The sequence below is a fragment of the Phalacrocorax aristotelis genome, chromosome 17 (assembly GCF_949628215.1).
Source record: "Phalacrocorax aristotelis chromosome 17, bGulAri2.1, whole genome shotgun sequence".
Classification (NCBI taxonomy): Eukaryota; Metazoa; Chordata; class Aves; order Suliformes; family Phalacrocoracidae; genus Phalacrocorax; species Phalacrocorax aristotelis.
Window position 1 is genome coordinate 8,361,120 of NC_134292.1, and position 263,928 is coordinate 8,625,047.

The following is a 263,928-nucleotide window of genomic DNA, read 5'->3' on the forward strand; positions in this document are numbered from 1 at the left end:
CAGGCTCCAGTGGGTACAAGTTGTATTGGAAAAAAAGTTATTTGCTGAGACCCACTGCTTCCCGCTCTAGACTTCATGACAAAGCGTTTTCAGTGAAAAAAGATAAGAGCAGAGTCCCTTGTCCTCGCAGCAGGTCGTTCCTCCAGGGCCATGCAGTTGTAGGTGATGGGGACACACCAGCAGGTTAGTTCTAGCCCATCAACATGGCATACAAGGGGAAACCTGAAGGCATTAGACAATCTCGCAGAAATGGCTGCATACATGTTTCCTTGCATAGGGCAAACATTCCTGCCTGCTGTTAAGGGCCTAACCTGGGAACAGACAGGGAGCCTGACCTGCAAAGCTGCTACAGAATAAAAGAAGTACACCACAAACTATTTTTTATCACATATTCTGCTCAAAGAAGAGATGTTTTTCCACTTTTGCCCTAGAAGAGCACATCCACACAGAGGAGACAACCCAGAACAGCCACACCGAAATTAGTCAAAGATAGTTAAAGCAGTCAGTTGTCTCTGTGCTGGTTGAGATCTAAGAAAATACAGAATCCTGCAGAATTCCTGACCCACCATCTTTCAACTAACAGTCACCATGGACACACACTGATCTTAAGGGTGCAACTCTGAACTGAGACTTGAGATCTGCCATGTTTCCTGCACGACCTCCAGCAAGACATGAGCGCTGGATTTCTGAAGTTGTTCGGCACACTATGAAGCTCACAGAAAGCTTCACCCCATCTGTGAGAGGAGGATAATAATTCCCCCTCTCCCCTTCATTTCACTTGTTTATTTCAACAGTAAGATAGTCAGGAACAGCACTGCCCCTGCTTATCTTCTATATACAGCACCTTGCACAATGGAGCCTTGACCTCTGCTGGAGCACCTAAGTGCTACTGCAATACTAATAACGAGTGATAGAAACTTAATTCAGCAAAGCAATTTAATTTTGTAACTGGCTTAGAAAGAAATCCTCCAAATGTGCGCTGCGAGACCCCCACGTTAAAACCACTAAATCACCAAACAAGTGGAGACACAAGGCAAGCAGAAACACAGAGAAGATAAACCAGACATGAGCAGCATTTCCACTAGTGAATAACATTCCAAGGAGGGAGACAGAGCTGGATAGGGATGCTATGAACATCCCACTTGACCCTCATTTTAAAGGCGCTGCTTCGATACGAGCATTTTTCAATCTGGTCTTGAGGCTGATTCTGACCTGCTGGCCCAAGGGTGATCTGTGTTCACCGTACCAGATGGCAAGGCAGGCAGAGAGCAAAGAGTCCCCAGGAATGGGGAAATCTGAGGCTGGGGAGGAGCTGAGCATGCACTGGGCTTAGCTTTGGTCTGATAAGTTTATCAAGCACTGCCGGCTGCTAACTGTCAGCCAGTGAAGCGGGCCTGTTAGGGAGGAGGAACAGCTCCCAGGGCAAGATAGGACAGCCCATGTCTTATCAGTGTGCCTGAGCCAAAGAGGGAACTGGAGAGTGAGCACTTTCCAACCACTTCATCTGAACAACAGACAGATTGGCAGGAAAGGCCTGTCAGCCCTTCCCTTCTGCCACCCAGGCATCAACAGGGAGCCACCATCCATGCAAATAACCCTGGTAAGTGCGGCATGAGAGTTGCAAATGCGAACATAGGGGCCTGAGGGAATGCACCGGGTAGGTTTTATTAGGAACACTGGTGAGCAGGGAGTCAGATTTACAGCAAACAATTCAGATACTTACTGAGCGAGCTGCCACTGTTCAGTGCCCAGAGCAGCAGCTCTCCCCCATGCTGCCTTCCCTAGGTTTGGGAAGGGAATCTAGCATTTCAAAGTAACACTAGCCACTAAGCTTTGGTGTATTTTCCCATTACTGTTTCTGTAAAATAGTAAAAAAATCCCTAAGTGAATAAAAGAGGAAAAACCTGACCATCGCCATCTGAGCTGCAAGAGTATGGGCCAGCAAATACCCCTCCACACTTATCCTAGGGCAGCAATAACCAGATCAATACAGCTGAAGATCATAGCAGAGAGACTCTCCTACATTTGGACGAGCTTTCTTGGACAAGCACAGCCTGTGCAAGCTCCCTGTCTGTATATCTCAGACATGACAGGGAGGGTAATACGATTCCCGCATGGCACATCCTCTGCTTGTTTTCCTTGCTGAGGATGTGCTGTGTGGGATAGCACCAGCATCGGATCAGCAGCTTCAACACTTCATTTAGTACTAGACCATACAGACAGCTGTCATTCTGCATCCAGCCTACCTTTGGGTCTTTGGCTGGGTTCAAGCTGGTGACTTGTGTCCTGCCTATATGAGGGGATTTTATGGAGAGCTGGCCCCAGTGCAAACCCTGACCCTGTGCTGGGAGGATGTGTTCACACTTGGCTGCAAGTGCTGTCCCAAGTCCTCCATGGGGTATGAGGCAGGAAACCTTCTGCAGCAGCGATATAGGCCAGGATACCTCCAATGCAAGCTAGTCACTCAAAGGCTCCGTTTCTGGTAAGTAACATATCTAGGCAGCAATTTTCCTCTTCCTAAAGCACATATCTAAAACAGGACAGAAGCCATGCCTCCAATGCACCTACTTCTCTCACTGAAGAGAAGGGGAGCCTAGTATCTCTAGACATCTAGTTACATGAGATGAGTCACACCCCTGTGGTTTCTGCACTACTCTCAGGCCAAATTTCTCACAGCTGTTTCTGCTCCAACCCATAATCTACTCTTCTCCAGGCCACCAGCAACCTCTAAGCTGTTTAATTCCTACATGCATCAGGGGGTCCTAAGCAAGTTCTAAATACAACAGCCACATTCAGCACTGGTCAACAGAATTCTGAGGTTCAAGGCTTCCTCATGACGAATGAGGAGTTAAAAAACCCTACCCCATTGATTCTGCCTTCCTTTTGAATAAATTTAAAGGAATGGGTCTTTATCTTACATTCCAGACCCTTCTATATTAGGAGCTTTGGTGGGATTTTTGGCAGTGGTCAAATCCACTGGTTTCTTCTCTTTATAAAATAGAAGTTATCTCTTGTCTCAGTTGGGGAAGGGGAAGTCAGAGATGATGGAGCATTCCTGTTCTTGAAAGGGCTCCATCCTGAGAGTGTGGGCATGGTGAACCAGTGTGTCAGTCAGACGTCCCTGCCCCAGCTCCTTATTTAGATCCAGCCTGTAGTAGCTTCATTGGAAACCAATCAGGCTCAGTGGACACCCAGGTGTGACAGCACCTGGAAAAGAGTCCAGGAACTGCAGCTGCATTTTCTGATATTGTAGCATCATGGAAAACGCTATGAGACTCAAAATTCAAAGGAAGAGGATTGTATTCCTGGGTTTGCCATTGTCAGCTGATCTGAGCCAGTCACTGTCCCTCTCCCTGCCTCAGGTTTCCCATCTGCAAAGTAGGGATAACATGGACATGCTTTGAGATCTACAGAGCAAGGCAGAATTACTGCACATGCACAGTAATTTTACACTGGAACAGCACCCAGCATTGTGAAAAATCCTGCAGAAGATGCATAAAGCATCAAAGCAAAGTCTCTGTGTGACCTGCCAACGTGATATGCATTTCTCACTTTAAAATATTTGCCCAAAATTGAGTAGGACGCTAGAAATGGAAGTCAGGTCACCTGGACTTCCAGACTTGCTTCTTCACCAACTTTCTATCTTACCTTCTTGAAGTATAACTTTAAGTAGAACATCCCAAGTTAAAACTCTGTTTGTAGGAAAAGTATCATTTTATTTCTGAGTTCTAGAAGATACTTATAAAAATATGTATGAAACGAGTTTTCTAGTGCCTTACATTAAGGGCAGAGCTGGAGAAGGTCTTTGGTTTCAGAGTGAATGCACGCGGGACAGCTTCAGGTTGTCATCTTAACTGGAATGTAAGGAACTGTTTAGCTAGCAAGTCAGGGAGCCATGCCTGTGTGCCTTCTGCATAGTGTCACAACAGTGGTGTTGGAGGACTCAGAAATACTGATGATACTTTGCATTTAAATAGCGCATTCTGCCTAAAGACTTCAGAATGCTCCACAAAGATGGAAACATCTTATCCCTGTTTTACAGCAAGGCAACCAAGAGCCAGGGAGAGAGAGAAAGTAACACAAGGTCATATAGAGAGTGAGTGAAAGACCTAAGAAATGAATGAAGGCATTTTAGCTCCCAGCTCGTATTTTGATCGTTAGGCAGTGGGCAAAATTCAGACCCGTTGTGATGACAACAGCTGCATAAGTTGTACCAGTGGAATTTGGTGTATCGTCTCCAAATAAACAGGCATGTGAATGCCTCAGAGCCCTGGCACATCTTTGCTAACACTACACCTTGCTACTGCATGTCTGGAAGCAGCTACTACATACCATGACCTATTTCAAGCCAAATCCCTATTTTCTTAACTATGTGCTCCCACTGAAGTGGGCACAATATATAACAGTCAGCAGGATTTCACCCCTAGTCTGCAAGTTCTCTCACAGCATCATTATAAATTTTGAAGGAAATACAACAAGAGTCTTGTGGTTGTCAGGATCAGTAATTTATATTTTGGGGGCATCACCTCCTTAGCCCTACTTCCTCAATCCCAAAGTCCCCAGCAATCTTAGCTCAGAAGGGAATATGACTCAGGGCTTCAACTGAAGGGCTGTCATCTGCAAACCCTGAAGACTGGATGTGGCCGTGGTTTTATCACAGGCCACCAGCTGCCTCTAGAGCTCTTGCCTCCTCCCCAGTGATTCAGCAAATCTTCTTTGAGGAGAAAAACAAGCACACAAGTGAACAAATCTCAATGTCAGATTACAAAGATGAGCGGGGAAAAACTGCGGCTTAAAGGAGGGAGATAAAGCTGGTGAAGTTGCATGATCCAAGGACTGAAAGGCCTGGCAAAGACTTGTTTTTGGAGGAAGGGCAATAATAACATGAAAAACAAGGCCGTAATTTGGAGTCTTTACACCGTGGAAATTGCTAACAATAAAAGAGAACACAATGTGGAAGGAAATGAAGCATATTCTGCCCTCCAATATCTGGGCATTGCACAGGGCAGATAGGAGTTTTTACGGGTGTAGCTGAGAGCTGAATAGTCCATTCCAGTTAACACTGAAACAAAGTTCCACCAAGCGCCCTACTTCCAGAAGGAGTTTCTGCTCCCCAGAATACCCAAGATTTTCAATAGTTTGGAAGCCCATTATCAAGCATTTTGGACAACACTGTTCCTGAAAAAGATTCTGCATCATTTGGTATCTAAGGCATGGCAGAGGGCAGTTTTAACTTCTGACAGTTTTGGCCACTGTATCATATTTTTCCATAAACTTTTTGTTTCCTGCTGTAACTACTCTTGAGGTAGAACACAGTATCAGCTTAACAGATTATGGTACACAGTCTATAGAATAGAAAGCAAAGAAGAAACTTCACCCAGACTTTGGCTAGGAGATGTAGTATTTCCCCTAATGGCATTCAGCCCAGACACTCCAGTCAGAGCTCAATCTTCCAGGAATGCCATGAAATCCTAACGAAAATAAGGGTGTTTGCAATTTACGGAGAGCTTATGCCATGTTTGTGGAATCTCTCAGACCAGTGGGTCCTCTAATATCTGTGAGACAGATACAGCCTTCCACTAGCTTAAATGCAAGACAAAAAATAAGCACAAAAGGAAGAGGAGCTCAGGAACTGTGTGTATATGTATTGTAGATGGATAAACCAAGGCTGACTTTAGTCTCATATTGCTTTTATACTCTTCCTGGTTTACCTCACTAACCAGCACAGAGATCAATGTTTTGACAATAAAGTACAGCTAAGCAGGACTGACTTACCTTGCTGTGGGTTGGTATATTCTCTGTGAATATTTATGTATTCACCTCACCAACAACTTACACCTCACAAAACCACCATGCCCCCTCTCCGAGGGCTCACAGAGGGAGGACAGTCTTGGTGTACATACATACTTACAGCACCTGCTGCTCTTGACCAGGAAACACAAAGGAAGCAACCACAGCATAAGCCAGAGGACCACCTCCCAAGCTCACCCAGGGAGCTAAACCCATATAAACCATAGATAAATGATGCTAGGGCATTCTCCCTTATAAGTATTTCCCTGTGCAGTGCTGCCACCTGCTTTAACAGGTTTGGGGGTTTCCTCTCAAGTCTAACAATACTCAGCTGTGATCTTAGGGCTCCAGTGGCAGAGCCAAGAGAATTACAGTTTTTAAGCTGAAAATGCAGTACTACTGCACCCTACAGGCTGAAAACAGTGCATATTTAAACTTTCTTGAATCACAATTTCTCAGACAGGTCATTGCCTTGGGGAATGAGGCTGGATCATGGTTCCTGGGTGTTTGGGGCAGGCATTTTTGCCCCTTCCCGGGGCTCTCACAGAATGAACACACCCATTGCCCACCCTGCTGGGGTGAGCAGGTGGAACAGCAGTGGCTGCAAGTCTAAGACACAAACACACACCCCCCCAGACATACCAAAACCCCTGACTGAAGGACTAGATGATGGTGAGGGTGCAGGACTTGGCTGTGCTGGAGCTGTCCCGCATGTCCCGGCTGCTGTGCTCAGGGTACCCATAGGAAAGGTGGAGCTCATGGGCAGGGGAGGTTGTTTGCATGGGGAAGAGATGGAATGGAGAAATTCACCTGTTTAAGCTGCTGCCTTGTTCTACTTTAATGCCTCCTGATTTGGCACAACAGAGGCAGGCAGTCTTGAGACACTGCCTGGACACTAGAAACCTCAGCAAAAGTCCACCTGAGGACTCGGCAGGTGAGGGACCTGGTGCTCTGCTGAAGACGAGTGCCTCCCCCAGCACGCTACCTGCAGCGCGGGGTGCAGTGAGCCTGGCTTCCTGGGGCTTGCACGGGCTGGAGCCAAAGGGGGAGTGTGCAGGAGTCAATGCCGTATGTTCCTGTGACGGCGCTCACGGGACCTGCTCCCTCCTGGCCCCCACCTGGTTTTGCCAGAAGAACAATCTGTGAGATCTCCCACAAGAAACATCTTTCGTTTTCTCACTGCAGTCCTTCATGGCACTTCAAAAAAAAAGTTATCTTAACTGCGTTTCCATGCAGTTCCATTTGTTTCATTCCATGGGTTTCCATTGCCTTGTCCCTGTTCCCTGCTGAGCTGCAGTAACTACAGTAGAGCAGATGCAGAGGGTGAAGCCTTATGTGCTGCAACCACATTTCCTACAGATTAGGAGCCACCTGCCTGAGGGTTTTCTGTCAGGTAGTCGAGGGGACCTGTGTCACTGTGCTACTGGGTGTAGCTTTGCAGGGTTTCTTCCTTGACAATTTCTTTCCTCAGGGGTGTCACAAGAGGCTTTTAGGGTGCCTGTCTGTGATTCCAAAATCCGTAGGGAGGTGGGGCCAAAGGTGAACCAGCCCATTGCTCACATGCCTGAGTCCTTCTCTTCTGAAATCTGGAGCACAAACATCCATTTTTGCCTTGACCCGTGAAGGCCACCAGCCCGTGTGTGCCACGGGCAGAAAGCAAACCCAGTCTTTTCCCCCTTTTCTAGAGAGGGCTACAACAATCCCCAGGTGCCTGGTGAGAACCTGGCTGGCCTCAGCAGGGCCCACACAAGGCTATGTTTGTGACCTTTGACGATGAAGAAACCCCAACTAAACCCCTGGATGCTGCTGTACAGACCTGGAAGAAAGTGTACAGCAATCCTGTGAATAAAAAGGTGGAGGAAGAGCTGAGAAAGGTACGTGCCTTATTGCTGAGGTGGGCTGAGCACCATACTGTGGCGTACAGCAGACCTCGCTGCAAACTGTTGTGGTTGTAACTACTGCTGGCTTCTCTGAAGGTTTTGTGATTGTGTTTCCTGTTTAACCTTGTTGATGAGGGAGATACGGGCCTGTGCAATTAGGCCAGAACGCAAATCCAGTCCTTTGGTTCCACTCCAGTTCGATATCGGCTGCCCTTTGTGCCTGTAGCAAAATACACATTTGCTTTTTCTGTTCTCTAATCTCGCAAATGAGTAGGGCTGTAGTGGCATATTCTGCCAGCGACACAGGAATAGTTGTGTCCTGAACAGCTGCACCTCCCCTGCCGTGTTTGTCCTATGACACGGAAAGCCTCTACGCCTGCCCTTGTGACGGCCTGAGCCTGCAAGGAGGCAGAGCAAGGGAGCATCAGCTGGGTGTTCCTGGTTCTTTACATCTCATGCAGGACACCAGGTCTCAGACCTTGGGACACAGCGTTCCCGTGCTCTGTTTCTGCAGAGGGCAGCTGAGGGAATGGCTTTCTGAGGTCACCTCGTAAGTCCGTGACAGAGCTGGCATCCATTCCTTACCATCACATGACATCTCCCTCTTCCCAGGCTAAAGGGGTTTTAAAGTCAGCATATCCCAAAGACCACCCTGCCTTTCTCAGCCAGGCATGCTGTGCGAGCAGAAGGGCTTGCTTTGGTTAAACAAGCAGTGAAGATGGCAAAGAGCAGCTGGCATGTGAGTCTGGAGAGGATGAGGATGATGAAGAGAATGAGGAGGACTTCTGATGGGAGCGAAAGCAAAATGGAGACAGAAATTCCAGGCTATGTGTGAACGCAGGGAACAGCCTGGCTGCTGCTGGATGGAATCATCTCTGCTCTTGTTCCTTGAGTGCTGAGGGTTCAGCCACCATGCCCAGCGCGTGGGAAGGCAGAGCATGCACTAAGATGCCGCTGACCCGTCTGCACCGACTGCAGAGCCTGCTGGCGGGCGTCATTCTGTGAGTGTTGTGCATTCCCCAGTGCGTTACAAGTGCGAGGTTTCTCATTAGTGGCTGCTAATATGCTCCAATGCATGGTTTAATATGATTCCAGCCTCCTGCACTTGCATGAGGCTTCCCAAGGCTTCAGCATTTTTTCATGTTCTCTGGAGTTTAGACTGAGATATCTCCTTAGGGTTGGCCTGAGGTCACTAAAGCAACATCTGCAGGGCTCTCACACAGTGACGCCAGTCTACCTCAGCCGTGGCTTGGCCTCAGCCTACTGAAGGACAAGTGTGTAGAGGCTCTGCTGGTTTACCTTAGAGCCAGGTCAGGTCACGGCATTGACATGCAGCTGCGTTCCTAGGGATATATATATGTGTGTGTGTGTGTGTGTATGCCTCCATCTGGGGCCTGGCTCCTCAGGTGTGCGCTCACCATGGCTCAGTGGGTGACCCTGTGCTTTGCCTTGTGCTCCTACCTCGGGGTAGCCTGGGCTGCAACCGTAAGTACAACAGCACTTGTTAGGGATTTGTAAGACATTTTCCCTGTTCCTGCCTGCATGAGCAAACTCCTGCTACGCCTGGTCTGGAGCCCATGACAGAGGGCCTGCAGAGCGTGAGAGCCAGGGCAGGGTGTTTGCCTGCCCTAAACATGGCAAAGGCTCTCCCCAGCATTTTTGCAGAGGTTCCTGCACAGCTGTGTGTGCACAGTTCTGGCCTGCTTTACATCTTCAGGCCCTCACCTTCTGCCACTTATCCTTGGGAGTGCAGGGGGATTGCTGCTGCGTGTCTGCTCCAAAGGGCAGCCTGCAGGACATCTGCACGGGCGCATCTCCAGCGGCAGCCACCTGTGAGCTTTGCACAAGGGTCCAAAGGGGTGGCGGGGGGGGGCAGCTGTGACGGGGTCCATCTGGGGGACCGGGCCAGGCAAGGTGTGGATGGTGGCCTGAGGCACGAAGCGTGACTGTGCAATGGATTTTCTCTTCTCAATGGTACTGCACGTAGCTGGGTGTGGTGCACACTGAGGGCGGTTTTGTGGAAGGTGAGAGTAAAAAACTGGGACTCTTTGGGAAATACATCGACATCTTCAGAGGGATCCCCTTTGCTGCCCCTCCGAAGAGGCTGGAAGACCCCAAACCTCATCCTGGCTGGGACGGTAAGATCCAGCTTTCAAATGCCTTTGAGTTTTGGGTTTTATTTTCGCTTCTCTCACTTCAGTGCATTATTGACAAGCCAAGTATATTGTTTGCTGCTTTCATCTACTAAGCAGTGCTACAAAAAAGCTCTAACTCTCATGGTGGGTATGCGAGTCTGTGTCTGAGGGTTCCCAAACAACTCAGGTAACCGCGCGAAGTAAGAAAACCAAAGCATGGCACCTGCATCTCCCCTTGCCATGCCTCCGCTGTCCACAGCTAGTTCACAGGGGAAAGGGTCCCGCTTTGTCATTCCCTCGGACGGGTCCCAGTGGTGGGGGTGGCTTTACTGCGTCTGCACTGGGCTCAGGGAGGAGAGGAGGGATGAACAGACAGATTGCAACCAAAGGATGGAGCTGATGCCTCTAACTCGGACCTGCTGTCTTCTCTGCCCCCTCTCAGGGACACTGAATGCAAAAAAGTTCAAAAATCGCTGCATGCAGATGACGCTTATGCAAACCGATGTCCGCGGGAGCGAGGACTGTCTCTACCTGAACATCTGGATCCCTCAAGGGCGCAGACAGGGTATGTGCTTGGCAGAGGCCTGGGGAGGAGATTCTCAGTTGCCTTGTGTGGACAAAATGCTGTGGAGCATCCCTCAGCAGTTGTGCTGCCAGAGTGGGCAACTGGAAGAGCACTGACTTTCAGAGGGAAAGGCAGGAGCCATGTTGGCCAGTGTCACTCAGCTGCAGCCTCTTGGGAGTGTCAGCCTCTTCCACAGAGCATGGGCTTTCTTGGCCACAGGCTTTTGCAGAGCATCATGTCTGTCCGTGCCCAGGCGGAGCGACGCTCAGCAAGTGGGTGTGGGGCCGCATGGGCAGCACCTTCTAGCCATGTGGTGGCTCACACTGCTTTTCTTCCTCATCTCCCAGTCTCTACCAACATGCCAGTGATGGTCTGGATCTATGGCGGCGGCTTCCTTGTAGGAGGGAGTCAGGGAGCCAACTTCCTCAATAACTACCTCTATGACGGCGAGGAGATCGCCGTGCGCGGCAACGTGATCGTGGTGACCGTCAACTACCGCGTGGGGCCCCTGGGCTTCCTGAGCACCGGAGATGCAAGCTTGCCGGGTACCGTAGCTGCTCCCTCTGCAGGGGACCCTGTCACGGGTCCCCAGCCTGCCAGCTTTGCTGTGCCTTTGCTCAATGGCGGGTGCTCTCTGTTGCTCAGGGAACTACGGGCTGAAGGACCAGCACATGGCTATTGCCTGGGTGAAGAGGAATATCAAGGCCTTTGGGGGTGACCCAGAAAACATCACCATCTTTGGGGAATCAGCCGGTGGCGCTAGTGTCTCCCTGCAGGTGCGTTGGCCTTGTCGGATCCCACCAGAGCCACTTCCCTTCTCTGTAAATGGAAGAGATGTTCCCCTTGGTGCTCTGCTGCTTTCCTCCACACACGCGCCTCATTAACATCCTCTCCTGCCCAGGGACAGCAACGCTCAGCCTCTTTGCTTTGTAGCTGCTCCTCCTCCTTCAGCTTAATCAGCCCCACCACTGCAGGCGAGTGTCCTCGCTTTTGGGACCTCTGGTGAGACAGCATTTACTTGCCATCTCCTTGCATGACTTGCCATGTCATACAGAGCATGCTCTGCTCCTCTTCTCACCGTATCACCTTTTAACGGCTGAGACTTTTCAATAGCATGAGAGTTGGCAGCTTCCCCGGGCCTGGTGCACAAGCTGTGAGGGGTTCGGCCAAGTCTGGCAGGCGATGGTCTCTTCAGGATTTTCTACCTGAAAACCCCCTTGTTCCTCTTTTGCACCACAGACGCTGTCCCCAAAGAACAAGGGCCTGTTCAAGAGAGCCATCAGCCAGAGCGGCGTTGGTCTCTGCAGCTGGGCCATCCAGAAGGACCCGCTCGCCTGGGCCAAAAAGGTAATGTGCAAGTCTAGCTGGAGGGAATGGAAAACAAAGAGAGGAATTCCCTGGAGAAGAGCATCACTAGCAAGGTGGTTTGGCAGGAACCATGCCACCAAACCAATCACTTTGGAGAGATGCTGCTTTGAGATTAGAACCAACCTCAGCTTCTGTGAAGCCAGTGATGAAGCCTGGCTTCAGTGAGTAATGCTGGGAGGTTTCTCTCTCTCCTCCTGCAGATTGCAGAAAAGGTGGGGTGCCCCACAGACAACACGACCACCTTGGCCAACTGCCTGCGTGTCACCGACCCCAAAGCAGTGACGCTGGCCTACCACCTGCAGCTGATCAACCTGCCCGGTAAGTGCCCCGGGCCATACTGCGGTCTCCCAGCCACACAGGGCTCAGCACGCCTTGGACGGGATGTTGGGGTGACTGCCAGGAGTGTTGAAGCAATGCTTGGGCCCTTCACAAAGGGGACAGTAATGACAGGTCTCGCGGTTAACCTGCTGCAGGCAGGTGCACAATGTGCTGAGTGACCACTCTTTGTCGTGCAGTGGCAGCGGTGGCAGAGGAGTTACCCAAGGGCCATGCCTTGGCTCCAAAACAGCTGGTTGCGCTTTCTGTTCTGTGAAAGCAGCAAGAGTGATTCCAGAACACGGCTGACGAACAAGAAACCCTGCTATTTTCCTTTGGGTCGCTGGGTGGAGCGTAGGCCTCTCACAGCAGCAGGGGATGCTTCTGCCCTTGCTGCGTGTGAGAATGTCTTTCCCAAGAAGACTCTCCTCCGCTTGCTCTCCGCACACTCCTAGTAAAAAGCCGCAGTATTTAGCCTTGCTCAGGACAGGGAGTGGCCAAGCCACTGCTGTGCAGCTGCACTGGCCTGAGCCGGCTGCCCTGGCAATGAGTGGGTGCAGCCAGATGGGGTGGGGAGGAGAAGTTCTGCTCTTCCCTACCTTTGGCTGGGCTTTTTGGGAAGGGGCTGCGGGAAGGAGGAGAGCAATTGTTGATGTTACCTGCTGGTACTTGGCTGGCAGATCTTTTGTTCCTCTCCCCCGCCTACAGGCACGAGGTTTGCTGAACGTGATCCTGTGGTCACGTTGAAGTCACCACCCATGCTTTCCTTCAGCTCAGCCTGTGCCTGCCACAGTTCCTTGGGCCATGTGATATGCCAGGCCACGCACGTGTCTTTTCTCAGCTCTTAACAGACTCCCATCTTGTCTCCTGCTGCAGCTCCCCTGGTTCGCACACTCGCCCTCACTCCTGTCGTCGATGGAGACTTCCTCCCAGACATGCCAGAGAAGCTCTTTGCCAACGCCGCTGACATTGACTACATCGCTGGGGTCAATAACATGGATGGACACATCTTTGCTGGCATTGATTTACCTGCTATCAACCGCCCATTTGTGAAAATCACTGCGTAAGCGAAGGATGCTCTTAAAACCCTTTAGCAGGAGGAAGGTTCTCTTCACTGTAGCCCCCAAACTCCCGGGGCTTAGGCCTGAGTGGCCAGGGCAGTACCTTCAAAACAGGATGTCACGCCACGCCAGGGTGCCTCGGGCATCCTTCCCAGGTCAGAGCCCTCAAGAGAAAGGACCAGCTAGTGGGAAGCCTTCCGAACAACCTTTAAGGTGTTCCTCAACTCCCACCAGCGATAGGCTTGGCAGCCCTCTTGCTGTCTGTCCAGAGCAGGTACACGCTGGCCATGCTGGGCGCCCGCCCCATAAGGCACCTCTTTGCAGACAAAAGGAGCTTGTGGCCAAGCTGTTCTGCTCAGAACGCTGGGAGGCACATGCCCACCATCTAAGGCCTGCAACAAAGTCACTGGCTGTTACTCCACCAAACCGTTGCTAGCCACAGGCTCGGGTGTGAACATCAGCGGGAGCTGGGATCCGCTTCCAGGAGCCCTGCCCTGCTTGAAGCTGCCGGTCTGTAATTAGTTGATACTACTTGTCTTTTCAGGGACGAGTTCTACCATTTGGTCAAAGGCCTTACTGTGGACAGGGGTGAGCGTGGAGCCAACATGACATACAATCTCTACACGCAAGCATGGGGCAGCAACCCGGACCAGGAGGTCATGAAGAAGACAGTGGTGGACCTGATTACTGACTACACCTTCCTGGTTCCCACACAGTGGGCATTGAATCTGCACATGCAGAATGCCCGGTGAGCAGCTCAGCCCTGGCAGGAGCCCAGAGCCTGCCTGGGGACTGAAACACTGCCTTTCCCACACAGGGGGCTGGGGAGCACCTTAAGGGAGATGCACTTGAAGGAGGCAGGCTTTTTTGTACCGAGTACACACTTACACGTGGCTGGCTCGTACAAACACTATTTCTCAAATGCTGCAAGGGAGTCATGCTGGGACCTTGTTCTAAATTCCCACAAAAACAAGATTTTGCTTCTTGAAAACTGCAGACTTCATCCTGGCAACGTGTGATGCCATGAGCCATGGCGTTGGGATGATACGAGGGTTAGGGCGAGAGTCAGAAATGGGAGATAGAAAGTTGCGAGACAGAAGGATGTTTTCTCCTGAGAGCACCTCTGAGATGCACGTGAGCACCTTCCGAGGCTGGAGGACTCGCTCTGCCAGTATTTGGAATGTGGTTATGGATCTACAGCCCTTTCTCTGCTCCCCACTCACAGCTGCTTAGCAAGTCTGTTTTATTTCCCCAGGAATGCCAAGACATACAGCTACTTGTTCTCCCAGCCATCCCGAATGCCCGTCTACCCGAGGTGGGTAGGGGCCGACCATGCTGACGACTTGCAGTACGTGTTTGGGAAACCCTTCGCCACCCCCCTGGGCTACCTGCCCAAGCACAGGACTGTCTCCGAGGCCATGATTGCTTACTGGACCAATTTTGCCACAACAGGGTGAGTGATTCTGCTTCCACATTTGGGGCTTGCTGCAGCTCTTCAACCTGCTGCCTTTGCCTATTAACATCTCGGGAGCAATTCCCAAAAGCGGGGTGCCCTCTGCCTCCACTTCTCTAGTTAGCCTGGCTCTATGTCTCCCAGCGGTGGAGTTTGCTCTGGGTCCCCCTCATCCAGAGACCGCCTGGGGACAGCAGAAGCATTTTCAGAACTTGTGAACTCTGCTCACATGTAATGATGACGTTTGTCTCCAAATCCGGGTGTTTGGACAGGAGTTAAGTCCCTGTCTGCAGCCCGGGATGATGCTTGCGGGGACCAAGGGAGGAGACTGCAGGCTGGCAAGTGGCTCCCAGCAGGCAGAATTGCTATTGCTTGTCCCTGTGCCAGACCCTCTCTTTGCACTCCCTTAAAGTCTCATCACTTGAGCAGACGGGGTCCCTGCCAAACACCATAAACCCTGCCGCATCCACAAGCTGCCCTGATAAAACTGAGCTTCTGTCTCCTTTTCCGCCAGTGATCCCAACAAAGGGAATTCAAAGGTGCCTGTAACCTGGCCGCCCTACACCAAAGAAGGCAGTTTCTACCTGGAAATCAACAGCAAGATGAACCAGGACTCCGTGAAGCAGGATCTGAAAATTCGGTACGTCACCTTCTGGAACACGGTGTATCAGAGTCTGCCGCAGGTTGCCAACGTCTCTGTGGCCGACGAACTTCTGTGGAGCTAAGAAAAAACACGTTTTCAAGATAGGCCTGATTCATTAAAGGCTTGCTTGTAGCTGAGCAATTCCAGCTTCTCAGTGTCTTTGTGTGACAGGATTTTCTCCCTAACATTAAAGTTAGGCAGTGAGTGACATCCAGTCCCTGGGCAAAGGGTGTTGCCCTGACCTGGAGCACAGCAACGGCCTGGGGAAGCTGCTGATGCCCAAGAGCCGTGGCTTGGCTGCTCTGCCAGCTGCTTGGCTCAGGCCTTGTTTCTCCTCGTTGCCTGTGTGACCCCTGGCAGGACAGGCCCAATCCTGCCCTGTCCTCTGGATATCCCCATTACCATCACCATCCAGGCAAACAGCCACCTGCTCTTGCATGGAATCATAGACTCATTAAGGTTGGAAAGGACCTCTAAGATGATCAGCTCCAACCATCAACCCAACACCCCCATGTCTCCTAAACCATGTCCCCAGGTGCCACGTCTACACAAGATGTGTAAATACCTCCAGGGATGGTGACTCCCCCACCTCTCTTGGCAGACTGTTCCAGTGCCTGACCACTCTTGCAGGAAAGAAATTGTTCCTAATATCCAACCTAAACCTCCCCTGATGCAACTTGTGGCCATTTCCTCTTGTCCTATTGCTAGTAACTTTGGAGATCAACACCCACCTTGCTACAAACACCTTTCAGGCAGTTGCAGAGAGTGATAAGGTCTCCCCTCAGCCTCCTCTTCTCCAGGCTAAACACTCCCAGTTCCCTCGGCCGCTCCCCAGTACCCTTGTTCTCCAGACCCTTCAACAGCTTTGCTGCCCTTCTCTGGACACACTCCAGCCCCTCAAGGGCCTTCTTGTCCCGAGGGGCCCAAACCTGAGCCCAGCATTCGAGGTGGGGCCTCCCCAGGGCCGAGCACAGGGGCCCCATCCCTGCCCGGCTCCTGCTGGCCACACCAGTGCTGACACAAGCCCGGGGGCTGGTGGCCTCCTTGGCCACCCGGGCACTGCTGGCTCATGCCCAGCCGGCTGTCAGCCAGCACCCCCAGGGCCTTCTCCGCCGGGCACTTCCCAGCCTCTCTGCCCCAGGCCTGGGGCGTTGCCTGGGGTTGGTGTGACCCAAGGGCAGGACTCGGCACTTGGCCTTGTTAAATCTCATACAGTTGACTTAGGCCCATCGATGCAGCCTGTCCAGATCCCTCTGCAGAGCCTTCCTGCCTTCGAGCAGATTGATGCTCCCGCCCATTTTGGTGTCATCTGCAAGCTTACTGATGGTGCACTTGATCCCCTCATGCAGATCATTGATAAAGATATTAAACAAAGCTGGCCCAACCCTGAGGCCTGGGGAACGCTGCTCGTGACCGGCCATCAGCTGGATTTAGCTCTGTTCTCCACAACTCTCTGTGTCCGGACATCCAGGCAGTGTTTTAAACAGCACAGATAACAACTGTCCAATTGAGATAACAGCAGCTGTATGATGTGCACGAAAGCAGCTAGTGAAGCGTGGCCACGCAAGCACAGGAATGAGCTCAGGGCCTGGAAGGCAAAAATAAACCCACAGGAGGCTTTTTCATCACATGAGGCTGCCTCAAATCCATTGTGACTTCAGTGTTACTTTTGTACCTCTGTTCCTGAAGCATCAGAGCAGCATTGAATAAGTCATTCTGGTATATCACCTGTTTAAGCTGCTGCCTTGTTCTACTTTAATGCCTCCTGATTTGGCACAACAGAGGCAGGCAGTCTTGAGACACTGCCTGGACACTAGAAACCTCAGCAAAAGTCCACCTGAGGACTCGGCAGGTGAGGGACCTGGTGCTCTGCTGAAGACGAGTGCCTCCCCCAGCGCGCTACCTGCAGCGCGGGGTGCAGTGAGCCTGGCTTCCTGGGGCTTGCACGGGCTGGAGCCAAAGGGGGAGTGTGCAGGAGTCAATGCCGTATGTTCCTGTGACAGCGTTCACGGGACCTGCTCCCTCCTGGTCCCCACCTGGTTTTGCCAGAAGAACAATCTGTGAGATCTCCCACAAGAAACATCTTTCGTTTTCTCACTGCAGTCCTTCATGGCACTTCAAAAAAAAAGTTATCTTAACTGCGTTTCCATGCAGTTCCATTTGTTTCATTCCATGGGTTTCCATTGCCTTGTCCCTGTTCCCTGCTGAGCTGCAGTAACTACAGTAGAGCAGATGCAGAGGGTGAAGCCTTATGTGCTGCAACCACATTTCCTACAGATTAGGAGCCACCTGCCTGAGGGTTTTCTGTCAGGTAGTCGAGGGGACCTGTGTCACTGTGCTACTGGGTGTAGCTTTGCAGGGTTTTTTCCTTGACAATTTCTTTCCTCAGGGGTGTCACAAGAGGCTTTTAGGGTGCCTGTCTGTGATTCCAAAATCCGTAGGGAGGTGGGGCCAAAGGTGAACCAGCCCATTGCTCACATGCCTGAGTCCTTCTCTTCTGAAATCTGGAGCACAAACATCCATTTTTGCCTTGACCCGTGAAGGCCACCAGCCCGTGTGTGCCACGGGCAGAAAGCAAACCCAGTCTTTTCCCCCTTTTCTAGAGAGGGCTACAACAATCCCCAGGTGCCTGGTGAGAACCTGGCTGGCCTCAGCAGGGCCCACACAAGGCTATGTTTGTGACCTTTGACGATGAAGAAACCCCAACTAAACCCCTGGATGCTGCTGTACAGACCTGGAAGAAAGTGTACAGCAATCCTGTGAATAAAAAGGTGGAGGAAGAGCTGAGAAAGGTACGTGCCTTATTGCTGAGGTGGGCTGAGCACCATACTGTGGCGTACAGCAGACCTCGCTGCAAACTGTTGTGGTTGTAACTACTGCTGGCTTCTCTGAAGGTTTTGTGATTGTGTTTCCTGTTTAACCTTGTTGATGAGGGAGATACGGGCCTGTGCAATTAGGCCAGAACGCAAATCCAGTCCTTTGGTTCCACTCCAGTTCGATATCGGCTGCCCTTTGTGCCTGTAGCAAAATACACATTTGCTTTTTCTGTTCTCTAATCTCGCAAATGAGTAGGGCTGTAGTGGCATATTCTGCCAGCGACACAGGAATAGTTGTGTCCTGAACAGCTGCACCTCCCCTGCCGTGTTTGTCCTATGACACGGAAAGCCTCTACGCCTGCCCTTGTGACGGCCTGAGCCTGCAAGGAGGCAGAGCAAGGGAGCATCAGCTGGGTGTTCCTGGTTCTTTACATCTCATGCAGGACACCAGGTCTCAGACCTTGGGACACAGCGTTCCCGTGCTCTGTTTCTGCAGAGGGCAGCTGAGGGAATGGCTTTCTGAGGTCACCTCGTAAGTCCGTGACAGAGCTGGCATCCATTCCTTACCATCACATGACATCTCCCTCTTCCCAGGCTAAAGGGGTTTTAAAGTCAGCATATCCCAAAGACCACCCTGCCTTTCTCAGCCAGGCATGCTGTGCGAGCAGAAGGGCTTGCTTTGGTTAAACAAGCAGTGAAGATGGCAAAGAGCAGCTGGCATGTGAGTCTGGAGAGGATGAGGATGATGAAGAGAATGAGGAGGCCTTCTGATGGGAGCGAAAGCAAAATGGAGACAGAAATTCCAGGCTATGTGTGAACGCAGGGAACAGCCTGGCTGCTGCTGGATGGAATCATCTCTGCTCTTGTTCCTTGAGTGCTGAGGGTTCAGCCACCATGCCCAGCGCGTGGGAAGGCAGAGCATGCACTAAGATGCCGCTGACCCGTCTGCACCGACTGCAGAGCCTGCTGGCGGGCGTCATTCTGTGAGTGTTGTGCATTCCCCAGTGCGTTACAAGTGCGAGGTTTCTCATTAGTGGCTGCTAATATGCTCCAATGCATGGTTTAATATGATTCCAGCCTCCTGCACTTGCATGAGGCTTCCCAAGGCTTCAGCATTTTTTCATGTTCTCTGGAGTTTAGACTGAGATATCTCCTTAGGGTTGGCCTGAGGTCACTAAAGCAACATCTGCAGGGCTCTCACACAGTGACGCCAGTCTACCTCAGCCGTGGCTTGGCCTCAGCCTACTGAAGGACAAGTGTGTAGAGGCTCTGCTGGTTTACCTTAGAGCCAGGTCAGGTCACGGCATTGACATGCAGCTGCGTTCCTAGGGATATATATATGTGTGTGTGTGTGTGTGTACGCCTCCATCTGGGGCCTGGCTCCTCAGGTGTGCGCTCACCATGGCTCAGTGGGTGACCCTGTGCTTTGCCTTGTGCTCCTACCTCGGGGTAGCCTGGGCTGCAACCGTAAGTACAACAGCACTTGTTAGGGATTTGTAAGACATTTTCCCTGTTCCTGCCTGCATGAGCAAACTCCTGCTACGCCTGGTCTGGAGCCCATGACAGAGGGCCTGCAGAGCGTGAGAGCCAGGGCAGGGTGTTTGCCTGCCCTAAACATGGCAAAGGCTCTCCCCAGCATTTTTGCAGAGGTTCCTGCACAGCTGTGTGTGCACAGTTCTGGCCTGCTTTACATCTTCAGGCCCTCACCTTCTGCCACTTATCCTTGGGAGTGCAGGGGGATTGCTGCTGCGTGTCTGCTCCAAAGGGCAGCCTGCAGGACATCTGCACGGGCGCATCTCCAGCGGCAGCCACCTGTGAGCTTTGCACAAGGGTCCAAAGGGGTGGCGGGGGGGGGCAGCTGTGACGGGGTCCATCTGGGGGACCGGGCCAGGCAAGGTGTGGATGGTGGCCTGAGGCACGAAGCGTGACTGTGCAATGGATTTTCTCTTCTCAATGGTACTGCATGTAGCTGGGTGTGGTGCACACTGAGGGCGGTTTTGTGGAAGGTGAGAGTAAAAAACTGGGACTCTTTGGGAAATACATCGACATCTTCAGAGGGATCCCCTTTGCTGCCCCTCCGAAGACTCTGCAGGACCCCAGACCTCATCCTGGCTGGGACGGTAAGATCCAGCTTTCAAATGCCTTTGAGTTTTGGGTTTTATTTTCGCTTCTCTCACTTCAGTGCATTATTGACAAGCCAAGTATATTGTTTGCTGCTTTCATCTACTAAGCAGTGCTACAAAAAAGCTCTAACTCTCATGGTGGGTATGCGAGTCTGTGTCTGAGGGTTCCCAAACAACTCAGGTAACCGCGCGAAGTAAGAAAACCAAAGCATGGCACCTGCATCTCCCCTTGCCATGCCTCCGCTGTCCACAGCTAGTTCACAGGGGAAAGGGTCCCGCTTTGTCATTCCCTCGGACGGGTCCCAGTGGTGGGGGTGGCTTTACTGCGTCTGCACTGGGCTCAGGGAGGAGAGGAGGGATGAACAGACAGATTGCAACCAAAGGATGGAGCTGATGCCTCTAACTCGGACCTGCTGTCTTCTCTGCCCCCTCTCAGGGACACTGAATGCAAAAAAGTTCAAAAATCGCTGCATGCAGATGACGCTTATGCAAACCGATGTCCGCGGGAGCGAGGACTGTCTCTACCTGAACATCTGGATCCCTCAAGGGCGCAGACAGGGTATGTGCTTGGCAGAGGCCTGGGGAGGAGATTCTCAGTTGCCTTGTGTGGACAAAATGCTGTGGAGCATCCCTCAGCAGTTGTGCTGCCAGAGTGGGCAACTGGAAGAGCACTGACTTTCAGAGGGAAAGGCAGGAGCCATGTTGGCCAGTGTCACTCAGCTGCAGCCTCTTGGGAGTGTCAGCCTCTTCCACAGAGCATGGGCTTTCTTGGCCACAGGCTTTTGCAGAGCATCATGTCTGTCCGTGCCCAGGCGGAGCGACGCTCAGCAAGTGGGTGTGGGGCCGCATGGGCAGCACCTTCTAGCCATGTGGTGGCTCACACTGCTTTTCTTCCTCATCTCCCAGTCTCTACCAACATGCCAGTGATGGTCTGGATCTATGGCGGCGGCTTCCTTGTAGGAGGGAGTCAGGGAGCCAACTTCCTCAATAACTACCTCTATGACGGCGAGGAGATCGCCGTGCGCGGCAACGTGATCGTGGTGACCGTCAACTACCGCGTGGGGCCCCTGGGCTTCCTGAGCACCGGAGATGCAAGCTTGCCGGGTACCGTAGCTGCTCCCTCTGCAGGGGACCCTGTCACGGGTCCCCAGCCTGCCAGCTTTGCTGTGCCTTTGCTCAATGGCGGGTGCTCTCTGTTGCTCAGGGAACTACGGGCTGAAGGACCAGCACATGGCTATTGCCTGGGTGAAGAGGAATATCAAGGCCTTTGGGGGTGACCCAGAAAACATCACCATCTTTGGGGAATCAGCCGGTGGCGCTAGTGTCTCCCTGCAGGTGCGTTGGCCTTGTCGGATCCCACCAGAGCCACTTCCCTTCTCTGTAAATGGAAGAGATGTTCCCCTTGGTGCTCTGCTGCTTTCCTCCACACACGCGCCTCATTAACATCCTCTCCTGCCCAGGGACAGCAACGCTCAGCCTCTTTGCTTTGTAGCTGCTCCTCCTCCTTCAGCTTAATCAGCCCCACCACTGCAGGCGAGTGTCCTCGCTTTTGGGACCTCTGGTGAGACAGCATTTACTTGCCATCTCCTTGCATGACTTGCCATGTCATACAGAGCATGCTCTGCTCCTCTTCTCACCGTATCACCTTTTAACGGCTGAGACTTTTCAATAGCATGAGAGTTGGCAGCTTCCCCGGGCCTGGTGCACAAGCTGTGAGGGGTTCGGCCAAGTCTGGCAGGCGATGGTCTCTTCAGGATTTTCTACCTGAAAACCCCCTTGTTCCTCTTTTGCACCACAGACGCTGTCCCCAAAGAACAAGGGCCTGTTCAAGAGAGCCATCAGCCAGAGCGGCGTTGGTCTCTGCAGCTGGGCCATCCAGAAGGACCCGCTCGCCTGGGCCAAAAAGGTAATGTGCAAGTCTAGCTGGAGGGAATGGAAAACAAAGAGAGGAATTCCCTGGAGAAGAGCATCACTAGCAAGGTGGTTTGGCAGGAACCATGCCACCAAACCAATCGCTTTGGAGAGATGCTGCTTTGAGATTAGAACCAACCTCAGCTTCTGTGAAGCCAGTGATGAAGCCTGGCTTCAGTGAGTAATGCTGGGAGGTTTCTCTCTCTCCTCCTGCAGATTGCAGAAAAGGTGGGGTGCCCCACAGATAACAGCACTGATCTGGCCAACTGCCTGCGTGTCTCTGACCCCAAAGCAGTGACGCTGGCCTACCACCTGCAGCTGATCAACCTGCCCGGTAAGTGCCCCGGGCCATACTGCGGTCTCCCAGCCACACAGGGCTCAGCACGCCTTGGACGGGATGTTGGGGTGACTGCCAGGAGTGTTGAAGCAATGCTTGGGCCCTTCACAAAGGGGACAGTAATGACAGGTCTCGCGGTTAACCTGCTGCAGGCAGGTGCACAATGTGCTGAGTGACCACTCTTTGTCGTGCAGTGGCAGCGGTGGCAGAGGAGTTACCCAAGGGCCATGCCTTGGCTCCAAAACAGCTGGTTGCGCTTTCTGTTCTGTGAAAGCAGCAAGAGTGATTCCAGAACACGGCTGACGAACAAGAAACCCTGCTATTTTCCTTTGGGTCGCTGGGTGGAGCGTAGGCCTCTCACAGCAGCAGGGGATGCTTCTGCCCTTGCTGCGTGTGAGAATGTCTTTCCCAAGAAGACTCTCCTCCGCTTGCTCTCCGCACACTCCTAGTAAAAAGCCGCAGTATTTAGCCTTGCTCAGGACAGGGAGTGGCCAAGCCACTGCTGTGCAGCTGCACTGGCCTGAGCCGGCTGCCCTGGCAATGAGTGGGCGCAGCCAGATGGGGTGGGGAGGAGAAGTTCTGCTCTTCCCTACCTTTGGCTGGGCTTTTTGGGAAGGGGCTGCGGGAAGGAGGAGAGCAATTGTTGATGTTACCTGCTGGTACTTGGCTGGCAGATCTTTTGTTCCTCTCCCCCGCCTACAGGCACGAGGTTTGCTGAACGTGATCCTGTGGTCACGTTGAAGTCACCACCCATGCTTTCCTTCAGCTCAGCCTGTGCCTGCCACAGTTCCTTGGGCCATGTGATATGCCAGGCCACGCACGTGTCTTTTCTCAGCTCTTAACAGACTCCCATCTTGTCTCCTGCTGCAGCTCCCCTGGTTCGCACACTCGCCCTCACTCCTGTCGTCGATGGAGACTTCCTCCCAGACATGCCAGAGAAGCTCTTTGCCAACGCCGCTGACATTGACTACATCGCTGGGGTCAATAACATGGATGGACACATCTTTGCTGGCATTGATTTACCTGCTATCAACCGCCCATTTGTGAAAATCACTGCGTAAGCGAAGGATGCTCTTAAAACCCTTTAGCAGGAGGAAGGTTCTCTTCACTGTAGCCCCCAAACTCCCGGGGCTTAGGCCTGAGTGGCCAGGGCAGTACCTTCAAAACAGGATGTCACGCCACGCCAGGGTGCCTCGGGCATCCTTCCCAGGTCAGAGCCCTCAAGAGAAAGGACCAGCTAGTGGGAAGCCTTCCGAACAACCTTTAAGGTGTTCCTCAACTCCCACCAGCGATAGGCTTGGCAGCCCTCTTGCTGTCTGTCCAGAGCAGGTACACGCTGGCCATGCTGGGCGCCCGCCCCATAAGGCACCTCTTTGCAGACAAAAGGAGCTTGTGGCCAAGCTGTTCTGCTCAGAACGCTGGGAGGCACATGCCCACCATCTAAGGCCTGCAACAAAGTCACTGGCTGTTACTCCACCAAACCGTTGCTAGCCACAGGCTCGGGTGTGAACATCAGCGGGAGCTGGGATCCGCTTCCAGGAGCCCTGCCCTGCTTGAAGCTGCCGGTCTGTAATTAGTTGATACTACTTGTCTTTTCAGGGACGAGTTCTACCATTTGGTCAAAGGCCTTACTGTGGACAGGGGTGAGCGTGGAGCCAACATGACATACAATCTCTACACGCAAGCATGGGGCAGCAACCCGGACCAGGAGGTCATGAAGAAGACAGTGGTGGACCTGATTACTGACTACACCTTCCTGGTTCCCACACAGTGGGCATTGAATCTGCACATGCAGAATGCCCGGTGAGCAGCTCAGCCCTGGCAGGAGCCCAGAGCCTGCCTGGGGACTGAAACACTGCCTTTCCCACACAGGGGGCTGGGGAGCACCTTAAGGGAGATGCACTTGAAGGAGGCAGGCTTTTTTGTACCGAGTACACACTTACACGTGGCTGGCTCGTACAAACACTATTTCTCAAATGCTGCAAGGGAGTCATGCTGGGACCTTGTTCTAAATTCCCACAAAAACAAGATTTTGCTTCTTGAAAACTGCAGACTTCATCCTGGCAACGTGTGATGCCATGAGCCATGGCGTTGGGATGATACGAGGGTTAGGGCGAGAGTCAGAAATGGGAGATAGAAAGTTGCGAGACAGAAGGATGTTTTCTCCTGAGAGCACCTCTGAGATGCACGTGAGCACCTTCCGAGGCTGGAGGACTCGCTCTGCCAGTATTTGGAATGTGGTTATGGATCTACAGCCCTTTCTCTGCTCCCCACTCACAGCTGCTTAGCAAGTCTGTTTTATTTCCCCAGGAATGCCAAGACATACAGCTACTTGTTCTCCCAGCCATCCCGAATGCCCGTCTACCCGAGGTGGGTAGGGGCCGACCATGCTGACGACTTGCAGTACGTGTTTGGGAAACCCTTCGCCACCCCCCTGGGCTACCTGCCCAAGCACAGGACTGTCTCCGAGGCCATGATTGCTTACTGGACCAATTTTGCCACAACAGGGTGAGTGATTCTGCTTCCACATTTGGGGCTTGCTGCAGCTCTTCAACCTGCTGCCTTTGCCTATTAACATCTCGGGAGCAATTCCCAAAAGCGGGGTGCCCTCTGCCTCCACTTCTCTAGTTAGCCTGGCTCTATGTCTCCCAGCGGTGGAGTTTGCTCTGGGTCCCCCTCATCCAGAGACCGCCTGGGGACAGCAGAAGCATTTTCAGAACTTGTGAACTCTGCTCACATGTAATGATGACGTTTGTCTCCAAATCCGGGTGTTTGGACAGGAGTTAAGTCCCTGTCTGCAGCCCGGGATGATGCTTGCGGGGACCAAGGGAGGAGACTGCAGGCTGGCAAGTGGCTCCCAGCAGGCAGAATTGCTATTGCTTGTCCCTGTGCCAGACCCTCTCTTTGCACTCCCTTAAAGTCTCATCACTTGAGCAGACGGGGTCCCTGCCAAACACCATAAACCCTGCCGCATCCACAAGCTGCCCTGATAAAACTGAGCTTCTGTCTCCTTTTCCGCCAGTGATCCCAACAAAGGGAATTCAAAGGTGCCTGTAACCTGGCCGCCCTACACCAAAGAAGGCAGTTTCTACCTGGAAATCAACAGCAAGATGAACCAGGACTCCGTGAAGCAGGATCTGAAAATTCAGTACGTCACCTTCTGGAACACGGTGTATCAGAGTCTGCCGCAGGTTGCCAACGTCTCTGTGGCCGACGAACTTCTGTGGAGCTAAGAAAAAACACGTTTTCAAGATAGGCCTGATTCATTAAAGGCTTGCTTGTAGCTGAGCAATTCCAGCTTCTCAGTGTCTTTGTGTGACAGGATTTTCTCCCTAACATTAAAGTTAGGCAGTGAGTGACATCCAGTCCCTGGGCAAAGGGTGTTGCCCTGACCTGGAGCACAGCAACGGCCTGGGGAAGCTGCTGATGCCCAAGAGCCGTGGCTTGGCTGCTCTGCCAGCTGCTTGGCTCAGGCCTTGTTTCTCCTCGTTGCCTGTGTGACCCCTGGCAGGACAGGCCCAATCCTGCCCTGTCCTCTGGATATCCCCATTACCATCACCATCCAGGCAAACAGCCACCTGCTCTTGCATGGAATCATAGACTCATTAAGGTTGGAAAGGACCTCTAAGATGATCAGCTCCAACCATCAACCCAACACCCCCATGTCTCCTAAACCATGTCCCCAGGTGCCACGTCTACACAAGATGTGTAAATACCTCCAGGGATGGTGACTCCCCCACCTCTCTTGGCAGACTGTTCCAGTGCCTGACCACTCTTGCAGGAAAGAAATTGTTCCTAATATCCAACCTAAACCTCCCCTGATGCAACTTGTGGCCATTTCCTCTTGTCCTATTGCTAGTAACTTTGGAGATCAACACCCACCTTGCTACAAACACCTTTCAGGCAGTTGCAGAGAGTGATAAGGTCTCCCCTCAGCCTCCTCCAGGCTAAACACTCCCAGTTCCCTCGGCCGCTCCCCAGCACCCTTGTTCTCCAGACCCTTCAACAGCCCCGCTGCCCTTCTCTGGACACACTCCAGCCCCTCAAGGGCCTTCTTGTCCCGAGGGGCCCAAACCTGAGCCCAGCATTCGAGGTGAGGCCTCACCAGGGCCGAGCACAGGGGCCCCATCCCTGCCCGGCTCCTGCTGGCCACACCAGTGCTGACACAAGCCCGGGGGCTGGTGGCCTCCTTGGCCACCTGGGCACTGCTGGCTCATGCCCAGCCGGCTGTCAGCCAGCACCCCCAGGGCCTTCTCCGCCGGGCACTTCCCAGCCTCTCTGCCCCAGGCCTGGGGCGTTGCCTGGGGTTGGTGTGACCCAAGGGCAGGACTCGGCACTTGGCCTTGTTAAATCTCATACAGTTGACTTAGGCCCATCGATGCAGCCTGTCCAGATCCCTCTGCAGAGCCTTCCTGCCCTCGAGCAGATTGACGCTCCCGCCCATTTTGGTGTCAGCTGCAAGCTTACTGACGGTGCACTTGATCCCCTCATGCAGATCATTGATAAAGATATTAAACAAGGCTGGCCCAACCCTGAGGCCTGGGGAACGCTGCTCGTGACCGGCCATCAGCTGGATTTAGCTCTGTTCTCCACAACTCTCTGTGTCCGGCCATCCAGCCAGTGTTTTAAACAGCACAGATATCAGGTGTCTAATTGAGATAACAGCAGCTGTACGATGTGCAGCAAAGCAGCCGGCGATTCGTTGCCGTGCAGGCACACAAACCAGCTCAGGGCCTGGAAGGGGAAAATAAACCTGGGGGCGTCTGTTCCGTCGGGTAAGTGGCACCATTTCCCGCGAGGAAGAGGCCTGGCGGGTCTGGGGAGCTCCATCTCCGACGCGGGCTTGAAGGGGAGCACGAATGCTCGGCGACCCCGATCTCTGCACCCACGCACCCAGACACGCATCCAGGGCGGGCCCGGGCGGGCTCCGCGCCGCCGGCGGCGGAACCTTTCTGCAGCGGAACGTTTGTGCTGCGGCCCGCGGGTCGGGGGGACGGTCGTGGGGAGGGAGCGGGTGCGGGGAGGCGATGGCAGCGGGGAGGCGGTGGGGCGAGCGGGGCTCGGCCGTGCTGGAGCTGCCCCGCACGCCGCGGTTGGTGTGCGTGGAGTACCCGGGGCTAGTGCGGGACGTCGGGGCCGTGCTGCGGACGTTGGGAGGAGAGGCGGGGGTGTCGAGGGTGAGGCGGGCCCTGGGGCGCTGGGGGGGTTATCGGGGCAGAGGGGATGTGGGGCGGGTGTCCGGCCCTGGGGAGGGGGCTGGAGGCTGAAGGGGGGCTGGGGCCCCCCCGCTGTCCGGGCCGCTTGGGCCCAGCAGACCCCGTGCGGGCTCCACGCGTGGTTTTGGGGTGGTGCCGCCTGCCTGGGCCGCTGCCGTCCCCGGGAGAGGAGAGGGGTGCCCGTGACGTGCCGCCCTGTTGGTGGCAGAGGGGTTGGGTCCTTGCGGTGGCGTGAGGGGAAACGGTGGGGAGGAGGGAAACCCCAACGGGGAGAGGGTGCGGAGCCGGGGGCCCGGTGCCAAATGGGGCACAGGGGAGCCGGGCTGCAGGACGCGTTGCTGCCGGAGAGTGAGTCCGCCCTTGCTGATACAGGTCTATGCGGACCCTGCCAAAAGGCTGGAGCTGTATTTCCGCCCCAAGGACCCTTACTGCCATCCCGTGTGTGCCAACCGCTTCCCCACCTCCACCATGCTGCTCAAGGTGAAGAGGAGGACCAAGAAGAGAAAGCAATCAGATACAGAAGAACAAATGCAGCCAGAAGTCCAGTTTGAAATGGAAATTCTTGGGACTGTCACTACCGTTTACAAATTCCAAGGTAATACTTGGATATGCGCCCGCATGGCTTAAAGATGACCATGTCTGATGGAAAAGGGAAGGGCTTCCCTCTGAGAATTTAGGCCTGGAGGGACAATAGGATCTCCTTGCTCTATAAACCTTTGCATAACCTTATCAGACCCCTGCTCCTGAAAGTTGAGTGTTGTGGGAAATAACTGTCATATTCACAAGGAACTTCACAATGTCTTAAATTTTGTTTCTTGCAGGAATGTCTGATTTCCAGTACCTGGCAATGCACTCTGGTCCTGATGGCAAACAAACCTCCATGTATGACAAAGTGCTAATGCTCAAACCAGAGAAGGAAGAATTTTTCAATAGAGAATTACCTCTCTACATCCCACCACCAATTTTCTCACGTCTGGACACCCCCGTTGACTATTTTTATCGGCCGGATATACAACACCGGTTAGTGCCTTTTCTTATAACGTAGTAAATAGCTGTGTTGGTTCTTGAACAGACAGGTAGTGAAACATTTTGCTGGTTTGATACATAGTTCTAACAGGCAAGTCTTGAAGTTAAGGTTTCCTTTTTCATCCCTGGAAGATGCCTCCAATCTATTGTGACTTCAGCATTACTTTTGGACCTCTGTTCCTGAAGCATCAGAGCGGTGTTGAATACATCATTCTCGTAGATCACCTGTTTAAGCTGCTGCCTCGTTCTACTTTAATACCTCCTGATTTGGCACAACAGAGGCAGGCACTCTTGAGACACTGCCTGGACACTAGAAACCTCAGCAAAAGTCCACCTGAGGACTCGGCAGGTGAGGGACCTGGTGCTCTGCTGAAGACGAGTGCCTCCCCCAGCGCGCTACCTGCAGCGCGGGGTGCAGTGAGCCTGGCTTCCTGGGGCTTGCACGGGCTGGAGCCAAAGGGGGAGTGTGCAGGAGTCAATGCCGTATGTTCCTGTGACGGCGTTCACGGGACCTGCTCCCTCCTGGCCCCCACCTGGTTTTGCCAGAAGAACAATCTGTGAGATCTCCCACAAGAAACATCTTTCGTTTTCTTACTGCAGTCCTTCATGGCACTTCAAAAAAAAAGTTATCTTAACTGCGTTTCCATGCAGTTCCATTTGTTTCATTCCATGGGTTTCCATTGCCTTGTCCCTGTTCCCTGCTGAGCTGCAGTAACTACAGTAGAGCAGATGCAGAGGGTGAAGCCTTATGTGCTGCAACCACATTTCCTACAGATTAGGAGCCACCTGCCTGAGGGTTTTCTGTCAGGTAGTCGAGGGGACCTGTGTCACTGTGCTACTGGGTGTAGCTTTGCAGGGTTTTTTCCTTGACAATTTCTTTCCTCAGGGGTGTCACAAGAGGCTTTTAGGGTGCCTGTCTGTGATTCCAAAATCCGTAGGGAGGTGGGGCCAAAGGTGAACCAGCCCATTGCTCACATGCCTGAGTCCTTCTCTTCTGAAATCTGGAGCACAAACATCCATTTTCTCTCTACAACTACCTGAAAGGGGCTGTGGTGAGGTGGGTGTTGGTCTGTTCTCCCAAGTTACTAGCGATAGGACAAGAGGAAATGGCCTCAAGCTGCGTCAGGAGAGGTTTAGGTTGGAGATTAGGAACAATTTCTTTCCTGCAAGATTGGTCAGGCATTGGACCAGGCTGCCCAGAGAGGTGGGGGAGTCACCATCCCTGGGGGTGTTCAACAAACATGCAGATGCAGCACATGGGGACATGGTTTAGGAGGCCACGGGGGTGTTGGGTTGGTGGTTGGACTTCATGATGTTAGAGGTCTTTACCAGCCTTTACGATTCTATGATTTTTGCCTGTTCCCATGAAGGCATCTAGCCCGTGTGTGCCACAGGCAGAAAGCAAACCAAGTCCTTTCCCCCTTTCCTAGAGAGGGCTACAACAATCCCCAGGTGTCTGGTGAGAACCTGATTGGCCTCAGCAGGGCCCGTCGCCCGCACAATGCTATCTTTGTGAACTTCGATGAGGAAGAAATCCCAGCTAAACCCCTGGATGCTGCTGTACAGACCTGGAAGAAAGTGTGCACCAATCCTGTGGATAAAAAGGTGGAGGAAGAGCTGAGAAAGGTACGTGCCTTATTGCTTGCTCGAGCACCGTACTGTGGTATGCTGTGTAGGAAACAACTGCATGCAGCCATTTTCTCTGAGTTCCCCCAAAATTCTTGGAGACTGTAACTGACTGATAGAGGAAGCATCAGTGGAGGCCACTGTCACTGCTGTCTTCAGTTCAATTACGCTAGTCAAGATTTGAATCTGTCTTTGCAGCCTACTTACGTTAAGTTCTTTTTTGTGCCACTGGGCCTTACATTACCATTCTGATAGCTCATATTAAGGGCCAAAGGCCCTGATACAGAATAAAGTCCACTTGGAAAGCTGGACTGCCATTAGTAACCACCTTTCCGCTGTCTCCATGGTTGTTTCTGTATTATTTTAGCTCTTTGAGGTCCGTCCTGTCTGGTCTCGGAATGCAGTAAAAGCCAATATCAGTGTTCACCCGGACAAGCTGAAACTTCTGTTGCCGTATTTGGCCTATTACATGGTAAGCCTCTACGCCTGCCCTTGTGCCTGTCTGAGGCTGCGAGGAGGCAGAGCAAGGGAGCATCAGCTGGGTGTTCCTGCTTCTTTCCAGTTGCTGAGGTCTCACCACTAAGAACCTGAGCTTAACCTTATGTAAAAAGAAAGAGGGAAGGAAAGCCTTGCTTCTGAACAAAAGTTAAAACCATGGAGGATTCAGTAACTATTCACTCCATTGGTTCTAAATGGCTTTGCAGTTCAGTCAGCCACTCAAACTGACCGTCCGTCTGGCAATGATGGCAGCATTTTTCCAAACAAACACTTTACTGCACCCTTGTGGGTTACTTCGTAAAAGCACGCAAATATTTGGGCTTTGATGCATTGATTGCCTAAGTTTCAGTATATAAACACTGGTGTGGCAAGTGAGGAAGAAGCTGGTAAAAGAAATAATTTTTGGGCAACGAGGGGGAAATACGAGAATTTTCTAAGAAACTCCACAACACTGTACTGTTTTTTGGTAACCATCTTCCCCCATGTGTGTTTATGCAGTTAACAGGTCCTTGGAGAAGCTTATGGGTTAGGTTTGGGTATGACCCCAGGAAACACCCTGAAGCAAAGATTTATCAAGTACTGGACTTCCGAATTCGCTGTGGAATGAAATATGGTAAAAGGGCCCAAACCACAGAGACGCTTTCTCTGCTTTCTGGTTAATCCTGGTAGTACTTTTCTTTTTACTTGTTTTTCAAACTCTTTTGCCATATTTCTGCTCTGAGGTAGATGACACCTTTTGAGTTCATTGCTTACAGTAGTTCTTCTGTAAACTCCTTTAATACTTTATTTCACAGTATGCAATATGTCTTTCCTCATTTGGCACATTCCAAACCCAAGGGAGAGCTGGCTGACTCCTCCTCCATGTGTTCAAAGCCCAGGTGGATGTAGCAGACGATCTTCCCTCTGGCTCAGGGGTGGCACTGAGCAGTAGATTATTACTTGCACAGTAGCTTTTCCTCAAGGACCTCAACATCTTGTGCAGGGCCCTAGGTCTCAGAGGTCATCTAATAAGTCCATAACAGAGCTAGTAGCCATTCCTTACCATCAGATGACATCTCCCTCTTCCCGGGCTAAAGGGTTTTTAAAGTCAGTGTATCCGAAAGACCACCCTGCCTTTCACACACCAGCCCAGCACCTCTGTTTCTGAGCTAGGGATATTCTGCAGGGTGCATTCTCTCAGTTCATTATTGGTTTTCTTTTTTTACTCCTAGGTTACGCCCCTAATGATATGCCCGTGAAAGCAAAACGCAGCACGTATAACTACAGTCTGCCCATCACTGTCAAGAAGCCAGGTATGCTGTGCCAGCAGAAGGACTGTCTGGCTCTTCTGTTGCTTTGTTTACCCCGTCCTAGCCACAGGTAGTGAAGGGTCTGCCCATGTTCCAGCTGAGCCAGAATTGGAGCTTTATTTCAGGTTGTAATGTGGTGCTGCTGTTAAAGCCAGTAGAAGAGTCTCCTGCTGGGAAGTGTTGTGAGAGTCCTGGATGCATGTCTGGCTGTGCCACAGTATCTGTTAGCAGACAGAAGGGAGTTCTGCAGGCAGTACTGTGGGAATTCAGCATTCGCTTCTGTTAAGTGATGGTGCAGAGTAAGGGGAGAGTTGTTCTCTTTTGTCAAGGGAGAGTAGAAAAAGTTAGAATTATGAACAAATGCACTGCAGAAAAGCCACCAAAGTCACCACCTTTACTGTGACTGTCCAGGAATGTCTCTGAAGAATGAGCCACCTGCCCAGTTGCTGGATTGGTCTGGTTTTTGCTGACCAGCAAAGGTGAATCAACATAGAAGAGTGACAGTCCAACGCCACAGAGTGAAAGGTGTCCCTAATTAGGAATCTCTCTTTTTTGTCTTTCAGTAAGTCATACAGTCAGCGTACACGATCTGAAACACGGGCTTGGTACGTCTGGTGCATCCGGTGCAAAAAATCCTGCCTCCAGCAGGTATAAACTGAAAGTAAGTATTACCGTCTTTTACCAGAATCTTGAAGCAGCTTGGCAAAAAACGGGTGTTTCCTGTTTTGTCAGTCGTTAAGAGGACACTTGTGAGTGAGTCAACGTCCTCAGGTTTACCTGGGAAGCTGCTACTTGTACATATCGCTACAGAACTTCATTGCTGTGCCCTGAATGTATTTCTTATATACTGCAAGATGGGGTTGGTACTCTCAGCCTTTATCTTAGATACGATGAGCATTTTGTTTCTGTTGAAAAAAATTGGAACTTTCTGGGCAGGGAAGTGCAAAAAAATCACCATGTGCTTATCAGGTCGTCCTGCAAAACCCAGCAGGGCAAAATAAATATTTAAACAGGAGTGTTTATTTCTTCCTGTTTTGGTAGAATGAAACCCATGATCCACTGTTACGCAGTAACAGGCTGCAGACAGAGCAGTTGAAGTGTGTTCTCACACAGCTGTGCTGTTGTGAATATGGCTGCAGGGAAATTTTGCTGCATTCCTCACTCAGCTTTCTCTTTTGCCATATGCAGACCTATGCCTTGGAACCGATTTGTGTTGGAAGTGCCGCCTTCTTGATTCGGCCCACAGAATTACTTCTCAGTTATGCCAGAGTTGTCCTGTTACACCGTAAAATGCACATTAATCCTTTCTTTCTTTCCTTCTTTTAGGAATCCATCTACATTTTCCGAGAAGGAGCCTTACCCCCTTACCGGCAGATGTTCTACCAGCTCTGTGACTTGAATGTAGAAAGGTATGGCCCGCTGGCAGCTGAATCTTCTGTTAGAGCTAGATTTCAAAGCCTAGCGTTTATATCCAGTCCATTCCCCTCTCTCTCCTTGACCAGAAACATAAGAAGTGTTTAGCTTCTGAATAAAAATAGAATAGACTTTCACACGTGAACTTTCTTTCCCAAATGACACTTATGTGAATAGCCAAATATGCTAGTCCAACTCAGTGAAATAAAATGGAAGTAAGCCATAGTCTATCTCATTTGAAGCCTACATCTGAATGTAGAAGGCTAGTGTTTCCTTCCCTTTTGCTGTTTTTTAGCCTACAGAAAATCATCCATCGGAATGATGGCGCAGAGTCCGAATGCACAGAGCGGGACGGGTGGTGCCTTCCAAAGACTAGCGACGATCTGCGAGATACCATGTCTCTGATGATAAAGCAGATAATCAGATCCACAAGACCTGGTAAGGGTGCTCCTGGACATCAAGGTGTATTATTACCTTCCTGCCTACTACTACAGTGTACTGCTGCCTGCCTGATGGTGTTCAGGTGTTGTGGGCTGAATAAGGATGTTGCAGTCAGCACTGGGGCAGTAGCGTTCCTGTATTTGCCTCCTCCTTTGTGTTACATCAGGCGTTCTTTGTGCTCTAGCTCATTAGTGTCTGAGCTGAGGCTGTTCTGCACGGTGAACGTGGGTTGGGGTTGGGTGTCAAGGTTTCCTGTTTTATATTGCCAGTATCACAGCCTTTAGGTTTTAAATGTCTTTGCCCAGGGATAATCAAGATCTTATTCTTACTGATGTATCTGTTGGTGGCATTTTACTTTTTATTGATGTTACTAATTGAACAAGAAGTGAGGAAATCGTTCGTGCAATGACGTTGCCATCAGTAGCCCAGTGAATGAGGTGAGAATCGGTTAGGAGAGGGGGCACAGCACTGCAGATCTGCTGCTGTCTGCTACTGTTCCTGGAGTATGAAAACAGACTGCTTTGGGCTTGATCAGATTCTATTAACATGTGCAATGTTAGCTGTGCCCCTCTGGCTTCTGCCTTCCTCTCACTTGTTTGTGAACTCTACTGCAAATGCCCCCAGGTTATACTGAGAGAGGCATCACAGTGTCTGTCCATCTTTCTTCCCAATTAAGCTCTTTTCTCAAGTACAACAAGCAGTGAAGATGGCAAAGAGCAGCTGGCATATGAGTCTGGAGAGGATGAGGATGATGAAGAGGATGAGGAGGACTTCAAGCCTTCTGATGGGAGTGAAAATGAAATGGAGACAGAAATTCTGGACTACGTGTGAACGCAGGGAACAGCCTGGCTGCTGCTGGATGGAATCATCTCTGCTCTTGTTCCTTGAGTGCTGAGGGTTCAGCCACCATGCCCAGCGCGTGGGAAGGCAGAGCTTGCACTAAGATGCCGCTGACCCGTCTGCACCGACTGCAGAGCCTGCTGGCGGGCGTCATTCTGCCTGTGTGGGACCAAGTGCCTACATTTTTGTAATTATGGCTAAGAAGCCCTCAAGCAAACACCCAGGAAAGGGCCCAGAATCCAAACAAGCAGGTAATACACCAGAAAAGAGGAGAAGTTGCATTCCCAAATCTCTCCCTGTGGGCAGTGCACCTTGGCTGAGTTCATGGCTGTGTGGAAAACAGAAAAGGTGCAGGGGGAGCACTCCAGTCCCTAAGGCAGGTGCTGCCCTTCTGCTCGTGTAAGGGGAATGAAAATACTGTGCCATGACTTCAGCATTGAGCCTCGCCGGCAACCTTGGAAATAAAGCCAGCAGGAAAACAGTGAATAATTCCCTGCTGTGGGATGTAGTGTACGTTGTCCTCACTGGCTAGTGCACAGCTCAATCGCGTTTTTGATTTACCTGGTGGTTAGCAAGGGGGCAGAGCTTCAGGTCCAGAGAGCTTGGCCACTCAGTCTGTCATTGGTGCCTGGATTGTTGCCACCTGGTCACAGAAATCAAGGATGCTGGCATTCTGTGAGTGTTGTGCATTCCCCAGTGCATTACAAGTGCAAGTTTTCTCATTAGTAGCCACTAAAATGCCCTAATGCATGGTTTAATATTCCAGCCTCCTACACTTGCATGAGGCTTCTCAAGGTTCTTTTTTATGTTTGGCGTGCTGTTAGAGTGAGCTATCTCAAGTTTGGCCTCCAGCCCCAAAAAAACCCAACAGCTGCAGGGCTCTCACACAGTGACACATAGCTGTGCTCCTGTATATATATGTATGTGCGTATGTATACACAGAAGCTGCATCTGGGGCCTGGCTCCTCAGGTGTGCGCTTACCATGGCTGGGTGGGTGATCCTGTGCTTTGCCATGTGCTCCTACCTCGGGGTAGCCTGGGCTGCAACCATAAGAACAAAAGCATTTCTTACACTTTCAGACTTTGTAAGGGGGGGGACTGTGAATTGATGGGTCTGTCTGGAGGCGCCTCCAGCCAGGGTGAGGTGTAGGTCCTGGCAATGTGGAAAGCCAGGGTTATGAGGGGCTGTGCCACAGACTTACCCGTCTCACTGCAGTGCGACAGGGAACTAGGGAAAAGGAGAGATGCGGTGGATGTTCCGCTGCAAGGTAAGAATCTGCACTTAGGTATTAGAAGGCACCAAGAATAAACACGCTTAGAAATGCTAGGAAAAACCCCTAAAGCCAAGCTTTCTATCAACAGGAGGCCCAAGGCCAAAGCAGCCAGAAATCTTGTGTTGGAGTTCATTACTTCCCAGTCCTTTTCAAAAATTCCTCTGGGAAGACTGCAGTGATTTGGATGTTAATTGTGCCTGAGCAGCTAATGACACTACCAGCCCTGTCTGTACACTATGCTCCTTTCATTTCCAAAAGCTCAGGCTTTAAATTAATCTATGTAACCAAAGGCACAGGGAAATTCTGGATAGCGCAGCTTCATCTTTAGTACACACACACGGACTCACTGCACCAACTAATCTCCACTGCTGCCTGTGCAATTATAAACTAGAAAATGAACATGCTGGTGATGCTAGGAAACGAGCCCTTGAGCGCCAAAGGAATGAGGCCTCAAACCAAGGCAGCCCACTGGCTCCACACCATAAGGACCACCCATTGCATTTGCTCCTGAAGCCATTGCTTGTATCAAAGGAATAAAACCCAGTAAATTGGATATCACATTTATGCAACTGGAAAATGCGCCAGTCCCAAAAACTCGCAGGTTCAAATGAATTGGGTTCATCTGAAAAAAATCAGGCACTGGTCCTGCAAAACAAAAAGCCTGTATCTTAATTCAAGCATGAAACAAAGCTCAGCTCAGCTGAGTTAGCATAAGGGATGAGGGACAGGCACAAGTGCCGCCTTCTCCAGAGTCAGGATGGCTCTGTTTTCCCCAGGAACCTGCCAGCTTTTTGGGGAAGGAGGCCAGGACAACCCCTGCCTTGGGGCAGAGACATTTGAGCATCAGTATTTTATTGCAAAGACTAATTACATTGCTGTGTACAAGTCACACCAGGCAGTGTGCTCCTTCATTGAAGTACAAAATACATATGGTACAGCCAGTCCCTCCGGTGACGCTGTGCTGCTGGGGGACACCGTGGGAGGGGAGGGGAAGGCAGGCACGAAGCAGAGGGAAGACCCTGGGGTGCTGATGCCTGAGGGCAGGAGCCAGGCTCTGGGCAGGGTGGGAGGCAGGCGGCTGCCCCTGCGTCAGGGAGCCAGGGGCTCCCATCATGTGCAGCGATGGGCGATGCCACCCGAGGGGACGCGGGGTGGGGAGAGCTCAGCGCCAGCCACGCTCCCACCCAAGCAGCCTCTTCCCCTCCTGGTGCCAGGGCCCCGCAGCCCAGCGCCTGCCACCAGCCCCCGGAGCGTGGCCGTGCAGCGTCGCTGCATCCCGGGCGCTGCCCAGGTGCCTCTCCTGGAGCCAGGGACAGACAGGAAGCAGCAGATGTGCTGGAAGGAAGCGCTTAAAGACGAGATGGAAAGATCCCCCTTCGGTTAGTGTTTCCTACAGTGATTAAAACAAGCATCTCTGCCCCCGCTCGAGCAACTAGTGGTAGAGAAGGAAGGCAGGGGGTGGCCCGCGGGATCTTGTGCCCTGCGAGCAGCACAGAGCGACGCTGCTGCTGCTGCCAACGTCCCTCCCAGCAGCCTTAAATACCGGGTGGGGAGAGGAGAGGGACTGGGCTGCAGGGCAGGGGGAGGCTGGATTAGTAAAATGTACAAGTTCATCTTGTCTATTTACAACCAATAAATATTGAAAAAAAAAATCAGTAAACTTTTTTGTTTTATACAAAAAAAAAAGTCTCATTGCTGCTTCTTCCATGGTCATTGTTTGAAGAAGTCTGGTTAAAGCCCAAGGTGAGTGGCACTTTCTGCAGGTCAGGCGGTAGCAGCCGGGGCACCCAGGGCACCCCAAGCTCTCCGACTCCTTGCCCGCCTGACTGGCCCGAGGTCTGTATTTACACAAATTCAGACAGAAATTTGCTCTCCTCCTCGTCGTTACGCTGGCAGCGCTGGGGGCACAGCGCCAGGTGTCCCCCACCGGTAGAAGAGACACTGGCGTTTGATCTTTGGTGCAAGTTTGAACGTGGGCCATCGAAGTCCAGCTGGAGGATGCGCTGGATCGGGGAGAGGAGAGAAACCACGCGGGCTTCCAGTCATCAAGAGCACGAGGCACCCGCCCCGTCACGGCACAGACACAGCCCTCCTCCACGGGGCTCCGAGCACCCAGTGCAGGGCTGCATCCTCTCCAGCTCGCCTCCCAGCCCAGGACATCCGTGGCTTCTCCCAGGGAAGGACAGGCAGAGACGCGCAGCGGTCGCAATGCCAGTTATCCCAGGGAGGAAGGACGTGGAGGTAAAACAATGCCAGGAAAGCCGGGAAGGAGATCACCCCACCACGTGGGAGGCTTTGTAGCCCCGGGGTGATGGCTCGTGCTCTGCTCCTTGCAAACAGCCCCTCTGCGAGTCACTGCTCCCTGGCTCGCTCAGACACAAGGCACCTACGGCAGAGGTGGGCTCCAGCTCTGGGCTGGCCGGTGGCTGGACTAGTATCGCACCGTGGAAGGTTAAAAAGCAAAAAGAAAAATAAAATAGAGATATCCCTCCCGCTGCCTTGCTGTGTAGAAAAAAAGACCTGATTGAAACGGGAGCTTGTGCAGAGAGAGGCGGAGGCCGACACCAGTTGCCAAAGCGCCCCGGCTCTCGGTGCAGGAGGGAGATGCGTGGCCGTCCCCTGCGGGCAAGGGTCGCTGCTCTCGCCGTGCCAGCTGGCACAAGGACTGGCCGCAGCCGAGCTCGGAGCAGCCTGCCCCCAAGGCCCCGTCGGTGATGGGTGGCAGTGGGGCTGAGGCTAGAAGATGCCTTTGGCGATCTTCAGGCCTTTCTGCTTCATCCTGGGCAGGGTAGAACTGGAGCCGTGCTTGATCTTCACCCCCTTGGAGAAGCCCCGCTTCTTAAGCACGAAGTCATAATTGGCGGCAGAGTTCATGGCGTAGAAGACGTTGGCGTTGTCGGGGATCTTCAGCTCTGGAAGTGACCAAGAATGAGGGTCAGTCAGGCACCCTTCCCCCGAAAGGGGGCCAGAGTGGGGCTCAGAGTTGTCCCCAGGTGCTGGGACCCCTCTGTCACCGCGCAGCACAGCTCCGACCTGGCAGAGCCCTGCTCTGCCCAGGCTGCAGGGCTGCATGGCTGGCTGGCGACGCAGACCCCAGCAAAGCCCCCCACACCCCAGCACACACCTCTCTCCTCCGAGATGATCTGAACAAGCTCATAGTCTTCAGGCCGGTCCCCATCCAAGTTGTGTTTGGCCATGGCTTTGCGAATAACGACCGGGGTCTTATCCTGGCTCGTCACCTGTGGGTGCAGAGCATTATTAACCCAGGCAGTGCAAAACACTGCAAAGCCTCCCGCCAGAGTCTCCTCCCAAAATGGGCCATGCCTGCATCTGAGCGGGGCGCGCCTCCCCTCCTCGGCGTCACCGCGGGTGCGCCACACTAACCAGTATGCTCTTGTACATGTTGCCGTTGTCCACAGCCAGGCTGACGCGGATGATGCAGCAGTCGTCGACCTGCTGGTTGTAGAGGGGCAGCGAGAGGGAGGAGTAGCTGGAGATGCCGGAGACCGAGCGCTTGTGGGTGCGGGAGGCTGTCACCGGTGTGGAGGAGACGGAAGAGGATGAGGCACTGCTGGAGCCTGAGCCGATGCCCGACGTGTCCAGGGAGGAGAGAGAGGTGGATTCCCAGAACTGGAGGGCAGGGAGGAGAGGGGATGCGGAGGACACAGTGGGTTTAGCTTCTCCATCGGCCACAGACGGGGTGTACCAGCGCTGGGGGAGGGAGGCCAGAGGGATCTCACTGACCTGTGACAACGGGGGACCGACATGACTACAGCCACTGGAGGCACAAGAGCCCTGCCATGCTGCCAGAGCAGCAAAGGGCAGGGGCCTCCCTAGCCCCAGCGCGTCAGAAACAGCCCCCGGGACCCCCACCCACTCCCCCCAGCCCCAGTGCCGGGGCAGACATGGGGCAGGCCAGCACAATGGCTGCCTCCAGCGGCCCAGACCCCGTGAGCTGCCCCGTACCTTCTTCTCCTGGCAGTCAGGGGACTCTGGGATGAAGCTGATGTTGATCTCCTCCACATCGGAGCTGCTGGAACCAGCGGAGGTGACACTCACGGAGTCGGTGGCATCCCCGCTGCACAGGTACTGCCCGCACTTGAGCTGGTCAAAGGATTTCGAGTGGGAGCTGCCACTGGCACAGGGCTCAGTGCTCGGCGGCTGCCGGCTGCCAGGAGAGATGCAGGGCAGGTGAGAATTGAGCAGAGCAACGGTGTGTTTGGCTGGCAGGACAGCGGCCACCCCAGCCAGGTGCCCTCCAATCCTCAGCCAGAGCTACCTTGCACTGGCCCCCACCTCCCCCCCACATCCCACCAGGGACGAGCAGACTCACTCGCTCCATCGCTTGATGATGCCCGTGTTTTTCTTCGCCTTCAACGTGTTGCTGGCTGACTCTGACAGCGGCTCAATCTCGCATGACAGCCCATAGCTGGGAGGGGAGAGATGAGGGTTTGAGCTCTCCGTGCTGCCACAGCCGCGGTGAGCACCGTGCCGGCAGGGCGAGGGAGGCTGAGCAGGGAGTGCGGCTCAGGGCAGCTGCGGCTCGGCAGCTGGAGACGAGCGGTGGGACCTCGCGATGTGCTGGCAGCAGCACGCCCCCGGACCCTGCTCATGCTCACCTCTCGGCCTCACTGAGCCGCTCCAAGCTGTGGAACCAGTCCACAAACTGGTCCTCCTGCGTGAAGCTATAGTTGTTGCAGGCCGACTGAAGCAGCTTGATCTGGGCAATGACTTCGAACTCCTGGAGCAAAGGAAGGTCATGAGACCACATGTGTTTGCCAGCCCCAGTCTCCTCTACAAACAGCCCAGCCCCACAAACAGAGACAGATACAAAGAACCAGAATCCTCTTCCCCAAAAATGAAGAACACGACAGCAAAAAAGTAGAGGGATCAACCCCAAAGTGACTGGCACAGTCTGGGCTTGCACCAAGTCAGCCTCCTCCCTCCACCCCACTGGGCTGCTGCCAGGGCAAAGCTCTCACCTTCCTTCTCTTCTCAAAGTTGATCAGCCCGCCCTGGAAAAAAACAGAGCTGAATGTCAGTGTGGAGCAGGTGGAAAAAAAATTGCTCCCATGCCTCCCTGCCCCTTGGCTCGCTGCCACTGCAGTGCAGCATCCCTGCCGAGGGGCATCGCGAGAGCAGCCCATTTCCATGAGCTGACACAGGTGGATGCACAGGGTGCGGCATCAGATATAGGATGCACAGGGTGCAGTGTCCAATATAGGATGCAGAGGGTGCAGTATTGGATATAGGATGCAGAGGGTGCAGTGTCCAATACAGGACGCATGGGGGACCAGCCCTCCGTTTATGAGCCCAGGCTCTGGGGTGGCTGTGCTGACGGAGTGGAGAGAGGTGGAGGTACGTACGTCCAGGAAATCCTTCATGGCCGTGTCGAGCATTACCAGGTCTGTGAGGAAGGTGCCAAGATAAGGAATGGTGCCCTGCATCACACCCTGTGTGGACAACAAGGGACAGCAGGGTCAGCAGAGAGCTGGGACCAGCCCAGGCCAGGGAGGGGGCACGGGGACGGCCGTGCCAGACTCACCATCTCTCGCTGCTGCTGCTGCCGCTTCTGAGCCCTCTTTGGGTTGATCTCCAAGGTGGCAAATTTGGACGTGCCCTCCTGGATGGTGGGGAGAGGTGGAGATCAGCGTGGGTGGGAAACTGCACTAATAGATGAGCTAAAATTCACCCCTGCTTTTACTGGTAAAACTTTCCTTCTAGAGGGAAAGAGGGATGAGGGGAAGAGGAGAAAATCACAGCTGAGCATCTTCATGCCTCACAGGGAGGAAGGGCTTGGTGAATAGGAACTGCCGCTCCCATTTCCAGCTCTGTGTAAATAGCTCCTCAATGGGAAATTTTGTTCCCTTTTGCATTTTGTGTCCTCTCAGTCCCCAAACTGGAGCCAGGCTGGGACACTGCGGAAAGGCTCCATGGAGGAGGAGGACATTTTTGCTGCAGTCTTCACAAACCCTAAAACCCCACCTGAAATCAAGAGGACTTTGCAGTGGGCTGTTAAAACACAGCTGCCTCTGGGGAGAAGCCGTCACCAGGCGCACTGGATCCTATCCCACTGCTTATCTCTGCTTGCTGAATTGCTCTGCAAGCTTCAGGCAATGACGAGTTTTGGGTGGAGAAGCAGAAAGTCTAGCCTGCTCCTCAGACTCAGCAGGCCCTGCCTCCAACCCCAGCAGTGCTGCCAGGGCTTTAGCCTGGTGGCTGAAACACCATGGAAACTTCTGCAGGCATCAGCCCAAGCTCCCTGCCAGAGACAGGGCAACATGGGTGCCGCTTCCCCATACCTTGATGAGAAGCTCCCGGCTCAGTGAGTGGTTGTTCTCATCAGAGAAGATCTCGGAGAGCTCGTGGAAGGTGCGGATACTCTCCCTGCTCAGGGAGAAACATGGGGGGAAGTCAGCAATGGTGCCACCCTGGGGGTCTCTCTCCTCTTTGGGTTCTCTTCTGCTCACCCAGAGGACCAACGCAATGCTCACAGCTCTAGCAGGGCCTTGCTGTTTGGGGGCTATTCCAGGGTGTTTCACAGGGAGAGGAGGAGGTGGTGATGGTGTTTTTACTTCCCCACCTTCCTTAGGTCCCTGACACCTTAAGCTGGTCCCTGGATTTTAGGCACACTCCAAGAGGCACCACTGGAGCTGACAGGATCCCACCTGCACATCCAAGGGCCACAGCCACAGCACAACCTCCCCCTTGAAACCCCCCCGTGGCCGCAGAAGCCCAGCAGGCTCTGCTTACCGTAGGACCTCGTCCCACGTCTTCTTCAGCCGGTGAACAGCGTTGCACTGCAGAGCCGACAGGATGGCTCGGAGGGAGGAGAAGTTCTTCAGGATGCGGCACTCCTGGGGACAGACAAGAAGGCGACAGGGCTTCGTTACAGCAAGCCCAGGGGCCTGCTGGGGTTCACACAGCGCAAAAACCTCAGCCTTTGGGCCGAGGTGGGAAGCGAGCGGAATGGCAAGCCGTCCTACCCGAGCCACTTCGATCCACCGCTCCACCACTTTAGCCCTCTGCTGCGGCTTCAGGGACCGGTCTCCGAGACACGTGGCAATGACACAGTTGGCCACGCTGTTGAACTGCGAGACCGTGGCACGGATGGTGGGCGCCAGGTGCTCTTTGCCCTTCTTGTCTCGCTGAGACCAGATGCAGCCCAGGCAGTGGTAAGGCACCACTTTCTTAAACAGCTCCTGGAAGATAAAGGGACAGAGACAGGTCTTTTTGGGGTCCCTGAGAAGGGAACAGGCCAGGAGGAAAAGGTGGAAGGGAAGAGACAGGTCTGTGCCCAGAGTAGCAGATGGGCAGAGCACCATCGACCCAGCTGTCGGACGAATACTCACAGCATCCATCAGCGTGAACTGTTCTGCCACCATCTCTGGCGAGAAGGAGAGGAAATCCGGCTTCCCATCCCCGACCCCGTTCTCCTCCACCAGCTGGAATGTGCAGCCACCATGGTCCACAGCTGCGAGACATGGCGCGAAGCTGAGCACCGCAGCGCTGCCACGAGCCAGGGCCCATGACAACCCGCGCCAGCCCCCTGCGGACACCTGCATCCCACCTCCCAGGCTCTTAATTCCCATCTGCCTTCACACCCTGAGAAATGAGGGTCAGATAAAAGGATAGTCATTTTAAACCTGGACACAAATGTCTGCAGAGGATTAAAGGCAGATTAGCTAATCCATTTAGAAATCCCACTTCTGGTGCAGTTGGATTAGCTTCCCATTGTACGTCCATGTAAACGCAGACAGGGTTTATGGGGGTTCAGCCACATGGCAAGACCTGAGGTTTTGAAGACTCTCGATGCCAACCAGTACCACTCTCTCCACCCGCAGCCCCAAATGATATCCTGCAAGCGTGGAAAGGACCCCACCTTCTGCCTCAGGCTCACTCCGCTCTTGCTGCTGGAACTGGGCCAGCAATATGCGGGCTCGGCGCTCCAGGTCCGAGCCAGGGATGTTGTGGCACACGTAGGAGATGAGCTGCTTGAGGCAGGCGAAGTCTGGAGGCTTGCGGAAGTCCTCTGAGTACTGGTCCAGCCAGGCGCCCAGGATGGAGGAGATGGTACTGCAGGAAGGGGGGAAACACAGGCAAGTCTGCATGAGAATCGGGTGCCAGGAGAAACCCCTGTGCACCCCCACGAGCCCCAGGCACCAGGAGCACCCCTGGGACAACACATGCCTTTGTACAAGAACCAAAGAGCTACCACCAGAGCCACCCATCTTGTTCACCCACAGCACAGTCCGACTTACTTCTTCAGCTCCATCCTCTCATCCACAGCATGCCTGGCGTGGTCCCCATTCGCCTGCACATGGAGTTTGCCGTACCTGGTGGGGCACAGCGAGGAGGCAGTGAGCATCCTGGACTCAGCTGTGTCTCAGCACTGCCTCTTCTCCCTCCACATCACCCCCAGCTCTGCCAGGGGGTCGGGATGAATGTCTCACACACTGTTCTGCTCCCCTCCCTCTGCCACAGCCCCTGCGTTATGGGAAGAGCGAAGCAGCCAGCACTGGCCACCTCGCAGCAGGGTACCAGCTGGAAGGGCTCCAGCTCACTGGGAAGTGGTGTCCTCTCTGCCCTGCCCCAAAACCTTCATGCTGATGGGGTTGGGAGAAGCCCGTCAGCCCTCCAAGGCATGGCAGCAGGAGATTCTGGGGCTCTCTGGGCCAAGAGAGCTCAGACCCCAGGCACCCCAGCTGCATTTTGGGGCTCAGGGCAGCCTCACCTGTTAAGCAGTAGGTCCAGCACTTGCTTTGTGGTGGCGAAGGCCCGGTAAGTGCACAGGAAGATGGTGACATATGTGGAGTCATTGCCTTTGAAGGCTGAGACCAGGTACTCCACCAGCTTCTCCAAGGTCCCAGCTTTTATTGTCCGCACCTTACATGTCTCATAGAGGTTTAAGGCTGACTCATTCTCAAACTGCTGGGACAAGAGCAGAAGTCAGTAGGCTGGATGAAGACAGACATGTTCAAGCTCAGTGTGGTCCCACCAGCTTTGCAAGCCGCTTTTGGGTCTAGGCTGGGACCGTGGAACCCCTACAGTCCCTGGGGCTCTCATGATGGGCCTGGGGAAAGGGAAGCCAGGTCTCCTCCAACATCAAATACCAGCAACTCAGCTGAGAAGACTTGAGCATTTGGGAAATCCCAGGAAAGGCCTCAAGGTTGCTAAAATCTAGACACAAATCAGGGTTGCCCTGTTTTGCAAAATGGGGTTTCAGGTTGTTTCCCCCATGCCCCTCGCTGCAGGGCAGAGGCCAGCGGATGCTCCCATGCTCCACTCCCAAATAAATACATGATTCCTAGATAAAGCTTGGAAGGAGGCCCCTGGACCGGAGCGTACGGGGGAACAAGAAGAGGGCAGGACATGGGCTGCTATCGACCCTGCTGAGCCCCGACATGGGGCCACTACGTCTCTGGCAGGGAAACATCTGAAAACACCCCATGGCAGGAGGCTGGCAGAGCCCCCACCTTACCCCCAGCCATCGCTGCCCTTTGTTGGCCGTGTGATGGAGCTGCACTTTCCGGAGCGATATGCTGTAGATCACACCATCCTCTAGCTCTTCTCCAATCTCCTGTGTGGAGCTCTGCATGGGAGGACAAGATACACCGGGAGATAAGGAGGGTGAAGCGTGGCAGAGGTGCTCTTGCAGGCTCATACGAGGCATCTCAGCAAGCCAAAGGCAACAGCTGGCAGGCAGCAAGAGTCTCCCTTGCCTGCTAAGAAATACAAACCAGGCGACACCAGTCTTCCAGGCCAGCTTATCCATGGGCCCACCTGAGCCTGCACACAGGCAGAGCCAAGGCTTGGGGAAGCTGCTCTTGGTCTGCTCCGTGTCCCCTTCCTCTGCATTTTAGCCCCTCTGCAAACCGAGGCTGCGCCAGCACCAGGTGCCAGCCAGAGCTGGGACCCCTCACCAGGCAGAGAGGGGGGTGGGTGGCAGCACGCCCCCATACCCAGCCCAGCTGCTTCCCCCTCCCCAAGTCCTGTGAAGTGACACTGCCACCCGGTCTGACCGTAATCTCGGTCATCTGCCCCTCAGAGAGGCAAGCACATCAGTGCACCTTCAGTAATAAATAATATCTGTGAAACCAAGCTGCCCATGAGCTTTGGCAGCGCTGGCCATGCACACAATGCAGAAACTCAAGGGGGGAGCTCAAAGTTGGGGGGAAACCCCAAGGACCAGCACCAGGGTGGGCTCAGGCACAGCTGGGACAGGTACCTCTCGGCCAAAGCCTGACCCAGCTATGAGGCTCACACTTCTGCTCCGGGGAGATGGAGACCACTGAAAATTTGGTGAGGAAAGAGGGGAAATGTTTCTCGGGACAGGTCCCCAGGCACACACCTGCCCCAGCTCCCCCAGCCCCATGCGCCAGCGCGGGGCTCCAGCCCCACAAGGGTAATTCAGTTCCTTCCTCCTCCTCCTCCTCTCTCACCACACTCTGCTGAGTCAGTGCCTCTCTTAAGAGGATTTATCCAGATTCTTTTAAACACTGCGGGGATCTCCCCCGCCCTCCATCCCCCATGCCAAATGGCAGGACATGGAGCAATGCGCGGCAAAACCCACTGCTCAGCAGATGGGGAAAATGCCCCAAAGCAGTAAGCCGGTTAGCAGGGGGAGGTGACCACGTGCTGGGGTGCAGGGGCTCCGGGACAAGTCCCCCCTGCACATCACACTGCCAGGCAGGGGCCAGAGCCAGTCCGTGCCTTTCCCTGCCTCTCAGGAGCACACAAATCCTCGAACAATGGCAACAACGCAGGGCTCGCTGGGGAAGAAGCTGGAAGCTGCCATGGGCTGACCCAGGATGGAGCCCCAGGAGCGCTGCTGCTCCCTGCAAAAAATCCTCCTCTCAAACTGCTCCCGGTGAACATGAGAACAGCCGTACGCAGGGCCCCAGCTTCAGACGATGCTGCAAATCTCGAGAGACACTGAGCACAAAGCACTGAATGTGACCCTGAGCTGACGATTGAATGTTCACCTAACACATTCTTTAACCACCATCCTTTACCATCACATCACAGCAGCTGTTATCACACCTTGCTCAAGTCAAGTGCTTGTTATTAGCAAAGAATTAAGGCAGGAAACCACAGCAAGCAAAAAAAGTAGGAGGAAAATTTTAAAAAGCCTCTCATTTATGGTTGTAATGAATGAGGACAGAGAATCCCCCTGGGCAGGGTTATTGGACTTCTTCCTCACTTTCTGCTGAACCTGCTCTTCTCACTTCATGCCAGACTATCAAGAGATTTGGTTTGCTGAAGCTTGAGGGATTGACAGGCTTCTAACTTCGGCTGTGCTGTGAACATAAGAAGTCTTTCCCAGGATTCACTGGCTTCCAGACCAACCCTGACAGCACCTGCACAATGCAGCAGACAGACAGACATCCTTCTGGACATCAGTCCCCCTCTTGTTCTATGTTCTGGGATGAATTATGGCATAGATTTCTGTTCAAGTATAAATAGGTCTGAATTTCAAGAATGGAAAAGGCACTCACTCACCAGCATGGCATGCCCTGTGCCTTCCTAGACAGCGCGACATGAAAATTCATCTCCCTCCTGCCTCGACAAACCGCCCAGGCTGCCAAGGCTGGCTGCTGGGGGTAGTGCAGACCTGAGCCCAGCTTCCCCCAGCTTAGCTGGCCCAGGCACGGGCAGGCTGGCAGCCCCGAGCCGCAATGGTTGGCACCACCCACCCAACACCAACAGGGGCATGAAGAAGTCCCTGAGCCCACCCCGACTCCCTGCTCCTCTGCAGCCCCATGTCACGTCCACGTGGGGAGCCTCGCCAGAGCGGCCACCCATGACATTGGCCCCAGTGTGGGGAAGATGAAGCCGTTTAAACACGTCAGTGAGAGGAAGGTGAGCTGGGAGGTAGCTAAAGGCACCGGCAGCTGAGAGCTGGCCTTCTCCCTCATCACCTCTCCGTCTCTCCACCAAAAGCTCACAGGAACAAGGTGCTCCTAGGCCAGATGAGTCACCCCCGACCCCACAACACCTTAGCTGGGAATTGCGGGCACTGGCACAACCTCGGGAAGGAGCTACTGGCACCTTCTTCCACCCATAGATGCGGTTTCCAACAAAAAGAAAGAAAAAACTTAGCAACTCTTGCCAGTTTGTCCACAGAGACCATCAGACCCTGGTGCCTGCAGCCATGTGCCGTCCTCCAGAAGCCACAGCAGTAGGTGCCTCTTGGGTGCGCAAGCCCGCTGCCCAAGGGGCAGCGACAGAGAAGGGGGATCGCTACCAATGGTGTTTCACGCCAGCTCTCCCAGGTTCTCTCCCAGTCTTTATCACCCAGCCTGCAGATCAGCCCTATCCTGCGTATCTTCCAGTCACACTGCCTTTGGGCTGGAAGAAAGCTCTGGGTCCAGCAGGACCAGACTCCTGTACAGTCTAACTCAGAAAAGAGATTTGGCTGGCCAGCTGTAAACCCCAGACACAAATATCAAGAAAAATCAGATGCTTGTTAATATGCAATTAAATTAATAAATAAATCAAATCATATGGGAGGACAAAATGTCCCAAGATCAACCCATGAATCATTGGCAGCCTCTGTGCAACTACAGTGGAAAGTATTGCTGTAACTGTGCAGGGGTTTTCACTCCGTATTTCATGTCACGTGCAGAGGATACACCCAATTTTGATGCGTGTAGAAGCAAACTTCATTTCCTTCCTATATTTAAGACTGTCAGACTCATTCATTTTTTGTGTTGCTGACTTGTGCATTATCCCCCAAAGTTCCCCCTTTGCAAACCACACACAAAGTACACAGCTTCCTAGCAGTCTTCAGCCAGGCTCATGCCAAGAGCCAGGCGAGCTGCTACACTGGTACATTTAAAAATTTGGCTATTTGTATTCTGTGTGAGCTTCCTCTTTCCTACTGCTGCTTCTCCAAGATGCTGATTGTGCATTCTGCACATGTTGGTGAAAAACCAACGAAGCAAAAAGCAGCAGCAGAACGGAGGCAGTGCAGTCCCACTCCGACACCTGCACCAAATGCACGTTTCTCCCTTTGCAGACCAGGAGACATGGGACGGGAGCAGGGCTGGGAGAGACACAGAAACCTTGAGCCATGCCTTATGTATGTGCTGGCCACCCAGAACCCTGCAATCCTAAGCCTGGCACTCACACCAGTCCCCTCCAGGACTTTCAGCGAGTCAAAGACGAACACCTTCAACCAAAGATGAACGATGATAGGATGAGAGGAAATGGCCTCAAGCTGCGCCAGGGGAAGTTTAGGTTGGATATTAGGAAAAACTTCCTCACCAAAAGGGTTGTCAGGCACTGGAACAGGCTGCCCAGGGAGGTGGTGGAGTCTCCAGCCCTGGAGGTGTTTAAAAGAAGGGTAGACGTGGTGCTTGAGGATATGGTTTAGTGGTGGACTCGGCAGTGACAGGTTAGCGGTTGGACTCGATGATCTTAAGGGTCTCTTCCAACCTTAACGATTCTATGATTCTATGACTCCCTCTTGGGAGTAGGACTTGATGATCCTTGTGGGTCACTTCCAACTTGAGCTATTCTATGATTCTATGAAAATAGTCTTAAAAGAGGTTTGACAGACAAGTGCTGGTACATATTGCTGCAATATCTGCTCCCCGTTACCTGCCCTGTGCATCTGCTGGAGTTTCTGCCCCTTATAGCAGAAGTGAACACGAGTCAGGCCTCAGCCCGTACAACCACAGCTCAGCACCCTGTGCAAACCCTCCTGCACCAGTGGTTCAACCTAAATAACTCAGCATGGCACTGCAGCAGAGATACAGGTGAGCATCCCTTCTGCTTCCTGCATCGCGTTGGTAGAAGAGATGTGGCCAACAGGCCCAGGCGGCGCTTTAAATGTCTGCAACAAGATTCAGCAAAGCTTTTCTGTGAAAGCACTAACTTTTGAGCATGATAGTTATGGCATTTGCACCATCCACCGAAGTCATACAGAAGGGACTCGGCACCCCAGAAAGTGAAATCCAATGTATTTCAAATTGTGTATCAAAAAACGGAAGACACAGAAAATGAACATTTGACCATGATTTCTCCAGCTCAGCATGCAATCCTGCTCCTCTCCATAGAGCAGGAAAAAGGCCTCTCGATGGAGGGGCACAAGGAAAAACCACACGTTTAACTCAGGGGTATCGGACACCCAGTTCTGCAGAGTCGGAGGTTTTTGCAAAAGCAGCCATAAGTGAACTCTGCAGGAGTTCATCCCCTGAAATATGAAACTGGAGGTCTGCACCAGATGGCTTGCCTGGTTTTAGAGACCGCCCCTTCCAGCTGCAGATAGCCCCAGGCTGCATGAGCAACGAGCTCCCCACTGATAGTTCAAAGTGTTTGTAACTACACCAGGGAGGAATTCCTGCTCCGTGCAATAAACTCTTCTACTCTCTGTTGAATGTTCTAGTACATGGCACGGCGTTGAACCCCACGTCTTCACACAGAGGTTTAATAATGAGCTCTAAGACGTAGCCAAGGTTCGTGAGCCTAGAGGAAGAGCTGTGGTGTGAGGGACCCTTGCAGGAGCCAGCCAGAGAGCAGCAGGGAATCTGCCTTCATCTCTTCTCATCGGCTGAAGGGAGGGGAAAATGCAAAAGCCAAACAGCAAAGCAAAATATTGGCTAGGGATCTGCATTTTAGAAAGTGTTTGAGGTCAGTCACAAAGGTGGTTTTAGTAAGACAGGAGCAAAGTACAGGATTAAGTGTAAGCATGACAGCATCCCTGCACGTTACACACAGACAATTATCCAACGATTACCAGGTCTTAAGAGCTCTGGTCCCACATGCCCCTGGGTTAGCACATTGGCCTCCAAAGACAAAAAATAATGAACTGTTATAGGGAAAAGGTATTAATTTCAGCACACGTGGAAGAGGCAAAACTGCTTAAAGTGCTTTTACCAACGCTCCCTGCACAGCAGCTGGTTTAAAGATCAAGATGTTCATGTCGCTCTGTTCCCTTTCAGCTGGGCTATGCAAAACGCCTCTTCCACAGGCAGGTGTGGCACAGCCCCGAAAGTTTCTTTGCACCATGATTTCCAAGGACTACTGCTACCAGCCAGCAGAGAGAAGCAGACGCTAATCCTGCCCAGGGCACATCCCCGAGCCGGGAAGCTGTGCCGACTGGGAATTAACAGTCTCGTTGGCTAAAGAGACAAGAAAAGGCAGAGCTGAGCCTCAGAGACATCACCAAGAGTTTCTTGTTGAAGCTCCAGGTCTGTACAAGTTCAAAAGGACTTGATGAAAGCTGGTAAAGCCAGAAACAGAAAGCGGGGGTTTGGTCTTTACAATCCCCAGTCCCTTCTCAGAATAATCCCTTCCCACCAGCGAAGGGAAATAGGCCTTTCTAGAAACGAAAGAAACATGCTCCACCAAGGACCACGTCCTCCACGCTTTGCACAAGCCCCGAGTTAACTTTCGTTTCAGTCCCAGAAGCGAATCCCGAACACACGCAACAAACAGCAGCAACTTTGGGGCCTCTTATGTAAACGAAAGCCTACAACATTATGTAAAAGGAAATAGGAAAAAAGCCACCCCCATCTAGTGAAAGGAAAACAACTACAGTTCCGTGAACCAAAGATAAAGACCGCAAAAGCAGAAGTACCCTCCGTCCTACCCATCCAAAATAAGCACGCACAGCACAACACCCTTCCTCATGGGGACTTCCAGGCAAAAAGCCCCGCGGAGGATGTCCCCCCACGGCTCCCCCAGTCGGGATTGTCCCATCTGCTCCTCACACACGTCGTTGGTTTCCTTACCCGAGCCGCGCTCAGGAAGGTTACAGAGGCTACCCAAAGCTGCCGAATATCCACTGTTTTCGGGAAAGGAAGGTGCCCCGTGCCGGCACCTGCCGACCCCCAGGGACCCACGGCACGTGCTTTGGATTAGGAGCCCCATGGAGAGCAGGAGCACCCTTGCTCCCAAATACCATCCCAGCAATGACCGTGGTGGCACTGGGGTACAGTGGTTTTCGCTGGCCACAGGCAGGTTGATCTCCCACCATCTCTGTTCTCCCTGAGCCGTGTTCCCATTGCTGCTGATAGAGCTTGAGTCCCCCGCCGTGGCTCGGCTGCCCCCAGCCCCTGCCCTGGGCGCTGCTCCCCGAGCAGAGATGTTAGGCAGATGGACATGTTTCCTTTGGTTTTTGATACTCTGCCTTCCTTCCTGCCTGCTCAGAGCCGCCTCAGACCAGGACCAATTCCAACAGCCCATTAAAAAATAACAACAAAGGGGGAAACAGGAAAAGAAAAGAAAAAGGCCCAGAAGCTAAACTTAAACCCACTGTGAAAAGGGAGTGTTTTTGCCAGGACACCAAGACAGTGGCAACAGCTGAGAGCCTGTTCTCACCCCATCAGCCACTGGGCTCTGCAGCTGGGCTTTCCTGACACCCTTAGCTCTGCTTTCGCTCTGCTCCAGGTGTTTCAGCAGGGAAAGCTGCACCCGCAGGGAACAGCCCCAGGGCCGTGCATCACCCAGCACCACGCGCTCCCAGGGAGCAGGATGGGGCAGGGGCACATCACCCCGCATATGCCTCTTGAGGGGATTTTATACCTCCTCCCTTGGGGTCTGGCGCTGCTCGAGACCGACAGCAGGTCTGATCCTGTGTCTGCAACTCAGAGGGGTTAGAGACAATATTCAAAGGCAGCCTTCTCCACCCTCACAGCTTAGGAAGAGAAAGAACGGCTGGCGGATCAGTTACAAAGGCATCTTGTGACTCGCACGCAGTGAGTCAGTGGCTGGAGTGAGGATTAGGAGCTCAGCGCTTGAGTCCAGAAACGAGACAGAGCAGATACACAGGATTTCTTTCCCATTTGCTTTCATTTTGGTTTTAAAGATAGCTAAGAACTGTAGAAACTTTTTCACTCTTTGTATGGTCTGGAAATCAAGAGTCAAAGACGCTCCATGTCCACTCCGGCCCCCCCCGGCCTCCAACGGGGAGGATCAGGCCCCCTGATGCAGGGGGTGATGCAGGTGCCGGGGCATCGGCCTTGCTAGGGGGACTCCCCAGGGAAAAGCAAACTCCCTCTGCAGCTGGCAGAGCCAGGGATGCCAGAGATGACTGCTTAACTCCAAACCCTGTGTTTCCTACACCCAGGACTACATGAAAACCACCAGCATCTCTACCTAGACATCTGCATCCTATGTGAAAACACCACCAAAGCAGGACTTCCCTCGTGTTCCCTACCAGGGGATGTGCCAGGAAGGGCTCCCTTCGCAGGCTGCTGAAGGTTAGAAGAAAACTCAGTGCAGCAGGTTTTGCTTCCTCTCTAAGTCGATGGAAAAAAAGATCCCGCCAACACAGCAGTTCTAGCTCTTGCTCCACAGACCTTAGCTTTGCGTTCGTGATCGCTTCGGCGTGTGTTTCGGCAGCATCCATGCTCAGCGCCAACGCCTACGTGGGGTCAGGCTTGCATACGAGGGACGCAGCTCGCCTCCGCTTACAGAGCAACTGCTCCGCTACAAACTTACCCAGAGCCCGGAGGGTAATTACTGGAAGTGAAACCAGAATGACATGACTGGTGACAACTGGCGTATAAAAAGTTAATACATATTGCTCTGTAAGGGTAAATAAAGATTGAGTAATTCATAGTAAGTAATTTCAGCTCAGAAAAAAAGGTCTGTATTTCACCAAGATAGAACAGAAAAATCTGCAAAAATTGTAACAGAAACAAGTCCAAAAATTGATTATTTTTTGGTGTGAGTACAGCAGCACCTGTAAGTCACATGCAACATGACAGCTCTATAACGCCTTGTTCAAATGCGAAGAAAAACAGGGGGTGTGTCCTGAAGAGATTACAGTTCAGGCCTGATCTAATGTTACTCTGTTGATTCCACTGCTGAACCAGGGCCCTGCTGCACCAAGCGTGTTATTTCTGTGGCAGCAACGACTGCCATATGTATTTGGAAAGGGATGGCGATTAGGTTGGCATTCGGAGCTGACGTACCTTGAAACCGACTGGTACGCTCATTCCTGAAATGTCGGTCATGCTTTAACACATGTTAACCACAACACACAGACTTGTTCGTTGTTGCAACTCCAGGGCAACGCTTGTCCCTTGCATGTGTCAGCATTTGCAAGCTAGTGAGTTCATCGATCCCAAAAGTCAAGTCTTTACATTCTCAGACACACAAAGCTTTGAATAACTCTCCTGCTCTCAGCTCATAGCCCACATGCCAGGCCAGACAGCCAAAAAATTAATTTTACAAAGTATTAGCTGCTCTTAAACCAGCTTCTCTTGTCAAACCTCCCCCTTGACCCCAGCCTGCACCTGACCTGTATGAACGAAGATCACACCTGGGCACACACCTGCGGCACGACAAAGGCACGCAGGGTATGCAGAAAGGGCAACACAACGACGATGGCCCCAGCAGCCGCCAGGTGTAAAACATCAGCCCAGACCCAGGAAGTGCCTTTCAGCCCCCCATGCCACGCTGAACCATCCCACCGGCCCCACGCCGACATTCCCAGGGAGTTTTGCCACACACCGTTCCCAAGCAGCCTGGATAAGCTGTAAATGACAGTAACCTGCCTACTGCGGCCTGCAGTGAAAAGAAAGCAAAGTCCTCTCTTTCTGTAATTTTGAAGGTGCACAGATCTGGATAGACAAGTTGGAGGCTGTCCAAAGGCCACAGCCCTGTCTGGCTGCAGTCTGGCTTACGGTAACTGTGCCATCTCCCTTCATTTCAATTTGAGCAAGGTTAATTTTGATTTAGCTCAGACACATCCTTAGCTTAGATAAACTGAACCAAAATAAGCCCTCGTGAAGTAAATGTGTCCACCCATGTGTTTACACTGCCTTACGTCAACTTACATTCCCTCCATTAAGGCTGGTGCGATCGAAGCGTGGGCAAAGCCGACAAGCCCAGACCTCCTGGGCCCCCCCCTTCCCAAAATGCCATCACCCCAGCCTGCAGAGAGGAGGGTGCCCGGGGCGTCCGGATGCCCCTGGTCCACCCTGACCCCAGAGCAGGGCAGGCTGGGGTGCTCTCCCTGCCCGGTTCAATGCCGCCACTGTGCTCCTCGGGGCCGGAGAGGGGCTCGCAGCGCCGGCAGCGCAGGGACAGCCTCGCCGGATGGCTTGCTCTTTGTGTGCGTGCCTGCATCAGGGTGACCCAGTAAACAGCTGAAGCAGAGAAAATGCAGGAACAATCCAGTGCAGGGAGGCAGCGAGGGGCTGCCGGTGAAAGGATGGGAGGAATAAATGCGAGCCTTTGTTCTCCGGCTGTGCCCCTCGCACCCAACTCCCACCCCGGTCAGGATGACGTAGGACGCCTCCATTTGCTGCCGGCGTGCTTCCCGGGCCGCCCTGCGCCGAGGTCCGGGCTGAGCCCGTCTCGTCCCAGCCTCCCCCTGACACCCGCAGCACCAGCGTACCCCACCGCATCCCAGCTGCAGGTCCCAGGCCATCCCCTTTGCTCCAGGGAAGGGCTGCTGCAGGCTGATCCGGGAGAGATTCTCCTCTTGGATAGTCCCCCCTACTTGTTCCCCTCCCTGGGGTGCCTGTGGGAAGCTGGAAGGGGAAGGAGCAAGTACTTTTTCTTTGTAATCAAGAAAATCTCACCTTCAGAGCATTACTTAAAGAGGTGTCAATGAGGCAGTAGGTGCTATATAAGCAGGTACAGAGGCAGGAGTCAACAAGCCGACACCTGGGGGGCCTGCAATCAGGATGCTCAGTCAACTAAGTCTGATTTCCACAGCTGAAGCAACTGGGAGCTTAATTGGCACCTTTGGGGAGAAAACAACTGAAAAAAAAGTTTAAAAAAAAAATCCAGCTGTTGTCAAGTGCCTGAACACGCACGCCGGGAGCCCAAGCAGCAAGGTTTGGACCTGAGCCCTGACCCAAGCGCTGGGTGTGCCAGATCCTGCGCATCCAGAGGGTGGAGAGTGGCTGCGGTATGAGGAATGCGGGTGTCCGGGCAGGGCGCGGGCAGCCGGGGTGGTGGGATGAATTCCCTGCCCGGACCCTCAGCCCTGCACTTGTAGGTGCGGATCCTGCCGTGGACTGTCAGAGAGGGACCTGCAGGCACAACCCTCTGTCAGCTGTCAGCCAAACCCCTGGGGCAGCAAGGAGAGAGCAGGCAGCTTCACGCAGGGCTGCTCCGCTTTCCCACCCACCCTGATTCAGCAGACTTTTGGGACTAGGTTTTTTCCCACTGCTTAAGACACAGCCTTTTTCCAGCAATGGCTGATGATGAAGGCACACCAGCATCTGCAGCAGCACATCCGTGTCTGCCTGGGGACACCGGGCATCGTGATTTCAACCTGGCACTGGGTCACTGCAGGCATTTGCAGGCGAGCATTCCCTCACGTTACTAGAGCTCTTTCATGGCAGGCAGAACACCACAGAGGTAAGCCTGTTCCTCCTGGCCACAGCACTTTGGCAAGCCAGTACAGGCACGCTCCCACCCTGACTCGTCTGTTCCTGCCACCCTGCCCCGTTCATCCCCTGGGATTATCGGCCGCAGGAGAGCATCCCTGCAGCTCATCCTCCGTTTAAAATGATTTGGGGACACAAACCCTGGGATACCCAAAAAGCTGACATGTACAACGACCATGGGGTAGCATCAGTGCGAAGAGGAAAGAGATGCCCACCTGCCTTCCCTGGCTCCTTTCCTTTGGCACTGCCTGGACTAAGAGAGGCCAAGCCTCAAACAACCCCATCCTCCCAGAGCTGAGCTGTGCTGAGGAACACGCTGAAATCCATGGGAATGAGGACTGGGAGACATGGAGTTTGGGAGATACCTCCCCCCCCAAAGTACCTCAGGGAATACGTGTTTGTTATGGTACCGGTGTGAGCCATAGCTATGCTCTGAGTCACCCCCAGCACCCTTCGAGGGAGGGACCAGCCTGGCCCGTCTCAATGCTGGTTCTCAGTGTCGCAACTGGGACTGAATCTAGTAAACCACATTGTCTAGAAACCCAGTAAATCACAGTGACTGTCCCCAGCAACAGGCGCCACCGCCGCATTGCTCAGCACAGGGGTCTGGCCAAGGGGTCCTGACCAGCAGAACTGCAGCTGGGACCAAATACCCATTAAAAGGAAAGAAAAAAAATCAAAAGCAAACAAATAGCAATGTTTGGAGAAAAGCTGGGCTGCTTTAAGATGATAAACCAAACAAAGCATTAGCCTTGCTCTGAAAACTCTGCAGTGATCGTTAGGGTCACAGCACGGGAAGAATGGGGCGACACCACCGGAACCCCAGTTCACACCGTCCACGTCCTCCAGCTCCCACAGCTCACCGGCTCTGCTGCTGCTCTGAAGCACGGAGCCAGACCCTGCCAGCAGCAGGCCACCGGCTGAGCCTTTTAGAGGCAAGTGTCTTTCAACAAAATCCCTGGGGTTTTGGCCTGAACTGGAAGGTGAGTTCCTGAACCCCCCAACCACACGAAGGTGTGCTCTTCAGCGTCTTTGTTCGCTTCCCACAGCTGAGTTTTCACCTAGCCAGTCTTGGGCAACATGCTTTGCTTTGCCCAGCTTGGCTAAAGGAAGGTTTCCTAAAGTTAGTTCCAACTCTAAGAAGCCAACCCAAACCAAACACATCATTTCACAAATGAAAACGCTGGCTCGAGTGGGGAGCCTAGCGCCGGCTCTCAGCTTGCGAGTCTCCATGGAGACCCGACCACTGCAAAGAGCAGGGAAAGGTTGCGTGGTTTTGCTCCATCACATGAAAAGAAGTTCTGGTAAGACGGGTAGCAAGCCCTTTGAAGAGCAGGTTTCCACACAGGCCCTCGGCTCAGCTGCTGTTTGTTAAAGTGTGGTTAGCAGAAAGAAAAGCCGCTCTAAAAACAATGCCTCAGCATTCCAGATGAAGTTGCCTCGGATGAGTTTCCTCTCCAATCTGCCCTGTTTGCAATTCAAAACACTTTTTTCCTCCCCTGTCAGCTCTGACGACTTGGCTGGTGCCTGGCAGCTGGAGCCACCTCCGTCCTGCCTCGGCCGACCCTGGGGCTCGCCAGGCAGCGCCCACCCTGCTGCATGGGCACCCAGCACCCACATGCGGAGCGGGAAGACGCCCTTCCCCATCCCAGCATGTTTCTGACAGTGGGGCTCATCAAAATCCAACTGTGTAATGAAAACAAACTCGCTGCTGTCAAGCTATGCAAGCGAAACGAGCCGCGCATGTGCCCCTCTGCATGTGCTTAATCTCCACTGACATTTAGCTGTCACATAACTCCTGACCCTCAGGTATGTTAGAGAGAAACTCGCAGCGATTACCTAATGTAAAAGCTCTGCCCTATAAGAACCTGCACCAATGCAGCCCTGGGAACGTAACCAAAGGCTTTCGAGATTATTTGCATAAATCATAAAACCAAAACAAAACCACATAGAGAGAGACAGAAGTTTTAGGTGTTAACAGAGTTGCCACTTCATTGCACCGAAGGAGACCAGTGTTTGCTCACTGCAGCCCACGTGACAGCATGGCCCACGCAGAGATTTAGGAAAGGACTTTACTGTCGCCTCTGGGAGAGCTGTTCCCCAGCGTTAGAAGAACAAAAGGCCCATCCACAAAAGCCCTTCTGCAAACACCAGATTACATATGTGAGCAACGCCACTCCCGTGCTAGCCCGCAGCGTGCGCTCGGAGCAGCTTCGCCGTGCAGAGCCCTTGCACCTCTGCCCCTGCCCCGATCTCCTCTCCGTGTCCCCATGCAGGCGGCCAACCTGCGATGCAGAGCCCCCGCGGAGCGGCTGGGGTTATCCACGGCTGAGCTCAGCGCTCCGTTTCCCGAACGACTCGGGAGCAAAGTCCAAATGCATCTTTACTGCAGGTCCGTGAGCAGGTGGGGCTGCTGTGATGTGCGGGCGGGTCCTCACACAGGGACAGAAATAAGACAAACCAAGGACTGAAGTAGCCAGACAGCTCACTTCTTCCCCTGCTGCCAGTCTTCCCAGGCAGGCACGCTCCAGCCAGAGGCTGCAATACGGTTTCACTGCGATGCTTAACAGGTCTCTCTGGGCACCAAGTCCCTCCTCGTAAGAGCCCTCATGCCAGCCTCACCTTTCAGCCTACAGACGCTTCTCGCTACAAGTGAAGATCCCCCAGATCCCTGCAGCAAACGACATACATTTCGGACAGGCCAAGGATGCTGCTGTTGGGTCCAACCCAAGACCACACACGCTAACAGCACGGGATGAACAGGTTCATCTATGGAGGGTATGAGTCCTACAACTCAACTCTCTCTCCCCAGGGCCCAGTTGGTGCTTGAAATCCCAACCCCACAGGTGCCATCCCACCGAAGCAATGCACAAACTCTGACTGGCCGTGAGCTGTGCCGGAGCCCCTGGCCCCCCTGCCAGCGGCTCGGCCGGCTTTGTATCCAAATCCTGCTCCTTAGCAACGACATTTTTTTCCCCGCTCTTGGTGGGTCCGTGGGAGATGAAGAAATATTTGAGAACTGAAACAGCCCTGCTGCAAGTGTGTATTTAAATAAAAGGAACACATCCGCTTGAAAGCCAGTCACTAGGCAGCTCTGGAGATAACTGCATTAGAGAAAGTACAAGCAGGGGATGCTCAGCCTTTAAATGTGGTCTAGAGTGACCTAAATAAGCTCTTTGCTCCTTCAATTACACGACCCTCAGGGGAGAGAGTGGCTGGCAATTAGAGAGCCCGAAAGGGTGATGGAGGAGGCACTAGTGGTGAAGCTCTTCCTATGGCTGGACCAACTCAGGTGGCCCTAAAGACAGGCCGTGCTCTGGCCCTAACTGTGGGGTGGCCACAGCCACCCCAGCTCCAAAACAGTGGTGCCAGCTGAGCGAGACCCATCCCCGCAGGCAGAGCTGCCCTGATGCTCTTTTTGCACATCCCACCCCACACCTGGGCACACAGAAGCATGGAAATCCTCCAAGACTGCACTAATCGCCCCTGCCTGATAATCCCGCCTCGATAGCTAGAAAATAGGTGGCTGTAACAGAGCAATAGCGTGATCTGGGGGGTCTGGAGCACCCTGAACTGCAGCATGGGACCTCCTGCCTGCCCCATTGCAGGGAGCCCCAGGAGTGAAGCCGGGGAGCAGGGGTGCCTGGGGGGGCGTTGCTTGTCCAGCCTGCAGATCAACAAAGATTTCAGTTTCCAGGGCTGCCAGTCTGGTACTAAACCCACTAAAACCTCAGCAAGGTCCTAGTACAGGAGGGTTTCCCACCCCTATGGAAACATGGCACGGCAGCCTCTGAGTAACATGATCCTTATACAAACACATCCAGAAACCTCTCTCCAGCTTCTCTCTAACCATATCAAATAATAATAATAAAAAAATCCCTCCCACCTCTTCTGTTATTCCCACCCTGCAGCAGCTCCCAACAACCAGCATCTCAGCCTGCTGCCGGCCTCTCCAAACCCTTCTGGAAGGGAGCCAGAAGGTAGGTCCCCCATCCAAGAAACACCAACAGATGATGTTCATCTGGCAAATTGCAAGGGGCATATCAGGTTGTGCCTGGGGGAGGAGAACAGGCTGGGAGAAAAGGATCTTCTTCCAAAGGCACCATAGGAAGCTAAAAGAAAATGGCTTTTAAGAGGTATCTTTGCCCCTCCCTCACCTCGTTCCCAGCTGTAAAGAACAAGCACTGACCTCCAAGGCATGTGGGCTGAGCAATTCAAGTTTTCGAGGATACATTTAGCAACTGTAAATCTCCCAATTGTTCAGAAAACAAATAAGAGCCAGAATAGCAAGGACACAAGCTTTTTTTGATATGCGTCAGCCCAGCCACTTGTCTAGGAGTTTGGCAAACATCAGTCTCATAAAAGTTTCAGTCTGTGTCATCTGCAGTGGTGTTTACAGCACACTTATCCAGCGAGGACCAGGAAGAGGGCCACCAAATTCACTTTGTGGCTGCCACTGGACAGGAAAGACTGACACTTGCTGCTGATTTGGGATGGATTAGAAACGGAAAGGTCAAACCAAAAGGTCTGCAAAGCTCTTCTCTTGATCCCTCACTTAAGACAGGTTAAATTTTCCATTCCCTGTGGTTAAAATCCTGGTGAGAACACTTGGCAACATGAGGCCACGAGACCTTTGGGTAGGACCTCAAAGCGATGCCTGGGCGATCGATACTGTTGCTGTGGGATACAGGGCAAGGTCTGCCCTGCTGACATCTGCGGGGGCTCAGCCGAGGAGTGGAAAAGAGATCCGCATTCCCTGCAACCTGCCCAGCAGCTTTCCAGGGATCCTCTATTCCCTGTGGGACCAGACTATCCACCCCATAAGCTGGTACAGCTTCACCAAAACCAGCTCCGTCCCCGCGCAGGGGACGTGCCGAGCCTGGGAGGCACATCACCCTTTGGCGGAGGCAGCAACCCCGGGCTCCCACCGCGGACATGGGCACTGGCGGCAGTGCTGCGGGGCTATTAACGGGGGTTAGCAAAACACTGAACGTCTCTCCAGGGGTTTTCTTATTCAAATAATCTGCCTTTTCCTCCCAGCGTGCATCTTGCAAAGTAACTCTACCCGAGGATTATAACCACACCAGGCTGCTGCCAGGACAGTTGTCACGACACTGTTTTTTCTTTCCCTTTCCCCAGTCGTGCACTGTAATGCCGGCAGGCGCAAACCGCCCGCAGGGCTTAAGCAACACAGAGGCCCTCGCATGGGAACCCACTGGAGGTTAGTGGCTCTCTAAGCATCTCAAAGCTGCTCGGGAGGCAGCAGGCCACTACACACCACTCTGGGATGCACCTTTCCTTACTGTCACTTACAAATGGATGGTACAAAGAAAGGAAAAATTTGTCTGTGAATTGTTCAGGGCTGGGAGGAAAAGCCCAAGCGATGAGATACTGGGATTGTGCTCTGACCATTGCACAGCACAGACCCACGTACAGCCCAGAGCAGAAACCTGGGCAAAGATGACTTCAGAGGAGGTCCATCGGGCCATTGGCTCTCTCCACTGTGCTCAGGTGAGCGGGGGCTTGCTCAGGGCCAGCAAGGGCCATGCAAAGCCACCCTCAGCCCCAGTGACTCTTCCTTTGCAGCCCCCGTCACCCAAGATGCTGCCAAAGCCTCTCCTGAGCTCCAGAGCCTCCTCCGGCCGGGGTGCATGGGGCTCGCATGAGCCAGGCAGCCTCTCCCCTGGGGTAAGAGCAGCACACCACATCACCCCTTCTTGTCCTCCCCACTCCTCTTGCTCTCCCTGCCAAAAGCACGGCCCCTCGGCCTCCCGGAGCACGGAGGGCTGGAGAGGCTGGACTTCCTGCCAGGCATAACACGAACCAGATGATGTACTCCAAACAATGTCAGTACGCCCACCCCCAGGAGAGAGCGGCAGGGAGGGGAAAGGGGGGAAAATAAGCTGGATGGAGCTTTCATGAACTCTCGGCAGAGCTGATGAGCTCCTGCCATCAGGCCAGAGGTGAAGCGATACAGCCGGAGCCTGAGATAATCCCTTCCCATCTGTGGCTGACCAGCACTTTCCATCACAGGTTATGGGGTAGATCGTTCAGTGCTGGGAGAAGGAGCCGCCACCCCTGAAACGCTGGCTGCCCTCCCCAGCTATCTGCACAGTAACTCAGAAAGTTTTAGCGGTGATTCCCCTCCTCCGCCACCCCCCTCCAGCGGGAAGCATCCAGAGCTGAGAAGCACATCTGCAGCTGGCTCTAAATCCCAGCAAACCCAGACTCGGTGACCCTGGCTGGTATTAACCCCTGCACAACCAGCACGCCGTGCAGGCTGGCCCACAGGGCTCGGATGCTGCCGCGAAAGCACCACCTCTGAATGACAAAACCTTCCTCCAGCTGAGCTTCTCCTAACACGCCGTTTGCTCAGAAACCATGACATTCCTGGCACGCCGAAGATGATCATGATCCATCGTGATGATGCCAAAGGCACAGCTCTGACTCAATTATTTTAGGCGCCTCCACACACAACTGCCATCAACAAACCACTCGGGTTGAGACCTCCAGGGGACCCGTCCGACTCTGAACCACCCTAAGGTCAAATCTAAAGAAGCACAAATATTTTGCGTCCTCCAGCAAAGTCCTCCCGATGCCCGTAACCTTCCCAGAGGATGCTTTTGTGGTTTGGACAAGCCTGAAGACTTTACGAGCAGCTCGAATCTGAGCAGACTCCTGCCTCCAGCAGCCACAGTCACAAATAAAATATTAAAAGCCCCCGGTTTTAGCAATCTACCCCCTTCTCCAGTTGTCCTGAGGGAGAGCGTCTCTGCTGGGGGAAACCATAGAGAGTCTGGCGGCCTGCCTGCCAGTCAATGGCACAGGGACACACAGCAAAGAACACAAGGAGGGACACCCGTTTATTAAATCAAATGAAACAGCACTACGTGTAGCAGACTGCGCGCAGCCATCCCCTTAGCAAACTGCGGGCCGGCTTTGGCCAGCGAGGCGCAAAACCCCAAACTAGAAGGGGGGTTCTCCAGGGCCCGCTCCATGCTCCCACCCCGCAGCGGGCTGAGCCCCCCCAAACTCACGGCAGCAGCGACACGCCCCCCTCCCATCCCCACGGCCGCACTCACCTCCAGCGGCGGCAGGTCGGGGTCGAGCTGGGTGAAGCTGTGCAGCACCACGGGGCTGCTCTCGCCGGCCACCTCCAGCCTCACGCCGCCCCAGAGGCTCCGCGCCCGCCGGCAGCCCTCGAAGAGCCTCTCGGCGGCGGGGGCGGGCGCGGCGGCGCGGTGCGGGGGGACTCGCCGCCGGCTCACCATGGGCAGCGCCCCCGCATCCCCGGCGCCCCGCTCCGCCGGCCCCGCCAGCGCCCCCGGGGCGGCCCAGCGGCGGGAGGGGGACGGATGGATGGGTGGATGTTGGGGGGGGGATGGCGGGGAGAGGGGGAGAGCCGTGCGGGGAGGGAGGGAGAGCCGTGCGGGGAGCCCGCAGCGGCGGGGCAGGCACCGGGGAGCCCGCAGCCGCCCCCGCCGAGCAGCCTGATGTCACCGCCGGGGCCGGGAAAGGAACCGACGAAGCTGTAAAACCAGGCACTGGATTTCCTCCCGCAGCCTCCGCCCGCCCCCGGGGGCCGGCCCGGCTCGGAACGGCCCGGCCCCCGCGGGAGGGGGGACACGGGGCGGTGGGAGGCGGCCGGGCTGTGGGACCCCCCCCCCCCCCCGCCCGAGCCCACAGAAACGGCAGGCGGGAGCTGGGGGTGGCGGGGACAGGCAGGGGCCGGGGGGAGCAAAGCTAGGGGGGCACCGAGATGGGGAAAGGAAAGGGAGGGGCGACGCTCACCCGAGACCGAGCGGGCACCGGGGGTTTAACCAGGGTGGGCAGGAGCAAAGCTATACAGGTGACAGGATCCTGGTATCAACCAGATGTTGGTACAGCACCTAGCTCCGGGGTTCACACACAACCCCCCACCCCCAAAAAAAAAGTATTAAATTCAAGTGCGTCAGTATTAACAGCATGTGTTTTTGCCTGAACGGACAAGCCATAACTCATCACATGAGCTCAGCCCCCCACCAACAGTGCCGTGGGTGTGCAGAGCACTGCCCAGCCCTTCACTCTCGCAGCTGGGCTTTATGGGGGCTGTGGGGGCAGCATCCCCCAGAGAGGTGAGGGAATGTGACCAAGGCCCCACAGCAAGTCAGTGCTGGGAGCCGGGTCTGGCCCCTTCCCCGTGCCAGGCCCCCAATGCGCGGGCAAAGGGGAGCGTGAGGACTAGGGCACTTGTGCTTGGCCCAGCGGGGACTCAGGGAAAGTGAGACGGGCCTGGGGGACAGCAGGGCTGCAGATCCCGCTTTCATGAGGCCCTGAGCCTCCAAGACGATGCTAAAATCCTGCAACATAATTTTGTTTTCAGAGGCAAGGAGAAATGGGCAAAAACTGTTTGTCATTCGTCATCCCCCTGAGCTGAGCACGGTGTGCTCTCACCCTCCCCTGTCTCTTCCCCTTCCCTCCTCACACACTGCCCATAGACTGTATCACAGGGTCCAGGCAATTGCTGCTGACAACACCAAAACCCAGACTTTTATGCCTCAGCTCCCTGCGCAGCTGAAATAACATCAGCCTCCCAGGGCCTTCCAGCCCCACAGCTTTATTTCCAATGAGAACATGATGCCGAGGCTGGCACATCCAGCTTTGCCGAGGGCACCGGCAGCTCCTGCCCGGACAGGAAAGGATTAACAAAGCTGCCAGGGATGTGAGCCGCTTCAAACTTGAAAGTTTACCAGGCAGGAGGATGAGCCAGGATAATGTGGGCTATTGTCCTGCTTATCTGGAGCCGCAAAGGGTCAAGGGCACTTCCCAGGACACCCTGGGAGAGGGGACCCAGCCCTGCACCAGGGCCTCGCACTGCCCAAGGCAGCCCCACACCTTTGGGACGCTCTCTTGGGGGCATAGGGATTTTAACAGGACCCGGGCACAGAGCCACGGCCCTGATCCCTGCCCAGGTTACCCCGCAGGGCCGTTCAGGTCACCGGAGCTCTCTCTGCTGTGGAGAGGATGTGACGATGCTCCGCACAGAGGTGTCCCTAGACCCACTGGCGCGTCATGCGGAAGCTGTGTGATACTGCAAGGTGTGCTATGAAATGAGATCTGTGGCATGCATCGTTTCACTCGGTACATACAGAAATCAGAGGCAGCACCCAGTTCTCTAGCGGAAATCAGCGTTGCCTCTCCAGGCTGTAGGGTCTTTGGGAGGGAGACTCTGCTTTTCTTCAGTGTTTATCTCTTCGGGCAGTGTAATCGTGGCCCACCACTGGAATTGCTTGGCACTGCTTGAGTGCACGTAATAAATAACAGCACTACTCATTTTCACTTGGCAAAACCCTTCAAAACCCTCCAGCTTCGTTTGACCTCTACGGAAGGATGCAGCTCTCTGTTTGATGGGCAATTTTCACCGGTCCCTCAGTTGACCACTAAAGATGGTTTCAGGGGAAAAACACTTCTGATAATGGATAATAAATAATATAAGGCAGGAAGGCAACTGTGAGGTTTTAAAAATAGCCAGCCAGTTTCCTTTCTCCTCTCCTGGGAACCTTCTGGGTCTGAAAAGCAAAACACTCAAAGGAGGGTCAGGAGCCCAAGTTCAGGATGTTTGCTCAGCGTAGTTAACCCCAAACACACAGCCATCAGGGGCCACGCTCTTGAAAAGAGTGAGATTCAAAAGAAATAACTTTTCAGGGCTTCTTATTTGCCTCTAAGCATAGCGCCGAAAGGGAACACCCAGGATCACTCCCTCAGGTTTCTCCCCTACACCCCTAAAGGTCTATAAATTGTTGAAAAACACAATTATTTTATATGCACGTGACTCCAGGAGCAGGTGATTTAAGAAAAGGATCAACGTTGAGCAACTCATTAAAAAATATATATATAATTAATTTACACTTGTCAAACTCAGCAAATCTTTTCACAACACGCTGAGTGCTTTGCATTGGCGTCAGCCGTGAGCGTCCCATCGACTTCAGCAGGGACAGGAGTAAAGACGAGCGCAGGAACCAGGTGCCGTGGAAAATCCCTTACTTCGTTTCTTTCCGCCACTCTGCAATCAGCTCTCGGCTGAATAAATGCAAACCCATACGGCCAACACTGGAGCATCTACAGATCACAAACCTATGCTGCAGTCTCCAGCCCGCAGCCTTCCCTGCCCGGTAAATAACGTGGAGCGGTCAACTCAGAGAAGCTTTTGCAAACTCTAGGCCAGTTTCACAGTTTAGCTCAATCCATTTGGGTCAGGACCTGCAGATTTCAGACCTTAGCTTGTTTCTTAATAACCAGGCTCAGTACGGACCCCGACTCGTCTCTCCCTGGCATGTACAAGCTCGTACACGCAGCCTTTCAGCATCCCCCTCAGCTCCATTCTCCAGCCCTCCCAGCAACTGCCCTCCTTTGCTTTCATCTCACTGCTCCACTTCCGAGAAGGGCTTTCCAGTGTATTTCCTACAGGACAAAACTCGTGGTGACCCAGTTCCTGTGCTCTATATTGCTGGGTTGGTTTTTTCCCCCACCTCCATCAGGCCACGGGCATCACTCAGGAATGCTTTCACAGGGGTTGCTGCCTGCAAACACTGCCAGTGCCCCTGCCACTGCCCCAGGGCACGCACTGGCACCGCCTCCCAAAACCCATGTTTTCTTTGAGCATCAGTGATCCTCCAGCAGGACAGACGCCAGAGCAGAGAACTGAAAAAAGCTGATCTCAGCCCTGACCACGGAAGGCAAGAATCAGCCCCCGCAGCCTCTAGCCGAGCCCCTCTAGAGCATCGCACACCACCAGCTTTGGCTGTTCGACAGGCGAGTGAACCAGGACCCAAATGAGCAGCCTCCGACGGGAATCAGGCTGGTTTATGTGGGAGTTGCAACATTATCCAGCCTCTGTCCCAAGCTCTGGCACCGACTCACAAGGCGCGTCCAGTAAATCCCCACAGTGCTCTGTGTCAGGCCGCTCGCTATAAAATGGAGACGATAATACTTCCTTCTATTGTAGGGCCTGGGGAAGCCCTTTTCGTTGCTGTTTTGTAAGGTACCTTGGAGAAAAAGCGCTACTGATTGAAAAGAATTGTTAACTAAAAGTCAGGCTGTTCATCACACTTGCATTGAGTCCTAACTCAAAACTTGTTGGACATTCAGATTTTAATTTGAGAGACTCTCATTTCCACTGCCCAGGCTCAGCTGGAAGATTATAATAATAATAATAAACAACTAGTACTCTCTTCTACGTGAGGACCAGGAAACTCTGAGCTTGTGCAAGAGGAAAAATGAGGTCACTGCTCTGGTCAGTCCAACTGGTATACAGACATTGGATTAGAGCTCCCAAAATTTGGGGACCAACAGATCACAGCCAGCCCTCAGCCTCTTGGAGACCCAATTCTCACTTGCAAACACAACCAATGCCCCTATTTAACCAGATTTTTAGGGGAGTGTCACATACCATGTGCCATGGCTTAGAGCAAGCGTGGATTTTAGGAAATTCGCCGCCGAATATTTCAGCTCCAGGGCAGCTGGATCCCTTGCTCTGCCTCCAGGTTTTGGGTGTTTCTCGGGGCCGTTTCCCCGGCTGATCAGGCGCTATGAACTCTTTGTGCTGGCAGGGAGGAAGGCTGACTCAGGCTCTCCTGCACTTTGTGCCCCTTCTGCCGGTGGCACCTGTTCTCCAGCTGCAACACCCCCTCCTCCCCACGGCCCCCCATGGGCAGCTACCGATTAAGCACCGGGTTAATTCAGGAACGCAGCTCTCCTCCAGCCTCTCTGAAGCACGCCAAACGTCTAACACAGCAAGGCAGGCTCCTAATTATTGTCAGTTCCTAGGAGAGGAAGCACACCAAATCCCCGGGCAATTAGGATCTAAAACTCTCCATCCAGCTATTCTGTGTTTCATTTCCTGCAGCCCCTGTGCACAGCTGGGCTACAGCATCTCCTGCGGAGACTGCCGACTCCTGAAGCTCAGCAATGGTGATGCAATTACACCACAAGCCTTGAAGAATCAGGAGCTTGCAGGAATATTTCTCCTATATCTTGCTTCTTATGCCATCCCCTTGGCCGTAGTATTTGAGCATCTTCCATTAGGGCAGCAAGTGACAACACAAACCGTTGTTTTTCAAGCTTGCTGACCTCTAAAAACTCAGCAGAACACGGCCAGTGTGGGGGGCAGGGGGAAATCAAGCCACTTCCTAAGAAACAACTGACCACAGCACTCTTTGTGCAGGCATTGCTGGGGAAAGGTGCCCTGACTCCTTTGCAGCGAAGTGCCACACAGCCATTTACAGCGAAAAGAAAATACTCAGAAAAGATAAGAGGCAAAACACAACTACTAACATTAAAATATGCCCAGAAAGCCAAAGACAACAGGGTCCATCTTGTGAAAAACACCAAGAGACCTTACAGCATTTTGCAGGTGGCAGGAGGATGCGGCAAACCAACCACAAAAGCTTGCCCAGAGCTCACTGTTTCGAGAGGATCATAAAACACCCAGTGAGTTTTGTTACGGACCAGCCCCACATCGAGAGGGAGCTGCAGCTGCGGGTCGCAGCGTTTTCCTTTCCCACGTGCTTTTTCTGCTGCCATCCGCGGCGCTCCCCCGAGTACAGAGTTCAGCAGGCATTAAGCTGCTGGAGCCTGACATGCTGCAGACACGCCAGAGCTCCTCTGGTAAAGGCTATTATTTCTTGAGCTGTTTGTCTTTAAAGGCAGCTTTTATCTCCCTATCACCTTTCTCCCAGAATGTTTCAGTCAGCTCTTACCAAACACCACCTAAGGTGCTTGTAACCAAAAGAAAAACAGGAAAAACATTTTTTCTGCGTTGCTTAGTGATCACCGTATGAGCAGTTCAAGACTCCCAGGTGCTCAGTGTTATGGTAATTCCCATCCCTTGCTTGCATGGGTCCTCTGCATAGCAGCGGGGAAAAGAAAAAAAAAAAAATCACTGTTAGAAAAGAGAAGAAAGGTTATGAAGCTACAAAAATTGGCAGGGAAAGATGGGAATGGGTGTAGCCCCTGAAGATTGAGGAAACTCCTTTCTGAAATCAAAACAGCCCTTCTCATCTACCAGAAAAATAAGATGACCGAGTGAGATTTCATTACATATTGGAAACACGTATCTGATCACAGATGTTGGGTAAGGTCCAACGGCAGCAGTTTCATTGGCAAAGCACCCCAAGCCTTGCAGGGTCCCCCAACAAGTCCCCCAACAGCTGGAGTCACTTTCCCCACAGCCAGTGCAGCACCCTGAGAGCCCCTCGCTTCCCGGAGGGCACCCCGAGTGCTGCCAGCCCGTCTTGCTGTGCTCAGACACAGAGCGGCCAGGGGCTGTGCAGATGCACAAAGCAAAGTCAATCTGCCTCCCCGCCACGACGCTTCCCGAAAGAAACTCAACCTTTCAAGGAATCGCCTGGGCATAACTTATTCCCTTTACTACAGCCTTCAGCGAGGGAGGTTGTGCGTTGGATTTTCTGTGCATGTGGCTGTTCCTACCTCCAGCACCTTTATGCCATGCTACCAGGGCCAGACTGGGAGCGCTAGATCAGTTCAAAACACTGCTCTGTTAAATATGCAAAATATGTGCTGCAACAACTGGCTGGTGCCTGCCTACGAAACAGGGAGCAGCATCACCCGCCGTTACAGCTTTGGGATGCTCATGTCTTTGCTTGTGTAGAGCTGAGCAGCCTCATCCTCCCCCAAACCACCTCTCAGCCTAGCGCAGCCCCTTCCAAATCACCCGGACAGCAGCAAGGACGCTCCGTGGCCAGGCTCGTGAGCCCAGGTAGAAAAGAAACAGAACAAGGCTCTGTTTCTGCTCACCTTTCAAAAATACATTCAAGGGCAGGCAGTATGTTCTTCCACCGACAATAACCAGGCAAAATGACACGTTCAGCTGAATCGTGTAAAAGGAGACTCTCAGAAACAAGAGGCTCTGGCAACAAATCAATAGAGAAATCCCAGCTGATAACGAAGACACTTTGCTCGGCAGAGCGCCTGTCCTCATCATCAGCTCCTATCCTGGCACGTTCTCTAGCCCTGCTCTCACTCCTGCCTTCCCTGGCCGACGCAGGTGTGCTGCTGCAGCCACAAAGCGACACGTACACCTGCGCCACCTGCACCAGACAGACAGGGAACTCGAACCAGCCTTTAGGTCTCGCTCTCCAGCCAGGGGAGCAGAAAGGCAGCTTTATTCTGGCTCTCATCCCACTGGCTCTCCTCCTGGGCAAGAGAAGGTGGAGAGAGGCTCGCCCGCAGCCCTCTGCCTGGGTGATAGCTCCTACCAGCACGTATGGGGCACTGCTGAGCATCTGCACTTGCGTTACGGCTGGGAACGTGCTCTGACCCCACACTGCTTGCTCTCCCTTGGGACAGGGATGCAGGTTTGCATCTGCGTGACTGCCATGACTAATGGAAATGCCGCCCCAGCACGCTCAGACTCAGCTCCCTGAACCTGATGAGCACCATACGTTACCCTGTCACTGGAACGATGTGTTTGAACGCGCATAGGGGAGGGAACTGAGCCACGAAGCTGCTAAGAAGACCACGAGAAAAGCAATGCTATAGCACAAGCACAGGGAAGCAGCACATAGAGTTGGTATGTTGCACAAGATTAAGTTATGTCCCAATCCAGATTAAACGTGGCGGCCAAACAGGCTGCAAGATGCTGGCCTGCAGTGCCAAGCTGATCTGAAGAGCTACAGGTAGCAAAACACAACAGATTTACACATAGCCTAGGTTTAGTACAGAGAGTTAGCCCAGTACAGGAATAAGATGGAACAGATTTAAATGCCTGGAAATAAATGAAGCAAGAGGAAGGTGTACCACACACATAACGTTAACGACACAAGTAAATAACTGAGGTTACTTAAAATAAGAAATCCAGTTAAACAGGAACAAAGCCCCTTAATGGGGGCTATGGAAAAGGATGCTCTAACAATAGTCCTGTATCTCCTTTGGCTGCACAAACGTCAGGGAAAGCATATATCAAAACCTGGACACGTCGGAAAGCTGCTGTGAAAGCTGTAGGAAAGCTGACTTGATTTGAAGTGAGGAGTGAAACCTTGGAGCCAGGCTCTGGCAGAGAAAGAGGCTGATGTGATTGAAAGTGAGCAGCCGAGAGAGGAGCCAGAGGGCCCAGAGCAGCCGCGGGGATGAGGGAGAGGAGCTGCAGCAGGAGCGCGGCAGGAGCGACGTCCAGCAGCTGGACCAGCAGCCAGCGCGCCCGGGTGCTTGCTGACACCGCGCGGCCCCTGCCAAGTCATTTGGGCCAAATTCACCTCAGTCTGGGCTGGGACGCAGTGAGTGGACATGAAAATATTCTGCTTTAACAGCCTGAATACACACTTGCTGGTGTTGGCCACGTGAGAGTCAGGAAAAGAGGCTGGCGAGAGCTGGAAAGGGTAAGTTTCACTGCCCAGCCCCGAGTGGGTTACTGCAGAGATGAAACACACAGTCACATGGCTGAAAAGTCAATTAAGAATTGTAAGAGTCTTTTAGCATTCCCAGGTATTGTGAGACCCTCAGACAAAGGATGTTTAAAAAAAATTATTTTCCCTTCGGTAATTACCACTTTAAAAGGTTTCCGCTCCGCATTGTTTTAGCGGGGGAAGTTATTCCAGCGCCTCGCTCAATGGCCAGCAAAATTCTTTTTGTTGTGGGTTTTTGGCAGAGGAGCAGTGTTCTTCCAAACAATACTGTACGCCAGTGGCCGAGGGCCAGATTTATCTCTGGGTTACAGTGGCACAAATATCAACAAACTCAGCGAGCGCCGCTGAGTCACACCGTGGCGCTGAGTCCAGCCGCGGCGCTGCTGACCCTCCCGACTTTTTTTACCTTCGGTTCCATGATTTATGCTGGTTTTCCTTCAAGTCTTGGCTCCGGGGGTCACATTGAGTGCCGAAGAATTTCAGTTTTAATTAAAATAAAAAGGTCATCCCGTGAGCACTGAAACTACTTGTGTTGTTTCCTATGGTTTTGTGTCTCGAGATGGTCTTTGGTGCCTAAAAATGTATGAACTGAGAATGAAAATGTTTTTGTGGTTAAAGCGTTTGTAAGAAGCATCTCCCACGTGGATCTGCTGGTGTCTAATAATACATGAACTCATGCTACAGATGTTCTAGGGCATTTACAAGATTCTTTTCCTCCTCTCAACCATCTCGTTTCACGTATTTGCATAGACTTAATTATCTGCGAGCCCTCGGTCAAATTTGCATGAAGCAGGCCAGCAGGTTCAGAAGCCACTTGGGGAGAGAGGACACAGGCAGACAGACACTGTGATGGCATTAACCTCATTTTGGCAGGAAATTAGATTTTAAGAATTTTCTGCCTCTCTCACCGAGGGGGAAAAAAGCTAGAAAACATGACCCAAGCATTTGCAGGGGTGTCAGGGACCAGACGACGAGTGAAACAAGCTGCTACCTAAAGGGTCTCATCCAGCTTCAGTGAGGCTTTCTGCAGCAGTGAGGCAGCATCCTGCCCCCGATGAGCTTCTCCTGTCTTCGACTCTCACGGCACGGGAAAGATGGGCTGATTAATCCATTCCTGAGCGGCCAGCATCGCTGCACGTCAATTTTTTTTAATCTCAGCAGTGAACATTATATACGTATCGATGGTTAATTACCCATTGCTGTTTGCGAAGCGCTGGTAAGGAGCTGTGTCAGCGTTTCCATTACCCATGGGTGCGCAACCCAGGGGCACGCAGGTGCGACACCAGCTGGGGCAGGCACTGAGTCACCTTTTTGCAAAAAACCTGGAAATTGAGGTTTGTTGTAGGTCTTGGATGGAGCCTGGTGCCACGATGGGACAGGCTGGACAGTCAGCAGCAGCCAGGGCCCTGACACTTGGAGACAGGGCCCTGCCTTGTGCTGACCCCAAAATAAATGGGCATGGGTGGGCTGGGCCAGTCCCCCCTAGGGGCAAGGGCTGTGGGTGCAGAGGCATCAAGCCCTGCGCAGTGGGAAAAGGTGGAGCTCCGCACCGTAGCTTGTCCGTCTCCTCCCCTGTTTCCCCCATCCCTCCACCAAATAGAAAGGGAAATCCGGGATTTTCAGCTGCTTTTGATTCCCTCTTGCTCCGCACACAGCGGGGCGGGAAGGGATTATTCTCCATTTCCTGGCTCCAGCCAGCTCCAAGGGCTGCCCAGGCAGGACCCCCCGGCTCAGGGGCTCCCCGACCCACGACGCTGCCCGACCCTGCATTGCTGCAACAGCTGACTCCATCCCGCCTCCCCCTGTCCTCAACACATCTCCCCGGAGCCCCCGATGCGCCTCCCAGCTGCTCTGGTCGGTCAGCCTGGGGTCTGGCACTACAAACTGCATTTCTTCTCCTTCCTCACGTGGCTGCAGTTTCCAACTTGTACTTAGTTTCCAGCATGGGAAGCAGAAGTGCTGGGGAGGGCACTATGAAGAAAGAAAAAACCCAGGCTCTCAGATCAATGCGCACAGGAGGCTAAAGGGAGAAGAAAAGGATGAACAGGAAGGGTTTATTTTTAAGGTGGGCTTTTGGGTGCTATTTTCCTGGCAGGCAGGAGACCAAGCTCCCTTGTCCCGGGCCACCGGCACTACTGCGGGTGTTAGCTCTGCATTTGTTTCCCTGTCACCAACATCACAGCCAGACGCTGCCAAGACTGTCACGCTGCTCATCCCAAACAGCTCCTCACCATCTCCGAGACAGGGGCCTGAATCCTGCTGGCTGCCCTCAGGAGCTCACAGCACCCAGCCCCAAATTACAAATGCGGATGGCAGCTGTCAGCAGGATAGGACTGGGGATTCCCCACTCCTGGGCTGCCAGAGGGAGCAAAGACCCGAGGTGTCCAGCCGCCAAGTGCTGCTGCAGCCCCAGCACACCCGGGAACGACCCCACCATGAGCTCAGAGAAGCCAGGAGAGGAACGAGGGCACAAGGCAGAGGAGATACCTGCACGAGCCTGCACATCAGACGACACAAGAAAAACCAACAAGTCAGCCTTTGGATGTAAACAGCCCTTGGGGTTCATAACATCAAGACTTCACTTTAAGACAGAGGAATTTCCTTACCATAGAGGCACAGAAGACGACAAGCACCTGACGCTGCTCATGGCCAGCATTTGCATGGAGGTAATGCCTAAAAGCCTCAGCCACAGACCACAACACCAGGGTGCACACTGCTGCGCCAGCAACATGCTCCCCTCTCCAGACCGCGTGCGTGATGCCATGCACGTGACTCCAGGAGCCAGGAGTTAAAAATACCAAATATCACAAGTTCTGCCCAAACTGAACCACCAGCCCGTCTGGCTGGTACGTTACAGCATTGTCATATGACAGAGCAAACAGCTCTGGCGCCGGGCAGGAGGATCTGGTGAGAGCCATCTTCTTGGGGTGAGATGGAGCCAAGCCTTTCAGCAACGTTAATACTAAAGGAATGCAATTAAAGCACTCCAAGTTCACGACAGACAGAGCCAACACCAAGCTGCAGCGGGCTGTCCTCTGTTACTTGGGCTGTAGCGTTTTACCACCTCGCAAGCACATCGCACTGAAACCAAAGATGCTATTTACTGATAATAAATGGCACTTGATAGGCAGCACAGTGGCCACATCAAGCTGTTTCAGAGCAGGGCTCCTGGCAGGGTAGTTCCTTAGCATTATTTGAAGCTCGCATGGCTAAATTCAGCCCAATCTGAATACAGCAGCAGGGCCCATCAGCGCTTGGCAATGCTTAAACAAAAGAAAATTGCCGTCTTATCTATGGGGACACTAATGCACACTGAGGGTCAGGGGGTCCCCCGAAGACATGTGTTGGCTTTGGAGAGGTGCTGAGAGCCCCGAGGCACGTCGGTGCTGGCTGAGGAGCAGCCGTGCAGCGACTGTGTGCCAACGCGAGGACGTTTCAGCAGCACCACGCACCGCAAGAGCGGAGCTTATGTCAGCAAGAAGCGGTGCCACCCATGTCTGCGGCGGCAGCCAGTGTCCAGCTCCAAGCATTTAATTGCGCTTCAAGCGCACGCAGGGCACACCTCTGCTTCAGTATTGCCACTCTCAGCTGTCTCAGCTGCAGCATGCTGAGAGTGGTAGCTTGCTGTTTGCTACCAAAACATGGGGCAAATAAATAGGGCCAGCTCTGACGGAGTCCCTGGATGGGAGATGCCCGTGTGCTGCTGTCACACTTGTGGCTGCGAATGGGGCAAAACCTCCGTTTCCCCTGTGTTTGCAGCTGGCATACTCCAAATCAAGTGGCTGTATCGATGACAGCCTTGTCCCAGGGCCAGCCCCGCTGCAGGATGCAGCATGAGAAGCTGTGCAGAGGAGGGATGGGGCCGCAGAAGACACCCACACCTACCACCTCGTGATCTCTGCTTAGGGAGGGCAAGTTAGCCAGGGCCAAAGTGTCCCTCTTGCAAAGGCTCAAGCAGGCACTGAGCAATTCACCTTTGATTGCCTATAACATGCCAAACCAGCCAGTAAACCGGATTTGCCTTATTTGAGCACACGCGGGCACCGAGCAGCACTGGCAACCCTCATGGCACGCTCCTGCAACAGCTGCTCCTGCAGGCGCTGCTCTGAGCCCCGACACAAAGTGACAGATGACAGCAAATCGTATTGACGGGCCCTTATTGAATCAAACGGTCAGGAGGCAGCTGCTCTGTGCCCGCTGCCGGGCTGCCATTCGTTGGGGCGCCCGGCCCCGGGATGCAGGGATGGAGCCAACTCCCGCCAGCAGCACGTGGGCACCAGGACCCGACTGTGCATTCTCAGCAGTGCCTGGAGCCATGAAAAGTGCTGTGCCGAGTTCGAGGGTCCCCATGGTATCATCAGGATGAAAAATGAGAGCAGAGAGTGAGAAAGCTGAAAGCAGAGAAGAGATCCCATTTCACCTGGGACAGGGGAAACGCAATAGGCAGAGTCTGGACCTCTCAGAGATAGGCATCTACTACAGAGTAAAAGCTGCACGAGGAGCAAGCTCCTACATTGACCTTAGATTTCAGACAGAGAAGCTGGTGCTAAAGGACAGAAAGGAAAAGCAAAGCAACAGAGAAACGCTCTGGGATGTCACCTTGAACACCAATTCAGATCCCTGGCTAGAGATAGGTTGTAAGGCAACCAAAATTGGTGGCTTTGCCTTGATTTACACCAGCAGAGGATGTGGCACACTGTGTTTTACCTGGTTTCCTTTGCAGTTTCTGCTCCGCAGCTAGCGCTAGCAAGCACCGATCCAGCCGGGCCACTTACAAAAATACGTTGAAAGCAGATCGATTGAACAATTACTGGAAATGTCAGCTCCTTCTGCACTTGCAATGCATGGAGAATTAGCATTGCTTTAATTGCACCAATAACTCCATTGGAGCAGCAGCGAGTCAGTCGGGCAATTCCTGCCCCTGCAGTGGGAGAGCACTGGCGAGCACCCAGCACTGTGGCACATGCAAGGCAGCCGCCTGGAGATGCCACTGCTGTGACCAAGCCTGACGCGTCAGCAAAGCATGGGCCAAGCACGAATGCTTGGCGAGTACCACGTATCTCAAAATCTGCAAACGGGACGTCCCAGAGGCGATCGTGTTTGGGCTGTAAGGACAAACCCTTGGACAGGATGAGCCCCTGAGGCAGGCTGTACCCCAGGGAGCTGCGTCAGACGCTGGTCGAGGCTCCAGAGGTCTGAGTTTTCATTTCACTTTGGCAACCCTCGTCTGCCTGGCTGCATCAACGCAGTCTTGCTAACTGCTTATTTAAAGTGTAACCCTGATATTACTGGCCTGGCACTCCCATGGCTGTATTTCACTTGTTTATTCAATCGAACACAGGCATATGCAGAGTTGAAGACTCTGGACACTTCAGTACCACAGAACCAAACGTAGCAGCAACCACGGACCCTTTTCCCCATCCTTTAAGCCATTGTAAATGCTCAGCTTATCACACCAACCATTCCCCCCGCTGCAGCCTCACCAAGGGCTGGAAACGGGGACTGCCACCACACTGAAAGCTCCTGGGACAGCCGCTCAGAGACACTGCCTCTGCCATCAGCCAGCCAAAGGCGCATGAGGAGCGCTCATCACCTCGCACGTTCACTTTCGCAGCCCGCAGGGGTTTAGCCAGCTCATGGGGCAGTGTTAGACACCCTCCTGCAGGACCGATAAAACCAGCAAAGAGGCACGGATGCGGCAGAAGGGTTACACACGCTGCCTCGGGGGCTGCGGCAGCACCCCACGGCACTACTGTGCGAGCCACGGACAGGCTTGAAGCTGTCCCGTATGTGCACACAGTGGGTTAGATGGGCTCAGCCCTCAGCCTTGCTGGGGCACTCGCCAGAAGTCCCAAGACTTTACAGCACACTCCTTAATTTCTGCCCTTACAGATGAGAATTTAACCTGGGAAACTTTTTCCAGGGAGTTTTAGTTTCCTCCAAAGAAACCGAGTGACGATTCGCCCAAGGGAAAAGGAGATTTTGGCCAAGAGCAGGGATGGAGGGATTTGTTATTTTTGACTGTAACTGCGGTCAGGAAACAGTCCTAGTGCTCATTTTCAGCTCCTCCCTCTTGATAACATCTACCATACACAGGCAGTGGAAAAGAAACAGCCTTTGATATAAACACGACAGTTTGATTCATTGCGGGGCTGTTTGCTGCTATCACTTCGCCCCAACACTTGGTGCACGGCCTCAACCTGTGATCGACGCAAGCCCCAACTCCCCGGCCCCGCCTGGCTCTCGGTTAAAGCCTTTCCACCCCCGGAGTGCACAGGCTGGCAGAGCCGCACCGAGGGAGCAGAGGAATGCTGCTGGGGCTGCAGAGGGGGCTGCAACCCACCCCACTCGCCCACTCACCCCACCACTCAAAGGCACCCACTGCAGCGGTGCCCCACAGCAACCCCCGCGAAGGAGCTGAGCCCCGCTGACTCACCGCAGGGGAATCATCTACTTCCCAGCCTTGGGGACTGAGCCTTCCAAGCCTGGCGAGGAAGGTCTATTTCCAGCCCCTTTACAGTGCCATAAACAGAATGGCCGCCATCCCGCTGTGGGACGCAACCACCCAGTGCCGGACTGAATCCCAAAGGTGGCTCTGGTGCCCACTGACCAAGCAGATCCTTCACCCCTTGGTGCGCGGGACGTAACGCCATTCCCACCCGCTCCGGCAAGGATTCATTAGTTGCCATTTGCGCAGCACTCGAAAGTGATACCGGTGCTGCAGACGGGAACAACGAAGCTGGAAATTAGTAGCTCATTACTGCTGATATGAAAGTTTCTCTTTTGTGTGCCAGAGGACAATATTTCATTCACGCTACCCAGGTTGCAGTCAGCTAAAACACTTAAAGCTCAACTGAACAAGATCTCAGATGCGGCAGGGAACAAACCTGTGCTACAGCAAACCTGGGAACTAATCGTTTGTTCCCATCTCCAGCTCCCCTGAGCCTGGCTCTAAGGTCAAACAAAGCTTTTATCTTCTCCTATATTCCAGTACACTGAGAAAAATAATATTAGAGGAATAAATTAGGATGTGAAATGTAATTTAACTAACTAGCCCCACTGGAGTGGAAAATATTTGCGAACCACTTTGAAGTCAAACCTACACAGAGGAGAAAGGAAGGAGGTGAAGAGAGGGAGACCGCTAGGACAGGCTCCGGAGGATGCCAGTGCCTGAGCAGGACACTGAGAAATTCACCTGATCATTTCTCTTTTCACTCTGTAGAGCTGCATTAAGCGTCCAGCTCGGACACAGCTCTGCGGGAGGAGACCAAAGGCTGTGCCACACTCCCTTCTGACTTGCTGTTTACTGGACATTGTGACAAGGGGATATTTCCCAGTGATCTTCGCTGTGACACGGGGCTGGGTCAGCTGCATGGCATTAGCCTGGGATACCCTGGGATGCACGACCATGAGCAGACCCAGCCACCCGGCAGGAGGGATGCATTGGGACTGTGTGAGGTGGGCCCGGGCAGCAGCACCCCCCCGCCACGGGACGTCGGCTCACTGGTCCCTCCCAGCCCCACGGGCTCCCACTCGCAGGGAGCGGATATTGCCAATTAAGCTGACAAAACAGCGTGCCGTAAAGCCCCATCATATTAGGAAACTGCCCAAGATGCCACAAAAAGCCGTTATATCACTTGCAACAGTCCATTCATTGATTTCCCCATTTCCCAGATATAGAAACTGTTGCTCTTTTATTAGAAAAGCTTTGGAAATCCCTACTCATAATAGCAAAGAGGCACCCTGGGAAATTTTGCAACTGCTGTGGCTGAATTATGAAAGGGAGGGATTGACAGCCCCATCGAAAGCTAGCAAGGGAGACCGAGACGAGAGCTTCCTCTGCCCAGCATGAACCACCATGCTGGGTTGTTCCCTTTCCAGCTGACCACCCAGTGAACATGGGCCCGAGCAGCCCACATCTCTCCACCACCTCCAACAGCCTACGGACGGCTGGTGAAACACTCCCCAAAGGAGCCCCGCTCCATGCTGGGGCAGAGCGGTTTTCCTGAAAAACAGGAGTATGATATGTTGACCCAACAGAGCTGCTGCCCCAGGGGAATGGGCTTGAGCCAGGGGCTCATGCCTTGGGCGGGATGCCCCAATCCAGGTGTTGCCTGGCTCCTTTGGTCCTTTTTGAGGCCAAAGCCCTGCTCCCCTGGGAACCCAGCCTGCAAGGGGTCAGTTGTGTGTTCAAGGACTGGATTTGCAGCACAAGGAAAGCCCATTTTTAAGCCAGGCCTTCCCACAGCTATGGTCTAACTAATGATGGAAACTGAAATACAGGATCCTGCAGAACAGCTCAGCTGAGGTTATTTCCACACTGTGCCTTGCATGTGCGGGAGATCCAGGCCAGAAGGATGGCAGGATCTGTCCCCTGGGGAGGGTAGAGACCTAACAGCAACCCAAGTGCGCCAGGTCTCAGCAGGAGCACACACAACGCTGACCAGATGCTCCCAGGTGCCAACAGGAATCAGGGGCACAGCAAAGCACAGCTCTGCTCCCATACCTTTTGGCTTTACTCTGCACCTCCTGCCCTGGTCTCTGATGCCACTGCACCCTCCTCCTCCCCCTGCAACACCCCCATTCCTCATGGTCACATCCCAGCTCCTCCACCTCTCCCTCTGCCACTCTGCCCCTTTGCTGCCATAGGAGCCTGCACAGCAACTCCCACTCAGAGGGATGGAAAATACTTGTCTGACTCCTCACCCACAAAACCAAACAGGGTCCTGATTAGAGGAAGGTTTCTGAGCACTCTGGGAGCATGGCTGGCTCTGACACGGAGCATGGCACACAAGCACGTGGCAGCACAGAGCACCACTCCTCTGGCGGTGGTACGAGCCATGGGGAGGGCAGGGAGGGCTCTCTGCAGGGGCTGCACAGTGTTTTGGGAAGTGGGGAACTCGCTGATGGGGCAGGATGCTCCTTTTGCAGAGGGCAGGGAGGGTTGCAAAGTGCCACCCCAACTGCACTGATACACCTGCCACCCCGGAGCACCTTTGCAAACAGCAGCGGGGCTCGGGGCACGTGGGTGACGCAGCCAAGACACGCGCTGCTGGGAAAACCTCCAACTCCCTTCCCATGAGGTTGATTTGTTTTACCCTCTCCCATCCCTGCCTCCTGTAGACCTGCTCGAGTGCTCCTACACTTGCAACAGGTCAGGAAGGCAGCGCTGGGCCAGGGCCAGCCCACTGCGGCGCAGGCAGGGTTCGACCGCTGGTTAGCGCATTCCCTGGTTGAATCAATTTCTGGACCCCCATCTCTTACTAGAGCTTCCTTTTGGTTGGTGCCAGCGTTCAAAAGTCCGCGTGTAACATGGCTCCTGAAGTTTTCCCAGCCTACTTGTGCCATCTCCAAGAAGAAAGGCAATTCACGAGCCTGGAAGTCCTGAAATAGAGGGGGAAATGCCAACACAGCTCCCTCCACCATGCCCACGCAGACTGGCAGAGGCAACGGCAGGGAGATGAGCAGGTACCTGCACGCGGGTGGGTGTGAGACACCAAACCCTGCCTGGCTGGGGGAAGTCTCAGCTGTGAAAGAGGAGTTTCCCCACTGCTCCACAGACAGAAATGCCACTCGGGATTTCCCCGCTGGCATTTCCCCACCGGCCCGTGCTTTGCAGCACAGGGACGTGCCAGCTCTGCAGGGGTGCGGGAGCTGCTACGCCCCCACTTTCCAGGAATGGAAAACGGAACAAGCATTCTCAGCCTCGAAGCAGCGGTATGTGAGCACGGAGAGGCAGAGCAGTCCCTAATCTGCCTCCTGCTCACGGGTGCTGCCAGCCAATGTTTGCCCCTAGGGATTTCATCCTGCTCTGCCCAGTGCAGGAGAGGGCAGGGGATGAAAGCACCAGCAGAGCCCTGAGCTGGGATAGGCGACCAGGTCTGGGAAACACACACAGAGCACGTGCAGAGCCTCAGTTTAAGTGGAAATGGGGACCTCCTGGCAGCCTGAGTTCCCACAGGAGTACTAACCCCTTCTGTCCTACACAATGGAGTTAACGCCCGAGCAGTGACCCCAGGGCTGGGGACACCCAGATGTGCCAGATTACTGACCAGTGCCCCACCACGACACAGCTCCCGGGACTGGATGTGAGCCACCAGTGGCCAAAGGGTTAGTGAGAATTGTTAAAAACCCAACCAAACAAACAAAAACCCCTCTAACACAGTGCACAACCCCTTTAGAAGTGATTTTTCTTTTCTGCAATAAAACCTGGGATAAGATTAGCAAGCAGAGATCACTTCCAAGCAACCCAGGCCAGGGCATCCCTGGCACCCCACCCCTGTCCCAGCCGCTGCTCAGGTGAGCACAGGTCTCCAGCTCAGGCTTCCCCTCTGCAGGGAGGGAAGCCTCCACCTGTGTCGGGCAAACCCTGAGGATCCCCCGTGCTGCACCACGGGCTGCAGGGAAATCCAGCACCAGATTGCACTACTGAGCAGGAATGGATATCGCGTAGTGTAAGCCTTGAGAAATCTGCTGCTTGAATATCAAGCTAAATGAGAATAAAGCATCCAGCTGCTGGTTCACCTACTTCATCCCATGCTCCAGCCACCTCCCAACGCCCAGCTGCTCTCCCTCTCCTTCCCATGCATGCTGCAGGAGGCACCTGCACTTTCGGGGTGCGTTTCCCACCCCCGGCACACCCTGCCAGCTCTGCAGTGGCCGTCACAGGTGTCCTCATCAGTGCAGCAACACAGTAGATCCTGGCAAAGCCCTGGGGTGTTTCTAAATATAGGAAGCTCCTTGCAAGTCCCTTGTGCCTGCAGACACACTCGCAGGCTGCTGAGCTGGGGCCGGGGCTTCCCGCCCCTGCCGAGATCCAACACATCACCCTGCAGGAAAGTCCTCCCTCCTCCAAAGGAAGCAGGCTCATTTCTGTACTGTCATTTCACCTCTTTAAACACATACATAATATAGAAGACAAGGTAACATTAACCAGGACATATCATTTGTCATCAAGAAAATCCAGATTTAAGGCTCCTGCAGCGACAATACAAACACTGAACACACACAGCAAGAACATGGGCTTTCCCTGCTCCAAAAATCAAAGGAACTTTTGCCTCAAATTTTAACAGCACCTGGATCACACCCAAAACCCTTTACACAGGCAGGACACCGACTGCTCACCACCCACCAGCTCTGGAAAGCATTGCCCCCTATTTCGGGTTCTCCAGCAGCTTTATCACAGGGTCCCTTCTTGCACAGTCAGATTCGTGGTGTATTTCTGTGAGGGGCAGAGTTAAGATGACAAGAGGAGCCCTCGCCAGGAAGCCCCTCACCTGAGCACATCAGGAAACCTTCATCTCAGTGCTGCAACCAATGCCAATTTTTGCATCGTGGACCAAACCCTGCACTTGGTTGCAGCTGCAGCACAGCAGCAGAGCGAGAGGCAGGACCGGTGCCCACACAGATGGCAAGACTGGGCAGGGCAGTCGCCAAGGTGTGTGAAGGCAGAGTTGAGCTCTGCAGCCGATCGCTGCCTCCCAGGTTTTCACACCCGTCAGCCACCCCAGGGTAGCAGAGCCAGGACACACAGAGCAAACACTCCCTTTTGCACTGAGCGACAACACAAGTCTTTTTCCACATAGAAAGGCTTCCCCTCCCTCCCAAACTCCTCCTTTCATTTTGGTGCTCTGGATTTGGCAAGTGCAAGACATGGTCTGCCTCAAAATACACCACTTCAGAGAGGAAACAGTCATGTCTGGAGGCGGTGCCAGCTTTTGGCATCTTTAACTTCGCCAGAAGTTCACCACCCCCAGATAGCGCCAGGGTGAGGTCATGGCACCTCTCTGCCCCTTGCACACTCACCCCATCCCTGGAGCCGAAAACGGGCTGGCAGCTCGCTTGCCTTCTACTTACATCATCATCTTGCACGCTCAGGGGGATATCCAACATGCACATCTGCACAGGCTGCACCAGAGCCTTCTGCACGTTGAACAAAGGTTTTGCCTCCATCTTCCCGGGGATGGAGGGGCTGCTCATTCTTCTCTCTCTCCTCCGCCGCTCCTCTTCCAGGAGCAGTCCAGCCCAGGCAGCGGAATGGATTGGAGATCTCTCCCTGCTCAATTTTGTCAGCACATCTTGCCAACAGCTGCTGCTTCTGCCGCTCTAAGAGGTCTTATTTCCTTCCTTGCAAATCAAAGAGCTGCGAGGAGCTGCACCAAGAGGCTGTGTGTGCGCGTGTGTGAGCAAGTGCGCCTGTGTGCGTGCGTGTGTGTAGCCGGTGATGTTCCTGAGGTCGGTGAAGCAGCCCTTTGCAAGCATGCCACGGCACGCTGCCTTCCCCCAGCCTCTCCTTTCTTTCAGGGCAATCTCAGTGCTGGCTCTGGCTGCTGCTTTGCACTGGCGAGAGGTTTTCAGCCTCATCTACATGCATGGCACTTGCAAACCCCACGCATTGTCTCAGAGACACAACAGGTCCTGCCTGCTGTTGCTTTCTGATTATGATCAAACTGTGTCTGCACCAGCTACAGCATTTCCCTCTGGCTGTTATGGCAGGGAAGCAAGCAGAGCTGGAAGAATGAGAGGGTGTGAGACAGAGAGCATGAATGATCCGAGCTGGAGCCTCCCCTTTTCTTTCCTTCTCTTCTTCCATCCCTGCTTTCCATTGTCCGAGGCAGTTTCAGCTCAATGCCTTCCTGTACTCCAAGGACCACAGCAAGGCTTAAATAATTCACATCCAGAGTGTGCTTGGGAACCTTATGGCACTGAAAATGCCACGTGGCACCAAAAAGACAGTGAATATCTGCAATCATTTTGCTTGCAGGTCAATTCTGCGTGGAAAGTTTTGCCCAGGTGAGCACAGCACTGGCTGCCTTTTCTACCAGACAGAGCCCTGTGCCTCCAAAATGGAGTTTTGCTAAAGGGACTATGGCATAAAATGGGATGGTTTTGCTACAAAGAGTGTTTTCCTGCAGAATTTGTACCAACAGCGTCAGTAGGATGAGAGAGTCGACATGGAGCAACACGTGTGTCACCTGCACACACGGATTGCACAGATGTTATTGCTCTCACAAATAAGAGTAAACCTGAGGCCAAGTCCATGGGCTATCTTCTCACCTTCATCAGCTGCAGACACCAGGCTTAATACCTGGGGGAAACACCCAGGGTGTCTCTCACCAGGGAGGGCAGCAGTAGAGAAGCAGTTTGGTGGGTTCATCAAGTCGCACCCGGCGAGGGGAGTCACTGGGGCCAGCAAAGTGCCCAACGGAGGGGCCAAGTCAGTAAAAAGTCCCCATTGCCCCCAAAACAAACAGGCATTTATGTCCTTACAGCTGCCTTTCTTGCTGGGCCCAACGGGGACAACAGACCCTGCTCCAGGCAGGCATTTCTGGGTGGTTTCCCATGGCTGCAGGCAGCAGTGGGTCCCGCTGCGGGGCTGCCCCTCACTGCAGGCAGGGCAAAGGTCTGGGACAGTGCAGCCCTGTCCCGGCTTTCCCAAACCCAGCTGCTGCCCGAGGCCACAGGCCTGGCTCACAGCACGTCTGGGTTTCAGAGCAGCGCTGAGGAGCCCTGCTGAGCCGGGCATTCCTGCAACGTTAGGTAAGCTGGGCTTGGCGAGTCCCGCTTAGCGCCCAGCCAGCGCCGGCCCCGTTCCCTCCTGGCCTTCCCGGCTGGGCTGAGTCATTGGCAAAGGAGCCAGAGGCAGCCAAGACGCCGAGGTTAGACGGGTCTCACACACACAGACCCTTCATGCTGCTCGCAGTCGGAGCTGGGCGCCTTCCCAACACGCTGGACCAGAGCGTGGGACTGCAGTGGGGTCCAGCCCCTCGTTCATGTGAGAAAAGGGTGAGAAAACCAGTGCTTACATGCTGCAGGAATGGGAGTTAATGGACAAGCCTGGAACAAGACCAGATAGGGATAAACCCATCATAAATAAGTTTTAACTAGAAATTAGACAGAAGTTTCAACCACCATATGGCCAAGATGAGCAGCAGCATGGGATGCAGAGGCCAGCACTGCAGCAGCCCCAGAAACGTCCTCGCTGGGGAGGAGAGATGGGAGGTCACAGCTACAGCGCATAGACTAAGTGGTTTTCCAGGGCCACCTCCCAGCTTCTGGCTGGCAGCATTTTGCCAACTGTCCGGCTCTTTTCATGGCAGAGAGGTAGTGTCACAGCCCTGGCATGGCCCGGCACTGCACCTCGACGTACGTGATGTCCTGGTGACTTAATACAACGTGCACTCCCACGGGGGACAGCCCCATGTTTCACACTGCCATCACCAGCGATGAAACGCGCCCCCAGCACGGGCAGTACCCACAGCTCTGGTTCCAGGAAAGGTGACTCAAAGCTGTGCTTCAGCCCCAGCTCAGGTTACTCACCTCTCCACAACAACAGGTCAGCAGAGCACGGCTCTCCAATAACAACTTTCCAGTAACAAGCTGGGCTTGGCCAGCTGGGATTACACCTTCCGACGGGCCTAAGTGACTGCACCAACATCCTGAGGAGGACACAGATTTCACACTCAGGTGCCTAATGTCTCCAAGGGCTATCATTCCCAGGAACCCACTTATCATCCTGCTCAGCAGCTAATCTTTCCCGTGGGAACCCGAGTCTCGGCAAAGGTGGTGCAGAGGTGTAGGAGGATGGATTTCACCCATCATCTGTTGGTGCCTGGGTCTATAGGTCTCCTCCAGACCTCACAGTAGCAGCAAAGGAGAGACAACAGAGGTTGCTATCCAAGAGCACACACTTTTGGTAGGGGCTCACTCTGCTCTGCTGCTCCCCAGAGCCCAGCAGCCTCCCACCAGGCAGCAGTAAAGATGCCAAAGGGACAACTCTCCCAGAAGCGGGAGAGTCACAAACCACACAGGCAGACTATGAAAGAAAGCAAAGCTACATGTGCAGAGTCCCAGGAGAGGTGCCAAGCACAGCAGCAGAGGTTGGACAAAAGAACAGCCACTCCGGAGAAGAGTCTCAAACCAACAGCAACAGGACACAGTGGACTGGGGCTAATGGGACTGGAAGGCTTTGGCCAGAGGTAACCAGCAGATGTTATGGACATTCACAGTCCCAGAGACAGCATCTTTCCCTCCTCACCAGGGACCAGCTTGTGCACATCCACCCATTAGTCTCCCCAGACACCCACATAAGTCACTGAGGAACATAACAGTCCTTCAACAGAAAGTGGCAAAGTGGTTTTTGAACAATTTCCCATTGGGAGATTTTTCAGCAGAAGTACAAGGCAAAGATTCCACCGGAATCAAACCAGCCCAGACAGGACGATCCTATGCAGATTTTTGAACGACAGCCTCATCCTACTCCTCCTCCAGTCTGGCTGGCACAAGTGGAAACGGTGCTACAATCCCCAATCCTCTGGCAACAGCAGCCAAGCACCTTAAACCAACCACTGCATCGGTACCAGAAAAGCCGCCTGCACAAGCACAGGACCAACTCACTGCTGGAGCCCAACGGTGGCGTGTGCCAGCCCAAGGAGTGGGGAAGCCCTGCGAGGGGTGGAGGAGAAATCCCCTCCTTGATCACCTTACCCCAGTGACCACTTCTGGCGGACAGGGAAGTCCCAGCACAGCCACTAATTTTTCCCCATTTCATTTTGCACTGGGGCTTTATTGTTTCCTGCAGATCCAGCTGAGCAGATAAAGCCCATCATGAGACCTCACTGCTTAGCAACCATTACTGGAAAAACACTGTTTTCCAGTAACAGTCTTGGCAGAAACAGAGCAACTGCAGGGCAAATAAACTGCGATCCCTACACTGGATACATCCTGCTCACAACTGCTCTGCTGCTGCCCCAGGGAGAGATCAAGTCCTGCACTGGGAAGCTCATCCATTCCTTAAGGTCTGAACAGCCTCTGCTACCCTGAAAGGACATCGTTTCAGGCACACCATGATGGACCACAACTGAATCTCTACAAAGGTGGATGCGGGTTTTGGTGACAAACTCATGCACAGGAGGATCTTAGTACCCAGCATAGCTGCAATGGTGTAAACATTCAGAACACTTCAAGAACCGGTGACCAACCTCTCTCAACACACTGGTTGTCCCTACACCAAGTGACTTATGAGGACAAAGGCCACCTAAGGAAGGCTGACTCCAATGCTTGATACAGTCAAGCATCAATAGACTTCCACAACCATTAAAGAAATTCCACAAAAATAACAATGGCGAGTTTGTTTTTCAAGGGAAATTGCAACTCCGTGTATTGTCCACAAGCCCAAACATCACTGCATCCTGCACATGCACGAGACTGCTGTACTCGAGAGAAGTGACACAAAACCGGCTCGTTTATTTTCACTGTGCAAGGCTGATGGAAAGGCAAAGAGGAAACAAAGCAGCATGACGAGTGAAAGGCAAATGGAAAATCCCAACAGCTCTTCCCCTTTTAAACTTATCAGTAATAGAAAGAGGAAATCTGCTTTCGGAAACACAGAAATCCCAACCTGATAGCATCCCTCTGAAGAAATCTGGCATTTACAAAAAGCCTATGGGTAGATTTAGAGAGGCAGATATAGGGGCAGACATGAAGGTGAATGCCTAGCGGGACTTCCAGGAGACGATGAGCAGGTAGGATACCTATTTCTCAGTGAAAATCTGTCTAAGCTCATGGATGCCTCTGTATATCCCATTTGAAATCCGTCTGTCTCATCCAAACGAGTTATGAGGACAAATCCCATTGATCTGTATCTGCACCCTTGTTTTAGGCATTTATTTGAAGAAGCCGCCCTCGTTCCCTCAAGCTAGTCTTGACAGAGGCCACAGCCCATGCCGCACCTCATGCCTCTGGAAAGCTTGTCTGGCATTCAGCATCCTGAGCTGAATAAATTCCTGTGCTCCCCAGAATAGATACATATGCAAAATTAATTTGCAATCAAGCCCGCATGAAGCGTGAGGAGGCCTTTTTAATAGGTGCAGGGCAGCAATTACCAATGCAAAGTGAAAGCCAACAAGCATTAAAGGACGGGTGGAGGAAAACCAAGTAGTTTTCTTGGGATTCCTCCACGGATTTGCCACTTGAGGGATTTAAATTTTCACATTCCCTGGGGGCTGCAAGTTCACCCTGGGAGCCATTGTGTCCCTGTGGGGAGGGGCTGGAAATGCTTCCCCACGGCCTCCCCCCTGTGGTCCTGTGATGCAGCCATGCTGGACCAGTCTCCATGGAGACGGTCACTGCAGCAACGGGAGACCAGAGGTGCAGCTCATGGGGCTGCGAGAGGATGCAAATCAGGCCAAGGACCACCTCTTCCCCATAGGAAAGGGACAGTCAGGTATCCAAACACCTCCTTTCTGCTTCTGAGACTGCTTCCCTGCATCAGCATGATAGAAGGGTTCTGCTGCTTGTGATTCAGCTGCCTCATCCCATGCTGAAAGCGCTTTATCCTGTTGAAATCAGTCCCATGGGAGCTGGTAATATTGAGCTGTCACGGTGGGTACAGCATCAGGAGGGAGCTGAGCTCAAGGCTGTCATGGCAACAGTTTATTGAGTTTCCATAACCACCCTCTCCCTGGAGATCAGGATGGAGCCCAGGCCGGGGCACTAATGCAGCAGCCCCCAGGGGCACATGGTTGCGGAGCCCAGGGTAGGCAGAGCTGCTCAGGGAGGGGTACCTGCTGCTCCAGCCACGATGCACGACTGCCCGTGCACCGGGTGAAAGAAGGAGCTCATCCCTGGGCAGATGTCACAGAGCAGCTCCCCACTCCCTCCTGCCCCAAGTAGCACCAGCACCCTGTACCGCCACAGTGGAGGAGGGCGAGGAGGAGGACAGTCGCCACATACCTCCCTGCAGTTCATAGCTGTCCTCCCCTCCCCTCATTCACCCCAAAACTAATCTCAGTTTTCCACTAGGTTGAGCTTTTAATGACATCTCCCTTGTCTCCCCACCCCACGTGCACCACGCTATGCTGCCAGAAGGATCTGGGCGCAGCTCTAATGCAGGGAAATCCCTAGCACAGGGCCTGCACGTGTTTGGTGCGTATATTGCTGGGACGACTGTATTCATGCACGGGTGTCCAACTTCCCAGGCTGGGCATACACGACGGGCTTAGGAGCTGGGGGCTGCAGAGGTGCTACTTTGGTAGGATGCCACAAACTGCCACGTGCCCATCACAGCTGTTTTCTGCCAGCTCCAAACATGAGGAAAATCCCCATCATCTCTCAAAACATCTTCCCCTCAGGGGAGCCCACAGCACGCCAGCATTAAGAAAGGCTGGGGCCAATAATTAGCTCCCAAATGTCAGCACCCCCAGCTCCTCTACGGCAACTCCAGACCATGCCCTGTCAGCACAGCCAGCCGTCTCGCTGGGACTCGGGCAGGCACAGGGCAAGGCATGGCAGAGCTCAGCTGTCCCCACGCTGACCTGGCAGCACGACCAGATGCTTCCTACTACAAACAAAATCTTTGCTGGAGAAGAGAGAGGTGCAGGGGGAAACAGAGAGCTGGGGGTACCAGCAAGCCATGACAATCTCCGCCGTTACCAATTATAATTTCTCTGCAAGGGTTTATTCCACCTCCCAAGCAGGCCAGAGCAGCAGCCGTCTGCGGTGATAGACCAAGCTGGTAGCAAGGCCAGGGCATCTCTCCAGGCACATGTCTGTACGCAACCAGGCCTGCCTGCAAGCAGGGGGCACGCAGACATGATGTATAGCATCGCCACCTGGAGCACTCACCAGAGACAGAGCTTCCGCTAATTCACCCATTCGGCTGAGCCTCCAGCACTGGGCAGGGTTGTTCCCTTCGGCGTGTTTTCCAGGGCTTAGCTGAAGTTTACACAAAACCGAAGGAGAAGGTTCCTGTACCCCCACCCCTGGAGCCTGCCCTCGCCCACAGGACATCGTGCTGTGGAGTCTAAAACCATCACAGCATCTCAGCATACTTTAGCCTACACAACACATGGCCAAGAGGTTATCTGCAGATCCACATCACTGCTCCTGTCACTTGGCAGACATTGAACTGCACACTCACAGAGATAAGAGAAAGAGACACAGCTGTGGCAGCTCAGAGGTTTGGCTTAGTGGATAGGGCTGGAAAGACTCTCCCCATCCTCCCCCTCCATGCTTGCTTTGCAGGCTACGGTCTAAAGAAGTTTCCACCACGTGCAGTCCCCTCTCCGCCAGCCTGTGTTAGCCAGGGGAATGGGAAACTCTTGTTGCACGGCCACATTCCTGAAGCAGGTTGACTTTCCTGGAAGTTTCTTTCAGGGCTCCTGTTCAGCTGCTCCCCACCCTCCTGTTACGACAGTGAAGGGTTTGACATGGCTTCCTCAGCTGCAAGGGGCGCCGGAGCCTTTTGCAGACCTCTCCCAAGAGGCACGGCCCAGGATCCAAGAGGGAGCGGCATTTCAGCCTGGACCCCGCCTCGCAGCAGGGCAAAGGGGGCAAGGATGCAGTAGGGCGGGACTGACCAAACCCCAAGGCTGTCAGCTTTGGTGGACACAGTCCAGGGAGAGCAGAGATTCCCTGACCTCCCTGAGCGCTGCAGCTTGACCTCAGCTCTCCCAGGCCTGGCCCCAGCGCGGCGAAGACGTGCAGCCTGCCACGGGCTGTGAGCCCGCTGCATTTTGGGCATGGCAGGTTGTGAGCTCAGTTTGCATTGCACATATTAATGAGCCATCCTACCAACCTGCTGTCTCCAGACACTTTCTTACAGCAGAGAGGAGGGCAAAGCCCCCCCAGCCATTGCAGAGCAATGCCTGCCCTCAGCTTTTAGGCCAAGCCTCCGCTTTTGGCTGGAGAAAGGGAAAACGCCTGGGTTTCCTGCGCCAGCCCAGCAGCAGGCACCGGAGCTAGGGAACACCAGTTTTGGGACACGCAGCCGGTGCCAACAGGACTGTGTCAGCCTCCTGACTGCCCACGTGGTCCCAGGCACTGCACCGAGCAGGACCCCCGCAGCCGGGGAAACACGTGGCCAGTGCTGGCAGACCAAGAGCATCCTCTGCATTTGCAGCAGGCCCCACCAGAGCAGCACACAGCACGGGAGGTGGTCCGTCCTCCCTCCAGCACCATACCCATCTCTTGCTGCACAGCCATCTAGTGACTGCGCTGTAAATCGGATGAAACTCAGCCCTGGAGGCCCACCATTGATTTCCGTTGCCTAACGACAGGAAAGCTTTATAATCCTATTAACTAAACACCCTTTCAAGCAGCACTGGGAACAGCGCAAAGGGGAATTGTATAAGCAGTAAGAGCCACACAGTGCAGCATCCAGCTCCGAATTTTGGGTGAATTCCCCAAAAGAGGGGCTGTGACACCCGCAGTGGCAGTTGTGGTGTTGGTGGTGGCCCCCACAAAGGCATGTTGGATCCCACCAAGAAACACATGCTTTGGCTGCAGGTCACTGGCCAGAGTGCAAAGAAGCTAGAAGGCCTTGATAGGAAAATGGTGCCCACACATGCAAACTTGCAGGATCTGGCTCCTGAAATACTGACAAATATAACTGCATTTCAACCTCTTCCTAATTATCACCACCCTGGTAATAATTATAGATCTTTCCCAGCAAAAGATACACTGCTTTGATGAAAATATATAAACATTTCACGGAAGAATGTGAATTTCATTGCAACTTCCTAAGGAGAAAGGAGATATTTCAGGATACTTCTATTTGCAAAACGTTTCAAGATTGCATTCCTCCCCCCTGGTTTGCAACGACAGCTAGTGGCAGGTGGGATCAAGCTTGCAGAGGATGTAAAATCCTAATTTCTCCCCCAGCCCCACGCTGCATTTCCGTATGAGGGTGAGAAGCCTCCACGCGCCGGTGAGCTCCGAGGAAACGCTGCTGAGCCGCTCGCAGGGATGGTGACCAGAGCAGCCGTAGGTACTGTGGCCAGGCCTCCCACCAAGTACCACAGGAGCGGCTGTGCTACCACGCAAGATGCAGACGCCTGGCTGTTGCTTCATCCGACTAAAAGCCCTTTGGGTCCAGAACCCCTCCAAAAGGCATGGTCAGGATATCTGCAGTGGTTAGCCTGAGGAGGAGGGTCTGTGCTGCGGCAGGAGGGAGATAAATGCCTTGCTACCAGTGGAAACGCACCTTCCCCAGACTATGGAAGCATTTATCAGTCATCTCCCCTTCCCTTCAATTAGTTATTCACACAGCATTGCAAATTGCCAAGCCTAATATTTTCCACGACGGGTTATGAATGCAGAGGCACAGGACAGGCTCTTTGTCAGGGGACACCATGCTGCAGACATCCCCATCAGCGCCACGCGCAGTGACGGAGCAGGAGGCCAGGCACATCTGAACAAAACCTTTCCTCCTTTTAGTGCTTATCCCTCCATGAGCATTGGGGAAGGAGCATATCCAGTTCCCCCAGACTGGGACAAGGCTGCGGGGCCAAAGGATTTGGCTTGCAAAACCACCCCACTGAGCACAGCACTTGCACCAGCCTCGTTATTTTGGTGGCACTGAGGACAGCACAGCCACCAGAAGCGCCTGCCTGTCACCATGGAAATGCTGAACGGGAGGGTTTGAAGCCTGCTGGGACTTTCAACCTCTGCCAAGCAACACAGGGCCCTTAAACAACCATGAGCCCTGAGCATTTGTATGAGGAGACTTGTGCTCCCCTTGCCCTGCCGGGCATAGGGCAGCTAATGTGGGATTTCTCCCAGGGAAAAAGCCACCTGGAGAAAGGACACCCCCCTGCTCCTCCAGGCTCCACGCAGGCAGAGCTCAGCCCCTTCCCTCAGCTGCTCCTTCCCTGGACCAGCTGCCCTCTCCCAGGGTTACCCACCAGGTCTGCCCTGCATACAACCCACAGCTCAGGCAACAGTGGTTTTCCAGGTCTGCACAGCCAATGCTTTTGCACACCTCAGTCACCACTTCCATGGGAAGACTTCTCCATCCCCTCCCAGCAGACCTGACCACTGGCCTTCCTCCTGGGGCTGCCCAACCTCCTTGGAGAGGGGCAAGAAAGCAGCCAAGGGCTGGCCACGTTCCTGTTCCCTGTAATTCAGAGCAGGGCATGCAGCAGCAGCCACCCTGATCAGGACGCTTCCACCTGCCCTGGACCTTGCCACACCACCCTGGCTGCCCATCGCTGTTTTCCACACCAGTGTTTTTTCTTCCTCCGTGGGGAGGAAAAGAGTCGTGACTGCACGGGAGACAGCATCGAGCAGGATGGGCAGGAAACACACGGTGGGAAATCCGCTGCGAGAGGGAGACAGTGGGGCCACAAGAGCAGGGCAGGGCAGCTGCCAAAGATTTCAAAGGGGCCTATGGGCTGCCCTGCGAAATGACCCCAACGTCCCCATCCCGTGCCAGCAACCTGCATGGAGCCAAGTGCGCTCCTTCAGCACTGAACATGACCTTTGCAGGGTTTGCTTCCTGCCTTCAGGCCAGGCAGGGCGTTTATAGCAAGGGAGTGGGAAACAGATTGGGACTGCATGGAGGAGGGAAGATGAAAAGGCACAGCGGATGTCCTGAGAAACCTGCGAGAGTGCAAGCCAGACACAGCTTTCAGGGTAGTATCAGCCAGCACGTGCCTTTGGGGAAGCTACGAGCAGGTTCACGTGGCCACATCATGAATCCGGGCAGAGCATCGTCTCTAGGCTGTGCCAGCAGCCTGCACCCCAGCTGCACATCCCCTTCTCTGATAACGCCAGGACTCCTCTCCCATCACACAAGTTATCCCTCCTAACAGTGCCAGGCAGCCTACAGCAGCCAGTATCTACACTACACCTCACTCACTTTCTCTCCCCCCTCCTCCCTTTATTTTCCAGACCCTACAGGGAAGCGTAGAGCCTTATCTGGGATGCCTTGACATCGCAAGAGCTCTGGCGCCACATCTAAAGACTCTTTGATTCTCTCCAGATCCTACACAGGAGCAGGACAGACCAAGGGAGTGCTTCTCCACCCTCTCTGAGCTGCAGCAGGCGAGCAACCCATTGGGGCACCGCTGTGCCCCTTGCTTCCCCTCCAGCCCCCTCACTCTGTCTCTTTCCTTCCTTCCTTCCTCCCGTCTTTGAAACCTCTCTCCAGGCAGAGTGGTGAAGGACGTTGTGTTGCAGCTACACCTACTCCAGGGGGCACGCGACATTCACCAGCCCCAAGCACGAGGGCAGGAGCCTGCAGGGCCATACTGGAGCACAGCTCAGCAAACCCAGGAGCACCAGGGTGTCAAAAACCTTGCAGAGGATGAACTCCTGCTGCACTCCCAGGCCTCGAGGGAGCGGGAACCCTGTGATCACCCGGCGCGCCACCACCAAGCTGCCTTTGACGTCAGCTCATGTCTACAAACATTGTCTTTGACCCAAGGCCAAAACTTGCAATGCAAAAGAAAATCAGTGGAGAAAGCGAATATCCGCAGAGACCGCTCCGAGAGAGCTAGGTTGCAAGGGGTAGCGGGCCAAGGGCAAATGCACAGGCGCACCCGGGGTGACTTAGGAGCCAAAAGGGCCCCAAGAAATCAAGTCATTTAAAATGCAAATCCCCAAGGAAAACAGATGGGTGAACCCTCATTATGGGTCACACAGGCTGGACCCGGGCAGTCCCAGCAGGGAAACCTCCTAACATCTGGAGGCTCCGCTGCTGCCAGCGGATCGCACGGCAGCTGGGGGCTGGCCCCAGGAAGAGCAAACTGGATATTTGGGAGGCAGCTCAGCCCCCAACAGCTGCCTGCCAGCAGCTGCCACGGCTACTCCTGAGGCCGCTGGGGCAGCAATAGAGCACGTTCAGCCACACTGCCCCATGCATGTATTTAAATACTGCTATACCAACACTAGAAGCAGAGATGCAGCAGCATGGAAACAGGCAAGGCACCTCTCCCAGCCACTACTGATGGAAAGGTCACGCGTTTGCCTGTTGTTTACAGAGCACTAGGGAAAGCTGGGGGGTGGGTTGACTGGTGACAGTGGGGACAAGCACAAAAGGGAGCTGTGGACCAGGGATTTCTTTTTATAAGAGGGTCACAGTGATTGACATGGCCTTGCCATGGTCTCACAGCAGGCCTGTGGTGGCTTTGGGACTGGACCTCAGGTCTCCAAGGATGGAGCTGGCTCATATTACTCATCACCAACAGGCCAAACACAGCTCTTCCTTGGTGAGCAAGACGCAAATACCAAGCTCTGCTGAGCAGATCTGCTCCCTGCAGCGGAGCCCAGCTTGGCGCCCGCACCGCTTTCCAAGAGAGCCCGACTCCTGCCATGCCCCAGCTCCCGTCACCACTGACCCATGCACCGACGAAGGCAAAAACGAAGCCAATAACTCATAGGGAAAACAACAGTGCCATCTGCTGCACAGCCCCAGTCGGCCCCGGGCGGCCGGACAGCCCGTGGCCTGCCCACATGAGGCATTTGCGCAGGCTTACACAGCTCGCATCAGTCACAACGGCATGCAAAACACATCCCCAACCAGCACCGAGCCAGGCACAGGGGCAGCAGCAAGCATTACTGCAGCGGGAAGGCAACCCTTGGGCAGTCCTGATGGCCACCCGCAGCCGTTCGGTGGGGGACAGCCTCTGGCTTGCACAGAAGAGCAAAGGACAGCAGGACACGGAGACTGAGCAGAACAAGAGTGTCCCAGAGGCCATTAGTGACCGCAGCGTGTGAAGGAGATGGAGGAGGACACAAGCTCACCTGGCAAACTCAGGCAAACAACCCTTTCCCTCCATCAGCACCCTGCAGGTGAAGCCCATCTTCCAGCCTCTCTACAGCCAAGGGGAGGGAGGAAAAGGCAAACAGCCCCTAACGCCAGCTGAGCCTTGGCAAGATAGCTGACACCAACCCAAGCTCTCCTCTGGAGAGAAATCCCAGATTCTGGCACTAGATACCATGCACTCCCACATGTACTTTGCCACCCTGGTACCCCAGGGGAGCTCCGGCTAGTGGGGACACCTGGGAGAGCAGGGTCAGCCTAAGGGAGCAGTTTCTCTGCACCTCCTGCCCCGGCAGCTGGGGGTAATTGCCAATTAGCCACCCCTGCTCCACAAGTGATCCTGGTCTGGTGGCAGGTGAAGCACTGTCTCTGCATGCACCACCTGGAAAGCATGCTGGCATCCTCCATGAGACATGTGTTGCTATAGCAATGGGAAAGGTATCAGAAGCAAAACCAGCGTTGACGGATAGCATAGATTGCTTTTAAGATTACCCCTGCTTCTCAAGGTCCAGTAGCAAGGCACCACGTAAGGGACGGCACAGTGAAAACACTGCAAGGAACTGAAAAACACAATCCCAAAGATGCCCAGAATAAAGAGAGTCCTGAAAAGCCCCTCCTTTCCTCATATAATGAGCCATCTCCAAGCAAACTGACCCCAAAGAAGATAAACTGCCCTGAGCTACAGGATGTCGAATCAATCATTACAGTATCCTTGACCAGAGATTTATTCTGGAGCCTGCAGCAGTCGCTGCATCCTCTGTTCACATCTGATCAGCCCTATCTGCAGGCACATACACACATGCGTGAGTGGGAGCTCCAGATGGAGCAGCTGAAGCATGCTGAGGAGGGGCTTTGCATCTCTCCACCCGCACCCTCCCAGACCTTGCTGCCGGCTGGACTCTCGCTTGCTGTCACTTGTTGCCAGCGCGCCCTCCTACCTGCAGCAGAGCACCACCGAGTTAATTCCTAGCCACTGGAGCCACTTCAGACACAACCCCCTTTCTCTGCCTCAGAGCAGATGACGGAGAGAGACAGAAACAAATTCAGCTCCAGCCTCGCTTGCCTGCACTCAGGCTCTCCGCGTCCTGCCCTCAGTCAGCCCCAAGACTGTTTGTCCGCCATCTGCTCCCTTCTCCAGCCCAAATGGCCAGTAAGGGAGAGAGGGGATGAGTCTGCAGCTCCAGGAGCTTGGTTCGGGATGGGAGCCACCTTCTGACCCAGCTCACATCCAGGTTTCAGTCTTAAAGGCTGAAATTCACCCTTGCACATGAACCTTTGCTTTTACGTGTCATGACACCCTGAACAACACACCTGCAGCAATTAGATCAGGGATGAAAAAAAGTCTCCTTGTTTGCTCAGCTTATTTACTTTGCAGCACTCAGTTTTCCCAGTTGTTTGTGTGGGTCTTTCCCTTAGCAACCAGGGTGAGCAACGTTTACGAGGCATGAAAAATGTAGTTGTACGGCCATGAGAACTGGCAGGGTGCGGCTGTGGGTGCAGCTGGAAATTCCTCTTAACTGGTAGTCACAAGTGACAGAACTTCGATTAATTGCACCCCTTAAACTGGGGTTAAAGTGGCTCATCCTCTTCAAGCAGGACATACAGGAGGAATCAGGACTTCTAGCCTGTGATCTCCATCATGCCACCCACCACACAAGATCCTAGGCTTGTAACAAATACCTCTACGTGCCTCAGTTTACCCATCTATAAAATGGGGGTAAGTATAAGAAGTGACAGGAAGGCTGAAGTTGAGATCTTAATACACAGCACTCCATAGCAATGCAACGTGTGTTCCCCAAAGTGGAAGGGAGCCTGAGCTCTGGACATCTTTTTCTAGGCAGCTTTACACCTATAATTTTCTGGGCTTCTCAGCAAGATTATTCTCCTCAGCCACGGTGACAGAGTACTCTTGTTCTTGACCCTCGGCAGGGTCAGGATCCAAACCCTGGTTCTGTGGTTGCTGATCCTCTTTTCCAAAGAGATGTGCCACAATCCAGCACGCGTGCATGCTGGCACTAGCTCCTGCCTCACACACTTACGCCCTAACAGAGCTAATTTAGCTTTTGTTTATAGGGCTGGATCAAGGCAAATGAGACCCAAACCAAACGGACCTACGGGGTGCAGGAGGTGGCTCTGGTATGCACATTTTCCAGTCCAAAAATGGATCCCAGCCCACTTTTCCACCACAGCATCAGCCCTTCCCTTTACTCATTCTTGGGCACCCAAGAGCCATTGCTGCCCACTTACCCTCCCACCACCCCCCAAGGGCAGCAGCACAGACCCCCTCCTTCCCTTCCCAGGGTTGGGAGGGGAACAGGAGAAGGGGAATAGAAAGTATAAAGTCAGGGGGGCATCGGGACCAAACAGAGCCACACTCTGATGAGACCCCCAGATGTCATGCCTTTGCTTCACCCTCCCCTGCCCCAAAAGCACCAGTGGGTTTGTGAGCACAGAGCTTTTCTCCAGCTTGGCTCAATTTAGCTTCGTTTAGCCTTGTAAACACACCAGGCAGAGACAAGGGACCTCCTGATGCCACTTGGCCTAAGTGCTGCCTGGAGAGCTGCAGCCCTGGCTTGCTGGCACAGCTCAGCAGCTTCGCAGCCTGCCAGCAGCCGCACAGCTCGGCAACGGCTGCAGCATCGCGCTGGCAGCTAGACCCCGTCCCAAACCGTCTTGCTTTCGTTCCCAATCCCTCACCCCCACTTCTACTGGCCGCACTTACCCATTACACGGGTAGAAAGCAAAACAAGACTCCCCCCCCCCCCCGCAAGGGCTGCTTCTCCTCTGCAAAAGCTCACGCTGCAGAGCGGGGGTCTGGGTTGTGGGCACGCACACTGTCCCCCTTCACCAGCAGCCAGCAAGGGACAGGCACCTGCCGCTACGGACCCCCAGGAATTCGCCGACAGAGTCCGCCCGCTGCCTGGCACCGCACACGCATTAGCCACGCGTCGCGGACTCGCGTGGGCGGCCGTGAGCCCCCTCTAGCCGCGGTGCTGAAGGGGACGGAGGACGCCGCGAAAGCGCTCCGGGGAAGACAAAGCCGACGGGCGAAAGGCACCAACTCACCTGAGTGTCGATCATCATCGTGCCCCGCGCATAGCCGCCGCCGGCCGCGCCGGGAGAGCCGCTGGCCGCCGCGCCGGGGCTCGGCGGGGCCGGGCTCGGCTCAGCGCCGCGCCGGCCACGGGGCCCCGCCGCCCCCCGGGAGCCGCCGCCGCCAGCGCGGAGCGCGGCCGGGAGAACCGGGAGAGCGTGGGGCGGCGCCACGCGGGGCGGGGGCGGGGGCGGGGGCGGTGGGAGGGCGGGGGCCGCGCCCGGCTCCGCCCGGCCTGGCGGCGGAGGCTCCGGGAGGCCGCCCGCGGGGGGGTGCGTGGGGGCACCCGGGGACACCCGCACCCCTGTCCGTGGTTCACGTGAACCGTGGGTGCACCCACGGGTGCGGGTGTCCGTGGGCGGACGCGGGGGGCACCTGCTCCCGGGGTACCCGCCGGCACTTCTGCAGATGCACCCTTCGCCTGGCGCCCTTAGCACCCCACCTCTGTTTGGGTGTCCCACCACCACCACCCCACCCGAGGAGGTGGGTGCTGTGGGTGCCGCGGGGGGAGCAGGACCCGTGGGAAAGCACTTTGCAGGCCTTGCTGGCGAGTTCGGCGGTGTTTGGCCCAGTGCTGCTGTGCAAGCTATAAATAGGAGAAGAGCTTCAGGGGAGAGAAAGGGGTCATTTGCTGGGCGAGATCCCCCTGCACCCGCTGCTGCCAAGCTCTCCCCTGTGAGCCTGGTGCCCTGCCACGTCAGGATTGTGCCACCAGCGCACAGACATCCACCCCTGGCTGCCCCAGCTCTGCTCGACCCAACACCTGAAACAGGGGGTCTGGAGGGACCCCAGGAAAAAGCTGCTGGAGCTTTCGGTGCGCAGTCGGTGTGCTGGAGCGTGAGCTGGTGAGGCAGCGGAGGCTGAGCGAGCGGGGTTGCCCTGGAAACAGAGAGGCTGCGTGTGAACGGCTCCAGCACCCATAGTTTATATTTATGAGGCCGATGACACGTGCCATCGCAGAGCGGTGTCAGAAGCAGGAGCTGCGTCCACGGCTGAGTGCACCCAGCCAGTGCAACGCTCCTGGGGACCAACGTGCCCACGCAGCACCCACACGAGTGCCACCGCCTCTGACAGCCGCCTGCCCCGGGAGCCACCGCACGGGAAGAACCAACTTTGCCAGGGTCACAGTGGGAATTAGCGACACAGCCCACGGCATCTGACCGCCCCGCTCCTCTGCAGCTCTGGGCCAGCAGAACCGGCAGCTCTGGATGGGGAGCGTAGCCAGGAAAGGAGAAGGTGCTGCCAGGCCTCTTGAGGTCTCTCGCTCTGGCACTAGATGCTGCTACGGAGCAACATCATTCTAATTATAGTAACCGTGTCAGTGCTGAACAGTGGGGAAAATAAGTACTTCAAAAGGTCTATGACTATGTAATTTGCCGCTGGCAAAACTCGCTGCAAATAGAACCCAGAATGAAGCACTTTTAAAAAGTAATTTGTACTCATCTGACTTGCTTTAAATTAGCGAAAGGTTCAGCAGGGGGCCGGGGCAATGAGGTGGGCATACAAGCAGTGGAGGTTTCTGGTTAAAACTGCCTTTCAGTTCATATGGCTTTACACTAGTTTTACATGAAACAGTGACATTTGGTGGATCTATGTTTAATCTAAATATAGCCCAAGAAAAGTCAAGTCAGTACAGGATTACTCTTTCACTTGGAGAAAGGAGGGAGTTGGGTAGGCAGGCAGACATTTAAACGTCACTCCTCCGATGCGTTTTGCTAGCAATGCTTCCCTAAACTATTTGATTGTGTGGACCTACGTGTGGAGCAGAGCTGCAGGATTGGGGATTTAGCGTGAGTAAAGTGCAACCCACTCCTGTAAATGCCTTCTCTGGCTCCTGCGGTCCCTGAAGGCGCCTGTCACTGTCACTGCACCTGGAGAGCAGCTGCTGCCCTCTGCACGTTTCACCCCTGGGGATCCCACGGGGACTTGCTGAGGTGAAGCAGAGCAGGGGGGAGAAAATGGTAACCCTGGTGCCTGGAGCTGCCCTTTGAGAATAGAGCAAATCCCTGCTAAGAAAGAAACTCACTCCATGTATCTCATTCACTCGCGAGTGAACAGGACTCATTCCTGTGCGGACACAGAACAAGAGACAGTCTTTTCCTTGAAAAGCCACAGGCTGAACAGGTACGGCAAAGGGTAGGAGAGTAAAACCAGCTGTTCTGGCAGGGAGCTCACAGCCCTCCAGCTCCTTTCCACCACCGTGCTCCTTCTGCTGCATTGAGCCAGCCAGATGCACGTCACTAGTCCCCAAGCTGGGAATGTATAACGGATGTTTTTATCCTTCCTCATTCGTGTCTGCTCAAAGACCGTTTCATTTCCATGCCCCCCAGCCACAGATCTCACACAGGGAAGGTTTGACAAAGCCAGGCCTTTCATAGCTATTGCTGCCTATCAAAGGGGTTCAAAATGACATTCCTGGTCAATAATGTCAGGCAACACCACCTGTGGGAGGGTTAAGGGAAATCCAAATGGGAGTGAAAAGGGTGCAAGTCTGGCTTAGTGGAAACGGTTCTTGTCTTGTCAGTGAGGAGAACAAAAGGATCACGGTCTGGCCCCACCTAGGATCATATTCAGTGCTGGAAGTTTGTTTCTTGCAGCCCAAGAAAAATTTTCCCTTTGGGATCGATGCACCATGCTAGTCACCATCGGGACAAGGAAAGGAAAAGACTGTCAGATGGGTTCTTAAATTAGGTGGACAGTGAATGATGGGTCTGTTCCAGCTGAGCAGAAAGGGATGAATGGAACGAGGGGCCCTTGGGAAGGAAACAAGCTACTGATCTGAGGCTTGGTTAAGGACAAACAGGGCTTGAGTCAGAAATACCTTAAAAGCATGATCAGATCCTCAGGCAGTGTAAATCGGCTGATGATTTATTTACATGTGGTGATTCACTTCTCATGCAGTACCATGTGCATGTTTCCAAGTCCAAATTCCCTTGGCACAAGGACACGTGAGACAGCGTTGTCCCCTGTGACGAATGGAGGAAGACCTCACATGCAAGAGTGCCGGTCTGCTGCCTTGCTACCGCGCGCCTCAGTTTCCCCACTGAGCAATGGATGTTGGTGGGGAATTCAGATCAGGAAGTAGGCCCTTGTGAAGCTCCCACACTGCCCACAAGCCTCAGGCTGCACAATCCAAACGAGGGAAGGAAAGCTTGCTGCCGGTGTTGGGGGAAGGTGATTAATCAGTAGGAGATGACAACAGCAGTAAGTCCAGGCTTTCATTAATTAGAGGAGGGCATGAGCTGATTCAGGGAGTATCTCCCACACTGCACTGGGGAGTATGTTTCTGCAGTGATATTCTTCTGGTCCCTAGAGACACAGGAAGTTTCTAGATACTGCTTCAAATCACAGCCCTGTCGAGCAGAACTGTGTTGCATAACATGTGATATGAGACCTTTCCCCGGAGAGAAGCTGCGGGCCTGCCAGGAAGATAAACATGTTTGGCACTGCACAAACCAGGCCATCACTGCATCAATCACAGGGTCTTGGATTCAGTCAAAAGGTGGCTACGAAGTTGAGCCAGAGACCAAGCCTTTCACAAAAGTTTTTCAGAACAGGTACCTCAGGATCATAGACCACCCTCTATCACATGTCATTTGTGCTGGAGAACTTCCTGTCATGGTGGATTTAGTATAGGCTATGAATATCTGCACAGGGATTCAAGTAACTTAGCATGGCAGAATGAAGCCCAATGGCTGCAAACACAGACCAATTTAGAGCAGAATTGAGGCATAAGGGGAATTAGCCATTGGCACAGCTGATCTATGGATCTGTGGCTGCTATATCACTTCATGTTTTTATTGGATCTGAATGCTTTTCTAAGAGATCTAGCACAAGCCAGCTATGTATTGTGAGCTTGATACTGACATCGGGAGATAAAATTATCTGGCTTGTCCTGTGCAGATCAGGCTAGACAGTTCCTTCTGGCTTGCAAAAGAATCCATATGCATATATATAGCAACTGGCATAATGAGACCCTAGCTTCAGTCTTTGGACACAACTAAGAAATATACAGATTAATCCTGGCTTTAGTGGGAATGTATCTTTTTGGAAATATTTGGATAAGGATCTTGCTTCACCCTTTTCGCTTAGACGATGTGCCTTGTTACCAAACATAGACATCTTCACAGGAGATTCAGTTCTGGTTTAGTTATGTAGAGGGGTGTCTTCCTGCAGCACCACAGCACTAACAGGCTGAAGAAAATATAACAGGGTAGACCCTTTGCTGGATGAAGCATGAATCAACAGACCCAGCTGCTGCTAGAAGTTTTGGGCTGGAGGTATTTTACGTACCTTATCTGTATTATGGGTACTGTGAAAGCTTTTCTAATTAGTCTTCTGGAAGTTGAAATGCCTACAATGACACTGGCAAGTGCCATTTTCAGCCTGCTCACACAGGACTGAAGTGGCTTGTTAAGTCGTCCGCAAACAGTGGCGGGGCCCTAAAGCTTTGAATACTTGATATGCTGCCACACAGCAATCTTCTCATGTGAAGAGAAGCAAGAACAGTCAGGCACCTCTTCCCCATTTTCATTCTCCCTGCCAAATGAGCCTTTTTTTTTTTTTCTTCTTTTTTTTTTAAACTGTTCCCTTAGAAACGGTCCGCTTGGCCCTTTCACCCCTGCTTTGCCTCTCCGCGCCGTACAGCACTGCCATTCTCTGCTGCTCCCTGTGGTCTCTCCCTGCTCCCATTAAATGAGCATGGCACAGCCTTGCACAGCCCTTTCATAGCATGCCTCAGGCGGTAACGGAGATGTTTATGGCAGACGTGCTGTGGCAAGGGAGGTGGCACATGAACCTCCATGCTGTGACCCCAGTTGACGATTATGCAGTTGTCGTTGGCAAGCTGTGGCTGTTTGCCTGTGCTTGGACACCCCCCCCAGCCTGTTCACCCGAATGAGCTGTCAGGCTTTAAAGGCTGCAAAATGCCTGGTTCAGCTCCTCATCACATTCACGCAAATAAAATGTTAACCCCAGCCTACTTACAGCTCTAGACTGAACTCTCAGTTTCACTAGAGCATTTCATTATAAAATGAAATCACCCTGTTTGCTAGCAATGCATCAGCTCTTAGTGTCAGTTCCAGCAGCTTCTAGCCAATTTATTTCACAGAGCTCAGAAAAGTTGGAAAGAACTGAAGCAAGGGATAGGAACATGAACCTCTCAATACCAGATTTGCTGTGTTGGAAAAGATTACGTGATCTACAGAGACATGTGAACCAGGGAAAAGGTTCAGAGCACATCTGTGATTGAAATAAACCCAAAGAAGTTCAGTCTGGGTCTGAGCTGTGCCAGTTCTGTCTAAACCTGGGTCTCCAAAACACAGACTGGAATTTGGAAGATAACTGCTATATGAATTCACACTATTTGCCCTGTCATACCAGGATTCTTACGGGCAATGGCTGGCACCAGCTCTCTGCTGAGAAGGTCCAAGAAATCCTGCTGCACACTAATCAGGGATAACGTGCTCTGAGCACAAGTTTCCTCCTGATCGTCATAAAGGGTGTGAGCTTAAATCACAATGCATGAAAATCTATTGCCTTGCAAAATTTTTTTTTTTTTTTTTTTAATGAAAAGGCTAAAACTCTAGGTCTTCTCATTCTCCACAGCAATGCCAAATACGATTTTGATCTTGCTAAGTTTCTGCTAGGCCTCAGGAGAACATGCAGGCAAAGGCATCTGCAGCCTTGCTATAAGGACAGCCTTGCATTTGATAACTGGCCTTTTGGATGCCTTTTTGTGTGCTGCAGCCTCAAGCAGGATGCTTGCATTTACAAAGATTAGGGACCTAGAAACCTTTTCATTCTCACCTCCACTTTGGCTGCTGCTTCTGAAATGCATTAAGACTCCTGTTCTCCAGAGGAACTATCCACAGGTTCATGTCTCAGATTGTTCAAACTGGCAACAAAAAATCACAACGGGGCATGTTCTGTGGGAGCTAATATTCAGTGGTTTGATTGTGTGGAGGACATCTCTGCAGGGAGCAGATGGTCAATTTCGTACCTCTTTGTAGTTCTTATCCACTGTGGAAAAACGTATGAAGTGAATTTCAGGGGGCTTTGGCTTCCTGTCATCCCATAAATACTCTGGAGAAAGCACCTTGGAGGGTTTGTGGGAGAGAAAGTGCCTGTTGAGATGGCTTTCTTCCTGCCAGGCTGCCATGATCCCATTGGCTTTGTCCGCCAGGATGGTCATGTGGCAAGTCTTGGTGAACTCATAGACTTTCTTGACCAGCCCTCCAAACACAGCTCCTCCATAGTAGAAGTCCCCTTCTCCGTCAGGGATGTAGGCTGCTGAAGAGCTCCTCCTCTCATATGGGAACTGGCTTCGAGGGACATTGAAATAGCCAGGGTGTATGGCCGCTACTATATCACCCAGGGTCTCAGGCCCCCAGGTGTTGTAGAACACCATGTCAACGTCCAGGCAGAAGAGGTAGTCCACCTCCTGATGGCTCGCTTCCGCTATGTGCTTGTTTATGGCCTCCATCCTGCGCATGGAGATCTCTTGCCAGCTGGGGTATTTCTTGATGGGGACAACAACAAACCTTCGTCCAGGTTGCAGCTGGACATTGGGAATTGTCTCAGGGCTGTCAGTGAAGATGTAATAGTTCACCCGATAGCCTTTCATGAAATGTTTCTCTGCTGACTCCAAGAAGCGGCCCACAAACCTTGTGTATCTGTGCAGACAACACATGAATAGCACAGCAGAGACAGGGGGTGTATGGTGGATTATGAAGGGTACTTTAATCAGTGGAAGAAGACAAGGGTTGAAGAGTGTTGACTAGCTATAGCTGCAAGGATCCATACACTATACACGCAATAGGCAAAAGTATAGTGAAGGATAAGGAACAAGTGGATTATCCTTCCCTTGACCAACCACCCACCCATCTACAGCTCTAATTCCCAAGGCTCATGCTAGTTCTTCAAAAATACTGACCATGCTTCAGGTACGTTGGATGCTGAGCCTGTTACCTTGTAGGCTTGTATGATTATGGATACAATACAGGGGCGTAAAAGTTTACTACAGATTGGGACAGATTTCATCTCTGCTGAGGACGTGAAAAGTCAAAATGATCTTTCCACAGAGGAAGTACCTCAACCCAAGAACCACACCCATTGGCTGGTTCACTTACTTTCCAACAGCAAAGGCTGTCACCCCTATGGTGAGATTCAGTGGCCTGTAGACACTGTCTAGGATCTCAGAATTGAAGGTTCCTTCCCAGATGATGGGGGCCAGCCATGGTGTGACTGTCAGCACATCCTGACGCCTGATGGAAAAGAAAGGGAATGTTAACGAAATGGAACTGCTTCTTTTGGTGTTGAGGCCAGTAAATGGGAAAGAAACACTAAAAAGGCAGCTAGAAGAAGAGTGTGTTTGTAGTAGCATTAACTCATTATGGATGGTATTATCTTCAGATCTTTTCCCCTGCCCTCTTATTTAAGGTTACCGAACATGGACATTTCAGTCCGTGGGATGAAATTAAGCACTGTTTAACAATTTGGCAAAAACCTGAGGATCTACTAAAATCTTATTTAAGACTCATACGACTTTTCTGCTGAGGAGAGTTTAATGACCACTGAACTCACAGAATGGGAAGCTATGCATGTTTGCTATCAGTCTGATGCAGAATGCTCCATACCAATTAAAACTCAAGTAATAATATGAAAATTACTCTAAAAATATAACCCATTGCTTGTTATTTAAACACAGCTTGCAGCATGACAGTTCATTTTTCCAGTATTTATATATAGCTTTAACACATTCAGATATAATTTAAAATTCTATATGCGAGCCAGCATTCAAATGTGTAACAAAGTTATAGAAAATCCTTAATCTCCTGTGTGGGTAGTGGAAATATTGAATATACATGCTGCAGAGTCTGATTATGCCCTGTTACAGCTATGCAATGCTATTTCAACTTTCTTCTTTGTTTTCAGGGTTTCTTCCCTACCTTTTTGATTTTAAAACAAGATGTCATTTATGATGTGTACTTTACCCTAGCCTGCTCCCATTCACCCCAGACCATGATCTGTAGCACTCTGCTAATGACATCTGTCACGTACGGCACAGGGCCACACCTGGAGGCTGAAGCGGTCTCCCATCTAACATGCTCCCAAGACAGTAATAGCACAAGAATCAAACCAAGGGACCTGTGTGGAGCAGTTTGATGGTTGAGGCATCAGTACACTTTCAACCCACGTCTAATACTTTCAGTCTGAGTGGATATGAGAATAACAATTTCACTCCCTCCTGTAGTAATGCATATGATTAAAAGATTAAATTATACAGGAAGACCACTTTGGTTTGTATAAAATGTACTAAGTGAGCTGTTCTCTCTCTGGGTTAATTATCCTCTTTTGGAGGAGGCGGGGGGAGAGAGAGAGAGAGAAGGAAATCTGCAAGTTTGCTTCTCTAAGCAGGGCTTTTTTTCATGTCATTTTAAAGGGCTGCACTGGGTTTCCCAATAACTCATTTCCATAGTATGCATCCTCTCAGTGCGTGCTAGTGAACTGCCTTCAGAAGATACAGAGCACTAAAAGCTACATGATTCTCTCCTCATTTAGTCCAGTACATACTAGCTGATTTCGCATATTAATTTATTCCAATATGGAAGAGAGAAATATTCGGTCCTAGCATGTCCTGTTGAAATAGCGGAGGGGGAGCAAGATATGTACCAAGAGGGTGTGTTTATTTACATGCAGAAGAATGGTGGCTGTTGAAGGTGAACTGCTAGAGATAAGAGTCAGGCCATAGGAGCTGGACCAAAGGAGACTGGTAACAAACACGAGCTGACAAGGAGCATTTGCCTAAGTAATTTCTTGGCTGCTGCTGCCTGAAACCTTCCACATCTGTTTAAACTCACTGGTTTGACTACTTCTCATAGTGACTTGTCTGTGTGAGTGCCTGCAATTTGTTCCAGCGTAAGATCCAGCAGGTTAGCTGAAACCATTGCTGAAGGTCATACAAGGCTCTTGCTTAATTTTGCCCTGAAATGGATTCAAAGCTCTCCTACAGCTGGTTACAGCTACTACACAGTTCCAGAAGGTATTTTCTCTGTCTTCCAGCTATTATATATCTCCCATCTCAAAGAGTTCCCGCAGCAACCACGTATACAGGCTGCATGTGTGCACTAATATATTAATTGGGAGTATACGGTAGGTGTGTTAGCAAGTGTACAGTGACTAAACTCAATCTTATAGCAGCACAGACAGCTGTAGACATACCCATATGGCTAGACTTCTCTTGGAACAAGGTACTGTTCAGTGTGTTTGAGGACTTTGAAACTCTGAGTGCCATAGAGCGCCCAAACCAAAGTCAGGAGAAACAAACAACAAAGTTCAAACAAAAAAACTTACTTTGGAGCCAGCACTCTTGGTTGCTGATAAAATAATCTGTAAAAAGGAAGAAATATCCACTGAATAATACACGAATATGCCTGGAAGAGAGGAACAGCAGTTTAAAGGTCAGGAAATAAAAAGCCAGTACTTACCGTGGGAAAAGCTGGATTAACTTCTCTTCTGTATATTGGAGTTTCATGGAGCTGCACGATGGGATGGGAAGAGAAAGGGATTTTAATGCTTTTCCTAAAACAAGAACCAGGTTCACCTTCAGGACCTGCTGCTGTACCAACAGCTGTCCAAGTCCGCACTCCGGTTGCTGGGCACGCTGCTCTGCCTCTTACAGACATTGCCTGAACATGCCTTCAAGGGCTGCCAGACAAGTAAGAGTTTTGAAACAGAGCACACAACAGAACAGGGACAGAGAGATGCTGGGAGGTCTCTGAGTCTGCTGGTAAATCCGAGTTTAGAGGTCAAAACCTAGGGAAGCATATGCTTGTTGGGAACTGCCAGTACTGGTCATGTGCTCCGTTCCCTGCATAACTGTTCTTGGTCACCTGGAGGGTTGAACTGCCTGAAATACATCACACTTTAAACAGCATTCAGAGAAATAAGCATCTTACTAGGCACAATGTTTTGCAATGGCTTGAAATAATCAGAAATGCCTCTATAAGAGCTCATCTTTTCTATTTGCATTTTTTTGTTTTCTTTTGTTTTTACAAGATCAGTAGGTCATGATGAAGGATGGAAAAAGCCGTGGCTTGTCATGTTACAGCTATGGTCTGATATGGCAGTGAAGTCACTTAGGCCATGTACACTGCTCCTCAACAGAGTAAATTCTCTTTTATGCAGCCTTGAGACAGCTTTTAGGACACATTCTAAGCCAGTTAACTGTACATTAGTTTGCATCACGCAATGAAGCTGACCCCTGAAACGGCAAGGTTTCTGGAGGAGCAGCTACCCTTTCATTTTGTTCAGAGCAGGCTTCTGGTCCACGATTCAAGTGTTGCCATAACACAAATACATGCATAAAGTGAGTGGAGAGCACAGATCACAGATTGAGGAGGAGGAACATGATTAGGAGCCTGGGGTGTTATTCCTAACTCTGCCAGAGCTCCTTATGTGATCATTCATTTCACCTCTCTGACTTATGTTTCTCCATCTAGTGAGCTGGGGTACTTAATCCACATCTCAAAGCACAGTGAGATCCTGTGTGTACACATGTGTGATTACACACTGATAATAAAGCCAATGTTAGCCTGTTAGTCATGGTCTCTGTGACCCACAGAAAACAAGGCCTCACTCACACTGTACAAATACAGAGCTGCTGCCCTGAAGGGCAAGCAGACTAAAGCAGAAAATGTTGCATTATTACTGTTTTAAGAAAGTGACTGTTTATAGATTCATAAAATAAACAAGTGACTACTCATTAATAACTACTTACACTGTCAGCGAAGTACCGCTCCTGTAACAATGATCTGTGTTATTAATTACATAAAAACAGGATACTTACAAGATTTCCGGGCAAGGAAGATAATATGGGAGGTAGTGCACTTCTCCATTCCTAACTGTAATCCTGGGATAGCAAAGAAACATTTTAAGACACGGGTAATGTTGAAAGATACCTTTCTAGGATTTTCCAAGATCTTCTCAGAAGCTGGCACAGATTTTGAGAAGCAACTCTAGCTAACTGCTTGTCTACTTTCCTAATTAGCGCAGGATCCAGCATATTCATGTTTTAATGTAATATACTGCTGCTGAGGCATAAATGCGAACCTCAGGACAAAATGAATCCAGAAGCATTCAGCTTGTAACTCCAGGTCTAATTATTTTTATTCACATCAAGTGGTCTACATGTTTTTGAAAAGCGTACGCAAATGGAGACACACAAGGCAATGCTCAAAAGGGATAAACATGCAATATACACTGATGTGACATACTGACACTTCCTGGAACTTTAAATGCTGTGTCTGCGTCCTTTAATTTGCATAGTGAACAGGCTGCATAGGGTTTTTTCTGTCTTCAGTTTTTATTAAGATCTATATAGATTTTTATATACAATCACTTAACTACTGGTAAAATGCAACCACCCGCAACATGAAACAAGAGCAAATTGTAACATCAGAAACACAGTATCATTAAGACTATCTTAATAATTAATAATTTAATAGTTAATAGAAATGCCTGATCACAGATTCCTTTCAAACAATGTTTGAGTTTGCTCAAGTGGATCTGTAAGGCGTACTCAATATTTGGTGTACTCAAAGCTACAAACATTCTCCACGTTTGAAGGCAACAATGTTTGATAGCTGCAGAGCTATCCCTCGTTACAATGGAGTGAGTTTGGGCAGTTTGAAGAGACAGATAATCATCTCTTTTAAGGCCTGAACTGAAACATAACTGGAATATTCTGCACTTGAACATTTGCTTGTGAGTCAGATACGGTGTTAGCAGCCTAATTTAGACACAGTTGGTCTTTTCTTCTCTCTCCATTTGGAGGCTTCTCCCTCTATTAGTGTTACTTTACCTATTGTACAAATTACTGTCCTTTCTTACAGCTCTGTCAGGGACTTCCCATGAAATGCAGTGCCTATGTTTTATTGCCACTATGCTTTTTACCACAGTATCGATGTAGACAGGATGTTTTAAATATGACCAAGCTTGCCAGCAAATGCTTACCAGATAAATGCGCTGACAACAAACAGACAGACAAGAGATCCCAACACTTTCCTGGAAATCATGTCTTCCAGAGCAGAAAGAAGGGCAACTTCTTACTCCCAGCAGCTTTCAATCTGCAAAGAACAAAAAATAGCAGGGGAAATTGGCTATAAATATCTCACTATGAGAGAAATGGATTATTTTATTATAGAAGCATGTGGTTCTCCAAGCAGTTTCATTTTAATTCAGTCTTTCTAAAATCAGGAACATGGATGGAACCAGACTGTAAGAGCCAGGCCACTTTGCCACTGAGGCAGTTCCTGTAAACCATTTGAGAAACCTCTCCGTTTCAGTGAGACCTAAGCACAGTTAGAAGCGCGCAGGGAGCCTTTCTGATTTGATTCTAATTTCTGTAGATTCCATTTATTCATCTAAAGCACACACCCTTTGCAATTTAATAAACTCACCAAAACCAATCACATCAGATGATACGTAGAGCTAATACAGTTACAATTTTAGCTGATAAACTCCATCTTTCACAGAAGAGTACCTGCCAGAGACAGCTCCCTCCAAAGGTGAATGTAGGAGAAAGGTAAACAGATCCAAAACAAGCAAAGAAAGATTACACGACAATAATAATGCATGTTAGGTATCGCTATTTCTCCGTAAGTCAAAGAAATTACTTCCTTTTCATCAGCCATAAAAATCAACTTCCCCCAACTCAGCTATCTTACCGTAAAAGCTCAAACTAATCCCTTTTCTGTTCACAGAGAAGTAAAGGTTCGCACAGCGTGAACCACAGGGCCTGTGACAAACGCACAAAGCCTTTGCATGTGGCCTCCAAAGGGGCTGTTACACATATGCTAATTGTTACAGGCTACATTCATTATTACCTTTAGTTAATATAGAACTACAGTACTGCAGATAAGTCTCTTGTGTGTGCAAGCTCACTTCTGCCTCTTCAGCATCCCGTGTCCACATAAAGTGCTCTGCTGCAAAGCAAGCTTTCCAGGCTGCTGCTGTAAGGACTGTAATGCAGGCTTGAGTTAGAGAAAAGCACTTCCTAGCACGTGACCGGAGCCTGGGAGGTGGGGGGGGAACAGGCTGTTGTCAAACTCTTATTTATAGCCAGTAGCACTGGTGTTATTGAGAGGAACCAGTACAGAGCACTTCCTCCAGGAAGGCTGAAGTACACATCACAGCGATCTTTTCTGTCCTGACCCTTGGTAAGGCACACAACCATGCCAATGGATCTGAAAAGTCAGTGGCGATTTTCCCACTTGAATTTCTTTGGTTATAAAAAGACAGGTAGCAAAAAGTTCTTTAATTTGCTTTATTATGCCATACAGAAATCCTCTCTGGTGCTTTTTCCTCACTCTTCTGTCAACAAATCTAATCAGCTTTCACCAAGAAGCATCACAAAAATCCCACTTTAAAAAAAATTCAAATCTATATATCTATATATCTCAAGACTTTCACCATTTAAAGCTTTCATGGATTCATGCTGAGCAGTTCTGGATTCTTGCCTAACAGTGCTGCAGATCCACAGATGTAGAAGGATTTGCAACCAGCCTTTCCTCTCTAGCTGTTATTCTATGCTTTGACCAGTTTCACGTAATTCCTGTGCTAATTCTGTAATGAGAGCTGCTACACCGATGCCAGAATTTTTCAGTGCCATGTATCTGGCCTTGTGCTTGATGCCTCCAGCACACGCAAAAAGGACAAGTGTGCAGAGAGGGGTTCAAACAATTGCTTTTCAATCATTCTTTGAGAGCTGGCTAGACATAAGGTGGGCAGGCAACCTACGCCAGTGCTTTACTGCCCTTCTCATCAGGAGCCTTCCTGATTTCCAACCAGGATCTCACTTGCTGCAGCTTGGGTCTGTGCCTTTTTATGACAGTGTTCGTGCACCTGGAGACTCTCTTTACATATCTCAAGTCTATGATGTTTCCTTCTCTCTTCTATTGCGTGAGCTCAACCAACACAACCCCTTCAATCTTTCTTTGTAGTTTGTTAACTTCAAGATCTGTGATTATTTCTGTCAATTCTCTTTGATCTCTAATCAGTCCATTCTCATGAAGTGTGGTGCCAAAACCAAACCAAATACTTCTGCTGAGCCCTCACCAGTATTGGGTAAAGCAGGATTACCCCACAAAACTGAAATGCCGTGACAGTTCATACACTCCTATATGACACTTGCCTACTTTGCAAGAACACAGCACTGGTGATGACATTCAGCCTGTGGCCAAATGAAATCCACACATCTTTTCTGTGGAACCTCTCCTAGCCAGGTCTATCACATATAAAACCTTGTACTTTATGGAATTATACTCCATTTTCAGGCTATTTGTTTTTCTAAAACATCAAGCCTTGACTGAATTCTATTTTCCATGGTGCTTGCAGCCGCTCTCAGCTTGATACCGTTTCCAATTTCATAAACATCCTCTCAAAATTTTTCCCCAAAGCATAAATGAAAACATAAGACAGTACCACTTTGCAGTTCGTCTCCTGGGGATTCTCATTTCCTGCACCTGACTGTCCTCATGCACTTATTGCCGTGCAGACAGACAGCGACAGCATAGAGCTTGGGTGATGGGGAAGGACAGAGGATAATGAACAGGTAGAATAATGGAGAATTAAAGCAATCCTCAAACTGCATAGTAAAATTAACACAGAATAAAAGAAGACATGGGCATTCTGGTTATTTTAGTGCAGCTTCTACCGTTATAATAGGCATAGTGTACTTCCATGTGTCTTTACAAAGTAAACTTTTAATCCCTCAGGAAAAGTAATACACATATTTTGAAACATTGCATCATTAGGAGCAGCACAGCTGAGGCATTCCCCCTTTGCTTCAATTTCTCTGTTACAAATCTGCAAGGACACTGGAGCCGGACAAATTCAGAATGTCTAAAACCACCTCACTGACCTTTACTGTCTTTGTCCTCAACTGATTTACAACTCCAGGGTTCACAATGAACACAAACAAAAATTAAATAAGACATGGTTGCAGTGAGTGAAAGAACCTCCTAGCAAACAGAAAAAAATGGCTAAACCATTTTTAACAGTTACTCAGGTTCCTTGAATTTGTTCAGAGTTTTTTAAAAGCGATACTGTTGAAAGTAGCTATATTACTCCTAAATGAACTTCCTTGACCTCCCAGAACAAAGCAGTACTTTATCTTCAAACCCTGCCTCAGAAGGCATTCTAGATTGCAGATAAATACCTCACTTGTAGACCATTCCACGGAAAATATTCTTTGCAGATCAACTATTTCAGATTTCAAAACCTGCATTTCAGATTTCTAAAACTGAAGTAGCGAGCTGCAAGTACAGTGTCGTTCAGAACGTGAACACAGGATATCCGTGGGAAGGGCTTCATCTGTGCTGAAGAAAAAGATTCCTTGCTGGACTCCATTATTAAACAGGCTGCATTCAACTATTACAACTTCAGACCGAGCCATGCTACAGGCATATTCAATCATGCCCGAGTCTTGAACATGAACTTCAGCACAAATCCACTGCTTGGGCTTCTAGCTTTTCAGATTCTCATATTACAGCTAGCACCATAACAAGTTAACTTTACTCGGGCTGAGAACCAACTGGGAAGCACTGCACAGAGTTTACATTTCATTAACAGCACATTCGTCAGATTTTTTTATTTCAAGAGGCAAAAAATAGCTTCTTTCATCATTGCACTTGTTCAGTGCAACAGAAATTAGAAAAAATAGAAAATTCTGTTGGACTAAATCTGTAACATCACTGATATTAGTACAAACTTGACAGTTTATGCCAACAATGATCAGGACATCTGCAAGATTTGGCTTATCTCATGTGTAGAGTTGCTTAATCTTCTGGATGGATCGTTTCCACCAATCTTCCCAACGCTGAATTGCCAGGAGCTGAGCTGTACTTTCTTGCTTGATCTGGGCAAACTGCTGCTCAAGTTTACATTTGTATTTCTGTATAAACAACAACAACAATAATAATAAAGGACAAAATTGGTAGTGATGAAATATCATCTTACTTTCCCTAAATCTAGGTCCTGATCCACTGTGTCAGAAGATTGCATACAGGCCACTTATTTTCTGCCTTAGACAATAGAAGCATATGAACAACGAATTATTCACTGCCTACCTGCTGAAGGCTTCTGAAACTAAATTATCAGCAATATTTAAATTTTGCTAAAAATGCAAGATCTTAATCTCACTTCCATTAGCTCCTCAGATTGAAGAGCTGCCTCCTCTAGAGAAGAGAGAGAAAAGCATGCATCTCAAACATAGAACGCACTCTGGCTCTTGCCAGAACTTCCTAAGCCACGAGTATGAACTGAACCATTACAAAGCTGCTGAAAAGGTATTTCACCTAAACAGAAACTTGTAGACTACCATGAAAACCTCAAGGCACTTTAATTAAAGAGTCTATGCTCCAAAACATAAAATACTGTCTTTTTAATGCAACATACATTCAGGAAAATATTTCTATGGCATGCATTTACTATTTCACACCCTGGTGACAAACTACATCCACTTCAAAACTGTACTGTAAGCAGGTGCTTAGGTACCATGACTAGGTACGTAAAACTCCCATGCAAGTTTGAAGTTTTGATGGCATTTGCAATTGTTGACATGGTATTTTACATTTCTGTAATAAAAATATATATTTTTTCAAAATTAATTCAGTTTGTCCTGGAAGTAATCATACTGCCAGTGGATGCGTAAACACTGACCATTTATTTCCAAATGATTTAACGTAAGAATATTCTCCTAACTGCTGAACACTACTGTTTTGCAAGCTATTGTCAGTGCAAGTCAGAGTTGTCTGGAATGTGTTCATTCTTCTAGCAGCCTTGGTGAAGAAAGAGTGATCGTTTTTATGGTGGAAATGATGATCTGTGATGGTTCAGGATGTGAGATAGGTATGAAGTATCTTACAGCCCTTCACCTTTTAAGGAAAAATCAGCCTTCGTGACCTAAGGCTAAAGCTGTAGGCTTTAGAAAGAAAAGGGAGTGAAAGCAAGCGGTATTGAAATGGCTTTGTGGCAGCAGCTACTTTTTGAATGAAGTGTCCTGTTTCAGACACCATCCGTGCTCCTCTGCTGCAACAGTTCCCCATTGTAATGTACCTGAATGTGAGGGCTCCCTGAGAAACCAACTCTGTCTGACAACATCACAAATAAATGGACACAGGACAGGATTTCTACACACGGTGAATACGGCTTTAAGATCTGAAAACACGGTGTATATTAAAAACGTATACATAGCTATGATTTTCTTCTTAAAAAAACAAATCCACAACAGTAGCAGTCCCACTCAGTCCTTTCCCACAGACCAACCTTATATACAGCATCTCTTGCTTCTACTGCTGCTACATGGCCCAGCGTAGTCTTAGCTGTTGTAACTGGCGCAGTTCCTCTGCAGAGAATAAGGTCTGAATTGTCTGTAAGAGTAGTCATGGGTATTCCTGGCCAAGTCCTTTAAAAAAACCAAAACAAACAAACAAAGCAGCCACATGAGAGAGGAAGTTAGAAAAGAGAGCAGATTATACTAATTCATGTTACCAGTACTTAAAGTGCAAAAGATTCAATGTTATTTTTTGATCTCCACAAAAGGATTACTCTAAAAACTACCTTGTTTAGTACAACAACTTTTCTTCTAAAACTTCAGGATGTCTGCACAGTAAATAGATTTCGTATCTTCTGAGTGAAAATACACAGCATATTCATAAATGTGAAAGTGTTGAACTGATAAATAGGGGCTAGAAAAGTGACATAGCACTAAAATTGAAATTGTATTCCTTTACAATACAGTATGTAATTCACTTTTTTTTATTTGGATCCATTGCTATTCTTTCTTTAAAATCACCACCCACCCAAACTGCCCCATAACTAGTTAAATAACGTTACTAATGATAAGCATAATATTCAGCAGTTTCAAGAAGCGCAGCAAAAAAAACCTGTGAGGACAGTGTCTGATACCAGTTCAGGGAAGAGAAATTACACAGAACAGTGTTCAGTATCTTCAAATATTACCTGCTCCCACGTTCTATTAACTGTTTAACTTCACAGATTTCTAGAGGAAGTCCAGCTTGTTTACGGCGGATTAAAGTGAGTGTCTTCTCTCTTGGTATTTCAAGTTCTGGGACATAATGGAACATAGACTCAACAGCATATATATAAAAAATATATAGAGAGAGCATATAAAAGTCTCTTCTTCCCAAGAAAAGTCTGCTGCAATCTTTGAGAAGGAAGCAGGGGCCTGAACAAGCAATCCCTTCTTTACTTACTCGCTACTTGTACATCATCAACAGTGATACTTCCATCTAATTCCAGAAGCAGCTTTTCAGTGAAGGCAGCTAGTGCCGAAAAAAAGTTCCGAGCACATTCAGCAGCACAGTCCTGTGGGGACATTGGAGAAGAGTGAGAGGAATTCCTTTGATAATTTGATCTCATCTCCTTTTAGTTGAGCTCCAAAAGAACTACACGAGTATCTTAACCTTGTCATTTTGCAACAGCTGCAGGTAACAGACATAAGGCTCTAAGCTGCACGTAACATGGTCTAAAAGTGACTCTCTGCAGCATTCTCCATACTACCTGATTACCTAAGGTAAGGTAAGGTAACATACAAAAAGGTATAGTTCCCCAGTAGTTGAATATCTAGACCTGATAAAAACAGCTACCTGCAAATGCATCCTTCTGTCCAAAGCAAAGGCCATTTTGGAATTCGGGTACTTTGGGTGGAAGTGCTTTGGCCAGGTGTTATTCTAAATTAGGGTATGTGTGTTTGTGTGTGTGTATGCAGAGCTAAGAGGAGGAGGAGGAGGTATATCTTCAGAATTAAAAATATATATACACTCTGCAGACAGTATAGAATTTTGAGTAAGTGGCCTGAGAGAAGTAGACAAAGAGCTTTAATGTTGGGGAACTGACCTTCAATAACCCTAGAGGATGGAGCGGGAAAAGTGTTTTGATTTCCTGAATCTCTCCTGTAAAATTCTGCTTATTCCAGTTCTTAATCTTGTGTAGAAATATGTCAATTATCTGCACTAATGGAATGCACACAGAAGAAACCCTTCCAGGCATCTATCATCTGCAAGTAAAATAACTAACCAGAGGATGTCACTATTACTCCAAATTTTGAATTATACACAATCATTCTACCATTAAAAGATAAGCCATCTCTTCCTCAGTATGTTCTATGACTGATACAAAGGATCAGTTAGTTCCACAATAAGTCTATGCACGCATCCATGTGCATATGTGTTTATGTATGTATTAATCTATTATATTATGTATATATTGACCTAATGCTGATAATACATAACTTAAAAGATATATGAACAGGATTGCCTAAAACTGAAAACATTTTCCAGTTTACTTTTGATGGGGAGGAAAAATGTATCCAAGATGCACACTCCTTTCCAAATGCGATGTCTAAGTTCATCTTAAACAATGGCTTCACAATTACCTGCAGCATCTGTGTGGTGAGATGAATACCATCAACTTGGTCTTTTTGTCTCTTCATTTCCTCTTGGCACAAAGTGTCCAGCTGAAGTAAGTTGTCTGGGTGTCCCAGAGAGGGATGTAACTGATTCTTGTGCACAGCCTTTAAGTAAATACATGAGAAAGAAATGCCTTCCGTAAAGACTGTGCAATTAAGTCACAGTAAGGAAGAAGTAAACGCCACACATTTATATATAAGTATTCAGAAAGATGAAGAAAATTTAGTGTATTCCTTGGCTGTCTAGGGATCAACCTTGCAGTGCAGTATATACCAAAGTGCCTCTCTGCTGGAGAACAGGGCCTCTTATCTCACCTTGGGTTTTGTTTTTAACAAGTAATTACCTCTCCTGCCAAGTGGTAAACACGATATTTTTAATATCTTTATATTTGTATTTTTTTCCTGAATTTAACTTAATACTCAGAGGGACAAAATCTCAAGATACTACTCTGTAGCATTTTCTGCATTATCTCCATTATGATTCTGTTATCAGTTCTGATGTTACTGGACAAAATATACCTCTTTATATTTGCCTCTTTATATATACCTTACATATACCTCTTTATATATAGTTCATTATTTATGTCATAGTACCTGCAAATGAGTGCACCCATACAGTGTGAGCTGTATAACCACACTGCAGTGCCACAGCCCTTAAAGAGTTTACAATCTAAGTGTGAGATGACAGGCAGAGCTGGACAAGATTATGAAGAGGCAGCCCAGTGCTGGAAGCAGTGAGAGAAGGCGCTGAGTTACTAGACATACAAAGCTTCTGGTAGAACTACACAGACTAACTGCAAACACAGAAACGAAATCCGTGGCTAGCTTGGCAGTGAGTGGTTAAGCAAACAGTGAGAATAATAAAAAGAACATTCTATAATGCTGATGCATGTAGCATCGCTTACACTGGAAGCATTCCAACATGTCCGTGATACATACCTTCACAGTCTCCCAGTTTTCCAGCTGTTTATTGAAGAGATGACGAATCTGACCAGTGGCATAGCTGAGCTTCTCCTCATGTTCTTTTAAAAGACTATCAACTCCCAGTTGGGAGACATAAGGGAGCTCCTCCTCAAACAACTTCAACTGATCCTGAAATTCTTTTTGGAAAAGACAGGGTGTTTATATGACAACAGAAGTATTCATTGCAAGGAAAAAAACCACTCAGCCGAGTTGAATGTACCGTGCAAGGGTCAAAGAACCTGGAATTTTCTCTCACAGAGATTCTGTCCCTGCCATTCCTTTTTCTAGGTCCAATGCTTTGAGAAATGTACACTTGCTAAAAGATGTCACCTTGTACAGGTCTTTCATCTTAGTCAAGTACCCTTCTGCCACGCTTTTTGTAGCTGCTAATATATAAAAGATATATTGGCCCAATTTCCAGTAAAATGAACTGGAGTATTCCCACTGAGTGTGATGGATTAAGAAAGCTACATAATTCTCAAATCACTGCAATTTTCAGTTTACATAACTGAAAAATTACATATACAAGAAATTAAAATCTTAACTGAATGAATTTACCTGTAAGACAGGAATTGTAGTAAACCTCTGTCTGACTTTGGTATGACAGGAGATTCTGTTTGAGCACTTCTGCACAATGTGCAAATGTCTCTGGCAGACCTTCAGGCATTGTGATTTCAGGTTTCTCTTTCTGGTAGAACTCCTTCAGGCAGTAAAGATAAAACAGAAAAGCTGTTGATAACACATTCAAACAAGTCACATCTGGGCATATAACAGTAGCAGGGATACGTAAGGCTATTGGCCACACTGTTATTTGAGACCCGTTTTCTTCCTCTGATTCTAAAATGCTTAGTTAGTGTTTATAAAGAAACCTGTGGTTAAAAATACACTGTGTCAAATACGATTTAAAAATTAGATGCATTGGTGAAGAAAGGACAATTTTTGGATAGCCATACAAACATTGTAAAGAACCAAATTATTTAGCTGACACAGGAGGAGTCCTATGAAAGCAAAAGCGACTAAAGAACACTGTGTTTTCTTACCTCAGCAAGGCAGAGCAAGGTGTTATTACCCATCCAGAGAATATTCATAATAATCCCCTTAAAAGTACTGAAAACAAACAAACAAACAAAATTAAAAAGACAAATCACACTGTGAAATGATCACATTGCCAATATTTACTGGTTTTCAAATATTTTGTTCAGGTTTATTGTAATACATTTTTCAGAGCATATGGAAACAAATATTCAGAATGCCTGAGAATCTTCACCCCCATTAGTACAGATTATCTTCAGAAGCAGCAAGGACCCTGAGATATTGTAAATGCTTTACCAGAGGGCACCTCCACGTCACTGGAACAAAAAAGCAATCTTAGCCAACTTCCTGTGCTGACAACTTACCTTGAGAGCTTACCATGTGCTTCTGATAAACCAAAAATATTTGAAGGTGGGTCTAGCGGTCTACTGGAAGTATTTTGAAACACAATGTGGAGCAGAATTCCCAATCGCTTAGTTAGTTTTCATGGCACATATGAAATATCTCAATTCTCTATAGTACAACTGCACATACCAAGAAAAAAATATTATAATTTCCTTAGAAAAGGAGAAAGGAACCATTTAAAAATCACCTTCTAAATAGTTTGTTTCTTGTTTATTCATATAAATGTAATACAGAGCTCAAGAATGTAGTGTATAAAATGTATTGATCTTTTAGAGGTGAAAATAACTGAAAGACAGGCTATTTTACATTTTCTGGAACTTTTTTTTTCCCTACAAATGTACAAAATGGGCTCCAGTCAGGCCACCCATTTCAGACATTAAACAGAATAAAATGGATGACTTGTATATTCACTATTATTATGCTGCAAAAAGGAATTGTTCTGTAAACACTTTGACCCATAAATATCAAGGTTAAATACCTCGAAATTCAATGGTGAACTTTATAGGTCATTATTATAAATAAATAAATACATATGTAGACAAGGAGGGGTTTTTTTGCAGATTAACTTTTGTTTCTGCAAATATGCGTGACTTACTCAGGTTCTGGAGGCTTCTCTCCAAATATCTGGAATCTCTTTTCACTGAGAACTGGTCTGGTGTATTTCTGTACCCTAAGGAGGCAAAACATTAATTTGAAAGTATCCACAAGTATTTTCCTTCTCTGCCTGATTATTTGAGCTAGTCAGTTGTATGATGGACATGAAACTGAGGAAAAATTTGGGAAAATGTATCTCTAAAACTAGTATTATATGAAAATAATTTTTTGATGGAAAAAAATTCTCAGGATTCTCTCCTCATGGCTCTTCAAAACTTTTATCTTGTTTTCACTATTAGAGTAGCTCATCTCATCTATCTGTGGACTAAGATGAAGTCACGCTATTTAACACCGGACGTGAAAAATAAACCACATTGATGTAAGAGTGTGGCTAGTCTATATTTCAACAGCTTCAAAATACGAAACAACAGCAGATGAAGGGAAAAAAGAATTTTTCCAGCCAAAATCTGAAAAAAAAAAAAAAAAGCAGAGCTGATCATGAGGGTGTAAACATGGAAGAGATCCCAAATGATAAGCACAGATGGAAGAAAACTAATACAAATAAGCGTTCAGAATTTTTCAAAGAACAGCCAGTGGACAAAGTTGAGGTGAATTTCTGCGTAGGAATATTGTAGATGTAATTCCTCCTTTCAGGGGTCTTACCTTCCTGTTGGCATCCTTTTTTTAACAGACGACTTCTTGGTGACCCGAGCTGCGTAACTGTAAGCACGAGGGTTCTGAGGACCTTCCTCAGATACATTTAAGCGAGGCTTCTTCTTTGATTTGGGAAGAATTGCTTTATATTTAACAAGGAAAGATGAAGAACATTGTATAAAGACCAGCTGAAGCCTTTTTTATATGGTTATATAGCTTGTGTTCTCATTTCTGTAACGTTTCCTTACAACATTAAGGGGACAGCTATAGGAGCAATCATTTCTGGCAGACAGAACTGAAGTAACCCAACAGTGGCAACAGCAATAAAGGCTGTACGCTGGGGCATGAGCAATGGGAATGTCATAGATAATACATGGTAGATGGGAGCAGATTTTAAAAGCATTAAAGCAGGGAATAATAAGGAGAATGAGTGGGCTACATTCATAGTCTCAGCTGTGATAGGGACTTAGGAACATGGAAGAGAGAGAGGATATCTTTGGAAGTGGCTGGAGGGGTCAAGCTGTGGTGAAGAGAGACGAAGAAATGGAAACGCTAGGTAGGGAGCAGTTGGTGTTACCTCTGCACCCACCTTTGAGTGAATGGTAATACCCTGTGAGAACAATCCCTGATCCCCTACATATTTTCATGACTTCTCTTCAAATTCTTTTGTCCACCCCTTTTTCCCTTTTGCTGTCACAAATATGAGTATTCTTTATACAATCATTACCTGATTCTGCAGCTTTCATTGGTTAAGAGCCAAAAATCATCCTCTTATTGCAAAGTAAAGATATCCAAGAAAAAAGTTGGGATGCACAACTCTCTCAGAGCTAGCATGTAAGCCACTGGCCTGGAACATGCTAGACCTGCTCAGTGATATGCTAGGAACTACAGCTTGAATGAATGTAATACATTAAAAATGCTGGCACACCTGGTCCTAATGAATGTGAGTGATCATTTCTCTCCTGATTTAGGCCTGAAGATTTTCTGGAAGGCTGAATTCTGAAACAAAAAAAGTGCTAAGTGGCTATTGAATGCCCTACTATTTTATATTATATACTATATACTATATTACATAGAGAACTACATAAGTTCTTTATTCCTACCATGAGCTAAGTGCAGTTAAATTTGTGAGATAATATTTAACAGATAGGATTACATTTACAACTGTCAGTGTAAATATCAGGACTTTCATGGGACTAACTAATTGTTTAACTGGAATTTTGGAATTTCTACAAGCAAAACGGCATTAATAGATTTACTTGCAAATCACACACTTGTCATACTGTTAATTTCACGCTTCGTTCATTCAACTATGTAGCATGTAATCACCTTTTAACTAAAAAAGGCTCTAGTGGACAAAAATTTAATACCAAGATTTATCATAGTGCAATAAACTGTACAGTTTTGGGCCCCCCAGTTTAAGAAGGATGTGGAACTGCTCGAGCCAAGTCCAGTGGAGAGCTACAAAGATGATCAGGGGACTGGAGTATCTCCCATATGAGGAAAGGCTGAGACACTTGGGTTTGTTTAGCCTGGAGAAGAGAAGACTGAGGGGGGATTTAATAAATACCCCTATCAATATCTGAAGGGCGGGTGTCAGGATGATGGGACTGGGCTCTTTTCATTAGTGCCCAATGACAGGCCAAGGGGCAACAGGCGCAAGTTGGAACACAGGAAGTTCCACCTCAATATGAGAAAAAACTTCTTTACTGTGCGGGTGCCAGAGCAGCGGCACAGGCTGCCCAAGAGAGGCTGTGGGGTCCCTTGCCTGGAGACATTCACACCCCGCCTGGACGCGGTCCTGTGCCCCTGCTCTGGGTGTGCCTGCTCATGCAGGGGGTTGGACAAGATGATCTCCAGAGGTCCCTTCCAACCCCCACCATTCTGTGATTCTGTGAAACTAGATGTCACTTATTACTCACAATGGGGTATTTCTGGCTATTTTTCAGAAATCTTGCTCTTAAAAAGAAAGCAGTCTCAGCTAGACTGATTTTTAAAGCTAGACTGATCAGAAAGTATGTAGTAATATTACCTATGAACAAGATATTCAATAGTTCTGTATATACAAAGGTAAACTACAAAATATCAATTCAGGAAAACCTTTATATACTTCTGGAATATAAATTTTAAAAATACTGTAGTGAAGCCCCTTGTAGTGTTAGCATGAGTCTCACAAAGGGAAGAAGTATATATAGCAAGGAAAATAGAAGTAAAGACAATGACAGAAAAACACCTTTAGGCAAACAAGTACTTACTCAAGTAAATTTTTGATAACACTTATTGATAAATCATCAACTGCAGACTTTCCCATCCTGCTTGGATTTAACAAAGGAAACTGGACAGGATCCAGACCCATCACCATCACTTTGTTCTCATCTCTGAGACGCTCTGTTCGAACCGCAACAGCAAGCTGACCTTGTAACGTCACATCCGTTGCAAGAGGGGTAAAGTCCTCCTGAAACGGTAAGAAAAATGAAACCCCGTTGACTGTAGCAGGCAATTAGTGAAAGCATTATGTATAGTTACTGATTACTAAAGCAGATCTTCCAAACATACGCTATTTTGCTTCACAGGCTGAAAGAAAGTTTTCACAATTCTAGTAGTAATGTTGTTACAGCTATACAGCTCTGAGACACTTAAAAGTTAAGAGTAGATTCTCATAATTATCATAAGCAGTATTTACATACATACCCTTAAAACAATGATCCACTGTAGATTGCAAAAATAAAGACAGACTTTCCAGACAAGGAAGGAAAAAAAAAAACACTTCATAAAAAAAATCTCTTCGGGACACATTTGATTTTTTTAATTAAAGAAACCCATGAAATATGTATCTATGAATAGTGCTACACCTTGAAAATAAACTCTTGTGAAGAACCGAGCAACTCATTGTGACGCTGCACATCTTTAACATTCAGTAAACTCAGTGATGACTGGTTTACTCAGCCTCTGAAGAAAGCTGACCTAATGTTATGGTGTCTTGGACAGCTTGGCACAATGCAGCACCTTTCTTCATTTGAAAATTCAAAGCACAGATTCTGAAAAACCTTTAAAAAATATACACATAAAAATTCACTCAATATTAAATAAAATATAGAGAACTTAAATGTTATCTTACATTATCACATGGGCTCATTGCTTTTACTAGCAAGCAGTCAAGATACTGGCTCCTCTTTTTCAGTTCTTTCAACAGTACTTTGGCAAAATTATACAACTCTTCAGAAGTCAAATCCTGAAAGATACAATTATACAGATGGTATTTACTACCCTAGCTCTTTCAGACTGTTCAGATACGCTGACCGTTGCATACAACATCATGTAACTCTGTTCTGTCACCACTTTATTTACACATACATGGAAGCAATGAGATTTTTGTTTGGCAAGTGGGAAAACAGGTAAAAGACCTTCGTGAGCAAAAATTCCATGGTAAAGTACTCTTTCCACCCACCCTCCAGATGTGTATAAACATAAGTCTACCTCAAAGATATTAGTTTACACATTATACAAACATGCACAGTGAGTCAAATTAACACTAAGTCAAATTAAATACCATTTTGTTCTGATTAGAACTTACTTCTTTATCTGCAGTAGGATAAGAACGAGCATCTATCTTCTGATGGAGCTTCTCCAGGTAAGAGTTTAATGTCGCTGCCTGCAAATTGGAATTCGCTACCTAAAGCGGAAGCAGATATTGGTGAAGATATTGGAAAACCCTATTCAAGGGATTTTCAGAGACTTCACTTTTAAACCAATAGACTCGCTGGTAAAAACAATCACTGGTACTCACAGGAGAAGCTAAAAACAATAATTCACAAAAGCAACACTTCACGTCCTTTACTGAACCACGCAAAAATGCTGGTCTATTCAGATGTCCATACTCAACATGCTGGAAGACCATAGTGTCCCAGCATAGCTGCAGCAGTAGTAAAAACATAGTTTTAAGCTGACAATGACAGAAAACACGTTTTGAATTAATATAAAAAGTCACTTAATATTTGTTCGCTTTGAATTCAGCCAAAATTTAAATAATTTAAACAGTTCTGATGTTCCTGTTTGTACCTCTGATTTGATTTGCGCTCGTAGATGTGTCAAAAATCGTTGGATCTTCTCCATAAAGACTCGAGTCATAAAGAGATAACGGAACTTTGTTTCAGACTGGTTGATAAGTTCAGTAGCCTTTAAGAATGACAGAAACAAGAGACAGAACTAATTAATTTTCACTTTGTAAAACTTAAATAATAGAACTCACCATTTCTACTTATTTCTTCCATCCTGTAATTGCCACACAGAACAGTCTTACAGTCCTAATCTAGGAGCAGGCCAACTACAAACCACATCAAACATGCCAATATAATACAGACTTGGAAAGAATGAAACTCTGCACACCTGCTCCAGGCATCTCGATTCCATTTTCTCTATATCTGTCTTGATTAAACTTTCAAAAGAGTCAATACGCTTACTTTCTTTCTGAAGACTCTTGCTGAAAGACTTTACCTCCTCAGGAGAAAAGTTACCTCCCTCCACAAATAATCTGAAAGCAACCAGCAAAGTAAAACAATTGGCTATGAGTCTTCCTCTCCTCAAAGACTACTTTAGCTAAGTAGCCGTAAAACATAGATATCAACACAAATGTGACAAAAACAGTATAATAGTTGTGGCTTAACAAAATAAATATGTTTTTTTAAACAGCAAACTAAATGAATAACAAAATAAGCTTTAATTTTGCTGTTCTGCCTATACAACAAACAGTGATGCCCAGAAATTCTCTATACGCTCCAGTGAATTCTCTATACCTGCAAGCTTTGAGAAAATCCACATTTGAATTCCTTAATTTTCCTAAAGCTTCCTCCAAATAGTTCCGGTAACTCCTCAGGGAAACCTGGATCACTTCCAGATGATTGTGCAGCTCTGAGTGCAGACTGTTACTGAAGGACACTAACCTAACAGCAGATAATAAATGACAGGGAAAACTTATAGAAAGAGAAGCACACATTATGATTCAGAGACTGCTGTCCATAAAGACATGAACAGAATCTGAGAACTCGAGAGTGTTTTAGGATTCTGAAAGCAACTCACTAAACTGTGATTGTTTTGATGAACACTCGGAAGATACCAGAAAGCAGTTGATACTACTGAAGAGTATCCTTCAAAACCAATTAGTCAATTGCTATTACTGTGCAGGTTCAGTAAACCGGATAAAATCTAAAAAGTTGAAACATCTTTCCTAGTTTAAGACTGCCAGTACTTAGAAAATATAGGAAAATTGTCATCCATTCAGTACTGATCTTAATTTCTCCAGGGAGAGATAAAGGAAACAAAAGTTCTTTACACTTTTTTAAAGTTTCATAAAGCAGTCTTCATTGAAGAGTAATGACATATAAAATAGATTCAGACTGCAAACCAGGAACATCTCAGAGAGCAATCAGAAGTATTTAACTATGGAAATTCACAGCCAGCAACACCTGTGGCACACTTACTTCTCAGTCATAGGAGCACTGCGCAACACAGACTCTATGTCATTGATTCGTGAATGTAGGTTTTTGCTGACGTTATTTTGCTGGTCACAAAATTTGTGAAATTCAGCTCTCTCCTTTTTCAGAGCTTCCACCAACCCTGCACAGTGGCACTCTAGATGCTCTTTGTGAAGCAACAGTTCCGCTGATAAGAAAAGAAATTTTACAGTATGGTGATTATTCCCTGTTTACTGTGGACTATCACAACCACCAGCCAACCTATTATCAGAAGCAGCGGTAAAATAAACCGAGCCAGATCTCAGAGTGGCTAAAACATACAAATAAGACACATCTGATTCCATTTCTTCGACTTTTCTCCTGTGTTTGACATATACCCCTGGCAGCTCCTAATCCATTCAAGTCACAAATGTCTTTTCTTTGCTCTAATCCCTCTTTTTCCTTTATTTTTGGTCACTGCTGGCATCTCCATTATCTCTCTGTTCTCAGTCTTGCAAAAAAAGTAAAGGATTTTCTTTTTTTAATGGAAATACACATCTCCCTGTTTCTGTGGGGAAAAAAAAAAATTTTTGGTCTCCCTTCTGGAATGATAATTGGATAAATCAAGAACCAGCCAATCAAACTCAGGAAAACTGCCAGAAAAGGCATCTGGCCTCTTTGCAGGAAAAAGTGGAATTGAAAAATTATTTGCCTGTTCTCCCAAAACAGAATTTTTTAGTTTATGTGTTAAAGACCCACAAATCTGTCGCAAATTATTTTTTTCCACCAGAAAAACCTGACACTTCTCATACAAAAAAAGAGTTCTGATTAGTGGCCAACCTATAGCTGCTCAGTGATATTTGAGATAGCTAAATCCTTCCTCTCCTGTATTCAGAAGCCAAGCCCTGGCATTTTGTCTCTCCCAACACTTGCTAATTCTTTTTCTGCAAAACTTCTAGAATTACTTTTTGTACATTGCAAACTCTTGTTAAATAATATCAGGGAAGTGAGGATTCACAAATATTGACAATAGACACTGAACGTTCTACATCTTTTACAATCAAGTCATTGATCAAGGCACGGCTGGGTATTTTCCAGACATAACATAGCAGAAACCAGTATGAGCTATAGAAAAGAAATATCTTTTTTAAAATATATGAGTAACATATTATAGTAGGAATTAGTAGACACTCAGCGGCTTCCTGTTGCCCTCTACTACTGAGTCAACTGACACTAAAACAGATTTTGGTCCACTTATGATCACCTCTAAATGAAGACACATAATGTTCAGAGGAAAAAAAAGTCAGTACCAGCTCTAACATTGTAGATATTTGTCTCTATATTCTCCAGCCTTCGCTGATGCAAGCGAAGACGCAGCTGAAGTTCTGAATTCAGCTCCTCTTTCTTGGCAGCTACAAAGACACATGAGTTGGACAAGGAATCTGCAAACCATTTCTCCAAGTGTTCAAAAAAGCAGAGGCGAATCCTATCATTGAAAACAAAAAAGACAGTGAGGAACATTAAGTAATAAATAAGAATTTATTAAATAAATTAATTCTAAGAATTTAACTTCTGGCTACAGGAAGATATGTTTTCATCACCATTTGCACAATACTGGTAGAGTTTTTGAGCTGGCTGCAAAGCACTGAGTACCAGGTATTTTACCTTCATGGCTCTGCAGGGAATTTGGGCAAATCACTTGCCCTTCTGTAACATGTTTTCTTACTAAATAATTTTTCTGTAAAATATGAATGTTCTGTAAGAGGTAAATGCTTGTGTGGTACTTTGAAAGCCATAGATTAAAAGCAATATAAAAATTTTCTCATATTTTTATCCATCTTTAGTCTAATGTTTCTCCCAAACAGCTGAAATTTGTCTGTTACCTCAAGGGAAAGAAGGAACACAAACTCTTTTCTACTAACCGTTTCTTCAGCTCTACAAACACGGCTTCTTTGATAAGCGCATATTTCAGGTACATAGGAAGTGATTCTTCTTTTTCGTATTTTGTAAAATAAGTCTCTGGGATGTCAGTCTTTCCTGCTTCTTCAACTCCAAGCACTGTGTAAGAGTTTCCACTAGAAGTGGAAAAGGTCTCAACAGCAGTTTTGGAGCATTCTGCCTTGCTGCTGTTGGACGTAGCCTAGGAGACAATTGGAAATCATCATCTGTTATCTTTAAAGGTAGAAGTGTAGAATGAACAGTGCGCAAGCTAATGTAAGAATCCTAAGGGTATTAAGAATAATATTCTCGTTCTCAGTTTGGACAACATGCACACAGAGAATATGCTTGCAAGTCTTAATAGGCAGAGTCATCAACATTTCAAAAGGCTTTTGTTATGGCAATACATCCATGTGACTAAAGACCTGAAAAACTAATACTTCAAATACAGCTTAAATCATTCACCGTGGGTTAAGAATACCATGATGAAAGGAAGGAAGATATTTTTTAAAAATTCTATGCAAAAGATTCTTACAAGGGTAAAAAGAGTGCAAAAAGAATGTTTGTAAACCGTTTCATACAATCCATTTGCCCACAAAAAAGATCTAAAGCCCTAATAGTCCAGAAATCAATAAAAATAAAAAACTCCCACGTGTGTTGTGTACAAACTACATCTAATCTACTCTAAGGAATTTAGACTCACCTCAGCAAAAAGAAGACTTCCTATTCATCATTATTTGTGCAAGACTTCCTTCACCTTCAAATTTATTCTCTTGTTCACTTACCTGTGTAAAGCTTACCCCCTGTTCTGCATGCTCAGTTTCTTCACTTTCACGAGGAATACTCTCCCCATCTTCTTCTCCCTCTGTTTCTTCAGTTTCCTGTGCAAAGATCTCTGCATTCTCAGCTGTGTTTGTCTCTTCATTTTCTCGTTGACAACTGTCCGTCTTTTTCTCTCCTTCATTTTCTTGCACAATGATCTCGGCTTGCAACTCCACTGGATGTTCAGCTTCTGAAGCCTTAACTAGTTCTTTCCAGTTAAAGCAGAGTTTTACTGATCACAGTCCAAAGAAATACAAATTGAAAAAAAGCAAGCAAGCAAAAATACCTGTTGGTACCGTTGGGGTATTATCTTGATCTTGAAATGTGGAGTCTATCTTTCCTTGCACGTGCTAAAAACAAAACAACAACAACAAAAAAAACCCCACACAATTTAAAAATAAGGATTTGGTTGCTTTTAAGAAATATAATATATTTATATTTTCCTTCTCAAAATATATCTATTTCAATAAGATATGATAGTCTTCAATGGCTCACTTATCTTTTAAAGAAGCTATAATACTCAAATTTATTAATATAATTTTGTTGTTACCTTGCAGTTTTCTGTATAAGAGGCAAGTGAATTTGCTGAAATGCAGTTTGTAACAAGGACAGAGTTAAAAGTGTGGGACAGAGAAAGGTTTTGTATTTCCCCCCTCTATTTCTACCAAAAGCACTTCAGTCCTTTGGCCGAAACAACGCTTTAGTTTATATAATCTAAATTTTAAAGCTAACGTAAATTTTCCCAAAAATTAAAAATTAATACACCAGTAAGATTTTAAATGAGAAGTTGTTTTCTTTATACCTGTTTGAAGATTTCCTTTACATTAAAATATTGGCTGATGGATATACTATAAGAAATCAATTCCTGCAAAATAGCTTCTGGGTAAGCCATTACTTTATCCGTTAGAACTTGGTTGAACGTCTCATACCTGTCAAATTTAAGGTCACTGTTTAAGAAACTCAAGTATGTATAGAAATAAAATTAAATATGACTACAATGTTTTTAAATCCAAATCTAACTTTTCGATCAATCTCATAAAACCTGTAGGCTAAACATTTTACTATACCTGTTTAGCAAGAATCACACCCTGGCTTGTTAATAGAGTTCATTATAAATACATAAATGCATGAAAGTTAAGAAACATTCACAATAAAGTATTTAAGATCTTTCATTTTGCATGGGGAACCATTCAAGACCTGTGCTTACAGAAGGAATATTAGAGTGAGAAGTCAAATTACTGTCTTTGTTTCTGTATCTGTTCTGTATCACGCATGTACCATGTATACTCTGTATCATGCTCAGCTGTGACTGAAGCTTTTCTGGTTCATTTTCATTTTACTTGGAGATGAAAACTACTGGTTCAAGCTGAGACTTGATTCAAGAAAAATCAGTGCTCACACCTGTTTTCATTTGCATTTGCTTTGTCTCCTATACGAAGATAATTATGGGGAATTTATGTACCTATGCAAATGTTCAGATAGATTCCATCTCTGCAACCTCTCACTGGATTTTCACTCACCCAAAAAGGTACATTACCTTTGGGTTTTTTTCAGTTGTCCTAATGAATATGAAGAGTACTGAATCAACAGCTCTAAGCACAATTACTGAGCGAGGTACGTGCATGTGTGTGTATCTGCCCCTCAGGTCCACATCTCTCTTCTAATATACCTCCGATCTAATGGACAGAAGAGACCTTCTGGGTTTTGAAAATATAACTGCTTCCTCTCTGGCTGCTTAATCCTCAAATCTTCTGCTAAGATCTTCAGCAGAGAGAGTAGTATGTGCCAATATTGATGTGATTTTTAAAGATACAAATGCCTGATCATGAGAAATGTAACAGAAAGATGACCAAAATGTATACTTCAGCTATCTGAAAGTTATTAGTAACTTCTAGTCCCTGCAACTTTGAAAGAGATCAAATCTGTGAGCACAGGTGATGGCACAGACCTGTTTTCTGATCCTGCGATTCAAGAAACCGAACTACTACTTTTACCTTCTGAATAAATAATTATCCCGTTGGCATGGATGACATGGTATACAACATAATAGTACTGATCCAGTGTATTTTTTAAATTATACCAGTCTTTCTTAGTCCTACTTCTAAGATGTGGGTATTATTTGCCTTAACCTTGTTCAGTATGGAAATAATTTTATTTTGCATTCCCACATGTAGTAGCAGCAAGCAGTGTTTTTCCACAGCTTCAAGCTACAGCATAAACGAGACCTAAGCAGTACAAGCAGCATTCAAATATGCTTTACTTTTTAAGTTTGCGCAACAAAATTCATACCTATCTCTAATGTCGTCTAATGAAGAAAGGGCGTTCTCCAAATGTTTCTTCAGCTTTTCTTCACAGCTTGCTGTTCTCATTTTATCCAAAGTTACATCCAGATTAACTTCCATCACCTAAGGCCACAAAAAGAACCCAGTAAAAATGATTTAGTAATTACTAAAATGCTTCATAATTATTTAGGACTCAAATAGTTTAATTATTTACATATATTCTACACCAAAAAGGGAAGCTACCTTACCAAAACTCATCTACTATGAAGATCTTTCATAGAAAATTAACATCTCGGACATTGCCACCCCAAGTTGCATGCTATACCCATGATATGAGAACTTGACGTACAAACAAGATCTTATGAGTAACAGAAACTTGCAGCCACTTAACACAAAAAATATAATCTTTTTTCACTGTTACCATATCAAGAATAAGCTATGACTGTACATTAAGTGTGAATCAAGCAGTTAGCAAAAAATGTACCTGACGGAATGAAATTACCCTGTAGAAATTCCAGTATAAGTGTCAAAGATCACATTTTAAATTTTATACCAAGTATTTTGAATTCCAGAGGGTTCTCTGCATTGAGTCCTTTCTTGACATCATACCACATCCTTGTTTTTATATTTATACCTGTAATAAGTTAGCCTGTTTCAATCTGCATTCATCTAACTTCTTCTGAAGTTCACCTTCCTGCTGGGACAGTTTGAGTTGATGGACATCCCAGAGACCCATGGCCTCCTGAAAATAGCTGTACAAGTCTCTACAGTTCCGCTCACTGTGTTTAGCCAGCTCCTCAAAGTCTCTCTGGAGAAAGACATTTAAACGAACCAGTTACTATTAAACTGTTTGCTGGAAGGTGAAATGAATGAGTAAGGGGACATATGACATGATAAAAGGCTGTCTGGAAGTAGACTGTCAGTATTCAACACAGCGTCTTCTATTTGGAGAAGAAAAAATAGTCTAAGTAAACCGGATAAGAATATGGATTTTTGTTTTAGAAGCTGAGAGCATCAAAACTTCTATTTATTCTTCTGGTACTGTAAAGCACAGAATCACTGAGTTCTGTATACACCCTGAAGCATCTGGCCGTCTATCATTTTAGGAACAACTGCCCAGTCATTTTCATGTACAGAATCATAAAAGATAGGATTGAAAGAAATTTGGGAGACCATTTAAATCTGTTCCTCTGCCTCCAGGCAGGATGGGCTATACCTAACTCATCCCTGACAACCTATTGTAAATATGAACCAAACAATTATGGACTCTTCTCCATGAATCACATAAAACTTTTTTTATTTGTGGGGCAGGCATTCAGTCACACTATGGACCTCTTTCTAACGTGACATCAATAGCCTAAGATGCATACGGCATTTCAGGCAGTAGCACAGGAAGAGCACACTACTCCCAGAGAGCAATAAGAATAAATTAAATAAACGTACATCCATACGCTCCAGTTCTTCTTCAAACTGACTTTTTAGTTTCTCAGTCAACTGAAGTAAATCAGAATTCACAATTTCTTCAGCCTCTTCTTTTGTGCAAACATTCAGATTCAACAGCTTATTCTAAATGACAAGAATGCTGAGTTACTGATGACACACATAAAATAGAACAAATATTGTGTGGGTTTTGGAGAATACACCTAAACTTAGTGTTTCTTCTTTTCTTGTGAATGGATAGAGTAAGATTCAACCCCTCAGATCTCACATTCTGTTAGTAAATAGTACAACTCTATTTGGACACAAAGGGAGAAACTGAGGCAGAGAGGTAGAATTTCTTTCCCAAGATAAGACAGATTCAGCACAAAGGCTGAGAATTCTGACCCTGCGCCCTCCACCTAAATGTGGGACAGTACTTTTGTTACTGCCATTTGTCACTGCTTTTACACATTTGAAGTACAAATACCACATGCTACTGTGAAACAAAATGGACGGTAAGTTTTCTAACAGAATAAGACAGAGGTTAAAAAGTAATTTCACTTGTTATATCAATGTTTGGTGGGTCCTCAAACGCATATGACTGTAACAACACAACGTATACTGTTGCCAACAATCCTTCTGAGAATTCACAACGCTATACTAACCTTGCATAACTGCACTTCTGCCAAACATTTCTGCTGGACCATCTCATACTGGATGCGTATTTTCATCATACATTGCACGTTGTGGGTACCTGAAGGATATGGAAGAACAGACCATTGTAAAGACTCCTGTATTTTGCAGTGCAGTGTGAAATGGAAATGTGACAGAGGACCTGTGCTGGGTCTCAGTAGTGTCTTCACGCTTGTATGACACTATCAACCAATAAGATGTTTAAATACAAATCTTTTATCATTATGCTTAAAAGTAGGGAGTTATTTACAATCGCTAGCAACTTCTTTGCTACTGTACAGGCTACAAACATTAAGACAGGATGTGCTCTAGAGAAAGAAAAGGTAGAGACACAGAGGGAAGGCATGCTGCAGGACTCAGAGGAAGGAAACATCTCAAGTACTTCCCCTCTCACTCTTCAAGAGGTAAAAAGGAGTATTTCTGTCTAACGGAGAACTGATCTGCATTAAAATTCACCTTCTTTTTTCCCCACGTTAATTCTAACCAAGGCAGTTCCTGCTAGATCTCACAATGCAAAAATGCCTGTGCTGGCAAAAGGGAGGCGATGCAATAGGCAGCTGATTTTGACCATATTGCTAGCTCAGAGCAACTTAGAAGGCACATGGAAACACATGGAACAAAGAACATAGCGCACACATACTTTCAAAGCAACTGTCTGAGTCATTACTGCCTGGAAAAAAGGAAGAAAGGATTGCTTGAATTCTAGGCTGCTTTTATGATTTCCCAACTTACCTATACTTCTGTTTAATTTCACCAAAGATCTGTACCACTCATTTAGCTCGGCTTTCGTGTGTCTTGGAGGCAACAGACCACTATCGAAATAGGAAGCAAGAGTCAGATATCTTCAAATATAATCCAGTCAGTTCTTAAAGGATAAAATTATAAATCAGAGTAACCATACTACTGTGCTTTATTTTATTTACAGTCATGAAAAGAAAACAAGATGACTGCTGTTTTTCAAGGCCACTGACAAGGAACTGTAATCTATCTTGTTGCTACATACATTGTAAAAGAAAAACTGTAAATATTGTAATGCATTGCACCCAAACCATCTTCTTGTCAGGATGGACATTCAAACATAGCAGTGTTCGATTTCCATCAAGATTCCTTTCTTAATTTATTATACAAATTAAACTCCCATACAGAAATAATACCTTGACAAGATCACCAATTTTGACTTATCTACCCACCCTTGTCTGTGCCTTTCTACTGTGTTTCAAATGCTAGTAAGATTTATTTTTGTGTTTCTGCATCTCTAGCCCTCGATCGCCCCCTATTTAGTTTAACTTGCACTGAAAACCAAGAATGCAATTTTTCCATTAAAAGATGCTTTACAAAAGTGGTTTAGGCCCTGCCTCACTGCTGCATCATACAGTCACACACTGAAAGGGAACATTTTGTAGTCGAGTTCCTCATTAACTCTAGAAAGAATTCTATTTTCCTTTGCTCCTGTTCTCTCTTTTGCCATACCCAAGGTGCTGCAAAAACTCCAGTCTCCTTTCATTAAGTAAAAACAGATCCATTATCATATATTCCATTTCTGTTTTCACAGTTGGGGGATTCTGTATTTCTTCATTTGCCATAAATTCTCTGTAGGATGGAAGAATACATTGAAGTAAATATCTGTTTGGGAAAATTTCATGTTTGAAATACAAATACCAAATATGTTTTATACATACCACGTAAAAAAAAAAGAATGCTAAGTTCTTTTAGCTTTTTCATTTTATAATGGGAAAATGATAAAATATTACTGTTTACAGAAAACACAGGTGAACACTAGTCACTTTGTATTATTCATGCTCAAAAATATAATTGTCAAATTTCTGACCTGAAACTGTGAACTACATAATTCTTTTGGATGAGCTTCCAGTCCTTGACTCTATCTTGCCATTTCAATCGATGTGATAATTCCCTCTTCATCTCTGATTTCATTAGATTAAAGAACAGCTTGGCAATTGCCCTCTGATTAACCAGCAGTGCTCTGTTAATCATCTGCACATTAAAAAATAAAAGCACTAACAAAAGCAGCACAAAACATGCCAAAAAAAAAAAAAGAAGCCTGTTCTATGTAAAACAAGGGGGGAAAGAATACAAATGATGAAGAATATCCTGTAGAATAGAAAACTCTCCTATATTGCAGCGATAGGTAGAAATAATGAATTTCAGCTGGAAAAAAAAGACATTCTGGGAATATTCAGGTAAAACAGACTCTCAGTAAGAAGGATTTACCATGGCCTCATCATTCATGAACCTGTAAACATCAGCTGGCAGGAAGAAGGAAATTTCCTCCAGGACCAAAGTATACTTCCTCAGTACCTCTGTTATCTGTGTAATAAAAGAAGAACAGAAAAAGCCACCCTGTATAACTCAAATGTCAGTTTCTCAAGCTAAGCAATGCTATGAACAGGACAATTTTTTTCCATTAAAATAAATTCAGTTGGCTGATAGCCAGATTGAGAAGTGAATGTTAAAATACCTATCTTAAATATCCTAAATACTGGGTTTTTTGTAATCATTCATAAAAATAGTAACTAAAACATTCCATTTTGTTACTGCTCAGCAGTTTTCTCTTTAATATCTGTGAAAATTGAGTGCTCTGCTGACAGGCTACAATCTGAAATTAAAATTCAAACCAACTTCCTTTCAAACATCTGTAGTGAATCCACCAGTGGTTGTTTTAAGTGGACACGGAATTTAAGCAAACGTGGTCATCTCTACATTTTTCATAACCAATCAAACAGAAAAGTTACTGGTGATACTGTTGGCCCTATTCATTATGTCGCCATTACAAAGAGGACAAACTGACACAGGTATCACAGACAGCTTTTGTCTGCCTACAAGGACAAAGCAGCAGGGACTTCCTTATGGGCTATCCTTTTAATTGATTCAAACATTTACTGTGATGTCCCATGACTTTTACAGGTCAGGCTGAAGCCTATATCACTGTAGCACATCTGCTTCTGATACGCAGCCTACCCAGATCAAATGAGCTAAGGCACATCTGTGCACATTCTCTGCTGCAGAATAGGTATGTCCCAACGAAAAAACACTAGACCTGTTGACATTTCGACCTAAATAACCCTGTAAAAGAACAAAAGCAGCTTACATACTCCTTGCATCTTTACCACAGGTAATTGTGGAAGAAATAAACACCTTGTAACTGGAAAAGAAGTATCTTCTGATTATATTGGCATAAAATGAGGGAATGATCTATCAGTAAAAAGACAGTAATCACATACACAAAAGAACCCCTGGCAGACCTCTTTGACTCCTGTGGAAACAAGCTACTCTTTGCTCTGCACCCAGCATTACGAGCAAATAATAATCTTATGCTTAATTAACAGCTATTAAAACTACAGCCCACTTTATCAGCTCGACTCCATTCAGCCTTTTTTAAGGATTCATCCATTTCCCTAATCCACTTCCTTCTGGTCAAGGATTCCTGATGGATGATGTTCCACAGTTCTTCCAAACCCTGCAAGAAGGATTTACTCACAATCTCACTGAAAAGTAAATGTCAAAAAAAACCCCAATCCACCAACCAGCCCCCGACCCGCCCCCAAAAAACCACAAACAAACAAAAAAACCCCCAACCATTTATATCTTAAAACTACAGCAAGACATAAGAAGCTGTGTAACACAGATCAGGTGCAAATAACTGGAGATGAGACAATGGCATGAGCTGACTTACTTCAATCGAGAAACCTTCCAGAGAAGTGTCAGACTCAATCTTTTTAAACAGAAGTTCAATTTTTCTATCAGATTCCATCAGTTTTGTCAGAACGAATTTTCCAGGCTCCAAAACAAAGGGTTCCATCTCCTAAAAATGTAAGGAAGGCAGTCTGATCTTTTGAATATTAGGCCCTGACGTTAGTATAGCACTCCAGACTACCTGGCTTGCAAAATCCAGTCTCACCCTCGCAATGCAGGCAAGCTCACGATACATCGAGGTTAGTGCTTCATCATGACGGCCTCGCCGGCGTTCTGACAGGCATTCCAAGATATTACTCCTCGTTTCCTCAGGAACTGCCAAGAAAGAAACAAGGATGATGTAGCTTGGAACTGTTGCTGCAGAATACATACCGCACGCACAATGGATTTAGTAGTTTGTGCAGCTATTACAGCATGTGACAGTCTTCCCTAGAAAGGGAATTCTGTGCAAATGTACATTAAAAAACAGTAAAGCATATTTTAAAATTTCTTTTGATTTTATTAATTTGTGATTTTCAGAAGGATGAAAGCATGGAAGCTATGAACTAAGTTCAGGTATGATGCAAAAAATTGCAACTTCCAGGAATGAGATCTGCTTACATCATAACTGGAATTTACCATCTAAACACAAACTGTGATTGACTTACAACCATTTTTTCTATGAGTAGATTCTTCATCTTCAAAATCACTTACAAATCATCAAAATGTGTCAGGTGATTTCTGACCTCGGTTTTATAACTTGTTCAGCTAATACCATGATATGGATGGTGGCTTCTAAAAACGAAGACTAAAATATCTGACATCAAGGGAAATAAATCTTACCAACAAAATCAGGCAGGGATCCGACTTCCTCAGCTGCATTTACATCTACACTTTTCCAAGCCTTTTGAAATGTAGCTTCTCTGGAACAGAAAGAGAATAAAGCTTTGATTTGTACTAAATACATAAGAGTAGGGATCTGCAATTGGCATAATATTCAATTTAATTGGCAAGATGTAACATTTAAGTGAACATAAGCATCATTCTAACTTCAAAGGATATGGTTCAAAGACTTAATGTTGCTTCTTCTGAGATGAATTGGACTGAGTAATTATCTGTCCGGGGTTGATCACAACCCCAAATCTGCTATATTGGCATAAAAAGCAACAAATGCTAGACTTAATACATGTAAACTACGAAGACATACATAATACCTCTAAAAGGTATAAAAATCTATGAACCGTTAAGTAAAAACTAGCTAGAACTGTGGAAACAGCCTTTATCTGCCCACCGCTCTTCCCATTAACTGGGGCACTGTGTTTCTCCTTGGGGGAAATGAGAATAAGGGTGTCATTATTCAGCAGAGGAGTTAGGGTAAACTGGATGGGCGCACCGATTTCTTTTCGAGCTCATTACATAATCATTACTGTGCCGTTATGTAAACCACTGACACAGTTTAAGATATAGTTCAAAAATATATATCAGGCTGGGCTTATATCTAGATTGTTTTGAACAAAAAAGGCATACAATTTCTTTTTAAAAGAAACGCTATACAGTATGTATGTCATTGCAAATATTAGCCTGTTAATCTGCACTCTAACAGGCAGCAACTCATTCTACTCAATTAACATCTGGCAAGGAGACAGTCTGTGACAAGTCATTAGTGCCGTGACCAAGAATTCAGGAGCGCCTACCTCCCAGTGCAAACCTTACAACTTCATCCCCGTAGTCATGAACATATAATTGAGCTTTTATGCTTCTGTTCTCTACCTGTACGACAGTGGCTTTTCTGTGGAGTCATTGCAGGGCATTCTTTCAGCAGACTTCTGCTGGTAACACGGGAGTAGCCTGGCATCAGTAGAAGCTTCTGAACCCCTAACCAAAGTGAGCCTCTCACTGCTTATGGAAAACCTAGTCTTGTTCTGTACTTTTTCCAAAGAGCGTACTAAATAAACCTTCAAAGGACAATAATCAAAATGGTTAGAATTCTTTCCAATGTGCTGAACAGAGAATAGTAACAAATTAATTGATATTTTCAAAATAGGAAAAAAAAAAAAAGATATCCCTTTCCTCAGAGAGGAAAGCTGGAGGAAACTGGATTGTGTGCCGGGCTTACAGTTATGAGGAAAATTGACAGCAGAGTGAGAAATGCCTGAGTCAGGCTTACCCTGCCTCTTAATTTACCTTTTACTGCTGTGTTATAATGATTCTGCCTTCCTTTAATGTGCCCTGATACATAACAAAGACACAGGAACTCCCGTAGATGCATTAGAAAGCATATGCTGAGGGTAACACCATTATTTTCTACTAAACCAAACAAAACCCAGAAAGGCTGAAACTGACATCTGGTTTGAAGTCACCGCTTTAACAGCCAGTAACCAACTGACCAACAAAACGAACTCATTTGGCTTTTACCCATTTCTTTTGGGGTTTTGGTTTTTTTGTTGTTGTTTGTTGTTTTTTTTTTTTTTTACCTCATCTTCAAAGATCTGTTTGTAGACCTCCTTGCTGGGAACGAGGGGCACAGCTCCCACCGGCTGCGTGTGGCCCAGCACAGCCGACTTCCAGGTCTGCTTCCAGAAGAACTGCGATTTACAAGCTGGGGGGGGCCAAAGGGCAAATAAAACGTTTCAGTTTTAAAAGGTTCTCCTGCGGGTGAGAGCACACGCCTACCGCTTCTCTGCTAACACCGCTGCAGGAGGAGCATCCGGAGGGTCTGAAAATAAGGCGATGTGGTGATTCAGCAGCGTCTGAGGGCGCGGTTGTGCGGGGGGAGCCCCGAGCCCGCCCGTCCCCTCAGGCAGCCGAGCGACGCCGCCCGCCTCAGCGAGGATCGCCTCGCGCGCCGCCATAGCAACGGGGGTGGGGGGGTGGGGTGGGGGGGACGTGGCCGCAACCCTCCGCGTTGCCATCGCAGCGCGGGGAAGCGGAGCGTATGCTTGCCCCGCCCCTTCATGACTCCGCCCCCCGGCGATGCCCCGCCCCTCGCCGGCACCCGCTGCTGAGGGCTTGGGACACCTGGCAGTGGTACTTCCCTTCAGGAAGAGAATAATTATTATTATAATAAATCCACCAGAAGGGGTTTCTTTGGGGGAGGAAATTTTAATTAACAAACACACTATTGGCTTTTTTTGTTATCGCTAAGGTGGGAATGCTGGCCCCACTGGCTGGTCTCCTCGGGTGCTGCCTCCGCCTGGACAGGGGTACCTCAGCTGCGCCAGACAGACGGACAGTCCACTCCGTGACAGTTCCTCACCGACCCCCCAAGCAGAACACCTATTCCCAGGTCCTCGCAGCCTTGTTCTCACTTTAAACCAGCTTTTTTCAAGTCCTCTGGCAGAACCCGGCCTTTCTTCCGAGCCCTGGCTTTCTTCTTCTCTATCCTGTCCTTCTTCTTCTTCTGAATGTTCTTGCGACGCTTTTCCTGCCGCTGTTGCATCTTTTCTACCACTCTTTCTGTCCGCTTCTCCCACTGCCTTTGGCGTTGCTCTTTACGCTTCTCCTTACGCTTCAGAGCTTCTTTCAGACGCTCTTCGTCGTCACGGATCTTCACGCCTTCTGCCTTATAGAGAACATTTGTCCATTTCATCTTCTTCTCTAGCTCCTGAGCTTTGTTCTGGTCCTTATCCTTGAGCTCCTCCAGCTTATTCTTCCTGGTCTCCAGCCTGCTCAGCAGCTGCTTGTAGTTTTTGCCAGTCAGAGGAGTGATATTGCCCTTCACTGCTTTCCTCTTCTCTTTCTTCTTCTGGATCTTGCTCAACTCATTCTCTTCATGGACTTCGACCCTGTTGAAGACAACCTCAGCTGTGCTCTCCTCCTTTTTGCTTTCTGGCTCCACTGGTACCTCCTCTGTTTCTTTCTTATCCATTTTTGCCTTCATCTTCAACTCCTTTCTTCGGCGCTTCTTTCTCTCTCTCTCATACTTCCTTCGCTGCCTCTTCTCCAGGACTGCAGGGGGTAATTCTTTGGCATCACCCTAAGAAGGATGGACATGAATTAAAAGCTTTAAAAGGATAAAGCAGAATTAAAAGTGGGATGTCCTCAAGTTCCTGACTTCAAACTTCTAAGGAACGCACTACTTGTGACAAGAAGCCATGGGCTCAGCTTTTAGACACCAAACACAGTAAAGGCATTTCAGACCCTTAACTTTCTCTCGACAGCCTGTAGCTACATTCCCTTTCAGGCTCCTAGGGCTTTTCTTTTTCCTAAAACCCACCAGAGGCATGCTCTCCTCCAAGCCAGGCCCCACCCTTCCTGGGGTGTTTTTCCCGACCACAGGATACACACAAGCCTCCCAGCAAAACCTACAGACACCTACTTAGGAGACGGAATTAGCTCAAACCCTGGACCTTGTAAGATCGTACTCCTGCCCCAACATCTCCCGGGAGGCCAGGGAGAATTTATATTGCATAAACACACACAGGGATATATATTGAAGGTTCTCATACTTGTCCAGAAGCTTTTTTGATCTTCTCGTGTAGCCTCTGTCGCAGGAGATTAATTGTGGAAAAAGAAGTGGAACTGAGTTCACTTTTGCTTCCTGAAAATGAGAGGAAGAAAATAAAAATATTTAAAAGGCAGCGCTAGCTAAACTGAACAACTTTCTATGGCTACGGGAAAAGCTCTGAGAGCTCCTCAGATGCTGTGAATGGAAAATCTAAAGAAACACAGAGTTTCTATTTCATTGGTTTCTTTAGAATTTGCCTTTTTCTATCTATATTATCATTCAGCACTGCCGGCCAGAGTGGCCCAGCATGCCGGAAGGCAAGTACCAAGCTAGTGGAACCAAAGAGGCCAAGGACATCTTTCCTTTGTGATCAGCCCTTTCAGGTTCGTAACGGAAAGCCGCCTGGCATGACAGAGACACAAGAATCCCCAGAAGTTACCCAAAAACATAAAAAGCCTGCGATTCGGTCCGAAGGCTCCTGTTTCCATAGAGCCACCCAGTGGCCACGTTACAAATTTACACGTGTACGCACAAGCTCTTTGGGCACGTGGAATAAGTGAATATGTTCTCAATTCGGCTGAACTTCTTAAAGGCTTGCCAAACTACACATGGGTGAAGCAACTGAAAAGCAGCCACCTCGGCTCAGGAAGCTTTAACCAGACCACGGCAGCGCCAGTTTTCTTACCCATAACCAAACTCTCATTTTTGCTCTGGGTAACACCCTGTGGCGGTGATTTGCCAGCTTGAGGGAGTGCTTTCTGTCCTGGAGCAGGTTTACTGGTGTTTGAGACCACCTGTTTGACCGAAGGAGCATTCGTCTTCTCAGCTCGCTTCCTGGGTTTCTTTCTCTTCTTTTTCTTGAGCTGCCTACCAGCATCCTCCGGCTCCGGCGCTAGAAGGCAAAGACAAATTACACAAAATGGGACGATGCCGCATTCCCACGGACTGTTATTGCTGAAGACTAAAGTTCCAACATTGCAATGATACATCTCCACCCTTAAAAATTACGTATTTTAGGACTTATTTAAAACGACCAAACACGCTCGCACGCTTCACCGAAGCTCCAGTTCTCCCGTTGCACCACCACGGTACCGAAGCGCTCAGAAGCCCCATGGTGCAGCAGGGATCGCTTTTTTTTTTTTCCCCTTAAAAAAGGGCACAGCGGGCCGGCCCGGGCCCGGCGGAGGCAGCCTGCCGCAAGCCCAGGTCCCACGGGCCATTACCGAACTTCCTCTTGCGCGGCTCCGGGGCGCGCTGCGCGCAGACCTTCCTCGCCAGGCCCTGCAGGTAGGAGTCCTGGGCGGCCAGGCTGGCCATCGCGGCCCCGGGGCTCCCTCAGGGCGGGCAGGCCGCGGGCACCCGGCCGGGCTACAGACACGCTGTTCCCGCCTCAGCGCCCCCTGAGGAGCGCGGCGGCGCCTTCCTCCTCCTCCTCCTCCCCCTCCGGAGCCTGGCGGCAGGAAGTGACGGCAGCGCGACGGCGGCGGGGCGAGGAGGGAACGGCGGTGCTGCGCGGAGGAGCGGGTGGCACGATCGGGCCCCAGCGGAGCCGGCCCCGGAGGAGCGGGCGGCAGAATCGGGTCCCGGAGGATCGAGCCCCGGCAGAGCCGGCCCCGGGAGCGGGTCCCGGAGGAGCGGGCGCCGGTGGATCGGGTCGCAGGATCGCGTCCCGGTGGACCGGCTCCCGGCGGAGACGGCCGCGGGAGCGGGCGGCAGGATCGGGCCCCAGGAGCCGCCCCCGCCGGCATCGCCCCGGAGCTCTGCCGCAGCCCCCAAGAGCCGAGGGCCGGACGCCGTGGCCGCCGCGAAGCCCCGGGGTGCCCCAGCCAGAGGCGGGAGGTGCTCGGGCCTCCCCTGGAGCGGCCGCGGGGCCCCCCCCCGAGCCACCCTCCGGCTGCCCTCCGCTTCCCCCCTGCCCGGGCAGGCTCCGAGCTGGAGACCTGAGCGGGCGGGAGGGGACAGAGCCGTGCACGGTCCTGCCCGCAGCGGCCCCTGTCCACCCGCCCGGGGAGCGCGGCTCCCACAGCACCGCTCGCTCGCTGCGGCTCCAGGGCCGTGACGGTTTCTGGGGCACGGGCAGGGACCCCCGACACAGCGACAAGGAGCAGGGCTTCCTTGGAAACGTGGGGTAACACCCGAGCGCATGTTCATGCTTAATATTGTGGCATTTTCTCAAAGCCTTTTGGCTGAAAACACACGCTTTAAAAATTATACAAAAGAGTTAGTTTTATTAAACCACCTAATTACAAAAATAAACGGAATGGAAGAAAAATAAACCAAAACATATACCAAAATTCACATCCTAAGAAACAAAGCGTTACAGCAGAACGCTGGGGAAGCGCGGCTCAGGTGGCCGTTGGCACGCGGCCGTGGCCCTGCGGTGCCCGTGACACTGAGCTGTCCTGGCCCTACTCCAGTTCAACTACAGCCCCCTCCCAGCTGCGCGGCTCGAGCCGACGCTGAACAGCCGCAAAGAGAAAGGGCGGAGACGTGCCAAGCTGCTGAACAGCAGCAAAGCACCAAATGGGCTTCTTTGGAAAGAAACTGCGAGAGTAACCAAGTATCCCTCACTGCACCAGGCACCCCAGTCATCTCAACGTTTTTTTATTAAGACAAAACTATTAGCTAGCGTAAACACTGGCTTCATGTTAGCTCCAGCTAGGTTACTAGAAAGTTTCTGTGTAAACACTGAAAAAGGAATCAGGCTAACTAAAGCGTCTTGCTGCTGCCATCTGTGGCCTTGAGCAAGTGGTGTCATCAATAAATACCTCAGTCCGATTCCTCAGCTTGCCCTTTTCGAGGGAGCGCTGCTCGTCAGGCTGCCGAGAGGCTCCTCCCAAGCGACTCCAAGTTAAGTTCAAGTCTGTGAAGCACTCTGACAGCGGAGACTGCTGTGTGAAAATAAAATACTACAAGATTCTTACTCCAGTTAAGTAGAACAGAGGTTGTCAGATGCCATCCTGAGAGCTTTAAAGCAGCCAGAGCATCAAGAACCTTGGGAAGCAGGGTAAAAACCCCAAACCACTCACTGCCCCACACCTGGCTCACCTTTATCCCAAACAAATTCAGCTCCCAACACTCCAGCATGTACTTACTGAGATTCACATGGAAACAAATGTGATTTCTACTGAACTCTACATGTAACTGTCATGTAAAAGCAAACCTAACTCTAGCTTGTTAGAACAATCAACTTTGTATTTACACATTACGATCTCTTAAGGGAGAGGAACGCTCATGGCAACGTCCGAGGGGTGGAGAAAGCACCGTGGCTGTCCAGCAAGCAGAAACCTGCAAACACAGCCCAGGGCATTCTCCTGACAGCGGGAGATGCTCAGCACAGCAGGCGGAAGACTTCCAGCAGCGCAGTGCCGCCAGGAGAACCACGTTCGGCAGCAGAGGATCCTCTTCAGGAGTGCTCTGTGGGGCCTGCCCCATGCCCGTTCACGTGAGGGTGCGATGGGGTTGAGCTCTGCGAGGTAGCAACGCTCTGCTCTGCCGTGGCAGCTGTCAGAGGCGTGGAGAGGCTTTCGGGGGACAACGTGGCAAAGTCTTGTCTCCAGTAGGCTTCGCACAGTGGAAGATCATTGCTGTCACACAGACTGTAGCTTTCCAGAACAAACAACCCCAGTAAGGAGAGAGAGCAGGTGCAATAAGGGGAGGGGGGGAGCAAGACAGAAGCAAAGTGTTAAGAAAACGGCAAAAAAAACCCTTCACGGGTGTAAGGTCTGTGCTCACAAATTCATCGCAAGTTTTGTGATGCTGGCCTTCCCTAAGGCACTCCTTAATAGCTGGTCTTGGACCTCATGGGCCTGGCAAGGATCGGGAGTTTCAGAGACGGAACTGTCGCTACAAACTGAAACAGAGGCTCAGCTCTAACCCAGACACTCCAAGTCCCTGAAAAGATCTGGGCTGAAGTCCCAGCACCCCAAATACAGGAGCTCTGCTCCTGAACTGAGTGAGAAAAGAACCCCATCCATAACTATTTTACTTGGAATTAGATCACAGCCTCTGTGAGGGAAAAAATATCAATCCTGCTCTGAATTTAATGCGGCAAAAAAGCTAGCACGATTGTTTTAGGGCCTGTCCCTGTCATGATAAAGAATAAACCTATTTGCACCCTTGCCCCTTTTGAAAAAGTGCTCCACAGGATGTCTGGGTCTTCCACAGAAGCTCCCCAGCCTGACTATAAAGCACTGATGGCTCCTGCTCTTTTCAGCAGAACCTGAGGTAATGGTTCTTCAAGCAGCTTCCTGGATTTGACCACTGTACACTACAGAGCGGGATAAACAAGCAGTTTTTAAATATTTTTAAACAACTGGCTAATTCTTGCCTGTGCTCTAAGGAAAACAGTGTGGAAGGGCCAAAAGCTATAAGGAAAAATGATGGAAAGAACTGGAACAAAACAAAAACAAATTCCAAAGAGAGGAAGGAGCTGCACACACAAAAGACACCCAAGACAAAGTGAGTGCTGGAGCAGAAAGCAGCTTGCGTTCAGAGTAAAACAAACCCAGTGGGTCAAGTGATTTTGTTGTCGCAGCTTTATTTATATTTTTAATGTATAGACTTGAATAGATGCTTAGGGAGATATTTTAAACGTAGAAATATGAGACACTTCAAATTGCACAAACACGAAACATATCGAGATCTAACCCCACACTCAGGAAGCTCCTGTGATCTCAGAGGAGGGAGCGATGGAACATAAATGCAAGTTTGGGGTTTAGGATGAGAGAAGGCAAGCTGGACTTAGAGTTACCGCTGTGGGGAATACGCACACAAAGCACTACTTGCAAGCATCTACTTCTGAGCTCTTTTCTGGCAGCATCACCCAGCTGGTTTTGCAGAAGTAGTGAGAAGGCAGCAGACACAGGTTTTACATCTAGGGCCTTTGTAAAATCCCTTGGAAGATCACCCTTCCCTGCAGTCCCCAACACACAGTGAAGCTGGGCTCAGTTAGCAAAGACCTTCAGGACTGACCCAGAACTACGGTAACTCCTTTTCTGTCAGTCTTAGACCTCAGGCCATGGTTTCCAAGGAGAACCTGGCCACAGCTCCCACTCCGTCTTGCCAGGGGAGTTACTAACAAAATTTTAGGGGCATCAGAAGCATAACTGCTTCTCCTGCTGCCCCAGTTAGAACAGTTCCAAAAGGCTACGCGTCGCCCCTCATGTAACACTTCTCAGAAGTCAGGGTGAATAAGCAGCTACTGCACAGCCTGCAAGAGCACTGGCCAGCCTGCTACCCTGTCCTTTGTCTGAGGGTTTCTCAGAGCGTAGAAGGGACTTCACTACTGCCCTTGGGGCAGGCAGCCAGGTCTGTGCACAGAGGAACAGCTTGAGGAAACTACTTAACACAGCGACTGAAAGCAAAGATCCCTTCAGAACAATCCACTCAGCTTCAGTTTCAAGGCCCTGCTTTCAGATCTCCTCATGAAAACCCCATGAATACATAAAAAGCCTAGCAACAAAACCCGACCCTACACCTGAGGGTTAGTTACTGGCTCTGGGCAGTAACTAGCTGTGTTAGTAACTAACTAACCTGTTAATTACTCGCTATGGGCAAAAGGCTGACTCCCTTAGCACAGAGGCAGTGACAACTGCTGGGCAGGAGACACTCCCTGCCACTGGCTTTTCACAGCCATCGGGAGCAGCACACAGGGACCAAACGAGCTACACAGCACGTTGCAAAGCTCTCAGCTTTGCAGCACCTGGAGGTGTTCTGCTGCAGGGAGCTCACTTTCCTATAGCCTCCCCTGGAAGGGCGACCTAAAATAAACTAGCCAGTGACCTTGAGGGAAAGCGGAGCACGGGGGAGCAGTTCGGCAGGATGGCTGCACGGAACCCACGGCCTGGCCTCATGGGAGCGCACACCTCGGTAAATCCTGTGGGATCAAGACCCACAAGAAAGTCAGACAGTGCCAAGAGGCAACCCCAGCCAGGCTCACAGGGTGGCACAGAATGCCGCTTTGCAGGCAAACCAGCTACTGCATTTACAGACTTTTAAACATGATTATCACGCTACAACTAGGTGATGTGGTACAAACCTTTTTTCCTATGTTAGACAATAAGATTTCATTAAAAATATCTTAGTACTCTAATTATAAAAGGACTTTGAATAAATCACTGTTTCTACATTTACACACACACAATTTCTTTGGTGCAGAAAAAGACAGAGCACAGGAAGGGAATAAGTGCTAAAAGCAAATGACTAAGTGCTACATGGTATGAGGCTTCAGTGGAGGGATCATAGCTCTGTAGAGTTGCCACGCTTCCTCACCTTGTGACCACTCTTACAAGAAAGAGCACGAACGCAAATCTGTTCGGCGTATACCAACATTTGTGCTTAGATGTTTAGTTGTTATGAAGGGCTGCATCTGGTGCCAGGCAGGTGAACAGACCATGCCAGCATGGTCAGAACCCCTTAGTCCAGAAGTTAAAGCTACTGATACACAGTGGTGGCAGTCTGGTTGCAGTGTGAGAGAAGCACTTCTGCCACATGTGAGGCACTATCAGCCCACACCACTTCGCTTTGGATACAGCTCACTGCTATGCTGTGTACAGCCTGTAGTGGGTGCACCCCTGACCTGCCAGGGACTGGACTGGGGCTTGGCTTTGCCACCATTGCTCTTTGCTCCCAAGATATTTCTAGGATCCCTTGCCACCCCCCAAAAAAACTGAGTAAAGTTTGAAAAACAACTCTAGTTTTCTTCCAGTGCTGTAGCCGTTCCTAAGCTATGTCATATCACTATCTTTTTACCTTTAAAATACATATATTTGCCATAAATAATGGCCTAACTTCCAAAGATATTGAGCAATTAGGGTTTTAGTTGACTTAGCTGGGGTTATAGGCATTCAGCATTTTTAGAAAGAAGGGAAAGGCAAAAATAGAAAACCTGGTCATTAAAATTCTAAATAAGATTTTCAAAAGTTAAGTTTTTGTTTAGAAGTCATAGCGTTATTGCACCGACTTCACTTAGCTTGGACAGTGCAGCCAAAATAATCAGGTTCTCATTTGTTTTCTCCTGCTTTCATTTACTGCATCATCAACTAGAAGTGCTGGAGTGCATGGCAGAAAATAAAATAAAAAAATAAAGTGTCTGAATTCTCTAAAGCCTATTTTCTAAGAGTCTTTTTAAAACATTAAAAATCCCACAAACAAATTGGTAATAAGTCCTCCATAGAAAATCCTATCATAATACTTCAGTGAAACTGAGCAAGTCTTGTTTTTTTTCTCATTTAAAATGTTGACCCCAGCAGGACTCCAGGCAGCCAGGGGCAGCGGACTACAAGGGAAAAGGCACACCGTGTGACCAGGTCACTTGTGAAAGAACTCGCTACAAAGACGTCGTGATCTCATCTAACATCAGGATCCAGCTCAGCAAGTCAGTCTCTCTAGGGAGATAGAGACAGGCTCCTCCAGAGGGACAGACAGATTATACTCCCAGTGAAATTCATCTCCTTTCAAAATGCTTACAAAAGAAGTTTAAGCAAATTATCTGCCAAATCTAGCCAACTGAAGCAGGCACCTGGAGTTGGATGCTGTGAATACCTCCTTCACCATGACACTGATACCCTGTAGGGTGTCTACAAGGAAAAGGCAGCTGCTTTAGTTGCAGACAAAAAGTTTGACCTAATTAAAAAGAGGAGTGAAATTTTGTTGGGACGATTCTCAATATCTATATGCTAAGGACTACTTGTTTGACTGGACTAACTACCCCAAGAGGGCTGGAGTCATAAGGCAGAAGTCCACTGCCCTATTTGTACCTGGAAGAGTAATATTCTTCTTCTAGCTCGTACAGGTCAATGGAGATCTCATCCCGTAGTGCAATCAACTTCTTGTCACATTCCTCCTGCAAGCTTCTCAGCTGCTGGTTGCGCTGGTTGATAGCTTCATTCACAGAGGGGAAATCATTGAGGATCAAGAACTGCTTCAGGTCAGACACAAGTTTCATCAGGGACTCACCAGCTCGGACCTTGTAGCAGGGAGAAAAATCACACAGCACGTAGTATATCAGAACAGTGCTTTGCTCCAATTCTAAAACAAGACCTTCCAAGGTGCTCCATCAGCCCAAGCCTTGAATAAAGTAGAAATTCCCATACTACGTGAGGATTCTGACAGAAGGCTATAGCTGACAAGCCAGGCTGCACAGCTTTCCCCCTAGAGAAGGGATTCACCCAACAGCCACCCCAAATATTAGGTTACTTTTCTAGCAGCAGTCCTCGTGCGAGGTATAAAGGCTGCCCTAGATGCAATAAGAAACCCCACAGTACCTGAAGGATGTGCTGCCTGCTGATTTGAACAGCTGATGCTACTCACAATGTTTGCAGCTCTGACGTGCATCTCATAGTTATCTTGTTCACCCTGGGTTGCTCGAGAGACTTGAGTTTCATCCTCAATCTAAAGGAAAAAAAGCATACATAGCCACGGTTACATACTAAAATGCTGATACACGATTACTACGTTGTAAGGCATCTCATTTCAGTTTAGTCCGCACCCGGAATCCCTGGGGCAGCCTCTAGACTCTAAAGCACCCACAGATCATCTTTGCTACCCTCCCCGCTTGCTTCTGCGGTTCTCCCCCGCTCAGCAACAGCGCTTGGCTGCCCGTAGGGCGGGAGCAGGGAGACCAGCAGCAGCCAGGGAGAGCTGACCCTGGGGGAAGGAACCCTCTTCCCTCACCGCCGCCCTCGGGGGAGCCAGGAGAAAGGTCTTCCTGCCCCCCCCCTTCTCCCCTCAGGGACCCCCTGCTCTCCTCAAGGCTGCCCCCGGGGAAAACCCGCCCCTCTCCGCTCAGGAGCCCGGGTGCTCCGGCCCCCTCCCCTCGGGGCTCGGCCCGACCTTGGCAGTCTTGATGATTTCGGTAAAGTTGTCCATGATGGACTTAACGTCATCCTTGAGGCGCTTGTTGTAGGACTGCAGCAGAGTCTCCTTGCTCTGCGGCAACACCCGCTGCTGCGCCATGGCGGCGGCCGGCGCCTTCCCGCCCAGCGCGGCCCCGCCCCGCCCCGCGCGACGCCGCCGTCCTCTCGCGAGACCTCGCGCCCCGTCGATACTTCCCGGCATTCGTTGCGCCCTTTTCCTCCCTGTCAGCCCAAGATGGTGAGTCGCGGCGGGCGCGGGGCGGGAGCCGGGGCCATCTCCCGCCATCCGCCCCCATCGCTGGGCTGCGGCCCGGCAGGGAGGGCCCGGTGGGTGCTCGGTGGGCTGGGGAGGGCGGCGGAGGCGTGTTTCGTGCCCGATTCGCCCTGAGCGGCCGGGGAAGGCCGGGTCTGGGCCTGCCTCCGCCCGGCTCGGGCTGCGGGGAGCGGGGCAGGCCGCAGCGTTTTCCCGGTGTAGGCGGGCGTCGGTGCCCGGTAACCCGCGCTGGGGGTGCCTCGGCTGGTCGCCGTGTGTCGGGGAGCGCCAGCCTCGCCTCGGGCGATGACTGCACGGCCGAGGAGATCCACGGGCGGCTGGAAACGGCGTTCCTCTCGCGGGGGAGGCTTCTAAACCTTTTAAAGTCAAATCGAGGGATTTTGCTCCGTGTGGGAGAGCATGGCCAGGCGGGGAGGTTGCCAGGCCGGTGAAATGCCTAAGAAAATGCATTTCCAAGGTGAACTGAAAGCTCTCCTGAGTACACAAGCGTTTGAGGCAAAGGAAGGAAGAGCATGTTTCTTACTTGCAGCCGAAAGGAAAGAAGGCGAAGGGCAAGAAGGTGGCACCGGCCCCTGCTGTAGTCAAGAAGCAGGAGGCCAAGAAGGTCGTCAACCCCCTCTTTGAGAAGAGGCCGAAGAACTTTGGCATTGGTAAGTAAGGGGATATTTGGGCTACTCGCTTGGGATGTGTTTGCTTCATGGACAGAACCCAGATGGCAAACAGAAGCGTAGTGTAACAAAGCTGTGGAACGGAGGGAGCGATGAAGGCTGTTGCCTTGCCGCCTGCAATTAAGAGCTGCCCTTCGTTAGGGGTATGGAGGTGGCTATGGACAACTTGCTAATTTTGAATTAGAAATTAAAATGAAATACAATTTCCCGTATTACAGAGTCATCATGATTCTTTTGGGATGAATCTTGCCCTTTTGCGTGTGGTGTGGTAAATGAATTCAGACCTCTGTAGTGCCCTTTTTGTACAGTGTGCAGATGATGTGAAAGAATATTTGCTATCTGAGCACTGGTGCTGACACATCACCACCAAGATCACTGATGCACTCGTGCCTGTTCCTTGTGCGCTCTTGCGCTGTGGGTTGGGAACAGCTTTGAGTTAATGTCTGTGTTTTTAGGACAGGATATCCAGCCGAAGCGTGACCTCACACGTTTTGTGAAATGGCCGCGCTACATCAGACTGCAGCGCCAGAGGTCCATTCTTTACAAGCGCTTGAAGGTGCCTCCTGCCATTAACCAGTTCACACAGGCTTTGGACCGCCAGACAGGTAAGGATGTGCCCCACAGTGTTCTCGTGTCTCTTCTCAGAGGCACATCCCATTAACGACCCAAGTCAAGAAACCAAAGTAAGACTTAACAAAGGTAAGCTGGAGAGTATCTTTGGGAAGCATTTTAGGGAGGCTTCAATAGTGACTGGGTGATGCCAACAGCAAGCTGCTGTCTGAATTTGCCGGCTTAAGTCTTGATAGCCGCTGTGTATTTTGAAAAGGGAATAGAAAATACCAAAGCTACTTAATGATCCAAAGCCAGGATTATCTTCACTGCATGATTCCATCAGAGTCTGTTCTTCAGCTTGATGTAGAACCATGTAGGGTCCTTTTAACTGTGCAGACGGAGTTTAAGTGGAGGCTTTAGGGGATAGCCAGCATCCTGCAGGCTGATATCGATATGGGGGAAGAAGGGACTTCAGGGTTTTCTTTGAAACAAATAAATAGTCTTTTCCAGGTGACAGTGTCTAAGCAAGAAACTCTCAGCCTATGTAGAGTAACTCCCTCGTAGATCGTTGCCAAACAGGTTGCTTGCTTAAAAGGAGAAAGTGCACCACCTTTAGCTGTAATTGCTGTGGGGTCAACAGGCATTTCCTCACCCAAAGAGCAAAGGAGCTCTCACTGCCAGCAGGGGTGCACGTGGAGGTAAATAGGGGCTCTGGAGACACCCTACTAGCTTGGCTCTTGCACTGTGCAAATGATGCTGGCTTTTTGCTGTCTAAATACACTTGATGACAACCACCAAGATCGCTGATGCACTGCAGTCTTTTTAAAAGCAATGCTTAGATTTTTTTCAGGTCATGCAACTAACTAACTAGTAGATGTTCTCTTCCAGCTACGCAGCTTCTGAAGCTGGCGCACAAATACAGGCCAGAAAATAAGCAAGAGAAGAAGCAGAGGCTGCTGGCTCGTGCTGAGCAGAAAGCTGCAGGGAAGGGAGATGCACCGACTAAGCGGCCGCCGGTCCTCCGAGCAGGTAACTTTGTACATGGGCTTGGCTGCTTGTGTGTATGGGAACGCGGCCCTTTGTTAGAGGGAAGCGGATGCGGTGGTGCTCTGCTCCAACCAAACAGCATCGGACAAGCTATTGCAATGATGTATGAATTTCTTCACCTGAGCTCAAACTGAAGAGCAAAATAGACGAGCTTTTTAACCCTGAGCTTTAGCAGATTGTCCGTGGAATATCTTCTCTGTCCTGCTGAACAGACGTGAAAAGTTCTCACAAGTTTCATAATGAAGCTGCACTACAGTATCTGAGCTGGTTGTATGAGGCTTATATGAAAGCTCTGAAAATAGGCCGAGCGGAATCAAAGCTTAGCTGTAACTTGTTTTTCAGGTATTAACAGTGTCACAACTCTGGTAGAGAACAAGAAAGCTCAGCTCGTAGTTATTGCCCACGATGTAGACCCCATTGAGGTAAGCATACTTGCTGGTACACTTAAGCTGAGGTTGGAACTGGGCTTGGGTTGAAAATGCATTTTATGACAGATCAATTGTGTGAAAAGAGAATGCATAAAAATATGTATTTCCCAGAACGGCTGTACATATGCATGTCTGTAGGTGTCCTGGTACTACCATGAGGCTTGGCCCTTGCAATGATGTTTGAATTTCTTCACCTGAATGAACAATGAAGAGCAAAACGAGCTTTTTAACACTGAGCAATTGCCACAGCCCAGGGTGAAACAAAGAATAAAAAGATGTTCTCCCCAAGTTAGGCAGCACGCTCCCTTCCTTTGCAGCTGGTGGTCTTCTTGCCAGCTCTGTGCCGCAAGATGGGAGTGCCATACTGCATCATCAAGGGCAAAGCCAGGCTGGGGCGACTGGTCCACAGGAAAACTTGCACCTCTGTTGCTTTCACCCAAGTTAACCCGTAAGTATTCTGAGTGCTGACTTGATTCAAATGTGATATTGAACTCTCTAGTTTAAAGTAGTAAAACTAAAATACTACCTCTGTAATGTCTAACAGAGATGTCCTTTTATATTAAGAGCTCTATTGGATCCTGAAGATACAGATTACTTTGGCTTACCAAAATGGATACTTACTCTAAAATAGAGAGGTGGAACTATTAACCTTAATCTGCACAGTGCAGGTTCCTAAAGCATTGGTGGTTGGAGTGACTAACCCTTTCCAAATGATGCTTATCCTGAAAGATCACATTGCTATTATGAGCTCTTAAATCCCGAGGCAAAAGATTTATGGGAAATGTTAAATCGAGGCTCTAAAGGAACTAAAACTATCACCAACAGGGAGGATAAGGGAGCCCTTGCTAAGCTGGTGGAGGCTGTCAAGACCAACTACAATGACAGATATGATGAGGTAAGATTCTCTGTGCTGCTAGCCTTGTCTCTTAGTTTATACTGTTAACATCCCCAAAAGCTTCCCAGTGAAATGCAGATTGTTTCAGACATAGTGACATCGGCTTAAAGCCTGTTGGGTGTGTCGCACCTAGATTTGCTCTTGCCGTATCAGATTCTTTACCTGAGGGTGGGGTAAAACATGAACGCTGTCGCCCAGTTACAAGCAAACAGAGCTATCGCAGGGCTGGGATTGTAGTGAGGGCACCAGCTTCTGCCATGCTCAACTCCATACCCCAAGTCCAGAAGCTAATGTGGTGGCTGAATCCAGCACCGTTCATGGGGAAATACTCTTGTATCTCTCTGCCGCCCTGAAATGTAGTTCACCACTTGAAATGTGTAGGACTTCCTAGTTGAGGGAGCTCTTCCCCTTGTGCAGAGGGAGTTGCAATTTGACTGAATGACATAGCAAGGGATTGTGTGAGGCATCTAACCTGTTCTCACTTCTTTGCAGATCCGTCGTCACTGGGGTGGTAATGTCTTGGGTCCAAAATCAGTGGCTCGCATTGCTAAGCTTGAAAAAGCAAAGGCTAAAGAACTGGCTACTAAGCTGGGCTGAAGATGTGCTGGATTGCTACAGTCTTTTCTGTACATAAAAATAAACCCCCAGATGAAGTTTTAGTGGTCTCTGTTAATGTGAGTCTTCCAGGTAGTGGGTAGGACGTCAGCATTGCCTCGCTTCTCTCTTGGCCTTCCACCAAGTGACGGAACAGCACTGCACAAACAGCTGCACAGAGCAGGTTATTGCTTTAATGGGAGCAGCTGCCCTTACCTATGAGTCCTACATAGTAATTCCTCCTTGGAACACACGGCCCATTCACAGCAGCACAGCTGCACATGCTGTGCGATCATGAAGTTGAATGGGCTAGGCTAGTTCTGGCTTTAAGCCTAGCTTGCTTATGCAAATGTCTCAATTGCAAATGGCTCTAGATCATCTCCATTAGTCCTGAAGAGTTGGTTACAGTATGGGTTGTATAGGGTGCTACCGTGCTTTTCCAGACTAAGCAGGTGGGGGCTGCCTCTTGCAGGGCAAGAATGGTCAGTGAAGGGGGGAAGAATCTAGACCTCCTTGTCCTTTCCTGACTGCTGACTTGGTCTTGTGGCACTGTGGGAGGCTCCCAGGGTTGGTAAGGTTCTGGCTGAGGCAGCTGCTGCTTGTTGCTAGCCTTCATCATGTTCTCACAAAGCCACAGACTGCCTTACCCAGCCAGACTTGAGTGTCCACAGTAACCTTTAATTGAGGGCTGTCACTGTTAAGATACACGATGCACAACACAAGCACCTATAGGCCCTCTTCTGATGCAACTGCTGTGAAATCACTCCTGAGGTCAGGAATGACCACTCCTTGCAAAGAAAGCGATTTACAAAATCCCTTGCTGTTTTTTTGGAAAATAAACTACAAAATTTTAACTTCTCCACTGCTTTAACAACCAACCACAACAGAAGAATGTATCCTTGAGATTACTGCATAAATCAGCTGCACTAGAAGGCTCAGCAACTGTTTACAATGTTGAAGTTCAGTGCTTCCAAGCTGCAGCCCAAGCCACACTGGTAGGCGCTCAGACTCTGCATCAGTTGCTTAAAGTCTCTTTACAGCATGATAGCTGTGCATGTTTACCAAACATGTTGCCCTGAAACTCTGGGTGCTTCAGTTACTGCAGACTGATCAGACTGATGTCTTCTATACAAGCCTGCTCCTGGCTGTACTCCAGAAGAGGTTAGCCCTTCTCACAGAGGTATCTTTCGTATAAATTTTCTGTACCACATGAATGAAGTCGCAGCACATAAGCCATACCTATGAAAGAAAACAAAACCATGTGTTTACACCTTCTCAAGATGCCCTGGACCCCTCTAGATCAGCTGCGGAGCAGTAAAGCACAATTATTTCAAATCACCTTGCAAATATTACTTGGGTTAAAACATTAGGCTTTTGTAGCTTAAAAGCCCAACCAGTCTTCACTGGTGCAGGAACAAGAAAGCCAGGCAAAACCTGCTCCCTTGCTTCCAGCAGAACGCAGCTCAAAGCTTTCCCTTCAGAAAGCCCCACGGAAGGCCAGCCAGATGCTGGCTGAGGTGACTCACCAGGTGACGATGTACTGCATGTGCTCATTTCTCAGGCTCACTCTTGTCTGGCCTCCGATGGGCCCCCCTGGGACCGTGCTTCCTGCAGGTACAACACGGCACACACGTTAGAGCTCTAGTCTGTGCCACGTAGCGCTGCCCTGGCTGTGAGAATCGGGATGAAGGGGCTCGGTCATGCTGACACCCTGCTCCTCTTCCTCAGGCAACGGTGTTCCCTAGCCACCAGCAAAGCCAGAGCTGTGGGGCAGGCAGCCCCACATCAAGTGGCTGGTTGTGCTCAAGGCACCAAGCACCACCTGCATCTCTTCCGAGCATGCTACCGTGCCCCAGCACTGGCTGCCTCTCACCCACAAAATAGTAAACCTAACAGAGTACAGAAGGACGAGGAAGAAGCGGTACCTTTCCAAGTGGCATGGGGAAGTAACTAACTGAACGGGAAGGGGGGAGACGATGCAAATTGAACAGGGACAGGAGGTTGGGTTCCTCTGCGACTTACTAAAATCTGCGTCGATGAAGATGGGCTCAGCGCCGGTCACCTTTGCCATAGCCTCCAGGTCACGGTAGTGCCAGCGGTTTTTCTCAATGTTGTTCTCAGGCACAAAAGGCTTCCGGGTTTCTGATAACCTCACCACCCCAGTGAGATCAATTTCATCTTCAATCTGAAGAAAAGTGCAGAGGAGAAAAAAACCATCTTTCAAGGCTCAGTTCATATTCTGGCATACCAGGTCCTGGTAGAAAAATACAGCACTTGCGGGATCAGACTATAAATGAACTGGTGTTGCTGTGCAGTGGGGCAGTGCTGTAACACAGCAGGGGGAGAAAAGCAGAACAAGAACAGCTTGTCTGCAAAAAACATTATTTACTTAACAAAAAGATTGGAAGAAAAGCTTTGACTTCTTTGAAAAGTGCAATGACTATTTGAGTAACCTCCCATGATGCTGAAGAGGGCTACTGCCTGTCTTGGTTTGTCAGTAATGCCTCTGGGTGATGACAGGGCAGGAAGTGACACGCAGCATCCCCGGTTGCCCCCTTACCTGTCCCTTCAGCCTGGTCTCCGGTTTCAATTTCTTTTTGGGCACAAATCCTCGGTTGACTAAAATTGTGACCCTAGAGGTACACAAAGAAGTAAGGCTCATGAGTGAAAGGAAATGTAATGTATTCCTGCTGCTGCCTAGAACCATGTGCCAAAGAAGGAAGCAACCCGTATGTTTGGTGCCACTTTTTCTGTTGTCTGAGCGCATTTTATAGGGGAATTTGAACACAATTTCAGATCAAGCCTCTGACCTGACAGACTGTGAGCGATGCCTTTTAAGGGAGAGGGAGCGATTTATATAAAACCAACCACCGTGACTCAGTTTTCGGAACAGAATTGAGTTGCTCACACGAACCATGACTTTCATTAACTTACCCCAGTTCTGTGCAGTAGAAAGGAGTAATGACATTCGCTCCATTTTCCGGGTGGGATGTAAGCCGCCCAGCTTCTCTGGCTTCTCGCTCAGGGTCCACAAGTGACCGTGGCAAAATATAGAGCTCCTTGGAGTGGTCAAAATGCCCTCGGACCTTTACAGGTCTGTACTCCAGTTCCTTCAGTTCCATGGGGCTGCAAGGAACAAGGTGAAAACAAAATCATGGCTCTGTCAGGCAAATTAAATTAGGGGGTTTTACCATGAGATTCTCCTTTTCCCTAATGGTTCACTCTAGGGCCAGTTGGTAAACAGAAACAGAAGACAAACACCTCACGGAGTAAGCAGCTGGCTTACTGCTTCATTACTATCACAGTGAATCAAATCAAGATGATCCTAAGTATCCAGAGAGCAGTTCTTTTCCCTGCGATCTGTAAATTCAATGGCACACAGAGCTGACAGGCAGGTGGATACGCCGCACGTGCACCCAGCCGACAGGGAGTGTTTCTTTCCCATCCAGACCACGACATCGAACAACTGAGCTGTCGTGATGGTTGTGCTCTATGACCTTAATAGCAGGCCCTGCTATTGATCCATTTCCTGTTGCAGGCATAATCCCTTCAGGGCATCACAGACACCAGCTACCAAGTCCTCCTTCTCCAGGAGGATTACATATGGTGTGAACTACGTACCACATTCTCCTGAACAGAGATTCATCATTTTTGCATGCATTTAAAGCGTCCCTTAGAGAAACATTCACTTATTCTCCTACTAAAAGTAAGAAAATTAACATGATGTTGATCATTCTAATTTGCTTGCACATCCCGATTCCCATTGCACTCCTTCATTTTCATGCAGTTTAGTTTAGTATAAGCTCATTAGTGCAGGGACCATAACTAATATCCCCAACACACTGTCAGTCCTCTGTAGACAATAAACTCTCAGCTTCCATACTCTAATGTCAGAGGGATGGGCTCTGATGTAATTCTCGATGCCAGTTGTGCAATCAAATCTAATTTCCACTTTCGTCGCTGAACCTGAAAGTACACAAACACAAAAGTAATTCCTTATGGTAGAACAGAGCAATGTAATAACCCCAGCAAGCCTTAAAATCTTTGTCATAAGTTTCTCCTCAGACCCAGCCTAAATCAGGGTAATTGGAGATATGGAAATGGAGGCTACTGACTTTAATTTGAGGAAATATTTATACTGAAATACAAGTGTAAAAAATAAGAATCTCTCCTTGAAAGACTTACAAATGGACACTTGAAAAACAGAAAAGGAAAATAACAGCAAATCGTATAGGATTTGAACTAGATTAAACAGCCAGAAATTGAAAAACCGGACAGCCCTCAAGTGCTCATTTCTTGAAAAAATGAGATATTTAATTGTACCTGCCAAGTACCAAGACAGAATGTGGTCAAAGGGACCAGGAAAAGGCCCCATTTGAGTAAGATGTCCTCTCCAGATGTGTCAGCAGCTGTTGTAGAACTTCGTAGCCTGCAGAACCTCAAACAAACACCTAGCGGAAAACAGAATGAGAAACAGGATTTGTACAGGAGAGGAGACACCAAATTCCTCCAGAAAATGTCACCTCTTGGCATGAGGTTGAACCAGGGCAGAAGCCCAGGCAAACCTTTTCTTACCTTTAGTCTGCTGGACCACAGCAGAACCTGCTTTATCTAGGGGATACCCAAAAAATGTTCTTCTGATCAAGCAATACGGTACCTACATGAAATAAGAAAGATCCTTTGTAGTGTCTCTGCTTTGTAAAACTTGTATCTAGATGATCTCAGCTGTCTCAATGACTGCATGACATTTTGTTTACCCATTGGTATAAGCCTCATCTGAACAACTGCCTCTGAAATGCTACGGGTAGGTTATAATTAAAAAAAAAAAATCAAATTCCAGTTACAGAGCTGAGCATAGCACAGCGAATGAGCTATCCCTTCCCATCCACACTAACAGCACATGTACACACCATCTTAATTTGTTCTTGAAATAAATGCCAGACACGCACCTGCCCTTCGCACTTCCTCCCCTTCCCGCCACGCTGGAGCGGCACAAGGGCAGATTTACAGCCTTTTTGCCACCGATTCCGCTCACTTTCAGCACCGCCTCGCCCCGTGCAGTGAAGCCGGTCCCCACACCGCGACGGGGGGCACCGACCCACCGCAGCCAAAGCCCAGACCCCGGCAACGGGGGGGGGGGGCGGCGGCTGGGGGAGCCCGGCGGGGCTCATGTACAGCGCCGAGCACCGCGGGGGGACGGGCCCCGGGCGGGATCGGGGCCTCACCCAGGACCCCCGCTCCCCTCAGCTCGGGTACCGCCCCCCCAGCTCCCCCCAGAACCTCCCGGCTCCCCTCGGGGCCCCCGCTCAACTCAGACACGCACACCCCCCAGCTTCCCTTAGCCCCGGACCCCCCTCCCCGCTCCCCTCAGACCCGTGTACCCCCATTCTCCTCGGGACCCCCCGCTCCCCTCAGCTCGGGCACCCCCCAGCTCCCCTCAGCTCTCAGCCCGGGCGGGACCCCCCGCTCCCCTCACCCAGCCCCGCTCCCTTCAGCTCGGGTACCGCTGCCCCGCCGCTCTCCTCAGCCAGGGACCCCGCCCTGCTCCCCTCAGCTCGGGTACCCCCCCCTCCAGCTTCCCCCAGCCCCGGGACCCCACTCCGCACCCCTCTGAACACGCCGGTCCCCTCGGATCCCCCTCCAGCTCCCCTCGGGACCCCCCGCCACCCTCAGCCTGAGCCCCCCCCGCTCCCCTCAGAACTCCCCGATCCCCTCAGCTCTCAGACCCGGGTACCCCCACACCCCTCGGGACCCGCCGCTTCCCTCAGACCCGGGCACCCCGCGCTTCCCTCACCCGTCCCCGGCGCTCCCGCAGCAGCCGCGGCCCCGCGCGCAGCAGTAGCCTCCAGGTCGCCATGGCGACACCGCCCCCCACCCCCGGCCCGGGCCGACGGGCGGGCTCCTCTCTAGCCGCCCCTCTCTATGGTGCCGGCTCCGCCCCGGCGCGGCCGGCACCGGAAGTGGAGGCGAGCTCCCGCCTGCAGCCGCGTCTGCATGGCGGGGCCAGGTCCTGCTGGTGGCGCGGTCGCCCTCGAGGTGCCCGAGGAGGAGCGGCTCTTCCTGCGGCACCACCCGCTCCTCAGCCCCGCGGGGCCGGGCAAGGTGGGGCTGGGGCCGGGGGCTGAGGGGCGCCTCGAGGGCTGGGGCCGTCCCTGGAGCGGGGCCGTGAGGGGGGGCACGGCCGGTGGGTAGCAGGCCGGGGAAGGTGCCCCAACAGCTGGGCTCGGCCCCAGCGAGCTCCCCGGCCTGGAGGCTTTTCTCCCGCCGTGGAAGCCGGAGGAAGGCTGGGGAGGAGGATGCTGGAGGGAGCTGGGATCTCTCTGCCCTCCTCAGCCCTGGGGATAATCCCCTGGGCATAATCCTGTGGGCTTCCCTGACGAGGTATCATTTTTCTTCAGGTGAGATGCAGGCTGACAGGCCACGAGATACCGTGCCGGCTGTCAGAGCTGCAGGCTTATACTAATGGCAAGAAGTACCAGCGGCTGATAAAGACAGCCAGAGAGTTTGACTATGGCAAGTTTGAGCCCCATATAGTGCCCAGCACAAAGAACCTGTACGTATTCTTCCTCTTGCGTGTTGTGCTTCACACTTCGTTCAATCTCAGATGTAAATGGTCGACCTTTACAAAGTTCTTGAGTCTTTATGGGGTTTGGGAGGCTGGGAAGGTCTTTATAAAAGTATTTATCGACTTTGAGCACAGTGTTTATAAGTGAGAAGTTATTAAGTAATAGCATACTTAAACTCTGTCACTGGCTTTTTCTTTCTTTCTGTGCCTGTCAGACACCAGCTGTTTTGCAAGCTCACTCTCAGACACATCAACAAGCTTCCAGAGCACGTGCTGCGTCATGTCCAGGGGAAGCGCTATCAGAAGGCCCTAAAAATGTGTAAGTGGCTTTCCTGAAGATACAAGCAGACAGCTTTTTTCCCCTGAGCTGTTGAGATTCCAGTGGGAAGGGGATACATTTTCTTTAGATTGACAGTAAGGTACTGCTGTTGCTGTGTGTTCTGCTCAGCTAGGAAGGAAGATCCTAGCTGTAGGGAGCAGTAGGCCTCTAGCAAATACCTTGAAACATCCTTGCTTGAGAGGAGCCATTCTAAAACTTCCCAGAGAGGGTGGTTCACACGTCCAGCACAGCCTCTGCAATAACATTTTTCCTGTCTTTCATGGTCCATAATATCGCTGTACATTATGTGAACGTATATTAGAGTTGGAGCTTGAGTTGCATTTAATATAAGCTAGAGCTGGAAATGAAAAGGAATAAGGTGACCGGGTAGCCTTGCTAAGCACTGCCCAACCCCTCGCCCTACTAGATGAGGAGTGCCAGAAGGAAGGAGTGGGGTACGTCCCTCCCTGCTTGCGACAGAAGAAGCAGCGGACGCAGCACCCCGATGACCACACGAACGGGAGCAGGCAGCCTTACAGAAAAGAGGAGTTCTGGGAGCCAAAGTCCAGTGATGAGGACGGAGAGGAGACTGACGACAGCATGAGTGACTTGTACCCACGTGAGTAAGAGAACTGGTATCATCTGTGTGCTGAAGGGAGTTTGTCAGCTCATTTTCTCCTGGCTTTTTACTGCTCCCTGCTGCTTGCGTGCCAGAGGCATGTGGCTTCCACCCAGTTGGGATTTTTGGGTTTCAGAAAAGCTCACCACTGCCAAAGAAACATCAGTTATCACTAAGTAGTAACCAGAGCTGGATCACATAAGGCGTGAGGGCAGGGATAGAAGATGCACTGGGATTTGCTGCTGCAGGTATCTCTATGGCAAGTGCTCCCATCTGGTAGGGGCTGGTCAGGCCATTACAAGTAAGCCTGACTTAGAGCTGGAGGCACTGCCTTGCTGTAGGAGAGTGGGCGCAGAACTGCCTGTGCTGAGCGCTTCCCAGAACGGCGCTAGTGGGAGCACCAGGCACGTTTCTAACAACACACTAGTGTGCTTATTTCCCAAATATTTCCGTAGTGACAGGTATATGTTCGGAGAGTGGGAGCAGCTTGGCAAATCACCTTTGGGATGTCCTCAAAGTAAAGTTCACCTGTCTGCACAGGGAACTGGTCCTCAGCTAAATCTTTGTATTTTAGCTGCGCTCTTCCCAGAAAAAAGCCCATCAGCTCCACAAACCTCGAAGGGCAGCGATGACTTCGCAACAGACAGTGAGGACGAGGGGGCCAAGCAGAACGGTGATGCGACCGGCGAGGACGGCAGGATGGATGTCAGCAGAGCAGTTGGCAGCAAAAGGGGAAAGGTGGGAGTCAGGCTGCCGCGAGCAGCAGCAAGGGAGTGCGAACCGCTCCCGTCCTGTAGGTGTTCGTCTCATCTATTCCTGTCCGAGAACCAGCAGAAGGTGTGAAGCTGTTCAGAATAGGCTTTCCCAGTGTGCCAGCCGCTGACTCGCATCCTGAGGTGTGAGTTACTACCGGGAAATGTTTATCCTGTCTGTTCTATCTAGGGATGCTCCTGCCGGTGTGAATAGCTCATCTTTGATGGGATCCTGCTGCACACGCTCTGTAACAGGGAGACTGAAGTGTGTCTTGTGGGTTCCGTAATCTTCCTCCCCATAAACACACTAACACTAGTTTAGTTAAACCCTTTTGAAGTCACAGGCTCCTTCTAGATGCTTTTCCTGCCTCTCTGGAGGAGCTGGCCAGGTCCTGCCTTGTGGGACATACCCTCACCCTTCTCAGCGTGGGAAGCAGGCAGCTGTTACATACATAAAGATGGATAAACCTTTAATGCTCTAAGGCAGCCCCTGAGGAAGAAGCTGGATCCCTTATAACCACATAAAACCAGAAAGTTAAGGCTGGCTGAAGGAAAGGCTCATTTCTACAGCAACTGTCGCTGTTTGTACCTAACAGCGCCATATGCCCATCAGAGAGAGGGACGCTCACTTGCGGGGTGGGGAAGGAGCCATGCTGGCCAGCTCTGTGACCAGGGCTGTGCGCTTGTTCTGTCTCTGTTGGTAAAGGAGGGTGCACTCAGTTTCTCCTTAAGCCATCTTGGGCAGGGCTGGATTTGGGTTTTGGAAATAAGCTGATGAACTTTTTTTTTCCCCTCTACAGAAACAGTCAGGCCCTTTAAAGAAGAAATTCAAGAGTCGTCATCGAAAACCCAAGAACTTCAAGAAAGTAACCAATGGCAAATAAATTTTATGATAAAGATGTGGCCTGAAGCCTGTTGTCTAACAATTCTAGAGGGTGCCCAGGACTGGCTGAAGTGTCTGCCTGTTCCAGCTGGGGAGGGGAATAATGGGGAGAAATTCAGTAATTAAGTTGTATTCTAACAGCCTCAAGCCACCCCTCTGCCACAGGAAGGATCACTGCTGCGGTCAAGTACAAGCAGCCTGGTGCTCAGAACTCTTGAAGGAAAGATGATTTCCAGTAGGCAGGAGAGAAAGCACGCCAGGCCCCTACTGCGTGTTTCCAGGTCGTCTCTCTGTGGAGCGTCACTAGTCACACACGCCAAGTGGATACAAAGATGCCATTGTTTTATTTTGATTGTTTCCAAAAAAATCAAAACATTTTCAAACACAACTAAGGTACAAAATACAGCATAAAATGAGAATTTATACTTATTTCTTTTTCCACATAGAAAGCAAAAATATATTCAGAATGAATTCCGGAACACTTTGCAGAGCCAATTGATAGCTGACATCCTGCTTGTGAGAGCTTCTCAGCCACGGGGAGAGGTCACTGCATTTTTGGGAGATGCATGAATACAGCAGTGTACGTAGGAAACCAGAATCTTCTGCATCAGGACTCACAGTTAGTAAGTCTGCACATTGCGCTGCCAAGAAATGTCTTATAATGCCCTCCCACCTAACTGTGCCCCTTCAGTACCGAAATATTTCTGCTGCAATAGACAGTATCTTTTCCTCTTCTGGGGCCTTTCAGTGGAAAGGGGACTTGATTTTCACACAGGAAACTGGCCAATACTTCACTCTAGTCCTTCATCCAGCTCCTTAGTTCAGACACGAAGTTGAGGAAGGCAACTTCAGGGCTACTTACAGGAGTTGTTTCTATCGTCCTATTTATAAATACTAAGAGCATTAACAGCAGTTAAGATATCTGAGGATGGCTGCCTTGGTCTAAAACCATTCCGGGACCCGCAGTGAAACTGAGCAAAGCATCCTGTGCTGCCTCTCCGTAACTGAATGGACCAGTTTCTTTTGCAATGAGGAGACAGGCACAGTGAACACTTGAGGTGAAAACTTCTCTCACAGAACCTATTTAAAAAGAGCCTTCTACATGACCTGAACTTGAATGCTGGCTTCCCCTCCCATCTACCCCACATACAAATCCCTTTCCTTCAGCGGCAGCAGCACATCTTGCTATTACATAGGCTATTTTCCCCTTAAGATGATGAAATCACTGGCTAAACATTCAGCAGTGCTCTTCTGTTTGTCATCAGTTCTTTCAGCCTAGTTTTCTCTCCTAAAATGCAACCTTTAAGCTGCACTGTCCAGGTTGGTGTCCTTACCCGGAGACCCTGGTAAATAGCTCCTGCTGGAGGTGTTCAGCTGAATCGCTCCTTGAACAGTTGAGCAGCTTTCTCAAGGGAGACAAGGAATCAACGGAGCATTAGCAAGTTGGTAGGGCTCATGCTTTCTAAAATTCTTTCATGATCTAGTGAAACAGGTACACCTAGTTGACTAGCAGAGGACAAAACACCTCTGAGCAGCACTAAGCATGTTCATGGCACAGAGGCTGTGGCACTGAGAGGTGAAAACAGGGCCTTCCTCTCTCCTCACCATTACGCTGGAGTTCCTCTCCGAACATGCAAGTTACTTCCCCAGCTGCCTGATTCGCTGCACAGGCTTCGCACTTGCGTTCTCCAGCTGTAACTGCACAGAGTTGAGAACTGGGGCTATGGCAGCACACAGCTGACTTCCATGTTCCCACCCCCCCCCCAACACCTCTGGTGCAGTCCGAGATGGCAGAGGGCTGTACTCCCAAGTTCAGCACCCTGGCTCTTTCACTGTTCAGTCACTGGGACTTTCACAGCTGAGAGACTGACTAGAAGTGAATCTAAGAAGCAAAGACTACAGATTAGAAGATTGACTGCTCTCATCTTGCACGTACTGAGTGCAGGCGAACGGGGAGCTTCTGTAATTCTGAAGACACGTTCACCAATAACTTCATTTTGGATATGAATTTAGGGCGCATATGGGTGGAAGCTGGTTAATAGCAGAAAGGAGCTTTTATTATGGAGGCTGCAGCAAACTTGAGTCCCTTCTTGGGAATTTAGGAGGGGCAACTTTGGGGAAAAGAATATTGAATAGAGTTCTTTTGGCACAGAATTTTAACAGAATCTAATGTTCTGCTTCTTCAGGAGTATCTCCCCCCTCTTCCTTCTTGAAAGCTGATTAGCCATACAGGATTCCTTCTTAGCAATACAGGATTCTCCCTTGTTCCCCTCAAGAGAGAACTGGGACATGTTAGAAAACCCTCTCCCTTTTCTGACCTAGAAGAGGGTACAACTACTTACAGGGTTTTCTTTAGGGGGCAGGAAAGGCCTTCCCCTCTTGTTAAACATAATGGAATTACAGGCCTCAGAGCAGCAAACCAACAGCAATTTTTTCTTTTGATGCTGCTTTCCACCTTGATAAGCAATGCTATAACCAGCAATGGAACTCCTTATGCACAAGACAGTTTTGATGAGGGTGAGAAAGGGGATCCACTTTTTTAGTTATAACTAGAACCTGACAGCACACTGAATGATACAGCTGTATCTGCTCACAGTACTTCAAATTTTAAAACATTGCTGACATTAAAAACAGCAACTGTTCTACTGCACCTCACTGAAGCATCAGCAAAATGCAGGTTCCTTGGGTTAGTTCCAAATCTAGTAAGTTAGAATAAGCCTAGGCAACATTCTGTGAAGAAACAGGATTTTATCTATTACATTACTGGTGCCACTGTAAATCAATTTCAAAACATCTGTGCCTTTAATAGGAAGGGGGCATGTATGTGTAAAATGCTGGCAGTTTTTGTTGAATCCATAGAGAATCAGTTCTGGACTTAATACATGATGTCCCAAGAAGTGTTGCTATTCCTGTTACCACTCTTTTTTCTTCTCATCCATGGAGACTCCGCCAGGGCCCAGTGCAACCACGAGGAGGAGCCCTCCAATTACAGACATGGTCTGGAAGAAATCGTATTTGAGGAAGTCGTGCATGGGCTTGTAGGCTGGGACGGTCCAGAAGGCATTGAAGTAGATGTTGATGCCAAACAGCCAGATGACTAGAGTCAAGGCAGCCAGCTTAGTCTTGAAGCCAATTGCCACCAAGATAATCAGGGCTGTGCCCACAATGTTCTGCAGAATCTGCAAGGAAAAAAACCCACAAGCTTACATAGGGGTCTTAAAATAGACATGCAGACATAAACATCAGAACAGCATGGGTAAGTTCAGCAGAGCAGGTTGTCATGGCATAGGTGATTTAGTAACTTTTAAAAATATTAATTCTACTAAAAAGAGACTTAAATGATAAACCTTGAGTAGGTCCTGTAGCCAGTCTGGCGTTTGTACTATATTCTGGTTCCTTAACTCACACTTTTGCACTCAGATACTTACAGAAAAGAAGTTCATATCAAAATGCAGTAGTGTCATGAACATGAGGACGAGCAGCACACGGCCCCCCAGCTGCATGTACTGCTTAGGAGAGCTTTCCCGCATGGTAGGGACACCAGCAAACATGCTCTTCCCCTCTGAGCGCGACTCGGCCAAAAGCAGCAGCAAGCCTCCCCCAAGGGCAAGGTTCCTACAGAAAGACAGAAAAGGGGGGGAAAAAAAGCAGTTTATTAGTTTGCACTGATCTCTAGATATTTAAAATCTTATCTGACAATTTCAACTCAGTAAGAATCCACATGCTAGTGAGGAGTGACATAATCTGCACCTCACGACACGTGTCTGTATTAGACTTCACAGCTGGAACTGTGGCATTGCACACAACAACAATTTACACAAGGTGTGGCCACCTACAGCCTGCCAGAGAAGCCTGGCACCCACAGCACAGGCACAGTTGCTTAACATCTGTTACAGCATGAGTTTAGTCATGTTGAAGTTATTCTGTACCTCAGGTTTAGCCTTACATGCCAAATTAGTTCAGAGGTTGCTTTGAGAAAACAGAACAGCCGTACTGCTGAAGGAAGTTACACATTTACAGGGTTGTAGTAAGCCCATAGCACAGTTCCTGTGCTGCCCTCTGCCCTCCCCTCGGCAGAGAGGGGTGAAAAGGTACCAGCCAGCCATCACTCAGGATTTGACACAAAGCTCATGTTTAGGAGCCCTGCCTTCTACTTTGAAAGTGTGTTAACAGATTTAAAATCCCAGAAGCCATTCTAATACCTACGTGCTTTAATTTTCTTGGAAAATGGCTTCAGTCATGCATAAGCACAGTTGCTATTTTAGCCATTTAGGAAATAATAGCAGCTCAGTGATCCAGTCTAGACAGTCATTTGTGAGCTCTCAGCAAGGAGGTTAGTACCAGAAGCACTTAGATCCTAGTGGGTTAGGATTAGCCTTTCCTTTCTACAACACTGAGCCTGCTATCTATGGTTTAACACAGACTGTACGGATTTAAGTGCTGTCATTTCTTGTTTAATGTAAACACATCATTTATAAAATCATTCTCGTAAATACTATGTACAAAGATCATTTCCTCTGTCAGAGAGTGGCAGTGACAGACAACAGTTTTCATTCTGTTTCGATAAAAGCTTTAGGAGGTAGACATACCTCATCAAGAACTTCAGGTCCCATAGAATGCTGTATGCAATAGTCTAGGCAAAGAAGAAAACAGGTTAAAACACCATATAAATTACACTGAAGTTCTGAATTTATGTTATAATCTCAAGCCTGTACTATCCATAGCAGAAGTTCATCAGCAGTATGTTATACTGAATGAAACAAGGTAGGTTACATCAATGCGGTTTGATGAGTCAGTGTAAAATGGAATAGAAGCCAGAATTTTACTTGTGCTTTAGCCCCCACAAAAATTCATTAGTTTTGAACAGGAAGGATGCTACTAGCCAGGATCCTCTGTGTGCTGAAGGCCAAAGCAACTGCAAGTTCCACATTTGACACATTACTGACATAGAGGTAAATTGCAAGTTACTGCTGCTAAATTGGTCAAGTATGGACTCAACATCTCCAGCTGACTAATCGCAGTTACAGCCAGGGATCTATCGGGCACATCAGAAGAACAGAAGCAGCAAAATAGTTCAATGCCACTGAGGACTGGCACTAGGGCAGGGTGGAGAAAAATTCCAGGGTTGAGAGCTGTATTTAAATATGTTGGTAGTACTGGGGCTAAGAAAGCAGATTTGAAAGATATGGTTTAGAAGGGCTGAAGACTTAAGCCTCCTACCTGTAATGCTATAATTCCAAACAGTCCAAAGCAGGCATATTGCACAAAGTTCCTACTCAGCACCAGGATACAGCCGCCTGAGTTGGGGAAATTGAACACAGTTACACTTCTGGCTTGCACAGGGAAAAATGCTGCAGGAATGCTAACTTGTTTTGAACTGAGCAGACTCCAATTTCTTTCAACTGTGCCACAGAACATCAGGCAGGAAATTTTAATGGCACATTGGCACAAATCAGTTTTGAGAACCAAGAAGTTTTAGTGCATTTTAAAATATTTTATAGTTCCAGAGTATCTTTTATTTTACAAAGGGTAAGGACACACTGAATGCAGTCCCCAACACACAGCACTGTACAGCAGCTATCAGTGTTAAAGCATTAAAAGAAGTTAAAAAAGAAACATCTCGTTTAAAAAAAAAAAATATATCCATGATAACTGTTAGGGCAAACATGCCACACTCCTTTTCCTTGAAAGCTTTTGTTTCATACTCTTCCTCAAGTCAAGTCTTCTGTCACAAAGCAATGACAGCCTTTGCCACTTTGACATGAGGACTGCTAACTACATTAAGCTGACTCTCTACGCAAAAATATGAGGGCAAAAAACGCCAGACACAAAGTTGGCAGAGCAATCAAGATGAGGGACATAACGTAACAGAGAAGACTTTTACTTCTCTCCATTTCTGATACCCTAAGTTTACTTAGCACATGGAGAAGCTCTGCTTCTGGGATTGTTTTGATTCCTGGGCTTTGGAAGTCTGACACAAGCACCTCTCTCAAGCTCAAGGGTACCAACTGCAGGATAAGGCTTTGCCATTGAGATTAACACTCAAAAACAACAGGCTGAGAAAATCTTAACACTGCCCTGTTTAAGAATATATGAATATTTCATGTAGAGAATTCAGGGGGCGTGGTATGTGTTTATAGATGCACATACAGAATTGAGAACAGATTGTCCTAATGGATTCTTGGCATCTCTGACTCAGAGGGAGTGTGTTGCAAGAAATTATCTAAGACTACTTCTAGGAAAGGCTGCAGCAGAATTAAAAGCTCTTTTCATTCAGCCCATGTAGTACTATCAGTTCTAAGCAGTCAATGGCTATTAAGAAATCGGTGAGGCATCCCATGCTTACATGAGCCGGGGTGGCAGACACACTGGAGTGCTCTGGCATCCACCTTAACAGCCTTAGAGCCACTTACTCAGCTGTCCGAAGAGATTTATGAACACAAAGATGGAGGCCAGAAAATAGCCACAGTTCCACGTGCCATCAATGTAATCCCTCTGTTCACTCCACTGGAACCACATGCGGATGCCATCCTCCAGGAAGGTGCTGATCAGGCACAGGCGGGCCACATGAGGGAGGTACTGCTTCGTCACCCTCAGGAACTGCGTGGGCAGACAGCATCGTTAGCAGGGAAGAAAGGCAAAGCAATACTCAAGGCATAACACATCCATGCACTCTGCAGACTCTGAGGTCAGCAGTTCTCATGCACACAGGGTCACCCACATCTAGAGAAACACACACTTGGGACTTGAATTTAATGAATTCCTCCACTCCAGTTTGAGAATCCTTGGGAGCTGTGAGGGAAACCTGTTGTCATGCTCCACCCAAAGAGCGTTTTGGACAAGGACTTGGAAAAAAGCAGAATCCAGCAGCACCTTTCTACGTACTACGAACTGTGTTTTGATGGAGCTCTTTCTAGATGAGGGCTGACCTTGGTTTTAGTTGATCTACCTCAGGGTTTCATGTTACAGCTCAACTATCAGATAGCCAGAAGCTGAAAGGGCAATCCTGCTCCCACCCACAGGCTCAGGCACTCAACACCCTGTAACAAACTGATTCAGGGAGTCAGGCTGACAGAAGACTAGTTCTGTACAATTTAAAAAACATTCATAAGCTTTCTGCCAAGCCAGTTCCCTCTAACAGCTCAGAAAAGCAACAGTGCAAAGCACATGTGCTTGTGTAGCAGCAGCAGCTGTTAGATCAGTGTAGCTGTTGCATGAAATTGCACCCTCTATCCTCTATGCAAGTATAGACAGTTTCTACTTCCATTAAAAATAGCATCCTCTGCAGAAAGAAAAAAGGCATTGATATATACAACTCGGTGTAGTAGTTCAAAGGAAATTATATCATTGTGCAGCAGATGCTGAGCCTTAGTTCTTAGGAATGCGAGATGTATCTGGTCCCACGTACCCCTTCATCCTGAAAACTTAGTGGTTAATTCGCTCTACAATGATTATAAAGGAACAAATATGGAATTGCTGAACAGGGTCTAGACTAGCACGCTCTATAGGACTTTGAGGTGCACAGGAAAACCTACTGCGTCTAGATTATGACAAGTGCTGAACTGTCACGCAGTTTCCTAAACAGCACTGGTTATTACTTAATGGAGACTTCTGCTAGGGTTTGCATTGTCACCCTGAACACAAACTAGCAGCGGGCTGGCTCATTTCACACACAGGTTCAGCTTTGCCAGATCACTAGAAGGACATGTTTGGAGTCGGTGTATGCTACTGTTTGAGCAAGTGCAATTTAGTAAGAAACAAATGTAAATTTAATCTAATACTAGCTACAAGATTATCCAGCAGGTTTCTGCCTTCAGAAGACAGGAGCAGTTTGGGCAGGTTGACGCTTATGAAAGTAAATGCCCATGCCACAAGCCTTCACACAGAACTACCAGGCTCTGCAGAGATCCCTGCCCTAGAAATAGGATGGGGAGCCATTAAACTAAACCCCATTATCCCACACAAAGTTCCATGTGTTGTAAGGCACATTGATTCATACAGCTCATGCAACATTAGAATACTTTGAGCATGAAAAAGGGGTGGGGGAAGCCACATGCGTACAGGTGTCTTCCAGGCAGCACTGAACTATATTCTAAAAAAATGGACAAAAAAGACACACAACCCTTTCTTTCATAATTCAGTATTTACACTGACTTCAGGTTAGACAATACAGCTGATTGGTTTCTTTCTGGGCAGAATCTTTATTTTACAGTTCTGGCAGCCCTGCATGCTTTCAGGATATATGGAAGTGTGGAGAAAGGAGACTAAAGCCATTGCTGGAAGTTCATTCTTGCCACAGTAATGAGTCAATACTAAAGGCTGTTCCAAATCCTATGCAAATGACAAGCCTTGCTTACTGTGTAACTGAAGATTATTACAAGAAAAAAAGTCCAGCAAACATGCTTGATAGTTAATTAAACAGTTAATATCAGAACAAACTACACTAGCTGTACTGCATACATCCACAGTCTAAGGGTCAAGATTCAAGTTAATCAAGGGTCTTTTTTGCGCAGCTGTACTCTGACTCAGGGCTGCCACTTCAGGCTTTTTTAAGCCATGTCAACAGTTCGGTGAATGAGTCAGAAGAAAATTTGTGATCTTTGTCACTGAATGAGACACACATCTTGGTTTTACAGCTTCTCTCCTGGATTTCACTGTGCATTTGGGCAAACTTACTGAGGAATACTAAGGATAAAGTTGTTATGGAAAAATAGTACAAAAGCCGTTTGTATGGTATGCTTGCCATGTCAAGATGCAGAAGAGGCAACTTTGGTCTAGAAAGACATGAAAGAGGACAAGCATTGGGCATCTATAGGAAAGGCAAAAAAAAAAAAAACACTGCTGTGGAAAGGCTGAAAAAAGCATCAAACATTAGTGAGGATATATGCCTCCAGGCCTCCTCTTTGTTGTTTCAAAGTGGGTCAAGTGAGCTGATCTCACCGTCCCCTTCCCCGAAGGGAAACAACTGCCAACAGTCCAGGTGAAACAGCCAAGAAGGCATTTAACATTTACCTGTTCTCCCAGCATATAGAGAGAATTTAATGTTAATCTATTAAACATGAGTGTGCACACCCAATCAGCTGAAGACAAGTCAGAAAGACTGAAGCCTAAGGTTGCTTAGCACTGCAGCTGCCTTATGGCACACATCATCTTTGGACATCCATAACTCATGTAGCTGCAGTTACGTAGCTACACACCAGGTGAAATCCCTGTACACAGCAAGCCTAAGGTAAAAAAAGCTTCAGAAACAGCTATATGCACAAAAATCCAAGCCAGAAGAACAACTGGCCATGGAGATCCAAACAGAAAGGAAGAAAACAGTTACATGACAACCACAAGAAGAGAACATAACAGACATCAAGTGATTTTAAGATTAGAGGATTCAAGTATAAATCACCTACATAACTTAACTAAGGACAGAGTAACGTAAGGAACAGAGACCTCTAGAAGCAGGACTGAACTAACAGCACCAGACACTGGTTTCATCCCTACACATCACTAACAACATGTGGCCCAAATGCTGCACCCTGAGACCACTTCCTACTTCCTTTATGATTAACAGCTAAAAGCAGCACATATGGGAAACTTGGTAGCTGCAGTTAATAAACATATCCAAATAAGACCTGGGACTTGAAATGCACGCTCCACTAAGCACAATACATGTAAGCCAAAACAAAACTGTTGAGATTGATGAAGGTGGCAGTGTTAAACTCATGACATCAAGTAATTGGATGCCTCATTCTGCTATGGGCTTTGCATCAACTGTTCTTACTGCATACTGCCTCCTTGGAAGAGGCAAAACATCTTGAGAAGACAACAAAATGCTAAAGTAAAACTATTTTAAAGAAGAACAGCTGGTTCTGTGGTGGCAGCCAACTTACTAGCATACACCAGAGGGGCTTTGTGTTGCCACTTCCCCTTCTAACAGGATTAGAAAGGCAAAAATAGATTTAAATGCTCCTCTTCATTTAACAAGCAAAGATGCACAAGAGCATCCAGAGATCCCTAAATCAAATCTCTGCTCAAAACCCATTTTTCAGTGTCTTGAAATATTCAAACCCATGAAGAGGCCTGCCCAACAAAAGGTAACAAAGTGATTCTGTTTTGACTCTTACTATGCTTTCTAAACTACATCCCACCTCCAACAGTCTCAAATTTGTTACAAATCCAGTTCATTTTGTTCAAAGTGTACATACTACAGCATAGTTACAGGTATTTTAAGACCATTACACAGCCAGGACTTGGGAACTTTTGCTGTCACCTAGGTATATCCTGATCAAACACAGAAGCCTTTCCTGTGTGTGCACACACGTGTTCTCAGATCAGGGAAGTTACGGTCATGGTGATGAACAGCAGCCTGCTAATCCGTGCAGAAAGCCCTCTTGGGGGCTGCACAGCATTATTAGCCTAGACCTTCTGATAAAGGCATATTCCAAATATCTAGCTTGTATTCATTTAAGGGATTGCTTTGTTCTGAGAGGACAGAGACCTCTAGCAGCCTGGGACACGAGTGATCTTTCTGGCAAACGATGCTCAATCCTCCGGCAGAGGCAAAAATCACTTCCTTTCTTTCACCAACCCATACACATCCACTCAAGAAGCTCCCACCCACGAGGTCAGTAACATCCATCACATAGGGCTAATCAGTGTCTACAAGTTATTTGTGAAAACTGGGAACAGAGGCTTTCCCGCTTATTTCAAAAAGGCAAGAAAAGAGCTCTGACCCACTAGAGCATCACCAGTGGTCTTAATCAGGTTTTTAATTTCTCATGACAATGCTTTTCACTCCTAAAGTGTGTCTTATACCAATTCCTTTTTCCAAACTCTATTTATTAATAAAATATTGAAAATGGGATTTATTACTCATGTATTGCATTTTGCTCTCTCTCTTCATGGCAAGATTCTTTCCCAGCCTAACCAGAACAGGCTATTTGGCTTATAATGATAAAGGATTATTGCACTGATGTGACTATGTTACCGAGAGAGTTTCCAAATTCAGGTGGTTTTTTTTAATATATAAAACACAAAAAAGTTCAGACTAACAATAAAATTGTTTCTTCTCCCTTCTGTTTTCTGCAAAATAGGATACAGAGATGTTAGAATTAGCTGAACAACATGCATCAGCATCTCTGTTGGAAAATTAAATAAAACCCCCAGAGTCTGGTTCTCCCTTAGAATCCTTTCACTGCAGCACAATGACTCAATAGTCTCCTTGCATTTTTGTCCATAATTTGTTTCAGAACAGTAGAACTACCAGGCACCCACATTCCTAAAGATTATTACAGACACCAGAAAAGTTGCTTGAGACCTGCTCCCTCTTATGGGGATTACAGAGGGGACACAACCAGTTCTATAGCCCTAAACGATCAGCACAGGCCCCAGATACAGCTATTTTCAGTACAATAATGCCAGTCAGCAGTACATGACGATTGCAATGAAGGGCTCAGCATGCAATATTTTAACAAGAATCACTAAAATAGGGCTAAACTTCTGTGTATGTAAGTGATTTGATTAGTAACATTGGGCTGGTGTTATAGGGCTTAAACCCAAACCAACCCATAAAGCCTGTAGCTGGGCATCCTTCTGATCAAATATCCTGATTTCCTTGCACTGTGTATCACCTAGATTTTAAGAACCCTTAATAGCTTTTCCCACCCTCCCCAATATCAAACAAGTTGCCTTCTCTGAAATCAACAGGACCACCCCCCAACACCCACCCAGCAGCTGCCACCTCCGCTGCAGTCCTTGGAAAGCACTAACAGCTCAGAGCAGAACAGCTCACCAGCCATACTGCGCACCCGCAGACTACAAACTCATGTTATACCCAAGCTAAACTAATGGCTAGCTCTCAAGTGATCCCACCACCAGCATTGGTGCTCACCTGACCTAAACAATGAGATAATTGAACCAACAGAAAAAATAACCTCCATTTTTTTCCTGCCAGTTCAGCTCTCTGGTCCAGTGGCAGAGAAGTGCTAGTGTGAGGGGGAAGCAGAACGTAGCCTTGGGAGAAGTAGGACAGCCCCCTTCACTGATAGCTAACTGTCAGGCAAGCTCAGCTGCCTTGTAAAACCATGCCCTCAGTGCACTAGTTCACCTCTGGATTAAGAACCACTTGTTACTACTGAACATCTCAGCATATAAAGCATAATTCGCTAACTCAATGAGAAATTACAGTATTTGAGAAAAGTTAAACTTTACTGTTTGAATTTAAGGAACAGATTAGTCTTGCTTTTATATGAGACATTCAGGGCTTACTGATAAGCCACAGAAGTAGCTGTAACATTTTCCCACAGGGCTTTTGTGCTACAGAAATTAAGGCTCATTAGGTCTTGAGCACTAGTACAGGGAGTGGAGAAAACAAGGTTATCAGTGAGAATGCATTCAGCTCCCAGAACAGCCATTGTCCAGCTTCACTACCTCCACCTCCAGCAAGGGGAGTTTTAACACAGTTTCAGTCCAAATGTTCAATTATTTTTTCAATCCAAGATGAACTCACAGTTTCCATAATGTCAAGTGTTATCTTTGCAATATATACCAAAGGTTATTGTTTAGTAAATCTCTCCACTCCTACACTGGCGTGATAGCAAGTTTTAGCAGCACATACAGCACTGAAAGTACCCGATTGAGCTACAAGGCATCTACTTGGAAACAGAATTACCAAAGGAGTTTGTTACTTGGAAAGCCATAAAAATCGTTTTGCAATCTGATGGGTAAGTGTATACAAACACTCCAAACTCTGCAGCTAAAGGAAAGGCTCATCTTTAAATAGAATGTGGCGAAGCACAAATAAAGTTGGGCCATTTAAAACTCACTTCAGGAGGAAGCAAACTACATTTTAGCTGGACAAAAGAGCTTTCAGTAGTATGAAAAAAGGGGTGTTAGACACATCTAAAAAAAGTCATAGAGGAATAAATAGAGAGGTGTTATAAAAAGGTCAGGACAAGTGTAGTAAATTTTGGCAAGTAATTTCAACAGTATAGTGATAGTTTAGTTTCTCCTCTAAAAGGAGAAAGAGGAGAAGGTAAACAGAGGATGACGAAGATAACCCAGACACCCCTTAAATTGAATACTCCACACACCGTAAGAAGCTCTGTCTCTAAAAAGAGTCTTCCATCTGGGGGTGGGGAGGAAGCGCAGAACAGGTTTTCCCAGTGAAACTCAGTTGAAGACACGGAGGCAGCACAGCCCCCTCAGCTGTGACGTGTTATCGTGCACCACACAACTCACACTGCCTCAGCTATCGGAGTTGTAGAAGCGGGCAGAAAAAGATTCTCCAGAGAACTCACTAAATATGATTATTTGCTGCCTCATATTTTCAATTAGGTGAATCACCATGACAGTGAAGATCTTTCTAACACCATCACCAGCAGATCAACTACTTACACTCAAATTATTCCTGCTCTCACATATAATAAGAGATCACAAACTTCTATTTGACAGAGAAATCTGTTAGGGCCTCCTCCACTGAAATAAACGTAAAAAAGAATTACAGGACAACATCAACTTGTTTGCTTCCCTTTTGCCCCAATTCCAAGCGCAGCACTATGGTGTTAGCAAACCTCTTCCAGTTTGGGGTTCTGGATATCAGCCAGGGTTTAGATTTTTTTTTGCTTTCCTGTCACTATCACCCCACCCCAGTTTCCCGCACCCCCTTACGCCCTATTTCCCAGCCCAGGCAGCTTTGCAAGCAGACGAGAGCAGCCTCTCCTGCTCTCCTTCCATTTATTCGCTCCCAGGGAGAGCTCGACTGTAGAGGCGGCCCCAGAGCAGCCACAGAGCTCGCATAAGGGCAGGGGGCAGCCGGGCCCCCCCCAGCCCCGCCAGAGGGGCAGGCTCCCACAACAGGCCGCCGCCATCCCGGCCTGCCCAGGCGCGGCCCAACTGGGCCCCCTCAGGGCGGTGGCCTAACCTCCCCCCAGCGCAGGGCCCGCCGAGGCGTCCCCTCACAGCGCCTGAGGAGAGCGGCCCGGCGCACAAAGGCCGCCCGGGCGGACGAGGATGAGGAGGAAGGCGGGCACCCACCTGGTCCGCAAAGTCCTCAGCGGTGTTCATGATATCGTTCTGGCCCATGGCGGCGGGAGGCGGGTGCTGCCGGCTGCTGCGCGCCCGGGGCCCGGCCTGGCTCTCACAGACGGCGGCGGGAAGGGCGGGAGGGGGAGGAGGGAGCGCCGGGCCGGGCCGCGCCGCCGCTCGGGTGCTGCTGCCACGTAGGCCAGGCCTTAAAGGCGCCGCGCGGGCAGCAGCGCCGGGGCGGGCGGGGCGGGGCGGGGCGGGGCGGGGAGGTGACCCCGGGTGGGCGGGGCAGCTCCGCCCCGCCCACCCGCGCACTTAAAGGGACCGCGATGGTGCGGAAACGCCTGTAAGGGTGGGGGCAATGGTGGGTGGAGGGCTGGCCTCAGCGGTGGCTCCGCGGTTCTGCTCCTGCCCGCGGGGTGTAACGGCACTTTCTTAGTTGGAAAGCCTAGCCTAAGGGGAGGCGCCCCCGCCCTGCTGGGCTGCTAACGGCTGAGGGGCCGCCCTCGCTCGGGGTCTCTCCGCACCCACCGCCCGTCCCGCCTCAGCGAGGGGCCGGGCCCTGCCCCGCCATGGAGAAATACGAGGTGTTTCCCGAAGGGTCAGGCCCTGCCCCGCGGGAAGGGGGTGGCTGCAGCCTTGTGGGTGGTGTCGGTGGCTCTGGGGAGGGATGCGTGGCCTTGGGGAGGGGGTGTGGGCACCCCGGGGGTGGTACGTGACCGTGGGGAGGGAGCAGAGTGGCTCGGGGCGGGGGGCGGGTGGCCCTGAGGAAGGGGCTTAGGTGGTCGCAGGGAGGGAAGTGCTGTGGTGTGGGGGGACCCTGGGGAGATGGGGGTGTTCTGCTCGGCAGCGGGGAAGGGAGGGGGAATGTCCTGGAGGGGAGGGAAGGTCTGTGCCCCTCGACAGTTGGGGTGCAGAGTGGGGTGCTTGTGGTCCTGCCGCGGGGAGCTGGAGGTGTGCGCTGTGGGGAGGGTGTCTGGGGGGGTGGTTTGAAGGGGCTTTCTGCCTCGGTGGGTCTCCCCCTTCCAGCTGAGCAAGTGCATCAACATCCCTCCTCCGCCCTGCAGGTGCTGGAGCAGCTCCAGCCTGGGGCGCTGGGCACTATGCTGGTAGTTGAATTGAAAACAGAAAAGGGTGCAGAGAAGAAATATGTTCTGAAGCAGGTGAGAAGGTGGTTGCTAGGAAAACGAGAAAACATTGGCATGTTTGCCATCTCCATGGCCCCTTCTGATAGTAACAGAGACAAACATGTTGGGCAGCTTGGCTGCTGGGTAGGAGTAGTCTTACATCTTACTGTGCTGCTGTTTTGGAAACCGGAAGATTCAGATCAGTTTACTAAAATACTGAGGTTAAAAGTGGGGAAAAGGGAGCCACCTGTTTAGGTCCATCCAGTGTGTTTTCACCTTAGCTTACTGCTTCTTTGACAGTGCAGGAGAAGAATGCATACTCATTTCTGGCCATCTCCCAGCAAGACTGCTCCAAACGTTACAGATTGGAGTTCTCATTGAAAATTTATGCCAATTCATACACAACTGGCAGCTCCAGTCATCTTGGCAAGGATGTTCTGGCTTAAGGTTCACCTGTCTCTATGTTACAATCTCGTCTTTTGTTTGGTGCAGGTTGAATGCATTGAAGAAAAGCAAGCAAATGAGGCCTTGAAGGAGGTATCAGTGCAGTTTTTCTTTACTATTACACTTACAAAGACCAAAGTTTTTTTATCTACAAGGATTAACTAAGTAAATAGACAAGATGTAAATCATGTAGGACTATCTGACGGGTGTTCTTCCTGCCCTCTGCTTTAGTTCAGGCTAGGATTTTGTAGTAATTGTTCCTACATTGGAGTATATAGATTTAAATGGACAGCTGCTCTCGGAGGATAGTCCTTTTTCAGGGTTAATATTTGTTTTGTGCTGAAAGACAAAGACCAAAGCTCATCCTTTGGCCTTTAAGCTGAAGAAGAACCTTGGTCTGTTTATATCTTATTGTTAAGAACTCAATTTCTGGTTAACATGTTTCATTATATTTTTATTTCTCAGAGCTGGACATGTTCTGATGTGAATGATTGGATGGGTTTTCCTCCTTGGTTGTACTTTTTTTTTGGTGCAAACTTGTTTCAATGTCTCAAATGAGAAGGAACATCAGAAATATTATTAAAGTACCAAAATTTGTTTCAACAAAATATGTGAAGTAATGGATTAGTCTCACTGTCCAGCATGCATGACACCTGCAGTTGAAAATGAGTGAGAATACATGTCTGTACAGATGCTTCATCCTACTCAAGAGAGGTGACCTCTTTATGCACCAATGCTGGCTTTACTGGTAAAGGTTGATCCAATTTTCTGCTGATGTCCCTGTCTACTGAAATACATGCAGTTGTGCCAGCTGGTAGCATGGCTGTTAGTTTTTCTGTCGTGTCTACACAGCCACAAACTCAGCTATAGGAGAGTAAGTTGAATTCTTTTTACCTTCACATCATCAGCAAATTTGCTGAAGTAGTTGGTAATTGTTAGAGCCTTACACAGAAACCAAGTTCAAGGAGATAAGCATCTCACTAGTGTCATCATATTTTCTGTGGTCCAAGCTTGCATAGGGGTTAACGGAAATAATGGCTATGCTAGAAAAATCATCTTGACTTTCATATTCTGTGTTTTCAGGTTTGGATGTTAGGAACTGAAGGGGGTTGTTTCTCCCCAAGGATAGTTTATATCCTTGAATCTCGCAAGGCTGTTACAGCATTATGTTGAGTAGAGTCTTACTGAAATGTTTTCCTTAACTTGACACTTGTGCGTGCAAATATATTAACAGAGCTTGCACAACGAAAGAATTTGATCAGACATGACATGAACAAGTCAGGAACTGGCTTAGGGTATTATTAAGGTCATATTAAGTGGGAAGGTCTGTGTAGCTATAGAGAGCTCTGTATTTTTCATTCTGTGCAGGCAATGGATTTGCTAAAACTTCATCATTCAAACATCTGTGCTTACAAGGAAGTGTTTGTGACTTGGGATAATGAGGTGAGAATGAAATACAATTCGTTAAACTGGAACACGTGGTTAACATTGTAGGCATGTAAGCATTTTTGCAGGTTTAAATTTGGGGTCATCGGTGTGAGATGCTAAAGAAAGGTTATCTGATTTGAAACCAGCCTGCTTTTTTAACTCCTGAATAAACGTGCTGAAAAGCTGTGAAGATACATGGATTGGAGTCCATCACATGGCAGTATTGTATGCTGACTCACAGATTCTGATGTGAATCAGTATGCAATACTGATTTTCATGCCTGCATGAAAACCCCTTTACAGGAGGCTGTAGGAAGCTGAAAGCCCTGACTTGTTTATTTGCAGATTTTATTCAGTGCTCAGGCAAAATTTGTGTTTATTTTATGGATGTATGTTTGACTTGAATTGTCCCATGTGGCTTCAGATAAGATGCTTGATAATGTTTGGTGTGGGTTTTTTTTGTTTTTTTTAATCAAAAAAGCAACAAATATGCTGTATTTTTAATAAAAGAAAGTAAACATTGTCTCCTCTGAGAGATAAATCATCTCAGAACACCTTGGTATTGGTGAACATTGCACCCAGCTGTTTGTCCAAGTGCTCAGTTTTATCTTTCTTACTGGATATGTTATTACCTGCAAATGACTAGACAATTTTGGTGTAATGTTTTATTACAGATATCATCTCTGTTCCTTTGTCTGGTAATGCAGCACTCGGGCCAAGGAGATCTTTCATCAGTAATCAAGGAAAAAAGGCAGAGATCAGAAAAAATAACAGACATGGTAAAAAGTACAGAAGAGGCATCTGGTTGAACTAACAGAGTCTCACTGCTTTTGTTTCTTCCTCTGTTGTCCCTCTTTCCCAAAGTCACCCCAAAGTCTTCAAAGCACAGTGTTTCACTGAAGGGTGGTTTTGGAAGCTATTTGGAAGTTAATTGTGGTTATCTTACACTTTTTTGTCTCTTCCCTTCAACAGGTGATTCTGAAGTTCCTGGGACAGATGGTAGATGCTTTGCTTTATATACACAAACGGAGTATTTTCCACAGGTGAGTAGAAATCTTGTTCTTTTTGCCTGATAGGTCATTGTCCTCTGCAGTGACTGTTGGTTCAGCACAGCTGTTCACTTAGAGGCAGTGGATTTTACTGTTCAAAAGGGAGAGCGGGGGTTAGAAATTCTGGGCTTCACGTATAGATTAGTTTTCTGTGACTTCTGAAGTCATCTGTTTCTTGAATTTTGTCTAGAATTATTTGTTTGAATGAGGCGTTCTCTCTGTTTTCTTGAATGTGCTAAAATTCGAATATTAATATTAGAATATTGACCATCTCTGTTAGTGCTTACATTTTGGTGGCTGTGATGGGCAAGGTATGCTTTCTGTATCTGAAATAAGAGACAACCGTTGTATTCTGTGTTCAGGTAAATCTGTTGCAATCACAAATTTTAAAGCACTTCACAGTAAAAGGAGAAAGTAATTGTATTTCAGTTGATTATCACTTATATATATAAAAAACCCAAACCCCTCACCACCACCCCACCCACCCTCCCCCCAGAAAACCCCAAACTTTCTGATGTATAAAGGTGCTCGGAACCTGTAGTTATAGATCGTTAAACTCTGATTTCATAGGCTGACAGAAAATATTTCTGTTGCAGAAATCTCAAGCCATCAAACATTCTTGTGACTGGTGAAGCGTCCTTCATGCTTAGTGACTTCAGTACAGAAACACTTATGACAGATGAGATGAAATGGAAAATAAGAGTGGAAGAAAGTAGACATTTGTTTTACATTTTTTTTACTTTATTTTTAAAAGATGCAGTTATGGTGAATATTTTTAATCCTCAGAGAAAAATTGGGCAAAGAAATAAGAATTGACTTCCTTCCCCCTTCTCTGCATTATGCTATCTGTCTTCTAAAGTATGACTAGGATATTCACAGGCAGTTGCCTGCAGCATTAATTGTGTTCACAGCTGAAAACTATAGTTATGTCTGATTCTCAGGACTCTGCAACAGATAGAGTTGGAATCCTTTTTAGCTCGATATATATGCAGTAACATCTTAGAAAATGGTTTATTAGTTATAGTGTGTTTCTTAGTCTTTTGCGGCATATCACCGGTAAAAAAAAAAGTCTAATCTCTGCAGAATATCTCTAAATTATTTTTAGGCATAAAACAATTGCCTGTGGTTCAGGTCTTTTCCAACCTTAATGATTCTGTGATTCTATGACATGCAAGCAAAAACTGTGTCTAGTACAGTGCCAGCAACATTGTCAGATGATTCTTATTTCAACAGATAGCAAGTCTTGGATGGCTCCAGAAACATTTGGTTTTTCTTTTACTGAGAAATCTGACATCTGGTCTCTAGGCTGTATTCTACTTGACATGACGACCTGCTTTGTTCTGAATGTATGTAATAAGGTTTCATTATAGATTTAAAATGTCATTGGCCCACCGGGATATCTGTAAATGAGTGCGTGAAAGCTCTTCTGATACTATACTCTTTACAGGCAGAAGAGATAACTTCATTACTGCAGGATATTAGACAGGATACCAGCTGTCTTGAGGGAGTTCTGACACTGATGCAAAATGGAGATAACAGCTCTTTGCCATTATTTCCAGTTTTATTTATGATGCTACAGATTCAGCCCAGCATGAGACCCACAGCAAAGTGAGTTCTGGATGCTTTCCCTTCGTTATTATTTGTCCTAAACCCCACCTACCTTTGCAAAGTTGGGAACGTTAGCTACTGTTTGAAAGAGACTGAGTCAAAGTTGCTGACCTTATTGCCTCGACAAACTGAGTTATTGAAGTCAAAGAGGTGGTGTCCATTCAGAAGTGGGCGTTCTGATATGGCTAAGTGTCCTTTTTTCAAGAGTGACATTATAAAGTCATGTTATACATGATTTTACAAGCCATTAATTTGAAGCCTACGCATGGCTTGCTCAGTGTATGCTCTTTCATTAGCTGTTTTGAAGTAAATTGTGTAAGTCCTGTGAAAAATAATCAAGTCTTCAAAGAATTATTGTTAGCTTTTTTATATCAAAATGAAACAAAATCCTGTAGCATATTTTTTTTTTATAACCAGTTCTAACTTATTGGTCCTGCTTTTGTCTCTCGTAATTCTAGGGATCTGACTGATGTTCCATTTATTAGGGAATGCCTGACTGTTGCTGGTGCCTCTTTAGTAAATGTGAAAAAGTCTTTGCCTTCCAAGATAATAGATGTGCTCCTTGAGGGAGGAATCGAAAGTGTTCTAGGTAATAAGGAAAATAAGATTAATATAATGGTGATTTTCATAGGAAATAAACGCACATGTTTTCCAGTCAGCATATATTCTACTTGAAAATGAATTATTGGACATTCATTTTACTTGAAATAAAATGGGGTGCTATTTGGAGGAAGGATCACTATACAGCCTTTCCTATAACCTCATAAGATCACCAGCCATACCTACTGCAGAAGTTAAATGGGGTCAGAGGTTGTTCCTTGGAAAATTGGGGAGCCCCAGTTACTTTGTCTGCATTCTAACATGTTTGCCAATTTATGCCAATAAAGGAGCTGTTCTGTTATTTTCTGTCTAAGGAAGGAAGATATTATCTTATTCTGAAAAGGCTGTAAGAATAATGCATTTAAAGCCCCTCTCCCTGCTCCAAATTAATATTCCAACAGGTCCCCAAAATGTATCATGCCAAATACACATATTATAGAGGTGAATTATAACACTTCGTAATATTTAAATGTTTGATGCCTCAGGGGAAAAGTTTTTTTCTCTCTTCAACAATCACACATTACATTATTTTCATTGATATCAATTAACAAAATAGAGAAAATGTGAATGCTTTTCATAACTGTTTGTATTGTATAGAAGATTTTTTTTTGCTTTATGCAGAATCCATGCAGGCTTTCTGGGATATAGAAGAAGCACAGGCTAAAGCCATTCAACACCTTGCCAGCTTTGTAAGAGATAAAAGTGGTAAGGCACTATTTTATTAATTTATTTATTCTGCTCTTTCCTTAAATTTTGAGATAATAGGAAGAGGAAAGAATTCTCATGACAAGAAATGAGAATGACATTGCTCTCTTCCTGTTTCTTGTTTTTGGAACATTCTGGAGTAGGCCATTAGTTGATGAGATTGTGTTGGTGCTTGTTTTGGAAGTGCTTTTGTTGAACAGCAGAGGTGTTTTACTGGATTGGAAAAAAGGGCACTGGGAAAAAAAACCGTTAGTGATATTTTATGTGGCAGCAAAGGTGAATTGGCAAACTGGTGTTAGAAGAAGGTAATTCGTATCCACATTGGGGTAACCTGGGGGTAATGCCTAGGGCTGTAAGACTCATAGAGCAGAAGGCGGCTAGACGTGTCTAGTTTTGGTGTGTCTAGTAAAGCTGCGTGAGCAAAGACTATTTTCTCCCAGAATCTGCACATTTTTCAGGCTAACCTTTCAGATCAAGTATAATATTTTTCAAAACGCCACGTTAACTCAGTTATAAAATGTGCTGCCATTTGATAGGGATAGCATTACAGTGCTGGCATTGGCTTACGATGTTAAAACACAGGGGTGTTCCTATCTGTAATCAATAAGGAAAAAGAATAACTTGTTTTCCTTAGGGTTCCCTATATCTTCAACTCTGTTACTGAATAGATCTTTCCTCAGTAATACAGCGGGCTTTGGTTATAAATAACAAAAAGAAGGGATCTTCGTGATTTCTCATTTAAACCTATTGCAGCAATACAAGGCTGTGTGCACATCTGACTGACTGGTTTGGCCCTTCTGCACCACGGCGTGCCATGACTGATGCTCACGTCTTTGAGGGTGCTCAAAACGGATCCCTAAAAATCATCCAGGTTTCCCCAACGTTCTTCCATATATTTGTGGGCTCACTGAAAAGCTGTATTAGCTATTCCAAAAGCTCAGTCTTCCTAGAACTAGAAGACCTGGTGAAATACTTTCCTCCACAGGTTCTGAAAAGCATGGTTTGGGGCTCATGCAGAATATTTTACCCCACGACTTGCTACGTGACCACTGAACTGTGCCAGCGTGACTTAATGAGGGACGTGCTGGTTACACTTGGCTTGCGTAGCCTTGCAGCTGTCAATACAAGACGTTTCCCATAGAGACCACAGAATTCAGTCTGTATTGTTCCATCTTTACTTGCGTTTTGTTCTCTTTCATTCAAGAATGTTGTTCTGCTGTATCACATCGTCCATAGGGACTCCAATTTATTTGAAACTGGAACTCTTGCGTTTCGGAGCATAGATACCCACTGAGCATTCTAAGCAACTGACTGTGTAACTGAGCGCTGTCTCATTTCTTTTCCCCACAGCCTTGCCCTACCTGCTGACATTCACAGAATTGATCACTTTTGCCATGAAGACTCATGTAGATTCTCTCAAGTTACAAGTAGATGGTTGCAGTTTATTGCTTGAAATCTTTAGTCAAGGTACAGTTATGAGACTTCTGACTTATGCTGGGTAATACAGCCTATCTCTTGTAAAGCTAGATGTAGCAGATAAGGTTTGAAAAGGGTTCAGTAATGATTTTAGGGGATTAAATTTAAAGTAATAGAGGAATTTAACCAGCTTTAATAAGAGTCTGGATTCTCCTGGACTTTCTCCAGGACTAGCACACATTAATTCTGGGTTAGTGTTAATTTTAAATACAGGCTACTGATCTTAGGCTACCAAGTTTGTTTTCATGTTATGGTAGATTGTTGCTAGAGTATATAAATAAGAGACTCTCAGTGCTCTGAGATTTGAATTTCAAAGCATAGAACTGCAGGATACTTTTTGGTCTCTTGTGTTGTCCCTGCTGTCATTTTCTTGGCAATTTACCCCAATAACACCTGACAATGACACAGCATTAAAAATCAGAAGAACTGCTTTTCAGAAAAAGAAAATTTAAAGTAACTTTTGGATTTGCTATGAGAAGAAATGCTGTTACTTGAGTGTTTTACTTATGATGGCAGCAGGGAGTTCAGACTTCATTCAAAGCCCCTGAAATCTCTTTGTTCTGTCCAAATATTTACTTCTGACAGCTCTAGAACAGGATGTGGTGATGGCCCTGGGTGAGAATGTGACCAGCTCTCTGTCGGAGACAGTGAGAAAACACTCGGAAAATGAAGAGTTACTGTCATTGCTCTGCACATTATTGATGATGATTTCAGCCAGTGGTGGGTCACCTTGTTAGTTTTGGGGGAATATTCTTATTTTTCTACTTTTATAATCTAATCCAAGAAATAATGCAGAACTCATTACTTCACTGAGAGATGTGGATGTCTGTAGGTATTAGTTTAATAGTGGTAATATTGGTAAGATTGACTAGATATTATCAAGGTGATATGCTGCTGAGGCTCCATGTGCTTACAGAATTGTATCTTTCAGAGTGGTCCTGTATTCAATCTTGTTTTGGAAACAAGTATAAACTGTGCAAATAGTGCTCGGGAAAATGAGGGCATAGAACCTGGATTCTATTTTTGGTTGCGCCAATGCTGAATTGAAACCATTCTACCTAATTTCTCTACTTTGATTTTTCTCCTGAGACTGTAATTGCGAAATATTTATAGTATTTCTTACTTATTCCCAGTGTCAGTTTAACAGTCATCAGAAGACTGTTTTTATAAATGGTGACAGAAGGATTTAGCAGCAAGGGGATAATCTTTAAAAAAAAAAAATTATGAAGTGTCATGTACAAATGAAATTACCATCTAAGACCAAACTATTTTTATATGTCTCTTCCTAACTCTGAAGCTGAGGTATATTGAATTGCTAAATTGCAGACATTTGAAAAGTGGTAGTTTATACCATCTCAGTTCTTTTCCTGCTCCGTAAATTTCAGATCTGTAGGGAAAAAGGATGGCCAAACATCCGTTTGTAAGGGTCACTTGTGCTAAACACTATGCTTAAGTGCATCTTGTTACAGAATTCAGTCTGTTTTCTTGCTTTCTTTTGTCCAGCTGATGGTATCATGTAACTGCTTTATCGCTGTTTAAACATGGTTAGTAGTGCTGTGTGTTGCGAGGACAGTGAGTGGGACAAAAATACTGGATTCTATAGAATTTCTTTTTCTATGTTTTTCAGAAGTTGCTGCAGAGAATCTAAGGAAAGTTGGAGTAATTCCAGACCTTCTGTCAATTTTAAGAAATTTTTATCATAATGAAAAGATCTGCCTCTCTTGCTGTGGAGCTCTCTGGAGCTTGGCTGCGAGTGGTAAGTAGAACACAGCAAGTATTGTGCCTAGACTCATGTGACTGAAAGGCAGCAGGTATCGTGTCTAATTCAGTTCAGACGTTCCTGTTGCTGGGACTGGATTTTTCTTTTCCCCCATTCTGGGGAGATGCCTCGGCGGCACTATTGGAATAGCATTAAGTGATCCAGAGATAAATGAGAAAACAAAAAACTAATGCACACTTTTTAGCAACCCTTTTTGTGATAACCCATCGAGTCAAATCTTCACTGTTTAGGCCAAGACGTGGCTTATGAACGCACCGTCAGAAACGCAGTTTCTGGTTTGCCATTCATGTGGTTTTGCTCTGGCCTTAGCAGAGGGGAGTGTGGTGCAAACAGCATATTAGATTAGGTATCAGAATAGCATTTGGAATTACTAGCATCTTATTTCTTTGCGTCACACTTCTCTTGGCAGTGCTGGGCTAAGTCTTGAGTTGGACGTCTCCTAGAGACTTGCTTTTCCAAAAGAAGTGTGATTGGCAAGGTGGCAAGTGTACTCTTCCCGTTGCCTTAGAACTAAACCAGCATCATCGCACAGAGTTGGAGAGCCATGGGCGATTGCTTGCGCTGACCCCTTCTTGTGATACCACGCTGGGAGGTTTTTTAGGGGATTTGTTTGTGACATGTTCTTGTATAGGTGTGTGGTGTTCTAATCATCAAGGAAGGCTGAGAGCACAGAATGTGCACAATTGGACTTGGTGCGGTTTATTCCCTCTGTGCAACAAACCACCCATTTGATGTACGTGACCAGCTAAATATCCATCCTGCAGACTGTTCTGTCAAAAAGGTGGTTACTTTTTGAGATTTCTTGTTCTGATCCCCCTGTATAATTTAAATGGCAAAGAAAATTAGTTCCTGGAGAAGTTCAGATTTCTGAAATAAATATTACTATTTATTAGTCCTGTAAAATTTGATTTGGTTTTGTACATTTTAAATTCCTTCCCTCTGCTGTTGTCCATACTGAAATAATGTTGCATTACCCCAGTGCCATTGCCCATAAGTTTTAACATATAATTTGACCTGCGATGTCCTTATGATATTATTACTTGATTAAATAACTCTGCTCGATGCATTTCCTTTTTGTTATGGTAATTCAGAGAAAAATGTAGACCAAGCATTGCTGAAAAGTGGAGTCCCTGTTATCTCTGTGGTCCTTCAAGAGCACCTCCAGAATGGAACAGTTACGGAGTCTGCTTGCTCGGCTCTGTGGGCATTGTCGCTTCAAGGTGTGTTTTCCCAGCCTTTTTGTCCCTTATGTATGGAAAAGGTTAGTATGCCAAACATGTCTGTCAGTGGTGATTCCTGAACCACAGGCTGCTTGGCCTTAGCAGGCTCTGCAGATGGCAGCAGAGTTAGAAACTTGCATCCTCTCTTAACCAGTCTTCCCTGCGCTTGCTCTATAACGCTCCCTAATGAAGCTATTTTTGATGAGCTGAGCAATTTTATTAGATACTGCTGATGGTTACTGTAATAATGGGCAGCTACAACAACCCATGTTGTGCAGAGCGTTCTCTGGCTTATCTCTTAAGACCAAGAATCCAGTTCGTGTTACTGCTTTGAACACAGCATTAGTGTTGTGCAGCATGGGCCGGGAGGCTTGTTTTTATGCCATTTGCTTTGTAAATCAGGAACAATATTTCAGATCAAAAAACTAAACACACCTCTTTCATTGTCATGTGCACTAGGAACACATCCTTGCGGTACTACTTTGTCTTATGTCTTCCTCATGCAAGAATATTGCCAAACTTTAACCTACCACCCTGTGCTTATGCCATCGTTCCACTAGGAACTGCTGAGTAAAACACCCTAAGCAATCTTGTTCCTAGTACGCACCAGCAGACTAGGTAGAGTATTCAGGATTCTCCATGCCTTTTTGGCTTGGAGAATGAAAGGGAATCTTGACATATAGAAGATGTATCAGTAATCTCTCCTAGACCCCTGGATCAACTCATTGTAAGATTTTATAGGGCCTTTTTTACTGCAGTACAGGTTTTCACATGCTTTCTTTGTATCTGTTACTGCATAATTAAGAAGTAATTTCAGAAACAGTAGGCAGAAGTTGAAACGCTGGTGAGTGTGTTAAATGCCTTTGAGTATGTTAAAGTTTTGGGGTTTTGTGTGTGGTTTTTTTTTTTTTTTTTTCTTAAAGGCTGCTTAACAGAAAATGATTATGAGCCCACAACAGTGCTTCTGCTGGATGTGCTCAGGATGAATCTAGAAAGACCAGTGCTGGTGAAGAATGCCTGCCTGGCATTAGCAAGCCTTCTAAGGCAATCTGGTAACATTCAGCAATTTTTTAAAATTAAATGCAAATCAGCTCAGAAATGGATGTTTCCGCATAGTTCAAGAGTTCACAGTGGGGTTGGGATTGGCGTCTGCCCTCCCGAGTTAATCCTTTCTTGCAGGACTAGAAGAGGAAATAGTGAAACTGGACGTGCGAATTTTTTTCTTCCCATGGACCCAGCATGCCTGTATGAGAAGTATTAGATCAGCACAGTCTGATCCATTAATAACTTGAGTGTTTTGTTACTTACGAAACACTTCATTTAAACAAATGAAGTTGTTTGAACTGTGTAAACGGGTAGAGCTCCATCAGTGTGACAACAGTAAACACGAGAACATCACTTCTGCCATGCATGACAGTGTTGGCTGCATATCAGGTCTTCTGCTTGTTGCCCAAATACGCTTCAGAATAGCTTTTAGGAAGGCTGAAAATATAGATATGACTTCCTGGAAAAATATTACACGTGCTAGCTGGAGCAGGGGACTGGAAGATAATGCAGTCCGCAGCTACCAATTAGCCCAGCAGTGTTTGTCTCCCTTTCAGAAATATCAGCTTTGAGATTTATAACGGATTCAAAAGGCAGTGGAATAAACCTGATCAAAGATGCCTACAACCTTCACTTCGATGATCCAGAAGTGGTGGAAAGTATCTGTGTGCTGATTAACGAGATGGTTCAGTATGGTGAGATGGTGGTGGTGTTTGTCAAGTCTCTTCCTCTCCCCGACTCCCAAAAGAATGTTAAGAAAACCGTAACAGCAGCTGCTCAGGGATGTGTTAGTTGCTTTCAGGAAAGACTTGCTATATATCTGAGAAGGGAGGATGAATTGGAACTGAGAGGTCATCCCACCTGCTCTTGGATAATTATAAATGCCCCTCTGACGTTATAACTTCATCTTATCTTGCCTTCTGTTTGTGTAGATGTCTCCTCCCTGCTCTCCTTTAGCTCCTGCTGAAACCATTGGCAGTTGTAACCTTACATTATCCTGTTCATTTACACTACAGATGATGTTGTGCTGGATATGCTGTCCCAGAAAATGGAAGAACTGGTGTTTGAAATAAAAAACCGTTTTCCATCTAGCGTGGTATGTAGAAGTCACTGTGATAATACAAGGTGGATGCTTAGTGCATTATTTCTGCTTATGGATTTTAGCATTCTCAAATAGCTGGAATTACATAGTGCAGAAATTCACAGAATTATGTGTATGCAGGATGGAGAGTGAGTTTGTAAAAAATATTACTAACTACTGACAAGTAGCTGGAAGCTCTTTTTCCTTGCTTTATGCTGTAACTTTTAAAAACTATGTTCTGGTCTCTTGCAACATTGCATTGCATTAATTTCCTACATTCTTTGTACTAAAACAGGCTGAAGTTTATGGGAATAAAGTATAAGTATATTACATCCAATTATTTTTGCTTTATAAGTGACATCCTTAAAAAAAGGCAAACAACAAACACAACAAAACCCTTGTGACAGTTTGCATGAAGATTTAACTTAATAAATTCCGAGTAGTCATACTGAAAAAAAACATAACTGGTGAAACACCTGAAACAGCAAAGTTATTCAAGCCATTTAAGGTGTTACTCTAATACTTCCTTTGCAATGGCTTGCTGTCAAGAAACCAGTAATTAGAAGTTTGTTTATCAAACCAATAAAACTGGGTAGTCTTATTTTGCTCTGTGAAGTTCTGCGTTTAGCTGCTTACACAATTTGCCTGAGACAGTTACACGCAAACTCGTCCCCCGGTGTCTCCTGCAGGCGTTGCCCGCACCACTGTAATGACCACTGCAGCTGTAAGGTGGTGCAGAAAAAAACAATCACAAAAGAGAAGAAAGCTCCCTCTTTTGTTGTAAACATGATTTGTTGCTCCTTGAGTCCTGCTGACTGACAGACAAGACCAGACCACTCTCGTTCCTGGCAACAGAGTGTGCGACACGCAACTGCTAAATCTCCAAACCCCATTCCTTGTTACCTTCCAGTATCCATTTAGATTCTTTAAATCACAGCATTGGCATTCAGTCTGGTAATTACAGCTGCTTTGGATTTTGCAGAATCAGACCCCACATATGTTTAAAACACCACTCCCTTTAAAGGCCTAAGTTAAATACAGTGGTTTTATTAATAAAAAGGAATATAAAAATAAGTGAAACAAGAAGGTAGTCTTGTATTTTGACAATTCTCACATTTCTCTCCAGGAGATAATGACCCTTGTGGATCCAACGCTTTTGAAACTGCAGAAGTAGAAGAAGAACTTTTTGTATAAGAACAAGTCTTGCACACTTCTGGTACGGACATAAAAGCTTGGAACCTCCGGAAATATTTTAAAAGATTTTTCTCACCAGAAGTATGAATATTGGGCCATTAATAGTCTATAAACAGTTATTGTTGATTTAGGTACCACAACTGTGAGACTAACAGCAATAACTGAGAATTCACCTTACTTTGTAGACTTTAAAATATTTGAAATAAAGATTTTAGTCTTGGGAGTTTCAGCAAAGCAATGACAGTTTCTTCTTCATCTATCGTAATTTAAAACACTGTTTTACATATTCAGTGTATATTTCCTTTGCAGAAGTGGAACTGGTCAAGTTCTTCACAAATGCAGGCATTTGTTACAAGTATTGTTGAAACATGGCAGTAGGCACAGGTGCCACCTGGAAAGGGGATGCTAGCGGTATTCTTGTGCGGCAGCAGTCACGTACCGCCTTAGGAAGTATTGCCTTTTGATTTTATGAAATAGCTGCTGTCAGTTCTGAGTCCTCTCTAAATTTGCCCTGCAATGTGCCATGAAAGCAGTAGAAACGCAGTGTAGAATCATTCAAGTTTTATGGGTTTTGCTGTTAGATTTGTTCTTAATAGCAGCTTCCCATTTCTTTTTCTCTAAGGTGTACAGTCTCATAGCTGCTTGTGCATCCTGAATCTAAAAGAGAACAGAACAGGAGGCTTAATGAAACACAGCTGACATTAAGAACATTATTGTTAATAAGCAGCTAAATCTTCCATCATTTTAATACATCCTTTCAATTAACGTTTCATAATCTCCTTCTAGATTTAGGTTCTGTTGACTAGTGGAAAGGGGTGAGTATGTGCTCGGAATGCACGGCCCACCACAGGGCTATGCACGTGCTGATCGTGACTTGGAAAGCCATAATGAAAAAATACTCTTGATACAGTATCTTGGAGATACCCTCACAATTTGCCCTGCTTTTTCAGTTCATTCCTCTTATTCCATCCTCCTGTCCACCGAAACGAACTAACTGCTGAGAGTCAGTAGTGGGCTCTCATGCTATTTTATCCAGCCCGCCACAGTACAATGGTGCAGAATGCTGCTTTTAAGGTAAGCAGTCAGTACTTCAGAATTACTTTTTTCCTGGGGATCTTAAAATAAAAGGAACTAATATTTCAACAAAATACAGCTGACTTGTGCAAATGAAGTTTATGAAAATAAGGGAACAATCCAAGTGGTATGAGCCACATAGCAGTAAGCAAGCTTAGACGGCAATCTTCCTGCATGCAGGTGTCCCAGCAGAGCTTGCTAACTCTCCCTGAGAGGCTAGAATGAAGCCACAGCATTCGGGATTGAACCCAGATCCCAGAGCTAGTGTGTGGTACCTTGTTGAATTACCTAAAAATGTACATTCTGATGAGATACATACCGAGCAGTGCTCTGATGCCTGCACTTGAACGTTTAGCAGTCTCTCACAGAGCAGTTTCAATGATGGGCGTGCATTCTAGAAACGGAAAAGATAGAATCATGCTGTCTCACACAACTTGAAATATATATGTGTGTATTTACACAAAAATATTAGTTTAAGTGTATTCCTCAATAAACTACAGAACATCTCAGCTTCTCCTGGTGAACTGTCAAGAATAATTAACGAATTACAAGATTTATGCATGCACTGCTGAGAGGATCTTATGTACGTTACTCTAACCCTAAGATTTATGTCTGGGGTGTCTTGCTCTGAAAAGGAAAACCTGAGCGTATAGTTACGAAACTTCTCCCTATAATCTGAACCTTTACTTCTGCAGTCTAAGCAGAAACTTGAAGCCATCTGGTGTTTTTTGTATCCCTACGGAAATGATACTATTAAGATCACATAAGCCTTAATGTAAGTAGAACTGTACTGTCTTATTTTGCTATCCAGAAAAGCATTATGAAGAACACGCAGGTGCTAAAGAGTGGGAGAGCCACTGAATTTTGTGCACAGGTATTACTGGTAGTGTCTGTACTGAACTAAGTAACTTACTGATATATTTCAAACACTAAATAAGCATTCAACTGGATTAGTGTTTTCAAATGACAAAAAGCAGGCATCCCTATTTCAGGTAGGAAGGAAGGAACGGGGTCAGGTAGGGGAAAGTGCAGGAGCGAGCTGGCAGCTGGGAGTCAGCAGCTCGAGAGTCAGTTAACTGAGCTGCACCTTCCTGCAGGTTTCTTACCTTGACTCTCTGTCTGAAAGGCTTGTATTTTTGTGTGTCACGGATTTTCTTCTTAGGATGATCAAGAAATAGGACCTAGAAGAAATTACATTTCCAGTCCAAAGTGTGCAGTTGCATGGAAATTTATACAGGTGAAGGTACAGCTTCCTGCTCTTTCCTTCCATCCGTTATAAGATAGTTCAAAACCATGAATGAACAAGACCATCCACACACTGGCTGGATTCAAGAACCACAGTTTAGCTTAGCATGAGAAACTGTGCTGAATCTGGAGGCACCACCTGCAGAGGCTACCTGCAGTGCCGGTACAGCACGACATCAGATACCTGCCTCTGCTAACAATGGCCAGACTGCTGAGCTCTGGGGGTAACAAAGCACGCTAACAGTCTTTTCATCATTCTGTTTCTTTCCTGGCTCTTTAGTAAGCAGATCAGTGCTTTTAGAGTTTGGAAGTTGAAGACCTTTAGCGGGCTAGTGACTAGGGCTAGACTTGGTGCAGCAGGAAGTAACAAGAAACTGAGAAAATGGTGATAAAACTGTAGTTTGTAAGCATTCAGGTGTGTTCACCTGATCCAGAAAGATGCATTAGAAATGTAATCAACCTTAAATTTTTGGAGCCTTGTCTTCAAAATAACAAATCTGCAGCCATGTACCTTTAGATCATTGTGTAAAGCGTGTCCAACTAAAATCCTTCCATTCAAGATGTCGGCGACCTCCTTCTGAACAGTTTTAAAATCTTCACCTAAAAATACCACACAACGAGACACTTTCCATTAGGTGTGTAAGACAACTAAGCAAACTCCAGTTAAAACACTGCACCTTTTCAGTGAAGGCAATTGTATCCTTGGGACTGTGGTTACACAAATGTGTGCAGTATGCTAAACCCTCTGCTTGTTACAGGAGCATAGCGAACTCCAGAAAGCACAGCACTAAAAGGAAATAGACTATGTCTTAAACCCATACCCTAATCCACGAGTTGAGACAGCTTATCCTCCCCCTTTGCTCTGCCCTAGTGAGACCACATTTGGAGCACTGTGTCCAGTTCTGGGCCCCCCAGTTCAAGAAGGATGTGGAACTCCTTGAGCAAGGCCAGCGCAGAGCTGCCAAGGTGATCAGGGGACTGCAGCATCTCCCTTAGGAGGAAAGGCTGAGAGACCTGGGCTTGTTCAGCCTGGAGGAGAGAAGACTGAGGGGGGCATTTCATAAATACCTATAAATATCTGAAGGGTGGGTGTCAGGAGGATGGGACTGGACTCTTTTCAGTGGTGCCCAATGACAGGCCAAGGGGTGATGGGCACAAGTTCCACTTAAATATGACAAAAAACTACTTCCCTGTGTGGGTGCCAGAGCAGGGGCACAGGCTGCCCAGAGAGGCTGTGGGGTCCCTTCCCTGGAGACATTCACACCCCTCCTGGACACGGTCCTGTGCCCCTGCTCTGGGGGTGCCTGCTCACGCAGGGGGTGGGATGGGGTGACCTCCAGAGGGCCCTTCCAACCCCCACCAGTCTGGGATTCTGTAATCTCTTCTATCTAGGGCATTAGTGACTGCTCTATAAAAAGTACTTCTTCCCACAATTTTTCTTAGCATTCAGACTACATTTTGTTTTCCATTTCCCAAAAAAGATCGAAAACTTTTCCAAGCTCAGCCAACAAGGCTTGTGTGATAGCCTGTTAAATTTCCCCTCCTTGAAGAACATTTTTTTGGGAAAAAAACCTCCTACCTGTATTTATATTCTTGGGGCGTATGCCACTAACAGCTGTTCTGTAATCAGTCACCGCTTCTGTAGGCTTGACATACTTGTCATAAACGCACTTTCCAAATTGGTTCACGATGGACACGCGAGCCACAATGCTGTCTTCACCCTTGGGTCCCACTCCCACCATCTCACAGTCCATGGCTACAGCTCCTGTGAGCCTAAAAGACAAAGGACAGCTTGGTGACACCTCTGCTGCGGGGGCTGTGTAGTGGAGTTCAAAAGGTTCATGTGTTGATACGAATGGGGAAAACCCGGCAGTTTGTCTGTCAGCAGGCTCATGGAGATACCAGCTTACGCTGGGCACCTGCAAATCACAGTTACTAGGAGATAATCTCGATGCCTCTGCTGCCATCCTTCCTGCTGGAATGCTACTCACCCTTCAGAAGCCTTTTCTTTCACCAGCACCTGCTCCACAGACTGTTTGGACTGGCCTGTTTCGAGTCCCATATTTCTTCTAGCAATTTTTGCTGCTTCAGGTCCTATTGCTGCTTCAATATCTTTTGGATCAACGTCATCAAACCATATTTCAGCCCTGGTAAGTACAAATTTAGTTACATACAACAGTCTTAAGGTGGCCTTGCATCTTTATAGTGTAGGAAAAGCTTATTTATTTTTTAAATTAAGAAATCAGCTCTGTGAAGATGAATCTGTAGGGCCACCTGTGCAGGTTTGTTGCTATATCTGAGGAGTAGGGGCAGCATGCGTCTTATTTCTCCCAAAATTTAGTCTGGAAGAGTGCAACTGTTTTGAATGTACCACTCTGTGCTCCTTATGTAGCCCTCCCCAACTAAATATTCACGTGTGTGTATGACGCCTAAAGTACTCACTCTGTGGGCTGCTGCTCCGCAAGCCCTTCAGCTTTCCTCCTCTTATGCTTTATATCGCCCTTCTCCTTTAAAATAGTGCCATTTTTCTTTTTTTCTTTGCAGACTTTTCCACTGGTTTTGATACAATTTAAATTCTTATCTGTTGCAACCCTCTTAGATTTTGGCTTAGCCAAAGGAATGTCTTTAGCAGAACCATGGTCCGTTTTATTTGCGGGTTTGGCCTTTACCGCATTCCTGCTCCCATGGATAGCGGCAACCTCTTGGCTGTTTCCCACTGCGAGCGGAAGCTTCTTTTTGGTGTGTGTTTGACATGGAGAGAGGGGATCGTTGGAGTTATTTGCCTTTTGTTTCAGTAGCTAAAATAACCAAAAAAAAAAAAGAGAAAAGAGGATTATCTCCCTCCGCTTCCGACCCCGCCATCGTTCCCGATGCGGTTTTGTCATTGTGCCGCGGTGCCAAGCGGCCCTGCGCTCTCTAGCTCTAGGGGCATTGCCTGCAGTGCGACGTCCCAGGAGCCTGCGTGCGCTAGTTTATTTAATGACACAAAAAATATTATTATTTTAATTACGGCATACAACGTGGGACTGCGTTCAGAGGATGACACCGCGCCTCCCCGGCCCAGCGCCCCGGGGACGGCTCCGGCTGGCCCCAGGCGCGTCCCCCCGTCCCCCCTCACCTCCTGCAGCACCTTCCAGTTGGAGGAGAACTCCCGGGGGCTGCGGGGGGGAGCCGCCGCCATGCCGGGGCCTTTCGGCGCGGCCCCCGTCGCCGCTTCCCCGCTCCCGCGCGCGGCCTTCCTCCTCCTCCTCCTCCTCCTGCCCTTCCCGCGGGCCGCGGCGCTCGGTCCCGCCGCCTCGGGCCCCGCGGGGCTCTGCTTCGCCATGCGGCCCGACCCCGCCGAACCGGCACGGGGCTACGGCTCCCCGCCACGCCGGCGCCGGCACCGGGACCGGGACTGCGCAGCGGCGCACCGGCCCGGCGGGGAACAGCGACCCGCGCTTCGGTTCCGGGCCGCGGGGCCTGCGCCGGTGCGGGTTGGCCCCGCAGGCCCTGTGGGTTCACCAACACTGCCGTGGCGGAGGCGTGGGGCCTGTCAGGGCACAGGTTGAACAGCACAAAGAGCCCTTTCCCCCCCTGCGAATCGGCCCTTTCGCGTTTGGCCGCTAAGGCTGGCTCAAACCTCGTTGTTGCCGCGCTCTTTGGCTGCAGTGAAGTTGCAAACATTGCGCAAAACCTCCCTCCCTCCAGCTGTTCCTGTAAAGCCTCGGGCTGCAGGCCGTTCCCCCCGACTGCCCCTCTCTGCAGAGGATCAGCTCCCCTGTTTGTTTAAACCCTGCACTCTTCCCTTCCGCTCCACGTGATGCCTTGGGCCAAACTTCGGCTTAATCACCCCTGGGCTGGCGCTGGCTCCGCAGTGCTGGTTGCAACTCCTCCAGCATGATTGTCAGCTTGACGATCCGGGCGCTCGTGATGCTCCCCTTGGGGTTCTGCTGGCCGTCGGCTTTCCAAGAGGTGAGTTTGACCTCCAGAAAATGCAGTTTCCAGGAAGCCTTTTTTTATTTCTAGGAAAAAAAAGAAGAGACAACACAATGTGTTCTAAGCCAAAATCCATCAAACCTCACTAATCAAGAAGATAAAGCTGTTTCCTCTGGGTGGCTGTTGTGCAGCCCATGCTTAGTGCAAAATAAAGCCATGAGAACTTGGCGCCGGTACTTGTTGAGTTGTTCACTGGCATTCCTTCCAGGTTAGCCTCAGTTAGGCGATAGTCTTGTGTCCGTTTTTCTTAAAAAAATGTAAAGCTATTCTTCTTCTTGCAGAAATTTCTCGGCGCTTTGGATGCGGGAGATTTTTTCTCTTATTTTGGAACCAGCTCAGCGTCTGATGGTATGCAGGGCTCCTTCTTCATTTTGGAACATGTCTGTCAGTTTATTTCTAATCCTGTCCATTTGATAATGCAAAGAACACTTATTAACGAACCCCGATCTGACAAGCATTTAGCATTTCTGAGTCACATTACTGAGTGAGGCAATCCATGTTTCAGTGTGAAAGCGGTTGAAGAACTGGGACAGTATTGAAAATCTGCTGAAGGAAACATAATAAACCTTTCTGCACAGTTCTCCTGCAGTCCTCATTCCCTGTATTGGTATTTTTCTATTACATTAACAGATCCAGGTCTTCTGAGTGGGAAACATTAGACTAAGAATAGCTTTAAATGTACTTGATAATTTTTTTAGAATAAACACGTGGAGGGACTAGTATTCTGGGTCTGGACTGCTGGTAGTTCAGAATAAAGATATGTTTTAAATTCTCAGATCCTTAAAGCAAGGATGTTGTCTACTTGTGAGTTCACCTAGTGCTCATCCCAGTGTCTCTGTCTGGATTATGATAATTCTCACTAAGTAATACTTAACGTCTGAGGAAGTAAAACTGTCTCAGCCGTTGTTAAATGAACTGCTCTCCTTATTGAGAGAGCAAAAGCGCCAATAAATCAGGAGCTACTTTCAGAGCTGTTGTCTGTTCCCAATCAGATTATCCTCACTTCGGAACACATGAAAGCATAGAAGTTCTTTGGCTGTTGAAATGATGACCTCCGAAGGCCACAATTGTCATTTGAAGAGTATTTTTTCCTAGGGAGATAGATGAGTACGTTTGTTTTCTGTGTATCATCACTTCTCATAACTGTTTCCCTCATTCTGGTCTTGTTTCATTTCTTTCAGTACCTGAGTTTGTTGTTGCTGAGCCAACTTGCTCTTGTAAAGAAGGACAGATTGGGCTGATGTCCTGTCGTATTCAACATTGCTCCATTGAGGCCTGGGGACAACTCTATGCCTTTGAATTCCTAGAGGACCATGCCCTCCTTTCCCCTTCCTTTGTGAGCAATCAAGTGGTGAACTCTTCCTTTAGCTTACTGAAGCGGTTCTCAGGCAACTGCTTTGCAGGTGGAAATGCACTGCAGCCTCCTGGGGCTAAGTGTAGAGTCACTTACTGCGAAGGGCAGCTGGTGAGTACGCACCAAACTTATTCTTACAAGCATTTACAGCCTTTGTAGGTTTGCAGCTTGATGCACCAAACGTGTGAACCATCCATTTAATAAATCTGAGCATTACAGAGGAGAAACAGGAAGGATATGGCACAGAGTTCTCCACTGAGAGCAAATGTCTGGAATAACTCAGAGATGGAATTTCATCTCCTTTAGCAAGGAGTCGTCATTGCAAATGAGGAAAAGATTCATATCAGGCCTGTCAGAAGCAAAGATATTGCCCTGCTGAAGGACCTCGGCTTCTCCAGACCCCACATTCTCTTCAAAAGTGCCACAAGAGGGGAAAATACAGTGAGAGGTAACGTACATGGAGAGGAAGCCCTGCTTGTTGTGCTTGGAAAAGCTGTCTCCTGGTAGTGGGGTTGCTTGCGTGAGCTCAGAGGAAAAATCTGTAACTACAAATATATGAGTAGTCTTGATAGACATTTCTCACCTCAGTGAGATGTAACTAGTAAGTTTTCATTTAGGTATTTGTTATTTTGATAGCATAAGCGTGTTATTAAGGATGCTGGCAAGTGAAAGAAACCCACGGAAGTGGGAAACCTGAGCAAGCAACTGGAGGAGTGGTCGTCCAGCTGGATTATTCTAGACTTTCAGGAAAAGGCAGTGGATCTGTAGGACCTTTTATGTTGCCTTGCATTTTAAACCTCTGTGTCTCTTTGTGCTGTTCAGCAGGGCGGTTTCCTCCTCGTCTGCAGAAGAGGGCTGAGGGAGCTGTCAAACATCTGGAGCTGATGGTCGTAGCAGGTCCAGATGTTTACTTGTACCACAAAGAAGACACAGAGCGATATATTCTTGCCAACCTGAACATTGTGAGTAGCTTTCTGTTTGGATTGCTGTCCCAGTGTGAGGGCTCACTGTGTTGCAGGCAGATGGACCTCTGTGAGCGCACTTTCAGAGGCGTTTGTGGTTGCCTGCTCCAAGAACGGAGCACTGCTTATATTCAGGGTGTTCCTCTCTGCTTCTCTTGGCACTGGCTGGCAAGCGTTCCCTTGTACAAGGAGCTGCACAAGGAAAAGTAGATGTTAGAAGCTTTTGGGGTTGTAGCCTTAAAGCCATGAAGAAAATGCAGCTCTTCGTTCCATTACTAATATTGTTGTGTGTCAGATACAGTAGCACGAGTTTTACCACCAGAGCCTTGATCCAGTCCCTGTTGCTTTCAGTGAGATTGAACAAGATCCACTGAATTAATCTTACATTTTATTTTTATTACAGGATTTCTCTAAATGTCTCCCTTTGCTGTTATTAAGAATTTGTTTATGCATTTTCTGTGTGTGTATATTGCAAAAAAGTTTTTAGCATTCACTCTCCTACCCCATGAAACAGTTCTCCATGCAGATTTTTCTTTCTGCTTCAGAGCATCTGCCAAGTCTTAACAACAGTCCTCATCTGTGGACAGATTTATTTACATTTGTAGTGCATATTTCAGTGTTGTACTTCCTGGTGATTTTATATTTGCCCCTTATGGTTACCAGTTTACCGTTGTAATAAATGCAGCCCTGTGATTCAGAACAGGTAGTGGGAGTCACTGAGGTGCCTTCTTTACTGAATCCTTTCTGTCTCTTAACAGGGGGCAGAGCTGCTGAGAGATGCCTCACTGGGTGCCTATTTCAGGGTTCATCTTATGCAAATGCTTGTTTTGAGAGAACCAGAGGTAAGCAGGGAGGACTACATTCAAGTGTTGTCCAAGGGGTTGCTAAAAGCTGTATGAGGTGTGCAAACATGTGCCTTCGCTCTAGGCAGAGGTAAACATCACAACAAATATCACCTCGTCGCTGATCAGCGTTTGTGAGTGGAGCAAGAAGGTCAACCCCCAGAATGACTCTGACCCCCAGCATGCTGACATTGTGCTCTACGTCACCAGGTGCTGAAGCTCCCCTGCCCTGGGAGGGACTGGAAACAGGGCTGATGGTGTCCAGCTGCTAGCACAGTGACACTGATTTGTGCTGGGTCTTCCTGCAGTTGGGCATCACAGAGTCTTTGGAATTGGGTTGATTCTCCTGCCCTCAGTGTAATGCAGTTAGTCAGACGTGCTGTTCCTTCAGTTTCTGAAGGAACCAGAATATTCCCCAAGCACTGACCAGCCAGACTTGAGCAGACATTGTGTTCTTTCAGAGCAGCACAGCCAAACCCACTGCAGCTTTTTGTGGGCAGAAAAGTCGAACAGTAACTGGAAGTGAAAACCCACCGGTGATTTTTATGGAAGATTTCTAGTGCTACTCTGACTCAGACATTTTGTGTGACTTTCAGGCTCCTTGCTCTAAATTGCCTTGGCTAAATTTGTTGAAGGCAAACTTTTCTTGACCTTAATGGCTTTGTTTTGTTGCTCTTTCTTCAAAGAGATGATGATACTGCTCTGTCTTTTGCAAGTAGCATTAGGTCGTTTTCTTCTGTTCTGCTTGTCTGGGGTCATGGGGATTGTTTAATGTGGAATCATCACAGATTTTGAACAGTGGGCATCTGTGGGACCCTGCTGCTACTATCTTGCCCCAGGGAGCTTTGTGTGTCAAAAGGAATGTTAGGTAGCTGGCAAAGTTTGATCAGGAAGGTGCCAATAAAGTCAGTTGAATGTCTAGACTTGACTTTATTAGCTGCAATTGTTCTTTGCTTTTTCCTCTATATCTGTCTCCCTTACTTTAGATTTGACCTGGAGTTACCTGATGGGAACAAGGAGCTGCGTGGAGTGACTCAGTTAGGTGGAGTCTGCTCCTCCTTCTGGAGCTGTGTTATTACCCAGGACACTGGCTTTGACCTTGGAGTCACCATAGCCCATGAGATTGGGCACAGGTCAGTAGGAGAGCCCCAGAGCAGCCCAGTATGTTTCATTCAGGTAAAAACATTCCCCAGTTTAAGGGTTTCTGAAGAAGGAAAAGGATCTCTTGTCATAACGGGGAGTTTCCCATAGATTATTCAAAACTTTTGGAAAGAGTTCCTTGCATTTCTTGTATTCCTGCATGGTCTGTGACGATTAGAAGCTGCAAAGAGGAGAGAAAACCTTTGTGATAACAGTAGAAGGATCAGCTGCAGAGGGAGCTCAGTCCTTGCTTAGAGAAGGGAGGCTCGGAGGGAACCCAACCTCTGGGTTTTTTCTCCTCGGGGGACTGTGCTGCTTCTGTTACAGTCTTGGAATCCCCCACGATGGCGAGGGGAATCAATGCAGCAGCAGCGGTTACATCATGGGATCAGCAGGAAACCACAACAGCATCGACCTCTCCTGGTCGCAGTGCAGCCGAGCAGAGTTCCTGGCCTTTGTCAGGTAAGGGAGTGGTTGAGTTCTGTGTGCCCGTGTGGGAATGGTTCCCTGTGCGGGGAGCTTAGGAGAGAGCAGGGAAAGACAAGGAATAAAATAGAATAAAATTCTTGTAAAATGAGGAACTGGGAAGAGCTTGGGGTTTGTTCTTTCTTAGCACTTGTGTCTGTGGCTGAGGTTAAATCCAGTTTTTGCTTCAAGTGGCTGGAAATTACTTTGGTTAGTGAGTAACGTGCCTGAGCTGTGTTGGACTTTGCAGACACTAGCTCACCCTGGAAATTTTATTTAAAATGTCAGAGCATCTAGGTTTAAACAAGCGTTGTAGGCTGTGAGCTGGCTGGGTGAAGAACAGGAATGGGTTTCTGTTATAACTTCAGCAGCGGGGAACTGTGAGCATCTCCAGGCAGCTGCTGCAACTAAATCCATCACAGCCCACAGTAAGCATGTGTTGTCTGGGAAAGCAACAGCCAACTCCCGGAATGAAACTCAGCACAAGTTTGCAAACATGTCATTGTCCTTTCTGCCCACAGCTGGGAAAGTGATATTTCTTATGTTTCTATTAGCACAGGCCAAACAAACTGCTTAAATGACCTGCCGGACATGGACGACAGCATCCCTGGATGGAAGCCTGGCTTGTACTATGGAGCAGATGAGCAATGTAAAATAGCCTTTGGGAGTGTTGCCACAGCATGCACCTTTGCTGACAGCAATGTTGTAGGTAGAAAGTTTGTCTGTCTTGCTAGGGGCGGCAGGGAAATGTTCTGGAGCCAAGATTCAAGAAAGGGGAGCTGGGGGTTTTTCTGTTATAAAGGGATGGAAGGTGCTTTCCTGCCACAGATTTCTTGGCAAAGAACAAACCTTCAAAGGCTTTTAAAATGCTTCCCTTGTCTCCATCACCTCCTTCGTCCACATAATTCTTTTAAGGTTTACACGGTACCCAGAGCCTTTTGTCTAAAGAGGGGCCTGGCGGTGCTGGTGCTGGCTGCACCTAGTAGGGTCTTGTCTTAGGGAGCTCTTGTTCATTAGATTCCTTCAGCTTCCCCGCCACTGCTCAAGTCCCCATGTCTGAGAGATGCAGCATGGCTAATAGCTGCCATCTGCACACGTTTTGTTAATGAGGAAGTGCCAAGGTGGGTGAAACTTTAGTTGCTTCAGTTGATCATTTTCTAGCATTACATCTGGCAATGATGGTCTTTTGACATGCCCACAGCTTTTGCCCAGTAGCAGGAGAAATGAAGGGACTTGCCTGCATTGCTGGGTAGCTGTGGGGAAACCAAACATCTGGGACGTGCACCATTTAAATGGAGCAGCTTCTGGGACCGCTGTGTTGACTCCCTGAACTCCCTGATTTTCTTGTCGCACCAGGACATATGTGAAGTCCTCTCATGCCATGTACAACCAGGAGACAAATCCAGCTGTACTCGGCTTCTTGTTCCCCTCTTGGATGGTACTGAGTGTGGAATCAATAAGGTAAGGGGGCTGCTGATCTGATGATCAGAAGTGGGCATGCATGCTGTGGGGCTCATTAGACAGCAAGACATTGTCGGTGGCTGGAAGGTACCTGCCACTCGCTGCCTTGACCAGGGAGCTAAGGCCAGACACTCTAGTGTTAAGCTGGTACCAGCTGATCTTAGTGTTTCCACCTTGTCTGTATCTCCAGAGTTGCTTTGCAGTTCCGTAGTCTGATACCTGGACTCTCCTCAAAGGCTTTGCTTTCCACTTGAAATGACCTGTCAGCTCTTTGTTTTAACCCCAACCTCATGTTAGGTCATAATTGGGAATGGGACTCTTCTAGGCTGTTGTGGGAAGGTGCCTGCTTCATCTTGGGATTCTCTGTTACAGTCTGGCCTGCAAAAAGATGGGGACTTGTGCCACCCTTGTAGATCCCAGCCCTGCTGGGAGCACTGTGGTGCTGCTGCCAGTTTTCTATATTCTTGGTCTTAGTGGTGCTCCAAGGGACAGTGCAGCTCTCTGGAAGAACTGAACCCCATGGCCGTAGTCCATGGGCAGTGGTCCGTCTGGAGCCCCTTCTCCTCCTGCTCCCGCAGCTGCGGAGGTGGAGTTGCAATAAGGCAGCGGTTCTGTAACAACCCCAGGTAAGAGGTGGGGAGCTGGGGAGTTTGCAGAGCCTTTTAGCCGATTCAGGGCCATGGGGTCTTGCAAGAGCAAGAGCAAGAGCAAGAGAAAGAGCAAGAGTCTTGCTCTTTGCTTGTGACAAGCCTGCCTCTGATGAGGAGTTCTGTCATTTCCAGGCCTGCTTTTGGGGGGCAGGAATGCCATGGTGCCAGCATCCAAGTGGAGATGTGCAATACTCAGGTAATAGAGCTCATCACATCTTCTGAGCTTTTTTCTTAACGCTGTTTAACCCTTTGAGAGCTGTATCACTTGGGACTTGACTTCTCACAGCTGACTGCTCTGGGAAGGACTAAAGATCCGGCATACAGCCTCCATCTATCTGACAAGAGGAGAGGTATCTGTTCCACTGTGTCTGAAGACAGCAGTATTATTTTATAGCATTGTTCACATGTAATGAAGCATTTTCTCTATGCCTTCACAGCAGGACAGACGCTGAGAAAATAGCGATTCACTTAATGATAGTTTTCTTCAAAGGGACATTCTTGTATTGTTCCTATTTTCCTTATCCATTTATTTTGTATAAATAGCAAATATATCAGCTTCCAAACACAATTCTCTGCATATCCCGCAGCCTTTGAAGTGGTTTTCTTTAGTTGCAGTTGTTTTGGTGTTTTACTTACCGGCCACTGCATTCTGCCTTTAGCTAGTGGGTAAAATGCTGCTTGGGATTCTGTGCTCAGTAATTTCCTTTCATTACCCACACAATTCTCTCTGGGATATAGGCCTGTTTGATGACCCAGCAGGACTTTATGGCTGAACAATGTGCAGCAACAAATTTAAAGCCGCTGTATCTCACTGTAGAAGCGCCATCCTTTTATACCTGGACTTCTGCTGTTGGCTTTGCCAAAGGTGAGGAAAGGTAGAAACCATGGTTTCTTTGTGAAGGGGAGCACTCATGGACCTGCCCGTACTTTGAAGTCAAAAGGCTGTTTCACTGATTGTTTTAGTTTTCACATGAAACATGGATATTCTTTCTGTCAGATACTTTTGACTTCTTCCCATTGCTTGTTGGTCAGAAAGGAGTAACTCCATTCTTCTTCCATCTGCCTCCTCCAGGGGACATGCTATGCAAGCACATGTGCAGGGCTGTTGAAAAAGAATTCATGGTAAGCCGCGAAGACGGTTTCATAGATGGAACCAGATGTGAGCGGGATGACTCTCAGCGCCACGGGGCTTTCAATCTCTGTGTAACGGGAAGCTGCAGAGTAAGTGACTGGGGAATCCAGGTGAACCTCTGACACGTAGCCTGCCCCAAAGGGGTCAGTTTTTTAGGAGCAGGGATAAAAAACACAGTGTCCCAAACAACAGAGTGAGCTCTGCTCGGAAGAAGAGAATTTTGTTCTTAGCTTATTGGATGGAGTCCAACAAGTCTACTGTTCTCTCTGTGCCTCCAGTGCCAATGCCCTCTAGATAAGACATTCTGCTAATTGTGCAGTAAGTACGTAAGGCTATTCATCCCTAATGCAAACAGCAATTGGTTTATGCGTTGGTGAGGAGACACCAGCAGCTGTTCAGTGTGCATGGCATAAATGGCCCTATAAAACGCTGACTGTTGGAGAAAAGTTACATGGCTTGAACATACCGAGTCAGTGGCAAAATAAGGGGAAAAACCAGGGAATCATAAGCTGACAAATTGATTGTTGCAGTATCACTAATCAAAACTGAAGTATAACTTTTTTTTTTTCTGGATTGGATGTGAGAAAGGCATTCTTTCGTGATGAACTTGAATATAACTCCCCCGCGCTGTCTGCATTTTAGTAACTGCTCCATGCTGACCCGGTTGTATGTTTTCTGTTGTTTCTTTACATTCCCAGAATACACTTTTAAAATTTTATGGTTTTCTCATTATCCTTGTGTTCACGATGTTTTGTAATGCGTTTCCACCTAATGAACAGCAGAGGGTGTAGGCATAATCTATTCTGATTTCTGCTCTTCTGTTGGTGACAGTGATAAATATGTATGTTATGGCAGCATCCAAAGCCTGGGATCCGTGCCTCTAGCATAAATTCAGCAGTTGCACATGTTCCGCTGCTAAGCCTGCTGAGATCCTCCTATAGCTTTGTGTAAATTAGTCTAGTTCATGGGAATGACGATAGAATCTCTTTTCTGAGCTCCGTGGGATTGAAGGCCAGGCTGAAGGATGTGAGCTATGTTTGGGTTTGGGGAGCAAAATATTCCTTTAGAACCTGCTGTTCATATTTACTATTCTCCTTGGATTTTTTATTTTTTCCTCCCCCCTCCAGAAAGAGTTTGTAGAAGAGAGGGAGTGCAGAGCCTTTCTTTTAGGTCACAGGAGAAATCTTTCTGGGCTGCTGCTTATGGGAAAGAAAATGTCACACAATTAATGAAACTTGTGCTCTCAGCTAAAACTTTCCAGTCCCTGACTTTGCATAATGCTGTACAGTGGTGGATCTAGGTCCAAATCCACCTTTGTCTATATTGTCTCTTAAATTCGAATTACAAATGAAAAAGGCAGTTTCAGGAATTCAGGCAAAGTTGCTTTAATTCGCTGTTTTCTTCTTAGAATAGGCAGGTCTTGACAGACTCTCCCCTTTGCTCAGGCATTCGGGTGCGATGGCCGGATGGACTCCAAGAAGATGATGGACTCTTGCAAGGTCTGTGGGGGTGATAATACCACTTGCACCAAAGTGAGTGGATCTTACACAGAAGGAAAAGCTAAAGGTGTGTATCCTCCCCGTCAGGCTCAGTATTATGGTACCATTTGTATGCCACATATTTGTATGTGTATTCAGTGTTCATAATCTTCTGCATGTGACTTCTTGTTTCTGCTTCTGCTTGATTTTATTTTATGGAGGATATGGCGATGGAGTTTGGGTAGTCAACAGAGAAGGCAGCTAAGATCTGTAGCAGGGAGGCAGCGGTTGTGTAGGCAGAGCGACTTTTTTGGTCATAGTTCTTTGGACACAGACCAGAAATGTGGCTATTTGGGAAGTCCAGCAAATACTGGGAGCTGGGGGCTGTGTCAGATGCTTCCTGAGATGTTAAACATCTATTTGGGAACTGATCTGGCTCTTGCAGTATTACGTATAGATAAAAGCAGAGAACATAAAAAGAACAAAAGAAAGATGGGAACAGGCACAGAATTCAGTTCAGTTTTGTTTGCTGTATTCACCATCACTGTGTTCAAGCCAAGCTGACAGAGCTAAGGTCAGTGTGGATTTAGTGGCCATCACTGTTGTGTCCTTACTCTTTTTATATTAGCTATATAACCCCTGACTGCAGTTAAGCTTTGTTGCTGCCTGTAAGGCTTGTCCTCCCATGGATAGCATCCCAGTAAGGTGAGGAGGGGTTTTATCTGTAATCCCAGCCTTTTAAACAGAGGTACAGTAATGGAACATGACCACATTTTCTTTCTTTCCATCATTCCAGAGTACGTTACATTTCTGTCCCTGCCTTATAATACCACCTTGGTCCATGTTACCAATCAGAGACCACTCTTCACACATTTGGGTGAGTTGAATGAAAGGGAGAGGAGGGACTACAGGCAGGGCTAAAACAAGCTTGTAAAAACAAGAAAATGGAATTTGTTTGGAAAGTTCTTGATGATGAAATTTGTTTGTGGGATGTTCTCCGGTGGGAAGTGGTAGAAGCCATGCTCTTTGGGATGCCTGACTTAGCAAAAACTGGTTTCTAACAAACGGGCAGTCTGTAGCTGCCAGCACCAGGGGATCCTGGTAACAGCATCATACCTCTTAACCTCACTGCTACTTTTGCTCCTCTAGCTGTGAAGGTTAAAGGAGAGTATGTGGTTGCTGGAAAAGGAAAAATCTCACTGAATGTCACCTATCCGTCGGTTCTGGAGGACAGCCAGATCAAATACAAAGTGTTTCTCACCAAGGACAACCTGCCAAGCCTGGAGGAAGTCCATGTGGATGGGCCGACACAAGAAGAAATTGAAATACAGGTAAATTAAAATAGCAGTGTTGGAAAGGGGCTAGTCAGAACTGGCCAGGCTGAGTTTGTGTAGCTCTGCTGCGGTGCAGAATCCAGATGTGGTAGGCTTCGTGTCCAAGGCTGATGGAGATGGTGTTCACTAAGAGTGATGGTGTTGTTCTTCTTGGGAAAGGTTGAGGGTTGACTGCCTACAGGCTTTCTGCAGGTCTGGGGGATGTTTGTGTGGGGAAAAGCATACCGAGTTAAACCTTTTGCTCGGCTTAACCTTTTTTCAGTGCCCTGTGCACAGAATTCAGAGGGTGAGTACTCTGACTGCACCTGGCAAGCATTGAGGCTCAGGACTGGATGGAAAAAAGGGGGACTAGCTTCTCTTACCCCTGTCCCGTGAAATGAGTCTGAGTCAATCTGTGCATTGACCACGACTTTTTCCTTCACCAGGTCTATCGAAGGTATGCAAAAGAATATGGCAATGCCACCAACCCGGACATCACCTTCAGCTACTTTGTCCCCAAAGAGAATCTGACATATATGTGGATTCCTCAGCAGGGGCCGTGTTCAGTGACCTGCGGGGAAGGTGAGGCAGCAGTACTCAATCATCTACTTTTTACAGAGATCTGGGCAGACTTCTAGTCTGGCTGGTAGTCACCCAGATCTCTACTCCATGGGCTGTTCTAGGCTGAGTGAAAGAAATGTCACATCAGCGATAGATAACTTGGTTAGAACTTATTAGACAACTGAACTGAGTTTAAAAGGAAATTGCTGAAAGTGAGCTGCAGTTGCCAGTGTTAAACTGATCCAGAGAAAAGAGTGGTACAGCTTTTGAATTAAATTAGCAAATCAGCAAATGAGCTGAATCATCAAAATGATAGTGAAAATGTTTGATCGTGAAGAGGATTTTTAAATAGGTTTTAACCGAACTTTTAATTTTAAGACTAAATAATTTTCTCAGATTTTTCAAAGTTATTGAAGACTTTAACTTGAAGTTGGCTAAACATCAAAAGTCTGAGACCAAAGTGGTATCTAGTGTCTAGCTAAAGCCTCAGAGCTAATTATGAAACTTCCTTCTTAGAATTCTATTCCTGTGCCATGGCTAATCCTTTCTGTCTCCCTGAAGAAATCATAATGCAGATTGTAACAGATCACTCTGGTAGACGGTCTGACATCTTGTTTACCAGATAACACAGATACACTGGAAAGCCTCTCTAAGACTTTTATGGCAAGGATGTGGAAAATACATTAATGAATACATATGTATGGAAGTCAGTCTGTAGGACTAGTTATGTCTGGAGGGCTTTTCTCCAGCAGATTCACCAGGTGAACTGATTGCTGAAACCCTGAAGTAAAGAACTCAAAATGCTTTAGAGCCTCCCAGCTAATGCCATCACAAACAAAAACAAAGAGAAAGCTGGCACTTAAAATAACAGAAAGTTGAGAATCTGAGCTGAAGTTGCATCTTGAGAGCTGAAAGTGATGCTCAGGCCCTCCTTACCAATAGGCATTATTTGAAAACAAGAGAATAGTGAAAAGATAATGTTGCTGATTGATTCTTGATGTTTGCTTCTCGGGGTCATACTCTGAGATGCAGCAATGCCTGTCTCTGAGGGTAGCTCATTCACTGCAAAGGAGACTCTTTACAGCCTTTTGAGTTTGGATTTTCGCCCGCTTTACCTGTTAGGTTCATTATTATTAAAAATCTTGTTTAGAGCTGTAGTTCATGAATATTTCATTTCTTGTCATGCCACAGGCACTGCAAGACTGTTTTTCTCCCAGTACCTCTAGTCTCATTCGGGATATTAATGATCACTTTGAGGACACTGGCACGGTGCTGTCTGGGTACAAAGGCTGCGTGATGATATTACATGATTAGTTCTACAGAACGCCAGTTAAAAATGGCGGATTGCTAGAGCTTATTTTCAGCAACCTGTCCCTCATCGGTCAGTCATCAAGATCATTAGAACTAATTTGGACCAAATTATGATTGATATCTTTCTTCTTGTAAATGGCCAGTTTAGAGCAATCCTTCCATTTTGGCAGTGGATTATCAATCAAACTTCTCTTCTGGGGTGTTCATCTTGGAAAGGCACTTTAAAACTCTTGAGGAAAAGTTATATCAGGAAGAAGGGGGTTGTGTGTTTATAGAAAGTCTGTATTCCCAAATTTGCTGTTTTCTTACACAGATGATTTGAGTAAAGTGAAATTACTGCATCTTCCTAGTGTAACAGGGGTGAACTGTTCACTTTGTTTATAACTCCCTTTCCTTTTCCTTTTGTATCCCAGGGACACGACCAGTGGATCATGTGTGCTTTGACCAGACAAAGAATGAAATAACAGAGGATCAGTGGTGTCTGGAGCTCCCACAGCCCCTTTCAGAGCACAAGCACTGTGCCATGGAGCCGTGCCTGTACAGGTTGGTGTTTCTGGAAGCTCAGCTGAATTCTTGCTTCACTTGGCCTTTCTCTGCCAGCTAACCCAGTCTCTGCAGTCTCATTTGCATTGTGCAAGGTAGAAAAAAAAGGAGAGGTATGAAGTAGTTTCTTGATAATTATAATGGCATGGAAGATCCCGAACCATGTTCTGTCTTTCCTGGTCCCATGAGGTAATTGAGATGTTGGCTGAATGAATGGGAGACAGTCCTTCCAATATTTCGCAGTAATCTGCTAAATGAAAATACTTTGAGGGCTTGGCCAGAAGAAGACATCTGCTCACATCCCTTCCAAGATTGTGCCAACAAAGATTTGGTCTTACTCTGGAGGAGACCCTTGTGTTAATTAGACTGGAAAGAGGACCAAGAGCCAAGCCTGCCCAGACGTTGATCTCATAGATGTTTTAGTGTTTAATAAAAGGTGATTACACAGTGAACTATAGCTCTTTAGCTTAGGTGCTCGTAGTCCTAGAGAGCTGTCAGTGCAAGGCCTCACATTGCCAGCAGTTGTCCTCTCAGTCACATCCAGACAAGGCTTTTGAAATAGAGAAGCCGAATACTCTGTATGACCTGTTTCTGTAATCAGTGGTATGAGTAATAAACCTCCATGATCCAAATGAGAAATAGGGTGATACAATTACTTCCCATATAGGTGGAAGATATCTCAGATAGATGAATGCTCTGCTGTCTGTGGAACTGGAGTTGCCCAGCAGAATCTGACCTGTGTTCAGTTTCGTGATGGATTGGAGACTGTTGTGGATGACAGCTTGTGCCCAGCAGAAGAAAAACCCCTCTCTGTTGTGCCGTGTGTGGTTAATGTCTGCCCTTTAGGCTGGAACAAAGTGAGTTTACTCGCTTGGCTTATTTCAGGAGTCTCGCTGGGAGCTTTGCACTTGTGATCCACAGGAGGCTACCAGTTAAGAACCACCACCTTACTACTGGAGTCTGGGAGGGTAGCTTACACCAAGGATATCTGCCTAGTTAAAGGTTCATCCTGTCACTTTAGACAGCTCTGTCCCTCTTAATTTATGGTGCTGGATTCATCAACTCATAGTGGTGGTTTGCTTAGGGCAGCTGGTGACTTTGTTCCGTCTTCATTCCTCCTTGCAGAGTCCAACATAACCAGAAACAGAAATAACCCCTGGTCCACTAGAAAATACCTCACTGGCAAACAGAGGGGTTCTGACATGGTGGGGAGGATTGCTAGCAGGGAAGAGGGCTTCTCAGCACAGGACCACTATCCAAATCCGTACTGGGGAACCACTGCCAGGTGTACATTTATGTATGGGGAAGATACTGCTCTAGGCATCTCCAGTCTCAGGTGTCTCGCTTCAGGTAGTGTGAATTAAGAGGGGTATTGGCTGTTGAACGTCCTTAGCTATTCTTGATACTTATATGTTCTGCAAAAATGGAGAAAGTGTTTAAATGTGCCTCTTTCTTCAGTGACAGCAAATATGTTGTAGGCTTGATCTGGAGGTATCCCCCAGCTTCATTAGATCGGGACCGGTGTGGAAAGCAGGTGTCAATGTCAGTCTGGGTCTTTTTGCTCTGTCCTGAGGAGGAAGATGCACACTTACTTCAGACTTCGGAGTCACTTGGGCGTATGCAACTGGAAAATCAGACCGTGTATGTCTGGAGCCCTCTAGCTGGAGAGTGTTCCGTCTCCTGTGGTAGAGGTGAGACCTTCCAGTGCTGCAGGGAAATGTTACTTGGCTGTAGGCGTGAGCTCAGTGCCTAGGAACCTCAGGGACCTGGTTGTTTTCCCTCTACAGCTCTAAGCGCATGTGTGGAGGTGGTCACAATTTTTTTTGAGTTTGGAAGAGGGAAGGGGGCCTGGCTCAGACAGGGAATAGTTTAGAGGGCTGGCTGGCTGCTGCTGTGCTTCAGAGTTGCAGGGGATGAGTGCAATAAGTGTGCCTGGGGCCTGGGCAGACTTTGCTTGTTTTGTACGCACAGATGTGACTGACACTGCTTGGCCATGGACGCCATGCAGTAAGACTGCTTCCCTTCCTAGGTAAGACTCAGTTACAATATGTATGTGTGGCTTTTGACACCAAAGAAGAAACCCAAGAAGAAAACTGTCATCCAGTGCCAAAGCCAGAGAGCAGGATGGAAGTCTGTGATCTCAGTCCCTGCCCACCAAGGTAAAGCAGTTACCAGGAGACAATGAGCCAGCGATAGGTCTTTCCTTCCTCTCTATCTCCAGGGATGTGGTAAATAAGGGTCTAGCTACCCTGAGGATGTTATCTTCCTCTCTCCTGGTTTGAAAGCACAGCTAGCCGCAAAAGCAGCAGCGTGGATCCATACAGAGCAAACTAACTGAGAGTCTTTCCTGGGATGGTACATTCTCAAGCAGAACTAAGTGAAGCCTTTGGAGTTTGAGTCCAGGGGAAAACTGAAAACCTCTTGACGCCTTATTACCCTGGGGAGGTAGGAACAAATCCATAACCGCAAAAGGTGGTGACACATTTGCCAGCTGTAGTTTCCACATAGCATCAAGGAAATTAGCTGGAATCAAATGCTCTAAGAATCTGGCATAGCTGCTCTGAGACCTGAAGGAAATTGATTGCACTTTCCTTAGGATTTATGGTATTGCAGACTGCAGTCAGTGGAGTGACTGCTGATCTCGCAGACATGAGCCAGTGTGTATGTATGCATTAACAGAATTCCAGTTGTAATTCCATAGACTGGTTGGATTTACAATCCAGTGAAGACAGTTGGCAGCTGGAGGTACTCACTGATGGCTGCATTATTCCCAGGTGGCATTACAAAATGGGCTCATGCAGTGTAAGCTGTGGAGGAGGTGTGATGCACAAGGTCCTCTGTTGTTCAAGGGAGGCCAGGGAGAAGGCCGAAGAGATTGTGACAGATACTCAGTGTGACAGTTTGCCTCACCCAGACTGCAGGAGCTGTGTAATTTAGAGCTGAGCCACAAGAGCATGCACTGGGGAAGAGTGGTCATCCATGAACATGTACAGTGTGATCTAGGATACGGCTCGGGGTTGATAAATGGGGCAGAGCTTGCCCTGCCCTAGTTGCTGTGGGACTGGAAAGTCACCAGCATCTGAACTTCTTTTACGTGCTACAGGATGCCGCTCCCCGGATGAAATACTGCTTGGTTTCTGATCTGACTGTTACCAGTGGTGTGTATTTTGGAGGGAGATAAGATTGTTTTTGCGGTTAAGCCTGTGTATGTCACCCTGGGGAAGACTGTAATGGATGCAGAGTAATATTCAATGTATATTTTGAGTTTGTGGGCTTCTTGCAAAATGTCAACACCCTCTGCTTGGGTCCAACTCCAAACCTGCTCCAGGCTGGACAGCCTTGTTTCAAAGGCTGTCTTCTAAGCACTGTAGGCAGCAAAGCGTGTGAGGTGGAGGGGTGAAGAAAGCTGCTGAGAAGCAGAAGTGGGAAGGATGAGGGAGTTGTAGTGCATTTTCTACAGTGAGAGACAGTAGAGGGTGGGGATTCATCACTAACTTAATTTTTCTCCTCGATGTCCTCTGCCAGATGGAAGGTAACCCCAGCTGGCCCCTGTTCCTCCAGCTGTGGGCTCGGCTTAATGGTTCAGCTGGTCACCTGTGTGCAGATTCACCAAGGCAAGGAGGTTTTGCTGGAGGACCGTTTGTGTCCTGTGGCAGAGAAGCCCCTTACCAGTGTCCCCTGTGTCATCCGAATGTGCTCTTATGAATGGAGCTTCAGCGAGTGGACAGAGGTATTTGCTCCTGTTCAGATGCAGCACTTGGTGTCTAGTGCAGCGGTTTTATAGCCCTTCACTTCCCTAAAGCATACAGGGGGGAAATACCACTGCTGCCTTGTATATTTACTTCCCACAGAAATGCTGAACTGTTTCTAGGGATGTTTTCCATCCTTTCCACTGCCCTGCGTTTAGCAGCTGTAGGTCTGCTTCCCACCTTTCTCAGCTAAGGTTTTGGCTCCAGTTTAAAAATGGTCTTGGGCATGTTTTCTTCTGGAATGCAGATCTTTTTCAGATCTTTCAGAAAGTGGTTCTGCAGTTCAAAGATATAGTTTGGAAGATCCCCTGGGAGGTGGGCCATCTTATAGATGATGAGACTAGAGCACAGAAAAGGCAGGTGATAGGACAGCACCCGTGAACAACAGATCAGCCCCCCAGATCATGCCTGAACTAATAAATGTATTTATTTCTAAATACCAACTGAAACACATGTATAAAATCCTGTGGGTTTCTTTCTTTGCAGTGTTCAGCTTCATGTGGGAATGGCATTCAGACGCGGCAGGATTTCTGCCTCAACCTGCTAACCCGTAAGCACGTGAACCCCATCTTCTGTAGGCACTTCCCCAAGGCCATTGTGGTACGTGGCTGCTCCGCAGGGCCCTGTCCTGAGCAGGTGGTGGGTCCCCGTGGGACCGGGTCCCCTGGGGCAGAACTGCAGACAGTGACACCAGCTTTGCATCTGACAACACCTGCAACTGCCAGAGAGGTGAGATACAAGGACCTGGATCTTCCTCCATCTGCTGTGCCAGCTGTGCCTCAGGAACAGACGAAGACCAGTGGAGGTGAGGAGGACACTTCCAAAAAGCAGAGATAGGTGCTTACTGCGTGCAGCTGGGTTGTGGTGACCCTGCTGCCACACAGGAGCAGGAGCATGGGAGGGAACACTTCTGGTTAGGAGGGACAACGTGCTGTTCCTTCCAGCGTGCCATGAGCTGTCCATCCTATCTGAGCTAGGAACAATGACTCCCTTCCTTGGGCTTCCCAAAGCTCTTCTGAGTTGGGACTCCTTGGGGCAGTGGCTGACTCTTCCTGGGCTTTACCCAGAAAGTGTGCACTTGTCTGTTCATTAGGCCATGAAGAGAATGGGGGCTGTTTTCAAGCAGCTGTAGTTCCTTCTGGGTGTGTTTCTCATCTGTCTCTGCTGTACAGACGTCTGTGGAAAGCTCTTTCTTAATGCCACCGGGGTCATCAACATGACGGGTGTAGAGAGCAGCGACTGCACTGTGGCCATCGGACGTCCTCTCAGGGAGGAGATAACAGTCAGCATCCTGGAGAGCTCCCTCAACTGCAGTGCAGGTACTGCCCAGGGCGTGCTGGGGACCAGCCTGGCCCTTTGGGAAACCCGCACGTCTTTGCCCATGTGCTTTTGGTGCCCTGAAAGGTTCTTGCTGCCTTGCGGCCTGTGTAATCTCTGAAACCATTTCACAAGTTTTTCTGTCCCACCGAACAGTTGCCAGATGGGACTTGATGAGGGTGATGCCTTTCCTTCCACTACATAATAGTTTCTTACCTATTTTATTGATAGATCTGAGATGAAAGGAGTTTACGGGGTTAAAGAAGCTGCTTGCTTTGGCCTGTTATAAACTCTCGCCGTGGTATACCCTCTAGCTGGAATCGGTATGGATAGATTAGTTAACTGGACTGCTTTCATGACAGATTTTTATAAGATAGGGACAAGATGCAGAAATTACTTGATTCCAGACCTATGTAAGATAGATTGCGGTCTTTTACTTAAAGTGTTTCTAGTCCCTGTGCTCATCCATTCCAGGTGAGGTGGTGCTGTTTTCTGGGCGAATGATGTGGCGGACAGGCTGCAGGAACCTCCCTTTGTCACTGATAAATTCCAGAACGAACACACTGATTGTGAAACAGCGTGTTTTGCTGCCAGGAAATGGGGTCATTCTTCAGTACAACAGCAGAACTGCAACTAAAAAATATTACCAAGGTACCTTACTGAAAGCTTTGCTATTGCTTTAGATTAAGGCACACATGACAAGGCCCACATTGTTCCATGGATCATGGTTTCCTATGGAAATCTATGGAAACCTTGCTTCATTTTTAGCAGCTGAGAAGCCCCTTATTGAGGAGTGTTGGAATTTATATTATTTGTGGACTAGCCCTCCGTTTTCAAGGCAAGCCCCCTGCAGGTGTTTGCTGGTGCTTGGAGGTTCCCAGACGAAAATCCTTAGAGAAGCTTTTCTGCCTGTGTTTAATTTAAATGATTTCTTTCTTGGAGATGCTGGACACTTCTCTAAATCATTTTCTTTTCTGCTCCCTTTCCCCCTCTCAGACTGTGACAAGCAGCTGTTTGGTCCCCAAGGCGAAATAGTGAATCCTGTGCAATTGCCTGATCAAAGGCAAGAAGTAGTGTGTCGGACCTTCATCAACGTGGCTCCTCAGCATCGCATAGCTATCCGCGCCCTATATATTGACCTGGGCAATGAGAGCAACCAAACACATTTTAATTACATCCTGGTGAGTCAGAGACCTACAGGGGATGATTTGGATGGGAACGGATCCATCTCCTCATTAGAGATTTCCATCCAGATGCAAAGTTCAATCACACATCCTAGAAGGTCAAACTCTGATCTCTGTTATGCAAATGTAGAGGTGAATGAGCACTACTGATATCTATTGTATTTCTTCTAACCTTTGTATAGGGCAGCTTTTGCTCTGAGCGACCAATTTGCAAGTCCCTGGTATTTTGTGAGTACTTCACCTGTAGGCTGCTATGATATGATAGTTTGGTCTTTCTTTATGCAGGTCCGTGACATAAACACCATGAAGACGATGGTGTTCCATGGGAAGCAACAATTCTTCTGGCAGTCAACAGGAAGCCAAGCTGAAATAGAATTTCATGAAAATGTTAAGGATCGCCGAACCAGTTTCCGGGCTGAATATCGTGCTATTGAGCCCAAATAAAAGGGGCTGGGGCCGCTGCACTGAGAAAGGCCGTGGTCCAGTTAGTCACTGCTGCGTGTTCACTGCTCGAGGTCTCATGCGTCATTTAATCTTTTTGCAACTGCTTCCCCTTCCATTGAGTAAGAACAATAATATCTACTGACTCCTTTGGGGTCTCAGCTAATATTTATAAAGGTTATGCGAAAGACAAGTAGCTACCAAATATTTAGCAAATAGTCCTCATACAGATTTTCTGTCTGTGTTGATTGGTGTTAATGGAGTTTATATGGCTGCAGTTAGTGACTTGGCCACTGAAGTGTCAGGGTCCTGCTTCTGTAAAATGCTGTGACCTTTTAGGATAATAATTTAATTTCTCAGTGGCTCAGTGTCCCATTACAAACCCCTGTATACCACAAGTATCTGCGATTATGGTTTAGACATTAAGTTTCACGCTCCTGCAGTGTAAATGCCCCTTAAAACTGAGGCGCGTTGAAATTCTGGAACGTTATAAAGAAGGCAAAGATGTGTATGAGGACAAACTGCTAGCACAAGACTAGCGATGTGTGGGGGCAAGGCAGTTTCTTTGCCCAGGAGGGTAGTGCAACGCTGGGACAGGTCACTTGGAAAGCTTGAACGTTTTCAGGAGTTGTCTAGACCGAGGCACCGCTGACACAGTCAAGCCCTGGTGACATTTGGCTTTCTATGGGAGGACTAAGTGACATCCAGAGGTCCCTCCGTAGCCACCCCTTCTGTGGTTCTACTATTATATATCTGACAGTGATACCAGTACTTCTTTTCTATGGGAAAATAAAATAATTCTGTCTCTTAATGATGGGTTTGGTGCCAAGCTGTGTTTACTCAGAAGCTGTGCTATTAATCTGCTTGTATCTTCATCTCACAGGAAATGTGCAATGAGAGATTGTTGAGACTGCATGGTACAAGCTGTAGCAGGAAGAGGTATTTTAGAGCAGTGACAAATATTCACTCAAGTTTGATTTAAATACATTTTTTTGGTTGTTTTTATTTAATATCTTGAACGTCGGACCGTGCTTTGGTCCAAATCTGTCATCCTCCTCAAAATCACAATATATTGCTTAAGGGGTTTTTCCGCACCTGGAGCCTGGCTGGACACATCTGCCCTTGCTCTTCATGCTTGATGCAATAAATGGTTCTGCCTGGGCAGCTTTAACCCTGCTTCTGCTTTCTTTCAGTTGGATTCTCTGACATCTTTTTACAGCCACAAAATCTTATTGTCTTCTTAATAGTTGTTTTTTGCTGGTTAAGCCTAGAGTTTTTTGCTTGCCAGCCTCCAGATTTACGTTCCATTCCTGGAAGAGCTAGAAAGTAGATTCTTGAAGCGAGATCCTCGAGGAGCTGGATATATCAGCTATCCCACTGCAGTGCGTGGGTGATGCAGGCACTGGGCCTTCATTTCCTGTCTAGCAGGAGATGTTAATGAAAAGACATCCTTTTCTTAATCTTTTTTTGTAACCTTTTAGCAGATGGGATCTGTCTCCCCACTCTGCTCTGGATCCCAAGTCTCACTATTTATTGTTCCAGATCAACTCTGCAGAGTCCCTGGTCTGCAGAGGTGGGCTCTGGTTACTCATGTATGCTCCATGTAAATTTGCAAAAAATGCAGCTGTTTTCTTTGTAATTTAAGAGAATTAAGGCTGTTTCCCCGTACCATTTGTTTGGATACCGACAGGTTGCCAACTGGGACATCTGACTTGCAAAGTCCTACTTCTACTCCCATTTTCTAGGGAGAAAACCTGATTCAGTTCGGAGGGAGTGTTTCCTTCTTATCTTGAGGGCAGAATTTTGTAACACTGTTAAATTCACGTAAATGCAAAAATTCATGTTTCCCTTTCTTCGGAGCACACGCTGGCTGCCTGGATAACAGCATCTAGTTGTTAGCCAGGGGCAGCGGGACCCGGAGCTCCTGTGCACCCCAGACCTGGCGTGGAGCTGCATGCTTGCGCAGCTGCTTATGAATATGTACGTGACGGGCTCTGCCCACCAGCCTTTTAATGAGAGTGACATCAAAGCCCTGCCTGCTGGAGGAGGGGACCCACAATGCAATACGCGGGCAGACGTGGAGGCAGCTCCCACGGCCGCTGGCATCGCTGCTGCAGGCAGAGACCCTCCATTGTCAGCCCTTGGGGGGCCAGGCCCTGCGTGGGAGTGCGGGGAGAGGCCCAGCAGCGGCAGGGTTGGGTTTAGGGGCTGTCTCCTGGGCTGGCTGGAAGGGGGCACAGGGGGACTGTCACCTGGGGGGGGGCATCCTGCGCTGCTGGGGCTCAGGCGGGGAGTGGGGTGCTGGCCCCTGACCCCCCGGGAGCAGGGGTGCGATGAGCTCTCAGGATGAGCAGTTCCAAGCAGCAGCCCCTGACCCAGTGGCTTCCTCCACCGATGATGGCATGACCTGGTGGTACAGGTGGCTCTGCAGGATTGCCGGGGTCATCGGGGGCATGTGTAAGTATCCCCTTCCCTCGCAGCCAAAGGTTCCCCCTCGGTGCCGCTTGTGCATGCGAAAGCGCGTGTCGGGGTCCTGCCTGCCTCTTGGTAGGGTCACGTTTGTGTAAGGGGGGGTGCCACGAAACAATCCTTTGGGGTGACGGGGTTGTGCTTGCTCCAGACGTTGGTTTGCTGTGTTTCGGTCAGAAGGAAGAGTTGTGATCGTGCCTGAAGTGGGGTGGTTTTCGCTGGCACACGAAGGATGTGCACTGCGCTCATCAAACTTGCTGAACTTCGGCACCTGGGAGAAGGGACGTCACAGGGGGATCTGCAAATCCTCAAGTTTCTTCTTGGGTAAAGCACTCGCTGGGAGTGATGGGAGCAGCAGCAGAGCCCCTGGCCCTGCAGGAGGGCTGTGGGCAGATAAACTAGATGATGATTTTACTCTGAGCACAAGGGTGCTCAGCAAGGTCAGGTTCAGGGCTTGAACAGGGGCCACAGGATTTGGTTCATCTTATTGGACTCTCAGGTGTTTGTGTGTTCCTGCAACTCATTTTCTTTCCCCGTTCTGAATGTCGGAGCATGTTTCCTGTTACTCCTGTTGTTGATCGCAGAGGGCCTGCCTGTGTTGTTTTTGAAGGCGAATAATGGACTCGGTTTGTGTTGTGTGATTTTAAGAGGTTTAGTCTTGGACACAGAGAAGGGAGCCGGCGTACAGCAAAGTGAGCTGGCCGTGCTCTGAATTACCTGCTGCTGAAAAAAATTTTCCCAGGGAAAGAGGCTTTGCAAGTTTGCCAGAAATCAGCCTGTCCTGTAGTGCTGTTTTGCTACATTCTGTGGAGAGATTAATAGCTCTTAAAAGCAGGAGGGACTCTTATGACCGCTTAGTCTGATCTCCTGCAGAGCACAGGATGGAGAATTTCTTCTGCTTCAGGTCCACGACTTCTAGTAAAACAAGAATGTTTCTCAGCCAGTGCAGTCAGCCCTGATTTATTCCCCCGGCTGTAGCGTTTCGTCTGATCCCCCTTTCTCTCTGCCCCCTTCCCATGCCTGCCTCTTGCCTTGGGACTTGACTGTGCAAGCCCATGGCCTTTTTGCAGCCAACCTTGTAGACCGTGGTATTGTCAGGCAGGTTTGTTACAGCCCTTTTTGGCTAGGCTGGCAAAACATATGCTGCTCTCACTGTTTTATGTCTTCGGTGCTGAAATTCTGGAGGTGTGAAAAGATTTGGTAGGACTGCTCTTATGGGGCAAAACATACTGGTCTCACCATGCTCTGCCTGGGGCCCCCGTGCTTCTGGTCCCGGCAGGCGGCCAAGAGACCAGCTGGGACGTGTCTTCAGTGCAGGTCCCAGGTGGGGATTTAGTGTAGCGGCGTCTTTCCCACGGGCTGGGGCTGTAGCCAGAGCCTTGGTGCTTTTTATGTGGCTCTGGCCCATGCACAAGCTCAGGGGGATGTGGGTAGAGGGTGAAGAGCTGGAGAGGGTGGCTGTTGGGACACATTGGTGGTGTTACCCAACTCATGCTAGAGCAGCTCACAAGTGGCTTAAAAGCAGTGCAAATCTTTGAGGATGTATTTTTTCCTCTGCCTTCGTGTTTCAAAGCAGCTGAATTATGCTTGGTTTATTTTCCCAATGTTTTGTTCACAGCTCTGAGAACTCATGGCTTGTTTTTAAAGGAAAGCTGGGAGTTTTACGTATTTGGGTGAGTCTGGGAGAAGAAGCTTTTGGAAGAAGAGCTAGGCTCTTAACAGGATTGCTGATGATCTGGGGAGTCAGACAGCTTGCTCTGTAGCCCTGACTGTCTCCCTTCATGAGGTTCATCAGGCAGAGGACAAGGCAGCGTGAGACACAGACTCCTCTTATGAGCAGGAAAATGGATGACAGTGGAAGGAGGCAACCTTCCAACATCCCGTGCTTGTAATGGTCCTCTTCAAAATGCTCCTTCTTTAGCATCACCTTGTTGAAGGTGGACAGTTTGGAAAAGGGGTGACTAATAACACGGCAAGGCTGCTATTTTCAGAGCTTGCTATGAAAGAACAGAAATAATTTATAAGGATTTTGAGCAACTAGATTGTGGTCCTGCGACAGGGCTGGATTGTTTCTTACAGAAGGAAAAATTCCCTGTAGAAAGGAAGAGAAACTTTATTAGTGGAGGTGAGACTGGCAGGCAACGTCTACCACACGCAGACACCTGCAGCCCACAACTTGCTTAAGCCAGAAAGGTCCAGGGGCTGGAGCAGGAACAAGAACAACAAGGTTCGGGATCTTTCTGGCTCTTGCACAGGCTGGCTTGGTGACCTTGGCCAAGTCCCTTCTCTCCCTTGTGTTCCTGCTCGTAAAAGGATGAAGAGAGTCTGTGGCTTTTGTAAAATGCTCTCGGAGCAAAAATAGGCTTGTGTTGAGGACAGTGACCAGCTGCTTGAAATGAATAGAGCCTTTGTAGGGGGTGGTGTTCTTCCCCCTCATTTTTAGCTCCCAGTTATTTGTGCTTCCTCAGGGATTCGGGATGGGACAGCAGTTAAACAAATGGCAGAGCTGTCTTCCATAGCTTACGTGCCATTGAGCATTATCTGTGTTTTAAACCTATTGTGAGGCCTCTGTTTTGCAAAACGAAGTCTCTGGGTTGGCAGCTCCGTCCCCTTTTGGCTACTGAGGCAGGAGCTGATCCTGTCCCGGTGGGATGAGGATATACCAGGCTGCTGTGGGATGCGCTGCTCTGCAAAAGAGACCGAAGGTCACCAAATCGTTATCTCTGTGGCTGTTGGCAGCTGCCACCGAGTGCAGTGTTCCTGCAATTATAAACCTTTGACTCCTTTCCTCCTGGTTGGTGCTCGTGCTGACATAGGGGCTTGCTCAGCTCAGGCTTGCTGGGTCATTAGTCCATTGGCAACTGGGGTGGTTGCTTAGCTGAGACTCCTGCAGGGACGCTTCATGCTCAAGGGTTGTTTTGGGGTGTTTGAGGACAAAACCAAACCAGAACCTTGACAAAACAACCCCTGGATGGCTGGATTAAAAATAAAAGACTAAGGGAGAAAACCTGCTTGGAAACTGCTTGGACCTCTACGCTCTGCCACGCTGTTCAGCCAGGCAGGGTTCTGCCCCAGCCCTGGCTGTGCTTTGGGGGCAGCTGAGATGCTGCTCATTTTTGCTGTTCTGCTAATTATTAAGTGCCAGAAAGTCATTAGCATTATTTTCAGAAATGTGCTTTCCTGGGGGAGACCAAGTGTCACAAGCCTGCGGTGCTTCCCCTGAGCTCCTCTTCCATCGGCATCCGAGGGTTTGTTAGTTTGTTTGTTGGAGAAGAATTAGAAACTTCCGTGTTTTGCCTCGCTCCCCGAGCTGCCCGCTGCTCCCAGCAATCCTGCTTGCCGTTACTTTTCCAGCTCTCCAGCAGCTTGCGTATGTGACCGTGAGCAGATCGTCCCAGCCCACTGCCTCAGTTTCCCTTGCAGTATGGGGACACCGACACCAGTCCCTTTGCGATGGGAGGATGCGCAATGCCCTTGGAGCATGGATATTAACATGTCCTCTGGCGCTTCTCCTCTGCTGGCTGATCTTGTTCTTGCAGGATTCTCCAAAAGATTTTGGGTCCTGTGTAATAGTCCTAGGAAAATTTTAAAAATAACCTTGTTTGGTTGTTTCCTAAAACCAGGAGGTCACTTGCTTGTGGGATAACCTTAGATCAGTCCTGTCATAGGCCTGCAGTTCTGTTTCCCAGTCTGGTAAATAAGGATAACTATTTTTAAGGGAACTTTAAGGATTCAGCAGTGACTGCTTAAAAGAAACCTTGCAAATGTGTGCCAGGCTTTTGAAGGTCAGGACTGCTCACAGCGGCTCTGCTCAGGGATCCCCTTAGCAAAACACGAGCAGACATCCAAAATACCTGAACCCAGGCTGGTCTTATTCTCAGAGGCGGACTCTGCTGCTCTTCATTGTGCTGCTAATCATCCCTAAGAGAGCCTTTAAGGGCTGTATAATTTTAGTTGGAGTTCTGCAGGGTGGTGTTGTTTACTGTGGGCTCAGTCTATACCTTGCTGCCCTTCCTGCCTGGGCTCGGGTTCCCAGGTGAGCCTGTCGGTACCGGCAGAGGAAAAGGGCTGTATCAAGTGCTGGGAATGCTATGCAAGTTTAATGAGGCAGGAAAGAGGCGCATGCAGTCTGGGCTTGGATGCTGCTGTCTGGTTCCTCTCCTTGCACTACAGAATGAGGAGTGCTGGGGCTATTTTGGGCTCTACTTTATCTAGCATCGCTTCCATTTGCATTCGCAGAGGCCCAAACTTGGCTCTTTTCTGCCCATCTTTAGTGCAGAACCAGCACTGTGTGGCTGAGACTGGGTTCACCTATGCTTTATTTATTGTTTGCCTGTGTGCCATGGTGCTGCAATTCATCTTTTTGCTGAACTTTCCCTGTGCTGCTCATCGGTGGGTGCCTGCTGGGGCCTCTTTTTTCATCCCAGGACAAAGCAGTAATTCCTAGCAAATAAAAACCAGGGTGCCACATATGTGCTTCCATGTAAAAGCACATGCTCTGTTGCTCTGCACAAGTGAAATAGTTGTGCAAGTGTCATGCTGAGACACCAAGCATTCAGAAGAAAAGGATACCTGACCAGGGGAGTTGGGAACAAACCCTCTCCCTTGCATCCCAGGTTCCTGTTCGGGCCATCAGACCCTTCCACCCACCCTCCTGTACTAATCTGTACAGGCTGCTCTGCAGTGCCTAGAGGTGTTGGCCAAGGCAAGGGCTCTTCTGGGCAGCCCCTGATCTGCAAAACAGCCCAAAATGCAGGAGAGCAAAATGATGCTGGTGTGGCTGCAAGGCCCTGTTGCAGGGCAGAGCTGGGAGGAGAAGCCAGCCCTGCCTGCCAGGCTCCGGCCCCGCTGCCCCCGTGGGCACACCGGGTTGGTCTTCATGGTCACTGAAAGCTTCTTTGCTTTCCAGCCTGTGCCTTCGCTGGTCTCTGGAACTGTGTCACCATCAACCCCCTGAACATCGCGGCTGGCGTGTGGATGATGTGAGCAGGGTTTCTTTCCTTTTTTTCTGCTGGGAGGGAGGTTTGGTTAATTAGACACCACTGGGCAAGGGGCAGAGCTGCTCCGCTTGGGCAGCGGATGTGAGTGGAATGTCAGGCTCTGCAGGCTCTGTGAATTGCCAGATCTTGCTCCATCGGGTGGGTTGAGATGCTGGGTTTACTCTATTTATATTCTTTCTTTACCCCTTTTTAGGTAACTACTGAGATACTCTTATCCAAAATAAGTCTGGGGCACCAGGGTTTGGGAATTACCAAGAAGCGGGGAGGGAGTGCAGTGGGGTCCAGCCCCCCATTCCCTTCTTCCTGCGTTTGGGCACGGGAGCGGCTGGTCTCCGGGGGGCATTGCTGACCTTGCTCTGGGCTACGTGGGCAGGATTAACTCTGGTTTGCTCTATCTGGAGGCTCAACGCCTTCGTCCTGTTCCTGTGTGAAGCCCCGTTCTGCTGCCAGTTTATCGAGTTTGCGAATGCCGTCTCTGCGAGGGCGGACAAGCTGCGGCCCTGGCAAAAAGCTGCTTTCTACTGCGGGTGAGGATGCTCCCGGGGTGTGTTGTGGTGGTGAAGCCAGCCTGGGGACCGCGTCGGGATGCACGTGGGCACGCCACGATTCACGAGCATCCCCACGTCCCGTGGGGAGCGGAGCCCGGCTTTGAGGGCTGCCTCTGTCTTCCAGGATGGCTGTGATCCCTGTCATGCTCAGCCTGACGCTGACCACGCTCTTTGGAAATGCCATTGCGTTTGCCACCGGGGTGCTTTATGGCCTGTCGGCGCTCGGCAAAAAGTAAGAGAGATCTGTCTGCCTGAGGAGGGGAGGGAAGGGGAAGGTGGATCTCCAGCTCTCACCCCCATCTGCATCCCTGAGGCTATGCTTTCCTCTTGTACTAACCATGCTTTCAGGTGTAAACGCTGCCAGAGAACATCTCCCTGCCATCATCTCAAAGCCCTGGGAGGGAAGGTCCTAGGGTTTGCTAAGTTCTAAGCTTTTCCTTTGGAGCTCAGTCTAGGCTGCCTGTGGGTTGTAGCCCTCTTTCTGCAGCCGTCGGATGGACGGGCCCAGCTCTGGAGGCAGTGAGCAGCTTTGGTGGGGTTGGAGAGGGCCAGCAAGTCTCATTTCACTCATGGCATTCATCGGCACGGAGAGGCCTGGGCCCCGGCTGGGAGACCTGTCTGTGAGGAGCTGTACCCACCATGGTGGGCACCCAGAGCTCACATTCCCACGCTGTCCCTTCTCTCTGCAGGGGAGATGCCATTTCATATGCTCGGATCCACCAGCAGCAGAAGCAAATGGATGAAGAGAAGCTCACGGGGGCCCTAGAGGGACAGGCTCTTTGAAGCACACGAGCTCAGGGTAACCTCTCCTGGACACTGAGGTGGTGAAGATACAGAAATCCACTCTGCCCTTCCCTCTGCCTGCTCCCTTTTCTGTTACGCCACGATTTCCCTGGACACTGCAGCAACTGGAAATCTCAGGGGCTGGGGCAGGCTGTGCCCTCTTCTCACACCAGCAGCCAGACCTCAGTGTGTTGGCCCCTCTCTCCTCCTGAACCCTCAACCAAATATCTCACAGCTCCCCGTATTTTTTTTTAATTTTTAATTTTTTTTATTTTTTTTTTGCTGCAGAGGTGCTGGCTCTTTGAGTGCTGCTTTACAAGCCTGAATAGGTAGCCTTTCTTTGGAGTGACGCCCGATGACAAGCCGAGGATGCAGTGCTCATTTGGGAACTGCTCTCCGGATGGGGTGAGGGGGACAGCGCTGACATACCAGCTCCTTGCCTGCGCTGGTCTCATGGCAGTCATGGAGCTGTTGGCCTCATGCCTGAGGGTAACCTGCCATTGCATGTTACATGTTTTTAGTAACACACTCTGGTGTGGTGGCCCTTCCCAGGTATAATACACTAATCCAGGGTATAGCAATACATGGTGATGCTTAAGCTTGGTCTTTTTCTGTTGAGTGTATATTAACGTGGGTCTGGTTAGGCCAGGCATTGGAGGCATCGCTGCGGGGGAAAGGACTTCAAGGAAAAAACCCATATACAGACGATAACCACCTCTGCAGAGGACCTGCCAGAGGTGCTGGGGCAGATCCTGGTACCTACAAAGCACAGTCCCGCCTTCCTCTGGACACAGCTGCAGGTGGTTACTGCAGTTTACTTGAATTACAAGAATTAATTACTTTGTCTTAATAAGGGTACTTTTCTTAAGCTTCGCTCTTTTACTGGGGAAGAAGGGAAGTAAGGTTTGCTTTACCTCAGCTGAAGAAGGGTACTATTGCTTAGGCCAACTGGAATTTTTTGCTGGCGTAAGGGTTACTGATGGGCAAGAGCATCCTTCTCTCGTGAGCCCAGGACTGTTATCTCTCACTCCCTGCATCCACTCCTGCTCCCATGACCCATCCCTCCACACAAGGGACCTGCTTTTTGCTCCTGTCTGGTACAGCCTTTCTCTTCCGGCTCATGTTCTTATTGCATCAGTCCTGGGCTGGTTTTGTATGGGAAGGTGGCATATCCTTCCTTTGCAAACATAGAGGGGTCTGCACCATTTCAGTGTGGATAGCTGGGATGTCTTGCTTCTTTATTCCGGGCTCCATCAGTGGTTCTTGCATTGCATTTTCTGTTTGCTTTGTATCATTCAGAACAAAACTGCTCACTAAGTCCAGATCCCCCTCTTCTTATCATGGTTACTTCTGGGGTGTTTAATTTATTTGATTTTACATGATTGCTTTTTATTTTGTTTAGGAAAAAGGGGAATAATTTATTTCTAGTTATTTAACTATTTTAATGGGACTAATTTTCTATGGGTGTAGGAGAAAGGAGTGCTCTGTTTCATGTCTGTCAAAAGACTGCCTCATTTCATTGGGGGGGAATCTCTGAAGCCAGGCAGAGCCCTGGCTGCTCTAACTGGGATGCTGAAAATCCTATCTCAGCCTTCAGAGGATTTCTCAGATTTTGGAAAGTGTGTTGTCCTTTGACCCCTTTGTCTTCTTCTGGGCCACTAGCTTGACGAAGCTGGTTTTCCCTCTCTTCTGGGAGAGGGAAGGGAGGAAAACTGGGCTGTAACTGTTGGATTGGAGGTTTGTGCTCACTCAGCAGCCAAGGTGGGCAGCAGCTGTGGTGAGCAGTGACAGCAGGGACTGCAGCCTGTTCTTACTGCCCTGCCCTGGGAGCTGAGCTCCTGCCACCACCAACACTTCGTGGTCCCGGTTGAATCACTGAGGTGCCAGAGGGGTCCGTGCTGTGGTCTGAGAAATGCTGTTGGAGGCTGACTGATGTCTGTCAGAGGAAGGGTCTGTCAAGCCAGCTGCTCTGTGGCTTCTGAGCACTGTCATGTTGGAAAATATCTGTATAACATGTCCTTCCTCTAGGTATGGTGTGTATTCATGTTCGCTGAACACCCTTGGCAGAGCCTGGGATGGAGCGGTTGCTGGAGGGGGTGGCTGGGCATTGCAGCGGGAGCAGAGCAGCCCCTGGAGATCCGGGGGCTAAGCTGCCAGCTAATGTTAGCTGTTGTTTCTTCCTTGGAGTTCAGGGAGGTGTGAGGATTTACACCAGCCAGGAACGTGGCTTGGGTTTATTTACACACACAGGCCTGTGCAGCTGGAGGCTGGGTAGCCACTCTGTGCTAAGCCCCTGTCCCCCAGGCCTCTGAACCGTGATTGCTCTGAACCCAGCTTCTCTGGGATGCAGAATAGGCACCGCCAGCCCAGATGCAGCTTGTTTCAATAAAGGCTGTGCCGTTTTGGAGCCCTGAGCTCTAGGCTGATCCCTGTTGCTGCGTGCAATACGTGGGCCACTGGCCTTTCCTGTGCGTGTGTGCAGGGACCACAGCCTCCTGTGTGGGTCACGCTGCCTACGATAATGGGGTGCTGCAGGAGGAATACACTGCGGCCCATGGGACACTTCAGGGGTAATAGCCTCTCTGCTCTTCGAGCCAGTGGTGTCCCTGTGCGGTACCTTTACTGGCTGGGTCAAGTGCAGAATCCTACCTAGCAAACACGACATCTGCTTTGATTTCAGGGGGGTTTGGGGAGTTAAGTAGTGTTTAGTAGAGAATGTTGCAGACTGATGCACGTAGGTACGAGCATGTCTTTGGTAGTGACTGCTTTGCTCTGTGAGTAGTTCCACAGTAGCTTTAGTGACAGGAGGCAAAAGGCAAAGCAGAGGCGACAGAGTAATGCTGGCAGGCTGATCTACGCCCTCGGTGATGAACCATAGAACTGGTAGGACCCTCTCTGGCTTCATCTGACTGTCCTAATGCCACAGACAGCAGTCCCTGGGGCTGTTGCAGGCATGTGCTGCTCCAGGTCACCTTGGAGGGCTCATTGACATGGACGAGTCTGCTCTGCTCCCTTGGCACCACCGGCAGAAGTCCCTTGGACGCCAGCAGTACTGTCATGCTGTGTTTTGTGGCAGCTGGGTCTGACACTGGGGCCAAGGCAAGGGAATGATCTGCGTCAGCTCTGCCACCATTAGCAGGGTGCAAATCTCAGCTCTGAGCTCAACGCTTTTGTTGGAAATGGGCCTTAGGGACTCTTCTGTAAGAGCTGAGCTGGAGCCTTTGGCCACAACGCTTAAAGACACCAGGTCTGTTCAGTTTGTGCCTGCCGCAACAGGAGGTGTCCCAGATCCACGCTCCAAGAGCGCTGACTCCTACAGACGCTGTTCTGGAGTGGGAGCTCTGGGGAATTTCTGCTGTCTGTGGTGCAGCTGAAACCAAGCGAGACGCTGCCATCATTGTAGGCATGGCTTGGTGACAGTACCCATGGATTTTAAGAGTTGTAGTGACAGTTAGTGGATGGTCTCACCTCCATGTGGGCAAGAGACTGTTTTTGTGGAGATAGAAAGGACCTTTAGAGTAGTAGCATCACAGTAGTTAGTATGCCCATTCACAGTGCATGGTGGTTATTACTTGTGTTTAGAGGCACCATCAGGGTGCTCGGAGCTGTGTAAGGATAAATGAAGTTGAAAGCCCTGCTCTAGAAATTTTATAGGCTCAACCCAATCCCCACTGATGGCATCCAGGCTGGATGGCTAATCCACAGGGTCTCTATGGAAGATGTTCTGCTCACCAGGTCTTGGAAAGGCCTCTTGGGAGACGATGGGACAGAATTTTTGTTACACAAGAACTCAAGAGCGGGTGACGCTATGACCACAGTGAGTTGTTGATGAATGTGGAAAGACACCAGGGTACCGGCAGCATATCTGCACTTAGCAATGGACTGTTCACCACGTGAGCTGTGCGCTTCTTACCCACCTGCATTTATGCAATGTGCAACTCTTCCATGTCCCATTCAGTCATGAAGCTGACAGCACTTGTGCATATTAGCTCCACTGTCCCCTGGGGCTGTCCACTGGGCGTGAAGAGAAGAGCAGAAGCTTGCCTCCTGCTGTGTACCCAGACCTCACTGCTCTGGACAGGAGCTGCTTTTGTAACATCAATTGATTTTCTGTGTGTGCAGTGAATAAAAAGACCATTCTACCTCTGGAAAGAGCCACTGTGATTTCTCAGACTCTAAATGTTGTAGCAGCCCCCCCCTGACTTTCTATATGGAAGGTCACTCAGAAAATACTTCTCCAATGAGCTTCTTGCAGGACCTGCAGAATCCAACCTCATTTTATATTCGGGCATTTCCTCCTTAGGCTGAACCCTGGGAAGCTCAATTTATCTTTGTCATTTTTTCCTCAGGAAAAAACATCCACTGTCTTCAGGGAAGGATTTCACTGAAGTGAAGATATCAAGACCTGGTCCATAGCCATGTGAGAAAGAGAATGCTCTAGTACAGGGCTGCCAGAGATCCTGATCTTCAGAAGGTCAGTGGAAACGAGAGGCTCTTGAGACCTCTCGTAATCAGACCGTGCTTAGAAACAGTCATATTCCAGCCAGAGCTGAACATCTTTCTGGAAATGGGTCTCAGCTGCAAAGGTTAGGTATAATACTGAATTTTTTCTGTAGTTTTGATTTTGGCCCAACTCTCTTCCTCTGTCCCAGGCTGCTTTAAATTAATCCTCTGACAAAGCACATCTCTTAGGTGGTTTCTCTCATCTCCTGCTGCAGGGGTTCTAAATAGTAGTTAGTGTATCTTGAGATCTGGGTCAAACATGCTATGTTACCCCATGCTTCCTTGTCACAGCAGGCTGAATGTTCCAGGAATGGGAGGACACAAGCATCTCCACCAGACCTCGGGGTGCCAAGTGCATTTCATGAGGTTGGACAAATGCTTGGGCAAATCATCTTCCAGCTCAGCCTTTGTTGTTCTGCCCTCTTGGGAGGAGTTAGGTTGGATGTGATACTCAGTAAGGCCATTTGTTCCTTGCAGCCATAACCACCTCCTGCAGCTGTGTTTTACCTAGGGTCAGGCTCTAAAAAAAATAAGAGAAGTCCTTAATCTTGCAGGACACACAGGAAAGGGGTAAGAGCAATTTGCTACTAACTACGCAGTTGAAATCTCAAAGTGATGGAGGTGGAGGCTCCATACACAACCATGATGGAGGCGCATCCACCACCTTCTTTGTGGATGAGTAAAACCCTGGGGTGGGAAGAACTTGCCCCAGTACAAACTATTGTCAGTACCTGCTGTGTCTTTCCTACAGTGAATCACTTGCACTACAGCTGAATGTTTGTCTGTTCCTGTTCTTTGTTTTGTCCTGCATTTTCTCTGTGAACTGTACTTGGTCTTGTTCATTAGGCTTCTAGTGTAATGTGTGTTTTTAGAGCAATAAAATGTGGCAGCTTTTTATAAAAAATATCTGGCTCTGCCTTTTTGAAATTCCTTAAGTACATGAGACTCATCTTGGAAGCTGCAGGCTGCTGTGGTCCCCTTGTCACAGTCCTAGTCTGCCCCTCCCACCCCACCCACCTGCAGCTCCCTTCTTTGCAAATCAAGGCAATGTCTTGCAGTTGGAGGCAAAACTGTTTTATTCTTGCAACTACATGATGAACTTTTGCCAAAACAGCTACAGCTGTTAACTCTGTTCCAGCCAAACCCTGGGGCTTTCAGGCTGCTTGGGTGGCTGCTGAGCAAAGGACATGAGTGGTCTCTTGTCCACAGCCATATGTTCTATTTTCCAGGATGTCTTTATCTCCAGCCTGGCACTGGTTACAGGGTCCCGTACGTTGGGTTGACATGTTGCCCAGAGCGCAACAGGTAGTGTTGAATGATAGGAAGAGAAGGTAAAGTTCCAGCTGGCAACTTCTACACCCAAAGCAAGGCGGTCATTGCCACCTGTTCCTCTCCTATTGCCTTCACAGAGAGCTCCAGACTCCACCTCCAGCAGCACAACAGTTTGCTTTGTTGCCCTTGAGCATGCGGACTGGTGGCCTGGCACGGCTGGCAGATGGCAGCTCCTACCTCATGAACGACCTCCGGCCAGTCCTGAAGAAGGCCTCGATCTGTTCCAGGGATCTGCCTTTGGTTTCTGGAACACAGCAGCCTGTGAATAAGATGTTTGCAGCGCAGATGACAGCGAAGAATAGGAAGGGCACCTCGAGGCCAAAGGCTTCCTGGAAAGCAGGATGAAAAGCAGACATGAGCTGGTGCAGAGAGGGTCTGAGGAGGTGCTGCTGGACGTCCTCCCAGGGCAATACCCACCACGACCCGGAGGAAGAACTGGGTCAGGGTGAAGGCTGTCAGCCAGCTCACGACGACACAGAGGCCTGAGGCCACCCCGCGGGCTTTCAGAGGCAGGATCTCCGACATCAGCAACCAAGTGATGGGGCCCCAGCCCATGGCATAACCTGCAGGGGAGGAGGGGTAAGGTGAGGCTGTTGAGGCTTCAAAGCCCCCTGGGGAGTGCAAAAGAGCCCGTGCAATCCCGCCCGGCTCCCATGTCAATCATTATTCCCCCCTATTCACTCTCTGTCAGTCCTCAAAATGACTTCACATGCCACCTTTCTTGGTCTTCCAGGGACACCTGCCTGCCTTCCAACTCCAAGCCCAAATCTCTTTGCTCTGTATCACCCTGCCTCAGATGAGAAACGTCCCCCCGGGCTGGTACGCAGCCCTGTGCTGTGGGTCCTGGGCTCTCGCTCTCTGCACCTACCCATTATGAAGAACATGGTTGCCAGGAGGGGGAGGAGGGTGATGTAGTTGGTCGGCTCAGCAGGAAGGTTGGCAGAGCTCACCAGGGTCTTGTTGGCAACAGTGCCATTCTGAGAAGCTGGCACAAAGTGGATATAGAGGCCCATGGTCAGGTTGGAGACCAGCATGACACCAGCTGTGGAGAGATGCAACAGCATAGTGGGATCCATGGGTGAGTGATCTCCTCTGTGGTGAGGGCTGAGCTCCCAGGAACACCTCTGCTCAGGACCTGAGCTACCACCAAAGGAAAGAGACCTCCCCACTCCCTGCCCAAGTCCTGTATGGCTGAAGTTTCCTCTCCTGCATGTTTGCAGAGCTCCTAGAAATCTTTAAATAAGAGCTTCCCTTGCACACCAGTGGGAGAGAAACATACCTGATACAAAAAGAAGAATCTTCCTCCCAGCTTTATCCATCGACACAGCAGCAATCGCCACCGAGAACAGACGAACTAAGCCAACGAGAGCCGCATCATACTCTGGTTTCTGCAACGGCAAAAGCAGTGGAGAAGCTGAGATAGGAGAGCCAGGGAAAGGGCATGTGTTGCTTTGACTCTAGCTGATGCCTTTGTCAAAGTTATCATCCTATAATGACAGACCAGAGAAGAGGAGCCTGAAGCTCAGAGGAGAGCAGGGAGACAGTGGGGCCAGTCCTACTCCCCATCCTTAGGCAGCTGAGCAATCGCTTCCAACCAGGTGCTTTAAAAAAAGGCTTCAAAGTTGGGGTCTTAGAGCTGCAGGTGATGTGGAGCATTGGGCACCATCACTGAAAATGGAGCAGCCCCAGCACAGGCCGAACCCCAGGGCTCACCAGGATGACAGATGTTTTCTTGAATATTGACTGCAGGTACACGAGGACACAGGTGACTCCAGAGAGCTGCTGCAGGAACCTCATCCCCACCGCGATCAGGATGGGCTTGTAAATGAAGGGGTCCTTGATCTCGGCACAGGAAACCCGTCGGCTCTGGAGGCAACAAAGCCAGAAAAATGAGGTGTTACCACCTCTGGGCTCCACCACAGCACCCAGAAGATGGCTCAGGAGTTGCCCAGAGGAGGCTGGATTTTGCAGTTTTCACATTACATCTCCCCCATGCTGGAGGTGAGCCTCCTCACCTGCTTCCTCACACTGTCCTTGATCTGCTCATACTCCCGGGCATAGTCCGTGTCCTTCCCCCGCAGCCAGCACAGCGACCCCATGGCCTCATCTTCCTTCCCCTTGGAGAGCAGGAACCGGGGCGAATTGGGCATAAAGCAGAGCAGGATGATCATCGTGAGCACGGGCACCTCTCCTGCGACGGCCAGCCAGCGCCAGTCCAGGACAAGCCCTGCCAGAACAGCACCGTTAGGAGGGGAGTCCTCGCCTTACTCCCACACGGGCACCTCAACAGCAGAGATTTAATAAACCCAGAGTGGGGGAAAAAAAACCAAAACCCCAAACCAAAACAAGAGGGGGATTTTCCATGGTTTTTTCCTAGCAAAGAAGCATTTTCAGATGTTGTTCAATATGAGCAAATTCCAGCAAGCTCCCCCAAATCTTAGAGGATCCAGCAAGATCCTGCAGCAACTAAGGCACACGCTGACAGGAGATGCACATGCAGTTCATCATGTGCTGCCCTTCAGCCATGATGAAACCTTGGCAGGACCCAGATCTGCAGGCACCGTGGTGGCCATGGGTCCACAAGGGTTATGGATTCATCCCTCTGAGCACACACTCAAGTGTGGGTTTATGGATGGGTGATCCTGTCCAGCCCCACTGTGCGCACCCACAGTGGCGGTTGTGAGCTGGCTGCGAGGGGAAGGAATCCATCAACTTACTGAGGAAGTTGTTTAAAATAAGCTCCCCTTTCTCTTAGCTCTCGCTGAGGGTTTCCTGCCCTCTGAACACCAAGATACTTGCCCAGTGCATACAGCATGAGGGAGCCCAGCACTGCCATGATCTGAGGACAAGCGCCCAGCATGCCTCTGACCCCAGGGTGGGAGATCTCCGAGATGTAGACCTGGAGCGGGACAACACACGCTTAACAGAGCTGCAATATACAGCTGTCACCACCAAAACCTGTCCTCTGTCAACTCGCAGTCGTCTACTACAGCTGGGGGAAACCCAAACTGCTGGGAAACTGCCCTCTCAGGGTGGAAGCCTGACCAGTCGAGTGGCACGAGCTGGTCCTGGCTGGCGGAGAGGACAGCCTTGCGGGCACCACCACTTCCCTCCCTCACTGCAGCGTGGGAGAAGCACACCAGCGGCACACTCAGACTCCCATTACTGGAAAGATGTACCCCAGGGTTACTCAATTCTTGCCTTCCCCTCTGCATGCGACACAAGGTCAGCATTCAGTAAACACAGAAGGAAATAACTGCTGGGAGGAGCAGGGCAGGGATTGAGGACCTGCCTTCCCTTTTCTGTGGGCAGGAAAGTCCAGCACTGCAGGGCAGCTCAGGCTGGCCGCATCAGGGCTGCTAACCCAGTGCATCCTCCCCATCCCCAGTCGCCCAGCCACATCCATGGAGCTCTGCTGATGTCTCAGCTATGGCACCGCCCCAGCTCCCACCACGCAAATCCTCAGCAAACTCCCTCCCGTGGCAGTTACCGGGATGGAGGCGGATGTCACGCCGCCGGCGTAGCCCGTCAGCACACGACCCAGCAGCAGCATCCCGACCCCCTGGGCACCGGCCATCAGTGCATATCCCACGGCGGACGGCACCGCTGAGAACATGATGCTCAGTTTGCGGCCCAAGCGGTCATTGAGGAGCATGGCGCTGAGCCCCCCTGCTGCTGCTCCCAGCATGAACACCGACTGCGAGGAGACACAGAGAGGGGCCTCAGTGGGTCTGGGCCCCCCCTGAACACCCACTGCCTCTGCCCTCCACCCCTGGCAGGGACAAGCCCTCCCCTTACCCCAAACCAGGACGCTGTGTGCTGGTCCAGCCTCAGTGCAAGGCTGGGGTGAGCCTCCAGGGCCGGGATGACAGGCGAGGGGTAAACCAGGGCATAGCCGAAATTGAAGTTCCCCAGGACGGCGGCAAACACAGCCAGGTAGAGCCGCTTGTTGTGGAGGCTCCTGAGGGAGGGACAGAGTGAGAAGGATGTGTTGGGTGCCTTTATCGCACTCGGCAGAAACTTTAACTCCATCTTGCAGTTTCCCCCAGCCTTTGCTGAGGTTCTCGTGACACCCACGGAGGGATTTTCCTGAGGAATGGCCCTGCACAGCCCCAGGCTGGTGGGGTTTCTCCCAGCAGAGCAGCATCTGCTCCTGCCATGAGGTGGGGGGCGAGAGCCCATCCCGCCAGGCACCGCTGATGCTTTCGCCTGCACTGGGTGGTTTTCAGTGGGTTCAACAAACCCGCAGCAGAAGCTGCAGCCGGGCGGCACCATAGACCCAGCTGGCCTGTCCCAGCGGAGCAGGGAGGGGGTTCCTTTCAAGGCCCCCATGCGCCCCAGCAGGACCTTATGCCCCTAGGAGAGTCAAAGGCCGAAAACCATGCACTCCCTGGGCAGGATGAGACCCCATCTCAGGGCAATCCAGGAACAACAGCAGTATGAGGCAGCTCTTCCACCAGCTTCCCCCCAGCCCAGCGCTCATGGGACTGGGGGCACAGCCCACCCAGCAGCCAGCCCCACAGCCCCAGCCTGGCCCTTACCGTAGGTACTCCTTGTCAAGCCTCTTGCCAGCGCTCTCGGGGAAGGTCCGATACGAGGAGCTTGACTTCCTTACGAGGGGCTGCCGCACGCCCGGCTCCATGGCAGTGCCGTGGCCGGTACCCGTCGTGGTGCGGGTGCCGCTTCGCTTGGGGCCAGATGCTCGGGGCCAGATGCTCGGGGCTGCCTCCGGGGACAGGGAGGAAGAGGCAGCTGAAAGCGAAAGGGGAGAGGCTGCCTGGCGTTGCCTAATCAGAGAAATCTGTCCCTTGTGGGCTTGCACCCGGCTGGCCTCTGGGGAGGAAACTGGGGGGGGGGGGGGGGGGGGAGGAGGGGGGCGGAAAACCAGCAGGCAAAGAGACACGGGGAAATTAGGGTGCCCTGCAGCCTTCACCCCACACCCACCCAACCCCTGTCCCTCCCAGACCCCATCAACACCAAAATCCATCACTGCAGCAGCACTTACAGCGATGATCCTTGCAGAACTGTTCCCACCAGCAGAAATGTTCCTTTGCTGAAGTCACGTCTCTCCTCTCAAGGAACTGGTACCAGTTAGACTGGCGAAACGCTGCTTCTTTTTACAAGGGTGGATTGCCTCTGCGTGAGCCTCTACAGTCACCCTGGGAAAGGGTTTTCAGCGTAGACCACAGCTGAGAAAGAGGAAGGAGAGGAAACAAGAAGGAGGTGAATACAGAGGGGGCACAAGGAGCAGGTGAAGGGGATGGGGATGAAGAGCACTGACGAGGATGGAAAAAGGGAGGGCTGCATCTCTGCTGCATTGAGTGCAGCTGCTGGGGGCACTGGGCTGCCCCCAGGTACCTTTGCCCCCTTGCCCTGATCTGCCAACCCCACAGAGCACAGCGGGAAGTGCTGTGCTGGGGCACCTGCAGGTCCCGGGGGACTGCAAGGTCCAAACTCACCCTGTAGGAAGGGGGGACACACACCTACTGGCTTTGCACCTGGATTTAATTAGCAAAAGGTGTCCTTCCCTAAACTGCTGTGGTGGTCCTCTTGTTTCCATCGTTCATCTTAGGCCCCGGTGCTTTTGGGACCACCTGGATGGTTTCTGCGTCCCCAAGCCTGCCTGGGAGCCCCAATGACACTTCGCTGTCAGTCAGGCCCCACTACGCTCTTCCCTTCGTGCATCTGGTTCCCCTCCTGTAACCACCAAGTGCCGCATTTAGTGTCTGATCGATGCTGGGGATTTACAGCTGACTCAGGCACTCGGGGCTGTGATTTCTTTGCGGGAAGAAAGGTCATGGAGCAAGGGGGCATCAGGGTGGCAGGCCAGCTCACCCAAAAACCTTCTGGTGTCACCTTGGTCCAAGCAGGGATGTCACAACAGCCTCCAGCCAACCTGGAGCTGGTCCCTGCACCATGGGCACGCCCTCCACCAGCAAATGCCATTGGTCACCTCCCTCACATGCATTTTGCTCTGTGCATCTGGCCTAGCAGTGCCTGTTTGCTCCCACAGTGGCAATGCTTTGTGCAAGGTCGTGGCCCTGCATGGGGCAGTGGGGACCAGGGATCATCGCTGCTGGTTGCACCTTGCACGCCAAGGAAAACCTGCAAGTGAGTGGCCTTAGATAATTTGAAGGGGAAGGATGCATGCAGTGGATTTGTAGCATCCTTTCTCTTCAAACTCCCTAATGCCAGTCATTGAGAAAGTTATTCTTTATCCCCTCTGCCCCTCCCAGGACTCACCTTTTCCCCAAAACCAGGTAGACAAAGTCTCTGCAATGCAATATTTGCCATGTTCCACCCCAAAGCAGCTGCCTTTCAGCATTACAAGTTAAAAAAAGGGCCCCCAAAGCAAGATGCTGTAGTAGAGAGAGGTCATACTGGGGGTGGAGGGCTGTGGGGTGATGCTGCTGGGGCTGGTCCAGGTGATAAGTGGCTGCAGGTGCTGAGCATGATGGTGCTTACTGGGGAATGTGGCTGCAAGGTCTCAGGGGGCTGAGGTTGCTTCAAGGTAAGGGCTTTTCTTTTTTCCTCCCTGAGCCTTGTTTTTGCCATAAATATATGTAGCAAGAGGGAAGCTGTGGGCTTGCTGGTTAGTTATCTCTGGCTCTTTCCATCATTGAGCCGCTTGGCTGCTGGTTTTTGGGACTGTGGTGGGGCTGAGTGTGCCGCCCTGCGCAGGGTCGTGACAGCTTTGTGCTTCTCAGAGAGGTTTGTGTGCCAGGTTGTGGGTCCCTGCCGGGAGTGGTATTGCTTAGGGCAAAGGTGCGAACCCTGCACCTCGTGTCTGTGGCGTGCTTGGGGGAGAGTGGAAGGAAGGCTTCTGTGCGTGTTGATGGGGCAGTGGCTCTGTTGTCTGGGCACCCTTTGAACGTTCACGTCCCTCAAAGAGGAGGGCTGGGAGCTTCCTGTTTGCAAAGGTGAAAGCTGAAGCGGGGGAGGTGATGTGCCCTGATGGGGTGTGGGGAATTGGTGGCAGTGCTGGGCGCTGGCCTGGCTGTGCAGTCTGGTGGCTTGGGTGGGGAAAAGGTGGCTCAGAGCAGGCTACCGTGAAATGGCCACCTGCGTGCAACAACACCTTTTCTTAATTTAACTGCCTCCCTTCAGCTGGGTTTTGGAGATTGATGCGGCATCTCGTGAGGGGCTTCAGAAAGCAGGATCTGCACCTCCCCTCTGTCCAGGGCTTTGTGCTCTCCCCTCTCCCAGGAGCAGGGGTGCTGAACCCAGGCCGTGGCATCTCCTTGGGGTCAAGTTGTACTTGGGTGCACAGGCTAGGTGCTGGGTGGTTGGGAGCAGCCTGCTGCAGCCCCTGGGGCCCAGCAAAACAAGCCTAGGACCCAGGGCCTGCTCTGCTGCTGCAGTGGGGTGAGCCTGGCTATGCTGGTGTGACCCCAGCACATGGGTGCACAGGGGCTGGAGCCCCGAGTGCCACCTCCTGCCCCAAAGGGGCTATCGCCTGTGTCTGATTTAATTCTTGTGCTTCTGGCTACAAAACAACTACTAACTGAAGAGTTGTCAAGCCCATAAATGTGCATTAGCTGGTTTTATTGTATTTATGTGATAATTTAATTATCAGGGTTTTCCCTATATAGCCCTGTTTGTGGGAGGCTTTTGGAGGAGAGCAGGGTGACACAGCGCAGGGAAGGCTGGCAGTGGCGGCCGCATTTCTCAGGCTGGGAGTGGTGTTAGGAAGGGGCTGGGACCCTGTTCCAGGCTGGGGCATCTCCTCGGCATGTGGCCACTGCGTGCACTTGTCACAGGCATTGCAGAAGGATGTGGTATCTGTCCTAAACCTGAAGCCACTTGGATACGGGACAGAGAGGAGTGCTCACCACAACCTTCCCCCCTTACATTTGGGGAGAAGAAAATATATTGGAAAGGAGCCGTGAACCAGAGCAGTCAGATCTCCCTGAAACACAAAGGGTTATCCAGTTTCTGTGCAGATTTGTCAGCTGCTTCAAGCAGGAAATTACTTCGTGTCTTGAAAAACCTCCAAGCACCTGTAATGCTGGGACGCACAGGGGAGCCGGCGCCCGCGCTGGTCTCGGCTTGGGAAGCTGGGGCTGAGCCCCCGGGCAGGCCCATCCCTCGGTGTGCAGGGGGATGGTGTCCCCTGGAGGGAAGGGGGGTCCCTCAGGTGTGGTGTAACGGGTCCCTGCACTCGCTTTCGGGGAGTGACACGTGTGGCACCACATCTCCGCTCTGCCCTTGATGATTTCTTTCTAAAAGTGCTGTGTTGGTAAGAAATAAAGAACCCACCTCCCTGTCCCTGCTCCACATCTCTCCTGGGACTCCTCCTGACTTTCTGTAGGTCCTACCAAAACACATGAGAGGTAGGTTAGGTGCAAGAAGGCTCTGCATCAGTGGCGTCTGCAGTGGGCTGTGCTTGGCCATCGGCACAGGGAAGGGGCTTCTGCCCCACTCCCCACCTCTGTGGCATGTGATGGGGCTCCAGGCATTCGAGGGTGAACGGGGGAGGAATGAGGCACTTGCTTTGGGAAAGCAGCAAACCAACCCATGGCTGATTAAAGGGCAATCTGGTTTTGCTGAGAGCTGTTGGCTGCCTCGGCCAGTGTGATGCATTGCTCCAGCTCAGTAAGACCTTCCTCCTCCTCTGACAGCTGTGCAATAGATCACGAACATATGCAAAAAAATAAACTGCATCAAAGCCACTTGGCAACTTAACTAACCCAATTCATAAATTAATTTCTAGTCCTCTTGTAAGGGAGAAATCAGTCATTCCTCAAGGCTATTTGTCTCTATCGCTCATCTGGCCACATCCTTTCATAAATCTTCCCCAAAAGTCTGAACTGGTGATTGCTGGGTCAAGCTGTAATAACGCTCAGCGCCTGTGCCGGGCTCAGGGGCAGCCCTGGGGATGGTTTGCCCTGTACTGGGGCAGGGCTGCTTCTCTCTGCATCGCCTGCATCCCGAAAGGCTGTGGCAGAGCTGGTGTTCTGCAGCATGGTGCTGTTCCGTGGGAGCGCGTGGTCCCTGCTGGGGAGCCCTCAGGGTGGTGCGGAGGTATGATGGTGAACCACCTCCTCACACAACGTGGGTGAATGGCATATGCTCTGGTTTCCAGAGCTGTGCGGGGGGCAGCCAGTGACTGCAGGGTGTTGGGGACATGTGGGTGGAGGGTGGGGGCTTGGTGGGGGCTGGCACCAGGCTGGGTGTAGACCTGCAGCACCGTGCTTGTGGAGCTGGAGGAGTCTGAGCCCAGGAGGCAGCCACAGCTGCTCCCCCTGCAGTTTTCCAAGACCCCATGGCTTTGCAGAGTGGTGCCTTGCACCCCCGGCTCCGGGGGGGCATCGGTGCCTGGAGCCCCACGTTAGCTTTTCCAACCAGGCAGACTGAAGTCAGCTCTTCCCTGCTGTATCCCTCGCCCCACTCCCCCCATGTAGAAAAAAATCACCACCTTTTCAGGCTGCCATCTGTTTATTTTGTTGGACTCGGAACTTGCTGAAATGTCTTCGATGGATGAAGCAACGCAGAGTAGAAGAACAGAGCCTGGCAGGCTGCATGGTGAGTGGAAAATAGTTTTTTGGGACTTTCTGGAGTTTGAAGGCCCGGTGATGGATGTGCATGCAAGGGATGGTAATGGCTTTGTAAGTATCAAAACACAGAGCAAAAGAATAACTCTGCCTAATAGACTGAGAAATGTATGTCGGACAGGATCCGCTCTGCTCCGACACGGGCAAGAGCGGCGGCGCTGAATGATGAAGTGCTGCGGGGCTCGGGAGCAGAGGCTTGCGTTGGTTTAATGTATTGGAAAAAATGGTACAACTAGTTTTGAAAAATATTAGATACTATGAATGTGTTGGAAAAGGCTGTATCTAGTCTCAAAATGAGTCTCAAGGAGACGCGTTTTGTTTGCAGCGATCTGTTTGAGGGGCTCGTGGCTGCCCGTGGCTCTGACCGACCTGAGGTCCCTGTGCCTCCTGGCTCCCCTCTTGCTTCTGGTGTCCGGACGTGCCGACAAAAGTGATGGTTTTATGTGGGTATCTTGTGGGGATAGATATTTGTCTGTCAGCAGTGCTAGGTCAGAGGATGATTTCTCATGTGCCATTTGGAAAAGACACTTCCAAACAAAATTAGAATTTCCCATTGAGGGTTTCTTTTGTTCTTTTTACGTTGGAAAAGGTTCAGTTTGGGGAAGTTCCTTACCATGAATATGGAAGGTTTGTTCATCCCCTCATGCTTAGAGCGAGGGTTTTGGTGTCCTGTTTCCGACCTGGCTAACCTGGAAGGCAGGATGAGCTGGAAGACAGGTGTGTGATCTTCAGCTGGGTGTGAGATTTACTGAAAGTGGGATATTTTTTCCTGCTTGTGGGGCTTTTCAGGCCATGTGAACCCTTGTGACCCACAACTTCCAGTGCCTGGAGGTACAAATGAAACACAGACAGTGGATAAAAAGGGGATGTAGTGGCAGATTGCAGGTTTACAGCCCTTCCCATGTGATGTGGGGGCTTCATCACTCGCTGCATCTCCTGCTGCAGCTCTGGGTGGCCACTGGCCCAGGCCAACGTGTGCGAGCAGTGTCAAGGCAGCGCAGGGCCACACTTTCCTGGAGACTGAATTTCCCCAGGGCTGTGGCGGCTCCTGGGAGAGGGAGGGACCAGCGGCGCTCAGAGCGGGTCCCCCGTGGTCCTTGCAGCCCATAGATCTGTGTCTGGCCTTGCTCGGATGATGCGGTTGACCTTTGTGCAGGGACATGAAAGCAGGGGCTGAGCTTCCCCAGGGATGCCGCGCTTTCGGATGGGCCAGCCCTGGGAAACGGCTCAGGTTTTCCGCAAAACCCAGCATTGAGCGGGATGAGCCGGGATGCGGTGGCGGCTGCCTCCAGCCGGGACAAGCGCCGGTGGCTCTTGGTGCCCCGGTGCTGTGCTGGGAAGGGGCTCAGGTGGTGTGAAGCAGCGGCTCTGCTGGCTTGTGGGGGTGGATGACAACTCTGTGAGCACAGGGCTGCACTGCAGTGGCTGAGGCTGAGCTGAGCCTTGCTAGGCTGGGGGGTGTCTCTGGAGCAGGCTTTAGGGCTGGATCTTATCCCTCCCGAGACCCAGTGGCTTAGGTTGCCTGCAGCCTTGGGAGGATGGTTCTGCCATCACCTGGCTCAGCTCAGTCAGAATATAGCCATAGGGGCTAAAAATAGAATTTAAAGCACAAGAAACTTTCCTTTCTGAAATATCCTGTATATCCTGAGCCCTGTTAAGGCACCAACAAGGTTTTTGACCCCGTGTGTTGGTTGAGAGGTGGTGAGGTAAATAAAACAACTACCAAGAAGAATTTTTTTAAGGTGGTTTCTTTTTTTTTTAGTGTGTTCAGTTCAGCTCCATGGGCTGCTGGGACAGGCTTTGAAGCGGTGCCTGTTACAGTGCCACAACCTGAACTTGCATTTTTTTTTTGATCCCCCTTCCTTTGCTATGGGCATTTCTGCTGGGTATTTGAAATGAAGCTGCTTTTTCTCTGATGGCAAGGACTGGATTTCCTTATGCCTTGGGACACAAATCTCCCCGCAAATTCCTGAGAGCTGCTGCCTGCTCCTTCCTTGGCTCTGTGTGCTTTTTTCCTGGTTAATAGGCTTTTTTTTTTTTTTTAAAAAAAAGGGCAAAACACAACATATCATTTCCTTGATTTAATGTGAGCCAATTATGGCTCACAGGCTGTTAACTTCATCACCGCTTCTTCCAAGAAAGACCTTGGTAAAATAAACCACCACGCCGGCAGAGCGGTGCAGAGCTGGCAGCCGGTACCTGCTGTCGGGCTCCGCGTGTGACCGGCAAAGCCTCAGCTCGAGCCACGGCATTTTATCCTTCCCCCCAGCTGGAAAAAAAGCTAACGGCTCTGTCACACACATGCCCGCTAAAATATCCAACCACTTGTTGTACATCTGCTGATGGATACCAACTGGAAAGGAGATTAGGGCTCAGACTCCCGCGCTGGGCTGTCTGCCCCTCCTAATGAGGAACAGATTGGAGCCCTCGCTGTCGCGCGAGCGCGGCACGCTGCCTCCAGCACCCGGCAAATGGCAAAATCAGGAGGGCTGGGGCAGCCGGCGGATACCAGGGTGTGGGCCACTGTTATTAAACTGCGCCAGCAGCCAGGCATAGTCGGGCCCAGGGCTTGGGTGTGGATGCTCTGTGGGGTGCTGGGGGCCTGCAGTGGGATGCTGGGGTCTGTAATGAGCTGGTGGGACCCCGGGGGTTGGGGGGCACCTGAATTGATGCACATTTGCATAAGGGCTGCCAGAGGGCACTGGGGATGCTCTGTGGAATGCTATGCTTCCCCCAGGAGGGCTCTTGCCCCTGCGCTGTCCTGCCCATTGCCCCCAAATCACAGTGATGCACACACCTGGAGGCAGGATCTGACCCCTCCAACCTGGCACTGCCGGCTTGGGGACCTGGAGCCGGGCGGTGTCCAGCCACAGTGAAATCCCGCATAGGATGCATCACCTCTTGCGTGGCCTTTCCCAACCCCTTTGCCTTAGGAAGAAAAACACTCATGGCATTTAAAAGCACCTTTGGGCTGTCCGCAGGAGCAGGGCACAGGGCCCGTGCTCCCCCTCAGCAGCAACCCTCGCCCTGAGGATTTGCGCGCCGGCTGTGGCACCAGGACCTGCAGACGGTGCGCGTGTTCGCCGGCGGTTGCATCGCCGTCTCCTGAATTGCTCCATCCCTTGGCGGGGGGCCAGCACAGGAATGTTACCGTTTTTTCTGCAGCTAATTCTGGGCCTTGGGCAGACCCGGTGCTGCCTTCTCCCTCCCTCCCCACTGCTGGCGCTTGTTTTATTTTATGTTTCTTTTCAGCAGCAGTCGAATTGAAAATTAAGATGTGCTGGAACCTAATCCCAAATAAAAATGCCAGCGGGTTCCCTGGAGGGCCCTTGGTTTAACCTCTGAGGCGGGTAACGCCGCGCCAGCCGTGCAGCTCTGCATGTGGCTCAGCCGTGGGGATGCCGTCCCTGTCCCCAGCCCAGGTTTGGGAGCAAGGGCAGAGGAAAACCTGGCTCCTTCCCTTTGGCAAAGTGCTTTCCACTGCTCGTGTGCTGGGATTCCTCCTAAATTATTTGCCTCGCTGGGAGTTTAGGGACTGCAGCCAAGGGTGCCCTTGCTGTGGAGGATGATGGTGCTCTCTTGGGTCCCGTGGGACCTGTGCGTCATCTGCTGAGAGCCTGCCATTGCCGGCTCCCCGTGGGGCAGGGGATGGGGACAAGGCCGTGTCCCAGCTCGTGCTGCGACACTGCAGCAGGCAGGCTGGCGACCGGCTGCCATCGACCCCCAGGCACTGGCAGAGAGGAGTGGGATTGCCGCGGAGGCCTATAAAAAGGTAAAGATGAGCTGGGATTCCCATACAGGAGGAAGATGAGACAGCTACATCCTTGAAGCAGGAGAATAAGGAGCTTTTTATAAGCCTGTTTTCACAGGCACCTTTTAACCCATTTACCCCGCTGACAGAAAATCTCAAGGATGAAATTTGGAACAAAAGCAGAGACCTGAAAGCGCATTTCTGCTCCACTGGCTATCTGTTAATGGGATAATCTTGTTACAGCCACCTGTTAGTCCTGGAGTGAATCATGAGCGCTCCTGGGCAGATATTAATTTATTTTATTGGCATAACAGCACTCTGCCCCATGATCCTGGGGTGTCCCCAACACCTCAGCCCGCAATTGCTTTCCTGTTCAAGGTCATTGGAAGCACCACTAAATACTTAGTTGTTCTTAAACGAAAGTAGCTTTGAGGTTTTGAAAATCAAGATGTACCAGATGGACCAGGATTTTATTCAGGGCTCTTTGGGCCAAGCCTTGCATGCATTAAAAAAAAAAAAAATCTTTATGCATCTCCATGGCCTCGAGTTTCTCTGAGTTTTGTGAAAATTGGTGGCTGGATAGAGGAGAAGAAAACCAATACCGTGTCCCTGCCATGGGGGAAAACCGTTATAGCCAGCCTGTGCCCACACCAGGAGCCTGGCCACTGCCTCGGCTCCTCTCCCTTCCCATCAGCTTTGCTGTGGGTCCTTGGGGTTTTTTCATTACATTTTTAAACCTCACGTGGCATGGGTCCCCCCACTCTCTCTCACCCACCTGTACCCACCACGGCAGGCAGGAGCAGCCCTGACCGCTCGCTCCCAAAATTCATTTCCCCTGGGAAAGCCTCCCAAGCAGGTTACACATCCCACTGCCCCTTGGCACTCAATGGGTGAGCCAGACCTTGCAGGAGGATGAGACGGGGAATTTGGGAGTGAGAAAGAGCAGGGTTTATACGGGAGAGTGATGGGAGGTGACACCTCTGCTCGGTCCTCATCTCACCCCAGGGGGTCCCTGGCTTTTTGGGGAGCACTTGCCCATGTGTCCTGAGCCCCTGGAGCTCTGGCCATGTCTGGAGGAGCTCATGTGAAACCCATTAAAAGCATAAGGAAGGGGAGCACGACGGTTGGGAATCATTTTGTTTGGGTTTCTAAAACGTGCGCATGAAAACACTGTGTGGTTTTCTGACAAATTTGAAACAGGGCTGCTCAATTCGCTCCAGCACTGCTACTGTTGATCTAGCAGACTGTAAAGCATTTATTGGAGTTGCTTGAGGCGAACTTAAGCATCTGTGGAATAACAAGTCCAGGAAGTAATTGCATTCACAAGGAAAATATTTTTATGTATAATTCAGTGACCCATTTTATAAACATTGCGGTTCCACCTTGGACATTTTTTTTCCCCCTTTTTTTTCACTTTTTTTTTTTTTTTAATCCGCAGTCTTCTCTATCCAAGCGTCTGAGGTTAGTGAAATATGCGGGGTTGTGTTTGGTGGCTCCGTGTTCGGTAAGGCACGGCGCTGGGTGGGAGGTGGGGAGGAAAGCCCCCGCGCTGCGGCGGGGCCGGGGGTCCGGCTCCGGCAGGGCTCTGGAGGTGGCACCGCAGCGGGGGGATGCCGGCGCTGGGCGCTCCGGAGAAGCAAAGAGACAGTGTGGATTGCTCCCACTGAGATTGGCAAGCGCAGAGGAATTGTTTCGGGGCAAGGGCTTTTCTTTCTTCCTTAGCAAACTGGCTTTATGAGAAGATGAGTCATTTACAGCCTGGGTGGCATCATGCTTGGCGCAGGGCCGCAGAGCCCGGGGGGCTCTTTGCGTCGGGATGTGCAGCTCCATGGGTGCCCCCGGCCGCGGTGCCCCTGCGATGCCTCTGTCGAGGGGCAGCACGTTCACCCTGTGCAGAATTTTTCAATTCCTGCATTGTCTGTTTTTGGGGGATTTTCTGGGGTTTCATTTCCACGCAGTATGATTGCACACTGCTTCCCACCACCACCTTTCTCAACCCAGGAGCTCTGTTCGCGCTCTCAGCACAGCTGGAAGAGACCTTTTGGAGGGCACTGGCTCATCCTGAGCACGGCTCGTTTGGGAACCAGCATTAGATGCAGGCCTTTAAACGGGCAATAGCGTAAAAACATAGATGTGCTCTAACAGAAGAAAGTTATGAAAAGAAAAAGCCACAAAACACCTTATTAAAACTGCACTTAATTTTTGTGGTGTTAATATTGTGGGTTTTTTTGTAGGTGCACTGGCACCTTAGCCAGGGTAGAGCTGCCCTCCTGGGGCAGGGGGTGGGTCTGATGGCACAGGATCTCACTCCGCCTTCTCCCTCTTTGCCTGCCACAGATTTGTTGGCATCTTTATCCCTTGCAGGGATTAAAAGTCTGACCCAGTCTGAACAGCAAGAGGCATGTGGGTGCTGTGATACGAGACCAGCGGGTGTCCCGACCAGTGCAACCAACCTCCCCCAGTGCCTGCCTGTGCTGCTGGTGGGGACCCATCGCTTCCCACCAGGCAGTGAGCCCCCGGCTCCTGCCCCGTGGTCTCTCCCTGTGCACAAGGCATGGCTTGGAGCCAGGCAGTGCTGAAAATTGGAGGGCAAAATTCAAGTTGGAAGTGCCAGGTGGAGCCTCCCCTGCTTTTCCTGTTGCTTCCATCATCCCCAAACCACTGTGCCCTGGGTGTAGCTGCCCCCCTGCCCATGGAGTGGTGATGCCAAGGGCAGCCACAGCCCCGGGGCCAGGCCCCCCTCCAGGAGGGAGAAGAAAACAAATCAAAACAGGCCTGGGAGTAAATATTATCTGAATATAAAGGAACGCGATGTTTCTTCATATGGGTCTAAAATTTCTGCCTTTTAACAGCTAACCTTGACTCAGCCAATATCCACAACATGCAGCCCTGGCCAAAATATGCTGGGCCTTAAAGTACCACAACAGCTGTTTTTCTTGCTAAAATATGACATTAAATTTTTTGGACGGCTGGATGCTTCCTTGATGAAAGTGGAATAAGGGGCTATTTTTCTTCTCTCTCTCTTTCTCTCCCCCTCCCCGCTCCCGTCTTTTCCCCTCCTTCTGTGCGAGGTGATAAAGCCCGAGCCTTTGCAGACATCCCATGTGGGCAGTCGGCCGATGCACCCGCGGGGCTGGAGCCCCGGCTGCAACCCGAGAGAGGGGCTGCTGCTCACTGAACCCCCTCTTGTTATTCCTGGATCCCTCCCACGCCCCGGCAGAATTGACGCCAGCAGCAGTTACAACCCTGACATCTTGTTTTGCCGATGGTTTGTAGTATGTCAAAAATGTTCCACCCTTAAAACGAGGGCAGCAGCAGGGGGGCCCGGGGCAGTGGGATTGGCAGGTCCCCTGGTGGGTTTTGCACTTCAGACCCCCCGTCCTCACAAGAGAGGCAGTTTGGGGCTTTTCAAAAGCTCCAGCTGCAGCCAGCGGTGCAGGGCAAGAGCCCAGCGGCCACATCTGGCCCTGTGAGCTGGCGCTGGTCCCTCTCGCCGAAGGGACCCATATTTTCAGAAATAACCAGTGGCACGAGTGGGTGCTGGCCAGAATTTGCCCCTCTTCCCCCTACAATGGCAGCGAGGTCTCAAGCAGGGCTTGTAGCCAGCCACGCGCCCGGGCGGTACAACAACGCTGCGGTGGCCTTGGCATGACGGGTGTCTTTCAGGACAGCGTGTTTGTCCACAGGTGCTTTTGCTGGACAAGCCATGTTTCCCAGGCTGCGGCAGGCACTGGGATGGGGATTTGCGGCTGAGTCATTGCCCTGAGTCTTAAAACATGGGATTGGCTGCAGCGGGAGCAGCGCTGCGCGGTGCCGGCGAGGTGGCTCTGCTTGCCAGCGCTGTGGCCGCCCACCAGCAGCATCGCCTCGTGGCACCGGCGTGAGGGTCCAGGGCAGCTCGGGGCACACTGATGCTGATGTGCCTGAAACCCACGCACAGGTGATGTGGGCAGCATTGGGATGGGGCACCCGCTCCCCTTGTCCCCATGCCACCCCCACCTCTGGAAGCACTGTGGTTCCTTGCCCAGTTCCCTGTGTGCTGTTGAAAACAAAGCCCCTGCCCTCCATGCCTCATCCTCCTCTTTTTTTTTTTTTTACTTTTTTGGACTTTTTAAAATGATCAGCTTGATTTCTAATGGGAGACAGAAGAAATTTTAAAAGCAGGGAGATAGGAACCAAACCAGCATGAAGGTTTGACTGCTCAGAGCCTCCCGGGCTCCTTTATTTTTACTGGGGTCTGACATCTCATGGGCCGATGAACCGGGAGCACCGGCAAGATGCTGTGCAGGCAGCGTGGCATCGCAGCCACGGCATCAGGCCCAGGGGCTCCAGCCCTGACTCAAAGTTACCCACTGCTACTCTTAATTCCCTTAACGATTTTGCTGCAGTAACTTACTTATACCTAACGCTTTATCCGCCAAGCCGTCGTGCTCACTGTGCCTGTATTTATTCATGGAGCCCCATGAGTCCTCGTGGTGATGGGGATGCGTGGGGGGTGCGTGGGGTGCCAGGCTGGGTCCCTGGCAGTACCCGTGTGTGTGTGTGTATATGGTACGTGTTCCCCTTTCCCCGGCCGGCGAGCATGTGGTTGGAATTAGCGGCGCGGCTGCAGGGGGAGCGGGCAGCTGGGTTTCTCCGGAGCGTTTCAGTGCTTAATCTCTGAAGAATGCAGAATGTCTGTCTGGACGCCCCGGCCAAGATCAACTCCGCGGCACGGGGAGGCCAATATAAACGTTCATGTTTTGTGTCACCGAGATTTCATTAGATGTTTTTTATGTAATTGCATAAGTCGAACTACCGTGATGAAAATGCCACAGTGAACAAATGAGATGAATTGTGAAATCTCTCCTTCGAGGAGACGCTGGCCTCCTCCGGTCCGCGGGGATCCAGCTCCAGCCTCTTCCAAGGCGCTTGTGACCTTTTGGGATAAATAAGAGGCTGTTTGCCCGCCGTCGCCCCGCTCCACCCCTCACCCTGATGTCAGGGCCAGCTCAGGCCTTGGCCGGGCAGCAGGTCTCCCCGTGGCCGGCGCTGGGAGGCAGAGGGGCTGGTGGTCCCACACTCCGATGGGCTCCCATCCCTCCTCTGAAACCCAGGGGGAGGCTGCGGGACTGGGGGAGAGGAAAAAAACCTCACCCATTTCATGGCCACCCAACATCCAAGGGCTCTGAGGCATCTGAATGATATCACCACCCTCCCGGTTTGACTGAGGCAGAGAGGGCGAGCTGCAGGGCTCTGTTCGCGTTTGCAGCGATGCTACACCCATCCCTATCCTCTGACCCCCTCTGCTAATGATAACGACTTTGTTAATATGTCCTTTAAAGGCCTGGCATGCTTCCCTGATGATGCAGATTAATGTTAATTTAATTAGGCCTTAATCAGCACCTGCTCAGTTCACAGACACGCTCCCTGATGCCCGGCAGCTCCGTGGGCTGGGGAGCAGCAGGACAGGACAGTGCCGCTGCTCCCCGGGCTGCGAGGGCTCAGCCGGGTGGTATCCCTGCGCCCGCCGCCTTCCCCAGCTGCGCACCCACCCCAGTTCTCCTGGGTGGCTTGGCAGCATGGACACTGTGATGTGAGAGGCAGGACCCACCGGGATGGCAGCCCAGTGCAAAGCCCCTGGGTTTTGCTCCAGGGGGAGGTTTTCCTGCAGATGCACAGCGGGGATGGGGAAGGCTGCCGGCAGCGCGGGAGCCCCGGGTGCTGCATCCCTGCGGGGGCTTCTGCGAGACGGGCTGGAACGGTCGCCCTCGCCGCAGACACATCTGCTGGGCGGGAGGGCCTGGAATTTGGGATATTGTTTTTCTGGCGGGGAGTGGAGGGTGCCAAAAGCCTGATAAATTAATCACCTCTGACATGGGTCAGTCCAGCTTCTGGCGTGCGCAGGCTGGGCCCCCTGAGCCGCTGAGCGGAGACGGTGCTGCTGCAATGCGAAAGTTCATTATGCAGCGAGGCTGCCCAGGAGAGGAGCGGGTTTTGGCTGGGCTGGGAGGGGGCAGCTGCTGCCGGTGGGGGCCTTGACCGCTGTGCTCCCCTAGGATGGCCGGCAGCGGGAGATGCAGTGGCATGAGTCTTGCCGGCCACCTGTGCCTGGCCATGCCACGACCTGACAGGGCTCGACGCCTGTTTTGGAGCAGGGCCTGGCTGGGCTGCTCCACACTGCTGCACCCTGGGAGATGGGAACGTATCTAGGGTTTGTGCAGCTCCAGGCACAGCAAGGTCCTTGGTCAGGGAGTGCTAGTGGGCAGACAGAGCCCAGGGGAGGCTGCATGGGATGGGGATGTGCAGCGTGCAGGGGATGTGCAGAACAAAGGAGGGGTGCAGCTGCCGGAGGTCATAGGCAGCTTATTGCCATCACTCACCCCCGTCCCTACAGGCAGGTGTTTGTTATCGGGGGCTCAGGGCTGGATGTCCAGCCCTCTACCTGCTGGCGAGCCTGGAGCTGAGTTGGTGGCATGATGCTGGTGCAGCCCAGTGCATGGTCCAAGGGGGAAACCATGCTTCCCCCCTCCCGTGATGAGTGGCGTTACAGACCTGATGGGGTGAGGATTTGCTTTGTGGAGATCTGACAAATCCAGCCTCTTTGCTGGCTGCTCAAGCCCAAGGCAAGGCAGGCTGAGCCCGCACCTCGTCAGGCTCCTCTTGCCCTTGGGAATGGGACGGGGGACCCATGGCTCTGTGCTGGTATATAGTGCCCATCCCTGGGGATGGCAGTCCCTGACCCTGGGATAGTCCCTGCTGCCCACAGCGCTCTCCAGAGAGAAAGTGAAGGACTTCTTCCATCCACTGCTGGGTTTCTGCACTGCTGGGAAACGAAGGGGATTTCTCTGGTTTTAATGACTCTGCTTACTGTCTGCATCATCCCCATTTTATTTAGTCTCCCCTCTCGTTTGCTGTTTCCCTTCCCGGTAACTGCCACATCTCTCCCCCTGCCAGCAGTAGCATTTGCTTTACCTTCCCCAGTCTTTCTTGGGACCATTTCTGCTCAGAAAAGGAGAAAGAGGGAAGTGGAGCGGGGAGCAAAGCTTGGAGGGAAGGGTCCCACCAGGATCTTTGAGAGTGTTACGAGCTGCGTTTGTGCCTTGCATTCACCAAGGCATTTACAGGCACTGTGCAGGACAGGACCGTGCTGCTCTGGGTGGCAGAAGCTCTTCAGGGTGTTAAAACATGCGGCAAGTGCTGCAATCTGCATTTGGGATCTGAGCAGATCTTATCAGGATGATGCAGAAGGCTCCTTCCATCCCTCCTGTCTTCTCAGCTTGCTCTCCTTCTCTCCCCCCTCCCTTTTTTTTTTTGTCCAGACATAATTAATGTAAACCAAATGCTTTGTGCACAGCTGCTGGCATCCCGAAACCGTTTTGTGTGTGGTCTTTCCTTTAGCCCGGACAGAGATGGAGCAAAACTCTGAGCACTATCCCAGACCTGCTTGGGTAGAGAGCAACATCTATTGCACAAGAGGCACCTTGAGTTTCTGCGTTCCCCTGGTGGGATGAGGTTATGCGATGGCTGGTTGAAATGGTTTAAATAAAACCATGGAGCTGCCCAAAAACTTCATCTCCCAAATCCAGCCAAACCCAGGCTCAACTTTTCTTGCTGGTTGAAGGAAATTTGCTTAACTGAAACCCCAAATGTCTGTCTCATTTTCATGGCTGCCTCTGTGTGTCTTGGTTCCCCTGGGACTGGATGCTAACATACCAGAGCTGCTGCAGGAAGGATGTCCTTATGCTGCATCTGGCACCTTTGGACCTGGGGAGCAGTGAGATCTTGTGATTCCTTTTTTTTCCATCCAAGGGGCTAATTTCTCATCAATGCTGTCGCTTGGTATTGCCACTGGATCTTTAGGGCTCAAGGTGTGAGGGAAAGAAAGTATCTGGCCCTACCTGTTATGCTCCCAAAAGCCCAAGCAGCCGTGGAGCCTCTTGCATCCAGAGCAGCTCCTGACTGAGCACGACTCCTGGGCTCCCTGCAGTGCCGGTGCCAGGGCTGAGGGGCTCCACACCTTCTGCAGCTCCACGCTTTGCTGCCAACACTGGCTCTGCGGCCACCCCTTCCCAATCCCTCTCAAAAGGTGCTTTTCTCCTCCGTTGCTCTGATTGTTCCCTTAAAACCCCAGCGTGGCATCTGGGATCATCAGCGAAAAATAGCAACTTCCATGTCCCACATCCTGCTCCCTCACTGTTGCACTCCGGGTGTGTTGGGAGAGATGCAAAGTACCAAGGGATGCTTGACCTCGAAAAATCCCTTTTTTTTTTGCCCAGCGCCCCACCGGAGCAGCGGACGCGATCCTGCCGTGGTGCGGCGAGGGCAGCCGAGCACCGGCCAGCATGCCGGCTCGCCCTGGGCCCTGCGGTGAGTCAGTGGCTGAGCATTTTGCAAACGTTTAAGCTAAATGGGAAGCATCTGACAGCCCTGCCACAGATGTGTTTTGGATTCCAGGGCGATTAGGATGCTGCAGATGCCTGGGTGAGAAGGTGGGCTGGGTGGTGTTTCTGGGAGAGACTCCTCTCACGTTTCTGCTCAAAAACTCTCCCTGCGTTGTGGCTGGTAGCTGGGGGTGGCACCTCTTGAATCCATCCTCCCCATGGAAACTGAGCAACTAGGGCATGTCTTGAGGTGGCTTCTCTGGGGAGGCTCTGAGCAAAGAGCTGAGCAGAAAGCCCATGTGCAATGGAGCAATCACAGTCTCGGGCAATATTTGCAATTTACTTTTCCCTTCCTCAAACAAAGACGTCAGTCTGGAGAGTGCATGTATGTGTCCACACAGTATTTTAGTTAAAAAAAAAATATCTGACCTTCTGTGGAAGAGTAGTTTCCATGGAAATCTTTCAACCAGCCCATGGTAGGGTGCCTGGAGAAGATCACATATCCAGAAGGGGCAATTTCTCCTCCCAGTGCTTGGTTGGGTGCTGCTCACAGTGGAGAGAAGGGTCCTGACTCGCAGGGAAATGCTCCCCACCCCGTACCAAACCTTCACACCCAGCCCCAGCCCCGCTCCAGGATGCTCCAGCACTGTGGGGCTGGTGAGCACCAGAAAAAGAATTGTCTGCACTGAGAACCCCACAGCTCCTGGGTGATGACAATTCTAAATGAGTGAGAGCTTGAAAAATAGTGAGTGAGATTTTTTTAAAAGGTCACCTTGGCCAAGGAGGCAAAAATTCTTCCTTGCACGAGTGAGATGCTTTAGGAACTGCCTTAAAATTAATCCAAAGCATAAGCCCAGCTCCAAATAAGTGGGAATTGGCAAGACAGCTGGACACGTTATCTTTAAATATAGGCAGGCATCCCGGAGGGTTTCTGGTGGTTTTTCTGGTCACTTCTTATTCCTCTGTCTCCCCCTCCACTCCCTGCTCCTTGCATAATTCTCTCTATTTTAATGCCTCTTTCCACATTTTGGGTAGTTGTTTGTTTATTGGTATGAAGTCTCCCTGAACCAGGCAGGGTTGCAACACTGTGAGAGCTTTTTGTGTTTTGCTGGCAGCCGCACTTTTCCTCGGAGGGCATTGCCCGGGCAGCTGGCGGCCGCTGCCCCGCAGAGGCTGTGGCTCTCAAGGGATGGCAAAGGTTTTTCAAAGGTGGAAACACCTCCAGCTTTTGGGTTGAGGCTCTGGTGGACTCCAATCTGTGCAAATTGGGGTGAGACCTTGTGTGCTTCTGACCCTCTGTGCAGCAACCTGAGGGGGTCCTCGCTGGCCAGTGCAACCCCCAAAACTCCTGTGCCAGGGGCAGCGTGCCTGGCATGCCGGCAGGGCTGCGGGGACAAGCTCTGTGGCACTTTCCTGAGCTTTTCAGCTCCCTTTATCCTCTTCCCATGTTAAATGCAAGGCTGGGGGCATACAGAAAACAAAGGGGACTCAGTTTACCCTGGGAAGGAGAAGTGAGCCCCTTACCACCAAAGCAGGGAGGCTCAGGACCTGCTCAGGCTTTGAAGAGGGTTGTTGGACATGTCTGGACATACAAAGACACATCTGTCTTTAATCCTTCCCTGAGACCAGTCCCAGGCAGAGCCACGGCAAACCCTCACCGTGTGCTGCAGGTACGCGTGCATATGTGTTTGAAGGGCCTTGGCAATGCGGCGGTGCTAGACCGGTTAGAGCCACATGTTCTCACAAATGCAGCTTCCTATTGACTTGTTAAACATTTGCTATTTATCAGATTTTGCTTTTAAACTGTCTGTAACAGTCTGGGAGAACTTGTGTCAAAATCCCTTCCAGATGTGAAGGTGCTACCTGATACTTTGGTTATAACCTGGACCCGCGCTCCTGCTCCATTCAGATTTACTCAACTACTGTGAAAATGAAAATGCAAATAAAGACATAGAAAGAGAGCAGACACACATGTAAAACTTTCCCCAAGCCTTCCCTTTTACAGGCGAAACAGATCCTGCCTTTATAAGGAGATTGTGAGTTTTATCAGTGAACATTTGCTTTGCTGGAAAAGCACAGGTAAGCAGGGGAGGACAGCCACCCATCCCTGTCTGTCCACGCTGGTGTTTTATAAAGCATTATTGACTTTTTTCCCCCCATTGAAATATTGTTTCTTTGGGTCTGGGGCTTCCAGACACATCAGCTCGTTTTACGAGCATCAGATGATGTGTGCAGTTGGAAACCTGAGCGGTTCCCTTGCATTCGGAGCACATGGATCAGATAACGATGGTTCGTAAATGCTTGTTGAAAGGCTGTTGCAAGGTTGGGAACTTTTCTTAGCAGCACCCGCTCTGCAGACACGCTGCCCTGTCCATCTCCAGAAGCAGCTTTGGGGCTGCAAGGTATTCCCAGATTAAAACAACTTCTCTCGCTCCATGGTATCTGTCAGATCGTATACGGCCCGAGCCAGCTCCCATCGTAGCGAGGGAGGGTTTTTCCACTGACTTTAAGAGGCGCTGGACCAGGGCCATCCTCTGTGTAATGCGGATCCGGGAGTGTGCGTGATGCACTGCATGATGACAGAATTTCTGGGAGATTGGCCTAAACCAAAAACCTTGGACCGCCGCTCCCTGGGACCACTCTGCTGGAGGAGTGGGGAGGCTGGAGACACCAAACCTGGACCTGGAGTGGGTTTTTGCAGCTGTGAAAGCATCCCCGCAAGAGTCGAGCGAGCCCGGCTGCTTTGCATCTGCCCTTCCCCGGGTCGGGGACTCAGCGCTGGGGTTTGGTCGCTTGGGCTGAGTCCACCATCCGCGCCTGTCTCCGGTGCTGCCGGGGGGAGCGGACACCTGCGAGTGCGCGAGGGGCTCCCTGCCCGGCCCCCCTGGGAGCCGAGCGGCTCAGCCTGTCTGCAGCGCCGCGGCTGAGCTCCTCTGTGCCCCGAAAATACCCCGTTGCTGCTGGAGGTTGCTGAGCGGTGCTGGGATGGGGCTGCCCTGCCTGAACCAACCTGGCTGCAAAGTTTTGTTGGAAATCTTGCTGAAAGGCTGAGACGAAAGAGGAGGAGGAAGAGAAACCTGCCGGGACATTGCATGGCATTGTTTTAAACAAAACCCTGATGCATCAATATTTTTTTCTCTCGCTGGTGTTGGGTCAGGCTGCTTTGCACCCGCGCAGGAGGTACCACTTTACTGACCCCCACGGTTGCATTTGCTCTAACTCCATCCTGCGCTGCTGCAGAAAGGTGGTGTCTCTGCAGAGCAGCACTGGCCGTGGCAAATCCCACTGTGCTCTTCCTGGGTGCTCCCCGACTCCTCTGAAGTGCAGGAGACCTTTGTGCGCCCAAAAAAGATATGCACTGGGGCTGGGATAGCTGGAGCAAAGCTGAGAGATACCAAGTGGTCCCGGATAAGTGCTTCAGTTGCTCCATCTCCTCTTTTTTCCAGGCTGACAGAAGGGGCTGGTTTCTCATAGCGCATCTGTACCATGTCCCAGGGCTGTGTAGGACATTGGTGGCGGCTGCCCTTTGCCCCTGCAGACCTGGGGTATCCCTGTCACAGGGCACAGACACCTCCTGCACATCAGAACCAGGGGGCAATGGAGGAGCCCAGGGCAAGACCTCTCTTTGGGTCTCTCCACAGAGCTCTTGCCCCTACCTGCACAAAAAACTCAACACTCTTGAATTTCCAGGGGAATCAGGTTTCTTTGGTCCTCCCTGGGAGGAGGCAGGGCTTCCCTGGAAGTCCCAGTTGATGCATCTCCCTGTGTTGTCCATCACAGCTGCCGATAAGCTGCATCTGCCTCAGCCTGGAGCAGCAGCACTTTCTGAAGTGGGATAGTGTCTCTGCAGCCTAAAGGGCATAAAAATAGTTAGAAGGAAAACCTTGGCCCCACAGTCTGTGAGTTAACCTGGCAGGGCTGGCCAGGCTGGCTCACCACTTGAACGTGCACGGAGGAACGGCAGTGCGAGGGTGAGGGTGAGGAGGGAAGAGCAGCATGTGGAAAAAAACCTGAAGCGGTCTTTCACATGGTGATAAGGCATTTTCTGGAGTGCCCCATACAGCTGGCAACACAAACGACGCTTTTATGTTTTGGTCTGGCTAGTTTTTCACTTTCTGCAGCCAAAGGGATCTGGATAAAGTTTGCCTGGAAGATTAGCTGGCACCAAGCCTGACTAGACATCTCTGGAAGCCTCCCCTAGAGCAGAAGTAGGTCCTAATTCCCCTCTTGTCCTGGCCCTGTTGTAGGTGAGCATGGGGGAAAGTGTGTCACCAGGAAGGGGTGGTTCGACCGCGCTGCCCCAAAGCCCCGTGGCTGCCCACTGGCCCCTGCGCCTGCTGTAAGGTCCCCTCTGCGGGGGTCCCCACCAGCACGCCGGGTCCCCGCTCCTCCCGCAGTGGGGATGCTGGGGAGCGTGCAGAGGGGAGCGAGGTCCCGGGGCATCCCTGCCGCCGCAGCCCCTGCGTGCGGTGGAGGCAATGCCCCGTGGCACAAGGAGTGGGACGGGAGCACAGAGCCTCGGCACCGGTGCCTGGCTGCTGTGGCTTTGCATCAGCCCTTGCCTGGGGAAACGTGTCCTTCATGTGGTCTGTGCCGACGCCGAAACCGATCGGGGAATTGGGGTGCGTGGGAGCCCCCTGAGCAGGGCCGGCTCCCCCAGCACCAGCTCCAGGGCAGATGTGCCCCAGCCTCTGCCCATCAGATTCGGCGCTGGCTGTGGTGTCTGACCACATCTGAGCCGCAGGCTCCGGGGCAGAGCTGGCAGGGGATGGAGGCGCGGCAAGAGAGGCCGTGTGATGCCATTCCCCCGGGTGCCAGCGGGTACCCCACGCTGCCACTGCCGCCCAGACACAAAGCAAATGGCATTTTGTGATTTTGTGCCTGGGGAGGCATCGCAGAGCAGGAGGGAGGACAGCAGGCTCCTGCCCGCCCTTGTCACTGCTCTCCGCTGCTGTGCTGGTAGCAGATGCCGATGCCTCTGGAGCGGAAAGCCAGTCCCTCCACTCTCATTCCTTTTTTTCTTTTTTATTTCTTTTTTTCTCCCCCCCCGCCCCCCCGGCTGATCTTAAAAAAAGCCCAGGCAGTTTGGGCTTCGTGAAACCCAAATGCCTTTTGCAGCATCAAGCCCGGATCCCATAAGTAATATCCCAGCGTTCGAGAATAAGACAGTATATGAAGTAGACGGGGAGCTATAAAGACGCTTTAAAAGGGGCAATAAAAGTTTTGGGTTTCATATCGTCTTACCAAAGAAGAGAATAACAGAGAAGCAGGAAATTTCAGTAGCAGACATGACAAAGGTCACAGCACTCAGACTGCACCTTAGACGAAAACACCTACTCTTATGAAAACAGCAAGAATTTTTGGCAGGGGCTCAAGAGCTCTTACAGGCAAAGCTCTCAGCAGCGCTAAAAGGTTACAAGAGACTGTTTTGTCTACGTTGCTGTAAATGTTTATAATATTTCCCTGCATTTGTATTGCAGGGGATATCCTGCCCCAGCGATAGCGAATTCAGCCTGTATACCTTCCTCCTGGGTGTTGGGGTGCCTGGTCCCACCGCAGCGGGTGCTGCCGTCGGCACGGGGCTGGTGCCGCGGCAGGGACCCTGCGGACATGCCCAGCTGCGATTCAGCCCTGAGGGTGGGTGCTGGTCCCACACTGGGTGCAAAGGGATGGATGGTTTGCACAGTTGGAGCAACTCCCTGGGGCATCAGCAGGGAAGGAGGAAAAAAGTAACCTCGCCTGGGGTTTTACTGCATGCAATACGCTTTCGGGATTTTTTTTTGGTGTAACACCTGGATGCATGGCAGGTGGGAGCAGGAGCTTTCATTTACTCAGCTGGGCCTTAGCTAACGTGCCCTCCTTGTTTGCATGGGGTTTGCCAACCTTTTTTCGCTCCTGCTCAGCCGCGGTAAGGCATTGCAGTTACCCAGAGCCTCTCCTCCCAGCGCTTCACCTGCACAAAGCTCTCCCCATGCCCACGCTGCCTGTCAGGTGCCAGGGCTTGCCACGGGGTTATGCGTGTCACCGCAGCCCAGGAGTGACCCGCCAGTCACCAAATGGGTTGGGGGGGTTGAGTGCCTCCGATCAGCGGCTGCGGCGGGCAGCAAAGGTTGGGCGGAGGGACAGAGGCTGCTGGTGCTGCTGACCAGGCTCCTGGGGAGGGTCAGCGTTGAGTATTTTCACAGGGGGTAATGCACACCCAGAGGCGTGCTCGGGGTGGCTCAACGAGAGCCGGCGTGGCCATGGCTGTGGGACACCCATGTGGGTGACCCCTTGGGGAATGGCTGTCCACCCTTGGAGCCGGCTCTTGTGTGTAGTGCCAAGGTCCTTCTTGCACTCAGCTCTGAATTCAGAGTGGAAGAACTTGAGACCATTTTTGGGGGGTGCCCTGAGTAGTCCTCACGTGGCAAAATACTCCCGTAGCACCCAAGCAATGGGGAAAGTGTTGCACGCAAACCCTCAGAGTATCTTGCAAAACAACCCGGGCGCTGGATGCTCAGGAAGACCTGGTGTGCCGTGTTGGTTTAGGTGCTGCTGAACCCTTTGAAAACTCACTGCTAGCTCTGCCTCTGTGTGCAGCAGCATCAGCTGTGCCACCGCTTGCCAGTGACTCCTGGATGCTCAGGGGTTCATAATTCATTTATATTTTTGTTGGAAGCTCATTCAGTTTTGGTTGTTGCCCCGTTGCAAGAAGTTGCTCTGATGAATGACCGGGGCGGATTTCTCTTCCAGAGGAACCCAGGCTTAATGTGGGCTTTCTGTGGACATCACTGTATATCAATACTGCTCTAATTGTCCATGACATATAGTCTTGGCGGTTTTCCCAGACAGTCTAAATAAATCATACACTTCTGCTATAGTAAATAGTCTGTTAGAGGAGATGTTATAGGCTTACAGCCC

General features: G+C 49.3%; 17 protein-coding genes and 4 non-coding genes across 55 annotated transcripts; 12 read left to right on the forward strand and 9 right to left on the reverse strand.

Moving 5' to 3' along the window:
• Positions 1 to 1,378: 1,378 nt before the first annotated feature.
• On the forward strand, positions 1,379 to 18,812 carry LOC142065660 (bile salt-activated lipase-like). 8 transcript variants are annotated; one of them, XM_075112043.1, is made up of 13 exons: positions 1,379 to 1,600; positions 7,476 to 7,664; positions 8,283 to 8,671; positions 9,658 to 9,808; positions 10,248 to 10,370; positions 10,718 to 10,915; positions 11,016 to 11,146; positions 11,610 to 11,717; positions 11,939 to 12,056; positions 12,930 to 13,116; positions 13,659 to 13,862; positions 14,370 to 14,567; positions 15,082 to 15,351. In XM_075112043.1, the coding sequence occupies exons 5-13, from the start codon at positions 10,283 to 10,285 to the stop codon at positions 15,290 to 15,292; spliced, it is 1,443 nt and encodes a 480-aa protein (XP_074968144.1). In that variant the 5' UTR covers positions 1,379 to 1,600; positions 7,476 to 7,664; positions 8,283 to 8,671; positions 9,658 to 9,808; positions 10,248 to 10,282; the 3' UTR covers positions 15,293 to 15,351. The 8 variants fall into 8 exon arrangements, 6 of the variants coding, with proteins under 6 accessions (XP_074968144.1, XP_074968145.1, XP_074968143.1 ...); XM_075112042.1 differs by having other exon boundaries at positions 1,455 to 1,600; positions 8,336 to 8,671; XM_075112044.1 differs by lacking the exon at positions 9,658 to 9,808.
• LOC142065662 (bile salt-activated lipase-like) lies at positions 18,790 to 25,689 on the forward strand. 4 transcript variants are annotated; one of them, XM_075112053.1, is made up of 11 exons: positions 18,790 to 19,009; positions 19,996 to 20,146; positions 20,586 to 20,708; positions 21,056 to 21,253; positions 21,354 to 21,484; positions 21,948 to 22,055; positions 22,277 to 22,394; positions 23,268 to 23,454; positions 23,997 to 24,200; positions 24,708 to 24,905; positions 25,420 to 25,689. In XM_075112053.1, the coding sequence occupies exons 3-11, from the start codon at positions 20,621 to 20,623 to the stop codon at positions 25,628 to 25,630; spliced, it is 1,443 nt and encodes a 480-aa protein (XP_074968154.1). In that variant the 5' UTR covers positions 18,790 to 19,009; positions 19,996 to 20,146; positions 20,586 to 20,620; the 3' UTR covers positions 25,631 to 25,689. The 4 variants fall into 4 exon arrangements, with proteins under 4 accessions (XP_074968154.1, XP_074968153.1, XP_074968155.1 ...); XM_075112054.1 differs by lacking the exon at positions 18,790 to 19,009 and adding an exon at positions 19,314 to 19,493; XM_075112052.1 differs by lacking the exon at positions 19,996 to 20,146 and having other exon boundaries at positions 18,870 to 19,009.
• A 1,701-nt stretch (positions 25,690 to 27,390) lies between these two features.
• Positions 27,391 to 37,706, forward strand: GTF3C5 (general transcription factor IIIC subunit 5). 3 transcript variants are annotated; one of them, XM_075112048.1, is made up of 11 exons: positions 27,391 to 27,574; positions 27,986 to 28,208; positions 28,435 to 28,633; positions 30,070 to 30,265; positions 30,633 to 30,737; positions 31,262 to 31,376; positions 31,975 to 32,055; positions 32,616 to 32,713; positions 33,379 to 33,461; positions 33,761 to 33,903; positions 34,583 to 37,706. In XM_075112048.1, the coding sequence occupies exons 1-11, from the start codon at positions 27,425 to 27,427 to the stop codon at positions 34,735 to 34,737; spliced, it is 1,548 nt and encodes a 515-aa protein (XP_074968149.1). In that variant the 5' UTR covers positions 27,391 to 27,424; the 3' UTR covers positions 34,738 to 37,706. The 3 variants fall into 3 exon arrangements, with proteins under 3 accessions (XP_074968149.1, XP_074968150.1, XP_074968151.1); XM_075112049.1 differs by having other exon boundaries at positions 27,404 to 27,493; XM_075112050.1 differs by having other exon boundaries at positions 27,405 to 27,489.
• RALGDS (ral guanine nucleotide dissociation stimulator) lies at positions 36,856 to 99,493 on the reverse strand. 7 transcript variants are annotated; one of them, XM_075112040.1, is made up of 18 exons: positions 99,392 to 99,493; positions 45,502 to 45,612; positions 44,755 to 44,951; positions 44,282 to 44,356; positions 43,903 to 44,096; positions 43,373 to 43,494; positions 43,007 to 43,222; positions 42,774 to 42,877; positions 42,323 to 42,407; positions 41,566 to 41,643; positions 41,387 to 41,473; positions 41,003 to 41,035; positions 40,640 to 40,761; positions 40,354 to 40,449; positions 39,987 to 40,188; positions 39,405 to 39,764; positions 39,145 to 39,259; positions 36,856 to 38,932 (listed from the first exon to the last, which is right to left on the reverse strand). In XM_075112040.1, exons 1-18 carry the CDS (start codon positions 99,407 to 99,409, stop codon positions 38,757 to 38,759), a joined length of 2,391 nt encoding a protein of 796 aa, XP_074968141.1. In that variant the 5' UTR covers positions 99,410 to 99,493; the 3' UTR covers positions 36,856 to 38,756. The 7 variants fall into 7 exon arrangements, with proteins under 7 accessions (XP_074968141.1, XP_074968138.1, XP_074968135.1 ...); XM_075112037.1 differs by lacking the exon at positions 99,392 to 99,493 and adding an exon at positions 83,638 to 83,748; XM_075112034.1 differs by lacking the exon at positions 99,392 to 99,493 and adding an exon at positions 63,463 to 63,786 and having other exon boundaries at positions 44,755 to 44,948.
• Positions 99,494 to 104,493: 5,000 nt separating this feature from the next.
• LOC142065543 (globoside alpha-1,3-N-acetylgalactosaminyltransferase 1) lies at positions 104,494 to 115,005 on the reverse strand. 4 transcript variants are annotated; one of them, XM_075111756.1, is made up of 7 exons: positions 114,640 to 115,005; positions 111,435 to 111,547; positions 110,269 to 110,331; positions 108,908 to 108,958; positions 108,774 to 108,809; positions 106,550 to 106,684; positions 104,494 to 106,093 (listed from the first exon to the last, which is right to left on the reverse strand). In XM_075111756.1, the coding sequence occupies exons 2-7, from the start codon at positions 111,494 to 111,496 to the stop codon at positions 105,409 to 105,411; spliced, it is 1,032 nt and encodes a 343-aa protein (XP_074967857.1). In that variant the 5' UTR covers positions 111,497 to 111,547; positions 114,640 to 115,005; the 3' UTR covers positions 104,494 to 105,408. The 4 variants fall into 4 exon arrangements, with proteins under 4 accessions (XP_074967857.1, XP_074967856.1, XP_074967858.1 ...); XM_075111755.1 differs by lacking the exon at positions 114,640 to 115,005 and adding an exon at positions 112,307 to 112,485; XM_075111757.1 differs by lacking the exon at positions 114,640 to 115,005 and adding an exon at positions 112,148 to 112,223.
• A 35-nt stretch (positions 115,006 to 115,040) lies between these two features.
• Positions 115,041 to 141,532, reverse strand: CCDC180 (coiled-coil domain containing 180). Of its 3 annotated transcripts, XM_075111752.1 has the most exons (37): positions 141,328 to 141,451; positions 140,624 to 140,808; positions 139,697 to 139,776; positions 139,080 to 139,189; positions 138,855 to 138,983; positions 138,528 to 138,638; positions 137,393 to 137,488; positions 136,992 to 137,155; positions 136,634 to 136,753; positions 135,896 to 135,975; positions 135,136 to 135,224; positions 134,495 to 134,617; positions 133,686 to 133,859; positions 133,059 to 133,174; positions 131,572 to 131,698; positions 131,056 to 131,119; positions 130,748 to 130,977; positions 129,932 to 130,149; positions 129,320 to 129,495; positions 128,037 to 128,217; positions 127,353 to 127,499; positions 126,946 to 127,090; positions 126,619 to 126,735; positions 126,134 to 126,232; positions 125,678 to 125,791; positions 124,815 to 125,014; positions 123,488 to 123,558; positions 122,569 to 122,701; positions 121,907 to 121,981; positions 120,915 to 120,981; positions 120,433 to 120,574; positions 119,851 to 120,011; positions 118,879 to 119,016; positions 117,698 to 117,809; positions 117,444 to 117,549; positions 116,748 to 116,886; positions 115,041 to 115,374 (listed from the first exon to the last, which is right to left on the reverse strand). In XM_075111752.1, exons 2-37 carry the CDS (start codon positions 140,662 to 140,664, stop codon positions 115,243 to 115,245), a joined length of 4,527 nt encoding a protein of 1,508 aa, XP_074967853.1. In that variant the 5' UTR covers positions 140,665 to 140,808; positions 141,328 to 141,451; the 3' UTR covers positions 115,041 to 115,242. The 3 variants fall into 3 exon arrangements, with proteins under 3 accessions (XP_074967853.1, XP_074967855.1, XP_074967852.1); XM_075111754.1 differs by lacking the exon at positions 140,624 to 140,808 and having other exon boundaries at positions 141,328 to 141,532; XM_075111751.1 differs by lacking the exons at positions 122,569 to 122,701; positions 123,488 to 123,558; positions 141,328 to 141,451 and having other exon boundaries at positions 140,624 to 140,802.
• A 403-nt stretch (positions 141,533 to 141,935) lies between these two features.
• SURF6 (surfeit 6) lies at positions 141,936 to 144,747 on the reverse strand. The gene is made up of 4 exons (XM_075112691.1): positions 144,524 to 144,747; positions 143,986 to 144,192; positions 143,302 to 143,393; positions 141,936 to 142,829 (listed from the first exon to the last, which is right to left on the reverse strand). Exons 1-4 carry the CDS (start codon positions 144,615 to 144,617, stop codon positions 142,158 to 142,160), a joined length of 1,065 nt encoding a protein of 354 aa, XP_074968792.1. The 5' UTR covers positions 144,618 to 144,747; the 3' UTR covers positions 141,936 to 142,157.
• Positions 144,748 to 145,508: 761 nt separating this feature from the next.
• On the reverse strand, positions 145,509 to 152,271 carry MED22 (mediator complex subunit 22). Of its 2 annotated transcripts, none has more exons than XM_075112697.1 (4): positions 152,136 to 152,271; positions 151,614 to 151,694; positions 151,061 to 151,269; positions 145,509 to 146,899 (listed from the first exon to the last, which is right to left on the reverse strand). In XM_075112697.1, exons 1-4 carry the CDS (start codon positions 152,256 to 152,258, stop codon positions 146,707 to 146,709), a joined length of 606 nt encoding a protein of 201 aa, XP_074968798.1. In that variant the 5' UTR covers positions 152,259 to 152,271; the 3' UTR covers positions 145,509 to 146,706. The 2 variants fall into 2 exon arrangements, with proteins under 2 accessions (XP_074968798.1, XP_074968797.1); XM_075112696.1 differs by having other exon boundaries at positions 145,509 to 146,905.
• Positions 152,272 to 152,286: 15 nt separating this feature from the next.
• Positions 152,287 to 156,681, forward strand: RPL7A (ribosomal protein L7a). The gene is made up of 8 exons (XM_075112698.1): positions 152,287 to 152,396; positions 152,962 to 153,082; positions 153,556 to 153,705; positions 154,541 to 154,681; positions 155,042 to 155,121; positions 155,445 to 155,575; positions 155,953 to 156,022; positions 156,515 to 156,681. The coding sequence occupies exons 1-8, from the start codon at positions 152,394 to 152,396 to the stop codon at positions 156,617 to 156,619; spliced, it is 801 nt and encodes a 266-aa protein (XP_074968799.1). The 5' UTR covers positions 152,287 to 152,393; the 3' UTR covers positions 156,620 to 156,681.
• On the forward strand, positions 153,411 to 153,483 carry LOC142065913 (small nucleolar RNA SNORD24). Its single transcript, XR_012663560.1, has one exon. It is a non-coding gene; the product is annotated as a small nucleolar RNA SNORD24 (small nucleolar RNA).
• On the forward strand, positions 154,398 to 154,463 carry LOC142065914 (small nucleolar RNA SNORD24). Its single transcript, XR_012663561.1, has one exon. It is a non-coding gene; the product is annotated as a small nucleolar RNA SNORD24 (small nucleolar RNA).
• LOC142065912 (small nucleolar RNA SNORD36) lies at positions 154,793 to 154,869 on the forward strand. Its single transcript, XR_012663559.1, has one exon. It is a non-coding gene; the product is annotated as a small nucleolar RNA SNORD36 (small nucleolar RNA).
• On the forward strand, positions 155,296 to 155,368 carry LOC142065905 (small nucleolar RNA SNORD36). The gene has a single exon (XR_012663552.1). It is a non-coding gene; the product is annotated as a small nucleolar RNA SNORD36 (small nucleolar RNA).
• Positions 156,682 to 157,273: 592 nt separating the features above from the next.
• SURF1 (SURF1 cytochrome c oxidase assembly factor) lies at positions 157,274 to 162,558 on the reverse strand. Its single transcript, XM_075112692.1, has 9 exons — positions 162,411 to 162,558; positions 161,192 to 161,273; positions 160,940 to 161,067; positions 160,500 to 160,582; positions 159,551 to 159,742; positions 159,177 to 159,249; positions 158,639 to 158,801; positions 158,143 to 158,224; positions 157,274 to 157,855 (listed from the first exon to the last, which is right to left on the reverse strand). Exons 1-9 carry the CDS (start codon positions 162,471 to 162,473, stop codon positions 157,789 to 157,791), a joined length of 933 nt encoding a protein of 310 aa, XP_074968793.1. The 5' UTR covers positions 162,474 to 162,558; the 3' UTR covers positions 157,274 to 157,788.
• SURF2 (surfeit 2) lies at positions 162,524 to 165,770 on the forward strand. Its single transcript, XM_075112693.1, has 6 exons — positions 162,524 to 162,718; positions 163,015 to 163,169; positions 163,397 to 163,500; positions 163,928 to 164,119; positions 164,694 to 164,857; positions 165,672 to 165,770. Exons 1-6 carry the CDS (start codon positions 162,539 to 162,541, stop codon positions 165,753 to 165,755), a joined length of 879 nt encoding a protein of 292 aa, XP_074968794.1. The 5' UTR covers positions 162,524 to 162,538; the 3' UTR covers positions 165,756 to 165,770.
• A 309-nt stretch (positions 165,771 to 166,079) lies between these two features.
• Positions 166,080 to 179,965, reverse strand: SURF4 (surfeit 4). The gene is made up of 6 exons (XM_075112694.1): positions 179,780 to 179,965; positions 172,168 to 172,354; positions 170,975 to 171,051; positions 170,344 to 170,387; positions 169,183 to 169,369; positions 166,080 to 168,933 (listed from the first exon to the last, which is right to left on the reverse strand). Exons 1-6 carry the CDS (start codon positions 179,825 to 179,827, stop codon positions 168,667 to 168,669), a joined length of 810 nt encoding a protein of 269 aa, XP_074968795.1. The 5' UTR covers positions 179,828 to 179,965; the 3' UTR covers positions 166,080 to 168,666.
• Positions 179,966 to 180,071: 106 nt separating this feature from the next.
• STKLD1 (serine/threonine kinase like domain containing 1) lies at positions 180,072 to 194,596 on the forward strand. 7 transcript variants are annotated; one of them, XM_075112685.1, is made up of 19 exons: positions 180,072 to 180,116; positions 180,838 to 180,933; positions 181,390 to 181,434; positions 182,710 to 182,784; positions 183,443 to 183,547; positions 183,741 to 183,811; positions 184,414 to 184,529; positions 185,051 to 185,163; positions 185,265 to 185,425; positions 185,884 to 186,014; positions 186,647 to 186,730; positions 188,081 to 188,197; positions 188,792 to 188,926; positions 189,834 to 189,962; positions 191,078 to 191,206; positions 192,130 to 192,258; positions 192,808 to 192,945; positions 193,267 to 193,346; positions 194,458 to 194,596. In XM_075112685.1, the coding sequence occupies exons 2-19, from the start codon at positions 180,874 to 180,876 to the stop codon at positions 194,503 to 194,505; spliced, it is 1,866 nt and encodes a 621-aa protein (XP_074968786.1). In that variant the 5' UTR covers positions 180,072 to 180,116; positions 180,838 to 180,873; the 3' UTR covers positions 194,506 to 194,596. The 7 variants fall into 7 exon arrangements, with proteins under 7 accessions (XP_074968786.1, XP_074968790.1, XP_074968784.1 ...); XM_075112683.1 differs by having other exon boundaries at positions 180,080 to 180,357; XM_075112689.1 differs by lacking the exon at positions 192,130 to 192,258.
• Positions 194,358 to 200,270, reverse strand: REXO4 (REX4 homolog, 3'-5' exonuclease). The gene is made up of 8 exons (XM_075112690.1): positions 199,963 to 200,270; positions 199,287 to 199,642; positions 198,836 to 198,991; positions 198,424 to 198,617; positions 197,356 to 197,444; positions 196,706 to 196,780; positions 195,919 to 195,993; positions 194,358 to 195,182 (listed from the first exon to the last, which is right to left on the reverse strand). Exons 1-8 carry the CDS (start codon positions 200,167 to 200,169, stop codon positions 195,081 to 195,083), a joined length of 1,254 nt encoding a protein of 417 aa, XP_074968791.1. The 5' UTR covers positions 200,170 to 200,270; the 3' UTR covers positions 194,358 to 195,080.
• A 375-nt stretch (positions 200,271 to 200,645) lies between these two features.
• On the forward strand, positions 200,646 to 221,708 carry ADAMTS13 (ADAM metallopeptidase with thrombospondin type 1 motif 13). 4 transcript variants are annotated; one of them, XM_075112678.1, is made up of 29 exons: positions 200,646 to 200,798; positions 201,104 to 201,170; positions 202,004 to 202,287; positions 202,483 to 202,624; positions 202,999 to 203,138; positions 203,897 to 203,980; positions 204,066 to 204,190; positions 204,967 to 205,113; positions 205,448 to 205,582; positions 206,140 to 206,290; positions 206,942 to 207,046; positions 207,521 to 207,672; positions 207,829 to 207,892; positions 208,435 to 208,561; positions 208,769 to 208,917; positions 210,274 to 210,394; positions 211,103 to 211,183; positions 211,456 to 211,637; positions 212,066 to 212,201; positions 213,905 to 214,034; positions 214,702 to 214,891; positions 215,608 to 215,725; positions 216,064 to 216,193; positions 217,560 to 217,764; positions 218,270 to 218,588; positions 218,956 to 219,102; positions 219,575 to 219,751; positions 220,097 to 220,281; positions 220,570 to 221,708. In XM_075112678.1, exons 1-29 carry the CDS (start codon positions 200,724 to 200,726, stop codon positions 220,726 to 220,728), a joined length of 4,227 nt encoding a protein of 1,408 aa, XP_074968779.1. In that variant the 5' UTR covers positions 200,646 to 200,723; the 3' UTR covers positions 220,729 to 221,708. The 4 variants fall into 4 exon arrangements, with proteins under 4 accessions (XP_074968779.1, XP_074968781.1, XP_074968780.1 ...); XM_075112680.1 differs by having other exon boundaries at positions 215,611 to 215,725; XM_075112679.1 differs by having other exon boundaries at positions 203,002 to 203,138.
• A 1,090-nt stretch (positions 221,709 to 222,798) lies between these two features.
• Positions 222,799 to 230,123, forward strand: CACFD1 (calcium channel flower domain containing 1). Of its 2 annotated transcripts, none has more exons than XM_075111769.1 (5): positions 222,799 to 223,182; positions 228,104 to 228,176; positions 228,596 to 228,721; positions 228,867 to 228,974; positions 229,432 to 230,123. In XM_075111769.1, the coding sequence occupies exons 1-5, from the start codon at positions 223,059 to 223,061 to the stop codon at positions 229,523 to 229,525; spliced, it is 525 nt and encodes a 174-aa protein (XP_074967870.1). In that variant the 5' UTR covers positions 222,799 to 223,058; the 3' UTR covers positions 229,526 to 230,123. The 2 variants fall into 2 exon arrangements, with proteins under 2 accessions (XP_074967870.1, XP_074967871.1); XM_075111770.1 differs by having other exon boundaries at positions 222,977 to 223,182; positions 228,628 to 228,721; positions 229,432 to 229,628.
• A 4,959-nt stretch (positions 230,124 to 235,082) lies between these two features.
• On the reverse strand, positions 235,083 to 240,159 carry SLC2A6 (solute carrier family 2 member 6). The gene is made up of 10 exons (XM_075111766.1): positions 239,902 to 240,159; positions 239,159 to 239,321; positions 238,851 to 239,057; positions 238,160 to 238,259; positions 237,376 to 237,587; positions 237,074 to 237,226; positions 236,640 to 236,748; positions 236,229 to 236,402; positions 235,778 to 235,923; positions 235,083 to 235,689 (listed from the first exon to the last, which is right to left on the reverse strand). The coding sequence occupies exons 1-10, from the start codon at positions 240,000 to 240,002 to the stop codon at positions 235,534 to 235,536; spliced, it is 1,521 nt and encodes a 506-aa protein (XP_074967867.1). The 5' UTR covers positions 240,003 to 240,159; the 3' UTR covers positions 235,083 to 235,533.
• Between the last annotated feature and the right edge of the window lie 23,769 nt (positions 240,160 to 263,928).

What these genes read in the sequence shown, in the direction of transcription:
- STKLD1 (XM_075112682.1), top strand. An exon ending in AAACGGAGTATTTTCCACAG is followed by an intron (nt 183,812 to 184,413) that starts GTGAGTAGAAAT and finishes TTTCTGTTGCAG; the next exon opens with AAATCTCAAGCCATCAAACA. An exon ending in CGACCTGCTTTGTTCTGAAT is followed by an intron (nt 185,164 to 185,264) that starts GTATGTAATAAG and finishes TACTCTTTACAG; the next exon opens with GCAGAAGAGATAACTTCATT.
- SLC2A6 (XM_075111766.1), bottom strand. Translation starts at nt 240,002, where the DNA reads ATGGAGCCGGGCGTGCGGCAGCCCCTCGTAAGGAAGTCAAGCTCCTCG. An exon ending in CCTCATGCTGTATGCACTGG is followed by an intron (nt 237,588 to 238,159) that starts GCAAGTATCTTG and finishes CTGTTCTGGCAG; the next exon opens with GGCTTGTCCTGGACTGGCGC. An exon ending in AGAAAACATCTGTCATCCTG is followed by an intron (nt 236,749 to 237,073) that starts GTGAGCCCTGGG and finishes TTGCCGTTGCAG; the next exon opens with AAACCAGAGTATGATGCGGC.
- LOC142065662 (XM_075112051.1), top strand. Translation starts at nt 20,360, where the DNA reads ATGGCACCTGCATCTCCCCTTGCCATGCCTCCGCTGTCCACAGCTAGT. An exon ending in CGCTCGCCTGGGCCAAAAAG is followed by an intron (nt 22,056 to 22,276) that starts GTAATGTGCAAG and finishes CTCCTCCTGCAG; the next exon opens with ATTGCAGAAAAGGTGGGGTG. An exon ending in CTGCACATGCAGAATGCCCG is followed by an intron (nt 24,201 to 24,707) that starts GTGAGCAGCTCA and finishes TTATTTCCCCAG; the next exon opens with GAATGCCAAGACATACAGCT.
- SURF1 (XM_075112692.1), bottom strand. Translation starts at nt 162,473, where the DNA reads ATGGCGACCTGGAGGCTACTGCTGCGCGCGGGGCCGCGGCTGCTGCGG. An exon ending in TCTGTCTTGGTACTTGGCAG is followed by an intron (nt 160,583 to 160,939) that starts GTACAATTAAAT and finishes GTGTACTTTCAG; the next exon opens with GTTCAGCGACGAAAGTGGAA. An exon ending in ATGCAGTACATCGTCACCTG is followed by an intron (nt 157,856 to 158,142) that starts GTGAGTCACCTC and finishes TTTCTTTCATAG; the next exon opens with GTATGGCTTATGTGCTGCGA.
- CCDC180 (XM_075111752.1), bottom strand. Translation starts at nt 140,664, where the DNA reads ATGCCCTGCAATGACTCCACAGAAAAGCCACTGTCGTACAG. An exon ending in TACCCCAACGGTACCAACAG is followed by an intron (nt 130,978 to 131,055) that starts GTATTTTTGCTT and finishes TTAACTGGAAAG; the next exon opens with AACTAGTTAAGGCTTCAGAA. An exon ending in ATCCTACTGCAGATAAAGAA is followed by an intron (nt 125,792 to 126,133) that starts GTAAGTTCTAAT and finishes TGTATCTTTCAG; the next exon opens with GATTTGACTTCTGAAGAGTT.
- RPL7A (XM_075112698.1), top strand. An exon ending in GCCGAAGAACTTTGGCATTG is followed by an intron (nt 153,083 to 153,555) that starts GTAAGTAAGGGG and finishes CTGTGTTTTTAG; the next exon opens with GACAGGATATCCAGCCGAAG. An exon ending in ACGATGTAGACCCCATTGAG is followed by an intron (nt 155,122 to 155,444) that starts GTAAGCATACTT and finishes CTTCCTTTGCAG; the next exon opens with CTGGTGGTCTTCTTGCCAGC.
- RALGDS (XM_075112033.1), bottom strand. Translation starts at nt 63,651, where the DNA reads ATGGTGAGCCGGCGGCGAGTCCCCCCGCACCGCGCCGCCGCGCCCGCC. An exon ending in GAGAGGATGGAGCTGAAGAA is followed by an intron (nt 44,097 to 44,281) that starts GTAAGTCGGACT and finishes CCCTTCCTGCAG; the next exon opens with TACCATCTCCTCCATCCTGG. An exon ending in CCATGAAGGATTTCCTGGAC is followed by an intron (nt 41,036 to 41,386) that starts GTACGTACCTCC and finishes GTTTTTTTCCAG; the next exon opens with GGCGGGCTGATCAACTTTGA.
- LOC142065543 (XM_075111756.1), bottom strand. Translation starts at nt 111,496, where the DNA reads ATGATTTCCAGGAAAGTGTTGGGATCTCTTGTCTGTCTGTTTGTTGTC. An exon ending in TTAATCCAGCTTTTCCCACG is followed by an intron (nt 108,810 to 108,907) that starts GTAAGTACTGGC and finishes TCCTTTTTACAG; the next exon opens with ATTATTTTATCAGCAACCAA. An exon ending in CCAAGAGTGCTGGCTCCAAA is followed by an intron (nt 106,685 to 108,773) that starts GTAAGTTTTTTT and finishes CTTTTCCATCAG; the next exon opens with GCGTCAGGATGTGCTGACAG.
- REXO4 (XM_075112690.1), bottom strand. Translation starts at nt 200,169, where the DNA reads ATGGCGAAGCAGAGCCCCGCGGGGCCCGAGGCGGCGGGACCGAGCGCC. An exon ending in ACTGGAAGGTGCTGCAGGAG is followed by an intron (nt 199,643 to 199,962) that starts GTGAGGGGGGAC and finishes TGGTTATTTTAG; the next exon opens with CTACTGAAACAAAAGGCAAA. An exon ending in GCGGAGCAGCAGCCCACAGA is followed by an intron (nt 198,992 to 199,286) that starts GTGAGTACTTTA and finishes TGTACTTACCAG; the next exon opens with GGCTGAAATATGGTTTGATG.
- SURF2 (XM_075112693.1), top strand. Translation starts at nt 162,539, where the DNA reads ATGGTGCCGGCTCCGCCCCGGCGCGGCCGGCACCGGAAGTGGAGGCGA. An exon ending in TCAGAAGGCCCTAAAAATGT is followed by an intron (nt 163,501 to 163,927) that starts GTAAGTGGCTTT and finishes TCGCCCTACTAG; the next exon opens with ATGAGGAGTGCCAGAAGGAA. An exon ending in CATGAGTGACTTGTACCCAC is followed by an intron (nt 164,120 to 164,693) that starts GTGAGTAAGAGA and finishes TTTGTATTTTAG; the next exon opens with CTGCGCTCTTCCCAGAAAAA.
- GTF3C5 (XM_075112048.1), top strand. Translation starts at nt 27,425, where the DNA reads ATGGCAGCGGGGAGGCGGTGGGGCGAGCGGGGCTCGGCCGTGCTGGAG. An exon ending in TGGAGGAAGAGCTGAGAAAG is followed by an intron (nt 30,266 to 30,632) that starts GTACGTGCCTTA and finishes GTATTATTTTAG; the next exon opens with CTCTTTGAGGTCCGTCCTGT. An exon ending in TGTGACTTGAATGTAGAAAG is followed by an intron (nt 33,462 to 33,760) that starts GTATGGCCCGCT and finishes GCTGTTTTTTAG; the next exon opens with CCTACAGAAAATCATCCATC.
- SURF6 (XM_075112691.1), bottom strand. Translation starts at nt 144,617, where the DNA reads ATGGCCAGCCTGGCCGCCCAGGACTCCTACCTGCAGGGCCTGGCGAGG. An exon ending in GCCGCGCAAGAGGAAGTTCG is followed by an intron (nt 144,193 to 144,523) that starts GTAATGGCCCGT and finishes TTTGCCTTCTAG; the next exon opens with CGCCGGAGCCGGAGGATGCT. An exon ending in TCAAAAAAGCTTCTGGACAA is followed by an intron (nt 142,830 to 143,301) that starts GTATGAGAACCT and finishes CATCCTTCTTAG; the next exon opens with GGTGATGCCAAAGAATTACC.
- MED22 (XM_075112696.1), bottom strand. Translation starts at nt 152,258, where the DNA reads ATGGCGCAGCAGCGGGTGTTGCCGCAGAGCAAGGAGACTCTGCTGCAG. An exon ending in ACGTCAGAGCTGCAAACATT is followed by an intron (nt 151,270 to 151,613) that starts GTGAGTAGCATC and finishes CCCTGCTACAAG; the next exon opens with GTCCGAGCTGGTGAGTCCCT. An exon ending in GAAGAATATTACTCTTCCAG is followed by an intron (nt 146,906 to 151,060) that starts GTACAAATAGGG and finishes TGTTCTGGAAAG; the next exon opens with CTACAGTCTGTGTGACAGCA.
- SURF4 (XM_075112694.1), bottom strand. Translation starts at nt 179,827, where the DNA reads ATGGGCCAGAACGATATCATGAACACCGCTGAGGACTTTGCGGACCAG. An exon ending in CTGAGGACTTTGCGGACCAG is followed by an intron (nt 172,355 to 179,779) that starts GTGGGTGCCCGC and finishes CTGCCCACGCAG; the next exon opens with TTCCTGAGGGTGACGAAGCA. An exon ending in TTGGAATTATAGCATTACAG is followed by an intron (nt 170,388 to 170,974) that starts GTAGGAGGCTTA and finishes TTCTTTGCCTAG; the next exon opens with ACTATTGCATACAGCATTCT.
- ADAMTS13 (XM_075112678.1), top strand. Translation starts at nt 200,724, where the DNA reads ATGATTGTCAGCTTGACGATCCGGGCGCTCGTGATGCTCCCCTTGGGG. An exon ending in GCCCATGAGATTGGGCACAG is followed by an intron (nt 205,114 to 205,447) that starts GTCAGTAGGAGA and finishes CTTCTGTTACAG; the next exon opens with TCTTGGAATCCCCCACGATG. An exon ending in CTCCCTCAACTGCAGTGCAG is followed by an intron (nt 219,103 to 219,574) that starts GTACTGCCCAGG and finishes CATCCATTCCAG; the next exon opens with GTGAGGTGGTGCTGTTTTCT.
- LOC142065660 (XM_075112047.1), top strand. Translation starts at nt 9,048, where the DNA reads ATGCCTCCATCTGGGGCCTGGCTCCTCAGGTGTGCGCTCACCATGGCT. An exon ending in CGGAGATGCAAGCTTGCCGG is followed by an intron (nt 10,916 to 11,015) that starts GTACCGTAGCTG and finishes TCTGTTGCTCAG; the next exon opens with GGAACTACGGGCTGAAGGAC. An exon ending in CTGCACATGCAGAATGCCCG is followed by an intron (nt 13,863 to 14,369) that starts GTGAGCAGCTCA and finishes TTATTTCCCCAG; the next exon opens with GAATGCCAAGACATACAGCT.
- CACFD1 (XM_075111769.1), top strand. Translation starts at nt 223,059, where the DNA reads ATGAGCTCTCAGGATGAGCAGTTCCAAGCAGCAGCCCCTGACCCAGTG. An exon ending in CGGGGTCATCGGGGGCATGT is followed by an intron (nt 223,183 to 228,103) that starts GTAAGTATCCCC and finishes TTTGCTTTCCAG; the next exon opens with CCTGTGCCTTCGCTGGTCTC. An exon ending in AAAGCTGCTTTCTACTGCGG is followed by an intron (nt 228,722 to 228,866) that starts GTGAGGATGCTC and finishes TCTGTCTTCCAG; the next exon opens with GATGGCTGTGATCCCTGTCA.